The sequence below is a fragment of the Watersipora subatra genome, chromosome 11, assembly GCF_963576615.1.
Source record: "Watersipora subatra chromosome 11, tzWatSuba1.1, whole genome shotgun sequence".
Lineage (NCBI taxonomy): Eukaryota > Metazoa > Bryozoa > Gymnolaemata > Cheilostomatida > Watersiporidae > Watersipora > Watersipora subatra.
This window is the reverse complement of record NC_088718.1, coordinates 38,609,448-38,875,896: the sequence shown is the minus strand read 5'-3', so window position 1 is coordinate 38,875,896 and position 266,449 is coordinate 38,609,448. Positions and strand designations below refer to the sequence as shown.

The 266,449-nt window shown below is 35.3% G+C and overlaps 6 protein-coding genes and 1 long non-coding RNA gene across 9 annotated transcripts; 5 read left to right on the top strand and 2 right to left on the bottom strand.

Annotated features, from left to right (window-relative positions):
* Nucleotides 1-27,433: 27,433 nt before the first annotated feature.
* Nucleotides 27,434-93,861, top strand: LOC137408049 (fibrocystin-L-like). The gene is made up of 48 exons (XM_068094438.1): nt 27,434-27,529; nt 30,986-31,178; nt 34,058-34,196; nt 34,886-34,997; nt 35,701-35,852; nt 36,648-36,695; nt 38,293-38,480; nt 39,422-39,622; nt 40,876-40,961; nt 41,557-41,687; nt 42,604-42,664; nt 45,590-45,697; nt 46,639-46,723; nt 49,905-50,084; nt 54,453-54,596; nt 56,161-56,327; nt 56,998-57,106; nt 57,592-57,707; nt 57,951-58,066; nt 58,785-58,951; nt 59,645-59,812; nt 60,698-60,828; nt 61,644-61,811; nt 62,481-62,632; nt 63,449-63,522; nt 63,986-64,132; nt 65,561-65,677; nt 69,005-69,253; nt 69,717-69,939; nt 71,227-71,347; nt 72,558-72,678; nt 74,052-74,115; nt 74,250-74,368; nt 75,768-75,938; nt 76,437-76,625; nt 77,179-77,333; nt 78,569-78,713; nt 79,184-79,413; nt 80,531-80,723; nt 81,447-81,625; nt 87,026-87,142; nt 87,260-87,359; nt 87,634-87,807; nt 88,497-88,640; nt 89,015-89,186; nt 90,108-90,282; nt 91,421-91,577; nt 93,626-93,861. Exons 1-48 carry the CDS (start codon nt 27,434-27,436, stop codon nt 93,859-93,861), a joined length of 6,990 nt encoding a protein of 2,329 aa, XP_067950539.1.
* Nucleotides 93,862-95,385: 1,524 nt separating this feature from the next.
* Nucleotides 95,386-108,500, top strand: LOC137408048 (fibrocystin-L-like). The gene is made up of 13 exons (XM_068094437.1): nt 95,386-95,594; nt 96,892-97,049; nt 97,257-97,419; nt 98,055-98,259; nt 99,186-99,414; nt 100,516-100,694; nt 101,542-101,730; nt 101,992-102,133; nt 103,467-103,665; nt 104,271-104,371; nt 104,518-104,618; nt 106,470-106,641; nt 108,274-108,500. The coding sequence occupies exons 1-13, from the start codon at nt 95,392-95,394 to the stop codon at nt 108,498-108,500; spliced, it is 2,268 nt and encodes a 755-aa protein (XP_067950538.1). The 5' UTR covers nt 95,386-95,391.
* LOC137408325 (T-complex protein 11-like protein 1) lies at nt 107,000-144,178 on the bottom strand. Of its 3 annotated transcripts, none has more exons than XR_010980071.1 (13): nt 144,046-144,178; nt 137,483-137,579; nt 135,320-135,452; nt 133,119-133,239; nt 132,370-132,590; nt 129,799-129,935; nt 125,932-126,116; nt 121,441-121,572; nt 120,094-120,246; nt 114,923-115,102; nt 109,821-109,964; nt 108,107-108,264; nt 107,000-107,108 (listed from the first exon to the last, which is right to left on the bottom strand). XR_010980071.1 is itself a non-coding variant. In XM_068094816.1 (11 exons), exons 2-11 carry the CDS (start codon nt 137,574-137,576, stop codon nt 109,860-109,862), a joined length of 1,461 nt encoding a protein of 486 aa, XP_067950917.1. In that variant the 5' UTR covers nt 137,577-137,579; nt 144,046-144,178; the 3' UTR covers nt 109,302-109,859. The 3 variants fall into 3 exon arrangements, 1 of the variants encoding a protein (XP_067950917.1); XR_010980072.1 differs by having other exon boundaries at nt 108,107-108,247; XM_068094816.1 differs by lacking the exons at nt 107,000-107,108; nt 108,107-108,264 and having other exon boundaries at nt 109,302-109,964.
* A 198-nt stretch (nt 144,179-144,376) lies between these two features.
* LOC137408307 (ras-related protein Rab-21-like) lies at nt 144,377-166,908 on the top strand. The gene is made up of 6 exons (XM_068094786.1): nt 144,377-144,642; nt 149,713-149,772; nt 153,821-153,928; nt 161,522-161,640; nt 165,021-165,109; nt 166,335-166,908. Exons 1-6 carry the CDS (start codon nt 144,511-144,513, stop codon nt 166,457-166,459), a joined length of 633 nt encoding a protein of 210 aa, XP_067950887.1. The 5' UTR covers nt 144,377-144,510; the 3' UTR covers nt 166,460-166,908.
* Nucleotides 166,909-224,847: 57,939 nt separating this feature from the next.
* On the bottom strand, nt 224,848-226,901 carry LOC137408803 (uncharacterized). Its single transcript, XR_010980134.1, has 2 exons — nt 226,834-226,901; nt 224,848-225,416 (listed from the first exon to the last, which is right to left on the bottom strand). It is a non-coding gene; the product is annotated as an uncharacterized lncRNA (long non-coding RNA).
* A 20,673-nt stretch (nt 226,902-247,574) lies between these two features.
* On the top strand, nt 247,575-253,177 carry LOC137408047 (uncharacterized). The gene is made up of 4 exons (XM_068094435.1): nt 247,575-247,656; nt 250,972-251,048; nt 252,515-252,989; nt 253,157-253,177. Exons 1-4 carry the CDS (start codon nt 247,615-247,617, stop codon nt 253,175-253,177), a joined length of 615 nt encoding a protein of 204 aa, XP_067950536.1. The 5' UTR covers nt 247,575-247,614.
* On the top strand, nt 253,156-260,047 carry LOC137408819 (uncharacterized). Its single transcript, XM_068095401.1, has 4 exons — nt 253,156-253,380; nt 256,583-256,768; nt 258,620-258,725; nt 259,867-260,047. Exons 1-4 carry the CDS (start codon nt 253,191-253,193, stop codon nt 259,898-259,900), a joined length of 516 nt encoding a protein of 171 aa, XP_067951502.1. The 5' UTR covers nt 253,156-253,190; the 3' UTR covers nt 259,901-260,047.
* The last annotated feature ends 6,402 nt before the right edge of the window (nt 260,048-266,449 follow it).

Here is a 266,449-nt window from a genome sequence, read left to right as displayed (position 1 = left end):
ATGCAAAGGTGTAATCTAGCGGCAAAAAACAATTGTTTGCCCAGGTACCTTTAATAATAACAGGTCAAGAATATTGATCAAGGGCGTCACAAGCTATGGAAAGAAAATAAAAGAACGGTGAAGTTCACGACAGTAAGCATCAGCTTAGTTCACTTTAACCTCACTCAATGGAAGCCATTTTAATTTGTTCATAGTTTGAGGGAGTCTCCAACAACAAATTATCAAAGTTTTGTAGGACTGTTCACTTCATTGACTACGCACCTATTTTTTACCAACCTATTGGCTGAGATTAGCCCACTTTCTCACCCTAGCCAGATATCGGCTACTATGTGAAAAACATGAGATGGATAGCCTACTTGTTTAATCATAACAATAATAATAATAACAATAATACTTGTTTAATAAATTAGAGTATTGTGGCGGACGTTGCATTTACTTTATTTACTCCTATATGCCTTATACTGCCTTGTCCTTTTAAATATCGTGATTCGTCTCCCCTGTCTGTTGTATATGCTTATTTCTTATTACTCTGTACGTTTTTAATCGGCGACGCCAATATTTATTTAATCATACTTATACTTCTTTTTATTATTATTATATTCAGTTTCGACCGTGTGCTATGTTTTTACTTGTTTTTGTACATATCCACCATCCTTTTATATGGTAATAAATTGGGTGACTTGGCAAGATGGACCAGTCTCCCGGTGGAGTTGTGGATGCCTCTGTTGGACATTGATTGTGACGCTTACAGTCAAATACACACTTATTTACTCTAAACTCGTACACTCTTTTTCTGCCTGAAACAGGGGTGGATTGCAGTAACCAGTTAAGGGAAGGCGCTTGACCTTAACAGTATTTTTGCTTGTAGTCTGATCTTTACCTCCCATTAGCTTTCAGAAACTAAGAGCCAATTTAATGAAGGTTTTGGTCAGAATGAGTAGAATCTATATCGACAGCCGTTGTAACAACCTAATCAGATAAACTATTTGTAATGATGACTGCAATATTTGTCAAAACAATATGGAAAACGTTAAATTTAACAAAAAACTAAAAGAGATTATGAATTTGGAAAAACTTGATAGCCATAGATGTCACTTTAAAGAATGCTAAAGAGCTACTGCTTTACAAATGGGACTCACAATTATATTGTCGCCTACGAGTACTTCACATTTCCCACACAGGGGGCAACTATAATAGGCGAGTGCTTTTGTTCTTCTGATGGCCAGCGAGTCACCTGATGCTGCCTTGAAGAATCAACTTACTAAACAAAGCTGTAAAAAGCTATAGATATTCATTTAATCATTCGTTTATTGCCAACAAGATTGAGGATTTGTCATCAAATTACATATTTCAATGATCCTTAAGAACGCTCTCATGTGTCTGTGTGACAAAACAATCACAACTTACTCACACTATTCTTTTCAGTTAAAGTGATAGATCGAGGAACAAAGACAATGAATGGACCTCACAGCTAGCACACAACCACTGTCCACCACGGCATACACCTTGCCTGGGTCCCTGGGTCCCTCCCTGCTGTCGAAACCATCACCGCTGCCTATGCCTGACACAGCTGCTAATACTCTCTATTGCTGGGCACACCCTCAACTCCTGCTTACATTCTCAACTGCTGTTTGTATCCCCTCTTCTGCTTACATTTCCGCTGCTACTGAAACCCCCTACTACCACCTACACCCTTCTCTGCACCCTATACCATTTTACAAGTTTTTCCACATTACTTCTAACCACACTGACTCTTCTAAATTTATTTCCTACTGTTGAGAAAATCTTTCAGGTTTCCCTGGAAACATATTTCACCGTTTTATAACTACAGTATCCGCCTGCCAAACTCCAAAACAGTTGTTATTATTGTCAGGGTGCAGCAATTCCTGAAATAATTTTTCTCAAAAACATTAAGCTTTTTAATGTTCATATGCCTCTGAATATCAGTACATTTAGCTGTGCTACCCAGCGTTGCCTGGCACATTGCCAATGGATAATTTGAGAAAGCTTACTAATAAAAGCTACAGCTTCTCATAATGTTACACCATGACCTTGAGTCGCACCTGAAAGCGTAGCTTATTTGCTCCCATATAGCAACGTATATCGCCTAACGAAGCTGTTGAACTCATTTGGCTAAATTGGCAAATCATTCGCACCGGTGAATGAGTGGTTCTGAGATCAAATCTTTTGCGACACGGATTTTTTATTCCAAAATTTTAATAGCTATAGCTGAATATATACAATGAAGGACGGCCAACTTTGAGAAATATACATGTATATATAGATAGACAATACATAAATATGTTCCAATTGAATATAAATGCAACTCAAATTTGTAAACAAACAATGAATAATCACAGATTTTTATGCAATACATTGGACTGTTGTCATACTGCTATCAGTAAGCAATCAAATAGGCCTACTGAATGAGGTTTTGAAGTGTATTTGTGCAGGCGTGTGTGTGCGCGTGCGTGTGTGTGTTGACATGCGTCTGTCACCGATGAGTAAGCTTGGCATAACTATTCATTCTTTCACATTCTCTAGCTTCTGTCACAAACCCTCTAGAAGGGTTTGTGACAGAAATCAAAAATCATGAAGGCGACCGACATGTAGCCTTGACCTTCAGTTGCCACGGTCTGTAGAGATGGTTGTCCAGGAGACGGAATTAATGTTGAAATCTTTGAAGTTGCGTTCCAAAATATCTTTGAAATGATGTTATGGCCTGTTTGTCTTAAACCTTTCTCCAGCACTCCATGGAACAGGAGATGAAGAAATCTGTATTGAGGCATTCTATCGACATGTCCAGCACCGCTGAGTCGGAAAAACTTCAACTAACTTGACAACAGTTCAAGGGTTTTGAATTAAAGTAAATTAGCTCAATTTAAACATCTATTAGAAACTGTTTAAATTTTTTATAAGATTTTTGATTAAATTAGATTATTTCAAGAAGCCTGTTTAAACTCAAAAGCAAAAAAAATGAAAAGCTCCCAAAATTGCATATATACAGAATTAGTGTTGACCAAAAGTTGTTACTTTATTTAAAATATGGTTTTTTGAGTGAAGATATGACAAAGTTTTGTTTTTCAAAACACTTATTAGCGAATCACTTCGTTCAAAAATCTGAAATTTTCTTTGCAAGCCCTTAAGGAGATTTGTTTTAATAAATGTTACAAACACAACTAACCTTACCCACATCAGCTAGGTTGAGAGCGAATAGTGTCCAGCACCAAATTGCTTTATGATAGCAAAATAATAGCTCACTGAAAAAGGCCACAAGATGCAGTGACATCTCTTAATATGCTTGAATCAAGATGCTTGAAATTCTCTAAATACTTCACGAAGAATTGTCTGCACAATTTGGACTATATATTGTTAAGTCCAAGCGCCTTCCCTTAACCGGTTACTGCAATCCAACCCTGTTTCAGGCAGAGAAAGAGTGTATGAGTTCAAAGTGAATAAGCTTGTATTTGACTGTAAGCACCACAATCAATGTTCAACAGAGGCATTCACAACTCCACTGGGAGCATGGCCCATCTTGCCAAGTCACCCAATTTACTACCATATAAAATGAAGGTGGATAAGTACAAAAACAAGTAAAAACATAGCACACGGTCGAAACTGAATATAATAATAATATAAAAAGAAGTATAAGTATGATTAAATAATTATTGGCGTCGCCGATTAAAAACGTACAGAGTAATAAGAAATAAGCATATACAACAGACAGGGGAGACGAGTCACGATATTTAAAAGGACAAGGCAGTATAAGGCATATAGGAGCAAATAAAGTAAATGCAACGTCCTCCACAATATTTTTTAACGTTCTACAGAAACGTACAGTATATGTATGCAGGCAAACCAGACCATATGAAATTAATCTGTTTCAATATTTGCTTCAACGTGAAAATATTGTGTTGGAGCAAGATGTTTATGAGAATGCATTTTGTTTAAATTGTTCAACAATATCAAAAACTTTACGGTACATCAGTTAATTATACATATGAAACTAAAACAAATACATTATATAAACAAGTTGAAAATTAGGTGTAACAATCTACATTATCAAAATAAATAAATTGGTATCCAATAAAAGAGACTTGTCATTGCTAATATTATCTTGGAGACACGTGAAGGGAAGTGCAGGCTCCGAAAAGCATAGGTTCGGTCAGTAGTTATGTTTGTTTCTTTCATAGTTAATTCTAATTTTCATCGCGAATTATCCTTTCACCAACCTACCATGTTTCAACAAACTTTGAACATTCTATGCAAGAAATACTTTGGGCGTAGTCACACATTTGACTAGATTTTACATTAATAAAATAATAATAAATAAGTATTATTATGTGTAGAATCAGTGTTTTACCATGAAAACGCAGGAGATACTCGCGATTAGTTAAATTTTGTCGGATAAAAGCGAAGCATTGAACTTGCACTCGAAGTCTACCATAAGATCAGTTACGCAGCTCAGCCAAGCGTTCACACTTTAATTACTATGGCCTGTTATTTGCATCAACCTATACCTATACATTAGAGCTGTAGCTCTGTGTTTAACCTCTGTGTTTAGCCTGCTAATCCTCATTTGTCATTTGTCAGGGGAGTAAATCCTCCTCCAATTAGCTACCCTAGGACACTTATATTTCGCTAGTATTTAGTTTTGTGAGTAGCATACAGAGTAAAATTTCGCTGCAACTTAATTTCGCAGCTCTGATGAGTGCGAAAATATAGTAATGTGAAAATAAATGCAGTGGAACAAACATCATTAGATTCCTCAGGTCCAGGTCACTGGTACGAAATATTTTTTCAATTTGGGACTACAGTACTTTTCAGACTATAAAACGCACCTCTATATAAGCTGCATCTGCTTTATTTTCCAATAAACAATAATAAAACAATACATAAGCCGCACCTTTGAATAGGCCGCAGAACTAAGGACTATGCTTTTTAACGTGGCAGCAACTTTCCTGTATAAAACGGAACAGTGGAGAACGGCACCGTTTCGTATTATCCGACGCTTTTTAACTTAGTGCCTAACGGGACAGTACCGTGAGGCATTGTTTCGTATTTTCTTTCACCGCTAGAAGCCACTAATTGGAGATTCCCGTTAGTGCGCCCTAGCAGTTAAAGAAAAAGCCACGGATTAGCCGCACCCTTATATAAGCCGCATAGCTCAAATCATCAGAAAAAATTAGCCGCTAATAGTCCGAAAAGTACGGTAGTTTTTATTTGTGAACCACAGGTAGAAATGTGTAGGCGATATCAATAATACAATTTGATCGCTTGCTGCCATTTGTTTCCTGGACTATCAATGACATCAAGGTCCCTGCCGTAGTGACCTATGTGGTACCGATATTAGAATTCAAGTATTTATAGCACGCGGTGGCCATGGCTCCAGGTTGTTATTGCTTTTGGCTGGTAATAAAATTCATCACCACAATAATTATTATTCAATTTTATGACTTTCCCTATTAGACTGTCATCCTCATCAGTTACAAATGACTAAACTAATATCATCATCTTCCTAATTTGTCTAGGCTTTTCCAAAAAAACTTATTATCTGAATTTGTTTTGCCACGCTGCTCAGTCGGTGTATTAGCTATGAGTTTAGCAAAAATTACCCAATGAGCCAACCACACACGAAACTTGCCTGCATTTCTAATATGACGATTTTATTGTGAATATCAATGAACAAAGCCATTTAATTTCGCGTTTTCGCTCGTTCGTTATGATAGTTTAGTTTCGCTCATGAAATTTTCGCGAGAGTATGTTGCCGCGAAAATGCGAAAGTTAGATGCCGCGAATACATAAGTGTCCTAGGGTATATACAAAGACTATAAGTTTCCTTTATTCATAAGCTTGCTGAGAGTTGACCGTACTCAAGTTTTCATTTAAGCTTTTCACAACAAAGAAACAAAAATAAGGTGCATCATAATCTTTTCATTCTCGACCTTTCGATGTGAGCTCTGGGACTGCTGCACTTTTTCTAACAAATCGCTCTATCTTGGTTGCGAGTCATTAGTGGCCAAATTTTTAAATGCCTCAAAACTTGCATATGTGAGTCTGGTTTAGATGTGGGCACAGTTAAATTGTCTAAAAAGGAGAGACGAATTTATAGCAAATGATCGAATGTGTGGAAAGGATGACTATACAGTCATTCAATATTCTTCCATGTTTCATCTTGTGGCCAACACCGATAAATTGTGAAAATCGATCAGCTCTAGAACTCTAAAATTTATTTTGTCAGGATTGACTGCAAGCGGATTGCTGAATACCAGATTTTCGTGTTTCTTCATCCGAATCTAGTTCTTCAATCTTATTTCAAAATTTTCAATGATCACATCAAGCTTGTTAATGTACCGTACTTTTGGTATTATAAACCGCACTCCTATATAAGCCGCATCTGCTTGTTTTTAAAAGAACGATAATAAAACAATGCATAGGCCGCACCTTTGTATAGGCCCCCAGAACTCAGGACGGTGCTTTTTAACACGGCAGCAACTTTCCGGTTTAAAACAGAACAGTGCCACTAGGCACTGTTCCGTATTAACCGACGCTTTTTAACCTAGTGCCTAACGGAGCAGTACCGTTAGGCACTGGTTAATGCGCCCTAGCAATGAAATAAAAAGCCACAGAATAGCCGCACCCTTATATAAGCCACATGGCTCAAATCATCAAAAAAAGTAGCGGCTAATAGTCCGAAAAGTATGGTAAAAATCTTCATTCTCTTTATTGCCCTGGTTCTACCATCTGTTACCTTCTACCATCCTGCCATTTAATCTACCCCCCTTGTGTCATTTAGTGTTTAAAACTTGTCAAACCCTCATTCATATAATTGATGAAGTAATAGCTGCAGCTTCTGTCAGAATGAATCGACATGATTATTGAAGCAGCTTTATTGGGTCATCGCTTTCCTTGCATCAGTTTGATCAGCATGTGCAAATGTGCTGTTATATCTGTCAGAAAAAATAGATTGTCCAGACATGTAGGTCTCTCAGAAAATTCTTATATGCCACGCATATAAGAAATTATATGCGTGGCAAATAGTTGGGCTTTTACAGTACTTTTACCTGAGAAAGCTAACATCCTTCTATATGAAGACATTTTTCATAATGTTCATCCTCCTTGTTCAGCAATCGGTAAAATTTCCTTCTTTTCAAAACGGCAGCTCATATGCTATTTACGCGTGCAACTACCACTAATATGACATGGTAAAAACGTAAGTGCCACAAACAGCTTTCATCGTTTTTTTTTCTAGGTAAATCAGACAAGCTGATTCTGATTTTGTACTAAAAATAAAGATTGGTCCATTAACTTTCAAAGTCATGAAGGCTTTCTTACAGCAATTCAATATCGGTCTCGCAAATTACTCAATCGACACAACAAGCTCCGCCCATAAATATGTGACGTAGCCTAGCTTTCTAGGGATGGAAGTTGGGGATATTTACTCCGATCTAGAATTATAGAGATGGGTGTCTTAAAACCTATTATTCTCTAAATTCAGGCTCCAAATACTTTCCGTGTTTTATGAAAGGTAGATATGCCATTTAACATTGCTCATAGGTTGTTACAGGATGTTTGATAGGCTGAACGCCAAAAGATGTGCTCAAAAAAGAGCGATTTTATCACAAGGTAGCTTTGTTATCACACTTTTTTGAGCTCATTTTTCTTGGCGTTCAGCCTATTAAACATCCTGTAACAACCTACAAGCAAGGTTAAATAGCATGCCTACCTTTAAGAAAAGACGGAAAATATTTGGAAGGCTAAATTTGGAGAATAATGAGTTTTAAGACACCCATCTCTATAATTCTAGATCAGACTAAGCATCCCCAACTTCCATCCTTAGAAAGCTAGGCTACGTCACATATTTATGGGCGGAGCTTGCTGTGCCGATTGTGTTGTTTTCGATACTGATATTGAAACGCTGTAAAAAGCCTTCATGACTTTGAAAGTTAATGGACCAATCTTTATTTTTATTACAAAATCAGAATCAGCTTGTCTGATTTACCTATAAAAAACGATGAAAGCTGTTCGTGGCAGTTATAGTTTAATCTGTAATGACTTCCCACAAAGCGGATTCTGATTAATTATGCCATGACGCTTCAGCAATGTCCTTGTTTAGACTATTTCAAGCAAGAAGAATCTAATATTACATTTAGTCATAGCTGAAGCTCTGGCGGCACAAGCACTACTGGTTAACTTGTTGCAATGAAAGTTCTTATTTGGCCCTTTTTGAGTGAGTTCAGTATATAAACTCTAGGCGTTGGCCCTTTCTTAAAGTGCGTTTACACCAGGCCGATTTATCGAACTTTCTTCAACTCCGATAAATCGGTGTCGGAACCCCTTCTAGCCTGCTTACGATTTAAAATACGTTTTTGCAGCGATTTTTACACTAAATCAACTCCAACTACGATTATACAAAATACATCACTAGTTTAACCGATTAAATACAACATCGATACCCGCATGTGTTCCATTTTGACCGTATATCTCCAAAAACGGAAACTAAGCTTCGCTGATGATGCATATCATGCCCACACCGCTTCTTACAGTAATTCTTATAGTAATAAGTAATAATAGTAATAATTTAGTTCGTCTAAAGTAATTTTTTGCAATGATAGAACAAGACAACGACGATTTACTACTATGTTGTGTTGCAGCTGCAGCTGTTATAGCTTTAGATGAAGTCGAAGAAACATAGGTACATGCGCATATTTTAATTTGGATATATAGTCTGCTGTTTATGCTATTCATATTGTGAACATTCAGTTTAAAAATTTTGTTCTTGATTCTTTTATCAATGTTTTAATTTACATAATTTTATTAATTGTCACTGTACCCGGTTAGACCAACCGTTAGAGAAATATTGCCTATTATCATTCTGGAAAACATTTCCTCGATTTGTGACCCAAACCAACTTTTCACATGACTCTACTGCTGCATGTTCTGTGTATTTTTAGGACGATTTGAGAAAGGGTAAACCATGGGTCGGTCCAATTACTGGATCACATACCAAACATGGCGCTTTTGATTCAACTATGCCAATGCTAATCGATGATACTAGAGATGACAAGCTACCGTCCAACCGGGTTGGCACGTTCCAAAATTACTTCCAATTGTCTAAAGAAGAGTTTCGCTTAGTTTTATCGAAAGTGGAGCTAGAAATAAAGAAGCTAGATACCAACTATAGAGAAGTTATTACTGCAAAAGAAGGATTGATGGTAACACAGAGATATTTAGTTACCAGCGCTAGTTCAACTCAGCTGCATTATGAATTGTACATCTCAGTTGCTAGCTTATCGCAAGTAACTTCCAAAACTTCAATAGCAAGCTACAATTGTTTAAAGGATGACTTTATTAAAACTCCATCTAGTGAGCAAGAATGGCTCAACATCTCTACTGATTTGGAACAGAAATGGAATTTCCAAATTCCATTGGTGCCCTTGACGGCAAACATGTCATGATGAACAAGCCTTGGCATGCTGGGTCTGAGTACCATAACTAGAAGGGGCAGAAATCAATTATCATGCTGGCTATGTGTGATTCAAACTACTCTTTTACGTATGTTGATGTTGGGGCACAAGGTCAGCTTCAGATGGGGGTGTTTTTGAAGTGAGTACGTCGCAGGCAGCATTGATCAGGTATAATATTGATGTACCACCTGCCTGCTTGCTGCCAGGGTGTAAAGAACATTTACCTTATGTAATATTAGCCGATGAGGCGTTTCTTTTAAAATCTCACTTGAGCGACCATATCCGAAAAGGGTTTGACAGATGAGAGAAGGAATTTTAATTACTATCTGTCACGGGTTAGAAGACTGATCAAAAACTCTTTTGGAATTCTCTCTTTGACATGGAGAATTTCACTTCCTCGCATTAACTTTCAACCAGATAAAACTGAAACCATTGTATTGGCTTGCTGCGCTCTTCACAATCTCATTCGCAGTTATTGCCACCCACCTGAAAAAAACAGTGTCACTATTACCTCGAGAACCGTCTAATCCATACCTAGTATAGAAATTTTGTTTGAACTTTTAAAATTGCTAGAAATTTTGGCTGAGAAATTTACTGATGATGATGTGGTTACTAGAAATTTTTTTATTTTTTTATTACATTCACAACAACACCGACACCAACACAAATAACAACACAGACACCATGAAGTCTGAAAACAAAAAATTACTATAATAAGTGCTAAATATAAACAGCAATATTATGTAACAAGTAGTTGGTTATAATAAGTTATCAAGCCGAGACATTACACAGGCATTCTTTTAGCAAATTACATCAATCAAGCGATTGATACTTGTGAAAGGATTCATGGATTCATGGGATTCACGTCATGGAGTACCGTCATGAGAAGCCTAGCAGCTTACTGGAGTTTCCATTGGCAATGTGCCAGTCTAACAGCTTGAAAGTTACCATTGTTTAACAAAGTTTTAAAACCTTTACAGTTGTTTTTATTTTTTTCTTAATTTATTTAAACTACACAAAGCACTTCTCTCATGGTATGAATTTTAAAAGTTAGAATGGCAAATTTTGTTATATGTTAAATACAAATCAATTTTCTGTCCAAACTTTTCTATTACTTGGACAACGCCGGGTAGCACAGCTAGTATATATATATAAGGCAAAATATAATCAATATTATATTTTGATATATATATATATAGGGCAAAACAATAATATTTATTCAGATGTTACTCTTCCATTGGTCCCACCAGACTTGGAACCATAATCCTGTCCAATGACAGTATAGGCTACCCGGAAAAAACGCGACAATAACGAGGTCAGCAAAACAGTTTTAGTGCAAACAACAGGAAACTGGTTTGACAGCCACATCTGTGTGTTTTATTGCTGAAATGACCATACAATCAGCTGAAATCATTTCTTTTTCAGGTAAATGTTTCAATGAGTGAGTGAGTCTATATGCAGCATACAAGTACAATTGTCTTTAAAATATACAAATCTTTACACCCAGTGTTAAAGCTTGACCCGTTAGACCAACTGAAGCTGCTAGGATGGTTTGGGAACAGTACTGTGATTATCTCAACAAAGGCGGAGAAATCTGGTGGCAGAGAGAGAGAGAGAGAGAGAGAGAGAGAGGGAGAGAGAGGGAGAGAGAGGGAGAGAGAGGGAGAGAGAGGGAGAGAGAGGGAGAGAGAGGGAGGGAGAGGGAGGGAGAGGGAGGGAGAGAGAGGGAGAGAGAGGGAGAGAGAGGGAGAGAGAGGGAGAGAGAGGGAGAGAGAGGGAGAGAGAGGGAGAGAGAGGGAGAGAGAGGGAGAGAGAGGGAGAGAGAGGGAGAGAGAGGGAGAGAGAGGGAGAGAGAGGGAGAGAGAGGGAGGGAGAGAGAGGGAGAGAGAGGGAGAGAGAGGGAGAGAGAGGGAGAGAGAGGGAGAGAGAGGGAGAGAGAGGGAGAGAGAGGGAGAGAGAGGGAGAGAGAGAGGGAGAGGGAGAGAGAGGGAGAGAGAGGGAGAGAGAGGGAGAGAGAGGGAGAGAGAGGGAGAGAGAGAGGGAGAGGGAGAGGGAAAGAGAGTACGCATTGCCACAATGAATCTGGTCAGCCAAATTTAACTAGGCTGCTTGAAATTCATCTCCAGTGTTCTGACATTTCTCATCAGCAATTTGTGTATGGTGACACAAATAATTGCAATCAATTTAAGAATTTTCACATGGCTGATGTGTAGTTTGGTGAGCATATCTAAAACTATCTCTTGCATTAGTGAATGAAAGTTACCTATGTTTTAGATCTGTCAAACAACGGTAACGCAGTCATGGTTTGATAAAGTGTTATTATATTCGATGTACATCAACAAACACTACAGGAGCGCATTTGATTGCATTAATAATCGTGTTTGCCATTGACTATACAGCGGTTGAACATTTGGCTCAATGGTACAGACAGTGTCTAAAGTGCATGTTTATTGATTATTTGAGTCCTATTGATCTGGGTAAAAAACATTCTCACAAACCTCTGACCTATACGAGAGTGTGCAAAATAAACTTGAGCTCTTTTCTGGGAAACTAAAGTTCTCATTTACAGACATTGTTATCCACTGTAAGTTTAGTCCTGACCATAAATTATATATTAAAAAATCCCTCTGTTTGTTCTTGTTTCAAATATATAAACGAAGCAGTTGCAAAATTATATTTTTTACTAATTATGTGGGCTAAATTCTGACCATTTCAATTTTTTGAAATGTTGAAGATTAAAAAAATGAAATGTTCAGAATTTAGCCTACATAATGATTTAAAAACATAAATTTACAGCCGGCCATTTACATACTTGAAATAAGGACAAAAAAGGGATACATTTAATGATTAAATTATGGCTATGGACTAAATGCACAGTTGGTAACCATGTTGTAAATAAGGATTTTAGTATTCCAATAACACGTTCCAGTTTATTTCGAACACCGCTGTATGTAGATGAAATCTTTTTACAATACAAGATGTTGTTATGCTAATAAAAACTGATCCGATTATTTAGTTACCAGGCAACATAAACATATAATTTGTCTTGGGTCAGTAATATGTACATGAAGTGCATAAAGTTTGCACACAATATAAGCTTATGATTATATAAAACTTTCTGTTATTACTATATTATTGAATAGCTCGGATAACTGTCCGCTTCAGTTGATTGAGCATATATAGGTGTAAGTGGTTATTCTAGAAGCCGATCCTCTTGGAGAATTGGTTGTTCTTTAAGAATGTGGTCGAGGCTAATTGTTTGTTAGAAATTTGATGGAGCTGTCTAGCAATCATCTTGCCAGCATAATCAAACTCTAATTGGCCTGTTATTTTCTTGCACTTTAAAGCATTCGACTGAATTTCAATTCTTTGTTTGTCGTGACGTCATTCTATCGTTGTCGGCTAATTTTATAGATAACTTTTATCGATAAAAACACGAAGCTTCTGCAATAAGTTTTTGAAAATGATGCTTTTATTTGCAATTTATTTATTATAGTATCAAAACAACATCAAAAAATACTATTAAATAAGGGAATGACAATCGTTTTCCACAAATATGGCGACTTTTTCATGAACGAGTGCATGTGCAAACGGCTTGATGACATAAAAACGATGTATTGCTTTGTGTGGTTGTATGAATTATTTGCGAAGGGGCGGAGCTAACAATTCTAAAGCAATATTAGTGAGGCACAAGTGAGGAAACTCTATTCTGCTGACGCCGACAGCAACGCTCAGAATGGCAAAGTTGAAGATTTTTGTGCTTCTCGTTGTGACCGTCGGAGTTTTTGCGGACGTCGAATACGATCATACAAGTAAGTTTAGACTAGGAAATCGTATTTTAATTTTAAACACTAGTTAAGAGATTTATTAGCTGCTGCCAGTTGCTAATCAACAGCTGTTGAGTTAGCTGCTGCCAGTTGCTAATCAACAGCTATTGAGTTGGTGTATTGATGTGCTAGTTGTCCCTTATAGGAATGTTTGCTTGAGAACAGCTGCTTTCAATGGTTACAGCGCTGACATACTATCAGTAGATCAGTGGTGTAAGTTACACAAGGACTATTGGTAGTGTTAGGAAGGGTATATAACTACAATTGCTTTTGTGCCAAATCTCATTAAAAGATGTATAAACAAACAGTAGTGGTGCTTTGGCTCTGGCGCTGGCTTGTTTAGTGCGCTGACTCGATCAGTAGATTGGTTGTGCGAGTTACACAAAGACTATTGGTGGTGTTAGTAATAGCTTCCAAACACAAATGCTCATGTGATACACCAGGGAAAATCCATAAAAGATGACTTGTTCACAGAAGTGTCTGACTATTAAAATTCCGTGAGAACTTTATAAATCTTTATGCTGTCACAGAGCTTGCAACATAACGTAATAATAATATTTCCTCTGCTGCTTGCTTACCTATGACATAACTAATTGCATGGGCTGTGAAGAAGTTTGGATGCCGGCAGCACAGACTTACTTTTGACAGCGATTGATTCAAACTCAAAATTCAAATTTGGTGAATTTCGGTCATTTCAGCTATATTAATTTTCTTTTATAAAAAAGCTCTGATTTTTTTTGCGCAATGAAATGCAAAATTACTCCTTTGCAACTGTAATTTCTCTGTCTTTCAGTTGCCGTTTAAGATTGTTATAATTATTATTTATAAGTCATGGACATTTTACTGCATTGCTTGGACCAATTTCATCCTATGACAATGCTGGTATGTGACACTTTATTTTCAACATAGTTGTGCAATATTCAAAACACATTAGTTTTTGTCTAATTAGAAAAAGCTCAAGGCAGCTATAGCTTGAAAGAATGCTTCCTTTTTATGCTACCTGATATAAAAATGGCTGCAAGTGTGACAGATTTGTATTTTGCTGTTCTCGCATGGTAGTTTTATAAAACATCCAAGCTTGCAAGCTAACCATATGTTTATGGAATATATGTCTTACGGGCAAACTTATCAAACATGTATGCAAAATAGCTATCATGTAAGGGTCACTGGGTGCGCCCATTGAGGTTGTCTCTAGAAGCGCAAATAGTCACACATGTATTGAGAAACATCTAGATACCAAAACTTATAATTTATTTAAAATCAGTCGTGAGATTTAGTTCTTGGAATTAGTTTTATAATGATAGCTTTTGTTCTCACATAAATTGTTGGTCTAACAACTGAGGGACACTATCGGCAGTGTTGATCAAATCGATATATTCTGGTCCTCCCGAGAGAAGGATACAATAAGGAAGAAATTGATTTTTGCCTTTCGTTTATGCGTTGAGTTTAAAGTTTGTGTTTAATTCATCAGCGTAGGCGGTGAGCTCTTTCAAAAGGTTTTTGCAGAAACCAAATCAGTTTTACAGGTTTTAACAACATTAAACTTTGACATTGTTTAACACCTTTATAATTCTAATCAAAATCTCGACGATCAAGCTCAAATATTGGGTTATCCTATCTTTTTGTTTAAAAGCAATTTTATGATTAAAAGTAAATAAGACAAAGTAAAATTCCAAGCTGCAAAAAAAACTCTAAACTAATAGCAATACGGGGAGTAAAACCTTTTCTAGAAAGCCGAGTTTATTTCTACACTGCAGATATGTTTTTGTCTCACTTGTCAGGTGTTCATGTTGGAAATCCTAGACACCTGATGAGCCTCACCACAAAAAATGTGTAGTTTAGAAATAAATTCGACTTTTCAGTTTTCAGACAAGCTTTTACTAATATACATATTTATATACATTGGTACTATAGTAATATAATAGTAATATTTATATATATAATATTAGTAAATATGGTAATTAGTAAATTAGTAAATATATATATCTATATATATGTATATATACATGTATACATATATATATATATATATATATATATATATATATATATATATATATATATATATATATATATATATATATATATATATATATATATATATATATATAAAAGACGTAAGAGATGACTAAAAATGAGTTTTCCTAGGGTATAAATATATATACTCCAGGACACTTATGTATTCGTGTCATCTAACTTTCGTATTTTCGCGGAGTCATTCATTTCCCGAAAATTTCATGAGCGAAACTAAACTATCCTAATGAATGAGCGAAAACGTGAAATTAAATAGCTTTGTCCATTGATATCCACAATAAAATCATCATATTGGAAATGCAGGTAACCTTTGTGTGTGGTTGGGCTCATTGGGCAATTTCTGCTAAACTCATTATAGCTAATATGCCGACTGAGCAGCGTGGCAAAGCAAATTGAGATAACAAGTTCTTTTGGAAAAGCAGGCCTGTATTCCCTGGTTGCAAATTGGAGCAGCTAATGTTAGGCGACTAGTTATGAGCATCTGGGGGTTTGGAGGGGCGGTATCAGCCCCCTCAACAGGTTTCTTTCATGCAGGGCCTCAACTGGGCATCTCACGTAAAGTTTTAAAAAATTTTATCGGAAAGTATAAACATTTTTTCTATTATTTGATATTTGTTTGTTTTAGGTAATGTGACTGCTATGACGTTTTCAGAATAAAATAGGCTAATCTTGACCGCAGTTGAAACGCTAAGAAGAAGACATCTTTTTTCTTTTGAGCGTTTCAACAAAGATCATTTTTGCCGATTTTCTTTTTAGTTCATCCGAAAGTTTTTATGCTTTCGTTGGGCCATTGCCAAACGGATGTTTGGTAAAACTTGACCTTTTGCAAACCTTTGTAAAAGTCATTAACAAAAATATTTTGCCAATCATGATAATAATGACGCCCAAGAACTATTAAAAGTTAATGTTTATCTCTCTGGCTTGGAATAAAGTGATATTCTACAGCAATAAAAACCGTTTCGGTAGCCGTTGGGCAAATAACTGTTCGAGTTAATGATGTTGAGGTCAAGTTATCTAAAGCAGTTTATCATTGCGTGGGAACGGACCAAACAAGTTCGTTCGAGTTAACCAAGTGTTCGTGATAAAATTTTACATTTTATTCGAAGGCGAGTTCTCCGAGTTTGACTATACTTAGCCGCCAAAAATTCCTAAAAAGTTGTCCGGCCAGCCGCCCCAGGGAATACGGGCCTGTGGAAAAGCCGAGACAAATGAGGAAGATAATGATATTAGTTTAGTCACTGAATTTGTAACTGATGAGGATGAAAGTCTGGTAGGGAAAGTCATAAAATTGAATAATAATTATTGTAGCAATGAATTTTATTACCAACCAAAAACAATAAAAACCTTGAGCCATGGCCGCCGCATGCTATAAATACTTGAGATATAATATTGGTGTCGCATCAGTCACGGCAGCAAGGGCAAGGACCTAGACATAATTGGTAGTCCAAGAAACAAATAGCAGCAAGCGATCAAGTTGCATTGTCGATCTCGACCATACATTTCTACCCGCGGTTCACAAATACAAACTAGTCCCAAATTTAAATTTTTTTTTACTAGTGAACTGGACTTGAGAAATCCAAATACGTTTGTTCTATTGCATTTATTTTCACATCACTATATTTTCGCACTCATCAGATCCGCGAAATTAAGTTGCAGCGAAATTTTACTCTGTGTGCTACTCACGAAACTAAATACTAGCGAAATATAAGTGTCCTAGGGTATATGTATATATATATATATATATATATATATATATAAATATATATTATGTATATATTATATATATGTATGTATATACATATACATTTGAGGTGTATGGTGTATACATAAATTATATATGTACTATATATATAATTTATGTTCGAGATTCGAGACGAACATATCTCAAATATATATATATATTATGCAAATAATATATATATATATTTTTTGTGCAAAGCTCATCAATTTTTTGATTTGAGCACTCTGGTGTCAGCACATTGACTTTCTTAAAGTCTGTGAGCCAACTTAGTTGTTTCGTGACAGGAAGTTAACTCTCATTTTGGTTTTCTCCCTCAACTCAACTTTACTCTCTCAACTCTCAACAACTTGGTTTTTGGACAACCTTCTAGAATGGGTTATGTTCGAGAACCGAGGTTTCACTGTACGCTATTAAAATATATACGCCGCTGAAAGTTATGAAATTTTAAATTTACAGTGGTTTGAAAACCTTTACAGTTGTCTTATTTATTTTTAAATTAGTTGTCCTGCGCAAAACTTTTTTTTCAAGATTCAAGGTATGAACTTTGAAAGCTAGAGTTGTTTGACAAAGTTTGAAAACCTTTGTTGTTTTTATTTGCTCCGTTAATTTATTTCAACTACACAAAACACTTCTCTCACGATATGTAGTTTGAAAGCTAGAATGGCAAATGTTGGTATATATTAAATACAAACCAATTTTCTGTCCAAAGAATTTTGTATTACCTGACCAACGCTGGGTAGCATAGCTAGTATGTATATATATAATGGAAAAGATATTAGGAAGAAAGTAAATTTTCATTAAAAGTGCTATAAATCTGTTTCATGCGATGCAAACTTTAGGCTTGGTCTGACTAAAATAAAAAGCTGTACTGAAAAATCTAATTACCTTTTAGGTTTTTAGGGTAGAGTTCTATTTTTATATGCTTTTGCACCTGCTTTTAGTTACTATATATATTGTACATTTATTGTATATGTATTTTACAGTATATATTTATATGTACAATAAATATATTTTATTTATGTATACAAAATATATAAATAAAATATATATTGTATATATAAATAAAATATATATTGTATATATAAATAACATATTCACAAATAAAAGTAAACATATACATATATACATACATATACATTTACATATATATATATATATATATATAATTTATATATATATACATATATATATAGTGTATGTAGTTTACACTGTAAAGTAAAGTGCTCAATAATCGAGTCAATTAGAGCTGTGTATGAAGTTTATTAAAAACTACAGGTTAAAATCATTACTACTATTAGTTTCATGCAATCGCGTTGCAGTCTTCAGGTAGAAGCATCTTCTACCTGAAGATTGCAACGCGATTGCATGAAACTAATAGTAGTAATGATTTTAACCTGTAGTTTTTAATAAACTTCATATACTTATACATATATATATATACATTTGTATAAGTTGTTTCCTCCCCCTGGTTAACCCGTATGGGTGGTAATTTCTGCTCTAACTCGGGTCTCCTACCAGTGACCTGTGAGTTTGAGCACTCGCCTCAAGATCTTAGCTGTTCCCAATAGCGAACTTTTCTGCAACTCACCTGAGTTGATTGCTGTCGGTATTTGAGCAAGCTACATTTTATACGCCGGTGTTATTGCGCCCAGTGCCCCAATGACTACTGGGATTACAGTTGTTCTTCATTCCAGCATTTTTCAATCTCTTCTCCAAGAGGGAGATATTTCTCTACCTTTTCTTTTCTTTGCCGGCAATATTGTAGTCATTGGGTACTGCTATATATATTATAGTATATATAGTATAGTATATATACATATATACGTGTGTTTGCACGTGCGTGTGTGCGTTCGTGCGTGTGTGTGAGCGCGTGTGTGTGTGCGCGTGTGTGTGTATACATAATTATATACACATATACACACACATATATATGTGTATATATGTCTGTATATATCAGTATATACAAACATACATATTATACTGAAGAGAAATATATATTCGTAGGCTTTTGGTTGAACATCGATGCGATATAACTTAGCCTTTAATTTGAAAAGGAATTGTGTGCTGGGAGTTCAAGGTTACTGATTGTAAGTTGACAAATGTTTATTGTCAAGTTTGCTATCAATAAGCTGATTAAAATTTAAAATTCTAAAGATAAATCAACCTCCCAGTTTTCAGAGCTATTGTACTGGTCAGTAAACCTGTCTGTCTGACTTTTCACTAAATAGTTTAGAAATAATGACACTGGACGGCACCAGGCAAGAGGTGATGAACCTGTGGAATCTTCAGTTAGATAGTAACTGTCCTAGATAGCGAACAATAGAAAACTACACAAGCATTGCTAATTATAATCATCCAGGCATTATTTGAATACTAGGTGAATACCCTGCGTTGCACGGTAATAAAAAAAGCTTATAGCGGCAGGTAATATAGTTGCCATTGGCTAAGTTAATTAATTATCCAATGGCAATATTTCGTCTTTGAATAAATGAGATCATAGGAAACACTGCTGTGATTTTTTGAAACCTGGTTTAGTTGATTTTTTGAAGTGTTTTAGTTGCATGGCAGTGCCAGCTCATTGCTTAACTGAGGGATGTAATGCATGAGAATAATAATAATAATGATAATAATAATAATAATAATGTCCAATGAACGGACAACATGTAAGACAGACAGAGGATCAAGCAGCAAAGGAGACATGGCAATGTATAGAGAGGGGATGTCTCAAACGAGAGACTGAAAGCCTGGTCATTGCTGCCCAGGATCAAGCATTAAGAACCAACTATAGGAAGGCCAAGATAGAAAAGTCAACAAACGATCCGAAATGCAGATTGTGCAAGCAGAAAGATGAAACAGTGTCCTACATAGTCAGCGAATGCAGTAAGGTCGCACAGACAGAATATAAAGGGCGGCATGACAAAGTGGCAAGTGCAGTGCATTGGAGCATATGTAAGAAACATGAGTTGCCCCACACAGCAAAATGGTACGACCACCGTGCAGAAGCTGTATTGGAGAACGAGAAAGTCAAGCTGCTATGGGACTTCAATGTGCAAACAGACAAGGTTATTGAAGCTAGAAGACCAGACCTTATACTAATAAATAAAGAAACCAAACTGTGCCAGGTCATAGACATAGCAATACCTGGAGACACAAGAGTAGTACAGAAGGAAGATGAGAAGATTGGTAAATACAAAGAGCTTGGGTTCGAGACAAACAGACTGTGGAAGGTGAAGACCGAAGTGATACCAACAGTAATTGGTGCACTTGGAACAATATCAATGAGGCATGTAGCATACTTGGCGGAGGTGGGAGTGAATATGTCTTTTGAGACTATACAGAAGACGGTCATCTTAGGAACAGCTCACATTTTGAGGAAAGTCCTCTCTTAGTGGAATTGAGGAAGATGTTGGATCCTTTGGCCTTTTGTTAAGACCCGGACTCAACATGGACTACAACCAGTCACCTACCACCACACGACTGTGAAGAAAAACTTTTACAATAATAATAAGAATAATAATAATAAGAATAATCCAATATTAGCAATACCTGGAGACACAAGGGTAGTACAGAAGGAAGATGAGAAGATTGGTAAATACAAAGAGCTTGGGTTCGAGACAAACAGACTGTGGAAGGTGAAGACCGAAGTGATTCCAATAGTAATTGGTGCACTCGGAACAATATCAATGAGGCGTTTAGCATACTTGGCGGAGGTGGGAGTGAACATGTCTTTTGAGACTATACAGAAGATGGCCATCTTAGGAACAGCTCACATTTTGAGGAAGGTCCTCTCTTAGTGGAATTGAGGAAGATGTTGGATCCTTTGGCCTTTTGTTAAGGCCCGGACTCAACATGGACTACAACCAGTCACCTACCCCCACATGACTGTGAAGAAAAACTTTAATAAGAATAATAATAATAATAAGAATAATAACAATAATAATAACAACAATAATAATAATCATGCATGGGAATAATAGTTTTCTGTTTGTGCAGACAATTTAACTTCATCGTGGTGAACTTCATCACGAGCATCAAGGTGCATGGTGTGTTTCTACCTCACTGCCTCAGCCGTTTGAAAATCGATTGTGGTTTTAAAAGTGACTCTCAGATGCTGGCAGTGATCAAGTCACACTCTAGGGGAACAACTATTGATTTCTATAGCTCTTAAAACAAGCTAGTACACTTATGTGTTAACAGGTTTATTTCTCTTGTTTACATTCTGTTTCTCTTACTTAGTGCTTTCGTGTGAAGCTTTTGTTGAACTGAAGTTTTCGTTGTTGATACTGGGCGTGATTAAGTTGTTGTTGTTGATACTGGGAGAGATTAAGTTGTCGTTGTTAATACTGGGCGTGATTAAGTTGTCGTTGTTGATACTGGGCGTGATTAAGTTGTCGTTGTTGATACTGGGCGTGATTAAGTTGTCGTTGTTGATACTGGGCGTGATTAAGTTGTCGTTGTTAATACTGGGCGTGATTAAGTTGTCGTTGTTAATACTGGGGGAGTTTAAGTTGTCGTTGTTGATACTGGGCGTGATTAAGTTGTCGTTGTTGATACTGGGCGTGATTAAGTTGTCGTTGTTAATACTGGGCGTGATTAAGTTGTCGTTGTTAATACTGGGGGAGTTTAAGTTGTCGTTGTTGATACTGGACGTGATTAAATTGTCGTTGTTGATACTGGGCGTGATTAAGTTGCCGTTGTTAATACTGGGCGAGATTAAGTTGTCGTTGTTGATACTGGGCGTGATTAAGTTGTCGTTGTTGATACTGGGGGAGATTAAGTTGTCGTTGTTGATACTGGGCGTGATTAAGTTGTCATTGTTGATACTGGGCGTGATTAAGTTGTCGTTGTTGATACTGGGCGTGATTAAGTTGTCGTTGTTGATACTGGGCGTGATTAAGTTGTCGTTGTTGATACTGGGCATGATTAAGTTGTCGTTGTTGATACTGGGCGTGATTAAGTTGTCGTTGTTGACACTGGGCGTGATTAAGTTGCCGTTGTTAATACTGGGCGAGATTAAGTTGTCGTTGTTGATACTGGGCGTGATTAAGTTGTCGTTGTTGATACTGGGCGTGATTAAGTTGTCGTTGTTAATACTGGGTGTGATTAAGTTGTCGTTGTTGATACTGGGTGTGATTAAGTTGTCGTTGTTGATACTGGGCGTGATTAAGTTGTCGTTGTTGATACTGGGCGTGATTAAGTTGTCGTTGTTGATACTGGGCGTGATTAAGTTGTCGTTGTTGATACTGGGCATGATTAAGTTGTCGTTGTTGATACTGGACGTGATTAAGTTGTCGTTGTTGATACTGGACGTGATTAAGTTGTCGTTGTTGATACTAGGCGTGATTAAGTTGTCGTTGTTGATACTGGACGTGATTAAGTTGTCGTTGTTGATACTGGGCGTGATTAAGTTGTCGTTGTTGATACTGGGGGTGATTAAGTTGTCGTTGTTGATACTGGGCGTGATTAAGTTGTCGTTGTTGATACTGGGCGTGATTAAGTTGTCGTTGTTGATACTGGGCGTGATTAAGTTGTCGTTGTTAATACTGGGGGAGATTAAGTTGTCGTTGTTGATACTGGACGTGATTAAGTTGTCGTTGTTGATACTGGGCGTGATTAAGTTGTCGTTGTTAATACTGGGCGTGATTAAGTTGTCGTTGTTGATACTGGGTGTGATTAAGTTGTCGTTGTTGATGCTGGACGTGATTAAGTTGTCGTTGTTGATGCTGGGCGTGATTAAGTTGTCGTTGTTGATACTGGGCGTGATTAAGTTGTCGTTGTTGATACTGGGCGTGATTAAGTTGTTGACACTGGGCGTGATTAAGTTGCCGTTGTTAATACTGGGCGAGATTAAGTTGTCGTTGTTGATACTGGGCGTGATTAAGTTGTCGTTGTTGATACTGGGCGTGATTAAGTTGTCGTTGTTAATACTGGGTGTGATTAAGTTGTCGTTGTTGATACTGGGTGTGATTAAGTTGTCGTTGTTGATACTGGGCGTGATTAAGTTGTCGTTGTTGATACTGGGCATGATTAAGTTGTCGTTGTTAATACTGGGGGAGATTAAGTTGTCGTTGTTGATACTGGACGTGATTAAGTTGTCGTTGTTGATACTGGGCGTGATTAAGTTGTTGTTGTTGATACTGGGTGTGATTAAGTTGTCGTTGTTAATACTGGGGAAGATTAAGTTGTCGTTGTTGATACTGGGCGTGATTAAGTTGTCGTTGCTGATGCTGGGGGAGATTAAGTTGTCATTGTTGATACTGGGCGTGATTAAATTGTCGTTGTTGATACTGGGCGTGATTAAGTTGTCGTTGTTAATACTGGGTGTGATTAAGTTGTTGTTGTTGATACTGGGCGTGATTAAGTTGTCGTTGTTAATACTGGGTGTGATTAAGTTGTCGTTGTTGATACTGGGTGTGATTAAGTTGTCGTTGTTAATACTGGGCGTGATTAAGTTGTCGTTGCTGATGCTGGGGGAGATTAAGTTGTCATTGTTGATACTGGGTGTGATTAAGTTGTCGTTGTTAATACTGGGCGTGATTAAGTTGTCGTTGTTGATACTGGGCGTGATTAAGTTGTCGCTGTTGATGTTGGGTGTGATTAAGTTGTCGTTGTTAATACTGGGCGTGATTAAGTTGTCGTTGCTGATGCTGGGGGAGATTAAGTTGTCATTGTTGATACTGGGCGTGATTAAATTGTCGTTGTTGATACTGGGCGTGATTAAGTTGTCGTTGTTAATACTGGGTGTGATTAAGTTGTCGTTGTTGATACTGGGCGTGATTAAGTTGTCGTTGTTAATACTGGGTGTGATTAAGTTGTCGTTGTTGATACTGGGCGTGATTAAGTTGTCGTTGTTGATACTGGACGTGATTAAGTTGTCGTTGTTGATACTGGGCGTGATTAAGTTGTCGTTGTTGATACTGGACGTGATTAAATTGTCGTTGTTGATACTGGGTGTGATTAAGTTGTTGTTGTTGATACTGGGCGTGATTAAGTTGTCGTTGTTAATACTGGGTGTGATTAAGTTGTCGTTGTTGATACTGGGTGTGATTAAGTTGTCGTTGTTAATACTGGGCGTGATTAAGTTGTCGTTGCTGATGCTGGGGGAGATTAAGTTGTCATTGTTGATACTGGGTGTGATTAAGTTGTCGTTGTTAATACTGGGCGTGATTAAGTTGTCGTTGTTGATACTGGGCGTGATTAAGTTGTCGCTGTTGATGTTGGGTGTGATTAAGTTGTCGTTGTTAATACTGGGCGTGATTAAGTTGTCGTTGCTGATGCTGGGGGAGATTAAGTTGTCATTGTTGATACTGGGCGTGATTAAATTGTCGTTGTTGATACTGGGCGTGATTAAGTTGTCGTTGTTAATACTGGGTGTGATTAAGTTGTCGTTGTTGATACTGGGCGTGATTAAGTTGTCGTTGTTAATACTGGGTGTGATTAAGTTGTCGTTGTTGATACTGGGCGTGATTAAGTTGTCGTTGTTGATACTGGACGTGATTAAGTTGTCGTTGTTGATACTGGGCGTGATTAAGTTGTCGTTGTTGATACTGGGCGGGATTAAGTTGTCGTTGTTGATACTGGGCGTGATTAAGTTGTCGTTGTTGATACTGGACGTGATTAAGTTGTCGTTGTTGATACTGGGCGTGATTAAGTTGTCGTTGTTGATGCTGGGCATGATTAAGTTGTCGTTGTTGATACTGGGCGCGATTAAGTTTTCGTTGGTAATACTGGGCGTGATTAAATTGTCGTTGTTGATACTGGGCGTGATCAAGTTGTCGTTGTTGATACTGGGTGTGATTAAGTTGTCGTTGTTGATACTGGGCGTGATTAAATTGTCGTTGTTGATACTGGGCGTGATTAAGTTGTCGCTGTTGATGTTGGGTGTGATTAAGTTGTCGTTGTTAATACTGGGCGTGATTAAGTTGTCGTTGCTGATACTGGGCGTGATTAAGTTGTGTTGTTGATACTGGGTGTGATCAAGTTGTCGTTGTTGATACTGGGCGTGATTAAGTTGTCGTTGTTGATACTGGGTGTGATTAAGTTGTCGTTGTTGATACTGGGCGTGATTAAGTTGTCGTTGTTGATACTGGGCATGATTAAGTTGTCGTTGTTAATACTGGGCGTGATTAAGTTGTCGTTGCTGATACTTGGCGTGATTAAGTTGTCGTTGTTAATACTGGGCGTGATTAAGTTGTCGTTGCTGATACTGGGCGTGATTAAGTTGTGTTGTTGATACTGGGCGTGATTAAATTGTCGTTGTTGATACTGGGCGTGATTAAGTTGTCGCTGTTGATGTTGGGTGTGATTAAGTTGTCGTTGTTAATACTGGGCGTGATTAAGTTGTCGTTGCTGATACTGGGCGTGATTAAGTTGTGTTGTTGATACTGGGTGTGATTAAGTTGTCGTTGTTGATACTGGGCGTGATTAAGTTGTCGTTGTTGATACTGGGCGTGATTAAGTTGTCGTTGCTGATACTGGGCGTGATTAAGTTGTGTTGTTGATACTGGGTGTGATTAAGTTGTCGTTGTTGATACTGGGCGTGATTAAGTTGTCGTTGTTGATACTGGGCATGATTAAGTTGTCGTTGTTGATACTGGGCGTGATTAAGTTGTCGTTGTTGATACTGGGTGTGATTAAGTTGTCGTTGTTGATACTGGGCGTGATTAAGTTGTCGTTGTTGATACTGGGTGTGATTAAGTTGTCGTTGCTGATACTGGGCGTGATTAAGTTGTGTTGTTGATACTGGGTGTGATTAAGTTGTCGTTGTTGATACTGGGCGTGATTAAGTTGTCGCTGTTGATGTTGGGTGTGATTAAGTTGTCGTTGTTAATACTGGGCGTGATTAAGTTGTCGTTTTTAATACCGGGCGTGATTAAGTTGTCGTTGTTGATACTGGGCGTGATTAAGTTGTCGTTGTTGATACTGGGGGAGATTAAGTTGTCGTTGTTGATACTGGGGGAGATTAAGTTGTCATTGTTGATACTGGGCATGATTAAGTTGTCGTTGTTGATACTGGGCGTTATTAAGTTGTCGTTGCTGATACTGGGGGAGATTAAGTTGTTGTTGTTGATACTGGGCGTGATTAAGTTGCCGTTGTTGATACTGGGTGTGATTAAGTTGTCGTTGTTGATACTGGGCGTGATTAAGTTGTCGTTGTTGATACTGGGCATGATTAAGTTGTCGTTGTTGATACTGGGCGTTATTAAGTTGTCGTTGTTGATACTGGGCGTGATTAAGTTGTCATTGTTGATACTGGGCATGATCAAGTTGTCGTTGATAATACTGGGCGTGATTAAGTTGTCATTGTTGATACTGGGGGAGATTAAGTTGTCGTTGTTGATACTGGGGGAGATTAAGTTGTCATTGTTGATACTGGGCATGATTAAGTTGTCGTTGTTCATACTGGGCGTTATTAAGTTGTCGTTGCTGATACTGGGCGTGATTAAGTTGTCGTTGTTGATACTGGGCGTGATTAAGTTGCCGTTGTTGATACTGGGTGTGATTAAGTTGTCGTTGTTGATACTGGGCGTGATTAAGTTGTCGTTGTTGATACTGGACGTGATTAAGTTGTCGTTGTTGATACTGGGCGTGATTAAGTTGTCGTTGTTGATACTGGGCGTGATTAAGTTGCCGTTGTTGATACTGGGTGTGATTAAGTTGTCGTTGTTGATACTGGACGTGATTAAGTTGTCGTTGTTGATACTGGGGGAGATTAAATTGTCGTTGTTGATACTGGGCGTGATTAAGTTGTTGTTGTTGATACTGGGCGTGATTAAGTTGCCGTTGTTGATACTGGGTGTGATTAAGTTGTCGTTGTTGATACTGGGCGTGATTAAGTTGTCGTTGTTGATACTGGGCGTGATTAAGTTGTCGTTGTTGATACTGGGTGTGATTAAGTTGTCGTTGTTAATACTGGGTGTGATTAAGTTGTCGTTGTTGATACTGGGTGTGATTAAGTTGTCGTTGTTGATACCGGGCGTGATTAAGTTGTCGTTGTTGATACTGGACGTGATTAAGTTGTCGTTGTTGATACTGGGCGTTATTAAGTTGTCGTTGTTGATACTGGGCGTGATTAAGTTGTCGTTGTTGATACTGGGCATGATCATGTTTTGTATATTTCATTCTTGGCACATTCTTGCAGTCAGATCTCCTCAAACATCAAAAACTGTCAGACATGATAGAAAATGGCAAAACTTTCTGATAAAATCTGTTGTAAGTTTATTTTCAAAAAATGAGGAATAAAACTATTAATATTTCTTACTCCTAATTGAATTACAGGAAGTCTTTGTTTATTGCAGTTGTGATGCTTAGCCAGTAGATTATGGTATTACTGGTAAAATGGTGAACTCAATAACGTTTAGTAGATGAATCTGGTTTTTCTTTTAGGATGTAGGTCTACTTGGAAGGGTACCGAGTATGCCGGAACCATTTCTGAGACAATAAATAGAAGAACCTGTCAGGTACGAGAAATCTCGGGCATGTATTCAGTAAATTGAACCAAATTTGACTAGTTAACACTTAACTTTTGCTACATTTGATTGGTCAATACTTAACTTGTACTACATTTGATTGGTTAAAACTTAACTTGCACCAAATTTGATTAGTGAATACTTAACTTTCACCACATTTGATTGGTTAACACTTAAATTGCCCCAAATTTGATTAGTTAGCACTTAACTTTCACCACATTTGATTGGTTAAAACGTAATTTTCACCACAATTGATTGGTTAACAATTAACTTTCACCACGTTTTATTTGTCAACACTTAAATTGTACCACATTTGATTGGTTAAAACTTAACTTGCACCAAAATTGATTAGTTAAACCATAACTGTCACATACAACTTTTATCTTATTTACTAGGTAAATCAGACAAGCTGATTTCAGTTTTGTACTCAAAATATAGATTGGTTCACTAAATTTCAGAGTAATGAAGGCTTTTTTACAGCATTTTAATATCGGTCTCGAAAAAAACACGATCTGCACAACAAGCTCTGCCCATAAATATGTGATGTAGCCTAGCTTTATAGGAGCGAAAGTGAGGGACATTTAATGTGATTTAGAAGGATAGAGATGGGTGTCTTAAAACCCATTATTACCTAAATTCAGCTTTCAAAATAATATCACTCTGTTCTGAAAAGTAGATAAGCTATTTAACATTGCATATTAAAAAATTGAGCTCAAAAAAGCGCGATGACAACACTAACTTATGATAAAATTGCTCTTTTTCTTCGGCGTTCAGCCTATTAAACATCATGTAACAAGCTACGAGGAATTTTAAATAGTTTATCCACCTTTCATAAAAGACTGAGATTATTTTGAAAGCTGAATTTAGATAATAATGGGTTTTAAGACGCCCATCTCTATCCTTCTAAATCGCATTAAACGTCCCTCACTTCCGCTCCTATAAAGCTAGGCTACATCACATATTTATGGGCAGAGCTTGTTGTGCAGATCGTGTTGTTTTCAAGACGAATATTGAAACACTTTAAAAAAGCTTTTATGACTTTGAAGGTTAGTGGACCAATCATTATTTTGAGTACAAAATTGGAATCAGCGTGTCTGATTTACGTAGCAAATACGATAAAAGTTATACGTGACAGTTATGGTTTAACGGCTAACTTGCACCACAATTGATTACTTTATCAAGGTTATGTGAAATTACATCAGTAATGAGGTACAAGCTCTTCGGTGCTAGAATGACTTTCACAATGCACAATTTTTTAATTTGCTCAACCTTCCGGATTAATCTTTAGATTGCCCAGGTATTGGCCATTAGGATTTATGTTATTCTGAAATTAAGCCAATTATGATTAGAATAATCTGTATGCCTTGGAGAGGCTGGGCAGAATTTTGTGTGATGACAATGCCTTCTTCGGTTCAGTTGTCAGGAAAATCAAACTACTGCTATCTGGTTTGACCCCGGATAAATAAGCTTCTAATTAGGTAGAATCATGTAGATGTTGGTTATAGCTATTTTAGTTTTTGAACTAAACTCATTTCTAAAACTAAACAAAAAAAATTACTTTTTATAGATTTCTTCACACCATTACTCAAAGTTGTTTGCTTTTGTCACACTAGGATTTGCAAATCATTAACAGTATCATCCAGGTCTTTGTCAGTCTGTATCTGTTTAAACAACCCATGGTTGGGAGTTGTCAGTCCTCATAACATTAGGTGCTCTTTGGCAAGATGACTGCTCGGTAGATCCAGTATTTATGTTTTGAAACTGATCCCCTTCTTAATGCTCTTATGTACATTAAATTTGCCGGCAAATATTTCTCCGTTTCTTTTAGTTTTAGTATTAATGAAAGTTTCTATCTGCCATTTACATAGTCTAGATTACACTTAGTTGAGAATAGCTGAAGCATGTTCATCTATATATCCTGACTGTTATTTGATGTGGTTTCAAATCTTACCTAAACAAAAGACAAACTAAACATTTGTTTAGTTTGTCTTTGTAGATGTTTCATTGGCTAGTTGAACTATAGTTTGTTTTATTGGCTGCTGTTAAGTCAGAATCTTATCTTACGGACTACTCTTTGGTTATAGCCAACTCCTATTGGCTGCTGTTTGGTTATAGCTAATATCTATTGGCTATTGGTTTGTAGTAGCCAAATCCTATTAGCCACTGTCTAAAGCATACCTCTTTTATTGGCTGCTGTTAAAATACAGTCTGTTTTGTTGACCGCCACTAGGTCCTAACCTTATTTTACTGTCTGCTGTTAGGTCATAACCAAATCCTATAGGCTGATGTTTGGGCAGAGTCAGCTCCTATTTGCTACCATTTAACATATAGTTTTCTTACTGGCTACTGTTCTGAATGTGATTTTCTTATTGGCTACTGTTCTGAATACAGTTTTCATATTTATTACTGTTTAAAATACAGTTTTCATATTTATTACCGTTTAAAATACAGTTTTCATATTTATTACTGTTTAAAATGTCTTTTTTTGTTAGCTACCATTTAAATTTTAGTTTTAATTTTTGCTGTCATTTGAAACGTAGTTTGTTATTGACTGCTTTTAGACAACATTTGAGTATATTTACCATTTTCTGTCACTTGTGGTAAATGACAGTATACTGTTACATGCTTTTTGGCCCATGAAAAATTGTTGAATTACTTATTTGCATAGTTCTGTAACCTCTGAACAGCTAACGAAGACCTTTAGACCTATTGTATTGCCTAATGGCAATTAAGTCTCATTTCACTCATTATACTGATGAATTATGCTTTCTAGTCATTGGCTAATGATAAATTATTAATCTCATCCTATTGGCTAACGTTGGCTAATAGTCTCACTCATTAAGATGATGATGTGTAAGACTATATCTATAAGGCTAGTTAAAAATTGCGTTCTCGTATCATTGACTCATGACAAAATAAGTCGAATGTAATTGGCTTCTTATGGATTTTACTTTCGGGTCAATAGTTCGGGATGCAAGATAGTCTAACCAAGCTAGCCCAAAAGAAGGTTCCATTCATTGGCTAATTACGAATTGCTGCCTCTTCCCATTGGCTTGCAGCAAAATTATCAAATTTAATCAGTTATTGATGCAGTGGCTTGTGGCTACTCTCAGGCCAAAGGACAATAATAAATTATAGCCTCACCAGGTTGACTGATGACTGGGCATAGCTCCATCAATTGGTTAATCATGAATTGTGTTCTAATTTCATTGGCTCACCACAGAATTAATCAAATTCAATTGGTTACTGGTAGAATATGTGGCCATTTTATTGGCTAGTGACAGATGATAGCCTAACCCCTGCTGGCTGATGATGGACAATAACTCAATCTATTGATTTGTTATAAATTATTGTCTCATCTTACAGGTTCGCAGCAAAGAATTTCATAAATTATTTATACTCAATAATTCTTCTGATGCATGTTCAGCGCTTTAACAACCATTGTAGAGATGGGACACGAACAGCGCTCCCCATACAATTACCCTCTTCTCAGATGGCAAGTTTCCGGAAAATTCTACATTAGCAGCGGAGAACTATTGCAGGAATCCAGATTCGTTTAGCGGTGGCCCGTGGTGTTACACAACAGACCCTAAAGTTCGGTGGGAGCACTGCAAAATAGACCACTGCTGTAAGCGCCTTTGCTAGACACTAAAAGCTGATTTTCAATCCTTTGAGAATCAAGCAGTTAGTCAGCGTTTTTAACCAATATTTGATCGTTCTTCTAAAGGATTGATTTTGGTCCAGTAGAAAGTGTTGATTGCTGTTAGTTGATTTATGTCCTTTCACAAAACTAATCTTTTTTAATTCAATTTAAGACGTCTTATTTTGAGTGTTGATGAACGTGTGAGTAATAAATGTAGCAGTCTCACCTACAGTGTGTCAAGGTCAACAGTATGTCAAGGTCAGTAACAACACTAGATGACTCATACTCTTATCGCCTTGTGCTGTTAAGTGTACTTTTTCATGCAAATTTGTAGACTCTTAAGGGTTGACTTTTTATTTTTTTTTATTTTATATTTTTTGAATTTATAGGCGTTTTTGATAGGACTGATATTTTAAATTGTATTGATCTAATTATGTCGGAGTAATTTCTGTGGATATCTGTGGGCTCAATGTTGGTCGATGGCTACACTTTTTTGATCTTATACTATATCAACCTTTGTGGCTGATTAAATATGTACTCATCGGATTTGTGAGTGCCCACTGTAAAAATGTGTTTAATTTTTCAACCTTAGCTCGAATGAGTGCATATAATGCTCTAATAAACATGATGAGCCTGCTGTCACCTGTAAAAGTCCAAAAAAAGCTGCAAAAAATATTCACACTGTTTGGCAGGACTTATGGGTCACATGATCAGATTATGACTAGACGATTAGACCAAGCTGAAACAAAACTGTAAAATTCAAAATGTAAAATTTGATTCGGGCTTTTTGGTAAAACCTCTAAGTGTTTGTCATAAACTAGTGCTAGGAGAAGTTTTATATTGAGCCTTTTATTGGCCTTTCAATTTACGTGAAAACATCACGTCTCAAAGCAATAACCAAATCGTTTGACTAAGTCGGACAAATTGATTCCAATCTATGGCGGTTTCATGATGGCGGCGATTAACTGTTTGTTTTTAAACTTTTAAAAGCTTGTAATCAGATTTTCACATATTTTGTACCTACAACACAGCAGAGTAAGAAATGGGCGTCTTTTGATAGCAAATAACTGTAATGTAAATTTTGTTGCAAGTCAACCTTTGAACAAATCTGTCATTGGTTGTTTTATATGTTATCACTTCTTCTATTGACTGTATAGCTTGTCCACTAGTCCTACGACTAAACACCAGCGAAGCGATTGTTTGGGAGCTTTATGACAAATGCATATGCGCACACAACTCCAAAAAATTATCCGTCAGTGTCCGTTACCAAACCCTTGTACCAAGATCTCATCAAACTATTTAACCAATCTTTGTATAGAGTCGTATAAGTATAATAATGATACAAAACACATATAAACCTATTTAAATATGTTACCAAGTCTTAGAAAAGTTGACCCAATATTCTAAAACTAACCCATCTGATCGAATTATACATCAACAGCCAGATTAATTTGGCCTAAAATCGCAATAATAACTTGACAAGCTTTTTTAATCAAAATTAGGACCGGCCAACGAAACGCCGATAAGGCCGTGCAACAGAGAGTAGAACCATTAAGTCGTGTGCATTTCATGAAAAAACGTGCACATTTCACCAGTCTATGGCATTGTACAATTGCCGAAGATTTCTGTAATTAACGTAGAAGTACTAAAAAGTAATCATTTCTTTTTTGCCGATTCTACCGAACTCTGACATTTTGGACACTTATAATGAGTACTTTGGTATTCGAACTGATGTCCAAAGCAGTGAAAGTAAAGGAAATGAGGATGATATTTTTCTAACGATTCTTATAAGATTGTTACAATATTTAATTGTAAGAATAATTATTCAATTTTATACAATTATTATAAGATTTAGTTATAAGAATAATCATTCGAATTTACAAGATCGAAGTATATTGATATCGGGCTTTGCCCAATATCGCTGTACTGCCAAGTCGTTTGAATATCTGCAAAATTAAGTAATAGGCCTACATTTTCTTATAGATATACATCTATTTTTCAGACAACCAGCTAAAATCTGTTTAAATTTTTAAATTCAGCATAATATTTTATGTATAAATACAGAAATCTAGAAAAATATCACAACTTCTTGATATTGGTTGCTATGACCAATGATATACAGCCCTCCCAGCCTGTTTATATTACACAGCAGCTTGCCATTATACTTCTAATATTGTATTTCTCCTATTACAGGGGAGAGATATAAACATATAATCTTTTCCTTTCATTATTGCTGTGTGTTGTACATAATAACAGTCAGTACATTACAGCTACCATTGCAAGTACCATTGCAGTTATCCTATTGCACTGCAGTGCCATTTAACTGCTAATATTGCATTTCTCAACCGGCACTACAGTTTCTTTTTCCATTATCACTTTGGTCGTGGGCTGTATGACAGGGGATTTTTTAGTTATATATATTTTATATATAACTAGTAGACAATATAGTTATAAATATTACACTATATTTATTTTTATAATTTGGAAACTGTATGCTATTAAGATGAAAGGATGAGCCAAACTCTACTAGATGAAAAACCAATCACAATATGTCTTTGATTAATGTGTGAGGTGTTATACTAGCTGTTTGTTTTTTTAGTCGGTTGGGTGTTTTCTGTGGAACCAAGATATGTCGGTTTAGGTGGGGAGGTCAGGGTCACTCTCCATGGTGTAGGTAAGTCCAACTTTTCAATGTTATCCTACCTTGGATTAAAGTACGATGAACCGTACAGGTTTCAAACAGATTTTTAATAGTAGCCTTAGGTCCTTTAGATTAACACTAGAACTGACAAACTGAGCAAATGCAACTAGGCTATTCTTTGCTGGCCACTTTCCATCTCATACGGGCAATTTGACCTTTTGTTACATATTTATAGGCTTTGCTGACAATCAGTTCAATTTTGATGGAGATTCTCATGTTGGTAACAGGGTCTGGTTTGTGAATGATCTGACATCTGTAGAGTGTGCGGTCTTCCCAGACGGCTTAACTGAGGAAATGATCCAGTGCTACACTCCGTAAGCTTCTACAAAATATAGAAAGCGCATTTGAAGTTATCTCTCCACTGTCATATAGAGATGTAAAGAATATTGTAAACATGGCTTTGTCTGTTTAACTGTTTACATGAGATATCTATATGCTTAGGTCAATGTAGCCTGTGGTTTAGCACATTGCACATTACACTTGATATCTGTTAGGGCTTAGGAGTCATATCAGTCAATCATAGTCCAGACAATAAGAGTTATCCTCTTTATTGATTGAAGTTCCTGATTATATCTGTTTCATAGATTTATTAACTAAGTGTTGTTCTTTGGAATGACTAGGCTTGGTCATTAATACATGGTTTATAAAATATTTATGATAACTGTTAATTTAAAGAATAAAAAAATAAATTTTCTGAATGTAAAGTTTCACCTAACAAACATCTGACAAATTTGTATACATGAACTACACTAATATTAGCAAACTTGACGATCATTAGTTACTGACAACCTGAAGTTTTGCCTTTTTAATTTTAAAAGATTTTCATTTGTGATGAGCCAGATATTGATAGTTTGTACAAATTTATATATAGTTTTCTGTGCTGAAGTACTCTCAGCTTTCAATGGTTTTTTAAAGGATATAGCGCATATATGACACAGTATGACCCTGGATATTTGCTGAACATTCCTATTGTGAACAGAGATAATTAGATCTGTTCTTGCAGAAAGGGGATGTACGATGCGCAGTGGAGAGTTCGACTCTCTGTAAATGGTGTTGAGACACCAGATGCAGGCATTTGCAATGGAAATCCCAACTCATGGGGATGTTCTATTCGGGTATGCTGCTTCAATATTAGCCTGTTTTATATTTTACCTTTTCCTAGAATCTGGATGTTTGTTACAGCATATAATTGTTGCAAAGATTGGTAAACCAGAAATCAATCACCTCGAAGATAGAGTACAATGTCTGTTTAGTTTACTGCAAACAGAGGCTGTGTGTGCCTGTAATAGCAATTTTGTGCAAATAATAGCTTTGTTATTTTACCCGGACATCTCTGAGTCCAATGGCAAGAGAATATCAACCACTGGAGACAAGCCCAGTTGTAGAGAGCGATCTAATGTTGGATATCATTTCTGTCACCACCAGTGGCCTTTTTTGGTTGAATCCCAACCTGCAGTTCTCAGGTTTTCAGGGATTGGCCTTGATGAGTCTCTGTGATTCCATCAACCAACCACATTGTTTCGCTATACCAACTCGACCAATAAGAGCTCTTTTCTTACTCAAACATTGCTAGAATATTTATAATATAAATCTTAATCCTATTAATGTAATTCTCATAGCATCAGACCTGTCAGTAGAACAAATGGTCGGTACTACATCTCAAAAGCTGGAACACTGATAAAATTCATTCACTCATGTATCAACTTGTCAAAAGTAGAAGCATTGCAGAAAAGGTCAAGGTTATGATATGAGTGCCTTCTGCAAATGTATTTGTATAGATGTAACAGCATGATGTATGTAAACCTTATGGCATTGCAGCCAGCCGATTGGGGGTCTCCATACATCGACTACGTAGAGCCCCGAACTGGCCTGGCTGATGAAATCATAACTATCCATGGGCGGTTCTTTACTGACCTCTATGGGCCTGAGGTGGCTACGGCTACTAACGGCAATACAGAGAAAATACTCAGGTTAGTGTTATATGTACTAGTAACTACCATATGTAGTAGTTGGTATCATTTGTAGAAATTCAAAACTTATCAATATACAGATCTGGTAGCGATTTGGTTTGTTATCTAAGTTGTAGAAGCGGAACATATTCGAATAAAGAGGCCGATGATGCATTTATTTCTGTTGATGTTTGTGTTTAGCTATTTTCATAAGATACTGAAATGAAATAACAAGGAGTACATCTAGCAGTATATACACCATAACTATTATGGTTACTTATTATCGTTATTATCATGTGAAGATGGAAAGTAGACGATTTTTTAGTTTTATTTCATTCAGACATTTTAACCAGTGCGTTGAGTGCTTGTTCATTTTAGCATGCACGCTTTGTTCGTCAATAGAATTGTTCCGCTTGGAGTTCCTTAGCCAATCACAATGAATAGTTAGTTATAAAACCTAATACGATATGCGTATGATATCCCCTGACAATGCGGTGTTATGGGGTATCTAAGCAAACCATCAACAAAGCCATAGTTAGGCTGTTCGGGTGACGTGAGAATGCTTATATAACTAACGGTTGGTCTTTATTCAGAACTCAGCCACTGCTTCTGAAAAGGCCTTTTGGAAGTTTCCTAATTCAGTTCACGGAGCACGTGTTCTGATCAAAGCTTGGAACATGAGAAAAAGAGAAATGAAATGTCTACAGTTATTTACAACTTGTTTACATTTCACCTTGCTTGTCCGTTTACAAGCGGCGGTGAAATTTAAAGATGGTTAAAAGTAAGAGTAATCTTGTCTTGACATTGTGTTTGCAGAGTCTATGTGAATGGCAAGCCGTGTGCCCTCAAGGATGGAGATGATTCGTATGTTTTAAGCATTCCTCAATCTTTACTAGAATCTTTTCAAGTTTTAAATATTCCTCAATTTTTACGCAGCCACGCTTAGATGCTAGAAAAAAACTACGTTCAGCAGGATTTGAACTTGGAACTTTCAGCTTGGTAGTCCAACACTCTATCACCTGCGCCGAGCACCCACCTGCTATATGTTGCCACTATTTAGAAATAATTGGGCAGTTACTTTTTACACCTGCTGATCTCTCACAGCGCATAGACTAGACTGTTAAGTACTCATTTTTGTTAAAGACAAACTTACAAGAAATTTTAGCACATTTTATCAGAAAGTATCAGTATTTTTCTATAATTTGCAACTGTTTTTAATGTTTGAAGTGATCTGATTACCAGGATGTTTCAAGATTAAAATCGTCAAACCTTCATTGCGGTTAAAACACTCAGAAGAAAATTTCATGCAAACTGTTGTCATTAGTTACTATAGTTGGTATCAGCTATTGCGTTCAAGTTGCAGCGTTAGACGTCTCTATTCTGTTTGTCTATTTGCAACTGTAGACTTCATGTTTTCCCTTTCGCTTGATTTTGAGTTTTTTTAATTGCGATAAAGTTTTATCGATTTTAATCTTGAATTATCTTGGCAATAAAATCACCTCAAGCATCAAAAACAATCTCAAATGTTAAAAAAACATCTATACTTTCTGATAGATTAACAAACAATTTTTGTAAGTTCAACAAGTTGTGCTGAGATTGATTTTTAGCTATTTTAGCTTCTTAAAACCCTTCATCAATAGTTTACACATAAATTTGCAGCTTGAACATCTAAACCATAATTGCTTTTATGTTTCATCTCATTTCTTGTTTTTATGGTGATAAAAATAGGAGTTGCCTACTCATGCAGCAAAAATGCTTCAAAAATAGGCTGGTAAAATTAATTATAATAGACTGATTTTGAGAAGAAGACAGTTACACGGTTCAATTTTATTATAGCTATAAAAAGGGACAGTTAATGTGTCAATTTTAAAATGTTTGTTGTCCTGTAATTGATTATTTATTCAAAAGTATCGAAACTCAAAACCTTTCATGGAACATTCGTAAAACAGCTAAATGATGTGTGCTTGCACATGGCTACTGAACTTTTTGCATAATGACACATAAATTATTTGCCAATGTGTACTACACTCATTTAACTTCAGATGAGCAAAGCACTGATATGGCAACCAATTTTGAGATATCACACACAAATACTCATGACATGAAGATATCACACACAAAGACTGGTGACATCATACATTGTAGTTAGCTTAAATATCTAGAAAATTCAGATTTACCAAATATTGACAAATAATTCGATTTTATGTTCTGTTTGCGCATAAACACGTGTTATGTTATTTGAGAGGCAAAAATATTTCTACTAGCTCATATTAAGCAGATGCTCATCCAATCAATATTTATATACAGTATCTCCATTTAGTTTGAACACTTTAGAATGTCTTTTTACAACATTATTTATTATTTAATAATATTTTGAATGTTGCCAATAACTTTAACACGTGTATATTTCAGTTGTCTCCCCTGCTGTTTCCCTCGCTGTTTGAATGCTATAATATTTCAGCTATGGATCGAAGCTAAATGGCCCAAATTCAAACATGGGTTATATCAAATGCAAAGCTGACCTTGGAGCAGCCTTCAGTGGTAATGTATCAGTCATTATCGACGCTCCATACGGGAGGACATATGTAAAGGCTGCGGCATACCATCTCTCCGGGACTGGCAAGGTGCACATGTACCAAAGCTATGCAGGTTTGTACAATTTTTAGCCACCAACCTGTCGACTCTTGTCATCTTGGTCCAACAAACACCTGCCAGCAGGGCTGCATGAGAAGCTTGTATATCTATTTTAATACAGTGTCATCAAATCTTGAAAACTTGCCTTGCTTATTTTTCTGACAAATGAAGCAAGCTGAAGATCATACTGGCTAGTTTTTCGCCATCTGCCAAATCACACACATTTTCATCATGATGGAAATATAGTCTTAGATAATGGGAATATAGTTTTAGCGACAACCTGCCAATAGCGAAGACACATACGCCAGCAATTCTGTTACGAAACCTTTGTGTAGCGACGGGATTGAGATAAGGCTTTTTCTCCCTGATTTGTTGGCTTCTTGTTGTCCTCTGAAGACTGAAAATGTCTTTGTGTATTAACTTTAGCTATTTATCAAGTCTATGAATATCAGAGTGAAATGTCTAGTAGGAAATTGTTTAGCATTATCTATTAAGTTGATGGTAGTTTGTGAAAGCCAGTCACACTCATTTTTAAAAAAACAAATCAAAAAAGAGTTTTTGAGTTTATTTTTATTAAATTCAGAAACAATAAACTAAATTCTGAATTAAAAAACTAGTTTAACAATTCAAAAACTAGTTCATTGATTCTGAATTAATTTTTTCACAATTAATTTGTTCAAGGGTGTTAATTTAATCCATAGAGTTATCTCCCCCTAGAGTGATAACTACACGAGCGTTTCCGGTGCCAACAAGGAGCGTTTAGGCCACGCCCCTTTTTTGTGTTAATTTAATCCAAGAGTGTTTCACAATTCGTTTATTGGTAGTCTTAATAAAAGATGAATTTCATGAAACGAAATTCATCGGCTTTTATTAAGAATATTCATTTGTTCACTGCGTTGTATCACAACTTTGAGCTTCTTTTGATGGCCTCAAAATTCTTTGCTGTTTTTATTTAGCAATTGACTCCATCTCAGCCCAAACTGGCAGCATCTATGGAGGTCAGCTACTGACTATCACCGGAAGGTTCTTTGATGACTCAAAGTCGGCTCCTAATGTCAAGGTTGGGGATGATGAATGTGTAGTTGAGACGCTTACACCAACAGAAATTACCTGTCGAACCCCGCCACAACCTGCCAATAGCAAAGACACATACGTCGGTAATTCTGTTACGCAACCTTCATATAGTCACAAATAGACAATTCTTAAACTTTACCAACTACTACAGGAAGTGTTTGCTTAGTAATGATGTCTATACATGAGAAATTACAGTGGATAGAACCTAGCAAAAACATTACAAAATGGTCTTATTTCGTTTTGTTGTCTGGCATTAGTAATTTAACACAGTTATTTGAGCCTGTAGCAGTTTGCGATCGTATGATAAATAGTAAAACGAAGCATCAACATTGTGAGGGCACATTGCTATTGTTATGACACATTATTATATTATTATGTCAGTATTATGATACATTTAAAAATTTCATAGTTTGAATTGTTGTCTTCGCTGACTATTCAAGCACACATTTGTTCATGAAGGTTACATTGACACCATGTAAATTAGACTTAGTAGTAAGTACACCACTTTTGTAGTTATGCTATATTATTTTCCATACTTTTTCCTTGTTAACATTTTGCAGTCTGGTAAACTTTTAAGTCAGTTCTTTACCAAAACTTGTTTTTTTCACCGATTACTTGCTCACTTTAATAGTTGCCAGTTCTTCTCAAAGTTTTTTTACTCAGCTTTATGACTTTCACATAAAAACTGCTCAAAGTTCTCATTTTGTTTGTTAAATGATATTTCCTTTTTATATTCATAGATAATTACAAACTTCATTGTTGGAAATTTGTTTAGTTAAAATGAAAAGAGCGTTTTCACCCGTTCCAAATCAAAGAACTATGCAAGATCGTCTTGCTAGTTATTATCCACTTTCACTCTATTGTCTTCAGACTCATTGACTTGGCATGCCTGCCATTGATCTCTTGCATGAAAAGAAATCAAATATTAGCATGGCTTGACTTGATTAGCTAAATAAGATGTTTATAAAAGTGAGTGGTAAGTAAACATGAAGGGCGGATACAAATGACACCATTATTGATTTATTGATCAAAAATTAGGTCAATGACGAGAATAGCTTGCGTTTACCTAGGTTTTGGTTGATACAAGGCAGCAATTTCAAAGTGCTCACTGTTTAAAGAAATCCAATATCATTTGATGCTTGACATACCAATATTAGTTGACATTACTTGACAGCTTGTCATTGTAATATGCTAATTGCTTTGTCAGGCATTGAAGGTAGCAGTTAACTGGAAGGATGGTGCACAAGATTTACTTGACATCTGTCATCGAAATATGCTCAATTGCTTTGTCAGACATTGCAAGTAGGACAAGTACTCATTTTACGGTATTTTGTAGGGAACCGTGGTATGAGCCATTACTTCTTCAATACTTCTACACCTAATTGGAACACACTCACTTCTCTCAGAGACCGAGATGATGGGGTAATCCTTGCCTTTCTTTTCTTTTAACTTTGATGATACTTATGAAGGAATTCGAACCTGTTTGTACAGATTTACTAAGTATCCATACGTTGATATGTAGCGACACACCATCATATTGCACCCTCCTGCAATACTATCATGGGAACAGTCCTGTCGCTTTCCCTCTGTCATGATTCAGTGTCACTGTTTGGAAGCAAAACACCCGTGCGACGTGCCATTTTTATGCCATGAAAATGACCTTAGCGACCAACATCAGTGCACTGGTGTTTGCGCATAAGCCTTGCCTTCCTGTTACTTCATATGCAGACATATTCCTTGACATAGGGGGTCATACAACCATTACTCTACTATAGCACCCTGTAGTAACATAATCTGCTTGTTAGCCGAACGTAGCGGTTTGGCACTGATGCACCCTGGGGATGCTACCCTATCGCTATATGGAAGCTTAGTATTAATGTTTGTTTGTAGAGGGCTTAGAGTGTAATTATCTTGAAATATTTCAGTTGACAGTTGACTAGCTAAATGAAAGTTATTTCCTGTTTAGAGTAAATGTCACTCTTGTATTGCCAAGAAAATATTTTATGTTGTATTGTAGATGTTTTTTTGGACTCATTCCGCATATTGGTGTGAAGCCTACAACAAAGAATGCCAGATACCCATTGGAACTAACAAGTATGCCGTTAGGTCCATAGGCTATTTTGTACCTCGACTGAGTGGAGAATATCAGTAAGTTGAGCTCCCAGGTAACCTCTATAGATGTAATGTCTATAACACGGTTATTTTACAGTCTCAAAAGTATCATCGATAAAATGTACATAGACGCTATTGAGCGCTTTTTTAAAAGTTTTAATAGCCAATGCTTACTTTTGTAACTAAAAATTCTGTATACCTGAAAGCCTTTTGCATTTCATAATCATGATGCATTTTTGATACACTGGACACATCATGATCTATTACCGCCCAACATCTATTCTTTTGGGTTATTGTAGGATTTAGGGGCAAAGTTATTTACCTCACTTTACCTCTTTTCTCTTTTTCTCTCTCCTCTTCTTACTCTTATCTGTCCGTAATTCTAAACCTGCGTGAATAGATTATTTAGCTGTAATCATAGTATTATCTAGTATCATACAGCCTCTTTAGCGCTGCTCTTTTTACTAAAGGATATTTTAATGAATTCTCACTTATATAGAAAGTGTATCATTGATGCTGGTTGTAAATAGAGGTTGTCAGCTGTTCATTGCACGGCTCTGATGCAAAAGGTAAAAATTGCAGTTTTAAAACTTTTGTGTTTTTACGGCCTGTAGTTTTAACAAATCTATTTACTCTGCATAATATTTTTACTGAAGCTCCTATAAAATAAACCCCTTATTTACCATTTAGTTAAATTAAACTACAAATTGTAACTCCATAATTTTGAATTAACTATCCAGTCATACTTTCCAAGAAACGTGTCTTCTTTTTTAGAATCTAAACATAGCAGAAAGTGTTTGTCAGATCTTTTAACATTGTCACATTAAAAAGGTTATTAGACTATTGAGTATCGCTCTGCTGCAAGACCCCACAGATGTGGTCTCTTCTTGGGTATAGGCACAACAAACCTTTTTTTGGTTCAACCTTGTTGAGTCGATTGTGATCATTTTAGGTTCTATGCTAAGGTTGATGATCGGGCGATGATATTCGCAGGGTCAGCAGCTGATGACCTAGTAAGTATAAGCTGAGTTTAACAGACTTCTGTTGGCAACATAATATATCAAAATTTTTAAATGTCTTTTACATTTGTAAGAGCGCTCATTTATATATATATATATATATAAATATATACTGTATATGCTAGGGCAATCTGAAGAATGTATATATAATGTATATATATACACTATATATACATGAGCACTCTTACAAAGAGTGTGAAAAACAGGTAAAAATGAGGTAATAAATATAATATGTATTATATATATAATATATACATGTTATTACTCATATAATATAATTCTATCATATATTATACTAGAAATTCACTTGTCATACAGCCCACGACCAAAGTGATATTGGAAAAAAAGGGTACTGATGGTTGAGAAATGCAATATTAGCAGTCAAATGGCATTGCAGTGCAATAGGATAACTGCAATGGTAGCTGTAATGTACTGGCTGTGGGTGTTATTATATACAACAAACAGCAATAATGAAAGGAAAAGATTATATGTTTATATCTCTTCTCTGCAATAGGAGAAATGCAATATTGGCTAATATTAGAAGTAAAATGCACTGATATTATTAGAATAACCAATATTATTAATATAGTAATAATAGAAAACCAATGCACAACTTTGTTTACATTTCAAAACGTCATAGCTAACAATATCAAAAAGTTGTGATATTTATCTAGATTAAAAAAAAATCTATTTAACAAAACTATCTAGAAAAAATAATAGCAGTAACATGTTGCCCATCATCGATGTTGTTAGTGTGACTATAACACTTCAATAGTCATCCAAACTTATAATTAAATATTGTAATAATCTCATAAGAATCGTTAGAAAAAAATATCATCGTCATTTCCTTTACTTTTACTGCTTTGGACATCAGTTAGAACACCAAAGTACTCAAAAGTTTCCAAAATGTCAGTTACTTTGAAATCGGCAAAAAAGAAATGATTTTAGTACTTCTACGTTAATTACAGAAACTTTCGGCAATTCGGCAATGCTATAGACTGGTGAAATGTGCACGCTATTCTTTCGTGAAATGCGCACGACTTAATGGTTCTATTCTCTGTCGCTTGGCGGTTCGTTTGCCGGTTTTAATTTTGATAAAAGCAAGGCTTGGCAAGTTTTATTAACGATTTTCGGCCAAATTAATCTGTCTATTTGTGTATAATCCGCTCAGATGGGTAAGGTTTCGGAATATGTCGACAATTTTCAAAGACTTGGTAACATATTTAAATATGTTTTTATGTGTTTTATATCGTTATTATACTTAAACGGCTCTACACAAAAATGGTTAAATTTGTTGATGAGATTTTGGTACAAGGGTTTTCAACGTTGTTGATGAATAACCTTCGTGAGTTGTGTGCACATGCATTTATCATAAAAACTCTCAAACATTCACTCCGCTCGTTTGGTCGTGGGAATATATGATTATATTATAATATATATATTGTTATATACATTACCAAGCTCTTTGTATTTTATGTTTTAGTATATATATGTATTACATATATATAATACATATATATAATACATACATGTATATGTATATATATATAAATTAGAAAATTAAATAGTTCACTTATCTTTTTTTCAGCTACTGACAGTTTCCTGCTGAGCATTACTCAAGCTCTAGACTTCAATTAGTTGAAGTCTACAGCTTGAGTAATGCACTAGCAGGAAACTGTCAGTAGCTGAAAAAAAAGATAAGTGAACTATTTAATTTTTCAATTTATACTGCTCCATCTTATGCTGAGCACTCTGACTTCAGTTCTAAGTATGATAAATTTCAATATACAGTGTATATATATGTATATATATTATAAATTTGGTAAGAAATTTATTAAAATTTGACTAAGCAAAAAATTACTAAAAGTTTCGTATTACACAACAGGTGTGTAACACTCATCAGATAAAATGCTTAGTGAGGACTATACACAAGATTCTGCATTAGCTGGTAAGCTGAAATAAAAGCTCAGGTATTAAAAGCTAGATGGATAAGATCTATTATGTAATGCTATTTCGTAAAAGGTGTTTCTTAGCATGTCTACATGTAGATATAAGTTCACTACGTTTGTTAAGAGTTGCCTTCTCAGGTCTGTAAATGATGAAATATTTTTCTAATGTACATAAACTGCACTTTCCGGTGCTTTTAGAGTAAAGCACCGGAAAGTGCAGTTTATGTACATTAGAAAAATATTTCATCATTTACAGACCTGAGAAGGCAACTCTTAACAAACGTAGTGAACTTATATCTACATGTAGACATGCTAAGAAACACCTTTTACGAAATAGCATTACATAATAGATCTTATCCATCTAGCTTTTAATACCTGAGCTTTTATTTCAGCTTACCAGCTAATGCAGAATCTTGTGTATAGTCCTCACTAAGCATTTTATCTGATGAGTGTTACACACCTGTTGTGTAATACGAAACTTTTAGTAATTTTTTGCTTAGTCAAATTTTAATAAATTTCTTACCAAATTTATAGTAAGCTCTACTTTAGTATCGAGCACTTTATGCTGACTTTTAGCCTATACTTTATTGTATGTATATATATTATATATACATGTATATATGTATTATATATAATACATATATATATACATGTATATGAATGTATAGAACATTATATAGATTGCTTTTGAAGGCTTCGTGCTATTTATAATTGCTATTCTGCTACCAACATCTCGATGTTTAATTGATGGTACTAAAAACGAGGTTGCGGTCTAACAGAGACACTAAAAAAGTAAAACAGCCATAAAAAGTAATATTAGTTTTGCAAGTTAATTGTTTGTTTTGATATACTAGATGCTATTGAAACATAGTAATCAGCCAAATCTTGATTTACTCAGATGCTGGCTACCACTTCATTTTAGGGAGCAAATAAGCTTCTAGCGATCACGTATTACTGCCATTAATTGCAGACTTCTATAATAAATATCACCAGCCACACCTTCAGCTCGTACTACCGATATCCAGAACAAGCTAGTGAGAGAATGAGCCTGACTGCTGGAGAGCCTCTTTATCTTGAGGTGTGTGGTTCTTCCTTGTTGGTAAATTTTTTATAGACTAATCAGATCAGTAAGAGAAGGTAACTTGATACATTAGGTCAAAGTCTTACGTTAGGTCAGTACCCAAATAAAAAAGCAGAGAATAAAGGATCGGATGGACAGAGACAGAGTGGAAGATGTTTCAGTAAAACCATTTGCAGATGGGCATACGAACATGCAAATATACATGTAATAATATAACAATAGAAAAATAATGATAGTCAGGCAAACTTATGACCAGACAGACCGACACAAAAACGCGCTAATGCACAGGCAGACAGCCGCAGGAGCTCATTGACACAACCAGATCACTCAACGGAGAGACTGACCTATAGGTAGTCTGAACTATTAACAAACTGACTCATAGATAGCTTGACTCACGGACAGACTGACCTACAGACATACCAACCTACAGGCAAACCTATCTATGGACAGATTGACCGATTTTTAAACAGCCCAGCACTTTGACAGATTAATTCAGAGACCCTGATTGAAGGACAAATTTATCTATGGACAGACTGGCTGACAGACTGACTGATTCACGGACAAACCAATGCACAGACAGACTCACCAACAGGGACAGACTTACCACCTGACAGGTTAATACATAGATAGACTGACTTGGCAGTTGAAGCCATGGACAGACTTATCCACACACAGACCAAGCTATACACAGACTGACTCCCAGTCCATTCTATAAATGGACATACAGAAGCTATGCAACTATTGATAGACGAATGAAAAGTAAGGTAAACAGACATACAAATAGAGAGGTAAACAAGATAATTGCTGTAGATACATCCAATTTACTTAATTGTAACATCTAACGTATAAGTCAACTTAAGGGATCTGTACAGGAGCATACGTCATTAGAGTGTTTGTCTGTCTATTATAACAAAGATAAAATAGCTTGCATATTTTAGGCACTAACAAGTGAGGTCGGCTCCCAAGCCTACATGTACCTTGGAGCCAAGTACTTCCAGCCAAATCTTGTTCAGCAAATTGAGGGTATTTGCTCCTTGTCATGTTATTTTTTCATATTTATTTGCAAGTTACGCTCTCACAGAATACCAACCTGTGTCTAATCTACTTCCACATTTTTCCTCCTCATACTAAATGCATCAAAAAGTTATATGCTCAACTGTAAACGTCGTGCAGACAAATCTAAATTAACAATGATTGATATTAACAAATCTGTTCAAACTTGCCCTTTTTTAATTACTTTGTTGTCCGATTAAGTTGGTGTTAGCTTCAAAATTGTCAGATGAAAGTTTTTGAAAATATACCATGAAATTTGTGAAGTCTCTACTGATCACAGCATAGCATTATTCTATTTTTACTCTCAGTCTAGCATTATTCTTTTTCTACTCTCAGTGTAGCATTATTCTTTTTTCCACTCCCAGTGTAGCATTCTTCGTTTTTCTACTCTCAGTGTATCATTATTCTTTTCCTACTTTCAGTGTAGCATTATTCTTTTCCTACTTTCAGCATAGCATTAGTCTTTTCCTACTTTCAGTGTAGCATTATTCTTTTTCCACTCTCAGGGTAGCATTATTCTTTTTCCACTCTCAGGGTAGCATTATTCTTTTTTCTACTCTCAGTGTAGCATTATTCTTTTTCTACTTTCAGTCCAGCATTATTCTTTTCCTACTCTCAGTGTAGCATTATTCTTTTTCTACTCTCAGTATAGCATTAGTCTTTTTTCTACTCTCAGCCTAGCATTATTCTTTTTCTACTCTCAGTCTAGCATTATTCTATGGTCTACTCTCAGTGTAGCATTATTCTTTTCCTACTCTCAGTGTAGCATTATTCTTTTTCCACTCTCAGGGTAGCATTATTCTTTTTTCTACTCTCAGTCTAGCATTATTCTTTTTCTACTCTCAGTCTAGCATTATTCTTTTCCTACTGTCAGTCTAGCATTATTCTTTTTCTACTCTTAGTCTAGCATTATTCTATGGTCTACTCTCAGTGTAGCATTATTCTTTTCCTACTCTCAGTGTAGCATTATTCTTTTTCCACTCTCAGGGTAGCATTATTCTTTTTTCTACTTTCATTATAGCAGTATTCTTTTCCTACTTTCAGTCTAGCATTATTCTTTTTCTACTCTCAGTCTAGCATTATTCTTTTTCTACTCTCAGTCTAGCATTATTCTATGGTCTACTCTCAGTGTAGCATTATTCGTTTTTCTACTCTCAGTCTAGCATTATTCTTTTTCTACTCTCAGTCTAGCATTATTTTTTTCCTACTGTCAGTCTAGCATTATTCTTTTTCTACTCTTAGTCTAGCATTATTCTTTTTCTACTCTCAGTCTAGCATTATTCTTTTTCTACTCTCAGTGTAGCATTATTCTTTTTCCACTCTCAGTGTAGCATTATTCTTTTTCCACTCTCAGGGTAGCATTATTCTTTTTTCTACTCTCCGTGTAGCATTATTCTTTTTTCTACTTTCAGTGTAGCATTATTCTTTTCCTACTCTCAGTGTAGCATTATTCTTTTTCCACTCTCAGGGTAGCATTATTCTTTTTTCTACTTTCAGTATAGCAGTATTCTTTTCCTACTTTCAGTCTAGCATTATTCTTTTTCTACTCTCAGTCTAGCATTATTCTTTTTCTACTCTCAGTCTAGCATTATTCTATGGTCTACTCTCAGTGTAGCATTATTCTTTTTCTACTCTCAGTCTAGCATTATTCTTTTTCCACTCTCAGAGTAGCATTATTCTTTTTTCTACTTTCAGTATAGCAGTATTCTTTTCCTACTTTCAGTCTAGCATTATTCTTTTTCCACTCTCAGGGTAGCATTATTCTTTTTTCTACTCTCAGTCTAGCATTATTCTTTTTCCACTCTCAGTGTAGCATTATTCTTTTTCCACTCTCAGGGTAGCATTATTCTTTTTTCTACTCTCCGTGTAGCATTATTCTTTTTCCACTTTCAGTATAGCATTATTCTTTTCCTACTGTCAGTCTAGCATTATTCTTTTTTCTACTCTCAGTATAGCATTATTCTTTTTCTACTCTTAGTCTAGCATTATTCTATGGTCTACTCTCAGTGTAGCATTATTCTTTTCCTACTCTCAGTGTAGCATTATTCTTTTTCCACTCTCAGGGTAGCATTATTCTTTTTTCTACTTTCAGTATAGCAGTATTCTTTTCCTACTTTCAGTATAGCATTATTCTTTTTCTACTCTCAGTCTAGCATTATTCTTTTTCCACTCTCAGTGTAGCATTATTCTTTTTCCACTCTCAGGGTAGCATTATTCTTTTTTCTACTCTCCGTGTAGCATTATTCTTTTTCCACTTTCAGTATAGCATTATTCTTTTCCTACTGTCAGTCTAGCATTATTCTTTTTCTACTCTTAGTCTAGCATTATTCTATGGTCTACTCTCAGTGTAGCATTATTCTTTTCCTACTCTCAGTGTAGCATTATTCTTTTTCCACTCTCAGGGTAGCATTATTCTTTTTTCTACTTTCATTATAGCAGTATTCTTTTCCTACTTTCAGTCTAGCATTATTCTTTTTCTACTCTCAGTCTAGCATTATTCTTTTTCTACTCTCAGTCTAGCATTATTCTATGGTCTACTCTCAGTGTAGCATTATTCTTTTTCTACTCTCAGTCTAGCATTATTCTTTTTCCACTCTCAGAGTAGCATTATTCTTTTTTCTACTTTCAGTATAGCAGTATTCTTTTCCTACTTTCAGTCTAGCATTATTCTTTTTCTACTCTCAGTCTAGCATTATTCTTTTTCCACTCTCAGGGTAGCATTATTCTTTTTTCTACTCTCAGTATAGCATTATTCTTTTTCCACTCTCAGGGAAGCATTATTCTTTTTTCTACTCTCAGGGTAGCATTATTCTTTTTCCACTCTCAGTCCAGCATTATTCTTTTCCTACTGTCAGTCTAGCATTATTCTTTTTCCACTTTCAGTCCAGCATTATTCTTTTCCTACTGTCAGTCTAGCATTATTCTTTTTTCTACTCTCAGTATAGCATTATTCTTTTTCCACTCTCAGGGTAGCATTATTCTTTTCCTTCTCTCAGTGTAGCATTATTCTTTTTTCTACTCTCAGTGTAGCATTATTATTTTTTTACTTTCAGTATAGCATTTTGGTTTTCTGTTCCATTCAATGAGTATAGAAACAAAATGATAATGCTAAGTGATTGACGTGGTAAAGCAAATACTTTTCGTTGCGTAGGTAAGGTTGAGCCCGAAGTTCAGACCATTACACTCAGTAGTACAGAGGACACAGAGAATATTATGATGACACTAAATGGCTTTTACTCAAGGACCGCAACTAAGGAGGTTCAGGTCGTGACAATGACCTCCCCAAGCAAGGAGGGCAACTGGCAGCTTGCAATGAATGGCGTCTACACTGGTGAGAATGTCTTTTCAAGTCACAGATGAAAGCTGACAGTAAAGCTCTTAGTTTTAGCCTTAAAACATTCTAAAACTACAGACTTGGGAATATCTGTAAGGATGTATACATGTAGTTCACCGTGTTGCAACTAGACATACATACAGGATATATATACTGTGAATAAGGGTGTATAAGCCGCCACCATGTATGGCTCGCGCCCCAAACTTTGCAGGCTGTTATTGGAGTTGCCGGTATCGTCTTTCCAGTTTTTCAATTCATTTAACACACTAATGTTAATCTGGCCACTCGAGTTCTTCGTCAAAGTAACTGTCTCTATCTGTCCTCCCACGCACGCATTAGTTGACAAAGTTGCAATCGACCATTGAGTACTCTCACCTTTGCGGGGAGGGGGGGGGTGTGGATACATTACGCCTTTAGCAAATTACTGTACAGCAAAAATGGGCCAAATTGTAGTCAGCACATTTTGTAACACATCTCAGCAAGAAAGGCAAAATAGGTTTACTACTTAATTAAAAAGAAACTTTAGTTTGGTATTTGTCTACAAGCATAGAACATGAGAATTGAATAAAGCACGACAATCTTTAATGAAATAACCTGTAGCCGCCTTTAGTGAACATCTTCAGATACCTGTAGCCGCCTTTAGTGAACATCTTCAGATAGTTGTAAGTACCTTTGTACATCTGTGTATGTATTCAAAACTTGTAGTCCTTTTTAGACACTTGTGTACAACGTAAAACCCTTGTAGACACTTGTTGGTACATTTAGGCACCCGTAGGTACCTTTATCTATACACATCTTCAGACATTCGTAGACAATTTATACACTTGTAAATACACTCAGGGGTCTTTGGACATCCTGGACATCTCAGACACCTTTAAAAACTTTGTGACACATGTAGACATTCTTAAACACTTTTAAACATTTGTAGACGCTTTTAGATGCCTGTAACTCTAGTAGAGTTTTTGGAAGTGCAGCATTTAACACCTAAATGACTAATAACTTGCCAGCTTGCTTCCTTACGTAAGCATTGTAGTAGGGGAAGGCGGGGCAGGGTGAGCCGCGTTTTACATTTTCCGATGTAGACTGCTTGTCCGAGGTCCAAATTTGTTAAAAATTGTTCAGGAACTCACCCAATATGTTGTTCTCATAGTAATACAGGTTTTGGCTCTGAAACTCGCACAATTTTTTTTCCAGTGTAATTTTAGCCTAAAAACTCAGACGGCTCGCCCTGCCCCGACTGCGGGGCAGGGTGAGCCAACCCGTGGGGCAGGGTGAGCCGGCTGGCTCATCCTGTCCTATTTCTATGTCAATAAATATTAATCCTGTTACAATGTAAAACAAAACTGACTCGATCAATTTAAACAGTTCAAACATACCAATTTGTAATTGTGCACCATTTAATTGTCAACCGTAACTGAAACAACAATGACAAAGTAAACAATCATGCTAGCTAAACATTGTTTGTCTATCTTAAATTGAACATTCCCAGGTTCACTCTGAAGGTGGTTCTACTACGAACACGCGTGGTTCCACCAGTTGTAATGGGTTCTCCGAGCTGCATTACTACATCGGACAGCTTTACGTCTTGCTGGTCTTGGACTTCTGGATATGTAAACGAAGGGAACAAGTCATTTGTTTTTCGCATGAAGTTAACGGTTGCAGTTCGCGGATCTACCATCTTCATGACTCTCCCAGCGTAGAAAACCTCAGTGCCTTGCTCCATACGGTATTGAACGAGCACATGACAATTGACATCAATGTTCTCTTCATTCTGTGCGGGGTCATCTAGGTCACTCGCTTCCTCTTCTGATTTTAAGAGCTCCTCTGCAAGTTCCTCATCGTCGCTCGATGACTCGTCAACAACTGCAATGATAGGTTTAGTTTTTTTGGAAACTTTTTTTTTCATCACTGTGACCCTTGAAGTTGCTTTCCGCTTACTTGCTCTTAGTAGCACCTCTTCCCTCAGCCTTTTTTTCTCTGGAGTGTCAGTGAGAATGGCTGAACGAGCTTTTTTCTTTTGCTGCATTCCTGGTTTCCGCGGTCCGGCTTCAGGAAATGGTAACAACTGTTCAGGTGTGACAGAGCTAGTAGGTGCTTGGCTTTTCTCGGCAGGTGTGCTAGAGATTTTAGATGGCTGGTTCTGCTCAGTGGGTCTGCTAGAGCTTGTAGACGAATGGTTCTGCTCAGCAGGTCTGCTAGAGCTTGTAGATGGATGGTTCTGCTCAGCGGGTCTGCTAGAGCTTGTGGATGGCGGGTTTTCCCTGACAGACGTCTCGTCATGACTAAGCATTTCAGTTTGTAACACACCCTCTAGCGGCCGGTCAGTTGTGGCTGATGGTAGGAACTCATGGTCTTGAAACACATCCGAATCAATTGGCCAAATTCCTGTGGAACTAAACCCTGAGATGATGTTGGCAGGGATCATACTGTTCAAGAAGGCTATCCCACCGAGAGCGCCGACATGGTATATTGTGATGCCTTCCCCTGGCCTCATCCTCAGCTGATCATTTATAGCCTTGTTGAAGTATGTTTTGAGTGGACCAAAGACAGTACGGGCCAAAGGCTGAAGCCTGTGAGAGCAATGCGGAGGTAGGGTGAGGAGGACAATACCTGAGGTGCTGCACATATCGACAGCCTCCAAGGAAACATGCGAACTATGATTGTTCAAAATTAATAGGACAGGTTTCTCAGGTGTGCATCGAGTTGAGTTCTTAAAGAAGGGTAGGTATTCGTTGACAAACAAATCACTGTTCATGTACCCCGACGGCACAGCACATCCTTTTGATCCAGGCGGAGTTCCATTCATGAAGCACATCTTCACATTCTTTCTTGGAAAAATAAAAAACGGTGGAATGTAGGTGCCTGCAGCTTTTATGGCGCAGCACATCGTGCTCAGTTCTCCTCGCTCCTGTGATGACGTGGCACCAATTTGCTTTTTTCCGCAACTGCTCACAACCCTTCCCGGATTTTGCACTGTTGTTATCCCAGTCTCGTCTAGATTAAAGATGTTTTCTGCGCCGAAATGATGCCTAAACAAGAATCACATTCAAAAATTCAAAAATACTCAATATATTCAATATTCAATTCAATATTCATATATTCAATATATTCAATATTCAAAAATATCGAGTCGAGCAATTGGCCTGAAAAAGTTATCAAGTTCGAACTATGGATTAGGCCTACATATTTTTACCCAGAATTTTTCCCGTTGAAAATCAAACTCACTTGTCCATAGCAGTTCGGAGGTTTTTGAAAAAGCTTTCCACTGCTACACGATTGAATCCTGATTGACGGGCCAATGAGGTTGCCTCTGGTGTCCTCACAGACAATTTGTTCCGCTTCATGAAGGCTCCCAGCCAGTCTTTACCTACAATAAAATCTCCATGTATTAACTATGCCTTACTCCTCATACGAGTACACTAGGGATTGTTTTGATAGGTTGATAGTAAGATCTCGGTAAAACACATTAACCATAACAGCATATCAAACACCTTGACCTCTATTTTCAGGTCTAAAAGTGCTGACCTGCTAAACCGTCCTTTTCCCAGTTGCTGGGCACTGCCACTTTATTAGCAGCGGCATAGCGGCTAGCCAGCTCCCTGACTTTGTCTGTGCTGAGACTGTAAAACCGGTCATCCAGCTGGCGAATATGATCAACTAAAGCACTCTCTTGTTCTGACGTGAACACCAACTTCATCTCTGACAACTTTGTCTTGCCATCTTTCCCTTTATTTGTTATAAAACGGCTCAGAGCCATTCGATCGACTCCTGCTGCTTTGGCGGCGGCTCTGACAGAGATGCCTGTTTTTACAGCATCCCCTGCTCTTTGAAGAGCTTCTTGGCATGGTATATCAGTCTTTCTTTTGTAGAAACGAACCATTCTACAAGAAAATATATTTATATGACTATTTTTCTACTGACGGGGCAGGGTGAGCTACGGCCAACAGGAAGTGGCTCGCCCTGCCCCAATGGCCCACATGTGCTTGGATGATGTAATTCATGCTCAAAAAATTAATTTAGCAAGCTGAGATTTGGGCTATCTCTTTAGGAGATAGTCAGAAAATTTAGTGGTAGTTTGCACCAACCTGGTCATTATTCTTTGAGTAACAAGTTACAATCAAATTTATTTCTCAATTTTAACTTTTGGCTGTCAAAAACAGTTTTTAATCAATTTTTGCTTACCTTTGCTTTCTTCTTTCTTTTCTTTTTCTGAAAATGGCCGACAATGGTCACATGACCTTAGACAAGAGTACACAACTCAGAAAACAAATACTTTTTGGAATAATTGGGTTGGCTCGCCCTGCCCCGTGGCTCACCCTGCCCCGCCTTCCCCTACAGTACCATGGTTATAAATATATGTTGTAGATATCTTGGATGTTGATACTTCTGCGATTGACCTTCAGAATGCCTTGAATGACTTGCCGACTATTTCACCGGAGAGAGTGCAGGTCACATCCGCTGAAATCACCAATGGGCGCACCTTTACAGTAACCTTCAACTCTGAGCTAGGTAGGTGGCTTCTGCAAATGACACGCACATGTTTACATCATTGTAGTAGCAACTCTGATCTCTTCAAGTAAAGCGTGCTACAGTGAGCTCTACAATAAGGTTTTGTATCACACATTGTAAGATGTATTGGCATTTTACGGATCTACTGTAAAGTTTATATAGTTACAGGTATCCCCTTGCTGTCTAATTAGTTCAGCTACATTTTTGCTGTAAAAAGGCCGTTAATTACATTAACCTGTATGCAAGTTTAGAGCATGTTTCTTAGATTGAAACCAGCTACGGATGGTTGTCCTGCTTGTTCAATTTCTGAAATGATTTCCCATTGCAAATAATATAAATAACCTTAATACATTTCTACATTATTTTGTATGATACAACTACATGTATATACTTAGTGAGAGAAGGTAATATATTTAAATATCACACTGATTTTCTCATAAATTCTGCAATAACAGAAAAGGCTAGACCAAGTCATGTATCACTGCATTTACTTGTATTCCCTTCCTCGGTTCTTCATTTTTTGTGTAAAATTAAAGAGTATTAAAATGATTAGTATGTTTTATTCTAAAAATAGAAATAGTATAGGGATCAATTTTTATACAGCAAAATCAAGCGGTATTTTGTAAACAAAAAACAATGAGCCCACATGCATACAGCTAGTGCATAAAAAAGAGACTTAAGACAGATTATCAGTGGATAATCGAACTGCATTGTGGGAGCCGCGAGCTGACTGGACAATGTGTAATGCCCATGGAACTCTCACGATCTTGGCCATGTTTTTTTAGCTTACTCCTTGTTTAGAACCTGTCTATCAAATATCAAGATCTAAGCCGATGAGGATTTTTGTGAGATAGCGCAAAGTGACAAGGGTAGAGTTTGAGCCCACTGCAGAACACAACAAATTTTTTTATTTGGCATGGTTAAGCCAAGAAAGCTAAGAGATATGAGCTCTCTCACTCAGAGTTTCTCTATTTATTCAGGCTCCATACTTTTGTTCTAGATACAATGTCTTTGAATCTGGATATTTTATTTTTGCCAACTCAGATTTGTTTCAATATAATCTAAATTATAATATAATATGTAGTATAATATATATAATATGTAATATAATATGATGTATAATATGCTATATAATATGTAATATGATATATAATATATAATGTAATGTAGTATGTTATGTAGTATAATATAACATGTAATATGATATGTAATATGACATATAGTATGTCATATAACGTAATGTGTAATATAATATGTAATATATATTATAATATAATCTGTAATATAATATATTATGATGTATAATATTATGTATAATATAATATATAATATATTATGTAATAAAATATGTAGTATGATATGTAATATAATATAATTACATTTTATATCATATATTATGTAATATTTGTTTCAAATATTACACGTTCCCACGCATAAGCTGGACAGCTGCAATATAAAAAAGTTCTGAAATCGCAACTCCTAATATCGTTGCAGGTTCTCAAACATTATTATTGTAAGAGAATTAGTGTGTTTGGTTATAGAGTTGAGACATGTTTGCTTACAGGAAATTGGCCAGAGATGACGCAAAAGCATTCTGGTGGAGTTTGGGTTACCATTTCTACAACAGATGATGGTAAAGCTTCTTTGAGCCAGTGGAGGCTTCACCTTGATCATGACGGCTCTGACCTTCTCTCTGAATATCTCATCGCTATGAATCCCAACAAAGATCAGGTTAGTCTTTGGTGAATTTGATTCAAGAGGAACTCAAAGGATATCCAATTAAAGTTGATCTTGCACAGACTTTTAGTAAGTTTTATCAGTAAGTATCAGTAGTTTTCTATCATTCGTGATTGGTTTTTGATGATTGAGGCTGTCTGATTGCCAGGATGTTCTAAAATTGAAGTCGCAAAAACCCTGATTGTTATCAAAAACGCTCAGATCAATCGCAAGTGCGGTTATGATGTTTATAGTTGTAAAGAGACCAACAGAATAGAGACGTGTAACGCTGCAACTTTTTAATAGCTGATATCAACTATCGGAATGATAACAACTAGTGATGTCATTTTGCACATATTATTCTTCTGAGTGTTTTAATCGCGATAAAGTCAATTTTAATCTTGAAACATCCTGGCAGTCAGATCACATCAAGCATGAATATGACCTCAAATGACCTCAAATAATAAAAAAATATCGATACCTTGTGATACCTTGTGATAAAATCTACTAAACTTTCTCCTCACTCAGCTGACTGCCGTCACAGTCCATAGAATTGAAGTCAAATCAAAGTAGTTTTTTATTGTTGGCCACTAACATTTTGTTGCGCAATCAGTGCAACTTGGCGCAATCGGCGCAATCGGTTTGTTAATCTGTTCGCTACAGTACATACTGTTTTTATTTTTAGATGGAGGAGGCGGTGAACTCTTTATTCTCTGCCAAATGCCCTCCAAGCATAGGAGATGGGGCCTCAGGGAAATGGTTCTATGAAGGTCATGAGTCACGAAGCTCTCCAGGTACCCCCTCTCTAGCTGTTGGTTATCAAGCTTCGGAGTTTATTACTTCTTTGTTAAGAACACTGACTCCAGCCAAGTATTCAATTTGGCTTTATGAATTATGAACAGCGCAAAGTGCGTTTAGGGGCTACAAAAGTTCCAATATGTTTGAAATCACGTTGTAAAAGTTGAATATCATGCCATTCGAAGTCATTTTTAACAAAATTAAATGTTTTAAGTTTAATTTTATTGAGTATCAATACTTGCAGAGGCTTTTTTGAAGGTCCTTTTTAAAGTTTCAGTGCACGGGATCATTTTTTTCTGGAAACTCATTAATGATTTCCTTTTGAAATGTTTTTCTAATCTCAGGCATTCAGTAACATGAGTGTACGAAATGTGCTGAATGTACGAAATAAAATCAGTAAAAGTTTTATATATAGCAGTCATATAGTTTATAGTCATCTAGTTTATATTTGCCCTAATATATTCTATAAATTTTTTTGCAGGATATAAGGGTGGAATTATTGACGTAGAGTCGGAACCATTTTGTGGCAGGGCTTCTGGGAAGAATGTGGCCAGGCTCTATGATTCTTCCGACATCGACATCACTTTTAAAGGATATGTAAGTCAAGTATTTCTCGTTCAAGTCTTTCGTATTCAAATCTTTCCGCTTCAAGTCTTTTTAATTTAAGTCTCTCTAGTTCAAGGCAGTGTAATTCATTGATTGATAGACACATTGATTGTTATACACAGTGCATTGATATACACTGTTAGGCTTTTATAGCTATAAATGCTAATACATTTTAAAGTCCTTTATTTAAAACGTCACCATTCGCTGTCCGAATTTTTCCATTTTGTTTTTCAGATTTGCTTTGCTTATCGCGGTGTTTTCCGTGATCTTATCAGGATGAAAATTCGCACCAACAAAAGACACTCTGACATCTACGAAGAACACACTTTCCGTCAGAGCGACGATGGAACGTAAGTATTGTTTCCCTTTTTCCTACTCATTGGGGTAACAATGGCATGTGATATGATTTCACATCCTCGGTCACACTTAGAGCTATCTGTCCTCTGTTTATAGGTGCTGATATTGAGGTTAAACACTAGTTATAAATGAAGGTTAAACTGCCTCAAACATATCAAAACAAAGGTTATGTATCGCTCAATTCTGGTTTTCACTAGTATTCTATTTTCTAAAATGCGATTTAGCCAAATAGCAATTACGTTTTATTTTGCTATAAAAATCTTCTGAGTCATTAAGTTTGCTTCTTATGAAAAAAGCTTGAGGAAAAATTTAATAAATTGGTTTGGTTTGTTGAATCAAATTTGCATCTATTACATGAGTAATGCAGAAATTACCTTTTAGCATTTTATATGTCATTTTTTGTCATGTAGTTGTATGTTTTTAGCATTTTCACCCATTTATGATATATTACTACATTTATGAATGACTTGAAAAACATTTCTATTTGAAATGAAATTAAGTAATAAATTAATAATTTAATAATAAAGTAATAATTTAATAATATATATATATATATGTATATATATACATATATATATGTATATATATATCTATATCTATATCAAACTACCCTAGTGAGCAAACAGTTGTTGCTTTCTGTAGAATTTCTCGATTTCTGTTTTTTTATTGTTGAGAATTTGTTGCTAAAGATTATTATTCCCAATATTTTAGTGAGTGGTTCTATCAGTGCATCGATCTCCTCAACTATGCTGAGACTTACTACCCCGATGATGACTATTACAAACTCACTGCTTTTGAGGTCTACAGATGGTCCCGCAATGATATTTGGGTAGATGAGGTAGTCATTGCTGGCATGCAGACCACCTTCTTTAACGAAAGTAAGTCCTTTAGGTTCACCTAGTATAGTAAATTCTACAATGTATCGTAAGTTGGCTTCTTTTTAATATGAAATAATAAATTTTCAACTTTCTTTGATCAACTTTTTTGTTGTAATTTTCAACATAGGTTTTAGTGAAAATAATATTCTTTTGCATAAATAAATAAATTATGACTTTCATTTGATTACTATCCAATGAAATGGTTACCAAAGGAAGCGTTATAAACAAAGCACACTACTCATTGTATACAGCAATAATATGGTAAAAAGTGGACTGTATAAAATTATCATTGTATTATAACAAATAGTCAAGTTTTTCTCTGCTGCAACTTAAATGATTCATATATAATTTATGACTGCATGGAAATATGTAACCTACATATAAAGTATTGTTACTAGAGTCTAGCAAAGTACAATTCACAAAAATATTCATTTATTGTAAACGTCAATTTTTACATAGCCATAGCTTGTTCATAGCGAACCTTTTGGAGCATCATTCACTAATCTACTGAGCTATTCTGCTAAAAAGTCTATAAAACCTGTTACTTTGTAGCTTATACAGTACTTGCATCACCTGCCAATTCTGGCTTATACCTGCATCCCATGCCAATTCTGACTCATACTTGCATCACCTGCCAATTCTGACCTATACCTGTTTCATCTGCCAAATCCTACTATATATGATTATTTTTAGTTATTGTGACTGAAAGACGTGTCCCCCTCACAGCGAGAGTGCAGGATATCGAAGTGGTCATGGATGAGACAGCCAACTCCTTCAGCTTCAGCATCACCCCCTATAACTGCGCAAATGACTTTAAGATGTTTGATGCGTACAACGCCCCTCAGCTCTCAGGCAGTACAAGTAAGTTCTGGAGAGCTGGAATATTCTAAATGTAACACCTAACAATGAATTGCAGTTTTTATTTTTGTTTTTATAAAAGGTAGATATTATTTATGCAACATTTTTGTGAAAAGCCACAGGTGGTAAGAAGTCTCCTACATTGTAAAAAAGGTTGACCATTACGTAAGGCTACAAATTTTATACAAATATTTTTGGAACAGAGAGTTGTTTGAATCTGGAGTAAGGTTCTTGTAGAATATTTTAAAACCGCTTGGCTTTGCATTTATTTCAAATCTATTTTTTTCAGTTACACATTGACAAGCGCTTGAATGAGCATTGTTATATCAATATCGCATTAGTTCAAAAGTCAGAAAATTTTATTTCTTACTTCAGCTGCGTTTCTCATTGTGTCTATCTAACAATTTAAATTACAATAACATTATCAAGAAAAAATACCAAGATTAACTGCACTAATATATAAAAACGGCAATTTCTCTATCTTGCTCATATACAAACCAATGTGAAATGTGGTTGAGACAGCTGTGAAATACGTCAGCAGCAGCGTTTGAGTAAATTCCATTAAAAAAGTCCAAAGAAGACACTCTAAATTTGGTTTTAACACTAATCAAAATCTTAAAAGTTTATTGCTGTATGAAGTTTGTAAAATTCTTCCATTATTAGCAGTAAGATTTGGAATTTAAATTTGGAATGTCATGACTACGAGTTGGACAATGTATTGTCATAAACAAATCTTTAGATGACCATAAGCTGTTCCAACGGAAGTCTTTAGGAGCGCTAAATATTTTATTTTTCTCTTCAAAATTCAACTTCACCGTCACAAAATGTAGATTAGCCTCATTCTCATCTTTGTTGGCTTTTGGTGACCTTGATAGGGTTTTATTTTAGGAACTGATTCATTATCTGTCACGTTCGGGGACGATGGCGATGAATGGCCCTCCGGTGCGACATTGAAAGTTGACAGATCTCTGAAGGCGGCACCACCATTGACGGGCACATGGACTCTGACCTCTGATTTCGTAGGTTATTTTCTACTTTGACAGCAGTAAACGTGTGCCTTTTGGGATGAAATTGTTACAATTTATATGAGTTGAACTTTAATGTTTTGTGACAAATAAGTTTTAATTATTCTTTCATCAGTATTGAAACTCGAGGATTTGGTAAAAAGGAAAAAAAGTTCACCTCCATATAGGTGGGCTCTAACTGGAATTGAACCTACAAACACATGGTTACAACCTGACTTCCACTAAGTTTCCATCTACGCAGTATCTCATCACCTCGCACTAAAATAAACAAAGTTTACCTTTGGTAGCCCAAAGTATAAGTGCATGCTTTTGGCTTTCACACCTAATTTGAATTAAGTTATTTGTTCCAAGAAGTTTTCAATAAGTTTGGAATTGTACGTTTTGGTTTTGACATTGATATCCAGTTATAGTCCATCCTTTTTCGTATCCATATACAAAACTGGCAACACCTGAGACACGCTCGTACTTACCTTAACTTTGCAAACTTGCATGGATTGTTAAACTGATAATTGCTCTGCATCTGTAAATTTTATCTTTGATAATATGTACAATATTGTTGCTACATACAATACATACAATGTTATACAGTAAATAATTAGCTCGTATCGAAGTTGCACAAACCATTTAATTTGTTCAAAGCAAAGAAATTGAAATTCTATTTTTAAAACTCTCTCTTCAAATCTCAATTTTTTCAAGATGGATAAATGCAGACAAACAGTTCACATGAATCCATCAGTTAATGACTTGGTGGAGTCAGTGGGATTACTGCAAATCATGAAAAAGTTGGGCTATATGTCATTCCCTTGTAGCATACGGACACTTTTGATGCCGATGTGAAAGCTGGCACTGTTCAAACCCGCCTTGCTCAGGACCACAATCTTAGTGGAGTCAAAGTAACCCGTGAAGGTAGCTACTATGGGTACATTTATGCTCTCGAATACACGCCAACAACTGGAGGCAACATTCCATCACTAACCGTGAGTGCAATTCTTATTTGCTAGTTTAGTAGTTGGTTTTTAGAACCTTATTTTAAATTTGCTAGTTCGCTGGCAGTCCCATGCGCAGGGAGAGATCATTAGGTGTAATAACTATGCGCATAGTTCATTCCTGTTGCCGGAAGGTGATTGAATGGTGCAATTGGTAGCACTTGTCTTGAAATTCGAATATCTAGGTGCAACTCCTGCAAATTGTAATCTTTTTCCCTAACGCTTGTAGTGTGTTTTTGAACAGACGCTCTTATTAAAGTGAAGACTTACACAATAATAGGCTATCTATAAGCTGATACCTTTCCCATTATGTTAGTTTCATTGTTCCCATTGTTTCAGTTTCTACCTAAGAGCAGGAGGGTCATAAACTGTTCTGATTCGGCATCTATAAAGAACTACAAACTTAAATTCTGTTCAACCATAAAAGCTTTGCTAATAAATTGGGGGTGGGGTTTACACCGCCCCCTCCAAACCCCCAGATGCTCATAACTAGTTGCCTAACATTTGCTGCCCCAACTTGCAACCAGGGAGTACAGGCCTGCTAAGGGTAGGCGGGTCATAAACTGCTCTGATTCGGAATCTATAAAGAACTACAAACTTAAATGTTGTCCAACCATGAAGGCTTTGCTGATAAAATGTATGATCGTCATTTACACACAGGTTGATGGAGCAGGTCTGAGTGGAAATAATGCGATGATTGGTCTGACGAAAAATGACGCTCATATATTCTATGACCCCATTCCAGGCGACATGTTTGCAACAGTGGAGACAACTCCCCAAGTTAGAGTTGCCATCAATGACATCAATGCCAGGTCAGTGAAGCTTTTGGTTTTTCACAAATCGACATCCTAGAAATAGTCATGTGTGTTTTGTATGTATACTTGTTTAGTTCTCAGTGATTCCTATGTGCCCCCCGTTATACATGGCAGCACATGTATGCCAGCACATCGTACACGTCAGCATGTTGTATATGATATCATGCTGTGCGCTTCAGCATGTTATACATGACAGTATTTTATATATGCTAGTATATTATATACACCAGCACGCTGGCAGTCCTGTGCACCGTGAGAGATCATCACGGGTGATAGGTATGTGCATAATAATTCAGTGAATCAGTAGGGTTGTGGAGTGGTATAGCTCATGGATTAAGTTAATTAATTAAATTAATTAACTTAAGCCTAATACATGAGTTCCATTCCTGTGTGAGGTATTTTCTCCTAACGCTGTTAGCATTGCTTCGAACAGACGGACAGTCATCTTGTCTTTTATTATAGTAAATATTAGCATTAGCATATGTAGGTTAACTTGAAAGATATCCGCAATCATCATTCTCAACACGTTACAAATGCTGACGTGCGCATTTCTATCATTATATGTAGCACACATGTAAATAAAGAATTATTTTAACAATTGCTCATAACCAGCGTACCTTGATAACATTAAAGTAATGTTGCATCATTGTCCAAACTTCTCTCTTGCTAACTAGTATAATATTTTTGATATGAAGATGGTAAACTGAGTTCCTATTTCAACATTGGGTGCTATTTTAGCATAAGACATTATGTCGTCATTCTTGAGCAATATGGTAGGGAAATGTCAAGATGCTAATTGACCTGCTGTTACAGGTGCTATGGAGACTGCTCATATGCATGGAGTGTGGATGACTCACCAACAGTTAGTGGCTGTTCGCCTTCTAGGGGTAAGCGCGTGACATGCTTTCAACGAGTGTCATGTCATATATATATAGAGCTTGTTTATGCTCTCATAATGCATTTGCTAGCAGTATGTGACAGAACTCTAATCACAAAATTTTTTTAGTTGTGTCGTCTTTGAGGCGTTCATAGCCTAGGATTCCATAGATCTTTTAATAAGCTTTTTTGTATTTGGTACAGATCTTCACATCACAACTCTTTGAAATCATTCAAATGTTTCTACAGTTAATTGATTCAAAGATCATCAAATATCAAAACAATTGATGTCATCAAAATTTGTACAAACTTAACAAATATTGGAGAACTATGTGGTCGATAGGCCATCTGTTGAATAGCGTATATCATCATCATTGATGGAATGAACTAGTCGAGAAATATCAAACATCTGGTCTGCTCTTATCGTGAATCATGATCTGCGAAATTACAACAATCTTATTATTTTTTTACCAGGATCATCTGGCACGCGAATCACTATCACCGGCACTATGTTCTCCACGACAGCTTCAGAAAACCTCGTTCAAGTCGGAGATGCTAACTGTGTGGTGGACAGCTCCACAGATACGCAGATAGTCTGTGACTTAGAGGCAGGCGCTATCGGTAAGGTTAAGGCTTTTCTTGTAATGATTTTCCGAGTTAAACTATGATTTTTTTCAAGAACATTAAAGCATCTGGTGTATTGGGGCTTTTGACTACTAGAAATTTATATAAGCATCACTGGAGCTTGGTCTATCGCTTTATAACTTATAACTTCACTTTATCCTTGAATATGACCCTACACAAAATTTTAATGGATTTTATCAGAAATTATCAGTATTTTTCTATTATTTGTAATTATTTTTGATGTTTGAAGGGATTTGACTGCCAGGATGTTTCTAGAATAAAAGCAACAAAAGTTGATTTCGGGTCAAATATTCAGAAAAAACCATGCAAAATGTCACTAGTTGATATCGTAGTTAATTGTTATCGGCTATTGCATTCAAGTTGCAGCATTACTTATCTTTATTCTGTCAGTCTCTTTGCACCAATAACTGCACAGTTGCTTGATCTGAATTTTTTATCAGCGATCAAGTTTTGTCGACTTTAATCTTGAAAAATCCTGGCAGTCAGATCACCTCAAACATCAAAAAATATTGTAAATGGTAGAAAGATATCTATACATTCTGATAAAATCCTCTAAAGATTTTTACAAGTTCACCTTTACCTTATTTGCTACGGAAAGCCTTTATAACGGTTCGCCTTAGTAAAGCCTTAGCACCTGTACAAAAACATTGATCACAGATCAAAGAGTTAACAGATCTGTTAAAACATTTCTTGCTATAAATTTTTGATGTTAGATTATTATTTTGCAAAAGTGTGCCTGTTAGTTTTCTTTTTACTCAGAATTTATAGCATAATATCCCAGCTTCCAATTTTGTTTATTTTTTGTCGATGATGAATGGACTGATGGAAGGGATGAATGAGAAGATAAATTATATAAATCACAACCTAAATGTATTCCTGCCAGTGAAATTCTTCAAGATTCGGTCTCAAATATTTCTAATAACTACATTTTTGTATTAGAGAATGGGGTCAGCATTTTGGTCAAACTGCGAAAATGATAGAATTTCTTTTTACAGCCGGCTTTACTAAACTACAAAAATATTAGACATAACTCTTATTTTCCAAAATGCAGTGAGTTTGTGCAAAATTTGCTAGTGATTCTGAAAAGCTTCAAATTAAAACTTCATGCCAGACACTCTAGCTTTTACTGTAACAATGCTGTGCATATGACAGCAACAACTTTTTAGCATGAATTGGTTCCATCAGAACGAGCAAATATTCCGTAGTAAAAGAATTAAAAAATTTTTAGGTTGAGGCTAACAATACTGAAGAAATCATACTTGCTTGTTATTAATGATACTATACGCTATTGACTTATTATCTTTGTAATAAATGCAAGTAATATTTTGCTTACTTGTGTGTTTATCTTTTCTAGCATTTTAGACACCATAGCTCTACATAAGTAGCCGTGCTGTTTTATTCCAGCAACTCACACCGTGGATGTATTTGTGAACAGTCTTGGTAAGGCTGATAGCTCTGTAACTTTTGACTACAATGCAGGATCAGTGGACAGTGTCAGCCCTAGTGAGGGAAGTGAAGCAGGTGAGATGTCAGATTTTCTTGCAGATGATGATGTAATAATAATGCTAATAATGATAAAACAGATAAATATAAAAAACTAACATGTTAGAGGATTGTGTGAGTGCAAGTGGAACTATATTTAGTAGACAACTGTCTTATCTAGCTTATGTTATAGTTAGCAAGTCTTTTGAAACAGTAGATAAATCAATACTACTAATACGCTGAAGTCTGGTGCGCCGTGCGAGAACATATCATGTAATAGTTATGTGCACAATTATTCTGCAGTGCAGCAGAGTAGTTGAGTCGTGCAGACGTTAATGTGCTTGGTTGTTAAGCCAAATATCTGAGCTCCATTCCTGTTTCCATTCTCATATTCCTAGTTTCATTCCAGCCTCTAACCATTGCCTCAAATGAACAGCCGGACACGGCTCTTATTATAATAAAAACTAGCTGAATGCTCTGCGTTGCAAGGTAATAAAAGCAGCTTATAAACATTACATTACCTTACGTATTATATTATCTTTACACTACATTAACTGTGACTGTTTATAAGTGTTTTTATTACTCGTGCAATGCCGAGCATTCACCTAGTGAGCCCGTGAGCCCAGCGGACTACCCGTACATGTAGTGCAGCATTAGTATGTGTATTTTATTTGATGTACTGAATACCTTCACTATTATTATTTCCATGCTCAATTGGACATGTTATCTAATGGGTAAGCTTGCCACCTTCTGAACTGGAGGTGCCGAGATCAAATCTAGTACTAAGCGCATTCTTCGTTCCTAAATCTTTATTGATATACCTGCACAAACAAATGACAGACTCTAAGATTTATATATATACCGGATCTTACGCTTTTACTTATATATTATGTATATATATAATATATATATAATAGATATACATAATATATATATATTATATATAATATATATATTATATATATAATATATATATTATATATATATAATATATAAGTAAAAGCGTAAGATCCGAGCAGAGTGCTGTTTTAATAGTTGTAGCTGTATATAAGTAACTAAAACTGGTGCTAATACTTTATCTGAAGATTGCTCTTACCAAGCATGAAACTAATAGTAATAAAGTGTTTTATCTGAAGTTATAATCTGTTTTATTGATTTTATATAGATTTATATAACATACATGTATATATATTAAAAACAGCAAAAATACTATTCAGTAATAAACAATGTGAACAGTGTTATTTTATTTTTGATTAAAGCATTTTTAATCAATAATTGTATAAACTTTAAATAACTAAATCACTTTTAAATAAATTCAAGTTTCATAATATTGTAGTAAAATATTTTTTAAAATCTTTACCAAATGAGAGGCATGTCTGTCCATTCATCTCAAGCTATGGTTTGAGGTAGCAAAGAAGAATACATGGTGTAGAACTTGAACTCATGGTACGCGGCAAAGTAGCCAGATGCAGTATCGTCTGCACCACTCGGCCACCTTTCTGAATAACTGTGTGCATACTTATTCTCTGTTCTATATCGTTCCACCTGACAAGCTCTTACTACGTATTAAGCTGCTAAGGAACTAACAATAATAATAATGTGCTTTTTTTCGAAAATAAGTACAGCTTGATAAGTGTCGTATCATCTGACAAGTGTGATATCTTTAAACCCCTAGCTGAAGGGCTGTATTGCAGCCAAATACTAACAAATCCAGCCTTCTGCTGTGTTCAGAAACTAACATAATAATAATGGCAGTTATTGTCATAAAACACCAAGAACTCATAACAACTGTGTGAGACAGGAATTTAGTTTTTGTTATTTAAAAAAAAACTTGTGCATTTCCAAGCGTAATTGCCTGAGGAATTATTTACCTGAACAGAGTTTTTAAGCGTTCCTTATAAACAACTTGCCTAATGATATACATGTAGCTCATAACAGCAAGTTTGAAATCCAGCTAAGTTTGGTTGTAGCCTTGAGTTTTGATCTAAATAACAATTTCTTTTCATTTGTTTAACTGGCACTTGAAATAGTTTTGGTACTTACATCCTAATTCTGGACATTAGAGTTGCACAGCATGCCAATCACCAACTGAAAGAAAAGTGAGTGAGCGACGGTCTTGCTCATCACTGAAGGTGTCATGTCCACTTCCGGTTTCGTATAGCTTTTTTTTAGGTCAAACTAACACCATGTGTTTGTTACCAGGAAGTAAACCCATAGTTCTTGCTTGTGCTGTTCAATGAAAATTATGCATATGTTGATCAAATTAAAAAAGTTGTTCTGGCAATAGTAAAAATGTCTGGTCATATCGTTTCAATTGCTAAAATCGTTAGCTTTTACAAAATAGGTTCATGTTTGATTAGTTAGCAACTATGTAGTTCTGTGTAAGTGATAGGCATTGAATTGCTGACTTTTGGTTGCTAGTATGAACGGTAATTAAGGATCTGAAAAAATAATATAAAAGCTTTAGGATGTTCCAATAATCATCCTTACTTGGTAGTCTTGTATATTGGGTCTTTATTTAGAAATAGTTTTATAGCAAAACCTTATGGTGAAGGTTTTTTATCAAACCGTGTGATGTCATTAACTGTAAATTATCTTGGAATAAAGAATAGCACATAAATTAGTTAAACTTAAAGAATCAACCAATGTCAAAGCTAGTACATGCCAGATAGCTGTTAAAGTTAGTACATGTCAGATAGCTGTCAAAGTTAGTACGTGTCAGATAGCTGTCAAAGTTAGTACATGTCAGATAGCTGTCAAAGTTAGTACATGCCAGATAGCTGTCAAAGTTAGTACATGCCAGATAGCTGTCAAAGTTAGTATATGCCAGATAGCTGTCAAGTTAGTACATGCCAGATAGCTGCCAAAGTTAGTACATGTCAGATAGCTGTCAAAGTTAGCACATGCCACATAGCTGTCAATATTAGTGCATGCCAGATAGCTGTCAAAGTTAGTGCATGCCAGAGAGGTGTCAAAGTTAGTACATGCCAAGTAGCAGTCAAAGTTAGTTCATGCCAGATAGCTTTCAAAGTTAGTGCATGCCAGATAGCTGTTATCCAATTCAACATAGATATTCCCATATGAAAGTTGGGTATAGACCAGCAGCTAGATTATTTACCTGTTTGTTACTTTAGTAGTTATATTTGTGTTTTTTAACTAAGAGTTTTTAATTGTGTTTTTAATGCACTTAATAAAAATTAATATGTTTCAAATTAAATGTATTTAATTTCAAATATGTTTCTTAAATTAATTTATTTTATCCTTTTCAAGTAATTCGAAAAGATTTTGTTTTAGGTCATTTGTTTCTGAAATAGCTATTTCAATTCACTTGATAGTTTGTTATCGTCTGTTATCTCTCTTTCGCAGGAGGTACGTACATAACCTTAACAGGAAGTGGTTTTGCTAGCTGGGCCACAGTGACTGTCGCAGGTGTAAGCTGTGAAGTCATGTCTATAACGCCATCACAGATAGTCTGTGAGACAGCTTCAGGCAGCGGCACCGCTGACGTGGTGGTAGATGTGGGTCAAGATTTGACCTGCTCTTCTTGTTTTGAGTTTTCTGCATCCATCACACCAAGCGTTACAAGCTTCTCTCCATCTACTCCAAAGGCTTCAGGTAATCCCTTCACTAGAATTGAAAAAACTGAGTATGTCAGTTCTCATGGCAGAGCTTATTGCAGCTATTTCATTTCTCCATAACTATTACTTTCTATTAAATATACTTTCTACTTCTATTACTATAACTATTACTTTCATACTCTCCTTACTGTTTCCAAACTTCTCTGTGCAATCCGCTATTAAACAATATCTGTAATAAACTGAGAGAGTTGTCTCACCTTTGTTAGACCCCCTACATATCTTTCATTGGGGCTCAACTAGGACCAAAATTGTTGACGCTATCTCAATGGTTACACTGTTCTACAGATTCATGGCTTTACTGCAGTGTGCCACATTGATAAAATTTGCCAAGTCATCATCTAGCGGGCAGCATTGTGAGTAGCTATGGTATGGAAGGCTAACTTGTATTTATTTATAATTTATTTATGAATTATTTATAATCTATTGTCAATTTTCTACAGGCACGGAAGACTTGGTTCTAATTGGTACATTTACTGGAATAGCCGATGTCAAGGACGTCGTGGAACTTTACTTAAAGGACTCAGTAGGTGAGATGCAGTATCTTGCCATCAACTGGGCAAGTGCAGACGAGTCTCGAATATCTGCCCCTCTTCCACCTCTCGCTGAGGACACCTACACTATCAAATTTCGACTTGGTACTGCGATCGGCTTTGCTTCATTTGAGTAAGTTCCCGTGAGCAGATCGGAAAAGTGACCTGCCTACTTGTAAATAGATCGTAAGCTGTCCAACAAACATAAATCATGTGTTTGTGAAAACGCTTAATAAATTTACTGATAAATAAAATACTTAAATTTAAAAGTTTACCAATTATCTGAAATAATAAATTTAAAACTACATTATGTTTTTTGTCGACAATATGTTCCGGTATAGCGAGTGATTAAAATCTAGCAATCTCAGTTTGGTCAGACAAAGTACCTTCGTGCGCTTCACTGATGTACTTACTTTCAATATCTTATTTTTAGATTTGTGTCAGCATCAACTATTGAGAAGTCCCAGTATTGTTGTATTCAAAATTAGATTAGGTAGCTTCTACAGCAACGGTAGCCTTTTTATTGGCTCATTTTTATTTACTCTTTGTTATTGTTAATTCAAAATATTAACGCTTTTTATTTGTTTTTATTTTAGTTTGTTTTAATTTATCAGTACTAATTCACTTTTCGTTGTAACCATTGTAATGAAACATTTTATCTAGCCATTACTTGCTAATTGTTTTACACTTGAACACCTTTACAGTTGTTTCAGTTTTTCTCTTAATTTATTTAAACTGCACAAAACACTTTTTCCATGATATGAAATGTAAAAGTTAGAATGGTAAATGTTGTATATGTTAAATAAAAATAACTTTTTTTTGCGAAGACTTTTTGTTACCCGCGCAATGCTGAGTATTTATCTAGTTAAACAATAAATTTACTAATAAATTTAGTGTTAAATAAAATTTAATAAATTATACTGATACTAAGTTTACTTTTATAAATTTACTGTTTTGTGTAATAATATAACACTACCTCAGTTTTTATTTGGACTGACATGAAAAAACTAAGAGTATCTGCCATAGGCAGGTCTCTCATGGTCTCTCCAAATGCTTTTGTTGGCGAGTATGCTTGGAGTTGTCATTTCACATTAGTTTGCTTAGATTTGTCATTTTACATTCGTTTGCTTGGGTGTTTTGATGGTTTCCCTTTACCTGCCTCAAATTTTTTGTTAGTATTCTTTTCTGTTATTGCATAAAAAATGTTGCTTAGCCATGTAAGAGTGAGGGTTGAACAACTGAACTTCCTTTCTGCAGTCAGGTACACTAACCACTAGACTACCGCTGTCATTATGTAATAACTTAAGATTGGCATTCAATGTGGGACCTTACTGTAGGGGAGTAAAAATGTGTGTAATTTGTAGTATTTGTAATATTAGTTGTGGGGAAAGTTTAACCGTTAATTTCCTTTCTACTTCAGCTCTACACCAACACTGACGGTTACTCTCAAGGTATATGGTATATCAGTAAGGAAAGGTTCATTTGAGGGTGGCACAAGGCTGGGTATCAGTGGAACTGGATTTGGAACAAACAAAGATGTGGTGAGAATATAGTTTTAGCATTTAAAAGACCATTTTGTTAAACTGGTTGTTGCTGGGCGGAATTGTGATATTATTTTTAGTTGACTTTTTGAAAAATAGAAGTTAATTCCAAACAAAAAAATTGATTTACAATATTTTAGTGCCATACATGGCATTACAATAACGATAGTGACACTCAAAAAAAATAAAATTATTATTATTGTTCGTTAAAACCTTTGTTACATTTTCTTTGTAAGATCATGACAAGACTTTGACAACTAAGATTTTAGAAGTTTCTAAGCTCAATAAAATTGCAAGTTTTATTTTCTAATTCTATTGCGCTTGAAGCAAACAATTCTATTTGATCAAATGTGAATATTGAATCTTCAGTTAAAAACTAGAGTTTAGTTGAAGTTCCTTATAGAATAGTGAGAGAAAAACAGCACTATAAATTGTCAAAGGCTTCAATTTGAACCTGCCAATTCATCATCTGATTCTTACTAACCAATACTAACTTACTAGCTTTAGTTGTCACAACTGATTGGTTTAATGCAACGGCTGTACAGAGCTCTGATAGGTTAAACATTCAGTACTAAGTTCTTTTTAAAGATTAACCTAACCAACTTGTAGTGCATTTATCAAAAGTAACAGTATTTTTCTATCATTTGTGATTGTTTTTGATGTTTGAGGTGATATGACTGTCAGGATGTTTCAAGATCAAAATCGACAAAACTTGTTCGCGTTTAAGAACCTCAGACTCAAACAAAACTGCGGTAATGACGTCTATAATCACACTTCTCAAATGATGTTATTCCGACATGCATTTTTCTTCTGGGCGTCTTAATTACGAGCAAGTTTTATCTATTTGAATCTTAAAACATTCTGGCTGTCAAATCACTTCAAACATCAAAAACAATTGCAAATGATAGAAAAATACTGTTACTTTCTTATGAAGTCCAAATAATCCTTTGTAAGTTCATCATTAAGGATAGCAGCACCTTATAACTTGGATTTATGTAAATTGGTTATGAAAATCAGTTTTGGTAAATTTTTATTACCGATAAAGACCACATCACTTTGAAGTCATTAAACCAATAGTAGTTTTACTTTGTTATTTAGTACAAGCCATATGTATTGTTTTATAACCTACTTTTATGTCTGTAAAACATACAATTTATGTTCAACGCCTTTGTGCAGTATGACACTGTTATAAAAGTGACATGACTTGCAGGTGAGTGTGATGATTGGAGACTCAGAGTGTGAGATCACTGAACTCACAAATAGAGAAATCACATGCATGACAGGAAGAAGAAGCAAAACAGTAACCGTAACCAACGGTGGCATTGATCCAGGTATAGTAATGTATCTTGCTTTAAAGTACTATCGCTAAGGTCACAGTGAAAAGTCAAGTTATGTCACCTTTATCTGGTATCACCTCCGAAGCCAGGTGGTTTATCAGATATGAAATTGCTATATTCATCAAGGTTTAAAAAGTTCAACTTTTAAAAACTTTTAAAGCTTTTAAAAGTTGCACATTTAAAAAGGTTTAGAAGTTTTTAAAAAAATTCAAAACCTTTTAAAAGGTTGTGAAGTCTTCACAAAAGTTAAGGATTTTAGCATTACATGTAAACTACAAAAGTCAAATTTTGTTATTCTATTATTGTTATTCTATTATTGTCTTGTTATTATTATTATTTGAGTGTATAAAGTTGAAAATGAGGGTTAATGATGCGCCAATATTTTTTTTGTTATGCATTCATTTCAATATTTGTTTTGTCAAAAAGCTTTGTACTTTTGCGGTTGTCAGCTTTGATAAGCCTTTGCTCCATGTTGCAACATTTGAAGTTAGCCATCTCGTAGCTCTTAACTTGTTTGTCACATTCATTTACAGAGAAACAACTATTGAAGACTCCTTTATTATCATAGACACTTGAAGAAAAACTTCAAATATAGGCAATACAATGTCGACCATCACGCTTGTTCTGTTTATACTGGAAGAGTTATCTATGTGGTAGCTAACGTAATAGTTGGTAGTTCTATGGCATAATAGTTGGTAGTTCTATGGCACAATAGTTGGTAGTCCTATGGCATAATAGTTGGTAGTTCTATGGCATAATAGTTGGTAGTTCTATGGCATAATAGTTGGTAGTCCTATGGCATAATAGTTGGTAGCTCTATGGCATAATAATTGGTAGTTCTATGGCATAATAGTTGGTAGTCCTATGGCATAATAGTTTGTGGTTCTATGGCATAATAATTGGTAGTTCCATGGCATAATAGTTGGTAGTTCTATGGCATTATATTTGGTAGTTCTATGGCATAATAGTTTGTCGTTCTATGGCATAATAGTTGGTAGTTCTATGGCATAATAGTTGGTAGTTCTATGGCATAACAGTTTGTAGTTCTATGGCATAATAGTTGGTAGTTCTATGGCATAATAGTTGGTAGTTCTATGGCATAATAGTTGGTAGAACTATGGCATAATAGTTGGTAGTTCTATGACATAATAGTTGGTAGTTCTATGCCATAATAGTTGGTAGTCCTATGGCATAGTAGTTGGTGGTCCTATGACATAATAGTTGGTAGTCCTATGGCATAATAGTTGGTAGTCCTATGGCATAATAGTTGGTAGTTCTATGGCATAATAGTTGGTAGTCCTATGGCGTAATAGTTGGTAGTTCTATGGCATAATAGTTGGTAGTTCTATGGCATGTTACTGTTGTAGTATTTGGGCTCGGCTATGCATGGTCTCCTCAGATTGCTGATATAAACGCTGGAGACAAAATAAGGTACGTAGATACAGTCAGCTCTTGTCTATTTTAAGCACATCAAGCTGCTCAATATCCAACCACTTGAAGTACTTTATCGAGCGAGTCAATCGAAAAACCTATATAACAATAACAGTAATAACATTGCCTTGTAGGTTCATCTGGACATCACCCTTATTTGTAACAGCAAATAACTTCAAGGTCATGCAAGCTCCAAATGCTGATTCACCATCAGATGGAACTGGTTTTGACAGCGGAGTTGGCTCACCTAATGGTATGTGTTCTACATCTTGCCTCTGTGTCTTTAAATGTTTTTATTGAAAACAATATATAATAAATACTTGGCCTTCCCTACTATGTAGTTATAAACATACCTTTAGATAAGCCGCTTCGGGTATTTGTAATCTGAACAAGTTACCAGCTGATGGGAACACTTCTGAAATGTATTCAAATTTTTATTAACGAAATCATTTTTAATATTATTATTTTTGTTAAACGTTTTGGCAGTCACCCAACTCTGGTCTACTTGTTGGCGATTGTCTCGACCATTTTGAATATGGATTTGGTATGTTTGGTCTAACGACGATTGGTCCAAATCTACCTGGTCTAACAGACCAGGTTGTTCAAAGACATTTCGTCTGCAACTGATTTCTCCAAAATACTGTTTGGTCTAATGATGATTACTCTAAAATTACTGTAAAGACAAAGATAAAAATACAAAAACTTAATCAGAGACTTGTACTTGTGCGCAAAAATTAAAATGAAAAATTTAAATTTTTAATTTTGTCAAATTAAATATTTAAAATTAAAAATTAAAGTTAAAATTTTATTGGATGAAGTTTAATTTAAATAAATTTCATTTATAAAATAAATTTAAAATATAAAAAGGAGATTAAAACTTAACATGCTAAACAATGTCATAATTATACTGCTAGATGAAAATTTTAGATTATGAACCAGTGCTGATAGAAGCTCTACAATATTGTTATTCTCTTCTATAAAACAGTCAAGATTCTTTCTTCATATTCAAAATCTTTTTTTTTGAGCTTAGCCTTAGGTTCTACTCTAATAATGCATTCAATCTGCTCTTCAACATATTTTTGATCCTTTCTCTGTTGGTTTTAGTTGGTCATTGACCAATCATGAAATAAGTTGATTTTAGACGAAGTGGGTTTGAACTAAACTGTATTAGACCAATCGTCATTGGACCAATCGTCTCTACCTCGTTGAACATATCTAATAACTTCACACCAGACATGGGAATAACAAACCCATCTATATTTGGTCTCCACTTAAACACCTACGGGCTCATTGTGAGTAAAACAACAAACATGAGTATAGAATGTGACTGTAGCTGAGTAGTTGCCTTTCTGCCAATTCATAGCCTTCACGCATTGAGTCTCTGGGATTTATGTGAGAACATAGGATTTATTCTCCATGAAAGAATCAGTTAATCAGTAAAGATTTTGAATATTCAAAAGTTTACTAATTGTTTTGATTTTAGTATGTCATCTAAACCTCACCACAATACCACTTTCAGTGTTCTACTATTATTACTCTTGTAGATTTTTAATGTAATTTCTCGAACTTGTAAATAATTTTATACCAGATTTTATGTAGCTACCTTTTTCTCCTGCGAGTAAGACTTCGTCAATGCGCTATTTCCTTTACAGGTGAGTTTACTAAGCAGTTTGACTCCACCGGAACATTCTATTACACATCTGGGTTGATCGGAGCAGCTGAAAATGTAGAGCTCAGGGGAAAGATAAACGTGGCAGCCAAAGAAGGGTATTCTACTGATGTCAAGGTCTATGTGGCTGGCATCATGGCAAGTTCTGATACTGGTGAGCAGGTTTCTAACTAGACGAGCTAGTTTTTAGTCAGCAGTGCACAAAGTTGATGACACAGTTGCACAAGTAATGACAGCTTCTTTTCATATGTCGTAATAGTTTTATCAGTGCTATCTAGTGGCAGGTGCTCTGTAATAGAAGCTGTTCTGGCAAGTGGTACAACTCAAGAAGTGCCGCATTGTCATACAGCTGCAGGTGCCCTGTCAAGTAGTATTTGCTAATGCGAGCAGCTTTTTATACCGCCTCAAATGTTTTGATGAATGTCCGAGATATTTTATTAGATATCTCTCTAAGTATATAAAAAGAATTCCAAGTTTTACGCTTCGTTATCCTGATGAATATTATTTATTTTTAAAAATGCTGCTCATCTTCATTAAATGACATTTTTGAGGTTGAACAATATTTTTCATGGTTTATGTCCATCATTGTGAAGACGAGAAACACTACCAACGACACTCAATTGCAAGTAAGTGTAGGGTGTGTATTTTTCAGGAGGCTCTATTGATGAGAGTAGTTTGGGCTGCCAAGGATCAACATCTGCCATAGCTGGCTGTTCAGAAGTCGATCCAAACACGGGTGGTGACTTGGAGTTCTCTTACCTGACATGCTCTACTCCAGATGTAACAGCGGTAGATGAGAGCCAAGGCTACATAGACACAGATATTACCATTGATGGAAAAGGTATGACCAGTTTGTTCTCATAGTATTTACTACTCAGTATTGTTGTTTTGTTGCAAGAAGTTATTCAAATGAGCATTTCTATTGGCTGAATAGTTTGTTAGTAGATGTGATAGTAAATTTGCTTGAAAGGGCTGATAAAGTTCACTGCTAGCATTCTATCAACACCTTCAACATGAGTTTTCAGCCATCAGTTCTGTCTCAAAGCAAAGTCACTTCAATATAGCAAATATATGTCAATTTTTTATTAGAACTTTAGAATTTATAGGCCTGTTTTAATTTTTGGAAAATGTAAGATTTCATGCTTCCATCATTGGCAATGGTTTCTTCCTGTAGAAGAAGAGATCCTGTAGATCTACCAACTTTACAACCTCTCAGTTTTTTCTCTTTCCATTCTTTTTTTGTTGAAACATTTAAATCTTTTTTAATTACTCAATCAATGACAGCTATTTTCCCTTGTGATCAATTGATGCCTAGCTTTTTGGCTAGCTTTTAAGGTAATATGTAGTTGTCTGCTCTTACTTCTCTCTGAATAAAAACCCTTATATTCAATCAGGTTTCTCAACCACTGCGTGTGAAAATGAGGTGATGATTGGAGATTATACCTGTGTAGTCTCCCAACAGAGAACTTGGCAGCAGCTTGTTAGCCAGCTCGTCTGTGCTCCTGATGTTTCAGAAGAACCTGATGTTGGTGTGAGCTTTCCTATCAAGGTAAGGCCTTTGAGAGGTCATCACTTAACCTACATACAGATTTAAAACTTTGACATTTTCATCTTAGTTTAGCAAGTTTGAGCTAAAAAACAAATGTCAACTAGTTGCTAAAATTTGAATTTAAAAACTAAATTTATATCAACAGGTCGAGTGGATTGACCTCAGGTTTAAAATAAATGTCTTGATACTGTATCAGTTGCTATGAATTATAACGTATAATTTTTGTTCTCTTGGTTCAGACGTTGCTCAGCAGCTGGGTGCAGGTATTAAAAGTTCAAGCTTTATTGTGGTGATGACATTCCATTTATCATAAGAACTCAGTCTACACTATTGTGATGGCATGTCATACACTTTTTGGTGAATATTAAGACCTTTAGGCTCGCTATTGTGATGGCATCTCATACACTCCTTTGTGAGTTTTAAGACCTTAGGCTCACTATTGTGATGACATGTCATACACTTCTTTGTGAGTATTAAGACCTTAGGCTCACTATTGTGATGGCATCTCATACACTTCTTTGTGAGTATTAAGACCTTAGGCTCGCTATTGTGATGGCATCTCATACACTTCTTTGTGAATATTAAGGCCTTAGGCTCGCTATTGTGATGACATGTCATACACTTCTTTGTGAGTGTTAAGACCTTAGGCTCGCTATTGTGATGGCATCTCATACACTTCTTTGTGAATATTAAGGCCTTAGGCTCGCTATTGTGATGGCATCTCATACACTCCTTTGTGAGTTTTAAGACCTTAGGCTCGCTATTGAGATGGCATCTCATACACTCCTTTGTGAGTTTTAAGACCTTAGGCTCACTATTGTGATGACAAGTCATACACTTCTTTGTGAGTATTAAGACCTTAGGCTCGCTATTGTGATGGCATCTCATACACTTCTTTGTGAATATTAAGGCCTTAGGCTCGCTATTGTGATGGCATCTCATACACTCCTTTGTGAGTTTTAAGACCTTAGGCTTGCTATTGAGATGGCATCTCATACACTCCTTTGTGAGTATTAAGACCTTAGGCTCGCTATTGTGATAGCATCTCACTTATCATAAGAACTCAGTCTTTGCTATTTTGCGTGTCAACTCACATCTTGATTAGCCAATATTTAACATTCTGGTATAGTTCTACTGAATATTCCGGAAGGAGTATGATTTCACCATTCTCAGAACCACGATGACATAGTCTAATTTTCATATTCTTAAGGCATAATCAAGGCTTATGCTTTCAGGTCAAGGTGAACAACAGAGGGTACGCTCTCATGGCTGACTTTGTACCAGCCTTTGCTATACTTCCTTCTCTGACCTCTGTGACCCCAAGAACAGGATCACCAAATGGAGGCACAACAGTTACTCTTGATGGAGCAGGTTTTGTTGGTAAGAATTTTTGTCTTTTGTTATTCATTAGAATGTGAGTGGCATCAATGAAGTGACGTCTGTTGTCAAGGTCATTCAGACACTTCAAAATAATGCCAATACATTTTTTTGAAGTATTTCTTTTGCATATGCATAAAGGAATTAGTTGTTAAACTTTAGTTATTTATGAGTGACCACTTGCTTGTAACAGCATGTTGTGATTTTTTGATGAACAAATAGTAATGGAACAAAATAAAAACAGAAACACAATGTGCTGCAGAGTAATCCTCTCTATACACAAAGAAGAGACAACTCAAAATAGTGTATAACAATTGCCGCCATAATTGATAATATTTTGTCACAGTTTATTCCACAAAAATTATCACTCGCTGATCAGTGTTAACTACTTAAGTTTTCATTGGCATGTTCCTGTGATGCTATAACAATTATACTGCAGGTGAGACTGTGATGCTATAACAATTATACTGCAGGTGAGACAGAGGTAATGCTCGGGCTAAACAGCTGCGAGATTTTCAACCAAACTTACACAAGGATTATTTGCATTACTAGCTCAGCCCCTGCTGCCCGTCACAATGTGGCAATCACTGTTACTAACTCTCTCGGTACACTGCTTCCTGTTGACTGCCCGACAAGTGACTGCACCTTTGCTTTCGACCGTGCTTCAACACCAACCATCAACACTATCCATGACCCATCTGATGTAAGAATCATTTTCCTTTGTCAGTATTATTTGCAGCAATCAAAGTATTGAGCAAGCTTTAGAACATCTCTTATACCCTCAGTGTTATCATGCTTGTACTAGCTAACTGTCAGCTACTACTATCTGGTAAGGTCAGATACTTGTACTTGCTATCGGTAACCGTAAAGACTGATACAACCTGCATCATGGGTCGGATCGGTGGCAACTAAACTGGCATCCATCATTTCTAAGCTGGTGGAAATCTGGGAATTCCGTTGGAATGAAATGAATACTCAACAAAGATTGACTAAACTTCCCAAAAAGTGTGCTGCGGCTGCACAAAAAGAGGAGATTAAATAAACTCACCCTCCAGCTAGCTGCTGCAATAGACCAAAGGTGCCAGTATGTCAGGACCTGTTTCTGCCCTACTATTACATCTATGTACTGTCGAGAGATGCAACTGATATCAATATTAAACTCTTAAATATATTAATATAAAAGAGATAATAATGCAAAAGCTAGCGTTCTTTTAGATCTTTTGCGCACAATTTTGTGGACATAGCACAAATTGATAATAATCATACTGTATCATACGGCCGACCTAAAAGTTTTATGCTGCGGTGACTCGCTCTTGAAGCAAAAAAGCTAAGAAGCAAACAGAAAAGTGACAAGAATGTTTTTGTCAGTAATAAAGCCTGAACCATAAGACAGTCACTGTCGAAACGACCGACTGCAAGAGAGAGAATACTAACTACTGTACGACATCAACTAAGTGCCATAGGATCTCCAAGATGGCCACTGCCTCAATTTCATATGCACACTTTTTACAATTGAGGTTATTAGTTTGTGGTGTTTTGGCAAGATCAAATCTGTTTCCACTGTGCATACACTCTTTTTATTATTGCTCTTTAGTTGCAGTCATGTGACACGCATCATCCTTTTCGTTTCAGAAATAACTTGACACATATACGTCCCTCTCTGTCATGGCAGCCTTATATACAATATTACCAGCAGGTCTCTTTTGAGGTCTTTCACAATTTTTTTAATGCTAACAAACACACTTCTATTAAAAGCTTTGTTTCTAGCATAAATACTGTTTGCTGGATTTGTTTTATTTGCTATTTCTGTTGTTTTATAGCTCAAGATCATAGAGGCTTCCACCAACATCACAGTACATGGCACAAGTTTTGGATCAGTTGCTGGAGACGTCACCGTTATGCTTGGAGACAATAACTGTGTTGTTATTGATATCTCTAATGCACACTTTGTCTGTACAGTTGGGCCGGTAGCAAAAGGCACACATGACTTGAATGTTCATGTCGCTGGCAAAGGTCTGTCATCTTTTCTAGTTGATCTTTTATTTAGTTGTAAACTTTATTCTCATTATCTTTCATACTCTGCTAGTCTAGCAAGTCAATGATGGTAGTATGAGTCAGTGTTAGAATGTATAGGTCTGCTGCCAAGTATCCAATCATGTGTAACGCTTTCACTATTCTCCAGCAAGCTGCAGGAGTCTCAGTAAGCATATAGTGGATGTTGTTTATAACCAGGCGGATGGCTCAAATAAAGACAAAAACTGGTTTGGCTACTTCTCAGAACTAAACTATAGTACCATCACTTTTGATTGCGTTGTATATTATATAGGTCATAGTATATAGGTCACATTTCGTTCCTGCACACCAATGTCTACACAATTTTTATATTCACAACGCTGGATGTCATAGTGCATGTGTAACCTGAAATGTGTTATTTGATGTAAGTCACCTGACATGTGTCATTCGCGATGATCTGCTGTCTAATTAATAATCAGGAATGTTGTCTAGAGAGGGCTGTGAAGTCCAGTCATTACAAATGACAACTACCTGCTATCTCATAGAGTGCAGCTATTCATGACATCAAGATACAGTTGCTGGCTAAGTGCTAGTATATTGAGTTAAGGCCTGTGTTTGCCAAGCACTGCCTGCATAATTGTCTACGCACACATTGTCAGCTATGACTGAGCACATATCCTGACATGCAGGTCGAATTGCACACAGAGTCGCTTTTCCTTGCAGGTTATGGGTTTGGGCCAAGCATGACATCTGTTGAAAAGGTCGACAGCATAAATCCATCAAGCGGTTCTGTGTATGGTGGTCAGGTAGTCACCATTGCTGGAACAGCTTTCATACACAATGAAACAGCTGTTACAATCGACGGAGTTGTATGCACCATAAACTCTGTATCCTTGACTGAGGTGAGTGGTGTTTATTTCTCACCACTTATCACTATTAGTATAGAGTTCTGCTAGTGCTCGCAGTTTTACCTTATCTTATGTTCAGTTGTAAGGTTACTTCTGAATATAAACCTAGAATAACCCACTACTTGTAGTTACACGCATATATTATCGCTAAAAATGCTAGTTTCATTAAGAATTATAAAGAAAAAGCATTAAATACACTATGTGCAAAGTGAATTATAGTATACTATAATTCAATTTGTATATAAAATTATATTACATATTATAATATATTATAGTATTATATACTATATAATATAAAGAGTTCTTGTTAGTTAATCATTGTATCCTGAATAGCAGACCTATATTTGTTTCAAACAGACATAGGTCGGCTCTCATCAGGTATATATATATATATATATATATATATATATATATATATATATATATATATATATATCAAGCAGTACTATATTTGTCTATATATATATGTATATTTCTCAAAGTATGTGTGTATGTACGTGTGTATGTATGTGTGTCCCTCCAGCTGTAGATCTTAAAATCTTGATATTAAAATTCTGCTTTCTGATAAATTTGAACTCACGACGAACGCATCGACAAGGTTCACATCAGGACGAACGCTCTACCGCTGAGCCAGAACGACATAGTGATCAGTTATGTTATCATATACCGCATACCCCATATACGTGCTAATTATTTTAGCCTTGCGTCCAGGAGTTACGATGCTTCTATTCAGAAATGTATGGGTCCTAAGTATATGCAACACAATGCTTATTTGACATTTTTTTGTAAGGGCTAACTTATTCGGCCCCACGATATCGACAATCATTTATCTCGAACTTAAAATTTGGCGATTGGTGTACTGAATATATACGTTATTAAACGATATACGTCGCTTAGCTTGCTTGACGAGTTATCCATATCCGTTGTACGGAATATCTGGTATTCTTTAAAATATAATCTTTTTCAATAATAAAACTTATGTTAAATAGTTAAGGCTTACTAAAATACATACTAAAACTTCTTTCAAGTATGTGTTTAGTGAACTAAATTCATTTTAAGTTAGATTCAGCATTTATGTTACACGTCTGTCTCGAAGGTAAAAACTCTCCACGTAGTACATTGTAATGTTGTATTATCTTGGGCACGCAGATCATAACCACAAAATTCACTAAAGTCATTGTAGGTACCTATAGTTACTAAGGTTAACATAGTATTGTGGCAATATTTTTAATGATGATGATTGGTACCTGTAGCCTATGATATTAGCCTACAGGCCAATATTTTGCATGCCAACACTGAAACGAACTGAAACCTTATAATTGTATTCCAAATAATTTTGGATTGTAATCGTAGCAAAATAGACTATATTTAGCTATTACTTGTTAATGATTTCACATTTACACTTAAAAACCTTTACAGTTTTATTTTTCCTTCTAATTTATTTCAACGAAAAACTTCTTTCAAGTTATGAAATTTTTAATTTACAGTTGTTTGAAAGCCTCTACAGTTGTTTTTATTTATTTTTAATTTATTTGTCCTGCACAAAATCTTTTTCTCGTGGTACGAAGTTTGAAAGTTACAGTTGTTTGACAAAGTTAGAAAACCTTTACAATTGTCTTTATTTTTTCTTTTAATTTGTTTCAATTACACAAAACACTTCTCTCATGATATGTAGTTTGAAAGTTAGAATGGCAAATGTTGGTATATGTTAAACCCAAATCAATTTTCTATTCAAAGACTTTTTTATTACTCGGGCAACGCAGGGTAGTAGTTATATGTATTTAACAACTAAATGAATGAACAGCGTTGCCCGGGTAATAAAAAAGTTTTTAGACAAAAAACTTATTTTTATTTAACATTAACAACATTTACAATTTAATTTTAAAACTTCATATCATGAAAAAAAAGTTTTTGTGTGCTGCTCAAATGAATTAAAAGAAAAAATAAAACAACTGTAAACTTTTTCTAACAACTGTAACTTTTAAATTTCATATCATGAAAGAAGTGTTTTGGTGAAATAAATTGAGAGGAATAATAAAACCATAAAGGTGTTCAAATATAAATGTGAAGTCATTAGCCAGTAATGGCTAAATATAATTTGTTTTTCTATGAATACAATCACTATGTTTCCATGATGCGCAGTGCTGCGTTGCAGCCCCCTCCGAAGTCAAGGGGATTGTACGTTTACATGCTGCGCAGTGGTTTTCAGCAAATTAGCCAGAGAAGAGAAATTGTATAAATCGAATCGCCTGATGGAGAAATACATGTAGAATCGATCATGGATACCGAACATCAAAAACAGTTTTTTTATGCTTCTGTCATCATTATACTTTTATTTGCAATACACATTCACAAGGTTTGACAAACCTTAACACAATTTTTACAAAGTAATATATTTTTAATAAGCATTTTTAAGTAATATATTATTTAAACGTTACTTTAGGATTTGCCACCTATTTTTCGAAATGTGTTGGCATCGATAACAAAGTCTAGGAAAGTAATCACCTCATCCTCGTGGGTGCAGACCATAATTAAACTTAAGTGAAAGAAGATCCGGAGAATAGAAAAAAACAAGATTAGCGTGATAACTATTGTACTAGTTCATGGCCCTTGATGAATTGGCCTCCACAGCAAGAGAGCTATGCGCAGCCACTGCGCAATGCCGTTTCCTTGCTGCGAATTTGCACTAGCTTTGCACTGATCAGTGCGCAGTGATTTCAGTGCGAAGACGCCGTTTCCATGATTTGGAGAGGGTGCAACTCTGAAGTACTGCGCATCATGGAAACATAGTGAATGTAAAATTATTTGGTATACATTTATATGATTTTAGTTTGTTTTAGTGTTGCATCATAAGGCGAAAATATTGTATAGAGTGGTATAGAAAGACAGTAATTATTTAATGTAAACACCTGGTAAAAATCATCAAAATCATCATCATTAAAAATAGTAGTAACAAAGCTATATGTTAGCCTTAGTAACTATAGTTACCTACAATCACTTTAGTGCCTTTTTGTGGCTATGATCTGCAAGAAAATGTAACGATGCTGTGTACTATGAGCAGAACGCGAAAGGGCGAGTTTTTACCTTTGAGAGAGATGTGTGACATAAATGCTGAATCTAACTTAAAACACACCAATTACATAAGTATTGTTTCAGCTCATTCAAGTTCTCCATTATCTTGGTTTTCAAATGAACCATTGTTTGATATGATGAGACAGACATCGGTTGGTGTTTATAGCATTTCCCCAGAGCTCTACCGCAGAAATGTTCAATGGTATAGGCTTGGAAATTATGACGTCACAATTTGCATATTCGGTGTTGTGTGCTCTTACCGCTTATTTTACCGCTTACCGCTTATATTTATTAACTACGATAATGACGCTACTGGCAGACAAAGGTAGGACAACTCCAGAGAACCAATGAAGATGACAAAAGAATCAATGTCATTAGCTCTCCATGTACAGATTATTTTCATGATAATTAACTCAGATTCCAAGCACCATACTATATTTTCCCGATGATATTATGCATGATCCCTCTCTTTTTATTGTGATGTTGAGGAGCACGACTGAGGCTAATTAATTTCAAGCTTTGCGTGATCTTGCAAGAGTGCAATTTACATATAGTCCTAGGGCCACGTCACTGCAGGTCACAATTTAATCGATGTGATTGCATTACCTTTACCATCATGGGTGGTTAACAACCAGATATGTTGTTAGTAGTCATTTCTGTTTTTGTTTAATTTTGTTGTAGAAGTCAATTGAATTAAATCAATCATTGGGGTTGACTCAGTGCACTCCGGAATTGTTCAAAATAGAGAAGCCTATTGTAAATAACTTACTCGGTCTATAAGCCAGTACCATACACAAAGTGAATAATTTAATTGTCCAATACACCTGTTTTCTATTTTCCATATAAATTATATGAATATAATATAAATATTTTAGTTTTATATTTTTTTCTTTTTGATAATTAATTACTAATTAGTTATTAGTCAAGTTATTAATCATTTCTGTATGGGACAAACAATGCCATCATATAAACGATGTGATAATAATTACTATAAATGTTTAAAATGAACGAAAGGATGAAAAAGAAAACTCTAACAATCACCCGAAATCTATTAATCCAGTACTTGTGTTTTTATTGGTCGAGCGTTAGCACGATCCCAGGCATTGTTGATTACCTAAAATGCTAGTTTATTATTAGCGCTCTCTAGATTTAAGAGCACCTATTGTCACAGAAAAGCACAGCTTAAATGGCAGCAAAAGGGATCGTTGACCAAAAGCTAAATGATAATTATGACATCACATTATGGGAACCACAACCAAGGGTTTTTTTTATTGCAGGACATACTTTTGACATCCTGTTTTCATAGTTCTATTATTCTTTGTGTATTGAATAAAGGCTCATTCGAAAGCCAAGACTCCGATGTACTGAAATATATGATAAAAGTAATTATGTAATTGATGTGCTTTAAATGAATTTAGCTTACTAAACACATGCTTAAGGAAGTTTTAATATATATTTTAGTAAACTTCAAACTTATACCTAAAATTTTATCGCCTATCTGTTTGCGGATTCGTTTTTTCCGAAATGAATAATGCTGAGCTCACCATGGCGGACAACGTACATCTTTTAATAAAGTTATATAATCAGTATACAAATCGCCAACTTTTAATTTTAATAAACTTTGTTGATATTGTATGGCATGAAAACAAGTTTGCCCCAGTATGGCGAGGACAAGTTTTATAGTTGGGCGAAAAATATTTTATAACAGTGACATCGTAACCCGCATAGGCGCAATGTGTGAAATCGGGCGTATTAGATGTAGCATGTAAAATCGGGAAAAGGGTATACAGTATATAGTAAAAGTGATAGAACCAAAAAAGCCTTCATAGACTTGTAGGTAGATGATAGGTTGAAAAACATGCCGGTGCAATCTCCGCAAGTTTAAACCAAACGCGGTGTCAGTTGTTCGTTCTAGGATTTTATTAGCTATAGCTAGACATACCAAAGCACAGAATTACAGAAAATACAAAAACATATTTGTATATGTGATTTATATATATATAGATAAGTTATGCTATATATGACTTATATATAAGAACACGTGCTGTGTACAAACACTCCCTCGTTCAGTTTTCAATGTATATCTCCTAGTACAGTGTATGTACAGTGTAGACTGCAAGTGCATGTCTTTTTATCAAGAATGTATCTAGTGATTTATAAAAATTGAAAGGTGAATACCCCATTCATTTGTGCATTCAGATTAACATAAACTGAGACACTAACAAACAGGCTGTCCATTATGAGTTTGAAACTAGTTATTAACAGCCCTCATGACTGGCCTCTGTTCAGTTGACTTCAATTGACTACTTGTATATCTCACAGATAATCTGCAAAACCAGAGCTCATGCAGAGGGAACAGATTTGGTAGTAGATGTTATGGTAAAAGGTGGCTCCAAGAAAGATGTCACATACAGCTATTCAACTGCACATACACCAAAGGTATGTTGGCTAACCCTACACCTTTATCTAGTATTCCTTTATGCCGTGTTTATCTTATTACAGTAAGATGTTATGTTCATCACAATGTTAATTCATTTCAAATTATGCTTGGTTCAGGTGACATCGGTGAGCCCTATAGATGGTGTTGAGGGAGATACCATAACTCTGACAGGCGCAGGCTTTGGGTCTACAAACGCTGAGAATACAGTCACAATTGGTAAGGGTGCAGATTCAACAGAGTACGTACTTCAAAGTCTATTAACTAGTCTGTACATTGGCAAGTAGCTGGAAGTACAAGCTCTGTACACTAGTCAGTAGTTAAGAGTACAAACTTTGTACACTAGTTCATAGTTAAAAGTAAAAGCTCTGTACACTAGTCAGCAGTTATGAGTACTCACTGTAAATGTGGTACATCAAAAATCAGTTTTAGATCTGTCACCGCCAGACTAGTAATTGTTCTCTCCTAACGCAAGTTCTGTTTTGTACTATAGGTGGAGCTATTTGTAGCGTGACCAGCAGCAGCTCAACATCTATAACTTGTACTGCTGGCGGCTGGTTTCCTGGAGAGGTTAATGTGATGGTCAATGTGGATATGATTGGCTATTCTAACAGTTATGTGACCTTCACCTACAAATTTAACCCCGGAGATCTCAGTGGTAGTGAAGGTAAAGATTGTTTAGCCTTCCATTTTTCGTGCCCCTCTCAAGTTTTTTATTTATATACTTCTCAAAGTTTGTCTGTGTTTTTGTTTTGTTTTTAGTGTTTTGCTTGCTTTTTGGACTAATTTGTTGATTGGTTACAACACCATTGTAAAAACATACTTATAATTTGAATTTGTAAACATAAGTTACTTAATTGACTTGTCACATTTTTCAACCGTTTTTAAAAGTCAGTCTATTACCATCTGTTTAAAATATTAGTTTTTACAGTAACAACTAAAACAACAAAAATTATTCTTTTTAGCTGTAAATTAGATTTTTATTATTAGCAAAATCTGTTACAAGAATTATAGTAGCTGAGAAAGTTGATGACTTTCAATTCGCATCACATTTTGCTGAGCAACCATGGCCTAGTGGTTTTAAATTCTCGACCCGCAAACAACAAGTCGAGGTTCAATTTCTAAAAATGACCACTATTAGTGACAAGAAAGACATACAACCTTAAATTTCTCTTCGCAACTGAGCATGTCTCTGGTTGTCTAGATTCTCTTACCACTAGACTCAAGTATGTCCAGCCACCGCAGCATAGTTTCTAACAGTTCTTTTAAAAACACGCACAGCTTCTGCTTGCAGTAAACTAAGCAGCTATTTTGCCAATTTTTGAGTGATTTTTCACATGAATTTCTGGTTTTCAGGTAGCTTTGGCGGTGGCAAGGAGCTTGTGTTAGATGGAAGTGGTTTCATCACTGATGTGACGGTTAGGTTCTGTGATCAGTATGCTGAAATCACGACTGTCACTCCTACTTCTATTACCATGCTATCACCTGGCTATGATACAGGTATTGAAAACACTTTTGTTCATTTCACTCTTGTTATCATCAATTTAATCAATCGAATTATTTGTGAGCTCTAAATTAATAGATCAGTGTCTTGTTGAGTTGTAGTTATATGTACTTGCGTATCGTAAAATGGATTAAGATTTTTCTCTGCAGAGAAAGAAGTTTTGATGAATCTTCTAGCCAGTCTGTATTTTTCCATCTAGCGCTGTAAGGTACGTACCTGCAAGTGCTTGTCAGTCAACTGACAGGTTCCCATAAGTGTCTCTTAGTCATTAGTTTTTATAGGTAAGTTTCCATCATCTGTCAGGTTATCAAAAGTGCTTGTCATTAGTCTGACAAGCATAGTATGCTGATATACCTGTTCTAATATTTAGTGCGATCCAGGAACCGGAAGTGCAATGTCAGAGTTTCTATTGGGAGTGAAACTGTTCTGATAAATCAGTTCACTTACACCGTAAGTGCAACACCTGTCATAAACAGCGTGACACCTGCCAGGGGAGGCACTCTTGGTGGCACCAGGATTACATTGGCTGGCAAAAACTTTGGGTAAGTTCTTTAGCCTCTGTTCTGCGTTGGCGCAAGTCTACAGGTTTCCTCATCACTACAGACCATATTCAGCAGAACAAGAAAACATATAGCATAGCGACTCGTTAGCATCTAGTAATAAAATTGGTGGTAGAGAAAGAGTACAGTCTCACGAAAAGTAACTTACTGTCGTTGTACTTATGTAGCCATAAATCTACTTACCATAAATCTACTTACGAAATGAGAGACCTAATGCTATAGACCATGCACGACTACTGCATCACTTAATTTGGTTAGAAATCTTTGTAGAACACTTTATGATTGCCCAATTTTACTACCGATATAATTCTGGGTACATTGTGGTCAAATCTCATTTATCTGTTGTTTAAATCTCCAATGGGAAAAGTTGTTATTAAACTATCATTATTATACTATCATTATTACACTATCATTATTATACTATCATTATTATACTATCATTATTATACTATCATTATTATACTATCATTATTATACTATCATTATTATACTATCATTTTACTATCATTTTACTATCATTATACTATCATTAAACTATCGTTATTATACTATCATCATTATTATCATTATCATTATTATACTATCATTAAGCACTCGAAGCTTGTGGTGTTTCATTTTCGATCAGATAACCTGCCGGTTGGTGTTTAAGACGCTGGTTCTCAGGAATTGGACAAGAGTGTCGAAGCCAACTATTTTTGACCACCCGGCAAAAGGTGCAAAAAATGTTCGTGTGAAGTTTGGATGAATTCGAGCAAAAAATGTGGAAACGCAAATTAGCAGACAGACAATGACTAAATGACCGAATTAATACAGATGAAGTTTTAAAAGTTCTTTTGAATAACTTTTTATCTTGTTATTTCTCGAAGATAGTCTTTAGATGATGTTGTTTTCTTTGGTTATCAGCAGCGCAGGTGAGAACACAGTGACAATAGCCGGCACTGTCTGTGACATCGAAACTGAGTCAGCTACTGAGATCGTCTGCGTAACAAACGCTCCTGATATACCTGAGGGGAGTAGCAGCCGCGGTCAAAAGACTAAAGTTATGGTCGAAGTTGGAACTAATGGATTAGCAATAACGGTGAGAAACACTGATTTATTTTTTCAATTTGATTTTGGGTTGTTTTGTGCCATTTTTTTATGCCTGATGATATGCTAGGTCAAACCAAGGGTTTTATCAGAGGTCTCTCTACCAAAACATCAACATTGTGGCAGGGAACTTAGCCATTTAAAAATGGTGCTATTCTGAACTTTGATGGATTTTCTGTGCATGTGATGTATCTCTATTTACTCAGCTCACATGTGCAATACTCCATCAGATAAATAGAGGTATTATTATTGTATGATAGCCTCAGACTTTACTATTTTAGGCTGCTTTCTGGTTTGATTCATGCTGGTTCATAGTTCACTTTATGGTTCACTTGGTGGTTCACTTTCTGGTTCACTCTATGGTTCAATTTACAGTTTGTGTCGTTGTTCACTTCATTATTTATTTGAGAGTTTGGTTTGAGAAGAATTAGCAGCTATTATTTAGCAACTTATCACAGAGCCAGAAAAATATCAAGTTTTTCATCAAAGATTATCTGATACAGTGATTTATCTTTTGTTCGTAATAATGGTCATAATCAGTATTGGGTCAAAGACTACTTACTACAGGTTTGTCTATTAGAAATTTGTTTCCTGCTTGTTAAAATATAGTAAAATCTTGACGAGAAAATTTACACAAACACCTGATGCAAATTTTACTAAAATTTCTTTATGCAAATCTTGTTAAAATTTCATGATGGAAATCCTGTTGAAATTCTGTGATGTAAATCCGTTTTAAATTGCATAATGGAAATCCTGCAAACATTCCATGATGCAAATGCAGTTAAACCTTTGTGATGCAAATCCTGATAAAATTCCACAATTAAAACTTTGTTCTAGTTGCATAATGCAAATGCTGTTCAGATTACATCATTTCAATAATATTTATATTATATGATATGAGTAATGTTTAAATGTAATGATGCAAGCTCCCTTAAGACATGAAATTTTTTCTATAAGCATATTATGTTTTTTTCAGTTTTACATGTAGGCTTTTTAGGCATTTACGTTGGTCAGCATCTTGGCAATAACATCATATCAAGAAAAAAGCTTTTTCAAACAGTAACAAGGTCCCTTGAAGTTTGCCATGGTACTTTTATATAGATATTAAAACAATGAGCTGATTGTTGCAGGAAAACTCTGACTATTGGTATATCGATGTGTGGTCATCCACTGCTACGTGGGGTAATGGACCCTTGCCAACTGAAGGAGACCTCGTGGTCATACCCGATGGACAAACCTTGCTTCTTGACATGGACACACCAGTTCTTGCAATGCTGCTCATTCAAGGTACGAACTCACTACTCGCGAAGCACCTGCTACAAGTGACACCATTTACTCTGTTTAGTCCCTGACTCTGAGTGTCAATTCACTACAGGTTGCTAATCTTCAAAGGAATCTAAATATGTTAAGGTCTGTTGACAATTTGGTGACGACTTGATATTTGATAGTGCATTGTACCACTTGTTGGCATGCATTGGCAGTTTTGTTATGCTTTTTTCACTGATGCTAATCAGTGTGGGTCCTGTATCGCTGATGGTAGGAAAGCAGAGAATTCTCATTAATGGTCTATTCTCAATAATATAGAATTATTTTATAATAAATATTATGACAAGGACAAAAAGTTAGTGATTACTCTGTTCACACCATCATGAGATATTTATTACAGGAGCAGGTGCTAGTAACCTTTAATAAATGAAAACTTATTGTTCTAGCAATAGTTTACACAATTGGTACACAACTCTATCATCTTTCCAGTAATAGTGGTGAAGTTTTAGGAACGAAAATGATAACTTTGAGGATTTGATCTCGGAAACTTCAGTTCTGTAGGTAGGGAGTTTACCCATTGGACTACGAGTTCCACTGAGCTTAGTGATTAAGCCTGGTTTCTATATGACAGCGCAGTGTTTCCATATCGCGCGTAGGTGCCATGCTTGCATTGGACAGGGGGATAATTTCCTTACTTTTTCGTAGAAGAGACAGATTTTTTCGGAAAACAACTCTGAAATTGCGCTGTCATATGAAAACCAGGCTTACTCTTTCGTACGGGAGACCGATTTCTTTGGAAAACAGCCCTCCGTTAGAATTGTGGGATAGGTTGAAAAGGTCTAGCGGTGTATTGTGAGATACATCATCGCGCGCACCCATCGAAAGGATCCATTCTGTTGGATCCTTGCGATCAGCGTACGCATGTAGCGCGATCGTCGTGCGTTGATGTTTCCATATCACAGCTGGCCTACGCACGACGTCGTGCCCCATGTTGCGCGCTTTGCGCTGTCATATGGAAACCAGGCTTAAATAATAGTGAAGATATTCATTAATTGTCCTAACAATAGTTTACACAATTAATATATAAATCTATCATCTTTCCAGTAATAGCTATGAAGTCTTAGGAACGAAAATCATAACTTTGAGGATTTGATCTCGGATACCTCAGTTCTGTAGGTAGGGAGTTTACCCATTGGACTACGAGTTCAACGGAGCTTAGTGATTAATAATAGTGCAGATATTAAATTGGTTAAAATACATTAAATCGTTGCGTTGCATGTAACGATTATCAGTTGGCCTCACTAGGTGAATGTGTGGGTAATAAAAACAGTTTGTAAGTAGTTGCAAGTAAGGTAGTGTAAAGGTAATGTAGTAGGTAATGTAGTGTTTATAAGGTGTTTTTATTACCCGTGCAATGCAGGGTATTCAGCTAGTATACCTATATGCCAGTATCAGGGTTTACCTATGGATAGTTGTACGTGGGTCTTAGCAGAATCAGGAATACGCAACAATAAAAATTTGTGCTTTTTCAAATGGTTTGCCTAAAACAACAAAACAAAGGTAGCAGTGGAACCAAAAAAAAATGTTTACGAGGAATTCAGCTTATTCAAAAATTTTATAAATATCAGCTTCAACTTCTTTTTCAAACAAAAAGTTGATAGAATTATGTTTGCATTATTTTGTGCGCATTTCATTATTTAGTAATTCAAGTAGGAGGTTAAATCGGTACTAGTGAGATCAAATCGTTAATCTGATTGTTATTGGGCCCTGTTAGTATTTATAAGCCAGCAGCTTATTAGTCAGTTATCATAATACTGTCAGTAATAAACGCTGAACTAAATGATTTTGCTAAAAAGTTGAGCATGCCTTTAATTTCCTTTATCAGAAATATATTATCACCCTATTCTTAAAATTATTGAAAAGCAGAGACAAATGTAGACACAATCTAAAAGGGGAGCATGCCCAAGCCTGTAACACTAGTTTGTACTTGTCATCATTGACTAGTTTGAGCTATTTCTGGCTCTGAATTCTAGATTCTGATTGACTGAATCTCACTCTTTAATTTTCAGGTGGTGAACTTCTGTTTGATGATGCTGACCTCACCTTGCGCACTGAGAATATCCTGATAGTCGATGATGGTCGACTGACAGTCGGAACGGAGGATAGTCCCTTCATGTATGATGCGACCATTGAACTTCATGGTCAACTCGGCTCTCCTGAACTTCCCATCTACGGAGCAAAATGTCTCGCCGTTCGAGAGGGCGAACTCAACTTGCACGGTGTGTTGACCATTTTTTTAGATTAGGCTCTTTTCAATAAATATTTTTCAGTTGTAAGATTCTCTCCGCCCATTCCAAATATGTATTCATGAGAAGGTGACTCCGATCAAACTTAACAGGATGTCAAAGTCTTTTCCCAAAAACTTGTAAAAATAGAGTAGCTCATGTTACTTCATGACGTCTTTTAAGAACTCAGGCTATGTTATTTCTATTCATATGCAACCGAAATCATTAAAAATAAATTTGTACAAAAGTTTAGTAGATTATATCGAAAAGTATTGATATTTTCCTATAATTTGCAATTGTTTTTGAAGCTTGGATTGATATGACTTTTTTATATATGATATATATTTTATGCTTTCAGCTCCAACATTATTATATTATTGAGATTATTCATTAGTTTTTTAGTTAGACTCTAATTTATTTTTGTGCATTTTTTTTAGTTAGTTTGCTTGCTGTGGTACCTTGGAGAAAACATTTTGTAAAATATGACTACTGATTCCCACAATAAAGATTCCTCATATAAATATGTATATAATATATATATATGTATATGTATTATATATATATATACATGTATATATATATATATATATATATATATATATATACATGTATATATATATATATATATATATATATATATATATATATATATATATATATATATATATATATATATATATATATATATATATATATATATATATATATATATATATATGACAGCCAGGATGTTTCAAAAAATAAAATAGACAAAATTTAATCATGATTAAAACACTCAAAAGATAAACTTGTGTAAAATGACATCACTAATGACATCACTAATGACATCACTAATGACATCACTAATGACATCACTAATGACATCACTAATGACATCACTAGTTGCTATAGTTGATATCAGCTATTGAGTTTGAGTTACAATGTTACTTGTATCTATTCTGTTGGTCTCTTTGGAGCTATAGATGCCATAATCACACTTTCACTTGATCTGGGCATTTTAACCGTGATCAAGTTTTATCGATTTTAATCTTGGAACATCCTGGCAGTCAGACCACCTCAAACATTAAAAACAATCTCAAATAATAGAAAAATCTTCATAATTTCCAATAAAATTTACTAAATTTTTTTTGCAAGTTCATCTTTAAATTGACACTGAAGGCATTTGAAACCTTGAACTATGCATGAGATTATATGCCAGATTAGCTTTGACTAGTACTATATCTAGCAGCTATTGAAATTGAGAGAAGTAACTCATGTGCGTATGTCTCAGTAGTGGTTAATGACCTTTATAGCCAGAATGTTCTAGCCTAAAAACAGACTAATTATATTGCGAAACACGCTGTCAACCTTGGATAATCACCAGCTCTGCCAGATTCCTTATTTCGTTACAGTTGCGCTATTTCAGACACGGGATGCTCTCTGAATAATAAATTAACTGGATTAATAAAAAACAACATTTTTAAACAAAATGTTTGCTTTTTTAGGGATTTGGTAAAAATTTAATAATTACTATGGTAACAAGTTTGTTCATTGTAGGCAAGCCAGTTCGTATGACCTGGACTAGACTGAGTTCTACGGCTACGGCTGGTAGCACACAGATTGAGTTGGAATGGGGTCAAGCTGACTGGCCAGTAGGTGGAACCATTGCCATAGCAACAACCGGAGATCGACACAGCCAAATCGAAACAGAGCTGCGGAATATCACCGCAATCAGTAATGATGGAAAGAAAATTACCTTATCTGAGCCTCTGGAGTGAGTTTAATTGTGCATAATAATAAACACAGTAATAATAATAATAAACATATTAATAATAATAAACATAGTAATAATAATAAACATAGTAATAATAATAAACATAGTAGTAATAATAAACATAGTAATAGTAATAAACATAGTAGTAATAATAAACATAGTAATAATAATAATAAACACAGTAATAATAATAATAAACATATTAATAATAATAAACATAGTAATAATAATAAACATAGTAATAATAATAAACATAGTAATAATAATAAACATAGTAATAATAATAAACATAGTAATAATAATAAACATAGTAATAATAATAAACATAGTAATAATAATAAACATAGTAATAATAATAATAAACATAGTAATAATAATAAACATAGTAATAATAATAATAAACATAGTAATAATAATAATAAACATAGTAATAATAATAAACATAGTAATAATAATAATAAACATAGTAATAATAATAAACATAGTAATAATAATAATAAACATAGTAATAATAATAAACATAGTAATAATAATAATAAACATAGTAATAATAATAAACACAGTAATAATAATAATAAACATAGTAATAATAATAAATATAGCAATAATAATAGCAATAAACATAGTAATAATAATAAAGTTAGTTATTAGCACACAAGTATATTAGCATACCAATATTGCTATATTGTTATAAAATATAACAGCAGCGTTACTTTAATATTATTTTATTAGCATATTATTATTGTTACTGTAATTATATAATTTAGTAATAATATTAATATTGATTGGTATATCATGTTTAATATAACTAGTATTATGTTATTATATTTATATCAATAACAGTATTACTATAGTATTAATGGTAGTATATGACTAATATCAATATTGAATTACTTTAAAGGTGTATTACTATTATATACTCATAAGTTATATTTTTGTTAATGTTAATTTCATTACTATATGTAACCATATTATTATGCCAAAATTATTAACACTATTACATGCATTATTATATTAATGTTACACCGATAACTGTTGTTATTATTATTTTGTGACCATGTTGATATTGCTTTACTATTAGCATAAATATATTTATTATTATTATTATGCATATAAAAGGTTTTTGCGCTGCAATTTTCATTTTAGTTATGGCTGAGTTGTTCATGATTTTGAAGAGGAAGTTTACTTGATAAGGTCTTCTCTCAACACTAATTAAATAAGCGTCTAGTTTGTTAAGTTGATTCTAGGCGAGCAGTGTACTTCTTCTTCCTATTATTATTATTTTCTCTTCACCTAGGTATGAGCATCTTGGAGTTACAGAAGAACTTGGAGGCGGTCATACATTAGAGATGAGAGCTGAAGTTGCCTTGCTAAGTCGCAATGTCAGGGTCGTCGGCAGCAGAGACATCCAGTGGTCTGATGAAATAGAAGCCTGCCCAGATGGCTTTGATACTGGTTAGTTCCTTACTTGCGGGTTGTTCTCTCCTTGCCTATAACAATATGGACTCTCTTTGAAATCCCTAGGCTTGCTTGATTACTGTGTGGTACACGTTCAACTTTAACTGGAAGTCAACTGTTTCATCAACCAATTGAGTGGCAGTAGATGATTTTTCTGGTTGTATTATTCTTGCATGAAGTGCTTATCATCTTATTTAAAAACAGGTGAGTTTGCCACACAAACCTGCTTCCAAGATAGATTTGGAGATGAGATTGGAAGTGACCAGTTTGGAGCTCAGATTATGTTCCATGCACCGATCAGGGACACAAAGCTAGCTCGAGGAAAACTTTCCTACATTGAAGTCAACTATGCTGGACAAGCTTTTAGGTGGGCACCTCTAACTCCTCCAAACTCGCTTTCTTTTTTGCATTTCCAGTCTCATGCTTGTGAATGCATAGTAGGCGGAGTTGTCTTCACCATTTTATGCTTACAGTACACATGGCAGTTTAGCTTCCCTATGAAATACAATGTGCATGCTGTCCTGCACTGTCAGCAGGTAGTCAAACCTCAAATGAATAAGCATTTATGTGAATGAGTTCTTACAATAATCTACTGCACAACCTTCACCTACCATCTATGAAGTAACATTTATGGAAACATCTATGGAAACATAATTGAAAAATGAACTAAGAGCTGTAAAACCTACTTTTTATGTTTGGTCTGCAGTAGCTTACATTGGTTTCACTGACTGTAACCAACTGAATATCAAAGTAGCAGTCGCACAAGTGATTATTAAAATTTATAATGTTATATTTATTATTATTGAACTTACAAGTCAAACTAACGGCAAAAATCAATTTCATTTGTGTCAATCAGTATTAGAAAATTACATTAAACATAAAATTTCAATTTCATATGCAAGTAATTTATACAGTCCCATATATACGTCAGTCATTACTTTGGAGTTTGGATTTGACACGATCTCTCTGACTGTTAGACATGTTTACAACTGGTTATTGTAGGCTGGGTCGATACCCTGTGCACTTCCATTTGAACGGAGACATGAGCGGATCGTATGTGAAAGGTCTGTCCATTCATGAAGCATTCAACAGAGCTATCAACATCCATGGCACTCACAATATCCTTGTTGAACATACAGTCATTTACAATATCATGGGCGGAGCCTTCTTCCTTGAAGATGGAATCGAAACAGGAAACAGATACCGGGTGAGTAGTTACCTTCCAGGAGTTCAAGGTTATACATTTCCGATAGAATCTTTTGTTTAGAAGTGCATTTCTCAATTGTTTATTAACGTGGATGGTGAATCGTTGAAGTAAGAAATACGTATGTAACCAATACCTCGAAGATATACATGAAGATCGCAATGATGTCTGCTTATGCAAGCAGAGGCTATTCACGTTTGAAAGAGCCATCTTGCACAAGCAATGGCTCTGTGATTTTGGCTGGACATCTGTACATTCGGTGGCAAGGGAGCCTCAACGACTGGAGATATGCCCTGTTGCAAAGAGAGTGTAGTTTACGGTTGGATGTCATTTCTGTCATCATCAGTGGCCTTTTTGGAGATTGAACCCCCAACCTGTTGTATGCAGGTCAGGAGTTCTAGACCTGTAGGCCTAGTAAAAACTAAAGCCAATTAAACATACAATAAGAGTAAACTATTGTTACTATTGTTAACAATAAAAGCTTAGCATATAAATCTACAAGGCCTTTTAATTCAGAAAAAACTTCATCTTCGTTGTATCATCTTAGTTTAAGTTTCAATCTCAGTTAGAGTGGTAACAGGAAGGGTATCTTACTTAAATCCAAGACATTGAAAGATACTTGAAGACTCCTAAATACAAAAACAGCTTCGTTTGGAACAATTCTAGTCCCAAACCTCAGAATGAGCACAATTTCAGTAGTGAGATTATTCAAGTGAAGCAAGCACCTTCACTGGCTGTCGTACAGTAGTTCTGTTATTAAATTTATTCCTTACCGATAGAGAGTCTACCTACATCATTAGTATTTCTTAAGAATCGCTATTTGTTAACATTTTGTGTATAAACTATTGGTTCTCATCTGTACTATATACTAGCAGTAGCTGCAGATCCAAAGTTCTATGAACAACCGATTCTTATGTTTTTTTTTGTAGTACAACCTCGCTCTGTTTGTGAGAGCCAGCTCTAGCTTACTCAATGATGACATAACACCAGCAGCGTTCTGGGCTACAAATCCTGACAATCACTATGAACACAACGCTGTTGCCGGAGGCACCCACTTCGGTTTCTGGTACCGACTTCTTGAGCATCCCGAGGGCATGAGTGCAACGACCAGCGTTTGCCCTCGTCGCGTGCCTCTAGGAACTTCCTACAACAACTCGGGTGAGTTGTGTCAGGTCTTTCATGTCTTGACCTAGACCTGAGCAATATTTATCGGTTGATGCTTTTTTTGAGTTTGAGGCTACAGTAAAAATTATAAACAAATTAAATTATAGGGAATTTTATGGAAAACATAAATTTGATTTTCAACATGGGTTTTTGCTTTCTTGTGCACTGAAGGTGGTCATGTAGCAAGTTCAATCATTTATGCCAGTTATAATTGAAAAACATTGTCAATGGACCAATGTAAAAGTAACAGAAAAGTAAAAATTAACAGCTAGACAGATTTTCAACTTTGAACTTTGTTAGCTGTTTTGTTACCTGTGTAGTTTCACATAAAACAATTAATTTCTACCCAAAATAACCGACAGTTTGATATAAAACTCGTGTTTAGCTAAAACTCAGCATACAAATGTGAGAGGAAATGATGCCAAAATATTTAAAAATAAAAACCTAAAAATTTGATTTTAAACATTCACACAAAAAATTTAAAATTTAGCCATTACTATGTTTTAACTGTGTGGAAGCAGATTCGGAGTTGTGCGCACGTTTTAACAAAGTGTTTCAATAGACATTCGCATTTTGCGGATTAACACGGGGACTTTTTAAAAACATTAACAATTTTCCACCGAAGGTCATTGTAAACTTCTCAAATTAAAATAGGAACAACTGAAGTAGTGAAAATGTTCAAAAGCTTGTGAGGCATTTTCTTGAGCATCATTGACAAGCGCCGTTTCCATCTTTCGCTAACGTGAAACATTCGATATAAATTTACGAGTAACAAAAACTCACTCGACTTGCAAGTTTTTTTGCGTTTGTATCATTTTGATGATGCAAAATTGTCTGGATTAACCGCATAATGAAAACATAGTGCATATAATTGTATATTTCCTGCATAATATGTATTGGTTTACTGATATTTATGTGGTCGATATTGAAGGTTCAATATGTTAGGGCTCATTTGATTCTTTGATAGATTTAGTATCCTTATGCTGCCAGAAGTGTATTTAGTGCAGAAGGAAAGAGCAGTTATCTCCTCTCTTTTGTACAACTACTTACTTGTTATTATTAAGGGAGCTAGTACATTGACTTTTGTACTTGTAGTTCATTCCAATGGCTGGTTTGGCCTGTGGACCTTCCAGGATTACTATCCAATGGTAGGAGGCGGCTGTGATTCTACTGACCCCGAGCCCGCAGTTTTTGAGAAGTTTATTGTGTGGAATTGTGAAAAAGGACTGGAATTTGTAAATGGAGGTTCCCTTCAATTTGTTGATTGTTTACTGGTGAGTAAAAGTTATCTCTCCTGCCAGAAGCTTTTTTTATTCATAGTTGTGCATGATTTATTAAAAAGTTTTTATGGTTAAATTTTTTTTCAGGCATTTGTCTACTTTATTTGTACATAAAGCCTAGTTTTTTTAACGAATTTTACCAATTTTTTTGTATGTTTCTATGCTTGTGATTTCCATCAAGTATCAAGTAATAAGCTTTCTATAGCAACATTTGTAGCCACTTTACCACAATATGTTCGTTTAACTTGTTCATAACAATTGGGAAAAACTCTTTGGATGGAGCCCCTGAAGTGGTCTCATCTCCATAAAGCAGTTAATATATTAATATAACGAACTAATTTATTAATATATTAAAATACAAATTTAACAATATATTACTATGTTAATATATTAATACATTATCGTATTATTATATTCATTTAAATATTAATTTATTTTATTTTTCCAACTTTTAACCCAACTTTTAAGAAATGCTTATCAATGAAGATCTGCTTATTGAGAGCGTTTAACTTTTTTTAACTTAGTGTGAATAACTAGGAATACTTCCTTTAATTTTATTTCTGTTATTATCAGCAGATTAGAGCATGCAAGCGTGTTTTATGTTGGAATTATTCTAGAGTTGCTACAGCAAATTTGCATTTTGTCAACCATGTGATCTTTATTGTTACTAAATAAACCAAAAGTATATTTATAAAGATTTTGATTTATTTTTTAAAATTTCTGCGGCAATTTTGTATTTAGTGAACTATGTGATATTGTTTTTTATTTAAATAAACTAAAATTTCTATTTAAATAGATCATGTTTTAATTTTTAAATAAACCAAGTTCTAATCCTTGTTAGGCTAACAACAAGCTGACAGCACTTGAAGGGAAGAAGAACATGCTGCTAGGAGTAGAGGCTCCTTACACCGACAGGGGTCCCATGATTCGAGACTCAGTAATTGCTGCTTATGCTCCTAATTATCCACACAGCAGTGGCGGTAAAAGAATTGGAATTGTCCTACCTTGGTCTGCAGGCTTCTCCGTGAAGGTAGCTTCCTTTATAACTAATAAGAGTATTTCAGCATTTAGCTGTTGTATGTTTGTTGTTTATTTACTTTGTGTACAGAAGGTAGTAGATTTATTAGCACACTGCTTGCCGGACCTCTGAAATATATGGCCACAATCTTGTATGCGGACTTTTTAGCTAGAGGCTACTAAATATATTTTACAATTAGTGTATTTTATATACTATACAGCTGTGTATTTTTTCATTTTTGATAGATTATATGTCCACGCAATGTTTTGGTAGAATGTCAAATTCATCAATTTCGACGAATCAAATGCGGCAGTTTTTGGCATGACAGACATTCAGGGCACCTGCTCAGAGCTCTGCGGTGGCTGGAATTATCACATGGAGAAAATCTCTTTTATCAATGGAGACCAGCAAAGAAGTGAGTATGCTTGTTGACTATATCATCGTTGCTGACACTTATCTGATTGACACCAGTTGGCGCCTTAGCTAACACGGCATGCTTTATTCATTTGTTATTTTATTTGCTTATTAATTCTTTTTATCAGTTTAAAGGATTACTCATGTCAAATTTAAAAATGTTGTTTCAGAATATATAGGCAAACAAACTTGATCGCAGTTAAAATGCTCAGACCATACATCTATCACTCATAAACAGGAAGCACGGCTATTGGCGTTATTAGTCTGGTCTCATGATTTCTTTTTTGTCCGCCTGTTGTAACCACTATCAAGTTTTGTCCTTTTTAATCTTAAAACATCCTGGCAGTTTGAACACTTAAAACAACAAACAAAGTCTCATATGATAGAAAAATATCTCTACTCTCTAATAAAATCTTCAAATCAACGCTTTAGTGAAAAAGAGTGTAAGTTTTAGCTGGTAAAAGGAACAGCATTGTTTATGTGTTATTGCACTCAATGTCAGCAAATGATCTTCCGCCGTCCTTCTGTTTTCAGCTATCGTTACCTATTTAAACACCTTTTTCCCTTAGTTGTTTTGTGGATGAAAGACCCAAATTGCTAAACTGTTTGCGTTTTTGCGGGTAAATAACAGTGTACATATACTCACCAGTCGCTGCCTGGCAGCAACTGGTAAGCATATGACATACAATGAGATAGATTCCTACTGAGCATTGAGTCATCATTGCCTCACTCTGCCATTATAGACGTCTTTCTCATGGGCTGTGAGAGAATTTGATCTCTTTTGTCTTGTCCAGTGTTGCAAAGAAATGTTTATTTAGTTCATTCTGGTTAAAGGCGATTATTGTCGATTATGTGAACCGTAAACCAGTGGCATCGGCAAAGCGGACGCCTTGGAAAAGTTTGCAGCTGTAAAGGTTTTTTGATATTTCGCCGAGCATCGACGACCGCCTTTCAAATGTGAACCACTTTGGCGGTGTTAGTTCGCGGTCGCGGGTAGCGTGATTTATTTATTTCCGTTTTTTACAAAATACGGAAATAAATAAATCACACGTATCAAAGTACAAAAAACGAAAAGGTTTTTTCACAAAATTAAAAAAAAAAGAGAACATTATGTCACAGAGTACTTCTCGATGCAAACGCTGATAGATTTGCTATAGCGTGAACATTGTTACCATCGATGATCACCGTATTATTGTGGAATCAACGTCGAGATAAAGCGATATAGTGTGAACCAGCCTTTATGCTGCACCTGCATCATTAATCAGTCCTGTTTTTACTTGAACTCTGATAAAAGGCAACTGCAGAGCTTCTATAGTAGCTATCTCGTTGTGCAGGCAACTTCAGATGGCTTCATGATGGGGTTTTCGTCGACCTTGATGGAAGTTATTCTGGTGCTGCGGGGAACAAAGTGCTTCCTTGGATGGATACGATGGACCCTAGCAAGTGTGCAAAGGATTACAGATTCAGTATTGGGGCAGTAGAAGGAGCTGTGTGTGACCGCACAACTAAATTTGCTCGACTCTCCTTTAACAAGTGAGCAGTTAAAAGGGCGAAGAGCGATTTATTTTTCTCTCCAACTCATCGCTTTTGCCAAGTATGCAAGAATATATTTCAGGATTTAGATTTGAGCAAACATGGCAACACATCTCACATTATAGTGCACATCACATGATATCAGGGATTGCATAATAGTATTAACCACATGACATCACAGATCATATGATAACACAGAGCACATGATAGCACAGATCACATAATAGCACAGTTTACATAGTATCACAGATCACATGATGTCACACATCACATGATATCACAGATCACATGATATCACAGAACACATGATAACACAGATCACATAATATCACAGATCACATGATGTCACAAATCACATGATATCACAGATCACATGATATCACAGATCACATGGTATCACAGATTACATGATATCACAGATTACATGATATCACAAATCACATGATATCACAGATCACATGATATCACAAATCACATGATATCACAGATCATATGATAATAAAAATTTCAGCTGATGTACATGTCCTCAGGCATTGTTGAAGCGATGCTTGACAAAGCTGTTAATATAATATCCACTGTCTTGACATTAATTCATTACTTTGCAGTCCCGGCTTGAGCTCAATGTTGTTCAAGAATGTTCTATTCACCAATGACTTTGGGACACATATCGCGCCATTCGCCAACAAGAGGATGACACATGAAACAGGTACTTTTCTTATCAATGAATCTTAAATACTTCTATGACATTGACAGCGCAAGTTTTATATTCTGGAGTTTTCCAACTGTTTATAATTTGGGCGATGTGCAAGCCTAACAGATTGCTGGTCAGTTACTTAACAAGTCTGTGTACAGGCTGGACTTCTGTTGTGGAGAGTGGACAGGAGTACAAGATGGTCTGGGAGAATATGGAGCATATTGTAAACATCAGTTATAGCGCCATCTTTGAAGATCTGGTGATTCATACATAGTGCTTTCCTTTCAGCTTCAAATCTCTTGCTTTTTCATTTCACACATTTATTATCTTTGAGTATTTAAAGATTAACTTATACCAAATTTTAGTGTATTTTATATGAAAGTAGTTATATTTTTCTATCATCAGTGATCGTTTTTTATGTTTGAGGTGATCTGACTGCCAGGATGTTCCAAGACTAAAATTGATACAACTTGATCGCTGTTAAAATGTTGAGATGTAAAATACATGCTACCATTGTTATAGTTGATATCTGCTATAACATTCAAGTTGCAGCATTACACATCCCTACTCTGTTAGTCTCTCCACAACTATTATAGACATTATAGCTGTACTTTCCCTTGATCTGACCGTTTTAACTGCAATCATGTTTTGTCAAGTTTAATCTTCAAACATTCTGGCAGTCAGATCACCTCAAACATCATAAACAGAAATTAGGATGAGAGAAAACTACTCATTCTTTTTACATCATAGTTAAAAAGGTCTGTTGAATCTAGAGTTGCTTGATTTCAAAGCAACTCACCGGTAAATAAATTAGTAGTTTGTATTTCTATTGGCTAAAAAGTTCAAATTTTTAACACTTGACAATTCAATATCAATAATTAAACCAATATTTAACTTTCGAACAGCAGTGTTTAGTTAACAGTGACAATGCTATTTACTTTAAATATATGCACAAAATCAAGTTATGAACTTTAAGCACTGACAGAGTTAGTTCTACTATTACAGGTATAATTAAAGTGTAATGTCATCCTCTTATTATTTACTATTACCTATTATTTGTTATGCTCAACTCTGTTGAACTATTTCTAATCAGCAAATGTTCCGCCAATCAACCATTTTTATCCAGTCAAGCAGCAGGGGACCTATCGGAAAACAGAGTTGGTGAACCATGTAGTTGTATTTAGCGACTTTAATATTAATTTTAGTGACTTGAAGCTGTAAAAAGTGTATGCATTTCGTGAAAAGTGATTTTAATTTAAAACAATTTCTTTGAGGACCAATTTATAATGGTTTGACTTGTAAAAAAGTAGTAGTGTAGATCAATGGCAAATGTGTAAATTGGTATTAGCTATTACATTGTTTTAACTTTTAAAGATAACGTTTACTCAAATAAGCAATCTCGCAGTGAATGAAGTATGGGTGCATATCATCTAACCTAGTTCTGCAGATACGCATTGCTAAAGAACTTAATTATATTATTTGCTCTTGTCTATCATTGCGAGCGATTTTCTACGATTGGCGTGATATTTTAAAAGGTAAGGAGGCTAATACTGGCTAATTTTCTATGCTGCTCTCATCCAAATCGTTCAATTATTGAAAATGCAAAACTTTCATTTTTAACTGCTCTAAAAGTATGAAGCTAAACATAATGATTCTTCCTACACGCTTCCATGGTAAGTATTGCACAAACAGCGGTGAAAATTCTTAGTCAGCAGCAAATGGATGTACCCTTGTACCTTTATGTAGTGTGTAGAATATGTTAATAAGAATAATAATAAAAATGATAATTAAATATGAAGAATTTATGACTAAAAGTCTGTAAAGGTGTTGTGTCTGATCTCCCGAGCTTAATAACACTCATCTCCTCATTCCTCTTTAACACTTTAGTATTTGACTTGAAATTCTTCTCAGGAGTTATCTTATCATACCAGTTCATTTTAGCTCTCATTTGCCCTCTGCAAGCAATCCCTCTTTTCATTTGTTGTGTCTTTAACTGTTTCACAGAGTTTTACCTTTGTTATAAAGTTCAGCCTGAGTTCTCTGTTAAAACAACAACCTATTATATTAGTTCTGACGATCACCTACATGTACATTCTCTTTTATTTTTCAGGAGGACTTTTCAGTCATCATCACCCACAACGTTATAACCAAGCCTGACAGGGTGAGGGTACAAGAGGAATTGAGGGATATAGCTGATGCGTCCAGTAACAAGCTTAATACTGATTCTAGCTATCATGGAGACTTCTATTTCAATGACAATGATAAAGAGCTGTCCTACATGGGTGAGACAACTTTTAAGTAATTACATGTGGTCTGTTTTTATACTCCATTCTTAGATGTTTGAAGTATTTTAGATTTTATGGAAGTTTCTTTCTGTTCAAAAGTTAAGACTGCCACACAAGTTTTGAGATTTTAAATTATTATTGTATTGAGGTAAGGTAAAAGCAAGTATCAAGGTGATTTATTTAAAAACTTGATTTCTAAATTAGTAATTTTTATACAGGCATTGTTATACGTATTTTAATAGTAGTGGCTCACTTTAATTGTTAGCTGCTGTTGTTAAAGTAGAGTCTATCAATGTTAGTATGGAGTCGTCTTCTCTCAGCTAAATAGTATTGGTGTTTGGATTTCTGCACTCATCTGTATCATCAGCAAGTAAAGTGTTAAGGTTTTGTTTTATGGTCGAAATTCTTTGAGAACTTGGTATCATCATCATCACAGAACTCTGAGTGTCAGCAGGTGTCCTCCGCTTTAGAAGTAGTTTGATTAATGTTACTTGTTTAGGGTAAAAATAAATCATGAACGTCAAAGGCGCCGATGTTTCAACAAAAACAGAAAAGACTTCAGGCGTTTTCATAAGTATCATTGCGCAATGGAGACATTGTGTGATCATCAACGTTTAACACGTGCAGAAGCTAGACAGCTGGGGTTTCATTGAAATTTAAACCACTTCTGTTACAAAAGGCAAAAATATGGACTTGCTAATGATGTTTCTATCACAAGTCCTATGCTGTAGAAAAGTGTATACACAAATGCTGTTACAGAAAAACAAGTCAGTTTTGCTAGAGTATGCAATAAGATTTGTCAAACCTTTTCCCAGGCATTCTGAGTCATGCGGCTTATACCTTATACAGCCTATACCTTCTGTTGATTATGTCTGCTGCAGATTTAACCTGCTTCAGATGTTTCTTTTTGCAGCTCATACCTTCTATAACTTACACCTTCTGCAGCTCAAACCTTCTGTGACTTATACTTCTGTAACTCACACCAATGATATACAGCCCCCTGTATATCTATACTATATTTATTTAACAACAAACTGAATTTAACAGATAAGTAAAATAACCACTATAGTTTACAATATTTGTAAATTTACAAGGGGCTTTATTCAGCATAGTTGTTTGTTTGGGTGCCGTGTTCGGGTTCATCCCAAAAGAGCTCCATCATTAAACCCCGCCCATATGAGAGCCGTCGGCTATCCTTGAGGGGCTGTGTATCATTACTCACACCTTCTGCAGGTCATACCTTTTGTAACTTATATACCTTCTGCAGCTCGTACCTTCTGTAATTTACACTTTATGTAGCTTATATTTTCTGTTACTTATTGTTACTTACTATTCTTACTGTTGTAGCTCATACCTTCTGTAACTTACACTTTCTGCAGCGCATAACCTCTGAAGCTAACATCTTGCGGCCCAGCTGGTAATACAAAAAATACAGTAATATATATTTTATTTGTCTCATTACTTATAAATCTTTGTAACTTTAGTAAGCCTTTACAAGGTCATCCTGGCAGACTTCAAAAGGTCATCCTGGCAGCCTTCACAAGGTCATCCTGGCAGCCTTCACAAGGTCATCTGGTAGCTTTTACAAAGTCATCCTGGCAGCCTTGAGAAATTCATTGTCTATTGCAGTGTCATACAAAAGAAGAGCATCAAGGAAAAGGAGATCCAGCAATGCAGAGTACCTGTTTGAGAATGTCAACTTCGAATCACAGAAATGCTACTATCCAGATTGTCAGTCACAACCAGATCAAAACACCCTTCCGCCATCCACCTCTTATCCTGAGTTTTCAATAAGGCCAAATACCACGATAAGGCCAAATAATGTGCTTCCAGGAGAAGATGAAGATGCAAATTGAAAAACTAACTTGCAGGTCTAACCTTTTTTCAGGTTTGGAACTGACAAACCGTAAAATTGACACATTTTTTAATATTTTGATTTCTACATCAAATCCTAATTTAAAATCACTCTAGTTGTTTCCCAGATCAAATCTCCAATCAATGCTATAGTTTTCTAAATCATAATAAAAATTAACTCAACTCACTACAAAGATTTAATATAAATATTCAAGTATTTGAATATTTGGAATAACCACTGATAATGGGTTACTCTGCTGACCAGCCCAAAAAGCATCTGAATATGATCTACACTCCCTTTCTAATCTGACCAGAAGGAAGACTAACAGCTAAAGAAGAACCATCAGACAGGTTACCATAAACATGTAGTACAAAGCTGATTGATTGTTGTAGTCTCAGCGTAAAATACATTCAGCCAATAACGAGTAACTGGTTGTCGGTCTTGGAACTCGGATTGGATGAAAAGCAAATTCATACTTTTGTCCAGCAGGGAGATGTCCACTCGTTTTTTGTTCAGCATTATAAAGTTCAGCAAACAAACTCAAAAGATATTATTTCAAGTGTTTAAATTAATTTCATCTGTCACCCAACTTTTTCCGCTAAAAAGTCTAACTTCTAGTGGACAGCTTTTGAGTTTGTTAAAAAAACCTGATAGATCGTGTATGTCACATATTTGCATCGCAATAAAAACTCGTGTGAAATACAAAGAATCTCACAGAATGGGCGGAGAGAAAAGCTATTACCTCTATGCGAACATCCTTATTTATAGATAACACGTGCAACCATTATCAATATAACAGTAGGACATTGTAATAAATATATATTTCTTAGGAGCAAAGAAAATGATTTCAAGCGTAGTTAAGTTCTCTTCCAAAATAAATTAACAAAAAAATAATGCTCATCAAATCTCTCAAAAATAAAACTCACGCAGTGAGTATAGGCCTAAATACTATGCCATACTAATCCATGGTCCGTTTAAAAAGAGCTGTTTTTATAGATGATACAATAAACAAAGAGAAGACAACCCCACTATTTCCATCAGCGAATGCTAGTAAGGTTCTCTGAAGAGTTTCGCATTGAATGAGTGACAATAATAATAATAATGATAGAAGACAGTACTACACATTGACCCTTTGACCCTTTGCACTCAGATACATAAGAGTTTTAAATTAAAGTTTTAATTTAAAACTTTATTTTAAAGTTTTAAATTAGGTATCTCCAATGGTCACCCATAGAAAACAGATTGGTTAGCTGTTGAAGAGGTCATCGGTTGGAGGGAATGGTAAATGAACGGAAGAGATCATTTGACGAGTTTCATTTACCTCTTTTTGGAGAATACTGGAGATGTTGAATGGAGAAGCCTAAGGTAGTCTGGGAGAGAGATCAGTGACATTCATTAGCGTAGCTACTAGGTCTGCATATTGTACTCCGAACACAGCCTTGTTGTGCGAGGCCAACTTCAGATACTGTAAATTAAATTTTTAATCTATATGGAGACATCAAATAGTGAATGCCTTTGCTTAATAATGTTGATGCGATAATAATAAAAATCAATATCAATATAATCACAAGGCTAAGCGATTCTTATCGGCTTTCTATTTTTCTACGGTATCTTTATCACTATATGGGAAAGCAGTTTTTAATATTAATTAGCATTACCTTTTGCGCTTGTTTTGCTTTTAAAAATTTTTTACAAGCCGTGTTGAAGTTTGAATTTTTTTAATTTGTAACTTTCAAATGCGACGTTTCAATTTCAAATGTCCTATTATTAGCTCCAATTTTTAGTTCTTTCTCATGACAATCACTAAGAACTATAAAATTTACAACGTTTACACTTGAATTGTTGTATTATCTCAAGTAGGAATTGTCTCTACATTCTCTGTCGGTTTGGTCAGACAAAGCACATCACAAAAACAGTCTGATATCTCATTTTTATGTTTGCACCAGTATCGAGAGGTACCAGTATCGAGAGGTACCAGTATCGAGAGGTACCAGTATTGTCGTACTCCAAGGCTGGATGAATAGCTTCCGTTTATACAGTTAAACAGTAACCTTTTTATACACACACTTTTATGCAATCATTGCTATTATTAATTCAACATAGTCATGATTTTTATATTGGTTTCTCAGCTCATATTAATGGCATCAGAGTCAAATAATTTTTCATTGTAATCATTTTAGCAAAGCAGACTATTTAGTCATTACTTGCTAACTATTTCACATTTAAACACCTTTACAGTTGTTTTATTTTTCTTCTAATTTATTTTAACTGCACAAAACACTTTTCTCATGTTATGAAGTTTACAAGTTAGATAAAAATGAATTTTCTACCCAAAAACGTTTCTATTACCCAGGTAACGCCAGGCATTCGCCTAGTCTTAATATATAGATGTGTGTGCTCACCTGTCCAGTTATAGGAATACAGTTTTAGGAACAAAAATTGTAAACCGCAGAGAATTTGATCTCTGAACCTCAGGACTGTGGACAGAGAACTTAACCACTACATTACATTGACCTGGTGATGCTGAAAATGTTTTGGACAAATACTTATGCAGCGCTTGCTAAAATACCAACATGCTCAGCCCTTAGCTTGCGTGTCACTAGACATGCTCAGCCCTTAGCTTGCGTGCCACAAGACATGCTCAGCCCTTAGCTTGCGTGTCACTATCGTTGAATATGAACAAAACTTTGCCTCTGTTCTTTATTTAGTTTTTACTTCATTTCTTTATTCATTCTAATTAAAACTATATTTTTCACAGCTATCTTTAATCAATTTCCTTACAAACATTGTCGTTTGAACGATTATTTTTTATTTAGTATGGATATAGTATGCTATCATGCACCATTTCCTTTTCTCAACAGATGAATATCACACATTTATTTTCATTTTATTTGCAATTTATTTATTACAGTATTTGCTTTGTGTATTAGCCTACACATTTTATCCTTCGAATTCCCCAAATTCGTAATTGAATTGGCATAAGTAGGTGTCAGCCAACTCAAACATGCTGGCTAAATGTAAAAATATCAAATATATAAATAAACACCTTCATTGAAAAGTTAAAATAGCAAATGTTGCATACATTGATTAAAAATATATTTGCTGGTCAAAAATGTTTTTATTACCCGAGCAATGCTTGGTATTCAGTTGTATACATATTTAATGAAATACACATGTATAATACAATATACCTATATAATACAACGCATATAATAATACACACATATAATAAAACCTATCTACATGTATATATATATATTTCTCAAAGTTTGTGTGTATGTGTGTAGTTCCAGCTACAGCTATTAAAATCTTGAAATAAAAAATCAGTATTGCAGATATGATCTCGGGTCCCCCGGTTCGCCAAACTGACTTTACCAGTTAGCCGGACAAACTTGATGTACTCATTAGGCGATATATGTCGCTCTGTGGGAGCAAATAAGAGAGGATAGCATTAAGCAGATGGCCTAATGTCATGAGAAACTTAGCTCTTACCCGTGCATATATAAATTTAAGTGTTTGTTTGTTGGTTTGTCGTATGTCCAGTTATTGCGATAAAATAAGCATGCTAGCAGCGCTTGCTAGCGTTAGGAACAAAAAACCGCTTCGCAATAGAATTGAACTAGGGAACACCGGCTTTGCCATACTGTTGAATATTTGGGGTCATACTTATTACACCTTCATATCTTATATGGCGAACGGGACTGCCAGTGTACTAAAAAATATGTGCCCAGACTTCCCCAAAATGCTACAAATATATGTAGCATTTTGGCTAGTGCTACAAATATATGTATTTGTAGCACTAGCCAAATGCCTGGCGTTGCACGGCTATCAAAAAACCGCTTATAAACAGTGGCAGGTAATGCAGTTGCCTGCCACTTGCCATTAGCCTGGCACATTGCCAATGACTAATTTGGGTACACTACTATCCGTATTGCTGAACTTACTACTAAAAGCCATGAGAGCAAGCGCAAACGCAGAGTGCTATGAACCGAGATAACGATTTTAACTGAGATAATGACTCATATCACCCAATAAGTCCATTGCATCTCACGTAGCTTAATTGGATAGGTTATCACCTGGTGAATAGGAGGTTTTGAGATCAAATCCAGCATGGAGCGAATCTTTCATTCCTCGATTTTAACAGCTATAGCTGGACAGACCTAATGATGAACTTTGAGATTTATATATGTAAACTCAATTAAACTTATAGTACACACACAAAATAAAAACAAACACCTTCATTTAAAAGTTAGAATGATAACTATCGTATAAGTTGATTAGAAATAAAATTTCTATGCAAAAAAGTTGTTACCCGTGCAACGTCAGGCATTCACTTGTACAAATATATAATAGAATAAACACTTCTATCACGATACATACACATAATATGACATACACATATAACACGATATACACATAATACAATATACATATATAATGAAATACAGTCAAACATGGATAACTCGTCCACGGATAGCTCGAACACATGGTTAACTCGAACAGTTTCTTTGGTCCGTTCCCACGTAATGATAAATTGCTATAGATAACTCGAACTCAACACTGTTAATTCGAACTGTTTTTTGCCCAACGGCTACCGAAGCGGTTGTTATCGCTTTAGAAAATCACTTTATTCCAAGCCTAAAGGTAAACCTCAACTTTTCGTAATTCATAAGCGTCGTTATTACCACCATCGGCAAAATATTTTTTGTCAACGACTTTTCTAAAGGTTTGGTGAAATTTGATTTATACCAAACATCCGCTTAGCGATCGCCCTTCGGAAGCAAAGTAAAGTGAGGTAATCTTTGCATAAACTTCAAGAAAAATCGGCAAAATTGATCGTGGGTAAAACGCTCAAAAGAAAAAGATGTCTCTTCTTTTGAGCATTTCAACAATGATCAAGTTTTGCCAATGTCAATCTAAACAACGTCCTGGCAATAACATCACCTCAAACAACAAACCAATCTCAAGTGATAGAAAAATCTCTATACTTTTTGATAAAAACGTTTTAAACTTTACATTAGAAGCATTCAATTTGAAACAAGCCATTTGTGCTTTTGATTTATATTATAGTTTGTATATGTACATGTATCTACTAATAAATAAGTAAATATATGGACTTGTGACAGTGCTCTGATAACTTGAACGCTCTGATAATTCGAACACTTTCACTCGGTCCCGTGAAGTTTGAGTTACCCATGTTTGACATGGATCTGTATACATGTATAACATAGTATACATACAATACACTTATATAATGTAATACGTATTTATAATACAAAACACATATATAATACATATGTATGCGTGTAGATATGTGCACTTATTTGACCTGTATGCAAGTAAATATATATATAGATTATATATAGGCTCATATGGCCTGTACAAATGTATGTGTGCGCACAATGATTAATCATGTTCAATTTATAGGAGAAGCACAGAAAACAATAAAAATACAACTTTAAAGCAAAGATAATGTTGAATAGTTCGAGACTAGCAACATGACAGCCCAGCTGGCAGCTTGCAAAAGAACAGGACAGCTATGGCATTACACAGATTGAGTGTGCACCGGTAGCATCACTGTCACCGGTAGCATCACTGTCACCGGTAGCACCACTGTCACCGATAGTACCAGTAACACCACTGTCACCGGTAGTACCGGTAGTACCGGTAGTACCGGTAGCACCACTGTCACCGGCCACTGACAAGCACTTCACCAGCTTCACTTTTTAACATTTGAAGCCATCATGAAAGTCAAATAAGTATTTATTGAATAATTTAGCTGCAGTTCCGTATCAGACCTGTCCCAGTTCTGAAGTATTTTAAGAGCATTGCTTATTTTTAATCATGAATAATAGCTGTGATCAATTACCCTATTTTGAAAATCAACACCTTTAAAATTATTGATAAAATACAACACAAGCCAGAATTAAAAAAACACTGTTACAGGCATTATTTTTAATAAAAAAACTATTAATTAGTGCTTTTGGTTTAATTTTTAAAATAACCCTTAGAGCTTTTTTCAGTAAGAGTACAATCTTTTCCCAGTCTGTTGAGCCAGTATGGCCCCGAAACTTTATTCCATAAATCATGTGAGGGTAGAAAAATAAATAATATAAGTCAATCATTGTTTTGATATCAAAGTATCTTCCGACATGTAGATATATGCACTCGTATGACCTGTATGCATGTAGATATATGCACTCATATGGCCTGTATGCATGCAGGTATATGCACTCATATAGTCTATGTATGCATGTAGGTATATGCGCTCATATAGTCTATGTATGCATGTAGGTATATAGACTCATATGGCCTGTAAGCGTATAGATATATCTATACGCTTACAGGCCATATATATGTACTCATATGGTCTATGTATGCATGTGCCTCTATAAACAGCCACCAAAATACATGAGATCAAACCTTTCCACAATAAAGAGCGATGCCAGTGCTGACAGCCCCTAGACCTTGAGGTAGTTGCAATTGATGGCTGCCGCTGTGGCCTAGTGACTGCCATAAAAATGTCATGATTCGTTTCCATAGCAGCGTATGCACAGGGTGACTTCTCTCTCCAGTCGCTATCAGTTTGCTCTTGTACTCAATCTGAAACAATTTAGACAAGGCTGCTGTAGATCTTCTGATATAAACAGAAATCTTTGTATCGTAAAGGTTCTGTGATACCTTACGGTTTGACTGAAGGAGAATATGCAAAAGCGCCAAAACTTATTGTGAGCTGCTTGACATTAAGAAATAGTTGTAGCAGACTTTAACAACAGGAGAATAGTGTCCTTGTAAACGTAAGCAAAAACTACAGGCAGCCAGATAATTACAACGACGAATCAAAAGTTGGATGTGCTAAAAATTGAAAACTACTAAAAGAAACAGAACAACATTTCGTTAGATCTCGTTGAAATGCCACATAGCGCAAAAGCTGTCTTCTGCGAACTGTATTGACAAATTTCAAGTTTTTTGTATTCATTATTCTTATTTTCTTTAGAGACTTCTAATCAACATGTTATAATCTACCTCAATAATCTACCTCAATAATCTACCTCAATAATCTACCTCAATAATCTACCTCAATAATCTACCTCAATAATCTACCTCAATAATCTACCTCAATAATCTACCTCAATAATCTACCTCAATAATCTACCTCAATAATCTACCTCAATAATCTACCTCAATAATCTACCTCAATAATCTACCTCAATAATCTACCTCAATAATCTACCTCAATAATCTACCTCAATAATCTACCTCAATAATCTACCTCAATAATCTACCTCAATAATCTACCTCAATAATCTACCTCAATAATCTACCTCAATAATCTACCTCAATAATCTACCTCAATAATCTACCTCAATAATCTACCACAATAATCTACCTCAATAATCTACCTCAATAATCTACCTCAATAATCTACCTCAATAATCTACCTCAATAATCTACCTCAATAATCTACCTCAATAATCTACCACAATAATCTACCTCAATAATCTACCTCAATAATCTACCTCAATAATCTACCTCAATAATCTACCTCAATAATCTACCTCAATAATCTACCTCAATAATCTACCTCAATAATCTACCTCAATAATCTACCTCAATAATCTACCTCAATAATCTACCTCAATAATCTACCACAATAATCTACCTCAATAATCTACCTCAATAATGCCTGCAGAAATGTGCAAGCCTATAATAACAGAAATAAATAAACTAGAAATTCCACTGTCATACAGCCCACGACCAAAGAGATGGCCAGAGATATTGGCAAAAATATAAAGGGTACTGATGGTTGAGAAATGCAATATTAGCAATCAAATGGCTCTGCAGTGCAATAGGATAACTGCAATGGTAGCTGTAATGTACTGGGTGTGGGTGTTATTATATACAACAATAAGCAATAATGAATGGAAAAGATGTTTATATTTTCCCCCTGCAACAGGAGAAATGCAATATTGGCCAATATTAGAAGTAAAATGCACTGATATTCTTAGAATAATCAATTTTATTAATATAGTAATAATAGAAAACCAATACAAAATTTTGTTTACATTTCAAAATGTCATAGGTAGCAATATCAAGAAGTTGTGATATTTATATAGGTTTTTAGAAAATTTATTTAAAAAGTGTTTGATCATGACAAACAGCAATAATGAAAGGAAAATATTACACGTTTATATCTCTCCCTTGCAATAGGAGAAATGCAATGTTGGCCAATATTATAAGTAAAATGCACTGATATTATTAAAATAACCAATATTGTTAATATAGTAATACAGCAATAATAGAAAACCTATGAGCGTTCATGCGTCTCGAAGATTTCTGCAAACTGCAGCAAAATAAAAGCTGTTATAAAAGTGTTATAAAGCTGTAGGCCTAATTTACTGTAATGTATGTAATTCAACAACAATAAAGAAATATGTTTATTATAACTCTGAAATGCAAAATTAGAAGTAAAATGGCAAGCTACTGTGTACTATACACAGTTTGAAAGTTGGTTGCGTTGAATGTAGAATGGTTTTGATAAGCGATCTTTTACAGAAAGCGGGTAGGAGCATTCACGCGTATAAAAATGTAGCAAAATAAAAAATGCTCTCGTCATGAAGGGGCGTTGTAGTTCGGCCCTAGCTTGTACATAAGTTGTAAAGAATTTCGGCTAACGTTTCAAATAATAAAACCTTCAGTGATTGGACAAAAAACACAGGCTGATAAACTGTGTACCACAATTTCGTACCAGTAAATCGGTCTACGCCTCAAACGGTCTACGTTTATTACAGAAACCTTCGAATAAATTCGAATACAAGTAAAAATGGCCATAGACTGATGAAATGAGCACGGTTTTCTCGTGAAATGCGCACTGCTAAATAGTTCTACAATCGGTCGCACGGCTTTATTGGCGTTTCAATTTTCGGTCTTAATTTTTATTAAACCGAGCTTTTCAAGCTTTTTGTGGCAATTTTCGTTCAAATTAATCTGTCTATTTGTGTATAATCCGATCAGATGGGTAAGTTTTAAAATAATACCGACGGTTTACAAAGACTTGGTAACATATTTAAATAGGTTTAAATGTGTTTTGTATCGTTATTATACTTTAACGACTTTACATTCCGATGCTTAAATTTTTTGATGAAATTTCTTGACGAGGGTTCGTCTCATTGTTGATGAATAATTTTCGTAAGTTGTGTGCACATGCATTTATCATAAAAACTCCCACACTTCCGCTCCGCTCAGGTGTTCGTGGGACTATCATTAAATTTACATACAGTCAAACATGGATAACTCGCCCACGGATAGCTCGAACACATGGTTAACTCGAACGGTTTCTTTGGTCCGTTCCCACGTAATGATAAATTGCTATAGATAACTCGAACTCAACACTGTTAACTCACACTGTTTTTTGCCCAATGGCTACCGAAACGGTTGTTATCGCTTTAGAAAATCACTTTATTCCAAGCCATAGAGGTAAACCTCAACTTTTCGTAATTCATAAGCGTCGTTATTACCACCATCGGCAAAATATTTTGGTCAACGACTTTTTTAAAGGTTTGGTGAAATTTGATTTATACCAAACATCCGCTTAGCGATCGCCCTTCGGAAGCAAGGTAAAGTGAGGTAATCTTTGCATGAACTTCAAGAAAAATCGACAAAAATGATCGTGGGTAAAACGCTCAAAAGGAAAAAGATGTCTTTTCTTTTGAGCATTTCAACAACGATCAAGTTTTGCCAATGTCAATCTAAAAAACGTCCTGGCAATAACATCACCTCAAACAACAAACCAATCTCAAGTGATAGAAAAATCTCTATACTTTTTGATAAAAACGTTTTAAACTTTACACTAGAAGCATTTAATTTGAAGCATGGCAATTTGTGCTTTTGATTTATATTATAGTTTGTATATGTACATGTATCTACTAATAAATAAGTAAATACATGGACTTGTGACAGTGCTCTGATAACTTGAACGCTCTGATAATTCGAACACTTTCGCTCGGTCTCGTGAAGTTTGTGTTATCCATGTTTGACTGTATATTAATATGAGTGTCTGTCATTAGTATGTCCAGTTACAATTTAACCGCTTCGTACCGGAATTGAACTCGGAATCCCTGTTCTGCAGATAAGCGTGTCTATCCAGGATACCACATGGCCCACTCGCCTTACTATGAAATAATTGTGCACATATTTATTCCAAAGGTTGAAAAAACTGATATAATAAACCCTTATTATTAGGTCTATGGTTAAAGCAGTTGTGAAAAAACTATTGGTTACTGCTATCACGCTTGAAGATCATGATTGTGTGAGAGATCATGACGTTGGATTTAATGAGAAGCGTTGTAAAACAAATTGCAGTTTAATCCATTACAATATTGGCTTTTGATTATTTGACGATACACTTTAAAATTTCAAAAAATACAAAGGTTGAGCCCATTTTATCAATTATCATTAAAACTTAGCGTTGTTCAAATCCATAATAGCATTATGATTATGATTTCAGAGATGTCCAACAAAACAGAAAAGTATTTTTATACTTTTAATGGAAATCCGGTCAAGGTCCAAAGGCAGCATTTTGTCATCTCCCCACGTCACATAATGCTCACTGAGTAGAGATAACAGGCAGCTGTGGCTCAGCGAGTGCGCTGATCCCTGATCATTATAGGGCAGCGAAAAGGAAAGAGTAAATGGCCCCAATATATTGTTATTTCTATATATATATTTCTCAAAGTATGTGGATTTGTGTGTCATTCCGGCTATAGCGTATGCTGATTATTTTACCAATGCGGTCACGCATTGCCCCTGTTAAAAAATATTTTTCGTAAGGTTCAATTACTATATCTGGGGTCAAGGCCAATTCTTCTCACACGGACAATTATTTTGTCTCCATGGGAAGAGCCTCGACATTATCTATTCGTTCGGTCAGACAAAGACAGTACGATGTCGATATCTCATTTTTGCATTGGTAATAGTATCCAGAGGTACCAGTATTGTCGCATTTGTAATGGTATCCAGAGGTACCAGTATCGTCGTACTCAAAGGTTTGATGGATAGCTTCTGGTGGAAAAGTAATATTTTTTATACACACGCACTTCTATGCAAGAATTATTATTAATTCAACATATTCAAGATTTTTATTGTTTTCTCAGTTCGTATTAATTGTATCATTACCAAATCATCTTTTATTGTAATCAGAGCAAAACCGAACTAATTTAGCAAAAGCTAAATTAACTCGGTTGTGACCGAATTAATTTAGCCCTACTTGCTAATCATTTCACATTTACATGTAAACCTTTTTATGGTCTGTTTATTATTTTGAAATTTATTTGACCTGAACGAAACATTTTCCTCATGATATGAAATTTAAAAGTTGTTTGACAAAGTTTGAAAACCTTTACAACTGTTTTTATTTTCTCTCTTAATTTATTTCAATTACACAAAACACTTCTCTCATGATATGTAGTTTGAAAGTTAGAATGACAAATGTTGTTATGTGTTAAATACAAATCAACTTTCTGTCCAAAGACTTTTTTATTACCTAAGGCAATGCCGGGTAGCATAGCTAGTTGTAAAATATAAAAGAAGCTTACAAACTGGTCAGAAGTGAGCGGTGCAAAGCCCAACACCTCAAGTTCCTTGTTAATTTCATGAGAGACATGCTCAGCAATGTTTATCATCTTCTCTGAATATTGTGATTCGGGAGTGTCCGACAGAAGTGCCAAAACTTCCTCCTTCAATCGTTCCTAAAAATACTTTGTCTGTTTAGAGGGAAGGAAAGATGACTCCATTGAAGACACTTGCTTAGCCTGTCATGCATATGTTTATAGAGTACAGTTTGTTATTCTTTCAAAGGATAAAACTTGTTGGTGTGATGGACGACATTTCTAAGTTCATTTACACATGATGTTGTTCTTGTGATTTTCAATACAAATTTTAAGTTCCTTGATGCTTTAATGATGATGAGGAAAACGAGTCCTGTACCATTTGGTGTTGATATTTAGACAACATTATTTTTGGTGATATATATTTTCGATGCTAATTGTTTTGGTACCCAAGTTTGTGCAGTTTTTTATGATTTGAACTGGATTTGTACAGATGTCTTCAAGTGGGTTAGCGATTTTATATGATCTTACCGAGTTTAATTTTTCTAAAGTTTTTGTCATACTTTTAACTAATTTAGTTATAGTTCTCTTTTGTTTTTTAATTTCCAAAACCTTTGATTAAGGTTCTTAATATACTTTGTGACAAAATTTTAGCTTATTTCTCTTACGTAAAATATGTTCAGCCATTTCTGTAGAAGGGTTGAACATGACTGTTGATGGTTTGACGAGTAATGAGGAGTAAGTGCTTCAATCAATAACTTACTTGAAAACACCTGAGCAAATCAAGTTCAAGCATTAAGAATACGAACTGCATCACCAAACAATGTTGTCAAAACATTGCAACCAAATGGTACTAATCTGCATCGAGGAAAAAGTGGAGTGAACTTTATTTGTTTGATATACTAATAAGGGTTCTTGCGGCTTCAAATAAACTATGGTAATTAAGTGAATTCAGAATTACCATACCAAGAACCTTGAAATGAATTACGCCAAACTGTGATGAACACAAAGCAAATAAAACAATTATTTTCTTTTGAAATAATTTTAAGTCTATAAAAACAGAATATTGCAGAAGAAAATATTAACGATTTTCACAGACAAACTTATAAAAGCTGTTGATTAAGCTGCATAATCACAGTAGTAACCAATCGTTGTCTAGCATCTGCGTCTGGTAGTGAGTAAGGACAAGTGAAAGATAGTCTAACTATTATTATTATTACTAGAAAGTCCAACAGAAAGTAGTAAACTGTAACAAACAAAGAGAACCAGCTAGTAAATTGGCGCCTACTAGTGTGTAACACATCACTGTACCGTGAATAGACTATATATACTCACTCTTAACTTGGTGTGCCCTGTGAGTTTATCTCCCATTTGGGTGAAAGCAACCAGTAATGTTGCAGAGACTAAGGCTAACTTCCTAAGATTATAGGCTATATCCATAAATCTCTGCTGGTCCATCAGGCAAGTCTGAAATAGCAAAATTAGACGTATGACAATGAACCTCAAAGGTTTCCCAACAAATTCAGAGAAAGTGCATCAGCATCGCATGCTGGTTGTGAACCATCTATTATATCTAGAGGTAGACAAGAGCTGGTAGATGGACTGTAAAAGTGCATGCAATAAATCGGTAATGAACGGAGCATTCGAAAATCACATTCGAAGCTGAGATTACCAAAAACAACCCGAACACTTGTGGCTATAAAAGCAACTTTGTGAAAAGTATTGCTCAAGCGCTTAACCATGTAAGTAAGAATGGGCTTCACGCATAACAAATTTACCAATATTACACGTATTCTCAAACAGCAGTAACTCTAGAGCTAACGGGTTTGTCATGAGACAGATTGTTATGCTTCTTTGTATTTCGGCCTATCAACCCAACGAGCTTTTAAAAATTTAGATATTTTACAAGAAGCCAGTGTACAAAGACTAATCACTTACATAAATTGGCATTTCTAGGTTACAGATGTTTATAAATAATTTGTGGTGCCGTGAACTCATTTAGTCTATAACACTGTAGCATTTTTAAAAGTATCATTAATGATACAAACTAACATTTTAATAACTTGTCTCGGTGTCTTCCAAGGATCATCTAGGTTCAAGCCTTAGGCTTCACAATCAGCCCAAAGTTTAATCGCTCATAGCTGACCAAGATAATGTTTATGAGATGCAACAAAGTAGTGGCGCTGCGGAAAAATACGTATAGACAAATCTTTAGCATGAGAGCCAGCAGTTGAAGGTCTAAGAAATACTGCATTTCGAGGGATTCCAACTAACTTCGTTCGGTTTCGCATTTTGACACTAACACTTTTGCCAAATGGCCGTGCTGGGGCCCCTTGAAATACTTGTGCACATAGTTATTCTCTGCGCTATATCGGCACACCTGATGATCTTTCAAAGTACATAAGACTGACAGGGCACTAGCGGAGTAGTGAGACACTATGAATTTATAGGTCGAGAGTCAAACTAGTTAAGTGCATGACCTCACAAGGAACATATGAGCATGCAAGCTTTGACTTATCTTGGAAAGCTGACTAAAATGTCAAATTCATATCCACTCATTGAAATTGTTAACGTCTTTGTATTTGTTGCTAGAGATGGCCTAAATTTAATAAAATGTTGCGAGAGTAATATGCACAGCTGTTAATAGTCTCATAAAGAAAACCTGTGACTGCACAAAAAGTCGTAAAGACATTAACATCCACACACAGCTTTGCCAGGGCAGGTGGCATTGTTCAAATTAATACTGTGATAGTAGTAAAGTTTTATTCATAGCTGCTGCCTGTTCCAAAACTTTCCGACAATTTACGAGGCCGAGACCAGAAGAATTCACACTTAGTTTCTCGAGCTATTCTTAAAAACTTTTGTTAAATACTTTGGACAAGTAGAAAATTATATTTTATGTGCTTGATTCGCATTACATACCACGTAGCTTGCACAATATTATCCATAAATATAAAAGACTTGAAGCAATCTAAATAGTGGAAAACTTGTTAAACACTTTGGACAAGTAAAAAATTACATTCCACGTTTATCAACGATAATTCCGCACATTTATCATGAAAGTTCATTACAGTATTTGCTTTGTGTATTAGCTTACACATTTTATCGGTAGGTGTCAGCCAACTAAAACATGCTGACCAAATATAAAAACAATAAATGTAAAATAAACAAACAGATTCATTAAGTTAAAATAGTATTCGCACTACATACAACAGCTTGCACAATATTATCCATAAATATAAGAGAAGAGATTTGAAGCGATCTAAATAGTGGTGAATTTTAGTGAGCTGATCGAGCTAGGAATAGGTTCATTCTTTCACCCTCCATGAGTACACAACTAAAATATCAGTTAAAATTATTATCCTCAAGACTGAAATAAAATTGCCAGAAGTGAACTACTTTAAGAATGACTTAATCACATTTCATGAGCGGGCCAACACCGAGACAGTTTATTGCTAGATGTGGCAGTATATTCCATGTTTTTCAGGTTCGATTAAATGTAAATGCATTGTGTGAGCAAAAACCCTTGATGATCGAGTATGTCTCAGCATACTGCAATCAGAGGCTGTACGTGTTTTTAAGAGCTTTGTTGTACAGACAATGGCTCTGTGATCTTGGCTGAACATGTCTGAGTACAGTGGCAAAGGGAACCTCAACAACTGGAGACATGCCCAGTTGCAAAAAGCAAGTAAACATTGGATGTTATTCCAGTTACGCTGGTGGCCTTTCTGGGAGATTATAACTAATTTTTTCTGCGTAGACATGCCCAGTTGCAGAGAGTAATTTAAGGTTGGGTGTCTTTCCTGTTACGACCGTTGGTCTTTTTTAGCAATTGCACCCCAGCCTGTTGTTTGCCATGACTGTAAGTGCATTGAGGAAAGAATAAGACAAAAGTTGATAATTTCAAGGATTCAATCATTTGATGTATCTTAAATTCTTGATGTAATTTAATATTTTGTCCGACACAGGAGCAGCAGGCCCAAAATGGCAATCATGAGAATCTAATATGAGTGCATCAGTTATTCAAGTTGTATTTTTATTACTCACTAGAATATTGGTGAATACAACTGAGTCAATTGTATGTAAAAAAACTTAATTTGTAGTTGAACAAAGATGGAACATTAAATTCTAGCTAAAATAACTTTAAAACTGCTCATAAATGAAAATTAATAAACATACTACACTGTATGAAATAATTGACCAAAAGCTACTTCCATATCTAACAAAAGACAAGCATTAACTTGGAGCTCAAAAGCCCGAAAAAATATGAGCTCAAGCTTTAGTTCCATGCTCAAATTTTTAACCTTGCTCAACTATTTTACATTATCAACTATTGGCTAATTTTGCTAATTATTATTTGTAAGGCTAATATTAATGTACCACATCTGACCTCTCTTGAAGCTCAAATGCACCTCAACTAACCCTGTTGAGAACTTTGTGTATAGCATGCAGGCCTTTAAAAGTAATAGCTGCATAGATCCAAAGGCAGAAAGTTATTTTGCACTTCATGTGGTCAATATGCATAAATAACGATGTGAAGAGAGGCATATGTATGGTAAGACATGGGAAGCTTTGCACCACCATCTAGTGTAGAGATGTGGAGAGAAAGAGAAAATGTGTGAGAGAAAGAGAGAAACTACCAGGTCATTCTGTGATTCTATTCTGCTTCAAAAAACTAGCTCAGCTGTTAGTGCACGAGTAATAAATCTCTATAAAGAAGATAACTCCTACAATCAAAATGACAAATGAAATCAATTATACCAAAAATTGTCTACCTGGCAATTGAACAATTGCCAATTGAACAATTGGCAATTGAACAACTAGAAACGTGAATTTTACAAATATGAAACAAAATCTCCTTTTCCAAGCTTGATCTTGACAAATTTTAGTCTAATGTGCAAGCCAGAGGTACCCTCCAAGCCTAGGAAAATGCATCTTGCTGTGTGAAACTTATAGACTCTATTGGATACGTAGCCTACACTGTTGATAGCACAGACTAAAGAGACAAGGAAATGCACATCCACCCATTGAATAGGAATGAGCTAGGCCAGGGGTCTAGCAACCAGCGGCTCCGGAGCCGCATGCGGCTCTTTCATCTCCTCGTTGTAGCTCCCTCCGACTTTGGATTTTTTTTTACCATACGCCAAGTAATTTATAAAAAATATAGAAGTATTATTACTAGATGTTGTAATATAATTTAAAATTTTTTTTCCATTGTGATAAATCAAACATGTTTTGCTTGTTATGCGACATTATTTATGCTATATTCTTATTAGTACCTTATCACATGATCGCCATGTGGATTTAACTTTAACATAAAAGTACAGAAAAACGCACTATCAGATTTGCCTGGAGGACCAGATCGCTACGAGATACCTTCTTATATTATGTCAACGAACTGGGTTGAACAATTAGAATTCTAATAAGGCTGGCCAGCCACTTAGGGCCGCAATATCGTCAACAACATTACTGACAAACAACAACACTAATACAGGTAGTACATCTTATAACAATTTATGTGCTAATAAAACCGCCCAAATTATTTTTATTGTTCTTTGCAAATGTGTAATTTTGTTTTCTCAGCAGTTAAATCGTTATGCACACCACACCTTTTTGTTTTATGGTGTAAACATGTTATAAAAGCATTACAAGCTAAACAAAACTGTTACATGTATTTATTTATTCTTTTATTCAAAATATCAAAGGGGGTTGGTGGCTCCCACTGCGTTCCTTCCTGCAGAAAACGTGTCCAAATGGCTCTTTGAATGGAAAAGGTTGCCGACCCCTGAGTTAGGCAAAAAGTAAAGTCATATTTCTCAGTTTTACCTCAGGAAATATATTTCCGCTCCAATCTAGAAGCTCCATGAAAGCGCCGTGAAGAATGTTGACAGGAGTGACATTCATAGCTGTTAAGTTGGTGTTAAAGAGCTCGCTGCCAGCTTGTTCTGTCAGCGCCTCGTGGCTACGTTCCAGCCATTCCCTTGTGTATTCAAGTCCATCAACACCAGACCCTGACAGAAAATGGAGTTCTTAGCGAACATGGTCACTTGAATGGCCTGATGACAGCTATTGCTAATAGAAAAGCAAGAGCAAATAGAGTAAGAATCTTAAAACGAGTATCACAAATAAATTTAAGAGACTTGAATTTTTTTCAATAAAATTTTAAAAATAATAAAATCATTTAACTGTTAATACAACCTTCTTTTGCTTCATGGAAAAAATGTAACTTCAAAATTTTCTGTTCTCGCTTACTTTTAAACCTACATAAAGCAAGTAAACACAATTTACTGAATGGCTGCTTGATAAAATGATTCGATTGACAAAAAGAGAAAACTCTTAAAATAACCAACAATTCAAATATGGTTATGTAACTACAAGCTTTTAGTCGAAACTTCAACCATCAAAACTATTTAAGAGTGCGACGATGTAGTTTGTATGACAATCATATCCAACTACCTAATGGGCAATTATTTGTGTTGGATAACCCTATCCAAATGATTCGGCTTAAAGTCAAAGTTACAGATTGGGTTAAGTCAAGGTCAAGACAGTTTTTATGCCAGCTGTAAATGTTAAGGGCTTCCTGTAAGGATCTCGTATGCCAACGTACTTCACGTGACACTTCTTACCACGAACCTCAAGCCGTAAGTTCAAACCTAACACGGCACAGCTGACAGGATAGGAGAAACATAATTAAATACGTGCACATCTTGTATATATTACTTGTGAACAAAGTAATTTTTGTTTTAAGTTTCTAATTTTCATTGTGCACTGCTTTATTGAAAGTTTTACTGTTTTCTTGACATTTTCTTTGTGTTGCGTGCGTCGGTCCCACCTACGAGAGGCTGGCAGCGGTGGGTGCTTGTGTTGGTAATGTTACAAGCGTAGTGGTTCATCGTGGTGCCAGTGGTGGTGTTTATTTGTGGTGATTGTGGTGTATACCTTCAGCTATAGTGTCTTTTTCTGCGTCAGTGATTACTTTGGTGTCGTGTTAGTGTACTAACACTTCACATTTTCTTTGTGAACCTCCGTGCTTGGCGATATTGTGTTGCTTTATTGGTGCACATTGTTAGTGGTGTTACTTCGTAATTATTTATAGTGCCATGTTTGAGTGTTGTGATATTGTACCAAACTGTTCATTTGTTATTTAAAACTGCAGTTGGAATTTTTCGTCATGAGTACTAAGATAGATGTATCGTCTTTTCCTAAGCTTGTTTTCTATTTCTGATATGAGTCAATCGTTCAAGTCTTGGCTAATTGCTGTTGAATTGAACACTTTGTTCCTAGGTAAAGAAACTTTCTAGCTGGCAAGTTGATAAGTTCTGTGGTAGATCGAGTGCCATAGGCAGTGAGGGTATTGAATTGTTACACACCTTAGGATTTGACATTGAATTTGATGGTGAAAATGCTTATGGAGATGCTTTGAAATTGTTGCAAGATCATTTTGAGCGCAAAGAAAGTATTATGTTAGAACAATGAAATTTGTTAATGTAGCATGAGCTAGGAGTGACAATGCTGTAGATTACTTGCTAAGGGCTGAGACATTGAGCAGGACTATGGATTTCGGAGATAGTGAAGATTTATGTGAACGTTTTTCAGTAGCTTTAGCTGTTAATGGCCTTAGAGATTCATTAACTTGTATGCAGTTGTTTAAAAAAGTACTTTGTCTTGGAAAGATTTAACTTCTAAATTAAAAGCTAGACATTTGACCAAAGAGTCGAAGAGTCTGTTAAGTGAAGCAAAAGCTGATCGTTTTAATTCTACTAATTGTGTCTCAAAAGTAGATGCTGCTAAATATGCTTATGGTTCTAGTTGCGATATGAGTGCTGGCAATGAAGCCGGTGCTTATTCTGTCTCAGCAAGGCCATGTAAAGCGTCGACTAATTATGGCTAGCAACAGCAGGGTCGTAGTAGATACCATAGGTATGATTACCACTCTGGTTATAGGACTAAAGAATCTAGCAGATCTAGTGTCGAAAGCAATGATTCTGATGTGACTAGGCATAAATATCCAACAGGTATAGTAGAGATAAATGCCCTAGCTATTATCATTATCGTTCCCGTGACTCTAGTGCTCCTATGATGGCAATAGAGGTGGTAATGACAGCCACAGGTTTCCTAGACCAAGGTATTACATGCGTTACAACTTTCCTGTTCGAGACAATAAAAGTTGTTACCACTGTGAGAAAGAAGGACATCAGGTATGAAATTGTCCAGATGCTCATTGTTTTACATGAACATCTATACAAAGAGTGCGGTTTGCAGAAGATAATCAATGTATGGCAGTAGTAATAACATAGTTCGCACTGTGAAAGTGAATGGTATGGATATATATTTCACTTTTGACGCTGGTGCCGAAGTTTCTGTTTTGACAGAAAGATCCAGGAAATTGTTAAAGTTACAACTGGAAAACCCGAAACATGTTTGGTGGAGCAGATAGTAATCAGCTCAATGTCCTAAGAATGTGTAATGCTAATATTCAAAGTACTTATAGATCTATACAAACTCCAGTATATACTGTCAGAGGTTCAAAAACAAACTTGCTAGGCCTACCACAGATGCGTAGCCTCAACTTGTTAGCTGTCATTGATCTTTAAACTCTCAAAAGCTTGGCCCAATGCCTGGGATTTTCAAGATAAAATTGAAACTTGATGCTGAACCTAAATGTTTGCTGCTGGATTAAAAACCAAAGCAAAGTCTGAGCTAGACTCTGTTGGCTAACGATATCATAGAACCTGTCGAGGATTCAACTGAGTAGTCTAGTTCTAGTCTTACTACCTACTGTTTGTGAGTTTTGGGTGGCTGATGGGTATGTATCCCTGCGCTAGTTTTAAATAAACATTTTTGGCCCATTAATGCTACGTTTACCATAATTTAAACTAATGACAATCTTGAAACTTTTTTAGCGGCATCGCTTTGGGTGCTTTCTTCTACGATTGCGCTTGATTCAGCTTGTGTGTGAATGCTATAATATAACTGCTTCTGCAATAATTAATTGTCTGCGCTTTACTATTTACTAATTGTTACTTGCGAACAGTTTTCCGTGTCATCCGATGGAAGGACGTGTTGGATAACCCTATCCAGATGATTCGGCTTAAAAGTCAAAGATATAGCTTGGGTTAAGTCAAGATCACGACGGTTTCTATGCCAATTGTAAATACCAAGGACTTCCTGTAAGGATCTCGTATGCCAACGTACTCCACGTGACTGGATCCTGGACTCGACCACTTCTTATCACGAACCGCATGCAGTAAGTTCAAACTTAACAATTTGATTTAATACATTTCACAATGATCTCTAAACAAAAGCTGATGATAGTTCAAGTATGATTACAAGTGACTCGACTACTTCTGTCAGCCAAAGATGATGAAAGGATTCTTATACAATGATGAACATGAACACCACACTCGCATATTTTGTGTAATTTAGCTGAAAAATTTAATACTTGGAATGATACTAACACTTTTCCATAACAGAGGTATTTTTGGCTCCGCATTGTATGCATGCCCATTAAAGGCCAACTTTATGATATGAATGAAAGCGCTTCGGTAAGTTTATAGTGAAGGAATACAAAACACAAGAGAAGCACCACTAAATATGAGGGTAAACTCAAGCTAATGGATATGGAAAGGTGCTAGATCACATGTAAGAAGATGAAAACGATGTATAACATAGAAAAGAAATTCTACTGAGAACCTTCTTGTTTGGTTAGGAATTCATCAAACTTTCGCCTCTCGTACTGAATGCTCTGCTCCTTAAGAAAAGGTCGCATCTCACTCATCGTATAGTTTGCCATGTCCAACTGCATCACATCCAGCAATCGAAATATCTCTCTGTAACATATTGTGGTGCTATGCTTGCTATTGATACATTCAATAGGCTGAAGATGACCCACGCTACGTATATGATTGACAGCTGAAGATCAATGTTGAAAAAGCCTTGGTAATTATAATTTAACACGTCAAAATAATAATCTAGCTAATCTGCTGCTATTGAAGATATAAAACAATAAGAGGTCCGGCAAAACAAGCCAACAAGTTGAACTACGTATACGCTGCGGGTGCTGACACCCTTATACAGTTGTAATTTAATTCTGATTTAATTTCATTTTTATTCGCTGAAAAGAGCATCTATTTTTGTATTATTCAGTACAACTTGCAATGACAACAATATACAAACATTACTTTATTATATGAAGTCAAAAGATTATTTTTTTAAAGTTTGTAAATGCATTACAATAAATGCATTACAACAGCAGGTTTGTATAAAACTTTGTTTATTGGTCGATTGTTTATTGGAAGTCATCTTCAATTTTTGCTATCAAAAATATTAACTGAAATATACTTAAATTCAGGTATAAGTTTATTAAATTATATGTGCTTATATTCACAGATATGCACGAACATTGGAGTTTCGGCTCTTTAACGCTTCGGTTCTCGACCAACTCGGTTTTCGACCAAAAAATTTGATATTTGTTCATCTCGGATCTCAACCATAAATCCGGTTCTCGACCAAACCGGAACATGCGCATTTGAATTAAACGTTCAGAACAGCTCTGGAAACAGCATGCTGAGACCATTTAACGACGTTGTTATGAGCCACTTTCGGAAGGTTCTCAAAAAAGGGAGAAGTTTCGCGTCATAAATTCATTACAAAAAGGAGCCATCTGGGAGGATGTCGCCTCTACCGAAGAGATTTCCTAGGGACACAACTCCTCCAGTTGAGTTACTTAAAATTATTTTGGAGGAGGATTCTTCTTTAAAGATGTGAAGTAAACGTGCCATTGCCGTTTCTATTTTCTTTTTCACATGATTTTTGATGTAACTGATCAGTTGCATTTTTTTCTGTTTCATTATCAAGTTCTGCGATTTTTAGTATTGTATCGTAACCTTTGATGTTTTTGATGTTTTAGGAGCAAAGCATACAAAATGTTTACTTTCTGTTTCCTTTTTCATCATCAAAAAAAGAAAATATTTTATTAAAGTTACACACGGTCTATATTTATCCATTTTTATTTATAGTATACAGTACAGTTTATGATGTAAAATGTTAAAAAATACTTTACCGATGTTGTTAAATAGACTTGGAACAGATTAAAATTTACATACATTAATTCTAATGGAAAAACTTGTTTCGGATCTCGAAAAACTCGGTTTTCAAACAACCATCTGGAATGGATTGTGTTCGAGAACTGAGGTTCCACTGTATATGGTAAATTTAAACACAAACACATTTGATAAATATGAATTTAATTCCTTGCAAAACCGGCTAGCTATTTGAAATCAAATTAATTGTAATTTACAAATTAATTTTGCAGTCAAAAACCTGCGACAGGGCTACAAACCACCATAAAACAAATGCATTATATACGAAAAATGTAAAAAACGAGGCAAAAGATGAAGTAGCCCGTAAAAAGCCAATGTTGTCAGGTAACCATAACAACAGCCGAATGAGAGGGTGAGCTTGGTGATGCAGGAGACTGATGGATCATAGGATCAGGTAGCGATCGAGATGCGCTAATTTAAACTAAGAAACTTTGCAATAACTTGACTAATTTGTTTTTACTTCATGTTTTTATACTTGATATTTTTTATTTATATTTTCATCTTCAATTTTCTCATTTTCAAACATAAAACCGATGTTGACAAACACAGTTATGTCAACATCGGTCAGCCATTAAATTGTTTGCTCAATACAAGAAAGCTAATTGTTCAATACAACTAATACAAGAAAGCACGGGCTCCTAGGCACCAAAAGGAATATTACTTAGGGTAACGCAACTTCATCACAAAGACAAAACAAGCTGAGGTATATTGACCAGCAATGACTAACAAATGCTACAAAAACCGCTCTACATCATTTGAACGACTTTCTTCAAATTTATTCGGAAAACGTAAGAGCTTTTCCTTTAGTGCCAAAGTCAAAGATCTGCCAGCATGTGGCAAACACGGGTGGAGAGAGCACACCAGGGATGCTCCAGCTTGGCAATCTCAAATACACATTTGAGCAGTATGAAGAAAAAGTAAGTACTTCCTAGAATGATTTGGAGCATACACATATTGTAATCCACTCCAATGACCTTGACCTGCATGCAACTGTATTGTTCAGTCAGAGTTATCGACTGCACCGATTAAACATGTTTACACTCTTTGCAAACAACAATAGAAACAAATGAAATTGTTACATGCAATGTTCAGAGGTTTTATGAACTCTCTGGGTAAGTCCCATTTATAATCTAAAATTTCAAAGGAAAATTATTTGACATACTTGAACAAAGGAACTGTTTCTGTAATATCTTTTAATTTGGCGACCTCTTCATCCCTAGCGGGGCAGCAAAACTGCGCCATGAGGGTTCTCACAAAGTCAGCGTAGTAGGTCATGTCAAATGCATCATTTTCAACCTTCTGTTTAATAAGCTCCATATCCAAGATTTCTTTGATCTTACTTTTGATTCGCTGCTGCTGTGGCAGCAAGCAGTTCAACAGCTTCTGTAAAGGTAAACTACCAGCTTGAGAATTGGCTGTCAACCAGATCTCGTACACATGTTCATAAGGTGGATCACAAATACTTAAAATATAACTTTCAAAAACTTCTAAAAGCAACTAGCTGGGCCGTTATACTGGCCAATTCTTGGAAAAGTTAACCAATTGAGAATCTTTATCCTTAAATAGTTGATAAATACAAACTAATAAAAGCAATTGTAATTTTTAAACGCTTTCACAAATATTAGTGTTTGTTACCGTGCATAAACAATTTCAATTGTCAATAAATATGCTCAGACTACTTAAAACTTGATCGCAAACATATCAGAAAAAAATATGTGAAGATGAAAGCATTCTTTTTTTCTGACAAAGGAATATGTGATTTTCAAACAATCTTATTATATTTTTCAGCCAATGAAATACAGACATAAAACAGTAAAATATCAACTAAGCATACCACAAGGCGACTAGCAAAAATACAGATGCTTGTTTCTAAAAATTCCCATCTTTCTCAGAAATCCACATACAACAAACCTCTTTGATCTCTTCGATAAGTACAAGAGCCTGACTATAATTTGGTGGATCTTCAGAAAGCTTCTCAGTCAGCATATCCCAAAATGCCCTTCGCATTGTATCAGACACCTGCTGCTCAATACTACGACATACAAAATTACCTAAATGTAGTAAAGTATTGGACACCGGTTGCTCGATGCTATGATATACAGAACAACCTACATCATAAATAGTATCAAACACCTGTTGCTGAATGCCACGACATACAGAATGAAATACAAGTAGCAGAATCAGACACCTGCTGCTCAATACTATAGTATACAACATGACCTAGTGTAATGCCAGACACCTGCTGCTCAATGCTATAGTATACAACATGACCTAGCGTAATGCCAGGCACCTGCTGCTCAATGCTATAGTACATACCTTGCTCTAGAGTGGTATCAGACAGCTGCTGCTCAATGCTATAGTATATACCCTGATCTAGAGTGGTATCAGACACCTGCTGCTCAATGCTATAGTATATACCTTGATCTAGAGTGGTATCAGACAACTGTTACTCAATGCTATAGTATATACCCTGATCTAGAGTGGTATCAGACACCTGCTGCTCAATGCTATAGTATATACCTTGATCTAGAGTGGTATCAGACAACTGTTACTCAATGCTATAGTATATACCTTGATCTAAAGTGGTATCAGACACCTGTTACTCAATGCTATAGTAAAAATGGAGTATATGTTGAGGATTTGTTGCATAAGCTGAATGCAAATAAAGCTACAGGATTAGATTCAAGTCCAGCAAAGCTTGTGAAAATTGCTGCACCTGCTTTAGCTTATCCTCTAGCTCATATTATAAATACTAGCATACAATTAGGTATATTCCTTGATATCCTTAAAATAGCAAAAGTTGAACCATTGTTTAAGAAGGGTTCATTAAAGCTTTTATCAAATTATAGACCAGTATCTATATTGGCAGTTTTTTTGCAAAATTTTTGAGAAATTTGCTAATACGCAAATATTTAGACAATAAACTTATTCTTACGACTCAACCATTTGGTTACTGTCAAAATTAGTTACTGTCTGGAGTCATGCAGAAATGCTCAATTTTGTTATTTAAAAAAATACTAATATCACAAAAACGTTTTATGCGCATATTTAATAAACCACCACTAACTTCATCTCGGTCCCTGTTTAGTTGTCTGTGTTGCCTGCTGACAAACTTTATTGTTGCAAAATGTTATGAAAGATGACAAGCTAACCTTGCAAATACCAACAAATACAAAATCGCTCAGCAGATATTAGACATGGTGATGGGGCTTGACTAGCTGAAACTGTCCTAAAAGTAATGATGTCCGATTATAGTTAGCCTGTCTTGACAAGCTGTTGTTTTTGCGTAGTTGTCCCCCCGTCGAGCGGCGAGCAACAACGGCTTGTCACAAGACGTACTGCACCTGATGCATCAGCTGCACTTATAGGGAGTTGTTCTCTTCCATCTACGCGGCTTGGCCGTGATGTTATGTCGGTCGCTCCATTGGTAATCATAACGGAGTTCACGCAAAAATTTATGTAGAAAAAAACAAGATTACAACGTTTAACCAAAGACCAGTTTCTGTGATAAACTTGAGTAGAACTTAAAAATAAAATAAACTTAAAATAAAATCCATAAGAACAAATAAAACTGACTAATACAAAAATAGAAATAAAACTGACTGAGCGCACAAATAACGACATGTTTCGTCGCTGTTTTTGCCTAAGTTCTCAAATTCTAATAATGTTTACTGCAGAGAGGGGTCGCCAGTTAAACGTTCTTGTCTTAATTTTTCTACATACATTTTTGCATGAAATCCGTTATGATTACCAATGGAGCGACCGGAATAACATCGCAGCCAAGCCGCGTAGACGGAAGAGAACAACTCCTTATAAGTGCAGCTGATGCATCAGGTGCAGTACGTCTTGTGACAAGCTGTTGTTGCTCGCCGCTCGACGGGGGGACAACTACGCAAAAACAACAGCTTGTCAAGACAGGCTAGATTATAGTCTAAGCATAATAAAAAAGTGCAAAAGCCACCAAATAAGCAATGACATTGATTCTTTTACTGTTCGAAAGGGAGCTACATGTATATCAGAGTGATGGACTTGAGAGAGCAACAGGAAAAACTCATCAAATAGAGATGAAGTGTTGTGATAGTGCAACTTAATGAGCACCAAGTTTTGTTTACCTTCCTGGTTTGGGTTCTGGTGTTTCAAACCTGAATTCATCATCTAAGGCTATCTCATGCATGAGTTGCATGTTCTGTACAAGTTTGGTTGTATCCATCATTTCATCGAGTGAGATAAATCGTGGAGGTGATGCTATAAGAGAGATGTGGTGTCTAATGGATTTAATCAAGTGCTGCCATCAGCAGCGAGTCAGCTCGAATTAGCTTGCATAAAGAGATTTAAAATATTTTACAGACGAATTACGTTCCTTGAACAGTGCTAGTAGATCTCGAATAAGCTAGCGCACTATGGTAAATAGAAATGAATGTAATTTTCCAAAGATTGGTGCCTTAAAACACGGGCGGTAAAGGATTTAACACGAACTATAAATAACAGTTGTACAAAATTGAGTTCGGACCTTAAAAAATTGGTCACTGGACTAATATGGCTTGAACAGTAAACATAAAATCAAGTCAGTTTAGTCAATAAGTAGTAGGATTTTGCCATAATATTTTATTACAATAAGAGAGAGCTTTCCACTTTTTTCACTTTTAAACATAGTTTCCGTATCTTTCTATAAACTTGTTCCACTTTCTAATAAGGTTCTCAATTTTTGCGGAGTAAAATCCAGGCTGTTGGGTTCTTAACCAGGGTGTACTAACACCTCCCAGCCCAGTTTCTCAATTTTGGCCATTGTACGTGCAGTAGTATGTGGGTAAGCATTGTCCAGGTGGAATGAGACACATCTTGCTTGGAGGCCTCTTCTCTTGTTCTTTATGTTATGATTCCCCACGACCATAAACTCACAGTAATTTTGAGAGTTTAGTGTTATCTTGGCTCTTGAAATCCAAAGGTATAGGACTATTTCCATCCCAGAATACCGTGAGCATTACTTTTCGTATCACCCTCTGAGACTTGTACTTCTTCTTTACAGGAGAGTCTGTATGCTTCCACTCCATTGATTGTCTATTCAATTCCGGATGGTACACACAAGTTTCATCTATGGTTACAATCCTCGATAGAAAAGCAACCCCTTCCAGTAAGAGTCTTCGCATGCACTCTCTGGCAGTCATAACACGCTGCGTTGTGTGACCATCAGTCAGCATCTTGGGTACTCAGTGTGTGCTGACTTTGATGAAGGCTAGCTTCTCATGAACACTATTATGAACGATTCTATATGAAATGTTCATGGTCTTCGTAACATCCTCTATAGCGAGTCTTCCATAAGATTTAATCAGCTTTTTCACCTTGGGTACCGTGTGTGGAGTTCAAACATACATCTGTCTACCAATGGAAAGTCTTCTCGTTTATTATTTAATTCATCAACCCGCCTGTAATGGCTTGTTTGTGACATAAAGCTTTCCCCATACTGTTCTTTCATTCTACTGTGTAAGACACTTGGTTTTACACCTTTACCTATCTAAATCTTATAACAGTTCTTTGCTCTATGAGTGAGCATGTTTTAAGCTTGGTGGCCATTTTGAATATAAACAATATAAAAAAGTTGAATTGCTGAACTGTTGAATTTCTGGGTGTGTGATGGCAACTTCCATTCATAAAAGTCCAGAAAATATTAAAATGCTAGATGGAATAGAACGATAGTTATGACAAAACTCCCACTACTTTTTGACTGACCCTCACAAAAGAGCCAAATGTACTCATAAGTCAACCTCCTTTGATAGTTCAAACAACTACGACAAGAAGAATAGCAAAGTCAGATCTCATCTACATGTAGGTGCTAAATCAAAGTTTCTCAGTTTCTAATTATTACGGAAGATTTGACTTAAACGGAGAGAAGATGTGAGAGAAGATCCTTATTTGCTATACTTTTTCAGCTGACAATTCAGCTGAATGTGGTATTGAACAAACAGCAGCAATAAGAACTTTACACAATGGCTACAACTACAAAACTATAGTTTAGAACAATCTAGACAATGACTACAACTACAAAACTATAGTTTAGACCAGTCTAGACAATGACTACAACTACAAAACTATAGTTTAGACCAGTCTAGACAATGACTACAACTACAAAACTATAGTTTAGAACAGTTTGGACAATGACTACAACTACAAAAATATAGTTTAGAACAATCTGGACAATGACTACAACTACAAAACTATAGTTTAAAACAGTCAGGATGCCGGTTTGCAAACCTACAACGAAATAGTGACATTCTTACGTGGAATCAGTCCAGAGTGGTGCCTAACATTTGGTATCGGCATGCCTTTGTCTGAACCAGCAGCTGAAGGTGTATCCTTATCTTCATCAGCCATGTTCTGAGAAAAAAAACCAATTTGAGGCTGTGACGAGTAACATTAATGAGTTATAACGAGTCAATCTATATTCATATAAAACTCTGACCGTCGTATTGAAAGAGTAGCGCTGCTAAATACAAGCGAAGAAGACAACTGGTAAAGGATCATATGCTTCATCTGGTTACATGGTAGCAGCAAAAAAAACAACAAAACAGGCTTAGTGAGGATACATACACAAATTTCATTTGGTTTGAATATGCTTGCCAGAGAAAGTTATCACCCAATAAAAACAAGTTTGTAAGCATACAAATTGGCTCAACGACATTGCAATGGAGAGTCTCGTTGCTCCACATGCTTAAAAAACAGCCAAGCAGCATCGTATATGACATGAAAAACATTAAAAATGAAGTAAGCAATAGTTACAGTGATGAGGTCTGTGGAGGAACTCATTGTGAATCATGAAGAGAGGCAGCAACAATAAAAATTATTAAATGAGTCAATACTTCAAGTCAAGATACGGGCAGAAGCAAGTGTTAAATCGGCGCCGACAATGAAAGGTTTTTTGTGTACCTAAAATACTGTTTTTAGTCCTAAATGTATATTTGAGATGTGTCTTTGAAAAATCAAATGGCACCAAACTAACAGCTAAAGATCTGTGAACCATGGATGCAAAATTATATGAACTTCGAGCATTCACATGTTCAGTGTAGAATATATTTGCCTCACAAGTAGACATGTAATATACAATAATAAAACAGACAACTTGAAGTTTTTTTCTTTCACTTATTACATTAGACCACCAAATATCACATTTTTAGAATTATTGCATGCTTTTATAAGATATCAAACATCACGTGTCCAAAATCTTGTTCAGAACCATGTGTTTAGTTAAAAGATCATAATTGTCCTCTAAGGGCTTACTAGATGTATGTGAAAACAATGTTGGAAACAAATTGAAATTGTGCAGTTTTATTTCCATGAATTTAATCATTGGATAAACTACTGAGTATGAAGATAGGTGATACATGAGGTGTGATTAGGAAGAAGGGACCTAAGAGTTAGTTGCCCTTATCTGAGTTATGGAGCTTTGAAGCATAGAAATCAATTTTTTGGAGAAGTGGAGCCTATTTGTATTACTACATCAGCCACTACTTTGACATGCCTTCTAAGGTTGTACACAAGGAAAATGTTGAGTTTTACTTCTAAATCTCCACATAAAGGTGATAAAGGCATTGATAAAAAGTTAAGTGGCCATTTTGTTTCTATATTCCAAGTAATTATGCTTAAAAGCTTTCATTTTTTTCATGTTTGAGATAACTTTTCTTAGTGCTATAACTTTAATTAATTGATTGAAACAGATGTGAACAGGCTAGAGCAAACATGGCTAATAAGAAAATTGAGATTGGACTTGATTCTGTCACTCCACTCATCCCAGTAAGATATCGACTGTCTATTACTGCCCCGTAGAGATGCTAGATACAATAACACCAAACTTTGTGTGCCACATTTATCTTTGCGATGTGATAAACTGATCAATATTGCAAGCATTTCTCCTCATTTCTCTCTTCCTACATATTCGGCAGTCCAGGGGCATCATAATCCGAAGGTGCACTGTACTAATTAATAATAAAAAGTGCACATTTAGCAAGTGCAGACGCTAACAGAACTTACAGCATATGGTAAGAGCGATGGGTGTGGTAAGAATAGCTTACCTTTGTGGTTAAGCGCAAGTCAGTAAACTTGCTGTTGGAATACCGCAAGTTCAAATCCAGTACAAAGGCGATTTTACGTTGCTAAAACTTTATTGCTATATATATATATCTACATTGTATATATATCTACATTGTATATATATATCTACATTGTATATATATATCTACATTGTATATATATATATCTACATTGTATATATATATATATCTACATTGTATATATATATCTACATTGTATATATATATACATATATATATATATACATATATATATATATATATATGTATATATATATGTATATATATATGTATGTATGTATATATATATATATATATATATATATATATATATATATATATATATATATATATAAATATATATATATATACATACATACATACACTAGCTGAATGCCTGGTGTTGCCCGGGTGATAAAAGTATTTGCACAGAAAACCTACTTTTATTCAACACATAGCAGCAGTTACCATTTTAACTTTCAAACTTCATATCATAAGAAAAATGTTTTGTGCAGTTTAAATAAATTAACAAAAAAAACTGTAAAGGTTTTTAAACATTGTCAACAACTGTAACATTCAAACTTCGCATCATGAGTAAAATGTTTTGTGCAAGTCAAATAAATTAAGAAAAAAATAAAACAACTATGAAAGGGTTTACATGTGAATGTGAAATAATAAGCAAGTAATAGCTAAACTAAGTCTGTTTTGCTATGATACAATAAAATATGATTTAGCAATGGTACAATTAATACAGACTGAGAAAATAAAATAAAAATCCTGCGTAGGTTGAACTAATAATGGCAATCTTTTGCATAGAAGTGTGTGTGTGTATAAAAAAGGTTACTGTTCCAGCAGAAGATATCCATCAGAACATTAAATACGAAGATACTGGTACCCCTCGAAACTGGTACAAATGTAAATATGAGTTATCAGACCGTCTTTGTCTGACCGAACGGGGAGAGAAAGTAGAGGCTTTTCCTACTCAAGATAATACAATTGTAATTGTAATTGTGAAAAGTATTGGCCTTAAAGATGTGGTTGCGTCAAAAAATTTGATTTAATGAAATTAAGACCCATAAAAGGCTAAAACATCAGCTACAATTTGATGCCATTTGTGTCTTTGTAGACCAACCCTGTTTAGAGATATATGCGTTTGAATGAGGCCCTCTTTTAAAAAGCTCAAGTTCCAGCGGGTGCTTCTTTCGTGACGTCACTAGTAATACATCTGAAAAGAAACCGCGAGCGATAAATATGAGGTCGCTTCGTTAGCCAATCATCAGCGCGAAATTTTTATATAGGCCGTAATAAATATTATCCCTCGTACAACGCGTTGTCTGTGATCTCAAATTTAGAGAATTTACTCTATTATTAAATCGCATGGACATCGATATTTGCTAAATTAATTAACATCAATACTTTAATGAATTACTCGATCAACACATTTTATTGGCGAACAACATAATTTGTAAATTGCTGTGAAGTTACTGCGAAGGTGACTCCGAGTTTTCTTGGCATCAGGTAGTTAAAGTTCTACGGAGGAAGATCGGAGAATGGAGGTAAATTTATCTTTTACTTTGAGTCTCCTATAGAGTTTCCTGTTGAGTTTACATTCAGATTATATTTCCCTGTTTGAGGCTAAAATGTAATTTCCTGCACATGCGAGATACGTATGTACAGTGAGTTATTGATGGCTTCTTTTTAATCTTTAGCATCTAGCAATACAATGACTTAGATTGATGAATATACTAAAGGTAATATTTTAGTACTCATTAATACATGCACTAATTAATAAAATTATAACTTTTTGCTATCACTAATCATCGTTTTATATTTTTTTATCAGTTCACCTAGCTACATTTGCTTCAAATTTTCTGTGGCAGTTTATCTAGTAAATTAGATTTATGATTTGACTTTAGATGTTCACTTTTCACTTGTAGAAAGTGAAGAAAATCGATTGATCAATGCAAATCTTCAACTTCCAGAACCAAAGCTTCGAATCGTTGGCTTGGCGTACTTGTGCCTTTGTTAAACATTTATTCGTTTTTAAAATTACACTCGCAATCTACCAAACTCCCAATTTGAAAGCTTTCAGTAGATACGCTTTAGAATGACATATCTATAAATGACTTATATTTATTGCATTTGTTTTACAGATTACAGGATGTTTATGTCGTACCACCAGCCGAAGCAGCTTTGTCAGTGTGGAAACTGCCATAAAGGGGAAAGAGAGACTTGAATGTTTGCTGCATAAACCAGGGTGTTTTGTTTGAGTTTGTTGCAGTAGATGAATTTGTCTTATTGTATCAGCTAAAACTATGGGAGTGGCCACAACTTGATGAATATTTTTAATAAAAGCTTTATGCCGAGATGAAAATCTTTTTGTTGGCAAGAATTATATAATAAAATAATATTGTTGAAGATAATGCAAAACATGATTTGCAGAATATTGTAGTGAATTGGATATGGTATATGGATGTCCGCAGAACTGGAGAATGTGAGTTCAAATCCAGTTTGCAGCAGACTTTTCATCCTTAAAACTCTATCCCTATGTATATTATTTTCAAAGACGCCGCTTGCTTATTTTACTTACGGTAGTAAGAAACTAGTTTTCGATGTGGGTAATGATATACAGCCCCGCCCCAAGGATAGGCGACGGACATAATGTAGGTGGGGCTTTTGGGAGGCTGTATATCGTTAGTGTGGGTAGCAGCGGAACTGTGCTGATACAAAGACCTTATTCTACATAGTTTGCTTGACAGAATTACCGTAGACTGGTAGAATTGGTAGTTGGTACTCAAATGTTTACACAGCATTTGGAGAAAGTGAGTAAGAAAATTTCCAATTTTCGTTATTTGAGGTCTTTAAAACATTCATAATAACGTATCTGTAGCGGGGTTTAAAATTTTATTCTAACCAACATGAGCAATAACAAAATAAAATATATGCCAATAGAGCCGTGTAGGACTAGACTTTTATCGCAAATGGCCCATGTGAATACGAGATATATTGACAGATAAATCACACGTAACATCATTTTGGGCAAGTCTGGGCATGTTTTTCTGGCCTGAGCGCTTTTACCGCGATCAGATTTTTTTGATTTTAATCTTCAAATATCTTGGCAATGAGATCGCCTAACACAACAAACAACATTTCAACTGATAGAGAAAAAAATGCTTTTTTTGAGATCAACTCAAATTTGACGCAACCACATCTTTAATCGATTTATCAATTGAACCTTACGAAAAACCGGAAATAAAAGTTCACAAAAAGCCAAAAAAAGCATCGTGTTTCATAAGAATTAATAAAGTTTAAATTAATAACTCTATGAAATTATATGGTGTTTCATAGAGTTAATAGAGTTTCGATTATTACGTCATTTAGCGTACATAAAACCGGAAAATGGTGTATAAAGTAGATAGTAAGGGCTTTGAATCGTAAGAGCATCCGTGGATAGAGAATTGGATTGCAAACCTGCGGTTGTAATTTTCATAAGTTTGAGTCCAGCAGAATGCGAAATTTTAATATTCAAGATTTTAATAGCTATAGCCGGACAGACAGATATCCAAACAGATGACGACAAACTTTGAGATTTGTAAATATAGATATATTAAAGGTACAGTGAAACAAGCGCGCATACTTCACAATCCAATGGAATAGAAAAGGATATGTCCTGATGTTCCTGATATACATACACTCTTGGTAAATTCTTTTACTCATGTGTAGTCTAAAAGGCCTAGACATGAGTAAAATAATTTGATTTTATATTAACAGGGTTTATATAACAAATAAGAATAATACAAGTACGGCGTGCTACAAGTTTTAAAAGATCGCATATCGGTAATAAAACTTTGAGGTATCTACAAAATATTTATTGCCTTGATATCTAGGTTTATGGTTATTTAGCGAAAATTTTGTTGGTCGAAATTCACGATTGCCGAAAGGCCCTTTGTCGAAATTGAAGCGTTTTGTCGAAAAGTCTAGTCTTGGTCAAAGATTTAGGCTATTGGAAAAAATGATTGGACAAATTATATTATTAATTATCATTTTAATATTAAGTTTCTACCTGTTAGCTAAATTCATACTTAACTGTTAGTTTAGCTTTATAACTTTGTACTAGCTCTAACAGCTAAACATAAGCTATGCTATACTTGCTGCACCATAAAAATACTTTACACACAACTTTGATATGCATTCAACATTTTTTGAAACTGTGACATATGGGTGCAATAATATATACATGTACAGCATATTGTTTGCTACTTTGATTCAAATAAGGGCTAAGTTGCTATGGACAATTTGGTTTGTTGAAAGCTACTACAACTTCACCGACATGCATGTCTATTTGTTTTATAGGCAATATATAGCAAAATCTTTTGAGACAATTTTTTGGCTATATGTGTACTTTTTAGAAATTGTAGCAAATTGAATGTTATAATACAAGTATTTTAAGTCTTTAGTTTTGATAAATAGTCTACGAATTGGAGTAATAGCCTGTCAGCAACAACGGTTTTGACCATTATCTTTTGACCATTCGACCAAGACTAAACTCCCATTTAAAGATCCCTGCAGTCTACCACTACAGGCGACAATGTTATCACATAATTATCTGAAATATATTTTTACACGAAAAGAGCAAGAATATGATTAAGCTTAAAATTATCTTCCTACACTACTTTAAGTTCAAACAGTCTCAAGTCAAATAATAAAGTAACAAATGCAACACATAACTAAAACAAAATGTAAAACATGGTAAACACCCTATAGGCTATTAGCCTCTCCTCGAAACGGTTTTGATAGATTGGCTAAAAACCTTTATCAAACAAAAAAATGGGTAAGTTCAACGAAAGTTCTGCAGCTGCTATTAAATATAACCTGTGACCAAGATCAAAGACAACGAATGTTCAATGTAAGATTTTACGGAATGTTCCTGAATATTCTAGTATGCAAAATATTGTGCTTACCTTTTGAAATTAGCATCGCTACATGATGTTAGCGTGAGCTTTAACGACGGGTTTGTGGACCACGCATTTTCATTTTGATGAGAATTTGGACTGTCACTCACGTGCTTTATACGTTGTTTCCGGTAACACCGAGAGATTGCTGGGAGAGTTATTTTTACGTTACGAAGTTACAAGGAAATGACATAACCGCAGCGTTATACAAGCGATGTGTAGCTAATTAATCCGTAATATATATGTTCTATTTTAAATTGTATCAATCAAATGGCTGCCGTTCCGACTAGAACTAGCTCGTTTAAAATAGTTTTATTAGGTGAAGGATGCGTGGGCAAAACCAGCTTAGTTCTCCGCTATGTGGAAGACAAGTTTAACGACAAACATTACACGACGCTACAGGTGAATATGAAATATGGATTCTGATGTCTAAATTAATTTTCTGTATGTGAGCTTTTGCGTGTAGTATTGCTGCCTGGTAAACAACACCAACATTTGCATACGTTTATACATACATTTATACGTTTTCTCAACTACATTCGAAATGAGATTGCTAGGAATAGCCGTCCGAAGTAAGACTGATAAGAGAGTTTAAGACTTGATTGTTTAATTAGGGAGGTAAACGGGTAGCCTTTGAAACATCTGAACAAGAATGCTATGTTTATTAAGGTATTTACATCAGTACCGCCTCTGGTGCTTTTGCTGGACAGGACACTTAACAGCAGCGTGCTCATCTGACCTTCAAAAACTTGACATCTCCCTGTTATCCGAGTATCTAGTATAGCACAGTTATCCCAGAAATTGTTTTAGTAAATAGTTATCGCAAAAGATTCACTTTTGACTAGTCGCGAAATCAAAAGGCATAACTCTAAATATATTTGGTGTTTAACAGCTGTCCCGCCAGAATTACATACAGTGGTGTGCATAAACTTGGAATCACCAGTTAAATCTTCAAATATGTATGTTTATATGCTGTTGTCTAAGAAATTCTTTGGAGTTAAGTGCCTCAACCCCATCAATATATATTTCATTTGAAAGGGAAAATTCTGAAGAACAAGATGATGCCAAATATTCAAAAATATTCTCAGATTTTTATCGCTGGGGGTGGATCTACCGAAAGGCAGACTTATTGCAGGCTATGAATGTTGTTGGTGAAAATTGATAAAATAGGATACAAACAAACTCTTTTATACCAATTGGTGGCCCTGAAAAGGGCCGTTGGGTTATTGTTGGTCTTCAGAAGGACTGGTAAGGTGTCTTGAGCTGAGCATTAGTATTTTATTGGCCAGCCCTTGTTCTTGATCACCATCTGACACCGTCAAGGCATGCTGTTTACCAACTTTCTGAGCTCTTCAGCTGTTTAATAGGATTAATATAAATCACTCAGAAATGATTGTGTTAAATCAATCAATGCATTGTTTGAAAGCACATCTTCTGCTGATCAGATTGATATATAATATCTGGCATGGCACCATAATTGGCGGAAAATAGAAAGCAAATGGAAGATCCATTCGATACAGAGTGAACAAAACAATGTGATTCCAAGTTTATGCACACCACTGTATTTTGCATAACATTTTTTTCTGGTGGTTTTTTCTATTGCTTTGGTAGATTTATTATTGCTGAAGTGTTAACATGTGGGCAGAAGCCTAATGTTAGCCTATATAAAACTTCTTTTAAAACACTTACTAATAAGCCCAGAGAGAAGGCCTAGTCTCATTATGGAGTGAATGTTGGTTGGTATTGAATATAAATATAAACATTGCTAAAATAAAAGTATGGTTTTTGCGAAAGGCTTACAAAATCCCCAGGTTTGAAGTTGCCCATTTTTCCTTTTGCTTTGTCTTCACCTGCAAGCAAAATGGTCATTTGTGTTATAAGATTTCATATGCCTAATTTTGAATTTTTGTACACCGAACGTTATGGGTCAGTTAACATTACCGCAGTAGCAATGATGCAATAGTTTTTTCAGATTGTCCCCGTAGCTGAAGAAATCATTTTTGGTATCACCAATATTTTTATAAATGACTTTAGTCGACGGCAACTGATGGCTTATGGTTAATAGTTAAACATGTGCTGTTCTCCTGATTGCCCAGTACTTAATATACTTCACAAATAATCTGTAAACTATGTTGCGTATTTTATCTCTTGCCACCTCCTGTCAACAAGTATCATGTAACTTCAACCAGCTATACAAATAAGATTGTTCGGTATATTGGGTCTTTCTTTTGTTTATTAGTAACGTGTACTCCTGTATTACCCTAAGACACTTATATTTCGCTATTATTTAGTTTCGTGAGTAGCATACAGAGTAAGATTTTGCTGCAACTTAATTTCGCAGCTCTGATGAGTGCGAAAATATAGTGATGTGAAAATAAATGCAGTGGAACAAACATAATTAGATTCCTCAGGTTCGGTTCACCGGTAAGAAAAATTTTTTAATTTGGAACTAGTTTGTAAATGTAAACCGCAGGTAGAATTGTGTGGCCGAGATCGATTATGCAATTTGATCGCTTGCTGCCATTAGTTAGTCTTGGACTATCAATAAACAAAGCTATTTAATTCCGCGTTTTCGCTCGTTCGTTATGACAGTTTAGTTTCGCACATGAAATTTTCGCGAGAGGATGACCCCGCGAAAACGCGAAAGTTAGATGAGGCGAATACATAAGTTTCCTAGAGTATGTGAGAAACGCTACTCACTCTTTGTATTTTCATATTTACATTGGTTAACTGTATACTAATAGTGTTCCATTTTTACGTCTTCAAAATATAAAATGCTTCTCTAAAGCCTTACTCTCTTCTTCTCTCTCTTCTCTCTCTCTCTGTGACAGATGAACCTGATGTGACCGATCATGGTTCTCCACCACTTCCTATCCTTTGTTCTTTTCAGCATTGCTTGCGCTGATACCTCAGCTCTCTTTCTAAAGCGGTTCACATGTCGATATTTTGTGTCAATCCATTTAGGCGTTTCAATAGCCGCTGTATTACATTCAACACGTATTACATTTGTGTTAAAATTGACATGTGATGTTATCACGTGAAAAGGCCAATGAAAGGTTTCATATAAAACCTCTCGTAGCACTAGTTTATGACAAACACTTCGGGTTCTTCGCAAAAGCCCGTCTCAAATATAGATGCTCGCTACTTTACAAAGAAATGATCCACTACGAAACACTTGAATTGCACCCTGGTATGACATTCCCCCAGAAATCTGTCACTTGGCGAGCATTAAGTATGGAAATATATTGCTGATATTAATATGGCTCCAAATAACAGTCGGTGGAAGGTTGCTCGAAAATGAGCTGAATGTAAGTTAATTGACAACCAAAAGTTGATGGAAGGCATGGTTGAAGTGGGCTCAAAAGCATCTGACAAGGCCGGCGAAACAATTTTCCAAAGGTCGCTTGTTCGTGAGGATTGTGTGTTTACAAGCCAGAGTCATCCGAGTAATATTTACAGCAAAAGACCATTTGAAGAATTCTGTCTTCATTGCATATTGCCCACTATCAACTGTTCGGCATGTGTTTCAGTTTGAATTGCATTGTGGCAGTTGTGAATGGTATTTTTTTCAAATTTGTGAATAATAAATGATTCCAGATATGCGGATACATTGCAGAACAAGATGTTGCCAAGCGTCAGCATGCTGTTTTAAGTGGATGACTAGGCATTTCAACATGCTAATCTTCCTAGCCATAGTGCAAGATAAAAAGATGGAGGAGAATGAAGTATCTGCCATAAAATAGCCAACTCGGTCTAAGACCTAATTTTTTATAAAAAAAAATTGTCGCTGAATATGCATCATACCAAAAGAAATGTCCACCAGCAAAAAACTATTATAGAGAAAGTAATTAATTTGTGACATCACAATAATATTACATAAGGATTACAATATCTGGTCAGCATTGCCAACACACTGTTAAGCCAACATTAAGGACAAAGATGATCCTACCAAATAGTGATGGTAACTTGACAATCCCTGACACTCTCTTTAGGGTCACCAATTGTAGTCATGCTAGAACAACGTCTTGCCGATATCTATATTGTGCATAAGAAATCACGGAAATAAAGAACTCTCTATCAACCATTAGTACGGAGCATTAAAGTTACTCATTTTTCAAAATTTTCTGTTGATTACAGTATCGCTATAAAACTTAATCCTGTGCTCTATTTAAGCTTTTTCAGTTATTATAGCATTCAGATATTAAATAATTCACTGCTCACCCTTCTGCTAACTCTGCTTTTTGGAGAAGCTTTCAAGCGCCAAAAATCGTCGCTTTAGCAAGTGTTAAATATTGGCCAACCTTAAAAGTCTGTTGATAAAGGTCTTGATTGTTCGATAAGTCTCCCGTCTCACTGATATTTGTTTTACAACATATTCGTTTCTTTTCTATCATACATGAATATCACAGTTATAATTAAATCACATAAATTACATAATTTTTTATTATATATTTCAATACATCAGAGTCTTAGCTTTCGAATGAGCCTATATTCAATACACAAAGAATAATAGAACTATGAAAAGCGGGGTGTCAAAAGTACGTCCTGCAAAAAAAAACACTTTGTTCAGGTATTCAAAATGTGATGTCATAATTCTCATTTAGCCTTAGGTCGTCGATTCCTTTCGCTGCCATTGAGGCTGCGTTTTTCTGTGACAATTGGTGCTGTTAAACCCGGAGAGCGCTAATAATACGCTAAGATTCTAGATAATCAACAATGCCCGCGATCGTGCTAACGCCCGACCAATACAAAAACATGTTCTGGGTTAATTAATTATGCTTCAATAAATGTACTGTCGTTGATAAAGGGAATTAAATCACATCGATTAAATTATGACCTGTGGTTGCGGGGGCCCTAGGACAAAATGTCAATCGCACTTTCGCCGAGATCACGCAATGCTTTAAATTAATTAGTCACAGTCGTCACCCTCAACATCACATTAAAAATAAAGAGCTAGTGCATAATATCATCGGGAAAATATAGTATGGCTCTTGGAGTCTGGGGTACTTATCATAGAAATAATATGTACATGGAGAACTAATGACACTGATTCCTTTGTCATCTTCATTCATTCTCTGGAGTTGTCCTACCTTCGCCTGCCACTAGCGTCATTATCGTAGTTGATAAATAAGCAGTAAGAGCACGCAACAACGAATATGAGAATTGTGACGTCACAATTTTTGAGACTATGCCAGTAAACGTTTTCGCGGTAGAGCTCTGGGGAAATCCTATAAACACCAACCAATGTCTGTTTCACCATGGCAAACAATAGCTCATTCGAAAGCCAAGACTCTGATGTATTGAAATATACAATAAAAAAATTATGTAATTCATGTGCTTTAACCGATCCGTGTTTCTCCGCCAAACCTTGTCTTGTTCAGGCAGAGCTTTGTGTCACAGCAGTATTAACAAGTTTGCTTAATAAGAACTCTTCATTATTCACCAATAATGTATGTTTCTGTTGTATTTCAGGCGTCCTTTCTGTCAAAGAAGCTCAACATAAATGGTTCTAGAGTCAGTCTGGCCATATGGGTAAGTGTGTGGAAGCATGCGTATCTTGTAACTTGCTGGCTGTTGTAGGACACTGTGTTGAGGACACTGATTTCAATTACCTTATTTTTCGCTTCCTAAGGTACATTTTCTTTAAAATATTGACCGTCCACCCCTTAATGTGGTGCACCCTGTGGGTGGAGTATGTTCTAAAATCTGTCGAGTACCTTTGGAAGTGCACTTTGGTCTCGACTCCACAGACTGTTTCCTGTTAAAACAATGAAAACTCCTGCTAAGTGTGCAGCAGATGTGTGCTGCAAATTGCTATTTACTCATTTTAAATAAAAACCTAAAACGTCTTTGGTAAAGTGACATACTTATGAGACTCGGTTCAAACTGCAAGCAGCGGCATGCAAATTATGCCATAAAATACAGGTAGATTGTGGACACATGAGCTAAGTTACAGCCAGTCTCTTTTGGTGGAGCGTTTGAGAAAGCTGGCATCGAGTCCGACTCGGGCAATGATGAGGAGGAACTCGAAATGTTTGGCAGTAAATATGCTCAGCTGTTTACTTCACATACTGAGCACCAAAGCTTCAAGGGTTTTGTGGAAGAAGATTGAATATTTTATCTAATAAAGTTGACTAAGCTCACTGTTTTGTTTTTGGTGTTGTTTTCCACGAATGTTTTAAATTCATCTTATATTATATTCACCTTATTATAATATGTTGCGCCTTATGTATTGGTCAAGTACAGAAATAGACTCTATGATACCTTAAGGTTCGAGAAATACAGTATTCTTTAAGTCAGACTTGTAATTACTCTAAAAAGAATTATAAATGTTACATTCCACATTCGTACTATAATATGTACATATCGTTTATTTTTGTTATTGACCAGATTATAGGTTGGAACAAAATAGGTTGTGTATACTTGGACGCAAAAATGCACGCAATTTTTTATGCATATATTCTACGGAAACAAGCAAATAAAAATATTGTCTATAAAAATTCTAATTGTCAAGTAAATTTTGGTTTTGTTTGAGTTTATTGTCAGACCAAGTCAATTATACAAATTCAACTTGTAACCAATAAAATAACATACCCTACAGGATGAAAATATTCGTTGGTCATAAAAATTCGCGGTTTCGCGAACAGTCAATCCCGCGAATTATTAAATTCAGTGAATAATTAGTTCTATTTTTAATCACAAGAGAGAATAACTACTGCATCAAACTGAAAACTAGTCGCTAGCCTAGTTTTTTATGTAAATACTATACGTAATTGAGTTCCAAAACATTTTTAAAATTAATACCTGAGCTTTGAGCTAACACCATTGGCAATGCATCACATTTATTTACAAAATTATTCGAGGTTGTCACAAGATGTGCAGAATGGCGTCAACACGAAAATAGCCGCGAGGCAGAAGTACTAAACGTAGCCGAGTTCCAAAACTTCTTTAAAATCATCGCCAGGCTTCGAGCTTTATTGCCATTGCGTCAAACTTTACAAAATTATTCAAGGTTTTTACAGGTTATTCGGCATAGCTTCAGCATAGCAAAAAAGCTCTCCTAGTCTTTTTACATTAGAATCAACTCCATCAATCTCTAATACCAAAGTCAAGGACGATCATGATTCTGATCTGGACATTATGGTATGTATTTGATTTGCAGTGCGGATACGTTTTTCCATAATCAACTGCATTAGTTAATTCTTTTGTTTAAAAACTGATCGCTTTCATCAAATACTTCAGCTATTGTTTCTGTACTTCCTCAAAACTCGTTAGTATTTTTTCTTTTTTGTGTTTACTGCAGATTGCGAATGAAACAACCTACTCCGATTACAAAAACTAGAGACAAGTAGTAATATTCATCAAGGCAGGAATATTGGCAGAGAGGCAACCAGTCAACCTAGACCCCTTCATCGACAACAACTCCTTGATATCGCTGTAGCAAACATGATTAAATTATATATTTTATTTCATGTATAGATGTATTATAATTTACTACAAACTTGAGTGTACAAATAAAATATTTCAAATACAAATAAAATTTTACAAACGATGAATGGAGTAAATATAAACAGTTTAGTCCATATGGCGGTTGTCTAGCAATAAAATTGAACCGGTACTTTTGATATGTGAATACTAGCATGTAATGGTGCTTTCTGACTAGTTATTTTGGTAATAGCAGCTCTGTCGCTGTCACTGTCTTGGGTAGGTGTTGAAGACGATTCTCTCGCTACTACATGGCTGGTAAGGAAGTTATCATCAGAACTCTCCTCGTGGCTTACTATTGCAAAGTTCTGCCGGTTGGCCAAGGATTTGTGCTCGTAAAGGCGTTTTTGTTCCTTTTTTAAAAACAGATATAGTCTTCTCGTAAGTAGCTGCGGTCACTTCAACCTCAATTTCCAGACCTCCCTGAATGATTGGTGATCTTCTAAGAATGACATCTACCACCCTTGCAATCATTGTTCTTCAGTGTATGATGAAAAATCTCTCTTACACTAAAACAAATAATGAAGCAGTAGGATGGAAAAAAATTGTATTGCGTTAATTGTAAAAAAAGTATTGCGTTTTACCAAAGAACCAAAGTAAGATTCAACTAATTTAGTAAATGTAAAAACTCATTACTTACCACAAGTTGTTGGCTTATCAAAGGCCTCCAAAGCGATGAATATTTGTGAAAACCTCTGCACGCAGCAAAAATTGTTTACCGTAGAATAGCATGATCGCCTCGCAGTTGTAAGCTAAATATAAACCGGAACACGCGATGTGCGCATGCGTAGAAATAACTATTACTTGCCGCAATAGAGTTAACTTTTCCTAGAGAGTGGCAGTTTTCAGCCGCGAATAAATTCATCCGCGAATATGCATGAAAAGACAATTTTCGCGAAATATAACTCCGCGAATAAATTCATCCTGTACGGTAACAGCCAAAAAGTTTCACCATATACAGAGGTGTTGCATCAAAATACCTTTTAAACTTGGGGTGGTAGTTAAAATTTGATTTTACGTAAATATTTTTTCCATTTTCAATTTTTTTCAGATTAGTGTTGAGTTTCATTCTGAATTCATTACAACAAAACACCTACTATATCTACTTCCACATCATGTCATACCAGAGACTAGATGCTTTGCTCGTTATTTTTAATTTGACCAATCTCCAAATTTTATAGGATGAAATGCTAGTCTCTACCATCAAACTCCGTCTCGTCAGCAAAACACAGTTTTAAATTAAATGTTTGTGTTATTTGGTAATTCTAGACCAGACTCTATAAAGATGTGGGCTGGGTGTATATCAGTGCCTATGATGAAAAAGTTATAGTTAAGCTAGAGCTAAATTTAATATTGCCTCCTAATCATTCTTGCAAAGGAGAAAACTTTCCTACTTCCCTCTCCTTTTTAACCTACAAATTTATGTTTTAATAATTATATAAACACATTTTGTCTTACATTTTTGCATGAATTTATAAAACAATATTTTTATGCTATCGAGTACTTTCTGTCCCATAATGCTCTGTATAACAACAAATTACTTGCAGTTATCCATTTTCTTTCATAAAACTGACAGTAGAGATTCTGCTAATACCATCCTCAACCATTATATGTTTAATAACTGTTCAGATTCACTCGATTCAGTTTGTTCTTAAAGATAAATTTACGCAACATTTTAATTGATTATAGTGTCGGTATTTTTTATCATTTGCGATTGTTTTTGATGTTCTAGATAGTCTGACTGCCAGGATGTTTCAAGATTAAAATTGACCCAACTTGATCACGATTAAAGTTTTATCGTGTGATAATCCTTTACTTGTCCCTATTCTGTCAGTCTCTGTAACTATAAACGTCATAATTGCACTTTCACTTGATCTGTGCGTTTTAATTACGATCAAGTTTTATCGATTTTAATCTGAAACATCTTGATAACTTCAAACATTAAAAATCATCACAAATGATAGAAAAATATAGATACATTTTGATAAAATCATCTAAATTTCTGTGTGAGTTCATCATTAACGAGTGAATTTGTTGATGAAAGTTGTTGAACGTTTCATTGCTTTTCTATATTGTTGTGCATTCTTGTTGCTAGGACACAGCTGGTCAAGAAAGGTTCCACGCCTTAGGTCCTATATATTACAGAGACTCTCAAGGTGCAGTCCTCGTTTATGATATTACTGACGAGGATTCATTTGAAAAGGTACAGAAGCTAAATATTATATTAATTTGTAGCTTGTTATCTTTCGTTGAACGGATAACTCTTAATTCATCGACTAGATAACTCATTTTATTGAGCAACTAGAGGAAGTGTATGAGTGTTAAGGCAAGCTACTACAGGAATACCTTGGCCTACGAATGTTCCAACATACAAGAAGTTTGAGATGTGATTAAATGCTGAACAAATTTATGCCTTGAGTTACGAGACAAATTTGAGATACAAGTATATGAGACAGTTCTCGATGAGGACGCTAAGTGGCTGAGTAGCCTATGTTACGTTGTGTCCGTGTGTACGCACACATTTTTTTTTAGAGTATAGGAACGCATCAATTTATATTTAGTTATTTTATATAGGAAAAAATAATTTGAGATACAAATGAATTGACACCCGAGCTCGGGTTTCAGAACACGTTAAGCTCGTATCTCAAGGTATTACTGTATTCCTCAAGTTCAATGATTGGGTTAAATGAGCAGCAATGGTAGTAGAATCATATTCCTAACAACCATAGTATTGATGGTTGCCTGATTCTCAAGCACTCTGCCCTGCTTGACTTTCCCTAGACTCAGCGGGTTTGCAAATCTCTTGTGATTATATTGGTCTGTATTGCTGGATGATTCAACAGTACAAAGTGTAATTACATCAACTGATATGCAATTTCCGTAAACAATTTTTTATGTTATAATAATTTACAGTGCATTGTTGTTATTCTTGGTCATGTATCAATAAAACTTTACTCTATGGTAAATGAAGGGTTTAATTAATATTAAATGCAATAAAAACAACCTGGTGAAAAAAGTATCTTTAATTTTACTATATAACAAACTTGTTATTTGTGCTTTTTATATATGCTCTTCCAGGTTATTTTTTAAGAATCATTTTTTTATTTTGTTCTCACAATTGTAGATTATATATTGCTTTGAATCTTGTAACTATCGATTTTTATAGTTCTTGCTCCAGAAGTAGGTCAACTGGATTGTGAGTTTAGTACGTTGTTATGATGAAATCGCAGTTGAAGGTCCTATTTGGTGGAGTTGAAGTAAAACAATCTGTTGACACCATGTGGCATGTAGTTAGGAAGAGTCTTCTATGTAGAATCACTAAATTTCATGTCATTTAAAACATCGGTTGTCTTGTAACTGACTAAAATGTACATGCATGTACACTCAAATAACTAGTCTGGCTTAGTCATTTGATTACATATGCAAAGAATTGCGCGTTGTCAATGTTTACAAAAAAAGCTGCCATTTTCTTCATTAGCAGATATGGCACAGAACTCTGCTCCTAAGAGGGATTTAGTCACCAGTGTGCCTGTTTTTAGCCGTTGTCAGTTTTTTGTAGTAGGCCTACCTATCAATTGTTCAAACGACAGTGAAGTCGTGCCTAGTCTACTATGTTCAAACTTTTTAGTACAGTTTGTCTGACTTCAGTGCAGTAATTATTCACTACTTCGCGGTTCAGCTCTCATGGTTGAGTCCTTTGCGAGGTAAAAAATACTCATTAAAAATATAAAATAGATGAAAACTAAAAATAACTAAAATACGTAAATCTCTCTTATTCCCTGTCCTGGTGAGATTCTTCCGGGAGCATCATTGTAATAAAAGTCTTCGCAGTTCACCGTTTCTTGTTACGTTTTGGAAGTGTAAAAGTGCAAAGCCCTTGTGACACCCTTCATCATACCTCTTAAACACCTTTGACCTTGACCCTCAAAATTGTTTAGTGAACTTGAGAAAAACAGCAAAATGCTTGCAATTAATGAAAAAGTGACTTTATTAGTTATGATAAAGGCAGGCAATTGCAGACAAAATTAGCTTCTATTCACGAAAATGCGAGCAAAAGTCTTTAATCATTGTATTTTTCAAACCATTCACATGTTGGATTGTTTGAGACTTGAATGAATTTTATGAATACATTAACCTCACAGCACCACCCCATGTGACCAGGGCTGTATTTTTCATTTTTAGGATGCCTCTGCCAATATATTGAGTAGGCCCCTTAGGCAACTTGTGAGGGCTGTAGACCCGAGCGGCCAGCGGGGCAGATTCGGGAGGGGTGCAACGCCCTCTCGAATATCGAAAATTTTTTACAGAACACACAAACCTTATTTGAGAGCAGTTTTAATTGTATTATTGCAACTTATACAAGCAAGGATAATACTAGAAAAATTTCTCAGAAATCATCAAGAATGCTGTGTATCACCTTCCGTACAAATTATTGAATACATGTCATGTGGTATGTAAACTTGTGCCTGGGGTAAGAAAGTAAAATATTATTATTGATTAAGATTTGATAATAAACTCTAAACAGAAAATCTATAAATAAACGACCAATGATTATTTAAAATTGAATATTAGAAGGTTTGCGATTCTGCTGAGAAAAAATAATGGTAGAACAATGAAGCTAATTTGAGCTATCTAGATCTATAACAAGAGCACCAGTCACTGAGTGACTCAAAGTTCAATGTGATGTCAGAGTTCTTTACTGAAGATTATTTAAATTTGAAGATGGTTGATTTTAAATTTAACAAAGTTAGAGATTCTTCTCACGCCTTGGGTGATCAGGTTTGGTGCTAATGGTACTACCCCCTTACCCATGGATAAACAGATTCAACGAGTGAGCCTAAAATAAAAACTATACAAAAAGTATATCCATGCAAATATAGATAATAATATAGCTCAAGAAACAAACAAATTATAGACATATAATACGTGACTGGAGCTTGTCAAACAGAAATTAAAAAAAGAAAAACACAAAGTTACGAAAAGTTTAAAACGGCTGTTACATGTATGCAGTCTCAGAAAATCTTGAGTTGAATTCCATGCAATGAAGTAGATGTTTTCACGTAAAAAAGAGTGTAGAAGAATTAACAAGCATACTCGATATATGAGCAGTAAGAAGAAAGCTCGCGGCAAATTCCTTTTTTCAAGATAGTTCTAAACACGTCTGCTTCACGCAGCGTCGATATAACAAATATAATAATAAAGAAAACAATTCAAACATTTGCAAATTGTAATCAGTCAAGTGACTATCGTCAAAATATTCCGTAAAACTGCAATAAGGCTAATAAAGCCAACCAAGAATTATTCTACACGATCTCGTAAGTAACTGGCTTCCCATAACTATCAAAATATTGATCTTAAGTAGAATTAAGTGTTTTGAAAGTCCAGAATTTATGGTAGTCGTCAAAATCAAAACTCTTCGTCAGTTCAACAGCGTCTAGCACATTAAAACTTGATCATTATCATTAAGTATGTGAATCCAGAATGGACAAATCCGAAAAGTCTGAGCAGTAAACAATGTTGTCGAAATGGATTCGCTAGGTTTGCAACCACTAGTAATATTCTGAAAACGGGCTCTGCACGATACGTTCGCACCTTTCGTCCGAACATTGTCGACACTAAACAACAAGAAAATCACCGTTTGGCCATTATGGTTGCTGAAATTTTGCCTCTGCACAGCAGAGGCTGCCTCATAGAACAATACGGCCCTGCATGTGACATATACTGGAAAACCTGTATTTGAATGCCACCTATATTTGAATGCCACTTCTAATGCCACAATAGGAGAAGGGTTAAAAAATACAGTGCCACCCTTTAATTGAACCCCACCTCTATTTGATCACAACTTTGACATTCTTTGATCTTAAAGGTTGACTTGCAACAAAATTCACATTACAGTTATTTGGTATCAAAAGATTCACCATGTCTTACTCTGTTGTGTTGTAGGTGCCAAATATGTGGAAATGTGATTACAAGCTCTTAAAATCTCAAACAATCTCTTCATTTCTCTGACGTAGTCGTGACAGTTTGGTTATTGTCTTGTCACGTGATGTTCTCACGTGAATTGAAAGGCCAATAAAAAGTTCAATATAAAACTTATCGTAGCACTAGTTTATGACAAACACTTCGGGTTTTACCGAAGACCCCGTATCAAATATAGATGGTCGCTACTTTACAGTTTTGCTTCGGATTGCTCTAATCGGCAAGTCGTAATCTGATCATGTGACCCAATACTTCGCAAATAATTTCTGCAGCTCTGTTCGATTATCACAAGTCACCAACAGGCTCGTCATGATTATCAGACAATGATATGTACTCCTTCAAGCTAAGGCTAAAAAATTAAACGAATTTTTACGGTAAGTTATAAGATATCACTTGCTAAAAGTGACAGCATTACAATGACAATAAAATAGACTCGTAAGAACAATAAACACGGTTTTATTGAATGCGTGAAGTATATTTGTGAAAATATTTCGACGAATTAAGTTGCATGAAGGTGTAAACAGAAACCATCTACCACAGCTACGTCACACTTGAGCCGTTTTGGAAAGAGAGTCCAAACTACGGCGGTCTCGTGTGGCTGCGATTAACTGTTTGTTTTTTAGCTTTTAAAAGCTTGTAATCATATTTCCACATATTTTGCATCTACACAACAGAGTAAGACATCGTGAATCTTTTCATATCAAATAACTGTAATGGGAATTTTGTTGCAAGTCAACCTTTAACAAACCCATAATAGAAAGTGATTAGTAGAAAAGTTTTCACAAAATGGTACTAGTTATGAGTCGGTTACATCAATAACACTAATTCTTTTGTTGTTGCTGTAGTGGTTGCCATGGCTTTAGTGGCGGTGTACTTGAGAAGATCCATTGTCACAATCATCAAAACTATACTCTGATTTGTAGCCACTAAATCCAATTGATTTTCTGCAGATTCGTCCTTAATGTGGTTTACAATTTGACTTGAAGACTCCGCAGCATTTTGATGAATGATGAGAATGTTCTTACTCTTCAGGAATACCGTACGACATGATAGTAGCTATTGTTATGACATATGGAAGTTTGTTTTCCAACTCCAAAGCTTAACAGTTTTTTGTTTAAAATCTGAAAGCGGCGCCATCAAAATAATTAATAATTGTATCGTGCTATTGTTTTACTCGAAGTAGTTCCTTGTTTACCTCCGTTTGATACTTTGATGCATATAAAAACTGGCTTAGTAAAAATGCTGGGGCCAACAGCATTCATGTCGCTCCGCCCGACGAAGCGGGCAAAATGTAGGTGACATTAGCATCGCTTCGCCTGTAAAAGGGTTAAATTTATCTTTTCAAAATTCTGATGAGCTAGTCGAAAAATACAGCACCGCCCTCAATCCAAATGTCACTTGTAATAAAATGCCATCATAGAGAAAGGGTTGAACAATACAGTGCTGTGGCATTCAAGTAGAGATTTTATGGTATGTAACAAGTTTTGTAGAGTTGTCCTACCATGAATATGCATTTAAGTGGAAAATGTTTACTTAGGCCAACAATCCATCGTTGTTTTTTTTTACGTCATCAAGCCGTTTGCACATGCGCTCGTTCACGAAAAAGCCGCCATGTTTGTAGAAAACAATCGTTTTTCTTTTATTTAATAATACTTTTTGGTGTTGTTTTGATACTATGATAAAAAATGCTAACAAAAGCATCGTTTTCAAACATTTATTGCAAAAGCTTCGTGTTTTAACAATAAAATTGTCTATAAAGAGGGCCGACAACGATAAAATTACGTCACGAAAAAACAAAGGATAGCAATTTTTAGCTCTGTACACAATGCTCCCAAATTTGATTGGTTTATAATCAGTCTCTCCAAATTTGATGTAGCCTAACTTATTAAGCATACCAGAATTATCAAGCTGGAAACGTAATATGTAGTGTTATAATGTAATAGTGTAAACTAGTGTAATAATATAACAATTCAATTTTTGTTGTCATATATATAAATCTGTGTTTGTCATTTTTCTGTTGGTCTGTCATTCGTGTGTCCAGTTATAGCAATAAAGTTTTAGGAACAAAAATTTTGCTTCGTACTGGAATTGAACTTGGTAACTCCAGCTTTGGAGACAGGCGAGCTAACCCACTAAGCCACACAGCCTGCTTTCGATACAATGGAATACAATGGATACACACTAGTGCTGGGCACGGGTAGTAGGCCTAATACTCGTTGAACTCACGGGTTTATCTTCTCTCGAGTATCAAGTCATAGAGATTTCGGGTATTCCGGTCCTTCGGGTTCAGGTTTTGACTTTCGAGTTTGGGTTTTGGTACACGGATTCGTCGGGTAGTGTGAACAAAAACTCGGTCTATTGCACCCTGCGCTCTTAGTCTGGGGCCACAGGGCATTTCTGTGTCATTTTTGCTGAGGCACGACAATGGGGTATAACGAGTCTTTAATTTAATAGATAGAATAAAGCATCTCATACCTTATTTACCATACCTACCGGAGATATTGTAGTCAAGCAGTGATTACTTGTCATTAAAAGGTGAGTAGAAAATTTAATACATCAAATTTTATTTGCGCAATTAGCCAAATCGGTTTCGTAAACAAATCTATGCCTTTTTTAATACGGCGCGTGTTCGCTTTCACCGATAACACATAGGTCCTTAGTCTGTTTCCGCTATCGCCTTGTTAGAAACTGTCATCAGCGTTGGTAGTAGCAGTGAAAATTTAATAAGCCTGTTTAAATTGATTACCACAGCTAGCTATTATGGATTACATAATTCATTATAACCAAGTTTTACTAAGCCAACAAGCCTTACTAACAGAAAAAACCGATAATGTAAAGTTTTTATGAGATTTGGAGCACCATCTACAAAAAATCAGACGAGGTCCATAGAACATGTTTAAGTATTAAGCTACCATAGACCCTATTTTCTGCCACCTGTTGACACGAAAATTCCCTGTGGCCCCAGACTATCTTGACTGTTTAACAATCCGCCTGTTAACGCTGCGAGTACGAATGTCAGTCGATAAAAACTGAAAAATGATAAATAAATTGAAAAGAAATATAATTGTTTTGTAAATTTGAAGATATATCTGTTTAGAAAGTTTAAACATAAAATCCATATCAACAAACCCGATACCCGAAAAACCCGTAGGCAAAGAAATACCCGAGCCTAGCACTACTAGCTACCTGATACTCGAATAACCCGAACAGAAGGGGGCGGGTTTAAACCCGTTGACCAAGAAGTACTCGTGCCCAGGACTAATACACACACTTATTGCATCAGTTGAAATATGCAGAATGATGTTGTGTGACCATTATTATAATTGGCTCTTATTTTTGTAAATTTAGCAATATAAGCAAGCTTAAGTTACTAAAATTAGCCAATTTGCTAAGTTAGCAATTGGCTAACTAGTCAACCTAGCCAACTGCAACTACACTACCTGCAACTGTTTATAAGCTGTTTTTTACTACTTGTACAACGTCAGACATTCAACTAGTTATAAATTATAGGATCTAAATTGAAGTGAAACATTGACTATCCTACATAATTTTAAGTCTCTGACGAGGTTAAACTAATTTTAGGTGTTTTTAGGGATGTTTAGAAATCAAAGAGTTGGAATAATCAAGAGTTGATCACGGAAAGGGTGACAGGTGTAGGTATCTCGCTAATAGGTTAGCTATGTGGATTCAGTCACAACATCAGCGCGTGCAGATGTGTCTCCGATTTTGCCCAGTAGTTTTCCAGTTTACATCGGCCTCAAGTGAGAATGTTTTAAGCCGATTGTTTAACTCTATGTGCATCACATTGTTGTTGTAGGTAAAAAGCTGGGTGAAGGAGCTACGTAAAATGCTAGGAGACACTGTCGAGCTATGTATCGTCGGAAACAAAATTGACAAAGAAAAAGAACGTACAGTCATGGCTTCCACTGCGCAGGAGTAAGTTGGCAATTATTATACGTCCAGCAGGTTGATTAGTCATTAATAGAAACAGCTACAACATGTCAGCGTGGTTTTGAAACTTCCTTCATCCAGGGTAGGGTTATGCAGCCAAGCCTCCGCTTCTGACTGTGTAAACATTCCAATGTTCAACTTTTTTCTCAGTCATTTGCTAGACCCTGCACAACTGTTAGGAGTCTTTGGATTGTACACGCATGATCGGGGTTGAATTTTAGCTTTGCACATAATCCTCCGGTGTTAATAATAGTTATGCATTGAATTTGGGTCTTGGACAACACCAATGATTAGTTAGTAGAAGTGGAGAAGCGTTCAAGTTGTTGCCCTTGTTTATGTTATAAACAAGATAAGTTTTATATTAGTGCTATTAATATTAATGTCCAATGTTCAAGTACCCCTCTGAGTCATGCAAGTGACTAAGAGATGCATTGTAGAAAACGGGTTTACTGTTTTTTTCAAGTTGTACTCTTATGATACAAACAGAATTTTATATAAAGCAAGCTTGCTTTGAGGTGTGTAAGCGCCCGGTAAGGGTGTAGTGTCTCACCAGATTATCTAAATCAGTCTTCACCTATGATAAAATCATAATTCTCTATGATAAAATCACACAGACTCATATCTGCAGTCCAGCATCAGTTTTTAATGTCTCAGAGCTTACGCAAATCAGAGTTTGTACAATAAATTTGAGATTTTGAGAACGAAATTTCGGACCTTGGACACCTTAAAAGACTGGTTCACACTGTATGTCGGAGTTGTGCTCTCGGCTATTATTTGTCAACTATCTGAACAGTAGACTGATGGACTTGCCTAGCCGATGCCAGTATGGAAAACATTGCAGCTGTCAAACTTTCCTGATATTTCCCTGCGCATCCATGACAGTCTGTGTGATGTGTACTACTTCGGCGATGGCGATTGGGTGTCGGAGATCGCTTGATTTATATTTCCCTTTTTGATAGTTACTGTATGATTAGCATTTGATCGTTTCGGCGACTGTGCTGTATTTTATAGGGAACGCTATACCACAGACTCTTTACTGATGTAAAGTATACAGTGAGCAATGTTAGCCAAGATTGTAACTAATGTAGTCCGGGATTACTACTGACATACTGTGTATACATTGTGAACCAGTCCAAGATACGCTGAGAAAACTCGACTCCTGTGACAACTGACTTTCTCTTTTATTGTCTTTAGTATTCAGCTGCTGCATCCAGTTGTATTTATTTTGGTTTACAAAACACTGACTGTCTATAGTGTTCTGTGTGACGTATTAGTGTATGGTTATAGTAGTGTATGGTTATATTAGTGTACGGTTATATAAGTGTGCGGTTATATTAGTGTACGATTATATTAGTGTACGGTTATATAAGTGTACGGTTATATTAGAGCACGGTTATGTTAGTGTACGGTTATATTAGTGTACGGTTATATTAGTGTACGGTTATATTAGTGTACGGTTATATTAGTGTACGATTATATTAGTGTACGGTTATATTAATTAGTGTGAGTGGTTATATTTTTCTAGAATAAAACCCTCAGGCTGCTTCCTCCTTTTTTGCATTGCAAACAAAAACTGAGGAAACAAGGCTAGGTTATTAGCTGCTACAGATACAGCAAGAATGCTCCTAGCCTAACTTAGTCTATTTGTAGTGGGTTGGTGAGAAATTCAGTGCACTTTATTTATTGCCTGATCTTTTTCAACTTTCAATATTCAACCTATGCTGTAAAATTATGTAAAAATGTTTAAAACAATTATTTCCTAGTTTTTAAACGAATAAAAATTATTTACATTACATTTGTAAAAATCTTTTTGGCAATCAATCGAATTGCTTTGATCAACAGCATTGTGCAAGAAATTGTGGTTGAAAAGCAAGGTTGGACTGTATTTATCTGGTATGAGCAATATGGTAGCTTATGATCTGCAAGCAAACAAAACTTGCTGAAAAGCAACTACACAGGGCTCCCCTCCCTTGTTTCATGTTCATATCAAAACTTGACTTGGCCAAAGTTGCTATTAGGTGCCCTGACTCTATCGTATTTATTTCTGTTGTATGCTAATAAACTCATTGTGGCGCTCGTCTTGCCATTGCTCATAGAATAGGCCAATCATATGTTAGCAGCAAAAAAAAACAAGCTCCAGTTAGTGAAATCACGAGCATCAACAAAACATGACATTCTTTTTGCTGCCTGAATGGAGTAGTAAACTCCACCTGTATACCTAAACCTTGACACTTCTTTGCCTCGGGTTTGCAAGCTAGCATATTAGAGTTGTCTTCACTCATAAGTTGAACGAAATCGTAGTAAGCCTGTCTTGTTGTCAGCTTAGGCTATTAATTCCTAGGCTTTTAAACCATAACTGGCACGAACAACTTTTATCGTATTTTCTAAGTAAATCAGACATGCTGATTCCGATTTTGTACTCAAAATAAAGATTAGTCCACTAACCTTCAAAGTCATTTAAGCTTTTTTAAAGCATTTCAATATCCGTTTCAAAAACAACACAATCGGCATTACAAGCTCCGCCCATAAATATGTGACGAAACCTAGCTTTTTCAGAAACGGAAGTTGGGAATGTTTAGTCCGATTTAGAATAATAGAGATGGGTGTCTTAAAACCCATTATTATCTAAATCCAGCCTGTAAAATAGTTTCAGTTTTTTATGAAACGGATATAAACTATTTAAAATTGCTCGCAGCTTGTTACATGACGTTTAAATGGGCTGGACGCCGAGAAAAATGAGCTCAAAAAGCGCGGTTTTATCACGAGCTAGCGTTGTTATTGCGCTTTTTAAATATGCAATGCTAAATAGCTTATCTACCTTTCAGAAAAGACTGATATTATTTTTAAGGCTGAATTTAGATATTAATGGATTTTAAAACACCCATCTCTATTATTCTAAATCGGTCTAAACATCCCTACGTAACTTCTGTTCCTAAAAAGCTAGGTTACGTCAAGTATTTATGGGCGGAGCTTGTTATGCCGATCGTGTTGTTTTCGAGACCGATATTAAAACGCTATAAAAAGTTCTTCATTACTCTGAAAGTTAGTGGCCTAATCTTTATTTTGATTAAAAAATCGGAATCAGCATGTCTGATTTACCTAGTAAGTATGATAAAAGTTGTTCGTGGCAGTTATGGTTTAAGGATAAATAATAACATTTATCTACTGTTGCATCAATATCGATAGGTTGATTAGAACAGGGTTAGTTTGTTCAAGCCTGGACCTAGTAAATGGCTCAGAGTTGAGATATTGCAATATAATAAATATAAGTATAAATATAAATATATGCAGTAAATGTCATGTACCATAATTAAGGTTCTCTAGCAGTGAGTTTAGCATCTGAACACGCTTGTATTCCATGTCAGGTACGCTTCTTCTGTTGGTGCAAAACATTACCATTCTTCTGCCAAGCTTAACAAGGGAGTCGAGGAGTTGTTCGTCGACTTGTCCAAACGTGAGTATATTGGATTCGTCTTCTCTCTCTTCCTTTGTTGACCTGTCTGAGCCTAAACCTGCCGTTGTGTGCTCGTGTATGGCAAGAGGTTGCACCCACCAGGTGAGGTACCTCTCTGGTGATGTAAGTTTACAGTAATGACTTTTCATCATCCGGTCATGTTTAATATCTACTGAAAAGTGCATATAGGTCAGTGTATACTGACCTACATTACATAATGAAATGCAGAAAACAGGTCAGTCATAATCGCCGAAAACACTCCAAGGAAATGTAACATTCAAAGTATGTTTATTGACGACAGCATTTTACTTTATGGTGTGAGCATTTATAAAAGATTCCTTGAGAGTAGTATTGAGAGTATTACTACTGTTCATAGTTAACTCTTTCGCAGGCAAGTTTTTTTGGGCTATTTGAGACCCCCTGGGCAGATTAATTTTTCACAAATTGATTTTACAAAAATCGTTGATACACTTATATTTATTATATTGTACATGCATATTATGCTTTTATTATACAGATAAATAAAAGTAAACATTTATAAGTCAAATTCTTATATAAGTGTTTCTCTAGCTATAGTAATTATGGAAACATTTGCCCTTGCAGAGGCCTACACTACAGTCTTGACATCATGTGCTTATTATTGTTTCTCTATAGCTTTGCCTTTGCCTATAGCCTTAGGAGGACACCGTGACAGTAAAAGAAAGTTGTACTCTGGGAAAATATTCAGAAAGCAGTAACAGAAGCATAGACAAGCTGCAAACAAAAATCTCCATTTCATTCAAATACGTTTTTATTTCGGATTTTTCGTTCGTTTAGTATTGCAAAAACGATCGTTTTTTTCTCAAAACGGCTAATTTTTTGGTTGATAACAGAGACCAATATATTTTAGTTTACTATTAGTTAAAAGATTAAATAAAAAAACCAATAAGCTAACCAGAAATCAATTTATAAAAAACGTTCGCGTGGCGACATAATAGTCGCTCTTCCCATTGGCGTCAGTATCGCGAAACGACAATAATGTCGCTATGCCTGCAAAAGGGTTAAACTAAACACCGCCCTTGTGTGATGCATTGTCTGTATTTTAGCAGTGCCGATGAGTGTCCTATTTCCTGATAAACATCAACTTCTGCTAGTGATTAATTGCACTGTTGTACTTTCTTCATTTCCTCTTTCCTCTGAGCCTTTTCAGTAAGCTCACTCGTAGTACAGTTGTTGATCTTTGCAGGAATGTTGGAGAAAAAGTTACTAAATGGCCTCGGTACAGCCGATCGTATGTCGGGTGGACGAGGTAGCGTAGTTATTGCTGATGATGCCCCAACAGACACAGGGAAAAAAGGGGGCTGTTGCTGATGGATAGTCACTTTTCTCAGCTAATCATATAATCACCGCATAACTAAAAGCTAATTCTTGTTGCAGCTCCTTTATTGGAGTTGTGCTCTCATTGTGGAGAAACTTCGCGTAACCAACCCATGTTGTCTCAACTTGAGAACTTTTGTAATATTTTTGTTAATTCTTGTAGCAGTTGATGTATAATAAATTGTTAAGGAGGCTTGAACAATGTTTGCGTGTGTGAGCCAATCAGCTCGCAGCTCATTTCACTTCACTGGGACGGTGGTTGTGTATGTCATATTGTCCACTTTCTAACATACAGGAGTTGTCTTTACTTTTTATTTGATTCGAACTAATATCTATGCCTGTTCCTGATTTTATATTTATATGCTGTCTTCAACATTGCATTTGTCTAGAAGGCTAATAATTTTTTTAATATTTGTCATCTTGAAATATAAGCTCTAAGCATATCCAATGCTCCTGTGAAATAAACGTGTGTAGCAAAATCATAAGATTGCAGTCTGAATGGTTGTGGTTTTCAGTGATTGTTATGTTAAAGTTGATATGATTGGCATTAACGGTAGTTGAAGTACACTATCCTACCTTTCTCCAATATGTCCGTAGTCAGCTATGTACAGTCGCATGCGACTTGCAAGGTATTGTGACTGACATCAGCCTTGATCGAGGAAATGATAAAGTATTTACGGATTCTATAAAAGAAATTTTCACAAAATGCCCCTATTTTCGTTTATGATTCTAGATTCCTAGGGTTATTGGTACCATAGCACATGATAGAAATTTACAGAAAAGGTGTCATAGGTATATTAACTGTTGCCATGGTTGCGATCGACAACAAACAGCTCAAGTATAAGGATCATTGGCAATCTTACAGAAATCTGTCTTAAAGGTTGACTTGCAACAAAATTCACATTACCGTTATTTGATATGAAAAAATTCACCATGTCTTACTCTGTTGTGTTGTATGTGCAAAATATGTGGAAAGGTGATTACAAGCTCTGAAAAGCTCAAAAACGAACAGAAAATCGCAGCCACACAAGACCACCGTAGAATGGATTCCCTTTCCAAAACGGCTCAAATGTGATGTAGTTCAGTGTCGTATAGGGAGAGTTACGTCACCAACGGAGCCTATACAAACGCATCGAAAGTTCCAAACAAACATCGGCCACGCCTACTTTTATATAGAGTTACAATGGACTGCACTTACCCGTCTTTGTTTATCAGTTAATAAAACTACTTTGGGTAACCTTAGAGCACTATCAAGTATACCACAAGAAAGCTCAGGTTTTGCTCTAACTCACATAGCAGTTGTAAAAGTGACAACTCCATATTTACAGGTTTTCTGCTACTTCATAGTAAATACCTCCTATTATCTGCACTAGAATGCCTTAGCTAAATTGTGTTTACTTGCAATTTCACAACTTTGGGCGACCAAACAAACAATTAAATGTATTCACAATGATAATTATATTTATAATACCATTACTTGCCAATTTTTTGTTCATAAAACTTATAAACAGGCTTGTTTTATGCAAATTAATAGACAACCACAAATTTATTACGGACAATGATTTCAACTAAACGTGCAAGAAGTATGAGGTACAACATAAAAAGTGAACAACTTTCCATAATAAAAACTGAATACTAAAAGAGCATATTATACTACATAGAAAATCTTTCATAGTAATGTTACAATAAAAACAATTAACTTCAAATAAACAAGTCAAAGAAGCTAAGCTGTACTAGTACTATAGTAAGGTACGCCAACGTAGTATTTTGTGTGCAATAGCGGACTTACACATGTTTATAACATATATAAATATAATACTAGTCCACAAGATTGAGTACAGTAAAAATGGAGAAAGCATCAAATTTCAACAACACTTAATGATGAATATTCTGAGCTAGTGTTCGCATGGCCATGCTTCTGCTACCAAACTGCACCGACTGTGAGGTGGAGCTATGTTTTTTACATAAAATATGAAGTCTAACATTCACAAACTTTCTCACTAGCTTCTGCAATATAGGATGACAAGTGGGCAGCTCACATGGCATATCAATATTCTCCATGCATTTAGAAGCTATCAAAGTACCTATATGGTTGTTCTTAAGATGAGGTTCAAAGCTTCTCACGACAGACTCCCACTTTTTGAACAGAGCAAATGTGTCACCGGAAACTTCACACAAAGCACCCTCTTTAAAGTTTTTAAATTGCAGAAAACCAGACCTACAGTGCGGAACACCAGATGTGTTAGATAGGCTGGTGCAACAACCTTCACATACTTGCTTCAACTTTAGCAAACTCTGTAGACAATAGCCAGCAAGATAGTATAATGACTCTTCTTCTGCTGCGCTGATTTCCTCACGTGAAGCCAGAGGTACATCTATGAGCAAAGGCTCGGCAGTTGGTACTTCTATGGTAGATGGCAATAAATCTCCGAAGTACTCTCGCTCATCTTCTACATAGTTAGAAGCTTTGGTCGGTTTGAGATACTGTGCCACAGTGATCAGTTTTAAAGCATATTTAAATTCTCTAGCTGTTGGCACAGGACTCCTACATCTTACCGAGCTGAAAAGGTTCTCGATACAGTCTTGTGTCAACCTGGAGGTGAGTAAGAACTCCATGTTGTCAAGCATGTCATCACAAATGTTGAGTATGGACCGTGTAGATAGGTGAATACCAGCCTGGACTGGCTTCCATGCATACTTGAATCCTATCCGCATTGACTGAACTATTTGTATGAAATCATCAAGAAATGAACGAGCATCAGCATAAGCGTCAAGTTTGTGTTTAGATAAAGCCATTACCGAATGTCGAGAGGACATCAAATCAAACCAATGATCGACTGTGTCAATAAACCAAGCCGTTGTCAAATACTCCTCAGATCTACCTTCCTTACTAACGAGGTACCTCAGAGCAGCACTAACAGACTTACTAAAGAGATGCATGGCATTCGCCACATTCATCTTGCTGAAGTGTCCTGTAGACGAGACAGTTTTATCAGACAGATTGGGTGCTAATTTTAAGTCTTTACCAGACTGGAATTCAAGAAGATCCAAAACATGGGCGAGTTTAATGCAGTTAAAATGAAGATTATGTTTTCTACAAATATCGTCAGCTATTGTAAAAACTTTATGAGTGGCAAACGCATTTCTTAAATTTTTAATAACGTGAGGAACGTCAGCTAAGAAATGAAGTACATTATCACCAGACACAGGATGTGAAATACAGCTCACTAGTGAATCCCTTTTGCTTTCTATACCAAACGTCTTCCACATCGCTTGGTTGCTTGACCCCATGTCTGAAGTTACAGCAACAACTTTCAGACCAATACCGCTTGCATGTGTTATGACATCAATAATAAGAGAAGCTAGACTGTCCCCGGAAATAGATTTACCAGTGAGATGGAATGCGACAACTTGTTTCCATCTTTCAGTAATTCCTGCAAAGATACAGCCAACACTCGGATTCGAAGTACATGTATTATTAGTGGTAAAACTGCAGACACAAAGAGGAAAGTAATAAGTGAAATAAACAAGAAATTAACGTCACCAACCTCCAAGCATAACCACTAAACCATGACTAGCAAGGCCACTATGGCCAGGTAACGTTACTTCTCCTATTACGGAGCTGTTGCTAGCATCATACTCAAGGGCTTCAGTAATCTCCATCTCATCCAACACAAGGCAACACTGTCGACCCCTCTCATCCATACTCGCAGCCTAAAACAAAGAAACTTGTAAATGCAGTATAATCCGCAAAGACATCAGAATATAAAAAGAGCGATTAACAAAACAAATGAGAAGCATAAAATTGAATATAAACATAAGATAACTCTTAATTACACAAGCTCACCTTTTCCTTCATGTATTGAAAAACAGTCGTGAGAACTCCTGGCTCAAAGCAGATAGTTTGAAGTCGTCTTTGCAGTGTCCTAACAGACGGAAGAGGCATTCCTGAATCCAGAAGATGATTGTAACCTGTGGACCCACAAGTAAACCGCAACTTCAGCCCTTTCTTTATTGTATCGAGTTGCCATTGCAATCCTCTAGTAGAATGTCTTTGAAGAGCAACAAGTTGATCCCTGTTGAACAACTTTTTGAGAGCCATTTCATGGGTTTGGAGTTTTTCTAAGGTAGCCCTATATTCTTGTTGGACCTGTAAAAAAATAAACAAGTGGCTACATTGTTGAAAATGTTCTTGATTACCACTGCTGACCCTTACGAGTAATCGACTACGCAAGTTGGTATTAAAATAATCAATAGCAACATTATAGATCTGCATGTTATCAAAGTGAAATCGATCACAATTCTCAACAAGCATATACATGCATATACATGTTAGGGTTTCAGAGAACTTAAATTTCCTCAAAATTACTCGTATAAAACTGTTCTATACCACTATGAGTCTGAACTGCTCTTACCTCAATGCATAATAGCGTAAATCAGCTTATATCTTTAAAAATAATCTATATCAAATAATAGTTTTCGATATATTTCATTAATAACATACTTTCTTAAGCTTCTTCCGTAACATTCGCTCTATGCTCTCGATTTCGGATGTGATCAAAGTTGTAGGCTTACTTGTCGCTAGTTCTGATTCCAAGACATTCGGTGAATCAATTTCTAAAAATTCAAATATACCATATTAAAATAATGACAATTATAGTCATTTTTAAGATTTAAGCATCAGCAAATGGGGAGCACCGTTACTCTCTGGACAGCGCATAAACTTGCAAATCAATATGAATAGAATGTGAGAAACGTTTGGACGAGTGAATTGAAATTGTGCAGCAAGCAATTTATTATCATTGGCGATGAGGGATTGAATTCATTAGTAAATGCGTGAATGTTAGACAGATATTTAAATCATACATAAAACTTATGCCTGAGCCCCTAAGTTCTACTGGCCACAACAACTGATAAGATAATTGCTGTACCGCTAATAGGAAAAATGTTATAGAAGTGAGTGTCAGTTAGGAAAGTTAGAGTGTGTAAGAAAGCTACATATATAATGAATACAATTGTTAATCACACAGCAATTTTGTTCCCATACCTCTTTGTAGTCACCTGTTAAAAGATACATTTAAATTAATAACTGAAACTGATTGTAATATAAAATTACTTTTGCAAAAATCTGTTGCACAGTTTGATATATCATAAGCAATAAATGAGAAATTGAATTGTATAGAAATTAATGACAAAAATTTCCTCACCCATATTTTGGCTTGTTCTGGGGAATGCAGAAGAGCTGCGGCTTGTGATTATAGTATTTTTTAAAGCTGTTTTTCTTTCAGAGACAGGTGGTGGCCTGTGAGCAAACAGAGTAGGAATGGCATCACTTGTCAGTCGACGTTTTTCCGTTTTAGTCAGTGTAAAACACTTTTCTTCAAAATGTCTCTATAAGTAAACAAAAAAGAGGAGAGGTAAGCAGGGGAAACAGTAATATGAATACTACTATTACTATTAGGCCTACTAATAGGGCTACTACTATTACTATTCAACTTATTCTTAGATGCCTATACAACTTTTTCCAATACTGTTAACAAGTTATCTCTTAATCTCTACTTCCAGAATCCAACCTGTAATTTTCACATTGACACTGTTTAAATAAATAAAATAATAAAAAATGACTCCGTTCACATAGGCCTGACACGGCTATGAATAAGTCTACAACTATCCTTAGCTTTCCTACTAATCAGTTCAATATTAAACTTATAGTAATATCTAAATCTATACAATTGCAAACACTAAAAACAACTTGAATCTTACCTGCCCACTTTAACAATCCATGCATTCCTTCTTTCAGGATCTTTTGGGAATTGAAAAACCTGTAGACCTAACTCCGATCTGCCTGAGCATCCCACAGCCCAACAATTAACCATTGTGATGAAGATGCTATTTAAATCACAATTAAATTTAAAATTATAAAAAATAAAGGGGAAATGTGTTGACGCAAATATCGAAATAACTCGACGCTGTGAGATGAACGGAACTTTGACTTTAGCCTGGTGTAAATCTAACTAACCATAGATAAGATGCTCGTGTTATACATGAAAAAAATCAGAAAATTCTGACGATCTTTGTGGTATATAAAAAGGCTAAGAAAATGGTGATTTCGACTGTGTATAAGTCGTATTTATGATTCGATACCTTAATTTTCAACAGAACTTTATATAGCAAAGCGAGTTTGTTTGGAACTATCGAAAATGAGGTAACTCCAGTTGGCGTAACTCTCCCTATACGACACTGATGTAGTTGTGAGAGATGGTTTCTGTTTACACTTTCTTGCAACCTTATTCGTCGAAATATTTTCACAAATATACTTCAGGCATTCAATAAAACTATATGTCTATTGTTCTTACGCGTCTATTTTATCGTCATCGTAATGCTGTCACTTTTAGCACTGATATCTTATAACTTACCGTAAAATATCGTTACACTTTTTAACCTTAGCTCGAAGGAGTACATATCATTGTCTGATAATCATGACGAGCCTGTTGGTCACCTGTGATAATCGAAAAGTGCTGCAAAAATTATTTGCGAAGTATTGGGTCGCATGATCAGATTACGACTTGACGATTGAATAATGCCGAAACAAAACTGTAAAGTAGCGAGCATCTATATTTGGTACGGGGTCTTCGGTGAAGCCCGAAGTGTTTGTCATAATTTAGTACTACGATAAGTTTTAGATTGAGCTATGTGTTGGCCTTTCAATTCGCGTGAGAACATACGTGACAAGACGATAACCAAATTTTGTGGTTACGTCATCGAAATAAAGAGACTCCAATCTATGGCAGCTTTCCGTTTTTGAGCTTTTCGAGCTTGTAATCACATTTCCACATATTTGGCACTTACAACACAACAGAGTAAGACATGGTGAATCTTTTGATACTAAATAACTGTAATGTGAATTTTGTTGCAAGTCAACCTTTAAGACTCGTGTACTACTGGTCACGTATTCCAGCTCACCACACTTCCACCAATCACATCACAAAATATTTGAACATATTGTCTTATCCTAAACTTGCTCGTATCCACATTTGTGTTACAAGTCTTAAACTCCTGATTAATCTATGCCAAGAATATTTGTTTTTATCTTTTCACACATTGACAAACATTGTTTTCTATTTTGTGACACCAATATACTACAACCAAACATGCTTCAGTTTAGGAACTTTCTGGTACTACAACCTTCAATTCACTATCTTGACTTCTCCACAATACTAATAGATTACTAACTTTTAAAACACATTTGTTCAACTCACTTGATATTTCTTAATTTCTGTCTGTTCATCTTCGTTTGAACATGAGCAGATGTTCATGTTCAAACGAAGATGAACATGAACATCTTCGTTTGAACATGAACATCTGTTCATGTTCGTGTTGATGGGTCATGTTCATCATGATGGTTCATCAACACGAACACGATGTTCGTGTTGATGAGCCTCATCTTCAAACGAAGATGAACATCTTCAAAATGGCAATTCTTTTTGGCATGTAATGAAAAACACCATTTTGTTGGTGAATGCCATCGCCAATAAAAAGTTACACATGCAGACATTGATAAATAAATTTATAGGTGAGTTACTATCATCACATTTACTGCAACAAACAAATAATACGATGTAAGTATTGCTAAGATTGAAATGAGGAAGAATGAATTCTAGCCATGTGGTCTATTAGTCTGATGTCTTCGGTGTATTCATTACCTTCACTCATCCTTGTTTGAATCAACATAATATTGTTTTAAATTTAAAAAACTTTCTACTTTGTCATCGGTCTAACCAATAAATAGTTGCTGCGCAACAGTTTTAAGACAAACTGACAGCGGTTTAATGAAACATCGATTTAATTGGTTGTCAAGCAGTAACAGCCAGAACGGTTTAGTTAAGTACCCAAAATGCTATTACACGAAAAGAACTGCTGAATGCCCCAAGCAATCTGTACTCATATAGCCACTCTGTTCTATAAGTCCCCTGTCATGTCCTGACCTACAAGCATATCAGGAGTTGTCTCATCAGGGTCACCGCAATAGGCCTCAGACAGTAGTCCATACGGCCTTCTAACATCTTTGAAGGTTTTTACTTGAGTTCTGCTGAGCTCACATAAAAGTTGATCACCTTCTTCCTACAAACATAAAAAATATATACATATGTGTATATACATACATTTCACCAAAGTGTGGGAATAGGTTAATTGCGCTTATCTTTTTCTTGTTTGATGTTTTTCTCTGGAGCCATGACATGTCTGTTTTGTGCTTCTGCACTCTTCATGTGACTGGGGATTCACCACCAGTCACATGAAAATTCAAACTAAGACACTTGGCAGGCGACACCGCAAAATGGAATTGTAGTTTAGAAACATTTGACTTTCCAGTTAGGTTTTAGCCTATATGTAAAGATCTATGAATGTATATGTAAATATATATATACATGTACATATGAATATATAAATATATATACTTATTTATATATTTATGTTATATATATTTATGTAATCATATATCCAGGATATGTTTATACATATATCCATATATATATACATATCTATTTCTACATACATGTACGTAGACGTGTATATATATATATATATATATATATATATATACCAATTTACATGATTTTTGAGTATAATTTTCTTGCGGCACAGAAAATATACATATATTTATGTGTGTGTTCGTATAAATGTATATAAATATACTGTATGTATAAACTTAGATATATATGATGAATATATATATATATCTATATATATAGTTCTCAAAGTATATGTGTGTCCTTCCAGCTATAGCTATTATTAGAATAGCTATAGCTGGACAATGCTTCTGCAACTTCATGGCTTACCGTCATTAGAAGCCTTGCGCTTATTAACTAGCTTACTGGAATTTTCCATTGATACTGTGCCAGGCTAATAGTGGTAGGTGAGCAAGTGGTAGGCAACTCTCATCACTTCTCATTGTTTATAAGCGGAGTTTTAATACCCGGGCAACACCGTGAGGCACAGCTAGTATATCATATATGGTATATGATATATATGTATATATATATTATTATCATACTTTTGAGAGCTGGACTAGCCTAAGATAAGAATCACACTCACCTCTATGAAAAGGGATGTAGGCCTGTATTCCTCTTGGCTGGAAAGGAGCAAGAGCTGCGCCAGTTCTGCTTCCAATTCACCAGAGTCATCAAGCTGTCCAGCAACACTCCTGCGATGAATCTCTGATTGGCTCTCAGCTGAAGCACTGACCAAATCTGCATTCTCTAAACTAGTTGACTCGTCTGGACCAGCCACATTGAGGAGTTGCTGTCCTTGCTGTGAATGTAACATACATGAGATAAATCATTGTTACGTGGCCTGCACGACAAGAAGATGACTTTGGAGTGAACCACCATTTTGGCTTGCCTGCGTAACAGACGCACCACTTGGAGACAGCTCAGCACGATAAAGGAAGTGTTTAGATTATAAGATACATTTATCAATGATAACGTTCCATTTTTGTTAGTCGCCATAACTGAATGATTCATTCACCTGTGTACAATTAAAATAGGAAAATCAGTGGCCACACTTTGGGATTTAACAAGCTAAGTATAGCCTTTTACCTCTTAATAATCTTTTCTATAATTTTCCCTATGGCAAGAAAGTAAAAGTTTGGAAGTTGAAAAAAAACATATCGTATAGGATTCGAACTCATGGCTCTCAACACGGTCGATCGTAACTCTGACAACTTCACCAATCAAGCGCCCACTTCCCTGCCAGAATACTTGTACATATAGTTATTACATCTGATGATCTGTCACGGCACACTAGACAGCTAGAGTACCAGTGGCAATAAAAGTAGTTCTATGTCATTTAGATGGCTCTGCTAATAAGCTAATGTTGGTCCACACTGTAAGATACATACATCCAATAGACTGCTGACTAGATGGTATAGCTATAAGAAGGCCTTGCAACAACCCATATGCTGTTTATACAAGAAACACTGATAGCGGCTTTAACTAACTAACATGCCCCAAGTGAAGCCACTGATTAGAAGTATCTTGCAGGGTGCAAGGTTTTTAGACAGTCTCAGCGAGCATATTTAAGGACCTTGAGCTACTCTGATAGCTAATGTTGGCATTGCAAGTAAATACCTTTTGCCTTGTTCCGTTCTCATAAAAAGTGTAACACAAATATTTTTACTATTTTCTTCAACTGGTCTTCAATCATTACAGCAGAGGAAAATTTTACTGGGTCATTGGCAAAACTGATTTATTAACTAAAGTGCAGAGGCCTTTGTCACTTCTTTCATATGGTGCAGCCCTTTGAGGCTAAGCAAGATGGCGGCTCAACCCATGAGCGCTTCTCACTTCTCAAAAACATTTCCCTCAGATTTCTCGATTTTTCTTGTAAAACCTGCTTTGTTTTATAAGAAATACTAAAAATTTGCTTGTCACCTGCTGGATTTTAGAGGGTTGTGGCATGTCTGGAGGGTAGTCTCCAAACAAACTTTCCTCTGAGAGTTTTCTGCTGATGCTCTCTTCCGAGTGAGCTCTAGATACTGCCTCTAATAGGTTTCCTTCGCTCAATACAAAGTACCCCATCCTAGGTATCATAAGGCCTGGAGGTTTCATGCATCTACATGGCTTGTAATAGTTTTTAAGACCTTTCAGCGTTGCGCAGAAAGTAGGCAGTGTAGAATTGTCATCATCGCTGTCAACTTGAGTTTCAAGCACCTTGCTGTACGTGTCACTCTTTATATCAGCCCTTGTTTCAGGAAGGCTCATATCTTTAAGCTCGATAGGCAAGTTCATTGGACTGAGAATAGTACTTGCGTTGGTCTTGGCAAAGTACCTTTTCTCAGAACAGCCGTTGCTACTGTTGGTGGTTTCATCGGGAGTTTCTGAGGTATGGCAAACTGTAAAAAAACCTGACCGCCATGATGGGTTAGCAATAATCAAATATCAGCAATATCTCTTGATACAGTTAACACTGTGAGGACTAACCTTATATACACAAGCCTGGATACTGGTCATAGATAATATTAACAACTTTCAACCGACTGTGAAAGTATGTAAAATAACGCAATTCCTTTAAACTAATTATCATTTAAAAATTTGTAGCTTGCGGAACCCAATAAAAACAGAAATCAAATATAGTAAATAGTTTTATTTCACATCCATTCACAGATATAAGGATTTAGAGATAATTGAAGAAACATAATGACTGCAGTACACTGAGTCTGGTAGAGTCTGGTAGAGTATGTATATTTGTTATGAATATAAAACAAATAATTCAAGTGTAAAGCTCTTGCTGCTGAGAAGAGAAAGTTTTATATCTTTGTCCAATTCTGATCTGTCCTCATCAAGAAGTTTAATTTGCATGTTATTAGAAACTAATGCTCTGTCAGCAGCCAATAATTACTTCTCTGTATGTTATATGCGCCCTCGGTCTTTCAGCAATGTTTAAAAGAACTAGTAAGCTAATCAGCCTAAAACTTTACAATTAGACTGAAAACCTAAACTGCACAAGGTGAACAAAATTTCCTAATCCTACATAAATTTGAAGTATAAAAAAATCAAGCGAAGCTACTGAGCCAGAATCAGCTAAAAAACATTTTCTTAAATTATCTTGAGCTTAGGCTTCAAAGTGTTAACATGTTAACACTTGAATTGGTAGCATGCTAACACTTGAATTGGTAGCATGCTAACACTTGAACTGTTAATATGTAAACACTTGAATTATTATCGTGTTAACACTTGAATTGTTAACATGCGCATATGTATACAAAATTTATAAACTTGTTTATGTATATGTATAGATATGAACATGTTGAAAACCTCTGTTGTTCATATCAACCTCTACTCTAATTATATTGTCAGTTCCCAATAGAAAATTTTTATCTGCTTGCTTCAAACCTATTGCAATATAAGTAAAACTATTTGATATAAGTATGTGGCGTTGCTACCTGCGCAATGTTTTTTTTTTTATAAAAAGGCTTACAAGGTTTCAAATTATAGTTGTGGTTCGGCTATCTTTCTAAGTAGCCTTTCCAAACATATACTTTGTTACTCTGTTTTTCCCGGCGAAAAGTTGACTTGCTACAAAAATCACATTACATTTATTTGATATCAAAAAATTCACCATATCTTACTATGCTGTGTTGTAGGTGCAAAATATGTGGAAATATGATTACAAGCTCTTAAAAGCTCAAAAACGAACGTTAATCTCCGTAGATTAGAATCTCTTTCCAAAATGGCTCAAAAGGGACGTAGTTGTACTAGATGGCTTCTGTTTACACTTTCACACAGTCTCATTCGCCGAAATATTTTCACAAATACACTTCATGCATTCAGTAAAACCATGTCTATTTTTCTTACGTGTTTATTTCATCATCATTGTAATGCTGTCACTTTGAGCACAGATAGCTCAAAACCTACCATAAAAATTTGTTTATTTTTTTAACCTTAGCTTGAAGGAATGCATACTATCCTTTGATAAACATGACGAGCCTGTTGTTCACCTGTGATAGTTGAAAAATGCTGCAGAAAATATTCGCACTGTTTTGCAGGAAGTATCGGTCACATAATCAGATTACGACTAGACGATTAGACCACTGTAAAGTGTAAAGTAGCGAGCGTCTATATTTGGTAAGGGCTCTTTGGTAAAACCCGAAGTGTTTGTCATAAACTAGTGCTATGAGAAGTTTTATATTGAGCCGTTTATTGGCCTTTCAATCTACGTAAGAACATCACGTGACAAAATAATAACCAAATGTAATGACTACGTCAGAGAAATAAACTGATTTCAATCTACGGCTGTTTCGTGATGGCTGCGATTAACTGTTCGTTTTTGAGCTTTTATGAGTTTGTAACCACAGTTCCACATATTTTGTGCCTACAACACAGCAGAGTAAGACATGGTGAATCTTTTGATACCAAATAACTGTAATGTTAATTTTGTTGCAAGTCAACCTTTAAAACTAACAGGAAAGAGTTAAAATAAAAAACCTTGGGCTATATTATATTGTATAGCACTAGAATTGTTTATAATAAAGATGGTGTGTAAAAATGGTTGTGCATCAAAATCTGAAGACAATCACTACCAGCATAAGGCAGATTAGCAAACATTTACCTACGCTTAACACTTGCATATGTATGTACATGTGCATGCATGCATACATATGTATATATGCATGAAATATATATAACATTTACCTGTGCCTAAAAGTTGCATATGTATGTACATATGCGTGCATGCATACATATGTACAGTATATATGTATGAAATATAAATAACATTTACCTATTCTTAACACTGGCATATGTATGTACATAGCGTGCATGCATACATATGTATATATGTATGTATATATGGGTTTGTGCCTATATAGGGAATATGTCAGTACATATGTGTACTTGCCTATACATGTATATATGTGTGTACATGTGTGCATGCATATATATGAGTATATGTGGGCACATACATGTATGTTTTCATGCATGTGTATGTATACATGTATGCACATATGTGAGCATGCCTATTATAGGCATGCTCACATATGTGTGCACACTCGTGTGCGCACATATATACATATACTAGCATGAACCCATGTGCACTTATGTATACATATATAGGCAAGTACACATGTATAATGAGGTATATAATATACTTCATTATACATGTGTGCTTGCCTATATATGTATACATAAGTGCACATGGATTCATGCTAGTATATGTATATATGTGTGCACACGAGTGCATGTCTATAGATGTATATACATTTGTATCTGTGTGTACATATATGTGTAAATATTCTATGTACATTCTAACCCTAAGAAATTCATATGTGCTTATGAATGTTGATACATTTCTACATATGCATACCCCTACATTCAAATTTATTGCTTGCATCTACTTGAAGATGCATATGTAGCTACAAGCATACATACACACATATGCAAGTACATGTGTGTACACACAAATTTGTATTCTATACTCGCTGAATGCCCGGCATTGCTTAGGTAAAACAGGTCTTTGCAAAAAAATTATTTTCATTTAACGTAAGCAAATTTACCATTATAACTGTTAAACTTCATATCATAAAAAAGTGTTTTGTGCAGGTCGAATAAAATGAAAAAAAATGAAACAACTGTAAAGGTGTCTAAATGTAAAGCAATTAGCAAGTAATGACTAAATAGTCTGCTTTGCTATAATGATTACATTAAAAAATGAGTTGATACTGATACAATTATTACAAACTGAGAAAACCAAATAAAAGTCATGAATACATTGTATTAATAATAACACTGACTATATAGAAGTGTGGGTACAAAAAGGTTACTGTTGCAGCAGAAGTTCATTGTATTCAATGTTTTGATGGCCGATACTAGTACCTCTCGGTACTGGTGCACACGTATAGCAGTGAAGTGCGCGAGAGTACATGTACTTTGACTTTGTACTTTATAGATTTAGCTATGCCCTTAGGAGAAACCGAAAAAAGGAGTGTAACGGTACATTTGAAATTGAAGCGGCACATTTGAAAACTACAAACTAATAAAATAGGTAATGAACTTGGAAATGGCTTTTAAAAAATCTAAAAAGAAAAACAATTGCAAGTAGTATCATTAATCTATTTATATAAATATCAGTGTTTGTCTGTCATTTGTCTGTCCAGTTACAGTGATGAGGACATAGCAACGAAAAATCACCTCTGTACTGGAAATGAACATGTGACATTCAAATCGTAAGTCTGCTAACAAGTGTGCGTAACCACAAGGCTAAACAGTTCTTATCCCACCAGTTGCTCTTACCATATGCTGTATATCCTTTTCACAATGGCCCACGCTAAATGTGCACTTTTTAAATTATTAATTAATATTACCTTTTCTGTTTTGAATGTTTTAAATTTTTTTAAGTTGATTTTTTTACAGTTACCTATTTTTTAATTTATTGTTTTTAAATGTGCTACTTCAGTTTCAAGTGTACCATTACACTCATGTTCCCGGTTTTGGTAAATCTGTAAAAGCTAAATGCTTTTCATCAGAGCAATTCTATTATTGGGAGTAAGACTTGCCTTTACATTTTTTTTGTTTCGTCAGACAAAGAACGTTTGATACCTCATTTTTACGTCTGTACCAGCATCGAAAGGTACCAGTCTCAGTAACATTTTTGTTTATACACATACTTCCATTTATTCATTTTTTTCATTTTATTTGAGTTAGTTAGAGTGGTAAATGTTGTTTATGTTATATAAAAAAGGTGTTCTGTGCGAATACTTTTTTATTACCCGGCCAATGCCGGGCATTCAGCTAGCTAGTAATAAAAAGTACATATTTAGTTTGTAATCTGTAATCATAATAAGGATAGATAAAGAGTTAAAGACAATAAGACTGGCTTAGCCTTGTGGTTACGCGCACTTGTTTATTGATTTGTGATTTGAATGTCCTGAGTTCAAATCCTTAGTGCAACGGATTTTTCTTTCTAAAACTTTATCGCTGTAACTGGACAGACGAAAGTTGGAGGCAAACAGATATATCATAGATATATAAATATGAGTACCCAGAATCATGTAAGTATGTAAGTATACACTCTTTGACTTTGAATAACTCATATAACTTTATGCAGCTTTAAAAGCTTTACACATGAATTCCACAGAGATAATCCAACATAGGTCATCCTTTCATGAAGTGTAGATAACTTTGAGAATCATGAGAAAAAAACATTCCGGTGGAAAAAACATCCACAAATTGCAAAATTATATACGATTGTTGAAATGGTGTACTTGTACAGCAAGTTTATTTCAAGGCAAATGCATATGTGTATGAGAAGATAGTTATATACTTATGATTTATATTCTATATAGATATACAGAAAGTGTGTCTCATGGTAAATGTACATACGTATAAGTGCATGAATATGCACCATTTCTGCAAATGTTTGTGCACTTACTTGTAGATAGATTCAGAGTTATCTACACGTGTATCTATCTTCTGTATCTTATAAACTGCCACTTGAACTATGGTACGCTTATTTGTTTTAAATTTCAAATTTTCCCTGCATCTAGTGCTCCCTTATTCATTGATTAACCAAGTAGCAGTGATGGCAGCAGCTTCATTTTATGAAACATACCAAAACATGACAGTAACACATTTAACTACTCATCAAACACACACAAACCTAAAAATACCACTGTTTAAATCAAAAGCTGGTCAATGTTGTTTGGATTACCAATAGTCATTGCTATGGAATCTACTACCGGTTACACCGCGTAAAATTATGAATGCTAATTCTTTCAAAAATGAACTGAAGCGCTACCTCAGACAACCAGACTAAACTAACTAGACAGACTTCTGCTAACTCTACTTTCAGGTTCCGCGCCTTGATTAGCCTTGCTATTGCGCACAGGGACTTCATCATCACCTTCTCTGGAGTGAAATTTCTTTTTTTATATTTCTTTTGTTCTTTTATACTGTAAAAAACACTCTTCATATTATTTTTTGTAGTTATATTATAGATGAAAATAAACAAGCAAACAAACTGCGGAATATGAAACAAGAAAAGTTGTTTGTTCATCCGATGTTTTAGACTGCTAAACAAATTCATAATTTCGTAGAGAAGATATTGCTGCGGATGTCCTTTATCTACATACAATAGTTCCTAGTTCATGGTATTTTGGTACATTTGCTCACGGTATTCCGGTTGTTTTGATAAAATTATAGATAATCATTGGGGTAACCTCGAGTGGGATGCTGCAGGCCCCATGTGATCTCGCTGAATGATTTTAGTATGCAGATATCCTTCCATCATTGGTGATTTACTATTCATGAGATATACATTTAGCAGCGCTGCGCTAATCCAGGTAGGCCTATACATTCAGTTTGCTTATTATGTCAAACGCACAGCTAGGCATTTCCTGTTCATGCTGGCACTGGGAATTTCAATATAGTTTTCTGGACTCATTAATCGGCTCCCTAGCATTCATGCGCACCAGAATATTGTGATAACATCCGCTTTTCAAGGGTACATATTGTACCGGTGAAGGAATGTATGCACTTGGCTAGGCGTTTTCATGCTTTACTGCTTCTTACACAAACCTGTCTATCAATAAACTATAATTAAACCTGTCCATTACCTAATTGATACTCATCATAATCAAAAATCAATGATGAAAGCAAAGCTTCTTAAAACAAACTTGAGAAGATTTTACGCAGCTACAGAATTAGCAAACTTTGCATTTTTCTAGAACTTAAAAAACTGAATTTCATGCCTTCAATTACCTTAATTAAAAAACGTTATTTGATAAACATTTTAGTGCTTGAATGCCATTTACGAACATTTAAACGGCATTAGAAAATTATCCATTGCCACAAATTTTTTCGGCTGAGTTGTTCATGTTGAGTACATATAGGCGTATATAGTACTATAGTACTACATATAGTACTATATGTAGTTTTATTAATTTAACTCACCTTTGCTTTTGCCTCTGATAGTTTATTGGGTGTGGCTATCACTTTGTGTTATGTGTAAACATATACCATAGTTTACCGTGGCAACTGTATAGTTTATTTGAATGTGCTCTCTACATGACCACTAAATGACACATTATGCATTGATGTGTGGTTCTTGCAAGTTCTTTCAGAAGTTTCCTAAAAGTTTTTTGTATATAAGCAGGCAGTGTAAGTAAGAATCAATCATATTTCAAAAGCTATTCAGTCAGGTTACTTAATATTTTGCTAAGCGCATATAAGCAAATAATTTAAATTAGGTATAATCCAACGAGAGATTGATGTTGTCCATTTTATTGGTCCAGGGACAGCCACTTAATAATCTTTGTACATTAAATGTTTGTTTTTGTCTAAAAAATGTATAACTATGTCAAGTTTAAAAATATGCTATGCGATCAATATTATTTGTGTCAAAAATATTGTTTTGTTCAAGTCTCGAGCAATTTATAAATTTTTAAATTTGCCAAAGTTAGCCAACCTTGACTATGGCAATCATTTTAAAAGTAGATTGCTCTCCTGGGTTAGGATTTCCTTGTTTTATAGTTTTTTTTTTGCCAGACGACGTGGAACACAGTGTTTTTTCATCCCATATTTTTCGCCATACGGCGTCAACAAAAATGTCTCCTGAAATTCAAATTTGTTGTTGAGTCTGCTGGATACGTCTAGCTAACAAAGATGGCAGTCGGTGTACTGATAACACAGAAATAATAAAAATGACAATATGCTATTTGCCAAAACCTCTCCCACAGGACATGAAAGAGATACGACGCTCGCTCTCAGTTCAGCATTCTTCGTGTTCTGTAAATGCTTGATATTGCATGAGTGAAATGAATTTAGTGAAAAGTAAACGAAAGTAAAACTTTTGCATTTTAGCGCTTAATGTAATATTTACTATAAACTTCAATTCATTATACGTATATAACTATACAATTACATATACAACTTTAGTTCATTAGCCATAGGTTCTAAGATTGATAACAGCATTACCAGAAAAGGTAAAGATCATAACCAAAATCATAAGCAGATCATAGCCACTAAATACACTAATGTTACTTTAGGTAACTATAGTTACTAAAGTTAATTTACAATTTTGTTACTAACTTTTAATATATACCTATACAATTCATATATAAAATTTTGATGTTTTTGATATATTTTATAAAACTTTCATATATAAAATTTTAACCATTTTTAGATAGTTGCTATGGGTTTCTATGCCTCTCTGTATGACATTTTCGCCTTACAACGCCAACATCGGAATGAATCAATGTCGTATGGCGGGAGTCACATTTTTTTAGCTCTATAAAATAGTGACACCCAAATAAAGATGTTCTTGTAGATTTTAACAAAAACTTTCTGTTACCCAAAGCGTGTACATATACAAAAGATTGCAAAAAGCACCTGTGGATATCGAAGGAACCTTGTCATTGCTAGAAACATCTGTGGATTTTCCTGACTTCTTTCTCCTCCACTGCTGTGCTCTCTGCACGAGAAACCTGAAGAAGCTTTCTGCCAAGTAACAAGAGTAATTCCTAGAGAATGAGACTAAGCTAATGCACATAAAGGACATGAAAGGTTAAAGGTCATGAAAGGTTAAAGACAGTGGAAAGCTTCTAAACACACTAAAAACTATATAAAACTATTCTATACTACTATAAAAAGCTATATAAAAGCTTAGCTGAAGTGATAACGAACTTTTTAAAATTGATTTACAAGCAACTTTGTTATTCTCATGAAAATATCATGCGCTTCTTTTGGTTTCAATATGAAAATTGCTTTGAAATTCTCCAGTCACGAATTAGCTGTTCTAAGATATTTTAGCAGTTTTATGTCTTACTAGTTTTGTAAGATTCAAATGAAAAAGAAGATAACTTCACTCTGTTCGTTTTTTATTACAGCAAAATATTTTCAGCAGATATTATATGCAAAAATTTTTCGTGCTCTGATTAACCCAAGTAGGTGTTAATCACTAGTGTTACACTCTATGAACTATTGAGCTTCGAAGTTGTGGTTTTAATCGTAGGAAGGAGAGGATGAATTTACATGATACGCAGGATTGGTCGCACAACTCGCAATTATTAGTAGCTGATGAGTTTACGTGCTACGACGAAATTGTCGTACAACTCCGCGTTTTCTATATTAGTCTGTTGTGCTTTAATTAGTCTACAACGGAGCGTATAATTTATTTCGCGGCTGAAACTCCTAAAATGCGTCTAAGGTCAAACGTCAATGTCAAAGCGGGTAAGAAATCTTTCTTTAAATTTAGGAGTTAATATTTTTTATTTTGAAGATAATATTTTTAAAACACGTGCATTAAAAGCAGAAATGCTGTAAGGACGTCACTGATGAAAACGATGAAAATCCAACCTCCAATCGCAAAGAATTGTGTAATGATATGAATATCAATGTTTACATGGTACGCAGTAATTCGTTGTTGCTACGATTTTTTTAAAAATACCCCCCTTGAAACGGAAGTTTGAATCGCTTCGAAGATTTAAAGATTCAATGTTTTGAACCATTTACATGCTACGAAAATGAAAAATACTGCAAAACTTCGTAGCGTGTAACACTAGTGAATGTGTACTTAAGCTTGAACTCCTACTCGAGACTTGGGATTTTGAGATTCGCCTCGAGATGTTAGCCGGTTCCAATAACATAATAGCCGGTCGCAAGTCAGCTGCTTTTTTGAAGCTGACTTGTGTTGGTTGTTGCCAGTATTTGGACAAGCCACATTTGATGTGCAGGTGTTATTGCACCCAATGCTCCGACGGCTACTGAAATTACAGCTGTTCTTACGTGCCACCACTTTTCAATCACCTCTTAGAGTGGGAGATATTTCTCCGCTTTTTCTTTTTCTTTGCTGGTTTTGTTGCAGATCTAAACATTTGGCACTACTATGTTTATGGTAGTAGCTCTCTTGTTCTCCTATATATATTTCTCTGTGGATATAAAAATATAGAAATATATAAAAATATATATAAAGCTAATTCTTGCGAGTTTTGCGTGTTATTAAATTCTACTCGCCTTCACCTAATAAATTTTACAGAAAGGTTAATACAGCAAATCTTAATTGTTGTTTTCTTGTGAAGAAGTTTTTGCCTTTCATTTGTAAAACTACTGTTTACCTCTTTCTCACCAAATCAGCAATTTTGGAAAACTACCGTTTTTGTTTTTTCACTTCTTTAATTCCTACAAAATTTTAAAGGTTTTTCTTTTATTGGCATTAATTGCATTGCGATATCGGCAGCATATCGGCAGCATTATCTCAAAATAAAGACCGCCTAGTCTATTGTTATCGAACAGTCAGTAGATTGTTGCCTCAACTGTAAATTTGAAGGTTTATTTAAATGTTTATTCAGTGCCAATATCAATTTTAGTTAAATCTTTTTTGCCAGTAAATATGTTGGCTTGATTTTTTTTAGACAAGACTCAAATCTGACTGCATGGATCTGTAGGAGAGCAGTTCTTTATCTGCTTTCATTGTGGTCAGCAAAGCTTCGTATCTCATCAAGAAATTCAATTTAACAAAAATAATTATATAAAAGTAGCTAATCTAATGAAATAATATAATTTAATGCGATATAGCCCATTAGCAACTTTGAATCTACTGAAAGAAAATGGAGCTTGCTTTCCCTCCTAATAAACCTTAGCTCATTTTTTGTGCAATTGCATGGTGGGAGATGCAATAAAGTAGCAGATATGACCTTTAAACTAAACCATGTATGAGTTTTTTGGTTATTTGTTTATTTTTTTGTCTCTAGATATTGTCCTCAACTCTTTTTGATGGCTTAATTATAGCCAAAACTTGAATATATCATTTCTTTATCAGTTCAAATTCTCAATGCATGTCTGTTTGTCTGTTTGTCTATGAGTCTGTCTTTGTGTCTGTCTTTGAGATGGCCTTTGAGCCTGTATTTCAGTCTGTCTTTCAGCATCTCTTTCCATCTTTCAGTATTTTAGTTCATTAGTCTTCTTACCTGTTCATCTGTGTGTTTGTCTTTCATCTTACCTATCTGTTTCAGCGTAATACTTACTTCTCAATCTTGGTAGTTTTAATGGCTAAATCACAGTTTTTATTGATTTTAGAATAATAATAAGCGCAGTATTGACAGCTTGATTGAAACCGTGTAAAAGAGCTAGTGATACAATTACCAGTCTCTGGATAGATTCTATGTGTATTCAATGCGTCTATCGATTGTGATTGTCTCAAGTGCATCTGCCAATTGCTCACTGTTCATTAGAGTAAAATAGTCTCTGTAAGTCAATGCGCTGCTGCAGTGAACTCAGTAAATAAAGTCATAGCGGATGTGAAAGTCCGACTTAATTATTTTGGCTACACAAGATCTGATATTCATCAGCATGTTGGATCTATTTAATAGACATTTTAACCAATTGTAATTTTGGAGAAATAGGGCTAAGTAGAGCTTGTATATACAGTGGTGTGCAAAATAAACTGAACTATTTTGTTAGAAAACTAAAGTTCTCATTTACAACATGGTTACTCATTGTGGACTTATTTTATTTAATCTATTGTGACACTTTGATGCTGAGCTACTCTGTTCATATGTTCAGCTTTCCACACCAGTCTCATAATAAATTGATGATATATTCCATCCTAAATCATGCTCACTGAATGAATTCATACAAGAGCTTCCTTCAACGGTTTACAACCAAAAGTGTAAAGCATTAAATGCAGTGGTGTGTAAAATAAACTGGACCTTTTTGTTAGAAAACTAAAATTTTTATTCACAACATTATTACTCATTGAAAATTTAGTGAATAGCCATAAATTATATATTTAATTAATTTTTATTTTGATATTGGGTCTACTGGAGTCGAATAGAAACTCAGTCTGTAATTGCTCTTGATATCTACTATAGTATTATTTACCAAGTCGTATAAGACTTTTTGTAAAGCTAGGAATTCAACTTTTTTTACTGTAATTCTACGCATAACGATCAGTTTATGCTGAACATGACAATATTGCTTAGAATTAAATTCAAAACTAAGCCAAAAAAAAGACTTTAAGAAGCAATCTTGAAATAATGATAATTATGCATAATGTATAAAACTACTAAGTCTAACTCATTTTGCATTTTGTCAAAACAAATTCAATGTAGTTTTGAAAGCTATAACTGGCATATTTAGTCGTACAAAAAACTTTGCAATTTCCAAAAGTCACCAGACAATTCGAGATTGCAAATAGACAATTTACTCGCAATATTATTATTATGTAAGCAATATTTAAATTTTTATTAATACTTTTTATATGTTTCAACTTGAGAAGAAACTATTTTGTATTTATGATAATCAAAAACTTTTATTTCAAGAAAGTCCGTGTGTGAAAAGCCATGGAATGAGCTTATTATAAGATTAAAAGGCCCGTGCCTTTTAGTTCCAGTATCACTCACTCTGAAAACTGTCATGTGTGAGATCATTCTCTATTACACAATCGTGTTGTTTGTGCGTTTGGCAATATTGGTTGCGATTTTCAAATCGATTTGAATCAATTACTTTTGAATCGATTAAAATTTAAAATTTAAATCATATAATCGATTTTAGCTTAAACTTTTAAATTGTTTACCCAGAAAATTCGCAACCAAAAAATTGAGTCACCATATCATTATAAGCTATAATCGTACATAGAATTTCAGCAATAACAATAATAATGACAATTTAATAATTATAACAACAACATCGTGTTCTAGATATTGAAAACCATCTAGTACACTATTTATTTGTACTAGCGGTACGGATGAAGAGTAAGAATATGCAACAAATTATTTCGCTGGCTCAGCTAATATTCTCAGGCAAGTGAAGTTCCCTTCAGTTTATAGGAAAATGATGAAGAAACTACCAGCACTAAAAATTTTGTTCTGGCCAATAATAACACTTATAACAATAATATACCTATTAATGTTAATATTATTACATTACTATAATTTGTTTTAAACACTGACAGGCTGTAAGAATTGAACCTCGGCAGCTAATCATCAGAGGCGCAGACATGTCGCATGTAGACTGAGAGTTTCACCTCTTTTGTCTTTACTATATTTATATAAAACAGTCTTCTTAGTTTTATAGTGTGTGCGAAGGTACCATCTAGCTTCTCTTACCTATTCAAATTAAATAATGAATAAACGTTTTAGAGCAAGCTAGAAATGCTTTTAGTGAAAAATTTAGAATACATAAAAGCTCTTGTTTGATTATTCATATTTCTATCAACTCAATCAAAGCAGTATTTAAATAGCGAAGTGTCAAAACATCAATGAAAAAATTTATTTAGGCCTCCTGATTGACAAAAGTTTTGACAACCTTTCAGTGTTTTCTAAAGCAATAATTTTTTGATTCTAAAATAAACCAATAGTAATTTAAAGTGTATAAAACCATAATATGTTTATTACCTTTTTTCTTTAGTGGAGGCTTTTGTCTTGTCAAGACGTGATGTTTAGGGGAGTCATTGTCCGTGTCTGTCTGGCTGCACACCAAGTCATCTGTATCTATATCACTGTCACAAAGGTCTGACCCTACCAGCTCTGGGCTCTCCTCACCACTGTACAGAGAGTCCAGTTCACCCTCATTGCTCATCTCTTCATCTATAAACAATACTTTTATGATGTACCACCCGTACATTAACCAAATTAATAGAACAATTTATAAGGCTTTTTATTGAGAACTCAATTATATTCGGCTGCTGAATTTCAGCTTAGAGAGATTTGAAGTCACCATTTTCTTAAAGCTACCAGTTGTTTGAAAAAACTGCTGATTGTCACAAATTCTGGGTTTAGGTGTACATGTCTGAGACATTTAGATGTAAATATAGTTGTACTATTATTTACCTTTGCTTTTTTTTCTGTTAATTTTTTTGTGTGTGACTCGCACTTTGGGTTGTATGTAGACATATGTCATGATTTACTGTAACTACTGCATAGTTTATTTCAATATGCTCTTTACATGCCCACTGGATGATTCATTCATTTTTCATGATTGCGCAATTGATGTGAACTGCCTGCCTGTTCAGTTAATGATTTTCTAAAAGTTTCGTTTTTGTTTATAACCATAGAGCAGAGCCCAAAGACTCTGCTCTATGATATTTTCCTGCAAATGTTCTAAAACAAAAAAAATGTTGATATTAATACAATTTTTTTGGTTTCTTTCTAAATGGCACACGAACAGATGTAAAAATTTAATGGCCCGGTGTTATTGTTTTTACCAGGAAATAATAAAAACTAACTTGGCCTAACTTTGCAGCCAAACTTGAGTATTTGGTATTTTTGTGACTTTAACACTAATAATGCAAGTGTTATGCATCGTTAGTTTTAAAGTATACGCTCACTGACATTTAGCTATCAACCACTGACAATAATTAAATAAAATAATCATAAGAAATATAGTTTTGCAGTTAGTTTTCATATTAACTAGTAACAAATAAACTGCTATGTTGTCCTGCTATGTTGAACATAGTAGAAGCCGGAACAAGAATACTAATGCTACTGACATACACAAACTGAATAAACAACAGATAGAAAAGACGACTCACAACAGAAACTCATTATATCCATAGTAGAGGTACGATATCAGCTGTCTGACAAGCTTTCTGGCTTGTACTTTGGCTAGCAGTGAATAGCGAACTATAATTATTTGTTATGCAATCGATTTAAACACTCTGTCTATTCACGTGTAGACTCAGGGGAGCTATTACCACATTCAGTTCAGTCTTGAGTGCTGATAGACAAAGATGTCATTGAACTGAACCTGTTTTGATTTTAATTGACTTTTCAGGCCAGAAGCGAAGAGCTTGATAGTTTGAAAATCGTAAAGTAATAGAAGGTATTTCTTTGCTTTCTTACTCAAGAAAGTATTGAGCAACACTTTGTCTGCCTTATTCTTTTGCCGTTTGTTCATCATTTTTTGGTGAACATAACGTTATTCTATAGCATTTCTGTTATTTGCATAGACATAGAGATGTAGAGACTAGATAGACAATCAATATGCAATAGAGCTTCTGAGTTCAATGTTCAAAAGTTGTTCCTTTCTTGCGGTGCTAACAATGAATTATCTAACTGGGAGATGTGTGAGCTCGTTGAAAATTAACTGCCTCAACTAACAGCTAAACCTGATAGATTGTAAATAAATGGAGCTCATGCTATGATTAGCACTATTAAATAAAGCTAATTTACCGCAATGGATACGCGGCATCTGGCTTTGATATACACAGCTGTAATACGCTGGGCAAAAGCATACTTCTCTAGACTAAACCAGCTGAGGGTAATTAAGTACTTAACGGGTTTCGATACAAACTCCGCTGCCTTCTACCCATGATGCCGGAATGTTCACAAAGCTATAAACTAAGGCAAGAGTTTATAGCAGAATCTGAAGCAAAAACTTTTTCATAAATTTCCCAGCGACACCTATTTTAGTTGAACATTCAGTTTGTTGCTACCAATAAACTTCTACAAAGGTATTTGGCTAGATAATCATATGTAGTGGCATTACTATCCTCACGGCATGCGCTGCATGACAACCATCTATAGTTTATTATTTGCTGCATCGTAAAGAGTTTTGATTTCAATCACGCGAAAATGAAGAGGTTTTATCGCAAAAATTTAAAAAGAAAATTGGGAATACTACTCTACTGATGCAAGTACGGATGGGATTGTGATAGTGTGAACTATCATCGATGATCACCGCGGTATTGTGTGATCACCGAAGTATTGTAGCAACAACGCCGATATGGTGTGAACCAGCCTTTATGATTCATTTCTGACCATTTGTGATTATCTCCCATGAAAACGTTCTATTTCGCCATAATTATTTGAATTTACTTGCTGTCATAAATATCTATGAATCACTCATGTTTTGTTGTTAAAGATCTACATCTTCTGTTTAAAAGATCAGTTCCATTTTTTATAAGTTTTGGTTTCAGATTAAGTAAAACTATGGTGAAGTAAGTCTACGGTGGAGTAAGACTACGGTTGAGTAAGACTACAGTTGAGTAAGACTACGGTTGAGTAAGACTACGGTTGAGTAAGACTACGGTTGAGTAAGATGATGGTTGAGTAAGACTACGGTTGAGTAAGACTATAGTTGAGTAAGACTATAGTTGAGTAAGACTACGGTCGAGTAATACTACGGTCGAGTAAGACTACGGTCGAGTAAGACTACGGTCGAGTAAGACTACGGTCGAGTAAGACTACGGTCGAGTAAGACTACGGTCGAGTAAGACTACGGTCGAGTAAGACTACGGTCGAGTAAGACTACGGTCGGGTAAGACTACGGTCGAGTAAGACTACGGTCGAGTAAGACTACGGTCGAGTAAGACTACGGTCGAGTAAAACTACGGTCGAGTAAGACTACGGTCGAGTAAGCCTACGGTCGAGTAAGACTACGGTCGGGTAAGACTACGGTCGAGTAAGACTACGGTCGAGTAAAACTACGGTCGAGTAAGACTACGGTCGAGTAAGACTACGGTCGAGTAAGACTACGGTCGGGTAAGACTACGGTTGAGTAAGACTATAGTTGAGTACGACTACGGTTGAGTAAGACTACGGTTGAGTAAGAATACGGTTGAGTAAGACTACGGTTGAGTAAGATAATGGTTGAGTAAGATAATGGTTGAGTAAGACTATGGGTTACAATTTGAGGTAACTTCACTCTTGCGGAGTTTATTTGAGGAAGTTCATGTATTCCTATTTTGAATTCAAAGTGAATCAATCAGTGCATTGCTTTGCAAAACAGAATGCTTTTAAATTTGCTGTCTTCATGGCTAATAAGATTTATCTTTAAAATCTTTTATATTTATTCATTTCGCTTGCAAATAATGTAAATGATTGTAAAGATAACAAATATTTGCACTGATATAAAAGCAACTATTGCTTCTGGGCAGACTGCTGTCCGTTTATGCTAACTATTTTTTATTTTAAATCATTTTCTGTCTCACGGTCTAATTTGCTTTGAATGGAATTTTTAGTGAATATAAAGTTCATAACCTATATGTTTATTTATCTATCTATGCATATAAGTATTTACCCAACTATCTACCTATCTATCTATTTATCTACCTATATATATATATATATATATATATATATATATATATATATATATATATATATATATATATATATATATATATATATATATATATATATATATATGTTTACCTATCTATCCATATATCTATTTACCTGTCTATCCATATATCTACCTCTCTATCTATTTATCTATTTACCTATCTATCAATCTACCTATCTATCTATTTGTCTATCTCCCTCTTTACCTATCTATCCATATATATCTAATTACCTATTTATCCATATGTTTATTTATCTATCTATCTATTTGTCTATCTATCCATATATCTATTTACCTATCTATCTTTCTATCTTTCTATCTATCTACCTATCTATCTATTTACCTATATATCTATTTATCTACCTATGTATATATATATATATATATATATATTTCTCAAAGTATGTGTGTATGTGTGTCCCTCCAGGTATAGCTATTATTAGAATAGCTTAGCTGGAAAATGCTTACGCAACGTCATGGCTCACCGGCTTAACCACTCAACTACTCAACTTCACCACTCAACTAGCTTACTGGAATGTCTCATTGGCAATGCGCCAGGCTAATAGTGGTAGGTGAGCAAGTGAGCAAGTGATAGGCAATTCTCATCACTTCTCATTGTTTATAAACCTATTTTTAATACCACTTTCCATTGGCAATGTGCCCGACTAATAGCCAGTGATAGGCAACTCTCATCACTTTTCATTGTTTATAAGCTGATTTTTAATACCCGGGCAACGCCGGGAGATACAGCCAATATACATGTATATATATATACATTTCTCAAGGTATGTGGATGTGTGTGTCATTTCGGCTATAGCGTGGGCTGATTATTTTACCAATGCGGCCATGCGTTATGATGCCCCTGTTAAGAAATATTTTCGTAATGTTCAATTGCTACATCTGAGGTCAAGGCCAATTCTTCTCTCACGGACAATTATATTGTCTTGGTGGGAAGAGCCTCAACATTATCTTTCCGTTCGGTCAGACAAAGACAGTATGATATACCATTTTTACATTTGCACCGGTAGCAAGAGATACCAGTATCATCTTATTTAAAGTTTTGATAGATAGCTTCTGGTGGAACAGTAACCTTTTTTATACACACACACTTCTATGCAAGAATTGCTATTATTAATTCTACATATTCAGGATTTTTATTTTGTTTTCTCAGTTCTTATTAATTGTATCATTACCAAATCATCTTTTATTGTAATCGTAGCAAAACGGACTTAAGTCAGCTATTACTATTAATTATTTTACATTTACATTTAAACCCTTTTATACTTGTTTTTTTTTTAAATTTATTTGACCTGCATGCAACAATTTCTTCATGATATGAAATTTAAAAGTTGTTTGACAAAGTTTGAAAACCTTTACAGTTGTTTTTATTTTCCCTCTTAATTTATTTCAATTACACAAAACACTTTTCTCATGATATGAAGTTTGAAAATTAGAATGGCAAATGTTGTTGTATATTAAATACAAGTCAATTTTCTGTTCAAAGATTTTTTTATAACTTGGGCGACGCTGGGTAGTACAGTTAGCCTATCCATATATCTATCTACATGTATCTGTTGCTGACTGAATAGAATCGAAATATTTCAAAATAATCTACAAATTTGTTTCAAACGGTCCTTTACATCGCTGGAAATATCAGGGCTGTAAAGCCCATTCTCAAGGACATCAATAATGAATTATAAATGTGACATAAAAGTATGAAATCAATAAGCTTAATGTCGCAAGCAAATAAACAATTGCTCTGGTTTCAAGTATTCTCCATGTTGATTGAGTCAAACGGCAGCTTCCAAATGACTAAGTCTGTGCATATAATCCGTCAATATAGCAGAGAATTTTAGCCATCGCAAAGTAGGAAGCTGTTTACAAAATTTACATCTAAAATATTGACTACCGAGTAATCGAACCACTTCTCTAACAAAAGAATAAACAGAACCTGTCGCATGGGCAGACAGGTTAGTCTAGGCATATCAATAAGGCGATCAATACTAAAATTCTACTTCTGACTAGATCCTACTCCAATCAGTGTGACAGTTTAGGTTTCTTTGACACGATGGTGTTAAATGCAACCAAAGATTTCAAGCACTAAGTCGATGCTAAAAACTTGGAATTAAAAACGAAATTACACCAAATTTTAGTAAATTTTATCAGAAAGTATCGGTATTTTTCTATCGTTGGCAATTGTTTTTGATGTTTGAGGTGATCTGACTGCCAGGATGTTTCAAGATTTAAATCGACAGAATTAGATGGCAGTGTGAAAATGTGCGATTATAGTTGCGAAGAGACCAACAGAATAGAGACGCATAACGCTGCAACTTGAACGCATTAGATAATATCAACGATAGCAACGATAGCAATTAGTGGCATCATTTTGATGTATCTTTTCCGAAGCATTTTAAATATGGTAAAATTTTGTCAATTTTAATCTTTAGACATCCAGGCAGCCAAATCACCTCAAAACCCAAAAATAATCACAAAGGATAGAAAATTGCTGATATTTTCTAATAAAATCTACTATAATTTCTGTGCAAGTTCATACCTAAGGTAAGGGAAGATCAACGGAAAGATCTCAAAATTTAATAGCTCATCAACCAAAGTGGCAGTAAAATACATCAAGAAATTTTGAAGTACATATTTTTACCAGTTTACAGAAAAAATATCTCTTGTCTAGACTTGGAATAGAAAAGTGGCTATCTCAAAATCTAGCCACTTTTGATGCAACAGCAGCGATGGTAAACAGCAGTGATGGTAAACCAAAGGCTAAGCAAGGGGTTTTGAACCTTATCAGAATTTATGCATGCCATTGAGGAGGTTTTGAGACGTACAGGAAATTGCTCAGTTTATAATTGAGCAGAGTATACCGGAGAAGATAGTCTGGAATAATGGTCAAATAGATTTCCTAATGATGAAATGATTTTGTTAATATTATTGTTGACATATGTACTGGTTATAATTAGCTGCGTCTCATGACCTTACCGATAACTGCCCTACATGTTGACACTTGATTCAACCAAACACGTGTGATCTAGTTATATAATTACTTTGCGTATTGATGTTATGCTCTACTTGTTGCTTTCAAATGCGCCTGAACCAGTTGCTAGTTTTACTGAAATGCTCATGAATTTTATAACAGTTAAATAATAAAGTGAAACAATTATGAGTATTAACAACCGATACAACCCTTTTATCCAAATCGATTTCTAGAAATATTAATTCTATTAGCTTATGTTAGTTATATTATTAAAATTTTTATGGAATACTAATTAAAACTTTTTTTAAGCTATCACTTAATGATATCAGCTGCTTAATCTACTAGCGTTTCTTTAGAAATCAATTTTTGCATTGAAAGCTTCGAGAATTCAAGGTTTCCTGTGTGTTTGACGATGCCATGACAAATTGTTCTACAGGCTTTCAAATTCTAATTAGAAAGGAGTAATGAAGCAATATTTAAGGTTACCATAAAACCTTTATTTAAATGACATCTAAGATTTGAACGCCATCTCTATTTGATCACCGCTATACGAGGAGGGTTAAAAAATAAAGCTTCATAAAGTTCAAATGAAAGTTCACTCTATGGTAAGCGTTTTTCAACTTCTAAAATTTGTAGAAGCCATCAACTCACCTTGGCAGTCATCTCTCGGCGTTCCAGATGTTGACGAGTAAAGCTCCGGTCCTCGCCGTGACATCATGTGCTTCACAATGACTAGAATCTCCGAGTTGAGGAGATACTTCTGGTCCGTCCTATTCATGCCGTATTTTAAATTCCCCGTCAGTGAAGCAGATGCGTAACAGTTGCTAATTTCTTAACTCCTTTAGGAATCTTGTTCACCCTTGAGCTCTCTACTGATGGTGCAATAAAATTTGCATCAAGTGCGATAATAAATTTAAAGCTCAATTGATGGTTGCTTTGTAAATATAGAGCTTTCAAAATTTCATTAAACCGGAGAGTGCTTAGTTATGCTGATTCAATGACCAACTGGGCATTGGGTTGCTGACAAGAAGCTTTACCGCAGCAAACAGCGGATGAACAAAACACAATATGCTGGAAATATTGGGTGTTGGAAGTTTATAAGCATGGCATTTCTCAATTAGTATTCCAGTGAGATCAGCCTAAGCACTGCCCATCAATGTTTTGAAGTTTTTAGGCAGCTTTCCGATTGGCTGAAGTTTATACATAGAGAATTCTTAGTGCGTCAGCATGATACAATTTTAAGATCTGTGGCCTCTGAGCGCTGCCTTTTTAAGAACGGTACGACTAGAATCTGCTACAACCTCCTGACTTCAACGAGCTACTTAGGTGAATCATCAGCAAGGTTACTTGGTACATTCATTGATGGCTAATAAATAAAAATATTTAAAAGTTGCCATTTATAAAAAAGTTGACAGACAACTGAAGCCTGATAACCACTTGACAATAAGTTTGATCTGAGCCTTTGCGATCTGACAGCCAGGACGTTTTGACAAAACTTGATCGTGGTTAACCTGCTCAGATCAATTGAAAGTGCGATTATAATGTCTGTAGTTGCAAAGAGACCGACAAAATAGAGATGCATCATGATACAATTTGAACTCAATAGCGGATATCAGCTATAGCAACGATAACAACTATTAACCGAACCAGAAAGCATTAATATATAAAGACTAATCACAGACAATAAGCACTAACTAATGCAAACATAGACAGCAAGGATAGAACATCACGAGTACAACTAAGTATACCTATTAAAGATGTTGTGCTGAAAGCAACGAATTAAATGCATTAAATCACAATTAAAAGCAAGCTTTTAATTTTAAATTAAAATGCTTTCATTGTTACCATATTGACAGAGTTCAGAACAAAAGGTGTACCTGTGTAATTACATCTCTGGTTAAAAACAAAGTTGTTGACATAAACATCTGTGTCTGGTAGCAACTCTAAATACATTGCCTAAAGGTTGGCGTGAAAGTTGTAGATAAAAAAATAATACACATGCAAAACACACTCTGTAAATTGCTTGCTATAGAGAAACAAACACTAAAACACTATATAAGGACACACTAAAACAAGTTGTGGATATTTCATCAATAAACAAAAAGTTTTTTTTCTGCTTGCTGCTAAACTTAGATGGTAGGTAGCTGCTCTACTAAATGTTTTTAACTTTGTTGTTTAGTTTGTAAGAGTTTTCAAAATAATTCAGAGATTTTACAAGGCTTCTGCATCGTCTTTTGATACAGCCGCCAATCAAGCTCAAAATCCATTACTGCGTTTAATGCAAGTTCTATTGCGCCAATGTACGTCAATGTGTTAATATATCCGCATATCTAAGTACCAATCTATATCTACATTTTTCAAATTTGGTTGTTCATCGTTATATATGTAGAGCTATAGCTACTAACATTTTGGAATAAATAGTCTGCAAAGCTGCCTTACTAATTCAGCCCCACGAGCTTGATAGATTCACTAGGCGATATAATTATGTCGGTATATGAGAGCAAATAGGTTACTGCTTTTGGTCACGATGCAAAGTCATGGCGTATTGTCACGGGTAGTTCTTATTAGTAAGCTTACTCAAATTATCTATTGGCACTGTGCCAGGCTAATAGCAAGTGGCAGGCAACTCTCACTACAGCTCATTGTTTATAAGCTGATTTTAATATCCGGGCAACGCCGATTAGCACAGCTAGTCTATATGTGTATAAATATCAAAATTTGTTTTTAGTTTTCTGTCTGTCCATGTGTCCGGTAATAGCCATTAAAATTGCACAGCAAAACACCACTTCACAGAGGATTTGATCTTTGAACCTTCAGGTTTGAAGACCAGCAATCTAAACCACTATACTACGATCATTCAACTGTCCAAGGAGATGAACGATTTTGATGAAATTCATTATATAGGTTAAAATACTCATGGTTGAAGCGCTTGGAGTTGTTAACTAGCACAGCTGATCGTTACGCTTAATGTAACAATTATTAAGCTGGTTTCAAACACGGCTATTATTTTAGTAAGTATTTAGACTACTAACTTATGAGGTAAGTTACTCAAATTCATTGGGTATTTATTTTATTACCTGTGCAACACTGGTCATTTTGCTAGTATATCAATATATCAGCATATCAATGTGTCATTGCATCGACATATCATTGTATCAACATATCAATGTAGCAATATATCACTGAATCAATATATCAATATACCAATATATCAATATACCAATATATCAATGTATCAACGTGCCACTGTGTCAATATATTGATAAATCGCAGTATTGCTATTAAACATCTATTGAAACTGATCTACAACTGAAGTGACCGACCTGAACCCTCTTCTTCCTTTTCCAAAAGAATAATTAGATAGCAGAAGTTAACGAATACATAACCAGACTAATCAAGTCCTGACCTCAGCTTTGTTTATGAAATGGTAACGTGTCAAAACACTTGATGTAATCAGCCACGAAGGCAGCTACCCATACAGTCTCTCGGAAAGTTCAAACAGGTTAGACTGAGCTATAACATTAAATGAAGCCTTCATAAAGAGTCATCCAAGCTAGCCACCTTTATGCCGAGTACCAAAGCTACATTTCACAGAATCCAATGTTTATTTAATAGCACTTCTTACAACTGTAAGTAATTGATACAAGAACAGATACAGGTACTAATTGTTACATGCATCTGGCGTGTTTTCAGACTTCTGATAGACTTACTGACCTCTTGATCATTTCTGACTTATCAGAAAGAAGCAAGTTAATTGATTATTGTAGAATCATGTTATGATACACCTGTATGTCTTTCATATTTTACAGCCTGTTAATAATTATCTGCACAGGTTTCTATGGTATATTATCTCAGGTATTATTGGCTGTTGTTCGTCCGGTTGTGCACTTTTTCCGTCACAAAGTAATCTTTATTCTCCGATTTGTACAATTAGTCTGAGGCTTTGGATTATCTCAGTTGATAAGTGCATGAGTTGACAATTGTTGACAAGTGCATGAGTTGACAACTGTTGACAAGTGCATCAGCTCAATCAGCTGAATGTCATGGATTCGATCTCTCTATTAGCCAAATTTTTGTCATCTCATTAAGTGCACGTACAAAATTTTGCGATTGTGTGAAAGTTGGCACATTTAAAACAACTGCTATCGTAGCGCAAAAACAAATGGTTTTGACATCCATCATACGCTTTGTCATTATTGACAATTCAACATATACTCACAAGCTCTACCTTATTAATGCCGAGCCTGTGAGTTGTCTTAAACTAATCTCAAATGAAGCTGATTTTAGAAGGAAATTACTATGGAAATCGTAATCTGTCCAATTAGATCACTCATTTCAGCATGTCAAATTTACACAAATTAGTCCTTATTTCTCAATTACAAAGGCTTATGAGTGGAGAAAATGGTAGCTATAATTTAGGTTGTAAAATATTGATATCAGCTGTAACTATTGATAAACAGAACAGAATAAAGTTAATTTACTCAACTTCGAGTATTTCAAGAGTTAAATTAAATGAAACCATAATAAAGTCGTAATCACGTTAGATAGAAGATTTCTTTTTGTAACATGTACTAGTGAATGCCCGGCATTGCATGGGTAATAAGGATAGTAATAGGTCATAAGGATAATAATAGTAGGGCAAACTTTTGTCAAAAAAGTCAACTTTTTTTACATGTTTGGATCACTTTAAAACACAAAAATACCACATATGAGCACCTTAGGTACATTAATAGCCAAGTTATAAGGTCAATAAACTGTCAATTTTGATCTTTTAGGTCAATTTTGATATTTAGGTCAATTTTGATCTTTTAGGTCAATTTTGATCTTTTAGGTAAATTTTGATCTTTTAGGTCAATATTTATGTTTATGAGTCAATTTCACTCTTTATGCATACTAGGAATTCAGAATTTTCCCTTACTAAGGTATTTGGGTATTTCCCTTTCCAAATGGAAATTTGGTAGGTTTGCTCCTCTTGTTTATTCGTTATGTATAGGATGAGTCAGCATGGCATGATGAAATTTCAGCAGGCATGATGAAATCTGCTCAAGCCTCAAGCCACTGGTTGATATTTATAGTATGCGCTGCCCAATTATATGACTAGTATGCAATCAGTTTTACACTAGCAAAGATGCCAAAAGCCAAGCAATCAGCTCATGGGAAGGTTTTTCAGATTATAAGAGAGTTTCCTACTGAGTTCACCAAGACACTAGGCAATGACCTGTATTGTAAACTTTGCAGTTGTGTGGCGAAGTCTACTAAACGATTTTTTGAGTGGAAAGCCATCAGAAAACTGCCAAGCACAAGAAACAAGTGGAACAGCCAAACCAGTGACTGAGCAAAAGTTCTTACCAGCAGCATGCAATGCATCCAATATGTAGCTACATGTATTAATGTTATGTTTTCAAACTACACTTGGTCAGCTCGACTTTTTAACTAATTAGAAAACTATGCATTTTAAATTTAAAGCCAATAAAGTTCATTTCCCAAAACAATAAGGTCAACTTTTCTAATTTTGAGGTCAATAAAAAGTTTGCCCTAGTAATAAGTAAAGTTTTTAGACAAAAATTTATTTTTAATCAACATACAACATTTAACATTCTTACTTTTAAATGAAGCGGTTTGTTTATTACAGTTGTGATGGAAGTTTAACTAAGTTTATACTATGATACATACACTTATGACATTTTGGGAAAATCTGGACACATTTTTTTAGTACGCCGGCAGTCCCAATGAAGATTGGCAAATGTAATAAGTATGTTTGCAATTATTCCATAGTATGGCATGGTGGCTGTGTGAAGTAGTGGTTCGCACACATCTCTGCAAACCTGGTATTTTCTAATTGAATTCCAGTGTGTGTAAAACAGTTTTCTTGTTACTGATTTGCCCAACTTCGCTAAACTTCTTCTGTGTTTGCTAATTCTCGTAAGCACTGCAAGCATGCCTAATTTATTGCTATAACCGAACAAATGACAGACCAACAAATGACAGACCAACAAATGACGGACCAACAAATGACAGACCAACAAATGACAGACCAACAAATGACGGACCAACAAATGACAGACCAACAAATGACGGACCAACAAATGACAGACCAACAAATGACGGACCAACAAATGACAGACCAACAAATGACGGACCAACAAATGACGGACCAACAAATGACGGACCAACAAATGACGGACCAACAAATGACGGACCAACAAATGACGGACCAACAAATGAACAAACAACCACCTAGATTTAAATATATAGATTAGGCTAACTGAAACAAAATTATTGCATTATTGAAACATTGCTGTGCTGATACTCAGAAAAGAGTAAATGATAATGCATTATTGCAATATTGCATTACTCAGTATATTGTGGGCTGTAATTAGTTCAATCGATAGCCAACTGTTGAAATATAATGACAAGTCTTCTCTCGTCCTTGACCTATGACACTGCTAGCGTGTAAATGTGCCGAATGCGTTTACATTTGTTAATGAGACCATAACTATTGATTACACTAAAGTTGTCTACCCTATAATGATATTCGCTTAATTCATAAGCTTTACCAGTTTTTTCTCTACCTTAATAAGAAATGAGACTATGAGGAAAACATGAAAAAGTCTAACATTAAAACTAATCTTACACAAAATTTTAATAGATCTTATTAGAAAGCATCGGTATTGTTCTATAATCTGCAATGTTTTTATCTTCGAGGTGATCTGTTTGCTAGGATGTTTTATGGTTAAAACCAATAAAACTTGTTTACATCTACATGTAGAATTAATAATAAACTAGCATGTTGTACTGCTCTGAAATGTTTATATGACAGCAAAAAATTCAACTATTCTCTCAATCTAAAATATAGTACTGCATGTATTTACAAATCGTATATATCTATATATGAATCTCAAAGTTTGTCACCGTCGTTTGGTGTTGTGATTGTTGTTGTTGTGTTGCTACGGTGATTAAAATCTAGCAATGAAAACTCTGCAGCACCAAAAATTTTATCACAAAATGTCTCGTTCACCAGGCAACAAGCTAACTCATTAGCCTACATTGGATGCAATGGATTCATTGGGCAATATTAGTCAATGTCTGAGTTAAAATACGCGTGACGACTCTGCGTTACGGGCAACATCACTAAAGCTTGCTCTCACGGCTCTCACAATTAAGTTTAGCAATGCATATAGTAGCTTACTCAAATTAGTCAATTGCAACTACATTATTGCCACTGTTTATAAGCCATTTTTTAATACCCAAGCAACGCCGGCATTCACTAGTCTTGCTATAAAACAATGTTTTATTAAAGACTAGCTGTGCTACTCGACGGAGCCTGGGTATTAAAAACCAGCTTATAAACAATGAGAGGTAATAAGAGTTGCCTGCCACTTGCTATTAGCCTAGCACATTGCCAATGGAAAACTTGGGGTAAACTTACTAATAAGAGCTACGGCTTTTACGTTATGTCATGACTTTGCGTCATGACCAAAAGCGTATTTGCTCCCATATAGCGACATGTATTGCCTAGCAAATCTATCAAGCTTGTGTGGCTTAGTAAGGCAGTCGGACTGGTGAACGGAAGGTTCTGAGATCAAATCTTCTGCTTTACGGAGTCTTTATTCCAAGATATGAAACTTGTTACAGCTGAACATATACAACGTCGGATACACCAACTGTGAGAAATACATATATAGATTGGTATACCAGTGTAGTATGTTGTAGTGTTAAAGTTCTATTGATACATTCATACAGTGTATATCAATACATCAATGCATAGATACATCGATATAAAGATCCATCAATACATTAGTGCTAAGGCTGCCTAACGTAAACCAATGAGACGATAACTTCTAAAAAGTCATGTGGCTATCTTTGTGATGCCGGCAGATTAGGCCAGAATAGGAGTCTCTTGCATCTTGTTACTGAAACATCTCTCCAGCCTGTAGACTGACAGAGCACACAACCAATAAACTGTTTGTAGGAATTAGTATTTATGGTATTTGAAAATGAAGTTTCATTAGTTATTTTTTAATAAATTTTAGCAATTAAACCTAACAGCACCTTAAACTCAAGCAAACTGGGGTAAAAAAAAGTGATCTTTTAAAATTACGGTTACAACCAACAATAATTATGTTAGAATATCTCAGTTTAATATTTAAAAACATTACTATTTAGGAATTGTCCATTTTAAATCATTTTTTCTCCAAACACCAGAGTAATGATTGTGTTGTAGTAAATTGTAATTAGGAAGCTGGGCAGATAATTACTTTCTCCCTGAGTCATGGCATTGGAAACAATCCTTCAAAGATATTGGCATATAAGCATGTCTGTGTTAATTAATTCTTATTTTTATTGATACGTTGCTGTTTTACTCAGTTCTTAGGCTCCCACTTGATAAAATTGAGGGCATATCCTGAAATTTCCCTCACAATAAGCCGTAAACCAAAATGGTTATGAGCGTATTTTCAGCAAAGCTTAAATAACCAACAAGTTGTTATATGTTATATTGACAAAGCTTAAAACGGTGTTGCTGTTGACTTTGTCCTTGACAAGGGAAGGAGAGGTCAATGCCAATACATGTGCGCTTTGAATTATAATTTACAGGCTACAAAATCATGGAAACAATTGGTAAAATAAAGCTCTAACAAAGCAAATTGACATGCAAGAAACTTTCAATCTGTGAAAGGGTTAAAAATAGACAGATTTTAGTCCTTAGCCAAATGTATGTAATCCCGCAGTCAGTAGCAGAGGACGACTTTTAGCTCGCCAGACTTACCATCAATTGCTGAATCAGTGCTGCCAAATGGTTCAAAAAGATTTTTTACATTTCTGTATAAATCTTGAACCAATACTTTAGACTATGTTCTAAACAACAACATACATGTAACTAACAGTCATAAACACTGCAGCTAATCACAGATTCTTGACTAGCGTGCCCGAAGCTGCCAAAACCAAAAATTTTCTGAAAAAACTGTTCAGGGCTCACCTTTAAGAGATTCTGCTTGCTCATCTCCAATGGCTCGTTGCAGCTATGGCGGTCTTATTGTTATTAGTGGCTATATAAGTCCTTCACCTAGCAAAGCTCTACCAAAGTTGTCAGATTTCAGGATAGTGACCTTAGCAACTGGCCATCGTGAATCCATATTTATTAGATATCCCAGCAGGTGTCAACAATGGTTTTAAAGATATTTCAGAGGTTTCTTCTGATAGAGTTAATTGCTAATCAACTATAAGCGGCTTTTTTGTAGAAAGCTGTGATGCTACAGGTGCATGATTAGTTTATGAGTATGACATAGATAGATCTATATAGAGTTAAAGAGATCTATATAGAGTTAAACTATATATAGTTTAACTTTCTTGTGTACCTACACTGACTCGGTGCCAATTTTAATAGTCTAGAAGCTTCTAAGGATAAACTACAGAGTTATTTTCAAATTTAATTTATAAACATAATTGCAATGAAAAAAACATTGTCAGGAGGGAGATTTTTAGCTAATTTAATGATTTCGGTTAAAAATGATGACAAAAGCAATACTAAAATGGTTGCAACTAGCAAATACTTTGTTCTTAGAAAGTTTCATGAGCAGGTTTGCAAATGCTGTCAATGGTGATGAAACCAGCATAGCACATTCTTATCCATGTATCTTTTTCTATTCGGCCTGTTCTCATTTAAGGGTTACCATCACAAATTTTATTACCCATGTATATTATGTATATACACATAGCAGATATATAACATTTATGTTATATATATTATATGTATGTTACATATAGCATATATAACACATATGGTATATATGTTGTATATATAACATATACAACATATGTGTTATATACAATATATACAGTAATACTTCAACTTACGAGTGCTCCAACGTACGAGAAACTTGAGATACGAGCCAGCTTTTAAGCAAGTTTTAGCATTAACATACGAGCCATGTTTGAGATACGAGCACGTGAGTCAGTTGCCAAGTATGCCGGAGGTGTTTTATGAGAACAGCATCACACTGTATTTTTCAACTGCTCAGCTTATACTTTTGTACCGTGTTTTTTGTGCGCGATTTTCAGGGCAGAATTATGTGAACTAAAAGTACTGTGCGTAGATCGAAAGCTTGCCAGTAAAATGAAAGATGAAATGCAAAGAAAAAGCAAATGAGATCAATTAATATTAAACGGAAAATTATTGAAAAATATGCGAAATGTGTATGCTTAATTGAGCTAGCTCAGCAATATGACAGAAATACATCCACAATTATCAAACAGAAGGATTATATTCAGGGTGTTATATCCGGTTTCGGTAGTTTTTAATTACCGATTGAGACTTGGAGTTGTCATCCTACTTTGGATAACTCCCGACGCCCTGTGTCGGGTTGATTCTCATGGCTTGCGCTGTACTGTGGTAAAGGTGCCTATCACATTGCGTCGCAATTGCCGTTTGAATTAGCCTAAGGGCGGCGCGATTTTTCCTTAGCCAATAGATTTGTGTCAGCAAGACTACGTCATGAACTGTAGCCCAAGTTCTCTTTTAGTGGGATAATTTCCTGACAACCGTTCCTCCCTTGACTATAAACGGAAGTGATTCCGTCTACACTTGCCGGAGCTGAAAGAGATCTGATTCCACTATCTACGTGGCGTGTCCTCTTTTCTCTCCTGGATTCCTGGTGGATAGACGTGTGTGATCCTTCTGCTGACTGACTGACCCAACAAACAAATCCACGCTCTCGTGGCTGGTTGCGGATGTCCTAGAAGGAGTGCCCAACTGGCAGTGCGCTCTCTCTTTAATACAGGTATTACAGATATCTGTGTACTTTCATTTTATTAAGTTTTTAATAATAACTTTAAACATGTAATAATCATTTACTTACATGTCTCTGCTAGTAAAACTAATATTAATAATGTTTTAGGAAATAATATATTAAACGTATAAAACTCTTGCCCCAAGCGAGTGCAAATAATAACCCTTGTTATAAGGAATTGTGTGGCTAGTTCGCTCGTGTTGTTAATCCCCTCACTCCCTCTTGTTAACTCGAGTATTTAAGAACGTCTGAATCCCGTCATAACATTTGGTAGAGATTCCTGTTCCTTCAAGCAGGTACTAGTTTTGTTTTATTTCATTCTGCTTGCTAAACACGATTTTTTAGCCAGGCAATATTTCTGATTTGCTGATATCTTACATCAGGTACTAATAATAATATTGGTTAGTGCTTACCCTTAATGCACTAATTATATTGTCATAAGTGCTGGTTCACTTTGTTCGCTATTGCTTACTTGACTGCGTGTGAGACACCAGTCTGTTTACGCCACGTGTTGAGCGTTGTTGAGAGTCCCAGCTCTCTGTTAATTTTGGCTAGCCTTGCCTCGCCTGTTAGTTGCTCGGTCGGCCACCTTGCAATTGGCGTAGCGCCTTCTTATTAGGGTCTTAGCTGGTGTTTGATCCGGCTGTTGCAACACCGGCATGTGTTTGCTCTCATCACACTGTTGTGTGGTGTGGATTCGTCCTGTTGACCCTTTGGCAGTGTAGTGCCTCGGCGTAGGTACTGAGTGGTTACTTTGCTGTGCATTTCTTCCACTGTTGCTCTCGGTGTTGCTGTGCATACACCTTTAGCTGTGTCGTTTTCGACTTACTGCCTGTCCAGTGTTTTCCTGCATTCGAGGACTCACTGTTGATTTTCTGGGAGCTGCAATCAGCGTAACTCTTGACATAATAATAATAACATAATAAAATACGGTTTAAAACACTAATAATTGGTATAAAATGGCAAATGCTCACAACTTCGATGAAGATATGGACGAAGCCAGGTCGCAAGACGTTAGGGTGCAACGTCAGTTAAGGTCTCTCAATGAGCAACGGGAGGTATGCAGGTTTTGGGACTCTCTGTCTCAAGAAATGAGAGACATGATAATTAGCAAAGAGTGCAAGGAAAGAGGCCCTGTCAGATCTGATGATCCTTTTGCAACCCCTGCTGCAGCTCTAAACAGACTCCTTCAGCCAAACGAGCTGTTCAGGCAAAGATCATCCTCAGACACAAACCCATTCTCTCAAGATTGCTAACCAGGCATGCCACGAGCCACACGGGCTCCGCCCCAATTAGCACCAGTGGTTTCCCAGCTCCACAACCTCAGCAACCTTCAAATGGTTTAGCGCATTTACCGAGCATGCAGCCAGCATATCCTCCGCCAACCAATTACGTACCTGTGCCGACGGTATTGCCAGACTTCCACAATATGGAAGATTTCTCAAATGGTCCTGGAGAATCTTGGGACGCCTTCATTGAGAAATGGGAAATTAGAATGAGACCTTATAGGGACTCTGCTGACCAGCTAGCACTGGCTCTCCCTGACAGATTCAAAAGTGTTGCGTACACTAAATATAAACGAATTATTAAAGAGAAGCCACACATTTCAGCCAACTATAACTTGCTGAGACGAGAATTAGATAAAGTCTTTAAAGCCCATAGCAACCTCCAAGGACGAGGATTATACACCATCCAGCAAGGTAAGAAATTGGTTGGAGATTACTACGCTGAACTGGCTTCTATAGCGGACATGGCTTACAGTGACATTCCTGATAAGAACAAGGATACTTTCCTTGTCGATATTTTCATCCAAGGACTGCGGGATTCTATCCGGAAAAGTCTAAGTTCCAAGGGCAAACTGACCTTGAGTAAAGCTGTTCACGAGGCAGAAGTGGCTGAGCTTGGCGAACTCTACCACAAACTTCCTTCCAAGGTTATGGCCGTTGAGACAAGTTCTCTCAAACCACTGATCGCTCCACTGCAGCGACAAGTGGAAGACTTAAAGCGTCTTGTGCAAGAACAAGTAAGGGATAAAGACACAAGACCAAAGGTGAATCAGCAACCTCAAAGCAACTACCGACAGGATAGGTCCTACCAAAAACCGCAGCAACATAATTCTGATCATCCCCCAAGAGCCAAAGATAACCGAAGGTCTTTCGGCAAACCTAATAACAATCTTCCAAGGCAGGAGCGACAACACAGATGACAGAATTATAGCCAACAACCTCAATCTAACAACAGTCGTTCCAAAACCAGCAACAATGGTTGCTGGACATGTGGTTTGCCAGAGCATTGGGCTAATCGTTGTCCTCGAAAGCGTGTAAATGTTATCGAATCAAAGGACCTAAACCCATCTCAATACGCCGAGTTCTATCTTACTCAGCCCCAACAGGTCGCTGAAGCTAAAGTAAACATGGTTGAGACAGACCCGCCCAAGAGACGGTCTACATCTCGAGGCTCCAAACTCAAAGCTAGCGACTGTTTCTCATTAACCCTCATGATGGTTCTGGCCCTAATCGGTAGCACTGAGTCAGCTCAGGTCACTCTTTCTGACAACCCTATGGTCTGTGGGTCTTCTCCTGAACCTTTCCACATTTATAACATCACTCAAACCTATGAATGCACACCAAACACAACGTATCCCAATAAAACTGTTCCTCAAGATATGCAACTACAAGTATACCAACAAAACATTGTAGAATGGCAATCTAAAGCATATCAATGCACAAAGTTTTGGCAAACTACTACTACTACTATGTCATTTTTTTCTGATGTTAAAACGAAAACAGATACTACTTCTCAATTACCAGTTATCAGAGAAGAATGTGAACGTATGGTCACTCACCTCACTTGCTCTGCTAGAAACTTAATTGGTAATAATGGTGTCTTTGTAACTCAAAATGAGATTAACGCGGAATATAAATACTGTTGTAAAAAACATTCTTTCACGGCTGATCAATGTAGCATGATTGAGAGTTCAGTATTTAAACGACACGGCTCTAGTATGTTTGAATCTCTAGCTGGCGATGTAACTCATTGTACGTACGATCGGGGTAGCTGTCTCCTTTCTGATCAATCTATCTTGTTGTGGAATATCAATAAAGAAACCTACTGTGCATACGAAAACTGGTATACGGTAAAAGGGAAGTTATATAATGACCACTTTGTTAGCAATGATAAAAATACCGCGCTAACTTTTAAGGAGCATAGCTTCTTTTCACATGAAGACTGCGATAGTAATAAAACTAGCATGTCAGATCAGGGGTTGATGGTAAGGTTCATGAGTCCAGTAAACTTGACATCGCTTAAAACAGTAATTGATAAGAATTATTGACTCTCTGGCAATGGTGTAGCATCAAATAATGCGCTTGCTCAAACTATAGTGACATTACAACATGAAAATATCGTTCGTGAGTTTTGGAACAGCTATTACTACGCGTGTCATGGTCTTTCTGAAACATTGAAGTTAGTTACAATGCTCATGGAAAAACACCCAACAAGGAGTGCAAGATACTTGTTTCAGAACCCTACTTGACTGCTACCATTGCACCTGGCGTATTGGAAATATTTCCATGTACTCAGCTGTCTCCTGACATATATAAACTTTTACCCATGAAGAAAAACAATTGCTCTAATTACCTTCCGATAGAGGTTAAGATAGGTGGGACTACACATACAGGTTACCTTGATCCTGAGACTAACATTGTGCATAGAGACACTTATACTGTTGATTGTTCACAAATATCAATGACTGTAGTATGACTCAATGGTAGTACCTATCATTACCAAGTAGAGGGCAAGCTCACTCCTTTAAACAACATTTCACACTTAGGATTACCTGATATAAAGCTAGGTGCACATCCAGTAGTTCTTCATGAGGCAGTATTTAGCAATCTACACCGACTTAATTGGCAAAATTTCAGTAATCACATTAGCATGAACACTTTACTGACCACCCTTGACCGACAAAGGCGAGTACTTACAGCTATGGGTATCCAAAGTTATAAACACAATTCCTTAGAGAAAAATGTAATTGAATCAAAAGAATCACTCCTTGGTAATTCTCTCTTCGCTTTCCTTTTTGGTGGTCATGTTGCTTCTGGTTACGAGTTGTGGACATTCGCCTGTAATATTCTGGTTACCTTGGTTGGTTTTTACATCGTCTTGACTCAGTTAAGAAAAAGGTGTTGCCCTAATTTCGTTCTTCGACTCCCTGGTTGAGAAACCCAAATGGTAGCCCATATTGACGCTGAGCTAGATGAACTCTCGAGCAGCCCAGATGAAGAATCAGAGGAGCCGTCGATAGCACCATCCAATGGTCCACAAGCTAACGACATTGAGTGTGGGTATCATCCATCTCCTGGACACACTTGTCCATTTTCCACAGCTCCTACAGAATCTTCTGCTAGTGCGTATCGCCCATTGTACCCAGTTTTACCAACAGAGTCCGAGCCAAATCCTGACTCTAACGGCATATACTGGCCTTCATTCTATCGTAATCACCCAAGCTAACTATCCGGTCAATCACCCAATCTCCGCAGTGCACATGTTAATATGATCGGTATTCATGAAGGTTTAAAGAATCAATGTCAGGCTCTCATACCAATTACAGTGAATGGTAGAGCATGCATCTCCCTCACAGATGCTGGAGCTTCAATCTCTCTACTCCGAAGTGACATTGCTAAAGAACTAAGATTAAAACTAAATTCCTCATCCCTGAAAGCTACTGGTGTTACCAATGACTCTCTCGAAGTCTTGGGTGCAACTTGTGTAAATATCACCATGGGTTCTGAGACATTCAACCATACCCTGTTTGTGATTTCGAACATCAGCCAGGAGGTTATCATGGGAACGGATTTTCTCAGGAGATTAGGTGAAGTGACCTACGATTTTAGCAGGTGTACGTTCAGCTTTCACAATCTGACTCTGCCTATGGGTCAGTTCCATCAATTAAACGCCGTCACAGCGGCTGACACTGTAAAAATTCCTCCGCTATCAGAAGTAGTCATTGTTGCTCATGTCACTACTGACAGATTACACATTTGACAATGCATCTTTGAAGGTAGTAACTGCCATGTCCCAAAATCATTGCTCGTTGGTAGATGTGTAAATAGAATTCAAGGCAGCAAGATATGCATACCTGTGATGAACACGAGTAAGAACATACAGGAAATCAGAGTAAATTCCGTCATCGGTGAGGTCGAAATCGTTGACGACGACGCTCTTATGACTACCACAGTGACTGATCCCAGGCGTCCAAATGCTAGTAGGATGAGACCAGGTAATCAGGTCAACTTAGACAAGTCCATGCTCGACGAGCATGAAAAGCCACAACTTCGTAAACTCTTGAACGAGTTCCATGACATTGTTGGTGAATCCATTTCTGAGCTTGGTAGGACCAAGATTGTCCAACATGTTATAGAGACGCTTCCTGGTGTTTTTCCGATTCGTAGCAAACCTTATAATATTCCCATGGGACTCCGTGCGGAAGTCAAAGCACAGCTGGATGAAATGCAGAAACAAGGATTGATCACAGTTGGTACTGGGGAATGGTCTTCTCTAATTGTTCTGGTTAAAAAGAAAGATAATAGTTGGCGTTTCTGTGTTGATTACCGAAAGCTTAACGCTGTGACAGTTGAACATTTTATGGCTCTATCTTCTATAGATAATGTAGCCGAGATCATGCGTGGAAAGAAATATTTTGGCACAATCGACCTCTGCTCAGGTTTCTTTCAAGTCACTTTGCACGAATCTTCACAAGGGAAATCCGGATTCATCACACCATGGGGCCCTATAAGTGGAAAGTAATGCCGCAAGGTGCCTCGAGATCACCATCTACGTACCTTTTCCCGATTGTCACTTGCAATAATGGCCGACTTAATAAGTGAGGGCAGTAGTGCAGTCTATTTAGACGATTGGATAATGACGTCCAAGGATTTCCCCTCACATCTAAGGCTGTTGAGAACCGTTTTCACCCGCTTACGTTATGCTGGGTTGAAGTACCGTCTTTCAAAGAGTTTCTTCTGTCAGAAGGAAGTGTTGTACCTAGGACACGTAATCTCACAAAGCGGATTGGCTGTGGCTCCGCATAACGTTAAGAAGATTGTGGAGTTTCCCAATCCTAAAGACAAAAGCGGTGTTCGAAGACTCCTAGGTCTATTCGGTTTCTATCGGAGCTTCATTAAAGGTTTCAGTAAAATAGCCGCTCCTCTCATACAGCTCACCAATAAAGATATACCCTTTCATTAGTCTGAGGAATGTCAGAAAGCCACAGAGATTCTCAAAGTACATATAACATCAGCACCTATACTGTGTTTCCCAGAACTGTCACGTCAGTTCATTTTAACTACAGATGCTTCGTCCATAGCCGTTGGAGGTGTATTCTCTCAAATTCGAGACGAAGGCAAGGACCACCCTATAGCATTCTTTTTGAAAGCTCTTAACAAGGCTGAACTTAAATGGGGCGCCTGTGAACAAGAGCTGTATGCCATTTTGAGTAGTGTCAAACATTTTCGACATTACCTTTTGAATACTAAATTCAAGATCCGCACTGACAACAAAGCTTGTACATACATCCTGAAGAAAGCTGAGTTGAGCCCGAGGCTTGCCAGATGGGCGGTACAACTCGCTGACTACGATTATGAGATTGAGCACACTCCAGGCAAGCATAACAGTGTTGCAGATACTCTCTCTAGAGCCGAGTTAGTTGCTGCATTAAACACTGATCTTGACAAGGTAGATAATAAAATGAGTATCGCGCAAAGTCGTGACTATTATCTTGGTCCGATCAAGATGTTCCTGGAAAAGTCTAAGTTTCCTCCGAACATAACCAAGAGAAACTGTAACCAAGTACGAAACGATAGTGAGAGTTTCAGCATCATAAATGGGGTTCTATACAAAAATCAAGACTTGAAACTGCTCCTAGCCATTCCGAGTAGCCAACGCAAAGCTCTTCTTTATGCTGCTCATGAATCCCTTATGTCTTTACATCCTGGTGTTACTAAAACTTTGTTAAAACTCAAAGACCAGTATTGGTTCCCACACATGACTAGACTCATCACTGAGCACATTGCTCAATATGGATCTTGTCAACAGAGGAAAAATCCTAAAGCTCCCATGCGAGTTCCTTTGAAGAACCAAATGGCATCCTATCCCTTCCAGGTCTTATCGGTGGATTTCCATGGTCCGTTTGTTGAATCTGATTCAGGTATGAAGCACATCCTGATGTTTACAAATCACTTTACTAAATGGTGCGAGATGATCCCCACTGCTGATCAAACTGCTGTTACAGTAGCACGATGTTATATTGAACGCATTTTCTGCCGCTATGGATGTAGTGAAATTCTCATCAGGGATCGTGCTAAAAACTTCTTCAGTGAAGTTGTCAAACAAGTCAACAAGCTCCTTAACGTTGACCACCGTTTGACCTCTCCATATCATCTTCAGACGAATGGGCAGGTTGAAGTATACAATAGGAGCATTGTCAATATGTTGTCTCATGTTGTGGACGACAACCACCGTGATTGGGACAAGTTTGTTCCTTTTTGCCAACTAGCGCGTAACAGCTCAAGACACACGGTCATCAACGCTTCCCCAAGTCTCCTACTCATGTGCCGAGAAGTACGACTGCCATTCGACTTGACGAAACCTCAAGTTCGAGAGGAGATCACTGAAGGCACTTACGCAGAAAATCTGCATGACAGGATGAGCGCTGTTTGGAATCTCGCAAGAGAACACATCAGCAAAGGGAAAGAAAAACAAAAGAAGTAATATGATCGGAATACTAATCCTACCAATCTAAAAGTTGATGACGCTGTCTTTTACTACAATCGTCGCGGTTACAAAAAACGGACGTCAAAGCTCATCAAGCAATGGACCGGCATTTACATCATAAAATGGATTTCTGACACAGATGTTGATATTCAGTTGTTCAATGATCCAGGTCAGACACCTCTACATGTCCATCTCAATAATCTCAAACTTTACCGTGGACCGCTTGTTCGTGGTAATAGCTCTGACATTGGAGTTGACTTCGACTCACCTCATTCATCAGATGATGATTCTAATTGCTTCCACGAATCTTCACCTGATACTGACATTCAGAATAACGAGTCTTCACATCTTGATTCCGATCTCGATGTCCCGTCTCATAGACCTTATCTTGGTTCTGCTGCTGGTAACATGCGAGTTGGTGGTTTACCCATGTCAAGCGGATCTTCACAGGACGCCCGACTGTCGTATGCCCCTCCTTCCTTTCGCAATGACTCATCCAGTAGTCCCTCAATAAAAGCCAGAGCTGATGGTAGATACGCTCTGCGAAGAAAACCCAAAAAGAATAGGGATCCTGCATTTGCATATAGCCACTAGGGCAGGATCATGACAATATGTTATGCTATCATAATACTCACCTATACTATGCTATCATAATACTCACCTATACTATATTATGCTTAATCCAGTGTTGTGACCCTTTGGTTGTCTCGGTTGTGATATCTATTTATTCATAACAATGAACAACTGTCGTATTTATTCATATTTAACCTAGCAACTGTGATATTTATTGTTGCGGGCTTTCATTAGGCCTGTTATTGTGTTGTGACACTCTTTCCGACTGCGGACAGTCGATTCTTGCTGCCCGGTCGGTATTTATAATGATATGCTTTACACCATATATAATTCAAATGATGATAATGGTAATTATAATGATATGCTTTACACCATATATTATTCAAATGATGATAATGAATTTATATATACACATCATACATCATTTTTGTGATAACCAGCTACATGCTTCTGCTTTATCACCTGTGTTCATCCTAGTCAACATGTTGAAAGGGCGATAACGGCAAACGTCCTCAGATAGATTTATCTTAAAACGACCGGCTAGTCGTGAAAGCGAAACAAAGGAAAATTAGCTAACCAGCGAGAAACTTCTAGCTAGGAACGCCGAAGAGATTTTAATTACGTCAAGTTGAAAATGAAAGTTTGCTTTTAGGTTTGCTTCTAAGTTTGTCTTTTAAGACTGATAAAATCCAAATTTATCAAAGTCAACTGTTGTAATGAAGGGTAACTCACTATAACTCCCTAGGATATCTCCCTCTCTGGCAAATGCTAGCGTTAGCTGCTATTGCATGTATTTAATTTTACATTTTAATTAATCACATTTCCTTGCATTATATTTTATTTGTTGCTTTTTAAAAGCTTGTGGTAAATTAGGACAATAACCAACATGTTATTTCTGTTACAATATCTTGTTTTGCGTGTTTTATTTGCATTTCTTTAGAGTATGGACACTAATCAATATATAATTAATTGCTCTATATATAAATAAATTGCACCAACATGCGAGTAAATTGACATACGAGCTCAGTCTCGGAACGCATTAAGTTCGTAAGTCGAAGTATGACTGTATAACATATATATGTTTTCTATCGATGGTAACAATATATAACATATATGTTATAGGCTACATCATTACCATTTGCTGATGAGATTTGGTACAAGAGCGATTGTGGCTGGTAGCCCTTTCTAGCACTACCAGTGGTCCTTTTGTGATTCGAACCCCTAACCTACTGATCATATGCCAGCACTAACCGTGAACAGCGACTGCTCTTATGCATGTATGGATAAAAAACAGAAATTGGAAAAGAAAATGACTACAGATGATTAACAATCAGCATAAAACAAAATAATAACCAATAGACTTGAAGTGAAACAAGACTGACATCCCAGATGTTGTCTGTATCACCCTGTAAAGTGAACAGCATTAGATTAATGTAGTGGGACAGCTACTTGATAGAGTGGATTGCCTGCGCTACACTGAAAACGGAGTAGTTAACTTGTGTCACGCTTTGTGGAAACAAGTAGCAAACGAGCGAGTTTTGAAAACTACCGCTAGAACTCAGCTGCCATTGGACTGTTTCACTCAGCCTTGAGATTAGAATTGGGCTAGAAACTATATAATATGAAGGGTTTGAGAGAAGACTCGAACTTGGTTAAATCCACAATATTTTGGCTATGACAAGTCTTTTACTAATTGTACAATCATTTGGTTTTCCAGTTGCTGAGCTTTAGAGGCAGTAAACTTGATTCTCTAGAGACTAAATTGGTGGCGTCTGCATGTTGACATCTCCCAAGAGTGACAATCGATGAAGACTATGAATAAGCGCAAATTTGCTGAACACAAATTAGAGACATCACACTGAGCGATATCGATAAGATGACAGCTAGATAGTGAGCTTTGGGGTGCAAGTTTAACCAGTATCAAACCTGAGCATAGAATAAAAAGAGTACTCCAAAAACAATTATTTTCCATTTAAAACATTGGAAATGGATTTAATTCGTTTCAACCCTTTTGAATGCTCTTAATCCAGCCCATGATAAGTTCATAACTTTTTTATATGTTATACAGTAAAGTATATGTAAATATGAAACACCCTTACACTTAATCCAGCCCATGATAATTTCATAGCTATTGTATATGTTATACAAAAAAGTATATTTGAATAGGAAACACCTTTACAAATAAAAATCTAAAATAAAAGAAACAGTTTATTAATAAAATAAAAATGTGCCCCTTATAACAATTACATGTACAATCCAGTACAGGATATTTGAAAGTAAAACACTCTTATAACTAAAGCCTAAAACAGAAGAAATGAGTTATTAATAGAATAAAAAAGAATCCTGTATTCTGACCTTTAAAATAGATGCATGCAATCATGGGTCTAGATTTTCGTAAAAAAATCTAGGATGTTTGCATTTGCCTGTTATTTAGTGCATAATAGAAATATTATAGTAGTAAATTACTATAAATTTACTATAGTAAATTTATACTTACTAATAGACCGTGTCAACTTTATTATTTTAAAAGCTAGACTATCAACACACGCCTACACGTTCAGCTCAGAAAGATAGGTATAAAGTGTGAAAATCACATTTTATTAGTGACAGTATTTTATCTAGTGTCAGCAGATAATTTATCATTTGAGACTTGGGATTTGTGACCCCGTTTGTTAGTTACCGATAAATCTAAAATACTCAACTTTTACTTTTAACCTCAATGAATTATAATATCCTCATATACAAACACATTTTATTAGAAAGCCATAAAAGCCAAAACTGAAGCTATAGTAGACAATGGAGCAAGAATCAGTTTTTTTCACCAAAGAAGATTAGTAATCAGTGAGTAAGATATTTTGCAACATTGTATCGCACGCACAACTTTTGCAGTAGCTCCGGTGCTTCTATGTCATGTCACATACACACTCACAAGCATTAAGCATTCACGATTCTTAGTCTATGTTGACTTTACTATTCCAAAAACTAGACCATCAACTCATGCCCCAGTTCAGCTCAAAAAGATGAGTATAAAGTCAAAAAGCCTACCACTCTTATACCAGAATCATATATTGTCCATTCTGTCTTATGCTGCTACAAGCTGGTGTCCCTTTGTCTCAAATACGGATGACGAAAAATTAGAACGCTTTCAAGAATTACGTTTCAGGGTTATTTTATTTGATATGAACAGGTACCATCAGTGTCTAAAGGCCCTTAATGCTGATGAGCTAACTGTGCTATTAGATATTACCTGTCTAAAATACTAAGGTCACATCTCCAACCTACCTGATCATCTATTACATTTCTATTTATCCAAAAGCTTGTGCACCTTATACCAGATATCAACACCTAGCCAATCCACACTATAGATCAGCGTTATGCTAAAAGAACATTTTGTTTAATACACCTAATTTATTTTACTATTATTTATTTTTTGTCTCATTCTCTAATTACTGTAAAACCTCTAATTTACTTGTATCTCTAACTTACCTGGTCATCTATTACAATTCTACTTTCTCAGAATAACCACTACACCCTATCCTAAACACTAACACTACATCTTATACCAAACACTAACATTACATCTTATACCAAACACTAACACAACATCTTATACCAAACACTAATACTACATCTTATACCAAACATTAACACTACATCTTATACCAAACACTAACACAACATCTTATACCAAACACTAACACAACATCTTATGCCAAACACTAACACAACATCTTATACCAAACACTAACACAACATCTTATGCCAAACGCTAACACAACATCTTATACCAAACACTAACACTACATCTTATGCCAAACATTAACACTACATCTTATACCAAACACTAACACTACATCTTATGCCAAACATTAGCACTACATCTTATACCAAACACTATCCAAACTATCTATCTATATATCTATCTACCTATATATTTATCTATCTATCTACCTACCTACCTATCTATCTAACTATCTATCTATTTATCTATCTCTCTATTCTATCTATCTAGTAATATATATCTATACATCTATATATCTATCTATCTGTCTATCTATTTATCTGTTTATCTATGTATCTATCTATATATCTATTTATCTACCTACCTACCTATCTATCTAACTATCTATCTATTTATCTATCTATTCTATCTATCTATTCTATCTATTTATTAATATATATCTATACATCTATGTATCCATCTGTCTATCTATTTATTAATATATCTATATATGTATCTATCTACCTATATATCTATCTGTCTATATATCTATTTGTCTATCTGTCTATCTATCTAACAATCTATCTATCTTTTTATATCTCTATCTCTCACTCTGTTTATCTATTTTTCTATTTTCTATCTTTCTATCTATTTTCTATTTTTCTATCTGTATATCTATACATCTTTATATCTATCTATATATCTATCTTTTTATCTATCTATCTATGTATCTATCTATATATCTACCTGTTATATTCTTGGCAGTTATGACATCGTGCCTCCTTGAAACAGGAACTTTTTTTAGGGTGATTGGTTCGTCCGCATTTCCAACATTTAGAATACTTAACTTTGTTTGACGACGGTCCTTGGCCTCAGAAAGGAGCCTGGGACCTGTTGGCTGTAGGACCTTTCCTATTAGGTTTTCTCCCAATTCCAGCAGCTTTAATTTCCTGCTGCGCCATAGCGCTAGATTGATAAACGTCCATCTGGGTAGCCAGCGTTACTGCTGCTTCCCACGTTAAAGTTGGCCCCTCTCTAATTAGTGCCTGTCTAATAATGTCCGAGCGTACCCGGCAACAAGTCTATTTCTGAGTTTCTGCTTTACCTGGGCTGACGGGCCAAAGTTACAGTGTGTTGAAAACTTTTTAAGAGCTAGTACAAATTCTGGAATAGATTCAGTAGCTGACTGAGTGCGAGTGTCAAAAACGTAAGCTTCTGCTACCTCATTCTTACGCCCATAGTGAGTATCCAGGAGCTCAAGCAGTTGCTCATAACTTTTACCCTCCAAGTTGTCTGGCGAAGCCAAATTTAAGAGCAGCTGTACTGATTCTGCACTAGCCAAGGCAATCAATGAAGCCTTCTTCTTGTCAGCATCTTCTATATCATTTACCACTAGCCATGATTTTAATCTGGTCTTGTAGGTTGACCAATCTTCAGATTCTGGCTTGAGATCTCCAACATTTCCAATAGGCATAATGATAAACTTAGTTGTGAGTTCAAATTCTCAATCCTTGGCGTCAATCTGTTATAACTTTAGTAGACGTTTAGATGAAACTAAAGTTAATTAGAATATTTCAAGAAGACGTGTTTTTTGTCCGAAAACTGGAAGCAAATTGGTTCAAAGAAAGACGAACAGTAATGGAGTTATTTATGATAAGGAGGTTCACAACTCCCAATTATGAATTACAACACTACCTATCTACATACGTATATATCTATTTATCTATCTATTCTATCTATCTATTTATCTATATATCTATACATCTATATATCTATATATTTACCATATATATATAGCCTATCTATCTGTCTATCTATCTATCTTTCTCTATCTAGCTATCTATCTATCTTTTTTTATCTAGCTATATATATATATATATATATATATATATATATATATATATATATATATATATATATATATATATATATATATATACAGTCAAACATGGATAACTCGCCTACGGATAGCTCAAACACATGGTTAACTCGAACGGTTTCTTTGGTCCTTTCCCACGTAATAATAAATTGCTTTAGATAACTCGACCTCAACTCTGTTAACTCAAACAGTTTTTTGCCCAACGGTTACCGAGACGGTTGTTATCGCTTTAGAAAATCACTTTATTCTGTCATAGAGGTAAACCTCAACTTTTCGTAAATCATAGGCGTCGTTATTACCACCGTCGGCAAAATATTTTTGTCAACAACTTTTTTAAAGCTTTGGTGAAGTTGGATTTTTACCAAACATCCACTTAGCGATCGCCTTTTGAAAGCATGAAAAAGTGAGGTGACCTTTGCATGATTTTCAAGAAAAACCGGCAAAATTGATCTCGGTTAAAATGCTCAAAAAGAAAAAGATGTTTTTTCTTCTGAGCATTTCAACAACTATCAAGTTTTGCCAATTTTAATCTAAAAAACGTCCTGGCAATAACATCACCACAAACAACAAAACAATCTCAAGTGATAAAAAATCTCCTATACTTTTTGATAAAAAAGTTTTAAACTTTACATAAGAAGCTTTTAATTTGAAACAAGCCATTTATGCTTTTGATTTCTATTATAGTTTGTATATGTGCATGTATCTACTAATAAATAAATAAATACATCGACTTGTGACAGTGCTCTGATAACTTGAACACTTTCGCTCGTTCCTGTGAAGTTCGAGTTATCCATGTTTGACTGATATATATATATATATATATATATATGTATATATGTATATATACATGTATATATATATATATATATATATATATATATATATATATATATATATATATATATATATATATATATATATATATATATATATATATATATATATATATACATATATATATATATATATATATATTTATCTATAACACTGTGTTATTCAGAAAAACTGCGAGAAAATCCTTTGTTTATATCAGTGAAGGTTCTTGAAACTGTTTTTATATATGTAGCAGTTTCTCTGAAGCAATTGCTACTTTTTTCTAAGCTGTAAATCAATTCCATTTTTGCTCGACTTTTTAAAAATAATTAGTCATAGTGCTTTGACAATGCAAAATTGCATTCCATTAATAATAAGATTCAAGTTAGCCTGCATGACAGCCAATATCAGCCATTAATTTGGCTGATATTTCTTACAGAGCTGTTGGTATGGATAGTATGTCATAACTGCCACAAGTGCTGTTCTAGCCAAAAGCAACACGTTGATATATAATGTAGCAACACTCTGTGTAACACAGATACGGAGTTGTCTACTATAAGTAAAAGAGTGGATAACACCTACATATTACTTATTGCTCTACTTCCTGCCGGTATATGTATATACAAACAAATTGCTAAAATAGCCAAACTTCCTATTTCACCAAAAAGTTTGTCTGGATAAAGTAGTGACGTAATTATAATAATCTTTGCAAATGAATTTATTTCTATCATGGCTAACTTTAATAGCAAGGGTGACACTGTATTGCAGGTGCTAATAGCAATAAAACTGGTGCTTGCAGATTAAAATATTTGTGAATTTCATTTAATCTGCAACTTAAGTTATTCCACTATACTTTGTGAAAATTTTAGAGTCTATATTTTGTCTTTATACAGAGAACTGCAATGACAAAAACTAAATGAGACTTTCAGACGCATTACCATTGCTACTGTGACATAATCAACACGCTATAATCCTACCCTTGACCTCAAGAAGGAATAAAAAAAGTGAGACCAGAATTGCCAAATAATTTAACTCCCTCTCTTACTGCTTTTAGCTCAGTAGAAAGTTGAGCTCAGTTTGGAAAATTTATTTCCCCTACGGAGCAAGCCGCTCACTGAGCCTTTTACAATGTCACCCACCGGCCAAGTTTTTCACAGCCTCCCTAACCTGTTGATATGGACTTCCAGCAGCAAGGTAAGCTTGGGGATTTATTGGAAAATATGTTTAGCCAGCTGGGACCCTTAAAGGCAGAAGAAGAAAAGCGCTTGAAGGGCCTCCTAGACTTTAAACTGTGTGCAAGAACGTGGTCACAGCACAATTAGACAAAGCTGTGGGGTACCCCCAAGGAAAAAATCGGGATGATAACACTTAAAGGTAAACTTGGCCACTGAAGTGATACAAATGAAAATAATATCAATATAAAGTTAAAACATCCAGCTTCAATTTGGCATAATTGTTTTTTTTTGTAGACCTCCCCAGTTCAGAGATACAATAGTTTGAAATGCTTTAATCCCACTTCTAATGCTTTGAAACCATTGTTTGGAATGCCCAGGTTCTAGCGAGCGTGCTATTATGATGTCTATAGTTACCCATCACCAAAGAAACCGACAGAGTAAACGCTGCAACTCGATCATAATAGTGTAGCTGATATCATTATTGAAAGAAAGAGACAGACGAGTGATGATAGCAACTAGTGACATTATTTTGGCTTCTTTTGAGCATTTTAACTGTGATCAAGTTTTTTGATTTTACTATTGAAAGTTCCTGGCACTCAGATAACCTCAAACATCAAAAACTATCATAAATGATAAAAAAAGTACCAATACTTTCTAAAAAAATTTACCGAATTTTTGTGTAAGTTCATCTTTAAGTAATGTCTAGTTAGGCTAAGTTTTACTGAGTTAGACTGATTACACTAAAATCTCAAGTCTAACCTAAGCCATCCATACATGATGTCAAAAAAGTCATTAGAATACCATTGCTAAGTTTACCGTGATTTCTTTTCAACAAGGAAATATCATCGGGTTTTTCAGGCATTATTTGAAGCGTTCTAACAGAGTATTTTGAAATATTTTTCATTGTGATTTGACTTTCCTGTCATAGCAAATATTTATTTCACTTTTGATTATATTTGTGTACTTGTATTCTCTTACAACACTTTTATAAATTAAAATAATGTGGTATAATTGGTGCCCAATGATAGATTATGCTTTGATTCATAACTTGTTTGTTTTAAAACCAGTCTTAGAGGTTTTGCAGACAACAAGCTAGCTACAAGTTAAACTGCGTAGTAATATAAAAGTGCATTTATGTATTGTTTAAGAGCATGAATGAAATGCATTTTCATCAATTGTCCTTTAACAAACCAATTTGCACACATAAATATAAAACAGTAAAAAATTATACTATGTAAAAATATTAAAAACTCAAAACTCTGTGGATGGGGGTTATATGTATTCAAACTCATTAGAAATAAATATCTTCAGTTACTCCACTTAAAATGCCTTTCATAAATAGTTTGCAAAACTAGGAAAACAAAAGCAAAAAAAAAACAAGACCCAGTTACTTTTTAAACATATAATAAAATTGGCGAAATCAGAACTTTTCGTTGATTGACCTTGTTAATGTAATTTTGCCAAAGCTCTCAAGGAAACTTGTGCGCTTCCTATTGTCTGTAAATGAGAATTTCAGCTATGCACATATTTCCAGGTGTCAGTTTGATGAACTTGATGAAGCCTGTATTTCTTGCTGTCCTCGAAAGAATTACAGGATTAGATGTGGCTGGATTGGTTGTCATACGAAAGGTATTTGGCAAATTGTCCTTTGTTTCACCATAAAATATTCTAATGCGTCCGAGGCTGGCAGCTAAAAAAGATTTCTGCTATTGACTACTTCCTTCGAGCTGACTTGTGACTTACAACTCCGGCCTTGCACCAGTGGATTCGAAACAAGCCAACTAACTAGTGTACAGAACTTGTATTCGTAACTACTGACTAGTATACAGAGCTTGTATTCCTAACTACTGACTAGTGTACAGAATTTGTACTACTAAATCCTGACTAGTGTACAGAGCTTGTACTCTTAGCTACTGACTAGTATACAGAGCTTGTATTCCTAACTACTGACTAGTGTACAGAGTTTGTATTCCTAACTACTGACTAGTGTACAGAGTTTTTACTACTAAATACTGATTAGTGTACAGAGCTTGTATTCCTAACTACTGACTAGTGTACAGAGTTTTTACTACTATACACTGACTAGTGTACAAAGCTTGTATTCCTAACTACTGACTAGTTTACAGAGCTTGTATTCCTAACTACTGACTAGTGTACAGAGTTTGTACTACTAAATCCTGACTAGTGTACAGAGCTTGTACTCTTATCTACTGAGTAGTGTACAGAGCTTGTACTACTAACTACTGACTAGTGTACAGAGCTTGTATTCCTAACTACTGACTAGTGTACAGAGTTTTTACTACTAAATACTGATTAGTGTACAGAGCTTGTATTCCTAACTACTGACTATTGTACAAAGCTTGTACTCATTGTGTTTATTCTTGCACCAAAACAAATCATTAGTGATACATGTGTAAGCTTGATTATAATGAATGTTTATGCCATAGCTTAGCAATAAAATAAAACATCTTATAATCTTATAACAAAATACAAAACATTATTTAAAGATGAATTTTTTAATCAGAAAGCGTCGGTATTTTCCTATCATTTGCGATTGTTTTTGATGTGTGAGATGATCTGCTTGACAGAATATTTCATGATTAAAATCGACAAAACTTAATTACGATTACATGCAAAATGTTGTCAGTAGTTATTACCTTGTGATAGTGGATATCAGCTATTGATTTTAAGTTGCACCGTGACACATCTCTATTCTGGTTTTATCATTGCGACTAATACACGTCATAAACTTCATCTTTGCTCGATCTGAGCCTTTCAACGACGATAAAGCTTTTCGATTTTAATCTTAAAACACTGTGGCAGACAGATCGCCTCAAATATCAAAGACAATCGCAATTGATAGAAAAATACTGACACTTTCTGATGAAGTCTAAATAGAATTTTTTGTTAATTCACCTTTAAGAGTTAAAAACATGGCAGGCAATAAATGATTGACCAAAAGCTTTTTTTGCGTACATGAACTATAATAATCTTTTGCTAATTGCTTCTCAAATGCAGTAAAGTGTATATAACTGCTGGAAGGCCATATAAATTTGGTAAATATGCATATTAATTAGGTGACTATAACTGAGATATACAGCTTTTACCGTAGTCATCATTTCCATAGATGTGAATTTCTACTACTGTCTCGAGTGACCCAAGTTCGACCACAATGTACTACAAAAAATAACAATGTGAGAATGATTTTGCTATTCCAGAGAGTACGCTCTGTTTATAGCATTACTAAACATATGCAAAACTGTTTGTATAAGGCTTAATACTTAGTTTGCACAACTAAAAACTTCATAAAAATTTAATCTTTGCTATTTGATTTTTTAAATAGATTATTTAAAATAAGAGTAACAATTTCTAAACATTTTAAACGACAATAAAATTACTGATAATAATGAAACTGATGGTAATACTAATAAAGAAATAACCAGCTGTATAAACTCTGACTGTAAACCAAAAAAATGAATAATAAACAGAGGCAGACTATACTAGCCAAGCTTTAATACCGAGAGTGTGAGATATGTCAACACAGTAAATCAGGTATATTTATCAGCTTTACAAACTTATTCATTGATATTTTATGGTACTAGTATGAGCTAGCATGTAGATCCTTGGAAAAGGTTCAAACTACCACCATTAAGTATAAAAGTATTAAAAATAATTCCATAATAAACCTCTGCGTTAAAGTGCAGGTACATTAGTGCGTTTATTTAGCAAACACACCAGTGTAGTGTTGCAATGTTGTATGAATACACAAAATCTACTATATATATGTTTATGCGCTAATTGCCAACATTTAGGTACCACTACATAATTTCTCATTATATATATATTATATAAATTAACCTTATTGTTTTAAATATGAGGGTGCAAAAGCTGTTCAAAACAAAAGCGCAGAGATTTGCTCCCAGTTTTTGCAAACAAGCTTTGAATCAATAGCATTGAAACACTATTCTGCAGTAAGAGTAAGTATATTACAGGGTTTCCACTTGTGTAGCAGACAACAGTATCATAGTCCAAGTCATACACCATATTTTTCCCGCCAGAGATTGGAGAGTTTTTTTCGACGATCTCCACTAGAAATAAGAATAACAACCTTTTAAAGACAGATTGGGCATAAATATACCGAAATATAATGACTAGGAAATTAGGAATTCTGTTAGAGTTTCAACATCTTTCAATCTTTAAAATTGTCTTAGCTTAAGGCTACAAAAACTCGCACGCACACATGCACACATGCATGGACAAACATAAACACACAGGGACGTGCGAGTGCAAGTACGCATGCACAGACACACATGTTCACCGGCACGCAAGTAAAGATTTGAAGAAAACATTCTCTTGTTCTACCTTCCTTTTGGTAAAAGTCTATATATGTAGGTTATATCATATTTCAGACTTCCATCAATCGATGAAACAATTTGAAAGCGTCGCTAGTTGATTGAAGATCAAGCCGAGTGCTGATCTTACTCCTTACCTATCGAAACAAGCTTAGATGCAGTAGTTGTAGTAGTAGGCGTAGTTGTAGTTGTTGGCTCCGCTGTTGTAGTTGTTGAGGTCGAGGTCGAGGTTGAAGATGTTGTGGATGTGGTAGAGGTGGTCGACGTTGTCGAAGTAGTTGATGTAGTAGAAGTGGTTGAAGTGGTTGAAGTGGTCGATGTTGTAGATGTGGTAGAGGTGGTAGTCGGAACAAAGCCGGTTGTATATGTGTAGCTATCAGGATCGGAGCAGTTAACAAGATTGGAAGATAGAGAGATAGAACAGGACATGGTGTTGGGGTTGTACGAATAGCCAAAGCACATCTGATCGGCAGTTGAGCCGAGACATTTCGGGGCACACTCTTTCAGAGAAGCTGCCTCCAACGAGTATTGCACTGCTTCGAGGCAGATATCTTTAGGAGTTCGTTTGAAAAGTTGGCCTGTCCATTCACCCTAAAACACTATCATGCCTGTATGTTCAGCTACTGCAAGTACACACAACTCCGACCCCTTTTGTTTAAGCATTCTAAAACTCTCATAGCTTCTGAACATACGATATGGCTTTTACATTCATGCTGCATATTTGGAAGCTAATTTAAAAGAAATGAAAAATAAAAGATCTATAATAAGGCACTCAGGAAATGCCAATTTAGTTTATTATCATAGCAACCATGCAGAAGGTCAGTAAAGCCTGGTTATTAAATATTTATTCTGATACGAAAAAATAAATTTCACTTGTCAAATCCATAGATATAATAAACCCTAGATTGGCGAATAGCTATCATTACAATGGACCAAAAGTGAGGCATATAATTGGCTACTGTTTTCATGACATTATGTCACAGTGATGTGCATCACAGCAACAGAGCCTTCAATTGAGCAATGAATTTAGTAGTGAAAGCATGGTTGTCATACTATTTTTAAGTCATAAACGTAACAATAAAACCAAATTCTTGACGAAATGTCATCAGAGGAGACTACAACACTCTATGTATGTGAACCCACAATAAAAATTTTCAATAGTTGGTAAACCTAACATTTGCACATGTACTATATCATTGCTTCAATTTGTAAGAAACTACTGAAAACAAACTATCAACTCAACTGAACTTCCTTGTCTTATCATGGTCTCATAACAACAAACATAGTACTTTTCTATGAATATTCTGAATTGAAAGTGAAGTGAATGAATGCTTGGGACAATCATTACATTACAACAACATATATTACATACTTGTCTCTCAGCTGATAAGGTTGTAATCTAGCTTGGCATGATTGATCAAATCCCTTTTTGTCTTATTCCAAGTAATGTAACAATATTCATTCTATTACATGTATGTATTGTTAATGTTTAGGCTAAGAACAAGTCAAGCCGCAGCTGGTGCTGTGACTATAGATTAGGGATGGCATTGTGGTTTGGACAGGTGTTATCGACTATTGTTGGAGTTGTCCCACCGATAGCTATTGAATTATCAATGAGCAGACAGAGTTCACCGATAGTTATCGCGTGACTTGGCAGCTGGTAAAACTATTGCATTATCGTGCCTGAAAAGATTGAGGATTGTGGAAAGGGATAGGAAAAGCTGCAGAAAAAACTACAAAAACTACAGGCAAACTCGGATAACTCAAACTTCACTGGGCCGAACGAAAGTTTTCGAGTTATCAGAGCGTTAAAGTTATCAAAGCACTGTCACAAGTCCGTGTATTTATTAGTAGATAAATGTACATATACAAATTATATATAAATTAAATGCATAGATGGCTTGTTGCAAATTAAAAGGCTTCTACTGCGAAGTTTAAAAAAAATGTCACCAAAGAGTATAGAGACTTTTTTATCACTTGAGATTGGTTTGTTGTTTTAGGTGATGTGATTGCCAAGACGTTTTCAGATTAAAATTGGCAAAACTTGATTGTTGTTGAAATGCTCAGAAAAAGACATCTTTTTCTTTTGAGCGTTTAAACCAAGATCAAGTTTGTCGATTTTTCTTTAAGTTTTTTCGAGGGCTAGCTCACTTTTTTTGCTTTCAGCAGGCCATTCGCTAAGTGGATCGTTGGAAAATTTGATTTTTTGCAAACCTTTAGAAAAGTCGTTAACAAAAATATTTTGCCCATGATTGTAATCATGACGTCTAAGAACTACTAAAAGTTGAGGTTTATCTCTATGGCTTGAAATAAAGTGATATTCTAAAGCGATAACAACAGTCACAGTAGCCGTTGGGCAAAAAACTGTTTGAGTTAACCATGTGTTCGAGCTATCCGAGGGCGAGTTATCCCAGTTTGACTGTATCTGCAAAACTATTGAGTTATATTCTTTTTATTATTCGATAACGATATATATGTTTCGGATGTTTTGATAGGCTAAAAATTAGCAACATATTCATATCGAGAAGACAACTACCGACTATCGCAATCGACTATCGAGCTATCGTGCAACCCTACTATGGATGCTCTAACAATCTTGAGAAATGCCGAGAACAGGCATTTCACCGCTTTCTAAACGAGAAATGAGCTGAAACCCGTAATGCTTGGGTAAAGGCGGTGCGAAGACAGGATTGGACCCCAACATCAAGCTCTGTAGTATGCAGTAGACATTTTGAGAAAGACCACTACAAAGTTACACCAAGTATTGGAAAAACCAATGCTAAAATCTAATTCAATAACTACATTATTTACAGCTTATTCAACCTACCATCAGCCAAAAGCTGTGAAAAGATGGACACCAACAATAAGAACAGCAAACCTGCTGAAATGTGGAAGAAAATCTCAGAGAGCAATCTCTGTTGAAAATCTCAGTTAAAAACAGAGGAAGACTGGCGAAGCTAAACTCATTGATAGGTCGAATATGTATGGCTGCAGAAAAGTGCTTACAATCACACATGGAGAGCTATGGTATCACACAGAGAGTTTTTAAACAAGCCACAGACAATAACATATATCTCATTACATAACCTTAATCAAGGTTTTACATGTACAGTGCATGCCAACAGTCTACTCAAAACTATAGTAAATCGCTATATTAAAATCAGAATACACTATGCCGCTTCAAAGCAAGAATCTAGTTCAACCAACCTTAGACAAAAACTATCTCGTCTAGTTATTTTCAGTCATGTCTAATGGGTGTTTAATACAGTGGTCCAGCTTAACTGCTTCTAAATCTCATATGATTCATTAGTTTGTTATTAGTTTAATTTCTATTTGGTCACTCATTGTATTATCAATGATATAGAAGCATCTAAATCATTGGTATTATCCACTACTATGTGTGTAAGATTCTTGCCTTTCTCATCCAAAAGCAGTTTTATATATTATCAATAAAATATGCAGTCTCAGATGCACAAACTATGGCAACATTGTGCAGTTTCTAGTGTTAAGTCAATAGAAATTCATAGATCAGTTGATTCACTCTACACATCACCATGATGTTGTGTCATGCTATATATACACCTCACTCATTTTCATTATTTGCATATCTAGAGTTCATTATATCTATGGTCAAATCTCAGCACATTAAAACTTGACACGGCAAACTCTGACACAGTCAGATATATGTCAACACAGTAAATCAGGTATAGTTATCAGTTATACAAACTTATCCAGTGATATTTTATAGTAATAGTATGAACTAGCTTGTAGATACTCGGAAAATCTTAAAAATACCATCATTAGATAAAAAAATATTAAAATTAATTCAATATTTAACCTCTGCGCTAATGTGCAGGTACATTAGTTCTTTTACAGAGCAAACACACCAGTGCAGTTTTGCAATGTTGTATGAATATCCAAATCCACTATATATATTTATGCGCTAACTGCCACGATCTATGCTTGTGTCGGTCTCCTAGTTTTTTTACTTTAAATACAATTTATTTTCCTAAACAGGAGTAATTTTGTCTTTGTTTTCTGCTCCCTGTCAGAATTTCTTCATTACATTTTATTAGTATTCACACGCTATTTTATGCTAGTACTTTAAGATATCGATGAACAGTAGGCAGCAGTTAACTGTGCCTGAGTCACTGTTCTGATACTTCCATAACGCTGTCAGTATTGATGTCTGTCGGGTCTGGTAAAGTCAGCCTTGGTTTACCCCTTAACCTTTTGATTCACAATCTCTCTATATCAACCGCTAAAGGTAAACCCTTGTGATGCCTAAGATTTTGTTCATTTTCAATGAGGCAACCCATAGGTGGGTGTTTAAGAAGCTGGTTGTCAGGAACCAGATGAAGGTTGAAAACCAAATATTCTTAGCGACATGGCCGAAGGCACGAAACGTTAGTCTGTTTGTTTTATTTACATTAAATCATAACAACAAGATGATAGACAAAGTAAAGCATGGCTATTCAAGGCGCAGAGCCCGAGTTAACAGATGAGACTGTAAATGGAAAAAAATTTGTCAAAGCATAAGAAATTAGAACAAATCTACTCCAGAGAGTCCAGCTAGTACTGCTTCAAGGCAGCCCTAAAACAGTCAGGATTATCAATTTTCCTTAGCCAAATTAGCAAGGGATTCCATGCTGATGACACACGATAAGCAAGCCATCTATTGCCACCAGTAGAAGAGGAGGGTGGAAGAGTTAATGAAAATAAAGAATGACAGAGTGTTGCAATGTGTTGACAAGTTACATGTGGTTTGGGATTTAAATTGTATGAAGGCTAAAAGACATATTCTTAGTTGGTATAGTTGCTGTATAGGCAAAATACGAGATCTTTTAAACAAAGGAGGTGAAGGAAATAGGAGTTTTTGTGATATATTATTCTAGGCAATCTCTTTTGGATGATCAAAATTTTGTTTAAGTAGCTCGTTGGAGCATTTCCCTCTGATCCCAATCAATAAACTATTTTACTGTTTATTAGAGTATTATATGTATTTTTGGTAATATGGCATTTTTGGTAAGATCAATGAGGCCTGACCGATAAGCTTTTTGGGATAAGATTTTGGCAAAGATATATAAGATAAACTTTAATAAAGTAAAATAAAATACCTTTTATTCACTAATTTAGAAAATAAAATTTTATTATTAAAAAAGCAAAAGGCTATAAATATTTTTCATACAAAAATTATGTTTAAGGTGCTTTTTGAATTATAAAGCCCATTTATCTCTGAAATAACTCTGAAATTTAAATTAGTTCTCTTTTTATGAAACATCTGAAGCTCCTAGCAAGTGTGGTGTAGTGGCTAACACACTGGACTGACAGGCTGCAGGTCAGTGATTCAAATACCGCCTGGGTGTGAGAAAAAACAACTAGTCATATATCGCTGCTGTGCTAGTGGACACACCCCTGACAGAAAAACCTGAGGGAGGCAGCACCAAATCACCTCTGTACTCTCTCAATCTCAAGAAAACTCACTAAATGCCTACTTTCAGCAATGAGAGACGATCATGACATGAGAGATGTGCTTATAGCAGAATAATTTTAACCGACAGGCTTTGTTATTAGATAATTATAACTTTATCCGTTGGTAACGATACTGAGGCAACAACAACTGCTACCATCAATATTGTAGGTGACACCTTTTATATTCAGAATAACCAAAGGTAGATAATAGCCTTTCAGTGATGAATCAATAATTGGCTATAATCTACCTGCAGGTGGTCGGACACCTAACGTCATGCTATTGATTAATAAAAACTATAAGCCCATTCGGTGATAACTTTCTTTAACATTTTCTGTCTCACTCCACCTGAAGAGGCGTTATTGTTATGTTCATATGTTGATTATGATTCAAGGTTAATTATCATTGTACGATTAGTGCTGTAATCTTTCAATAATTTTATTTTAAACAGAAATGTTTTTTAAGTTATACTATACATTATTCACAAAAAAAAGAAAACTGAAAAAAGAAAAAAGGGCAACAGCTCCTAAAATTAAATACGTTGTTTGACATATAGGGTTTACAATATATTTCTCTGTTAAGAAAACAGATATTAGGTAGAAGATTTTAAAAACAGCTAGCAATGATGGTTTCAAAATAATGATGGAAAAAATGAAAAAATAATAAATTAGTATGACTTTATATACTTTAAAAAATTAAATTTAATATCATTTTTACTTAGTTGTTTGCATGGGTCTCCAAAAGGGTTTTAACTCATTTTTGATTATACATGTATTTGTTCATGCCAAAACAGTAGTAAGCAAATATTCATCTTAGACTGGTGCTCATTCATGAGTTTTTTCTGTGTATAAAACAAACCTAAAAATTTACCTACCCTGTCTTGGGCTAAGAATATTGATTTTGAGTTAGGAAATCTTTACGCCAACACAATCAGTAGATGGTAAAAAAAGATGGTTTCCATATAGCGAGGCATTGGTTTTTTGAGTAGGCAAATAAATCAAATGTTTTCTAATGTGAATTGAGTAGATACTTTCTTGAACATCTGCATGTTACAATTGACTACCATATTTTCTGGGCCATGAGTTGCAGTTTTTTTATTGTTTGGCCAGGGTGCACCTTATACTCTGGAGTGACTTACGTATGTGTGAAATTATTGAAACATTATAACGGACCAAACAAAAAACAAATACTCGGGCTTGTCAAAAAGCTTGTGAGAAACTGGTGAAAGGCAAAGGCTACTTTTACTGGCATGAAGAAAACATAAGCAGTCAATCAAGGGCTAAAAGCTAGGTAGAAAACATTTCTACCTCCGATGTCAGCATAGTTGAAAAAGAACACCACGGTTGAAGTTTTTATTGGACTTTTGCTACCGCGGATTTGCACTGATTATAGATTAATTTGGTAAATTTCTTAGCATATTATTTATGCTACAGTTATTAGAATAACTTTTAACATGTTATGTTAACATGCTCATTTTTGTTACATAGAGTAAGCATACCATTCTTTCTGTGGTTACTTTGAATTTTTTAAAATTGTTTGTCATTTAAATTCTAAGTGACATGTCTGTTCTTACTGTTCAATTTTACCAAACAACATTCACCAAAAAATATGTCTTATACTCTAGTGTAGCTTAGATATGTTTTTCTTCCTTCTTATAATTTTATCAGTGTGTGACTTTTACTTCAGGGCAACTAACAGTCTCAGAAAACATGGTAGTTATTTTCTGATTGGGTTGATACAGGACGTTAGCTTTTATTGAGCTAGATAAGTACTTGATCAAACATCAAAATTACTAATTTTTTTAACAGTTTTCTAACCAGTTTAGTATTTGTGTATGACGCTGTAAGCCTACAGATATTATCTTCATGCTCAGTGAAAGCCTTTTATTAAAACCCACTTGAGAAGAGGATTCAAAGCAAAGGAAGGAAATCTTTTTTTATTAAAATACGTGAAGCATAAGAAATCTTTAGCAAAAAGCGCCCCACTAAGAGCTTGTCTTTATATTAGAATGAATAGATTAATGCGTGTAAAAACTGTGGCTATCCCAAAGTGCAGTACTTCTGTGTTAGTAACTCTAAAAATTAAATAGATGTTAGTGCTAATGTTTCTCTTAAAACGACGATTTAATTGTATAAGTGCTGTTATAATGATTTTATAAAACATACATTCAGTACATTTGTGCATATTTCTGATTGTTTCATTGAAATGTATTTGCAGTGAAAAGTGACCATTATAATTTTAAACTAAAGTATGAAAGACTGACATTTTTCATATTATTTATTCGGAAGGAGCAAAAATTATTTGGTTTCAAATGATCTCAGAAAAAGTTTTCTTCCTTGAATGCTGTGGTTGCCGAGTAGCTAGTGTAAATTAAACTTAACAATCGTTAAGTTTTCGTTAAGTGACTTTCGCAGTAACTACCTCAACTTTGAGTATTAAACTGCTTTACCTTTGGAATATGCAAGGCTATAAAACATTGCTCCTGTTACAGACAAGTTTGAGAAATACCATTAACCAGAATTTATGTAAAATACTACTATTGCTGGCAGATTTTAGCTAATATTTTGTAATAAAAGGTAAAGTTAGATAATCTTAAAACTACAACCGTTTTGCAAGTGTCTAATGTTTATTTTCAAAACACACGCATTTGAAAATAACTAAATGTCACGCCTGAATTTAATAAAGCTATTATTTGTAATACAGTTCTAATTGTAAAGCATATTAATATATAAAGTATGTCAAACAATTAAACCCAAAAAAGAAGTCATCCTCTCATAAGAGACAATGAATAGCTTTAATGAAAAAATATATTACTTTGCATTAGCTTAGCTTGGCTGTACTGAACACCAAAAAACTTTAAAAAATTAAATCAACACCGAAATTAGGTTAAAAGTTATAACGTAACAAACTTTAAAAGATAAATATTATTCTAGATTTTAAATATAACTTTAATAATTGCTTGTGGATCATGCGAGACGTATTAGTTTTATCCCACCTTTTCATTGTGTAAATATGTGTGCATGTTAGTTAGTCTGAGTAAACGCTACGATTTTTTACATCTTTTGGTTATTTTGTCCAAACGTCGCATGCATATGCTCCATACCCTTCATCAGGTCGATGAAATATTTGGTTTTACAACTTCACCCGGCTCCTGGAATCCAGCCTTTTAAGCACCCACATGCGAGCTGTCTGATTGAAGATGAAAGGAATTATGCGTATAACCGGATTTAGTGTTAGTGTAACATATTTTTGTGCGTATGTATTATCTTTTTTACAAACTGAAACAAATCACACTGCAAGACGCCGTCTACACACATGCAGTAGATAACTTTTTCTATGCACACAAGAATTGTAGTGCTTGCAACCTAAACTTTAGCTGTTGAATTATCTTTGGTTATCATAGAGCCATCGCTCCTACACCTGTCAGCTCCTGTTCGCTTAAACAAGCTGAGTGACATTCATGGTCAATAAAGAATGCTATAGAGAAACATCAGTTTATCGCACTAGTGAAACAACCCCTACTTAACCTAAATCTTTATGAAAAAATCGCCTACACTGCTGAAATGTGGAGTGACACTTTCTTGACAGCCCCTGTTAAATGTGCTGTCATGTGACATAACACATACATGACAGCCCCTGGTAAATTTGCTGACATATGGAGTGACACTTACATGACAGCCCCTGTTAAATGTGCTGTCATGTGACATAACACATACATGACAGCCCCTGGTAAATTTGCTGACATATGGAGTGACACTTACATGACAGCCCTTGTTAAATGTGCTGACATATGGAGTGACACTTACATGACAGCCCCTGTTAAATGCACTAACATGTGAAATGACACTTCTAAGTCAGTACCTGTTTAATGTGCTGTCATGTGACAAGAAATCTTTAAGATAGCACCTACCAACATTTCTGACATCTGACATAAAGCTCCCAAGTTAGCAATGCTGAAAACCCTTAATTGGAGACAAACTGCACCGTTTTGCCTCTAATCACTTGGGTTACACATTAGAAAATATTAAATCTATCCTACCTCAATCAGTGCTGGAATAAGCAGAGAAAGAAAGCCGAACACAAGTAGCCTCGACACTGCCATAGTTGCTCTCAGAGTTGCTGTCAGGATTGCTGTCAGGGTTGCTGTCAAGTTCACTCCTCCTTTGAGCTAACAGTATCTGTTTTGGGTACGCGCATTGCCCATTTAACAGAAAATCAATATCGCTCCTTCAGCTGGACAATGGGTAACAAATTCAATGCCGAGGATTAAAAGGCTCACAATACGCTTACATCATTATTTTTCTTTTCTCAACAAATAAACAATGATTATGGCTGAAGATGCGACCCACTAACCTGCTGATAAAAACGTTCTTATTGATTTGCATTGTTCCTCTCGCCAATAGAATGCGCTAGGCATATGCATCGTTACCCACGCATGAGCTTTCACGCAATCAAACTCTTAATTGAATCCTCCAATCAATAACTGAAGCTTGCTCCGGCCTTTTGAGCATCTTTTGAGCACATCACAGTGTTGCTAATATTGCGATGGGAGACGACTTATATATTGTTTAAATGCTTGCTCGAGAGTTGCTAGAAATTTGATTTCCTACATAAACAGTAGATACTTGCAGCTTGGTCAACAGCAAAACTTTACACACAATTTAATTTAAATTTACTATAAATTGTGTTTCAAGTTAATAAAAGAGTAAATATATTTATAAAATTTAGGGCGAGAAAATTACAGAAAGTAAAATTATTGCATAGCCAAGAGCAGAATGTCAATATATACACTTGTTATTGATTATTGTCATAACTTCGACCACTAAGTTCTCTTTGTTCACGTTTAGTTAATGTTCTTTTAGCATGTGTTCCATGAGCTCGAAACCCTTGAATTCTTCAGACTTTGTTAATCTTTGGCCCAAAGTCACAAATGCTTAACTTAGAGTCGGATCAACAGAGCTTTATGTTACAACACAGCTAGTTTTATCACAGAATTACAAGTACTATTAACTATTATTGTTATTATGCTTAATTATTTATACTGATTTTCCTTGAATGCTTAAAACAAAGTTTGTTTAGCTAATTTTCAAAATGTATATATTTTGGAGCAGCTTGTTTGTAGCAAAGCATTTCGTTTTGTCAGTTTCCGAGCCGATATTTAGAAAGCACGTTCATTTTACTACTGAGAACTCGCGGCTACAAGGTAGCAGATCCAACTTGTACAATTCAACTTGCTAAAGAAATACAGATTCTTTCTTATGACAGCCAATGCTATTATTATATAACTAGTTAGCTCTAATGGGAGCCCACAGTTATACAATTTTATATGGTGTTATTTTTGCCTTTGTGAACTGCTTTTGCAAAAGTAACTTACTCTTTTTCAGCAAAAATGTACATTTAACACAACTTTTATTGTGGAAGCAAAGAAAGGTGGCACTCTAGCTGTACAAAACCACACTTCTGGCGAGCAGGTTTTTCTCATTACTTAAACTATGAAAACAAAAAAGTTCAAACACCTGATCGTAGATTAATAAATCCAGCAATGAGCAATTCATTTGTTATAGAGGCGACAACTTCAAGTTTCCTTTTGCGCCATACTACCAGCAGGACAACCTGTTTAATTGTATTTGTTTAAACTTGCGTTCATTTTTGCATTTAATCCTTTGAAGTTAGCCAATAGGTTGCCAAAAGCTAGCAAGCTCATGAAAACATTTATGGAAGTCCATGCTCCGTTTTATTAAAAAGATACTTTGACAAAGACGGTATGTTTTTTAATTCGAAAAAACTTAAATTTCTTTATTAGGCCTTTTGTGTTATTTTACTTCTTCCAATTTGAGCTATAAACACACTTATCAAACTTTGCCAACTTTCTCAACATTTCCAGTAAAAGTGAGTGCCCTCTATTTAAAAAAGAAGTAGCATTGTGATAGGTATTGTATCCAAGCAACCAATAGTGACATAGCATCACTAAACTTCAGTGTTTAAACAATATGTGTCTAGTTTTCAAGTTTTAGAAACGGTTTCATAAAATAAACTTTTTTTGCATAATATACAGCCACCTGTCAATAAACCTTACAACTTTGCGTTTTCTACTCAACACTGGTCTGCTGAAACTATGAGTGAGTTGAGCTTTATGAGGCTTGCTTACCCTATCTGGTTAACGTTACTTTCCGCAATTCTTAACATGTTTAGCAGAATAAAAGTTCAGCAAGCATTACTGATTCTCTTATCTTCATTGCAAAAAGCGCATCGCATATAGCTTTGTATATACTGCGACATAAAGAGGAGCAACTTTGTACTGATAGATAAAGCTATGTCAGCATTGCATTTCAACTGGTTTTTAAAAGAAACACTGAGTTGAGAAACCTTTGTTTTTTTTATAGATAAATGCCAAAATCAGTGCCTTTTTGTTTACCAATAATTCACTAAATTACTTTTAACATTTACTAGTTTAGCCTTAAGCATTTAACATTTATCTTTTAGCATTTGACATTCAGCATTTGACATTCAGCATTTAGCACTAAACAATTAGCATTTAGAGTTTATCCTTCAACTTTTGGCATGTAGCATTTTGAGTTTAGCAATTAAAATTTAGCCATAAGCATTTAGAATTTATTATTTTAGCATTTGGCATTTAGCATTTAGCACGTATCATTTAGTCTTTGACATTTAGCATCAAATAGTGCTATTCACCATTTGAGGATCATGACCTTGTTCATTTTTAATGCGTTATTTGTGTTATAATAATAGTCTATAATCAGCAATCGATAAATTCTGGAAATTACCTTGTGTTAGAAAATTGTGATTCCATATTCTCTAATATTATTAGGAGTTGCTTGTTTGTGCAAGTTTTTTCCACTGAGAGAACACAATTTCCATAGTTTGATTCTGAAGTTTATAAAATAACTAGTACCCTGGCAGTCTGATGTGTCATTATAGATTTTCAGGTGTAATAACTATGTGTACAAATATAATCAAGTACCAGTAAAGCACACAGAATATTCATAAATGCTGCAAGGTGGTTAATTAGGTCAAGGGGTTAATTAGGAGGTCAAATGGTTAATTAGGTCAAGTGGTAAATTAGGTCAAATGGTTAATTAGGTCAAGTGGTAGAGCGCTGATCTGCTAGGCCAAATATCGTGAGTGTGAATCCGTATGACGCAGTCTTTTGTTCCAACCTCTAACCATGTGTTTGGATAGACAGACAGACAGACAGATAGGTGCAGCCCTCATTATAGTAAAGATTATTCAGCCACTTAGCAGCAAACCTGAAACAGTTACAAACAATTTTTTTTTTAAGTTCAACTTTACCTTACATAGCAAAACCTTTTCTTTGTTTGCAGTTTTGTGAAGAAATTGTCTCATAAAAACTGAAATACACAGTTTTAGTTTCAGCAAATACACATAAGCTTCAAACACTATTAATTTTTTTTTATTTACTATAAAAATTGTGAAACATTTCTACTAGCAAAATCTGTGTGGTACTTATTGGTTTATCCTTACTAAAACATCACTTGGTTGTACAGGCCCTTAATTACATTACACTTTTAAAGCATTAGAATTCTTCTGCCACTGATCATAATATACCAGTAAGGCAGCCATCTTGAATTGGTTAAAAATGATATCATGCACACAGGCTAATAGATAAGGATAAAAAAAATGTATAAATACACAAACCAAACATTTGCCAATTCTTTGATCATATTATCCATCAAACTGTACATGCTAACAATTTCTATGTTTATAATAATTTTTTACTAATAAGTTTTTCTAAAAAGTACTACAGGGCAATGTTAGTTAATCTCGCTTTTGGTGGTAAGACCACTACTTGACTTGAATATTCCTAAAAATATCTTTTACTGCTAATAAGTGAGGTGACACATCTGTGTCAGCACCTGTTCAATGTGCTGACACGTGACATGATACGAGTTTAAATGTTTATTTACTTTCAATTTTTCTAGAATAGTTTGGTGAAATAACTTTTAACACCCTTTCAATTTAACAATAGAAACATACCTGCACCAAACCTTAACCATCATCAAATCGGAACTTAATTGTGAATGCATAAATATGGGAGACTTTTATCTTTGCATAGACTGACTAATGTTTTCAGTTAATCTTATCAGAAGGGAGGCAAAAAGTCAAATATGTAAATATATTTATTTAGTCACAATGCCACCTAAACGCATTGAATTTATTTACCCAGCCAACTTTGAAGCAGCACTTCCTGGCAGCTAATGGTCTGTTATGACAGGTTGGCCAGAGTTTAATTGAGTGCATTAGCTAATGAGTCTATTCAAGATGTTGACATGAGTTTGAACAAAGCAACTGCTGATCAGGTAGCTTGTTAAAAGCTGGCTCTGCTATGGCATCAGCCACTTGCTATTAATAAATTTAAAATTATAAAATATCTTAGCATTGAGCAATAAACAATTAGCATTTAGAGTTTAACCTTCAACTTTTGGCATGTAGCATTTTGAGTTTAGCAATTAAAATTTAGCCATAAGCATTTAGAAATTATTATTTTAGCATTTGGCATTTAGCATTTAGCACATATCATTTAGTCTTTGACATTTAGCATCAAATAGTGCTATTCACCATTTGAGGATCATGACCTTGTTCATTTTTAATGCGTTATTTGTGTTATAATAATAGTCTATAATCAGCAATCTATAAATTCTGGAAATTACCTTGTGTGAGAAAATTTTGATTCCATATTCTCTAATATTATTAGGAGTTGCTTGTTTGTGCAAGTTTTTTCCACTGAGAGAACACAATTTCCATAGTTTGATTCTGAAGTTTATAAAATAGCTAGTACCCTGGCAGTCTGATGTGTCATTATAGATTTTCAGGTGTAATAACTATGTGTACAAATATAATCAAGTACCAGTAAAGCACACAGAATATTCATAAATGCTGCAAAGTGGTTAATTAGGTCGAGGGGTTAATTAGGAGGTCAAATGTTTAATTAGGTCAAGTGGTAAATTAGGTCAAATGGTTAATTAGGTCAAGTGGTAGAGCGCTGATCTGCTAGGCCAAATATCGTGAGTGTGAATCCGTATGACGCAGTCTTTTGTTCCAACCTCTAACCATGTGTTTGGATAGACAGACAGACAGACAGACAGACAGATAGGTGCAGCCCTCATTATAGTAAAGATTATTCAGCCACTTAGCAGCAAACCTGAAACAGTTACAAACAATTTTTTTTTAAAGTTCAACTTTACCCTACATAGCAAAACCTTTTCTTTGTTTGCAGTTTTGTGAAGAAAATGTCTCATAAAAACTGAAATACACAGTTTCAGTTTCAGCAAATACACATAAGCTTCAAACACTATTAATTTTTTTTTATTTACTATAAAAATTGTGAAACATTTCTACTAGCAAAATCTGTGTGGTACTTATTGGTTTATCCTTACTAAAACATCACTTGGTTTTACAGGTCCTTAATTACATTACACTTTTAAAGCATTAGAATTCTTCTGCCACTGATCATAATATACCAGTAAGGCAGCCATCTTGAATTGGTTAAAAATGATATCATGCACACAGGCTAATAGATAAGGATAAAAAATTGTATAAATACACAAACCAAACATTTTCCAATTCTTTGATCATATTATACCATCAAACTGTACATGCTAACAACTTCTATGTTTATAATAATTTTTTACTAATAAGTTTTTTTTAAAAGTACTACAGGGCAATGTTGGTTTATCTCACTTTTGGTGGTAAGACTACTACTTGACTTGAATATTCCTAAAAATATCTTTTACTGCTAATAAGTGAGGTGACACATCTGTGTCAGCACCTGTTAAATGTTTATTTACTTTCAATTTTTCTAGAATAGTTTGGTGAAATAACTTTTTAACACCCTTTCAATTTAACAATAGAAACATACCTGCACCAAACCTTAACCATCATCAAATCGGAACTTAATCGTGAATGCATAAATATGGGAGACTTTTATCTTTGCATAGACTGACTAATGTTTTCAGTTAATCTTATCAGAAGGGAGGCAAAAAGTCAAATATGTAAATATATTTATTTAGTCACAATGCCACCTAAACGCATTGAATTTATTTACCCAGCCAACTTTGAAGCAGCACATCCTGGCAGCTAATGGTCTGTTATGACAGGTTGGCCAGAGTTTAATTGAGTGCATTAGCTAATGAGTCTATTCAGAGATGTTGACATGAGTTTGAACAAAGCAACTGCTGATCAGGTAGCTTGTTAAAAACTGGCTCTGCTATGGCATCAGCCATTTGCTATTAATAAATTTAAAATTATAAAATATCTTAGCATTGAGCAATAAACATTAATACTGTAAGAGAAGCTGGAAAAACTTTTTGACTATGCACCACACCAAACCCCGATCAACAATAAGATTGTACAATGTATGTATATTTGCATAAAATATTGCTGTACACATACAAGGGTGCTCTGCCTATTTCTTTCTCATGCCTCTTTTTCATACTCTTGACCACGCCCCTTTTTGTGTCGATTGGTTGTCCTCTTGGAGTTCGGGTCCTTCAGCCTAATTTCCGCCTATCTGAGCTGACTCGAAAGTCAGCCCAGACACAGGACCAGCTGGTACCCAACAAAATACTGGAGAACATTTCTTGACATCAAGTTGATACTGTGAATCAACTGACATCAATGATTGGTTAAACATCTGTGCCACATTGTCAGAGACTATGTTTACCAAGTTTATAAATTTGCGCTCCTGATTAGTTGTGGAATCATGTTTGCAGTATTTTCCTACATAAGTCCAGCTAAGATTTCTGGTAAGAGTCATTGGCAAGGCCTCCCTCAAACATCCACTAAGTTGGGGTAACAAAGCTACTCTCCAATCTGATTAAATTTGAACAAATCATTGCTACAGGAGAATCTAGTACCGGAATATAAAATGGGATTAACATGTTATACCATCATGCATGACTAGCTCTTACTCCAACACGTGAAACTGGCTGAAACCATAGATTATTGTGAAACGAAATAAAATCAATTTCTTTATCAAAAGTACTTTTTGCTGCATGTATGGCACTTTATTCTGAATCATATTTTTTCTGGAACTGAATATACTATGACCATCTGCGCATGGAATTTATCACAGGAGTAATTGTGATTGGATGCCCTTTTTAACGCCACCAATGGTTCTTCTGCGATTCAAATAACTGACTTACTGGTTGTATGCCAGTGCACCAATGCATATGCTTCAAGGTTTCATTTTGAAAATTTTTTGCACCAGTTGGACTTTTCCCAGCTGTGTTGCAATGAGTGAAAAATTACAAATGGTTACTTGGTTCGGCATAATGCATAAAATAATAAAGGAACTCTTTCTAGTTGTAACATTGATGGCTTTAAGGTGTTTTATGCTAAAATCTCAAAACCTAAATACATTTTCAGACTGTAGACTTATTCATTAGTAAAACAAGAGGGAGAACAACAGTGAAAATTAAGCTCTGGTAAGCATGTTAAGTTAGTGAGCTCTTGGGTTCATTATACGTAGTGTTTGCACAATCGGCAAGCATTCAAACTTCTGATTTCCTTACAATTTTAGGAGGAACACAATAGTTATGGTTTTACATGATAGCTGAGTTGAATATAGTCCCATTGGAAAGAAATAATTCATGTGTGTGGCAAGACATCAGCAAAATCTGTAGCTTGAGGTCTTCGTAAATATTGTAATGTTTTAGCCTACAGAAACCTAACACCTTTTCTTATAACAAATTTGTCTGTTGCATGCTAAATTATTTTAGTGGATTTATTGTTTATCCTTCAATTAAGTTAACAGCACCTCAATTACTTACAGTTTACAGTGGTGTTTATAGGATAATTCAGATTTTATGTATGCTGGTATAATGAAATGAAAACTTGTCATGTACCTTATTTCAAGATTTTTTTGACATGTTATCACAGGTATCCCCCAAGGTAGGAGTACCTGTTACTAGATGTCTAAGGGGATCTGAAAGCAGCATTAGAGTAAGATTCTCAGATAGCCTTTAGACACATGTTGAAGTCACTTTGTCTACCTGCTTTACTTGAGATTAAAATTCTTGCACTGTCAAAACATATTGATTGTTTCTTTAAAAAGGCACTCGCAGCTTATTGAGATATAAGTGTAAACTTTTAGACAACATCTTTACAGCTTTCCATTAGTAGAAGACCACACGTAGCTCCGTAGGTAAGACTCAATCCTATCAGTGTTGTCAAGTTTTTTCAATAAACAGATGGCTATATAAATACAAGTATAATTAACAGGTGTAAGCAAACTGCAAATTATTGATTGTAGGTGAGCTCATGAAAGCAGGCACATGCTGAAACAATGCGGGCTTAAATTGGCTGTTTGTTTCTTTAGCTGGTAGCGAATAGAATCAAGTTCCCACATCAGATGCGAACACGCTGCCAACCTCACAACGTCGGTGTGACCCTATTGATACATTTTTAACTGAAAGTACTTGCTGAAGTAATCAAAGACAACTCATCAGTCACAGAGTCATTGACCTTTAACCCTGCACAATTTGTCTAAAAAAAGAGTTTAAAATAAAAAACAAAATCATTGAAATATTATTGAAGAGTTGTGAAAAACACATTTCTCAATTAAAACAATTTAACAATAATGTAAGTTTTCTCTTGAACTGGAAGAACTGTATATTGCGAGGTATGCGACTATACAAATGATTTTTACTTAATATCGGGCTTGTTTAACGATGACTTTGGGTTAGATCGCGAAATTGTCTCAAAAATAGACATATAGTAGCTAAAAAAATGAAAGTATATTTCTTAAAATCCTCAAAGTAACAATGAATGCATAAATGCTAGCCATGACATTGCTTTTATGCACTAACAATATTGGGAGTTAGGTTAATATCTGGCCGTAGATAAAGCGTTATGAGAAAGACCTATGTGATATACAATTATTGCTAAATGAGAAGACAACTGCCAAGAAAGTAACCGCTGAGCTTACGTAACATCTTTCTCGATGTATTTCCCCCCATAGCCTAAGACTTGTTTACAAGCACATGCAAAGCTAGATGAAATCGAAAATGTTAAAATTTAATGTACACACTGTTAAAGTTTACACTTGCAATTAAAACGTCAGTAGAAAGTAAAGAAAGAAATGAAGTGAAGAAGTGCAGTATAGTATAGTCAATAACGTATATTTGTGCAAAACATTGACCTATTACCAAGCAAAATATTTATCAATGTAGACTGATGGAGGGGCAAGTTTGTTTAACGACGGAATCGCTTAAGTGCGGAAAACTTGTGCAGATAGTTTAATGAAAAGTGGGTCAGTAGTCGAACAAATAATAATAATAATTCGTAAAAAATATCATCGAAGATATTGAATGTAAAAAACTACCTGAATGACAAAAACTGCTAGCTTTGTTATATTTTCTTTCATATAAAAATGATTTTAGCAAACTTATATTTTTTTATATTTATATTAACTAATATATTAGCATAAATATTTATTTTTACTAATAAATATCTAAGAAGCTTTAAGTAATCAAAAACATAAACTTTCGGCTCTGGTCGCAGTTAATTTGATGAGTACTTTTTCTAAGCGTCAGTAGGTCAGGTCATGAACCGTAAGTGCAAAACACTCTCATAGTTTTCACTGCAAAACACCACTCATGCTCATGATACTAGATTGGTGCCAGGTGATGCTTCATTGACCTAAAACCTCGCATAATTTGCATGAATTACCATAGTTTAAGTATAATTATTCTAATATATTTGCCTTTTTACCCGAATAAAGGGTCTGTAAGCTCTAGATGTACGTAGAACAAGGCTAGACTGAAAAAAAGTTTAAAGCCAAATTATCATTCGCTATTGAAGGGTAATTTGGCTCAACAAAGGATTTCTTTTCAATATAACATAAATATTTTGATTGTTTTTGTTTCTAGACAATACCAATCACCTGCTCAAATGTGCTAAAGTGGATGCTTTCTAGTTTATTGATTGGTTGGTACATTTAAGTAATGCTGACACACTTGGATTATTCACTTACATTGAAGGGTGAGAAGAGCTGTTTACTGCTAGTGGACTGGCTGATAAGCAAAATGCATCTTACAAAGTTTCTTGAAAGAGACCTCTGCTTGCTGGTAAGTTTGTAAAAAATTACTTCAGTAAAGTGTAATTATTGTATAAAAAACTAGACAAGGTTAAAAAAATGTTTTTCCTTATAGTAGTAGATATAAATAAATGCAAGAAGCTATGTGTGTAAGTTTTCTACATAGAATACAAAAAACTAAAAAAATAAAAATACTATAAACAGGTAAAACAGAAATTTAATTTAAATTTTCACATCAAATGCTATTCAGAAAAATGATGTACAGAAAGTTAATGTCCAACTCATTTACATCCGACACACCGTTTACATCTGATTCTCTAACTCTCTAACCCTCTAACTATCTAACCCTCTAACTATCTAACTCTCTAACTATCTAACTCTCTAACTATCTAACCCTCTAACTCTCTAACTCTCTAACTTTCTAACTCTCTAACTCTCTAACCCTCTAACTCTTTAACTCTCTAACTATCTAACCCTCTAACTCTCTAACCCTCTAACTCTCTAACCCTCTAACTATCTAACTCTCTAACACTCTAACTCTCTAACCCTCTAGCTATCTAACACTCTAACTCTCTAACCCTCTAGCTATCTAACTCTCTAACTCTCTAACCCTCTAACCCTCTAACCCTCTAACCCTCTAACCCTCTAACTCTCTAAGCCTCTAACTATCTAACCCTCTAACTCTCTAACCCTCTAACTCTCTAACCCTCTAACTATCTAACCCTCTAACTCTCTAACTCTCTAACTTTCTAACTCTCTAACTCTCTAACCCTCTAACTCTTTAACTCTCTAACTATCTAACCCTCTAACTCTCTAACCCTCTAACTCTCTAACCCTCTAACTATCTAACTCTCTAACATTCTAACTCTCTAACCCTCTAGCTATCTAACACTCTAACTCTCTAACCCTCTAGCTATCTAACTCTCTAACTCTCTAACCCTTTAACCCTCTAACCCTCTAACCCTCTAACCCTCTAACTCTCTAACCCTCTAACTATCTAACCCTCTAACTCTCTAACCCTCTAACTCTCTAACCCTCTAACTATCTAACCCTCTAACTATCTAACTCTCTAACTGTCTAACTTTCTAACTCTCTAACTCTCTAACCCTCTAACTCTTTAACTCTCTAACTATCTAACCCTCTAACTCTCTAACCTTCTAACTCTCTAACCCTCTAACTATCTAACTCTCTAACACTCTAACTCTCTAACCCTCTAGCTATCTAACTCTCTAACCCTCTAACTATCTAACCCTCTAACTCTCTAACCCTCTAACTCTCTAACCCTCTAACTCTCTAACCCTCTAACTATCTAACCCTCTAACTCTCTAACCCTCTAACTCTCTAACCCTCTAACTATCTAACCCTCTAACTGGCTAACTCTCTAACTCTCTAACTGGCTAACTCTCTAACTCTCTAACCCTCTAACCCTCTAACTCTCTAACCCTCTAACCCTCTAACCCTCTAACTCTCTAACTCTCTAACTCTCTAACACTCTAACTATCTAACTCTCTAACCCTCTAACTCTCTAACTCTTTAACCCTCTAACCCTCTAACTCTCTAACTCTTTAACTCTCTAACCCTCTAACCCTCTAACTCTCTAACTCTCTAACCCTCTAACTCTCTAACTTTCCAACCCTCTAACTCTCCAACTCTCTAACCCTCTAACACTCTAACCCTCTAACTCTCTAACTATCTAACCCTCTAACTGTCTAACTCTCTAACTCTCTAACTATCTAACTCTCTAACTCTCTAACTCTCTAACCCTCTAACTCTCTAACTATCTAACCCTCTAACTATCTAACTCTCTAACTCTCTAACTATCTAACTCTCTAACTTTCTAACACTCTAACTCTTTAACCCTCTAACTCTCTAACCCTCTAACTATCTAACCCTCTAACTATCTAACTCTCTAACCCTCTAACTCTCTAACCCTCTAACTATCTAACCCTCTAACTCTCTAACCCTCTAACTCTCTAACCCTCTAACTCTCTAACCTTCTAACTCTCTAACTCTCTAACCCTCTAACTCTCTAACCCTCTAACCCTCTAACCCTTTAACTCTCTAACTCTCTAACTCTCTAACCCTCTAATCCTCTAACTCTCTAACTCTCTAACTCTCTAACACTCTAACTCTTTAACTATCTAACTCTCTAACTCTCTAACCCTCTAACTCTCTAACCCTCTAACTATCTAACCCTCTAACTATCTAACTCTTTAACTCTCTAACCCTCTAACCCTCTAACCCTCTATAACTATCTAACTCTCTAACTCTTTAACCCTCTAACTATCTAACTCTCTAACTCTCTAACCCTTTAACTCTCTAACCCTCTAACTCTCTAACCCTCTAACTCTCTAACCCTCTAACTCTCTAACCCTCTAACTCTCTTACTCTCTAACCGGCTGGTTATTAAACCTAAAATTATAACATTGAATCATAACATATCTACATGTAGATGTTATAAGTTTTTGGAATTTAGATTCAAAAGGTCATGAGGCCATAATGTTACAGGTTCAGAGGATCGCAAGGTTGAAGCAGTCAGTAGAATTTGAATTTGTATCTATCAAAATAGTAAATAAAGCCTTCTTATGTTACTCTTCTCAAGGTCATGTGGTCTTTTATACATTCCTCTCATGTGTACAGGTATTATTACCTCTTGAGTGGGTGATGAAAGTCTTTTAGTTTGCAATGTTCCTGATTCAGTTTTAATTTGTGTAGCTTTCTAAGCAAAATAATAAACATACAATATGGCAGTTCAAACATAACTGAAGATTTTTTGTACCAACTACTTCAATCATTTTTATGCGGTTTAGGGGTCTTGATTATACGTTAGTACAATCTTAAAGCACATTTTAAAAAGATTTCAAAGCATTTGGTTTTTTAACCATAGCATACCTGAATGCTTCTAACTTGAGTTTCGTAAAATAGATTTACAACCATTAATACTTATATCTGTTATTATAAAATAGCATTTCTACCATTTTGTTGAAAGTACGTATAACTTCTTGTTAGCATTGGTAATAATTAATAAAATTATATTTTTTTGTTACATACCAAATAAAAGAAAATACATAATTCAGGAATTATTGAGTAAGCTGAACAGATTTGTTGTAAAAAATAGTATTGTTCAAGAGTCAGGAGAGTGAATTGTAGGTTTTAGTAACAGAAAGTTCATAAACTGAAACATATGATGGTGGATGTAGTATGTTGGTGTCATGAAATAGAAAATGATGTTTATAATATGTGTGGAACGATAAATACAAATATTCTGTGCATAGATATACAGGTTTTAAAACCTGAAACACAAATACAGAAATGAGCGAGTATGGAATAAGAAATTATGTTTTAGGTAATTCTTTCAAGTTTGCTGGTGTTTGCACAAGAGGAAATGACTCCTCAAGATTACACGACTCCAGATGGAACTAGGTAAGCGCTAATACCAACAATTTCTCCTAAATTGGTCTTAGGATAAGAAGTTGTTTAGACATGAGTAATTGGTTTAGTACCCCCAACTCAAGCTGGCTCGCCTTTAAGTCAAAGGCTGTGAGACTATGCCTCATAGCATTTGAACAGAAGCATTTTAAAATCTAACTTACGCACAATTTTAATGGAGTTTATCAAAAAGCATCATCATTTTTAATCATTTGTTCTTGCATTTGATGTTTCAGATGAATTGGCTGCCAGGATGTTTTAAAATCAACAAAGCTTGATCGCAGTTAAAAACGACTCAATTTAACCATAAGTACAATCATGAGGTCTAAAATAGTTGTAAAGAGGCCAATGGAATAAATACTTGTAATGCTGCAACTTGAGTGTAATAGAAAATATCAACAATAGCAATGACAACAAATAGTGACGTCATTTTGCATGTATTTCTCTTACGAGCGTTTTAACCGTGATCAAGTTTTGTCAATTTTAATTTTGAAACATCCTGGCAGTCAGATCACCTCAAACATCAAAAGCTATCGCAAAAAAATAAACAAAACTGATACTTTCAGGTAAAATCTACTAAAATTTTGTGTAAGTTTGTCTTTAAAATTAACCGAACCAGAAAGCATTAATATATAAAGGCTAATCACAGACAATAAGCACTAACTAATGCAGAAATAGACAGCAAGGGTAGAACATCACGAGCACTACCAGGCTCGGTATATCCATTATAGAAGCTGTGCTTAAATGCAACATATTGATTTTATGGTTTCAATATTACGATTAAAATGCTTTCATTGTTACCATATTGACAGAGTTCAGAACAAAAGGTGTACCTGTGTAATTACATCTCCGGCTAAAACAAGGTTGTTGACATAAACATCTGTATCTGGTAGCAACTCTAAATACATTGCCTAAAGGTTGGTGTGAAAGTTGTAGATAAAAAATAATACACACACAAAACACACTCTGTAAAGTGCTTGGTATAGAGGGACAAAAACTAAAACAAGTTGTGGATATTTCATCAATAAACAAAGGTCTTTCATCTGCTAGCTGCTAAACTTACATGTAGATGGTGGGTAGCTGCCCTACTAAGTGTTTTTAACTTTTGTTGTTTGGCATGACTGTATTTTTCATCTGAGCTTTTTAATCGCAATCAAGTTTTGTTGATTTTAAAACATCCTGGCATTCAGAACACTTCAAACATATACAAAATCTCAAAATATTGAAAAAAACAATTCTTTCTCATAAAAACTAATCTAAAATTTTGTGTAGGTTTATCTTTAGCTCTTACCAGACAGTATAGACTTTAAAAATTGGTTTGTAGAGCAAGATAAATGAGTGAGAATAACGAAGATCTTTAGTATTATTTGCAGAATAAGATATACCTTTCATCTTTGTGTTATGTTTTTTCATATATGATGAGTTTTTTTTCTTGTACAACCAAGGTTTCTCTGTTTTAGACTACAGTTTGGAGCGATGACCGAATTCTCCCGAGGAGTACTCGACGATGTTTTAGATCTGCAAGCTGATTTATTCATTCCTGGAAACCTTCTCGCTGCTGGCTTTTCATCTCTCAGAACCGTAAACACTACTAGCGCTGATTTAGTCATTGGACAAGCACTTTTCAGTGGCTATGCAAATGGAGCAGGGACTGCTGCTCGAGTATCTTACCCTGCATCCTGCCAGGTTACAACAGACATCGTTCTAGTAGCTGAGTACTTCAACCATTGTGTTAGAATTCTCAATAGAACTAATGACAACACAGTTTCAGATTTCGTGGGAACTTGTTTAGCTCCCGGATTTGCTGATGGTGTTGGAACAGCTGCTTCATTTACTAATCCAGTTCGAATAATTCAAGACATCGATGATTCTAATTTGGTTTTTGTGGCAGAAGCTTCAGGAAACATTCGGTTGATAAATGTCAACAGCCGAACCGTTAGTACATATCTACCAGCTGGGTTTACTGCTTTAAACTCTATTCGGTTTGACACCTATTACTGCGGATCAATGTTTATCGCTGACAATTACACGTTTAACCACCTTAATTTAAACACGCACATGCTCACAACATATGGTACTAATAAAGGTTATACGGATGGCAGCCTGCATTTAGGAAGATATGATTCTATCTATGATATGGCAGTTCTCTACAAAGATACATACGTCGTCGTAGACAGAGGAAACCACAAACTGCGACTCATAGACACAGCCAGCTGTCAGGTTACCACGATACAAGGAACAGAGATTGCAAATGATTCATATTCCGTTACATTCACAAATGGTAGTCTCTATATCGGGGGTCAAGGATATATTGTTGAGTTGCCAGGTTAGTTAGCAATATTAATTTATTAGCTTGTAGCTTTCAATAAATGCCTTGTTGATTCTGGTTAATGTTTATTACGCCCACAAATGTTTTCATGTTACTTTACGTTATAATTTGATAAATTTGGCAATTACGGTGAGAGGTTTTTATTTTTTTTATAAAAAGCTTAAAAATTTTGTGATGAATGGATGGAACACCAACAAGAAAAATATAGTAGAATAAATAAGACCAATTGTAGCTCTCATGCCTTGATTTTTTGGAAATCTTTGTGAAGCTTTTGAAAAACATTTAAATAAATTTTATTAATGTAACTGGTTCGTAAAACGAAATTTTGAAAATAATTACATATCTATTATTACCAGTACATAAAATAATATATAATTAATACCTATATAACCAGTTGCATTTTTCTTGTGAATGCTCTCTAGTGAAGAGCATGGCACCATGTGCAGCAAACCTCAGCCATAGGGTCAAATGGCCTGCTCTCCAGCCCCAACATGATTCTGTAGTGCTCAAAGTTGGTAATGACAGGGTAATGTATGTACAGATCATGATACACGCTGGTCGAGATAGCTACATATTGCAGCCATTATTTAGGTGCCAAGTCAATCTACTATGTTATAAAACCTCTAACTTCTAATAATTTTTAGACCAGAATTAATTCCTAATTCTAAAAAATGAAATTCATATTTAAATGAATAAAATATATAAGCAGTATTTAAAGCTTTTTTTTTATAAAATATTACATTTTATTAGTCTCGAAGTTTGCCAGACCAGCGCTCTATATCTAGCACTTGCTTCAGTTAGCCTTGTTCTACGATGGTTGAATAATCTTTACTAGAATAAAGGTATTCAGAAATGTTAACAAATTCTCGTAGGTTATAAAAGCAAATTTGCTACTGTTTGGTTAGTATGAAAAAATAGGCCTACCTCAAGCAATGCCTGACTACAAACAGCAATATTACAACTTTCATTTTCTTTATGCATATATATGTGGCATGATCTTTCTGATTATAAACTCAAGAATCAGTCATCACTTGAGTTAAAGGAAATTTTCTCAATGAGCGTACTCATAAATTTCTTTGTTTGTCTTTTAAACTACAACCTGTTGTTCCTGTCAGATCAGTCAGTTTATTTTAAACGTGAATATGAGTGAATATAATTAGTGAATATGATTTTTATTTAAAATAGAATTCTTTAGCAAACTTATGTATTTTATTATGTAGAGCACATTTCTAACAAAAAGATTAGTTTAGGATGCGACAAGATTTTGTATTAAGAAACATTAAGTTTTTTTGCAAGCCTCTTGGTTAGTTATTAAATCTATAGTAGGGCTACAGGAAAGTTGCTTTGCAAAATGATGCAATAAGTTTTATAAAAGCATCAGGGTGCACCATCTTATTCTATCATTCTTCAACATTACATTTCAGTCCTCTTCAATGTTTTGTCTGTAAATATAGTAAAATTACAAGAGTTGTCTCCACCTTTTTGGCAAGAGTCAATAACTCCCAAAATTAAAACAAAGAGAGTGCATGATTGGCTGGCTTACACTAGTTTTGTGAGTAATATGCAGTAATTACACAATAAAAAATACTTACAACCCCATAATTGATTCTAATCATTTTCTCATCTTTCTTTTGAGAATCTGCTGCATAAAAAAAGTGAGTTTGGGATTAGGCACAAAATCTTTGAACATATTTTTTAACCTAAACTTGCTAGTTTTGGTATTGGGTTGCAAGTTTTACAATCTTGTGTGAATTATGACCCGATTATTTATATTCATTTTTCCACACTTTTGACAAACATCGTTTTCTATTTGTGACACCAATATATTACCTTACCCATCGTATGTTTCAGTTTATGAACTTTCTGTTAGTACAATTCACTATCCAGACTCCTCTTCTGTACTATTACATGTAGATTACCATTTTGTAAACTATATTTTTTCAACTCTTCATTTTCTGATTCCAGTCTGTTCATTTTTTTTCATTTGGGCATGTAACGAGAAACATCGTTCCGTCAATGATTATCGCTGCCAATGAAAAGTTATACATATATGACTACTGCTAAAATATATTTCAAAAACCATCAACAATAGTTTGTATGCTTCGAAAGTAAAAGCTATAAAAAGCTTCAAGGTGTCTTTTAACCAGTTTTATATAAGCTTTTTAACAAATCCTTTACTTTGTAATACAAACTGCTTTTATATACAAAAACTAATTACTTGATTTGTTAAAAGAACTTTACTAAGGCCAGAGATTTTGTTCATTTTGGCAAGTGAATCTGCTACCACTGTTATTAGGGTTAGATATCATACCCTTCTCTCTCTTCCTGCCTACCTCCACCCCAACAGGCCTATATTCCCAGGTTGCAAGTTGAGGCGGCCGCAAATGTTAGGCGACTAGTTATGAACATCTGGGGGTTTGGGGGGCGGTGTAAGTCCCCCAACAAGGTTTGGGGCAGCACCCTGAAGCTTTGGACCTTCTAAGCATCAACAACCCTCAAAGTATGCATAAATTCAGTTAATTGTAACCATCAAAATCTACATACATGTAAATATAATATTTATGGTAGGCAAAACCTTTTCTTTTTTCAACGAACGATATAAAATTCAGGACACTACAGATTTCTGTAAAGGACATTGACAGAACAAAAGCTATTACTTCTTTATTGCAATAGCTCTTGTTCTGTCAATCTGTACATAGCAGAAATCTTTCACAACCGATTCTGTATCTATTTCAACATCTTTATATATGTGTAATATTAGAAAATTATTTAGACGAGCCTGCCCCATAGCGCTCCTCATCGAAATTTTGATTCGGTTATGTTATTATAAGGAAAATGCAAGTTCAGGGGTATTTTTCACACCTCCACTATTAGCAATCAAGTTGAGTTTCTAAGTTTTAACAAAGTTTTACAAGGTCAGTCATTTGGCGAGATCACCGCGGAGACAATATAGAATGCTAGTTGCTAGTAAATTAGTTGTAGGAAATTCCAAGTGAATGAGCTTAGACTGCAATTCTTAGTACTTGGTCGCCAAAAATCACTATAAAGTTTGGGGGACTCAGCCGCCTAGCCACCCCAGAGAATACGGGCCTGCACCCCAACCCCCAACTCAATTTCTCAATTACTCTCTTTCTATATGAGCCAAGTTGGCTTACTTCCTGATATCAAACGCTACGAGCTTAAACATTCAATGCTTTAGTGGAGGTTGTCTTGAGTGCTTCTGGTGAGATGACTACCTCTGGTCCTGGCTGCTCTCCCTTCTTAGCCAACAGCACTCTGAATGCAACGCAAATAGTCAACGAAGCAAGTTGTGAGCAAATAATAACATCAACGACGGTTGAAGCCAATACGACTACTGAGACTTTGACTACCACAACCTCAATGGGTGAGCAACAGAACTATATTAAGAAGGTATTACCCATCCCCTACTAACCTAGCATATATCTTACATATAACTTTGAGAACTTTGTTTGTTTGCTTATGCATAGAATATACTAAGGTAGTAGTATAGTGAGAGAGAACTAGCAACTATTTATACGTATATTGAAAACAGACCTGCTTGACCTACTTTTCTCAACTGTACACTTATAGAAGTCCATATGTTAGATAAAAAATTCTTTATTTCCTAGAATATAATTGTAATAATCAGACCTTGAACTCTGACGGCTTCAAGTGTTGAACCTCCCTTGCTCTAAAATGGGGCTTCTTTATATATGACAAAGCCTGCAGATCCCGGTCCTGATACAGCTGACTCGGCCAATACGGCTGAGTCAGCAGATATTACGGATTCCAAACTATGAGTCATGATCCTTACTGAACATTAATTAACCAATAGACAGCCCAATTAAAACACTAAAAGATCTGACTAACTAAAACCCTGGACAGTAGCTATAAAGATTTGCCAAACATAGCCGAGTGTTAAATACATAAATATAAATTAAATAGTTGAATACTACAATATGTAGGGTGTGAAACACATGCTTGAATTCCTGATACAAAGAAATCTTAACTCTAACAAAATTACAACATTTTTGTAACGACTGATCTACACGATATTCAGCAAATATTGAGTCATAGAGTTTACAGGTTTTCTACTAATTTCAACTTTTGTTACCTGAACAAATTGCATACAACTTCTAACAATTATGTTGAAAATATCATTGCTAGCAGCTTTGACAATCTTCTACCTAATATCTGTTTTTTAAGCAGAAAAAGGTACTTTAAAAGCTATATGTGAAACTATTTATTTAATTTTATTGGCCAATTGTTGTCCTTTTTGTTTTATGGTTCTTATATGACATAATTTGAAAAGAAAAAACGTTTATGTTTGAAATAAAATTACTGTTAACAATTGTAGAATTATTGGGTATAGATAAAAAATGATGCAACACTTTTACAAAGCCTCATTACAAATGTAGCCTGAGAGCTTTTTAAAGATATAAATTTTTACGCAACACCAGCTGACTGTCTGAGGCATAATGGAAAAAGCTTCTTAAAACTAAAAAAATATTTTTGTGGATTTATTTGCAAGTTCTATTGTAATTAGAATGGTGATTATTATAACCCAGTTGATTTCATAACAAAACTTCAGGTTTATGAGAAAAATATGGGCATAACAAAAGTTCATGCACAAATATATCTGTCAACAATGATAGATTTGTTCATGTAACCCTAGAGGTGTGAATCCTTTGTAAATTTTATATTCATAAATTTTAAACAAATACTGAGAGCTCAGAATGGTTGATAATAATTTGTATCAAAATTTTGACAGTTTTTTGCAAGCTGCATAAGTATGTATATCCAATGCTTGATAAAAAATTTCTTTTGAGGCTATTTTCCAGTCTGATCAATAAAGAACAAAGATGCCCATAATTTTAAAATTGAACTGGTATTCAACTAAAACTAATTATTCTCACTTGTGAACTTAATTTAATATATTAAAAGTTCAAAATGGAAGCTTACTTAAAGCTATTTGATACTATTATATGATAGATTCTGATGAGAACAAAATCAAGGAAATGTATCTTATAATATTCATAATCTTTACTATAATAAAATCCATATCCATCTGTCTGAATACACCATTAGAGATTGGGAAAAAGGATTGCATCATGTGTGATTTGAACTCACAAACATATAATAGAAATGCTGTCTTACCCTCTTTCACTTTGTTCATTGACAAGCCATTCTGTTAAAGCTTTTTACAAGTAAATTTTGGTAAATGTTTTTGTTGCAGAAAAAACTGGCCTACCAATTTGGGGAATTGGTATCATTGCTGGAATTGGAGGGCTCCTTCTCATTGTTGCAATTATTGTGATCTGCTTGGTTATTTGCAAGAAAAAGTAAGTATTTTGCTTGCAAAAATGACAGCGGTTAAGTAGCCTGTACATAAAATAAGATACAAGCACATTCTGTGTCTATTCTCTGTTAAGCAAATGTTTAGATGGATGAGAACAGCATATTTTATCAAGTGTCTGGGTACTTAGTAATTCTTTGGCCTACATAAGTTTACCTTACTTGGAGTCAAAAAAGTATACATGAAACTTCTTAAAGGCCAAGGTCAACATTGACATTAGCGGCTACTTCTATTTACTCAGTCTCTTTCTACTTTAAACAAAAAAACACTTTTCTATTTTATTTGAATGAATACAATGTTAAGGTTGTAAACAAAATAAAGTCGAAAAATTCAAATCTTGTTTCTGTAGTGATAAGGAAACTTTTTAATCACATAATAAAATTTTGAATGAATTAATTTGATGAAATACTATTTTTAAAAGAGGATGTGTAAAGTCAACAAAACCTAAGATGAAGTTTTGGTGTTCCAAGAGTTTTCTGTCCTTTGTCATAAGAATTAACCATATACATGTAGATGAAAGAGAGAATAACTTGGAATATTTATGATGAACAATGGTACACAACTACATCAGCACCCCTTTCGACAAACTAGTACTTGAAAATTGTTCAAAAATGCTTTTCAAGATACTGGTGTTTGCACAAGAGGAAATGACTCCTCAAGATTACCTGAGTCCAGATGGAACTATGTTTCATCTAGAGCTCATAATGTCATTAATTTCAGTATTAGAAGTTGTTACTGATAATTTCACAGGGGAAATCGGCAAAAGCGAGTTTTGAGATGATGACTCTATGCTGAATTTTAAATAAATTGTGACAACCTTGAATAATTTTATAAAGATATGTTACCCGTTGGCAATGGGCGCAACCTTAACCTTCGACAATGGTTACAAGAGAGTTTGGAACTCAGCTAAGTTTACTGAGTATGCCTGGCGACTAGTTTGTATTTTTAGGTAGTAGTCATTCCCTTTTTTTAAATAGCAAACAACTTTAATCACTCATTGATTTTAACCACTCGTAGAAGTTTTTTGCCAGCAACTTCACAAATATTTGTATCCATCAAATAATATCATCGTGTACGGTATTTACATTTGTCTCCAACTAAATATACCTACAGTTAATATGCCTTAGAAACAGAGTAGAACACAGTGAGGAGCCGAATTAGCCTATACAAGTGACCTCTCCCGGTGACCTTTACGAGTTACTTCTTCCGTGGCCTCTACCTATGATTAATATTAGTGATCTCTTCCAGTGACCTCTACTATTGATCTTTATTCCATCTGGCACTCGAGTATATCAAACCTTTCCTTGCTCATCAGCTCACAGCTTGAATATAGTTTATGAGAAAAAAAGCGTTTTGTAATTTTGCTTATTTATTTTGATAGATATATTTTGTTATAATATACTATTTCAATTTCTGTATTAAAAATAGATTTTGTTTTCTTTTAATCAAGCATTGTTTGAAATTATATATTTTTCAATAAATTTGGAAAAGTGTCAATAAAACAGATGTTAGCCAATCTATAGAGAGTTGTACACAGCCAGATGACTGACTAGCTCTATTTTATATTATCGTGTGCGTGTGTGCGTGTGGGTGTAAGATTGTGTTAGTCCATGCAAATGCTTCCACATTTTTTGCCTAATTTTGTCTAAACCTTTTATGCTCATTGCTTTTCGTCTTGCTGCTAAAACATTCGATCTCAAAACTCTATATCTGGTTCCTAAGGACCAGGCTCTTATACCTCCACTCACAGGCTATCAGATTAAAATAAAAGGAATCCTGGGCATCACCTGCTCCAGTGTTAGTCATCACCACAAGATTAGCTCAAACTTTAGTTCCCAAAAAACATAATTTTATCATGATTGTCTGCCCTTACCTACCTTTGGCCTAAGCACAACAGTATTAGTGAAAGGAAGAATATTTCCTGAAATTCTTAAAGTAACCGCGAATGTATAAATCTTGCACATGTAAACTAGCCATGAAGTTGTTTCTATGCAGTAATTATCTTGGGAGTTACAGTATATGTTAATATCTGGCAGTAGATGAAGCGTTCTAAGAAAAGACCTAAGTGATATACAAATGCTAAATGAGAAGACAACTGCTAAGAATGTAACTGCTAAGCTTAAAGGTTGACTTGCAACTAAATTCACACTACAGTTATTTAGTATCAAAAGGTTCACCATATCTTACACTGCTGTGTTGTAGGTGCAAAATATGTGGAAATGTGATTACAAGCTCTTAAAAGTTAAAAAACGAACAGCCAATCGCAGTCATCAAGAAACTGCCGTAGATTATAACCTCTTTCCAAAACGGCTCAAATGTGACGTGGTTGAACGAGATGGCTTCTGTATACATTTTCATGCAACCTCATTTGTCAAAGTATTTTCACAAATATACTTCACGCATTCAATAATACCATGTCTATTGTTCTTACGCGTCTGTTTCATCATCATTGTAATGTTGTCACTTTGAGCACTGATATCGTATAACCTACAGTGAAAAATCGTTTAATTTTTTAACCTTACCTCGAAGGAGTACATATCATTTTCTAATAAAAATTACCAGCCTGTTTGGTCACCTGTGATAATCGAAAAATGCTGCAGAAATTATTCGCGCTGTTTGGCAGGAAGTTTGGGTCACATGATCAGATTACGACTAGACGATTAGACCAAGCCAAAACAAAACTGTAAAGTAGCGAGCGTCTATATTTGGTAAGGGCTCTCCGGTAAAACCCGAAGTGTTTGTCATAAACTAGTGCTACGAGAAGTTTTATATCGAGCCTTTTATTGGCCTTTCAATTCACGTGAGAACATCACGTGTCAAAACAATAACCAAATGGATTGACTCCGTCAGAGAAATAAACTGATTCCAATCTATGGCGGTTTGGTGATGGCTGCGATTAACCGTTTGTTTTTGAGCTTTTAAGGAGCTTGTAATCACATTTCCACATATTTTGCACCTACAACACAGCAGAGTAAGACATGGTGAATCTTTTGAGACCAAATAACTGTAATGTGAATTTTGTTGCAAGTCAACCTTTAAGTAAAATATACCCCAATTTTCTCCCCTCCGGTAGCCTAAGATTAGTTTACAAGCACATGCAAAGCTAGATGAAATCAAAAGTGTTCAAAGTTAATGTAGGCAATGTTAAAAGTATACACTTATTGTTAAAAAGTCAGTAGAAAGTAGAGAAAGCAAAAAGGTGAAGAAGTGCATATAATGCGGTATAGTCAATAACCAATATGTGTGCAATACAGTGGCCTATTAACAAACAAAATGTTTATCGATGTAGGCTTGAACAAGGGGCGGGTTTGTTTAACGATGAAATCGTTTGTGCCAGGCGATGCTTCATTAACCTAAAACCTTGCACAATTTGCATAAATTACCATAGTTTTAATATAATTATTTTAATATAATTACCTTTTTACCCGAACAAAGGATCTATAAGCTCTCCATATACCGAGAGAAAGGTCAGACTGGAAAAGGGTTAAAACAAAATCATCATTCGCTATTGAAGGGTAACTTGGCTCAACTGAGAATGTCTTCTCAACATAACACAAATATTTTGATTGTTTTTCTTTTCAAACAATACCAATGACTTGCTAAAATGTTCTATGCTTTCCAGTTCATGAATTGGTTGGTGCATTCAATTAATGCTGGCGTATTTACATTATTCACTTGCGTGATTGAAGGGTGAGGAAAGCTGTTTACCGCTCGACAATTGGCTGATAAAAATGCATCTTACAACATCTTTTCAGAGAGACTTCTGCCTGCTGGTAAGTTTGAAAAGTATTACTTTAAGAAAACTTAATTAATGTGCAAAAAACCAAACAAGAAAGTTACAAAAATGGTTCCTCCTTATAGTAGTAACTGCAAAGAGTTGCAAGAAGCTATGTGTGTAAGTTTTCTACATACAATACAAAAACTAAAAAGGAAAAATACTACAAACAGGTAAGACAATAGTGTAATTTAATTTTTCACAGTGAATGCGGCTCAGAAAAACTGTGTACAAAAATACTGATGTCTAATTCCTTTACACCCATATGGTCAAACCCTCTAACCCTTGTAGCTCTCAGACCCTCTAACTTCCTAACCCTTTTCCTCTCCAACCCTCCAACTCTCCAACCCTCTAACTCTCCAACTCTCTAACTCTCTAACTCTATAACCTCTATAACTCTCTAACTCTATAACTCTCCAACCCTCTAACTCTCTAACTCTCTAACTCTCTAACTCTCTAACCCTCTAACCCTCTAACTCTCTAACTCTCTAACCCTCTAACTCTCTAACTCTCTAACTCTCTAACCCTCTAACCCTCTAACTCTATAACTCTATAACTCTCTAACTCTATAACTCTCCAACCCTCTAACTCTATAACTCTATAACTCTCTAACTCTATAACTCTCCAACCCTCTAACTCTCTAACTCTCTAACTCTCTAACCTATTAACTCTCTAATTCTCCAACCCTCTAACCCTCTAACTCTCTAACCTATTAACTCTTTAATTCTCCAACCCTCTAACCCTCTAACCCTCTAACCCTCTAACTCTCTAACTCTCTAACCTATTAACTCTCTAACTCTTTAACTCTCTAACTCTCTAACTCTCTAACCCTCTAACCAGTAACTCTCTAAACCTCTAACTCTCTAACCCTCTAACTCTCTAACTCTTTAACTCTCTAACTCTCTAACTCTCTAACCCTCTAACCAGTAACTCTCTAAACCTCTAACTCTCTAACTATCTAACCCTCTAACTCTCTAGCTCTCTAACTCTCCAACCCTCTAACTCTCTAAACCTCTAACTCTCTAACCCTCTAACTCTCTAGCTCTCTAACTCTCTAACTCTCTTACTCTCTAACCCTCTAACTCTCTAGCTCTCTAACTCTCTAGCTCTCTACCCCTCTAACTCTCTAACTCTCTAACCCTCCAACTCTCTAGCTCTCTAACCCTCTAACCCTCTAACTCTCTAACTCTCTAACTCTCTAACTCTCTAACCCTCTAACTCTCTAACCCTCTAACTCTTTAACTCTCTAACTCTCTAACCCTCTAACTATTTAACTCTCTAGTCTTCTAACTCTCTAACCCTCTAACTCTCTAACTATCTAACCCTCTAACCCTCTAACCCTCTAACCCTCTAACCCTCTAACCCTCTAACTCTCTAATTCTCCAACCCTCTAACCCTCTAACCCTCTAACCCTGTAACCCTCTAACCAGCTGGTCATTAAACCTACACTTAGAACACTTTATCATAACTTATCTAGATCCGACAAGTTTTAAAAAAATTTTGATTCATGATAAGCAAAGATTTTTAAGGTCAAAAGGTCATGAGGCATAACTTCATAGGTTCAGGGGGTCGCAAGGTTGCAGTAGTCAGTATAAATTGAGTTTGTATCTATTAACATACTGAATAAGCCTCATTATGTTACTCTTCTCAAGGTTACGTGGCCTCTTATACATTCCACTCATGTGTACAGATATTATTACCACTTGAGTGGGTGATGAAAGTGTTCTAGTTTGCAATTTTACTGATTCAGTTTTACATTGTGTAACTTTCTTTAAGCAAAATATGGTACATATGGTACTTCAAACACTACAAAAGATTTTTTGTATCATTTATTTGAACCCTTTTTATGTGGTCTAGGAAGTTGATTATAAGTTAGTACAATCTTAAAGCACACGTTTTAGAAGATTTAAAAACATTCGACTCATTAAATTAGATTCACAGTCATTAAAACTTATATATATTGTTATAAATTTCTATTATATTGTTGAAAGTACGTATAAATTTTTATTAGCATTGTTAATTATCAACAAATTTATATTTTTATTACGTACCAAAAAGAAAAAAAATGGAGAAATCAGAAATTATTGAATGAGCTGAACAAATGTTTTAACAGTTTGTAATCTAATATTATTGTGAAGGAGTCGGAATAGTGAATTGAAGGTTGTAGAAAGAAAAAGTTTATAAACTGAAACAAATAATGATGGATCTAGTATGTTGGTGCAACGAAGTAGAAAATAATGTTTGTCATATGTATGAAAAAATATATACAAATCTTCTGGCACAGATAAACAGGATTTTGAAACCTGGCACACAACTGCAGAAAACAGGAAGCATGGAATAAAACAATATGTTTTAGGTAATTCTTTCAAGTTCGCTGGCGACTGCACAAGAGAAGATGACTCCTCAAGATTACATGACTCCAGATGGAACTAGGTAAGTACTAATACCAATAATTGCTACTAGTTTAGTCGTAGAATAACAAATTGTCTAGAAATTGGTAATTGGTTTAGTACCCCCAGCTCAAGCTTGCTGGTCTTTGATTCAAAGGCTTTGGGTATATGTGCCTCATAGCATTTGAGCAGAAAAAATTTGAAAATTAACGCACGTAAAACTTTACTAAGTTTAATAAGAAAGTATCAATATTTTTCTATTATTTGTAATTGTTTTTGATGTTTCAGACAATTTAACTGCCAGGAAGTTTCAAGATTAAAATCAACAAAACATGATTGCAGTAATAACGCTTAACTTAAAGGAACGTGCAATTATGACGCCTATATTCATAAAGAGATCAACAGAATAGAGATCCATAAAGCTGCAACTTGAATGTAACGGACAAAATCAACTTTGCAACAAAATAAACATCGTTGCTATCGATGACGATGTTGATGTCATATCGGCACGTATTTTTCTTCTGAGACTTTTACCAAAGTCAAGTTTTGGCGACTTTAAAACATCCAGGCAGTCAGACCCCTTCAAACCTAAAAAAATCTCAAACAATTAATGAGAACCAATACTTTCTTATAAAAACTAATCTAAACCTTTGTGTAGGTTTATTTTTAGCTCTTACTAGACAGTATAGACTTTCGAAACTGTCTTTTCGAGCAAGATAAATGATGGAGGTTAACGAAGATTTTTAGTATTATTTGCAGAATAAGATATAAATTTCATCTTTGTGTTATGTTTTTTCATATATGATGAGTTTTGTTTTATGTACGATCAAGGTTTCCCTGTTGTAGACTACAGTTTGGAGCAATGACTGATTTCTCCTGAGGAGTACTTGACGATGTTTTAGATCTGCAGGCCGATTTGTTCATCCCTGGAAACCTTCTCGCTGCTGACTTTTCATCACTCAGAACCGTAAACACTACTAGCGTTGAGGTAGTCATTGGAACTGTAGGTTTCAGCGGCTTTGAAAATGGAGCAGGGACTGTTGCTCGAGTATCTTACCCTGCGCCTTGCCAGATTACAACAGACATCGTTCTAATAGCTGAATTCTTTAACCATCGTGTAAGAATTCTCAATAGAACTAATGACAACACAGTTTCAGAGTTCATAGGAACCTGTCAAACTTCTGGATCTGCTGATGGCGTTGGAACAGCTGCTTCATTTACTAACCCGGTTCGAATAATCCAAGACATCGATGATTCTAATTTGGTTTTTGTAGCAGAAGCTTCAGGTAGCATACGTTTGATAAATGTCGACACCCAAACTGTGAGTACATATCTAACAAATAAGTTTATTGCTTTAAACTCTATTCGGTTTGACACCTATTACTGCGGATTCATGCTTATCGCTGATGATTACACGTTTCAGCGCCTAAATTTAAACTCATTCATGATGACAATGTATGGTACCGACAGAAATTATACCGATGGCAGCCTGCATTTAGGAAGATATGATTCTATCTATGATATGGCAGTTCTCTACAAAGATAC

Coding starts and splice junctions, on each gene's coding strand:
- LOC137408819 (XM_068095401.1), top strand. CDS start 253,191: ATGGCAGTTCTCTACAAAGATACATACGTCGTCGTAGACAGAGGAAAC. Junction 253,381..256,582: donor ATATATTGTTGAGTTGCCAG/GTTAGTTAGCAA, acceptor TCAATGCTTTAG/TGGAGGTTGTCTTGAGTGCT. Junction 256,769..258,619: donor GACTACCACAACCTCAATGG/GTGAGCAACAGA, acceptor TTTTTGTTGCAG/AAAAAACTGGCCTACCAATT.
- LOC137408048 (XM_068094437.1), top strand. CDS start 95,392: ATGACCTGGACTAGACTGAGTTCTACGGCTACGGCTGGTAGCACACAG. Junction 97,420..98,054: donor TATGCTGGACAAGCTTTTAG/GTGGGCACCTCT, acceptor TGGTTATTGTAG/GCTGGGTCGATACCCTGTGC. Junction 103,666..104,270: donor GCTCGACTCTCCTTTAACAA/GTGAGCAGTTAA, acceptor ATTACTTTGCAG/TCCCGGCTTGAGCTCAATGT.
- LOC137408049 (XM_068094438.1), top strand. CDS start 27,434: ATGAATCTGGTTTTTCTTTTAGGATGTAGGTCTACTTGGAAGGGTACC. Junction 58,952..59,644: donor GACCACCTTCTTTAACGAAA/GTAAGTCCTTTA, acceptor GATTATTTTTAG/TTATTGTGACTGAAAGACGT. Junction 60,829..61,643: donor GGACTCTGACCTCTGATTTC/GTAGGTTATTTT, acceptor ATTCCCTTGTAG/CATACGGACACTTTTGATGC.
- LOC137408047 (XM_068094435.1), top strand. CDS start 247,615: ATGCATCTTACAAAGTTTCTTGAAAGAGACCTCTGCTTGCTG. Junction 247,657..250,971: donor AAAGAGACCTCTGCTTGCTG/GTAAGTTTGTAA, acceptor ATTATGTTTTAG/GTAATTCTTTCAAGTTTGCT. Junction 251,049..252,514: donor ACGACTCCAGATGGAACTAG/GTAAGCGCTAAT, acceptor TCTCTGTTTTAG/ACTACAGTTTGGAGCGATGA.
- LOC137408307 (XM_068094786.1), top strand. CDS start 144,511: ATGGCTGCCGTTCCGACTAGAACTAGCTCGTTTAAAATAGTTTTATTA. Junction 153,929..161,521: donor ACGAGGATTCATTTGAAAAG/GTACAGAAGCTA, acceptor TTGTTGTTGTAG/GTAAAAAGCTGGGTGAAGGA. Junction 161,641..165,020: donor ATGGCTTCCACTGCGCAGGA/GTAAGTTGGCAA, acceptor ATTCCATGTCAG/GTACGCTTCTTCTGTTGGTG.
- LOC137408325 (XM_068094816.1), bottom strand. CDS start 137,576: ATGGCTGATGAAGATAAGGATACACCTTCAGCTGCTGGTTCAGACAAA. Junction 126,117..129,798: donor ATTCCTAACCAAACAAGAAG/GTTCTCAGTAGA, acceptor ATTTTCTGTCAG/GGTCTGGTGTTGATGGACTT. Junction 120,247..121,440: donor CAGGGCACACCAAGTTAAGA/GTGAGTATATAT, acceptor AAGTATTTTTAG/GAACGATTGAAGGAGGAAGT.